Raw genomic sequence first — 288,358 nt, 5'->3', positions numbered from 1 at the left:
ATGTTCACTTTCAAAATTCTGAGATACATAGATACAAGCATAAAAAATTTGGATTGAATAGGTAAATTTCCCCTGTGTTCTATACTTTCTGCATCCTTGGAGTAACATTCTGCAAATTACTTTTTATCTCCTTTAAATCATCCAATTCTTCACCCCATTAGTTTCTCCCACTTAGAACCCAGATGTGTTTATTATTTTCTTAAAGAACCACAATAACAAAGACCTCTCTGGTCCCTGCTTCCCTCTCAAGCTTCTTATCTCTTTCCCTTCTGCCAAAATTCTTGGGGATAAATCCATACTGTAGCACCTAACTTCTCATCTTTCATTTCAGACCATCGCACCTAACTTCAGACCATCTTCCTCCTGCCCCTCTACTTCTCCTAAACTATCTTCATCATCATTATTAACAACTTACCAATTGTTAAGTTCAAGGGCACCTTTTAAGATCCTCACGTCACTTGACCTTTCTTCAGGACATTCAACATGACTGAGTCCTTACCCATCTCAGCTCCCCTTTCCCATTACCCTGACTTCGTCCTTTATTGGCTCTTTCCTAGAACACTGTAATAACTGGTTTCCCTCCAATCTGTCTTTTCCACCACCTCCAGTTTTCTTTCTAATACCCACATCTGTTCAATTCAAAGAAGATTTTGGGAGTTGCCAAAATAAAGAAGATAATTCTAAGGGCAAATGTTCTCAATATGATATTAAGGAGTAAAACATTTTACAAACTGTATAAACTGGATAAAAATTGTATGACTAGTATAACTTCAACTATATATGAATATATGTAATATACATGAAGCATGTACATATAAGCATGTGTGTATTTTTTGTGAAAAAAAATAAAAATGTGAACATGGTTTTCTGTTAGTAGAATCCTGAATGCTTATTTTCTAAATTAGCATTTATTACTCTTGTAATTTAGAATAAAATGTGATGTGTAGTATGTTAGAAAGCATTTAATTTTGTTTGAGGCATGAAAAAGTACAAGAAAGCTAAAGATGTAGCATTGCTCTAGCCAGTTTTTGAAGAATAAAAGGGCATTTTCCAGGTAGAAAAAAGTATCTTTTAGTAGAAAATCCAGAGATGAGAAAAAAAACACAGAATATTCCAGTAGGCTAGAAAATATGGTGAGTTCTCATTATGATAATCTTCTCTATAGTCCTTGTTAGTATAACGATCTCCAAATACATCCTTCAAGGTTTTTCATAAAATTTACTTCTGCTGACCCATGGTCACCTCTGATTGTAGCATAGCTCTCTTATTTCTGTTCCCCTTGACTTAGACCATGCCACCATATTACATAATAATAGAACAGTCCTCATTGATTGGCTGGATCCCAAACCCTTGTTTCCTACTACAATTTCCCTGCCTCTGTAGTTGTAACTTGCACGGATTATTTCTAGGCAGTAGCATAGAAAGTGATAGATGAACACAATATCCCCATCTACCAACTCCAAATCCAACCACTCATATACCAGACACTCCAACTACACATATACCCATACTCACACTCTTAGATCTTTCCTCTAAGATGTGTATCATCTCCATAGGCATAAAAATGCCATAAAAACCAGCTCAGTGTGGAAGCTTTTATAAATGTCTTCCATCAATATTTCTCATATTCAGGATAACTTCAATAAAAAGCACAAATAATCTGTTTTCTGAATTTGCTACTTTTTAGCAAAACTTCATCTTGAGATGGCTGCTTTCTAATCTTTTCACCAAAAGTTATTTCATAAGAATGACTTAAATGTGTTTTAACAAGTAACAAATGCACAATGAGTAGGATCAAGTCAGCACAACTGCTATTTTTCTATCTAAAACAACCATTCAAGTTGGTATTAATTTTGATGTGAGTGAACAGGTTAGAGGGATGGAAATAATACTGGCCTGGAATGTAGGGAACTCATATTCTTGTCCTGAGATTGCTAACTGCCTATAGGACTTTGGGAAAAATACTGCAATTCTCAGTCCTTCAACCTCCTTATCTCTAAAATGAAGTCTTTGAAATAATTTAACCAAAAATGTCTCTCTGACTCTAAAATTCAATGTCTATAAAGAAATATTATATGCAAGTTTACCATAACTCTGTATCTCATTTTGCCCATTTGCAAATCAAACTTTAATATCATTTTCAACACTGATTTTTATTTTTACCTTTGAATAACAGTGATAAAACAAAGTAAATTATCCTGAACTTCAATTTGAAGCCAACTTTCTCAAACACTAGAATAATGTAGTGTTTTTGTCACTGTAGACAAAATGTTTATAGGCCTAGAAACACAGCATATTTTCATTCCTTAGAAGACAATTCTTAATACTATTATACTGAAATCAAATTCTGTCTTCTCTGTAGAATTGTGAGCCACATTATTAGATGTCTTAACCATAAGCATGACTTAAGATGTAAGACATCTGAGTAATAATTGTTCTAGTATTTTCAATAAAATAAACAGTCTTTTCACTGTGTGATACTAGCCTTTAAAGTAATAAATGCATTACCTTCTCATAGAAATTAGAGTGCAAATGCCAAACATGCATGTCAGCAATTTTAAAAACCAACAATACATTAAGCACTGAGACACAAGCAAAATTAGGCTGTCACATCCCCCTACACCAAAAAAAAAAAATAAGTGTTACCTTCTGTTTGTGGAACCAGCTCTATTTTATAATGTGTGTTCAGTCATTTAGTCGTGTTTGACTCTTTGCAACCCCGTGGACTGTACTCCACCAGGCTTCTCTGTCCATGGATTTTCCAGGCAAGAATATTGGAGTGGGTTGCCACTTCCTATGGTAAAAGTAAAGTGAAAGTGAAAGTGTTGGTCGCTCAGCCGTGTCCAGGTATTTTCGACCCTACTGGACTGTAGCCTGCCAAGCTCCTCTGTCCATGGAATTCTCCAGGCAAGAATACTGGAATGGGTTGCCATTCCCTTCTCCAGGGAATCTTCCCCACCCAGGGATAGAACTCATGTCTCCTGCATTACTGGCGGATTCTTTACTGTCTCAAGCACCACAGACACCCCCATGGTAAAATAATTTAAACATAATTTAAAGTTACAACTAACGCTAACATGCCTGGTCAATATCTTTAAAATAACTAGCTAAATAATAGCTTCTTTTACTGTATTCTATTACAGTTTTTTTCATATAATAGATAAATTTTGAGTGATTTCCCAGGACTAGGTATAAAAAACAATTACCTAAATTGACTACATACACTGATATCATTTAGCCAAAGCAATGTAAAACAATTTTATCTTCTTTGAAGTAGCAGTACTTAGTTTTGTCAAGAAAATCACTGTACCAATAGAAACTCCAAAATTAATTTTAGAAGCTTGGAATCCCCAACAGTTATCATTTATCTCTTCAATTTATGGCTTGGTCACATCCTAATTACAGACACATGACTATGAAAGTCAATGATATTTTCCAAGCATGAATCTGTTGTTTTACCTTCAAGATTTAAAAAAAAAAAAAAACCCAATCTCTGACTGCTTACCACTAATATTAACAAAAACCATCCTAATACATTCATGGGCATATTGAAGCCTCTGTATAGTGCCAAACAACTGGAAGAGTCAATCAAATTAGATGTTGAAGATTTCAGTACCGGAAAAAATTCACTGATTTATTTTTCACTTATAACCAAATCTAGGTCTATAAAAATAAACTATAATTTTAATTTGTTTATGTTTATGGCCAAACATAAAGGAAGTCCAAGTCTTTATTTTTCAACCAAATGTATACAGCTTAGATGTGCAATAGAATTTTTAAATCATAACCCTTAGCTCCACATAATAAGATTTCAAAGATTTCCTGATTGATTAATCAATTGCACAACTTTCAGAGTAAACACATAGCAAAAAAGAAAAAAAAACCCCATAAATTCTTTGTTTTCTAGATTTTCAAAGATATAATGAAAATATAACTTTCATTATATCTTTGTAAACATCAGAAATTATATTTTCTCATTGATCAATTAAAGCCTGTTTACATGAAACTGTAGCCATCAGTTTTTTTGTGTTAAAGAATTTTAAAATGCATGAGAAACTTGGTCGAATAACAGTAAAATTACGTCCATGCATTAGTATTTTTAAGAGGCCAAAAAATGATATTCTATTGCCATGATGAGACTAGAATTAATTTAAATAACTTTGGGCTTGATTCATGAAAAACAAAAATACTTACACAGTAGGGGGGCATTATTTCTGCATTTTTTTTTTTATATGCACAAGTCATGGTCTGTATTCAGCTTCCAATTCAAAAAGAAAAGTTGCAGATTTATGTAGGCAGGTTTTTGTGTGAGTGCACAGTTCCAAAGTGAAAAATAAATACGCCTGTAGAGAACTTATGCCTTTTAGCAGAGTGTTAAAAGGATTGTAGGCTGAACTCCAGGCAAAAAAATCTCATCCCAATAAATTATTACCAAAATGTTAGCAAGCACCACGTTGTCACACTCAGGCAGCAGGGACATAATGGTGACACAGAAGAAAACTGCCACATAAATCACTTTAAAATAGCCCTTTGCTCAGTATAGGGGGAAAACTTCCCTCCTCAGCTGATTCTCATCTTCCACCTTTTCATCTCTGTGATAAAATGGCAACTGTCCAAATCACTAAAAATAATTTAAAATAAATCCCTGGAGATAGTGCTGCCAAACTTAGTAAAGCCTTTCATAATTATGAAAGAAACAGATAGATAGAGACTGTGTAAGAAAAACTCTTTTCAGAAATGGTCTCCCTTTTAAATCTGAATTGATAAAATTAATCACAGGTTTTAAACTAAACCAGAAGACATATAAATACTGATCTTTTTTCTTAATTCTTCTTGGGAAATACATCTTTTATAAAGTATAGAAATAAAAAACAGTGGATTATGTTAGTAAAATAGTGTGGCATTGTCAGGGCCATTTCCATAGAGGGGAATGCAATTAAATTCATGAAAAAATGTTCTCAGGATTTTTATGTATATCTTGAAAAGCCAAATTTAAGCATTCAGATCACAACTAAAATTATTTTTTAAATAACCATTCAATAGGAAAATATATCTATTAAAGTCTTTGAATTAAATGGGCTTTGAATTAAATGGGCTTTGCAATTATGATCATAAAAAGTCATTCTAGTGGCAAATAAGTCAATATTATTTATATTTTCTTCAAAATAAAATAGTCTGTGTTTTTGAAAGACATATTTGCATGTTTATAGAAATAAAGTAGCTGTCAAAAATAAAGTTAATCAATTTTATTTTAAGAAAGTAGGTAGAAACACTGTCATAACTCTATAGTGTCTCATGTTCTTAAAAAAAAATCAATTTTGTTGCTCTTTATGCCTTACACAAATTGGAAATCTTAGCTACCTCAGAAGTGCATCCTGTGAAAAAATTTTATCTTCAGCTTTACTTTTTAATCATGCTTTGAAAATAACTCAGGAATAAACCTAGGCATTCAAGATAATTTTATTAATTCTGTGAAAACTATTGCATCATAACCCAAAGAGCACTCAACTACTTTACTTGTCAATTTTGAAACAGAAGGACTAGTTACTGTCTTAAATTTAGCATCTGTCCTTAAGATGAAGCAGAAGAAAAAAAAAAAAAACAACAACTTGCAATTTAGACAGTTACCAAATTACCAAAACTGTATAGCAACTCTTAATGAGCAAAACCATTAACAATTTTCCGACTGAAGCCCCTGTTCAAATACCTCGGACACCTTGTTAGCACAGAATGAGGTGTTCAATCAAGAGACTGGGAATTGGAAGTACCAGGGCACAGTTTTGAGTGGTGATTACAAGGGCGAGAGGGTGAGTGCCAAAGTAACAGTCTTCTACCCTGCAGGAAGCTGAGAAACCTTCAAGTCTACATTTGTAAATCAGGCCCGGTGATTACAGCAGTCACAAGCAAAGAACATATGAAACAATTATTTGCACCATTCTTTCACTGTTTTAATTTGCTCTTAAAATGAACAAGATGATCCCCAGAGTCACTGGCACTTTGTCTTTATAAATTTAGTGCATGCTCTAGGATTTTTCATGGCACTATAAGCAACAGAAAAGACTAAAGGAATCATTTCAAAGAACATTCTTTTTTCTCACAAGCTATATAATTATTCAGGTTTGTTGTAACTTTAAATGTACAAAGAAGTCTGCAGTTTATTTTAGTAAGTTTAGTGGTTGACTCTTTTTAAAACCTAAGATATGTGTTGGTTAATTATTCATTTCTAATTTTTGTGTTATATTTTTCTATCTAAATGAAGTGACTGACACTGAAACGCTTGCGTTAAACTGATGAGAGTAGCACAATATGTTTCCAGGTTTTACCTGTCTTAATCTTTTTTCTGCCAACTGATAGCTTACAAATAAGTTACTGAAAGATTTTTACCTTAGACTCTAGTAGTTAAGGTGCCCTCAAAATTTAATAATTGAGCAATATCAAACTTGTGTGTAAGAGAATATATTTAAGGAAAACATTATTTTTAAAATAAACATCATTTTTCTTAAGTGAAAAAGTTGCACTGAAAAAACAACACTAAACAGAAAAGCAAACCTTTAAAACACCAATATATTAGACTGATTTTATTGCTATTAAGCACATTTTTCAACTGAGTTGCCTATTGATAGAATTAATATTTAGGTGTCATAAAACAAAGAGTTTATAGGTAGAAAAAGGAATTGTAAACATATATTTAAATTTTTTATTCATGTTATAAAAATCACATATGTGCATAATTTTTCTCTTCTGAATTATTTAAAGGATGATATTGTAATTGTTTGGGGGATAGTTTTGCTAATTAATTACAGAATTACAGACACGAGGATCTACATATAAGATGGATGATTATATTATTATATCTTTATAATTTTATAAACAACTTTGTTATGAGTTAACCTGAAAAAGAATTTTCAAAAGAACTTACTTAAACACAAATTTATTTTATTATCTTTTATTTCATGCAAACATATTAAATGCTAGATTCTAAGTCTGTATTTTCTTCAATATTTGTGTACTGGAAACTATAAAGCATTTTTAAAAAACTTCAATCCATTTTCAAATTTGAAAACATCACAACATCCTATTTATATAAGCAAGAAAGGAAAATAATACAATTTTAACTACTCACAACTGATTTCTGAAAACCTATTAAACAATATGATTGTCTATTTTTGAAACAGGTTTATGTACTTTCCTAGAGAGCTTTCTATTTCCTCTTGACTATTATTTCTGTCAGTTTGTTTGCTGAATGGTACAATATTGAGTTTCCAGATTTTGATTTCCCATAATAAATCAATGGTTTAAAATACTGTAAACTCATATGAGAGATTACCATGTAATTTTGTAATGTATTACAATCACATCATTTGTCCCCAAACCCACAGAGATTATTGTTAAAATGCTCCCTTTCTCAACCAGTAAAATCTTATCCAAATGTAGAGGGCGCTGTTGTTCATGTATTTTGAAAGTGTTTCATAAAGCAAAATACATTCAGCTAATAGTTTAGTATTTGTTTTTCAATAACTGCCTGTAAATTACAGTGGAAGTATTAACATGCAAAGCCTGAATTTAAATTTAAAGTAAATGTTTATATACTAAGTCATTAAAGTTGTTGTATTTGCCATCAAGGATATGTGTATTTTTAATCAACCGAGTTCTAACAAAACTTCTATCCATTTTAAACATCCTGATTACTAGATTCTATACAAATATTTCAATTTTTCATGGCATAGTTATATAAATGAATGATCTTGTGCTTAGAAGATGCATGCTGAAAATTCTAGAGGTGTCATTTTCAAATAGTTCAAAGAAAAAAAGAAGTAAATGTGGAAAACATGCAAGTTTTTTAAATTATGCTTCCAACATTTTCTATATTTGAAATTTTTCAAAGTAAAATCTTGAGGGAAATATTCTGGCTACGTAGCTCATTTTTAATTTCTATGACTATTTCTGTTAGTTTTTTTTCTAAGTAAGCATACATTTTAAAAGTATTTCACTGAGCATGCTAGCTTCTTTTTTGGCTAACTTTTAAAGCAGTCCTAAAACATAAAAGCTTATTTTGATTATATGACAAATAGAATATTTCTTTCATTTATGCATTGAAACAGAGCAGAGAAAAATAATTTTAAAATAAAAATTTATATTCACTCCTATTTTTACAAATGTTTTGAAATGAGTATATAAAATAGTGATTTCTCTGTGTTTTAAACATTTTCTCCAATATGAAATCATTTGAGTTCACGTCTTTTGTTCTATGACATATGGTTGCTGTAAAGAAATTTAAAATAGATTTAAAAATGCAAGTAAATCGTAGTCAATCTTGTTCTAAACACAAAATTTAGGTAAGCCATTGTTATAACTTAAAAAATCAGTTTTTAAGTTCTAAAAATTTGAATGCAACTTTATATAGAAAGCATTGAATAAATGCTGCACAAAACAAATCAGCACTTTACCAGAAATGACAAATACTATATAAGCATTAAAATTCTAGATTTAAAATGCATTAACTTAGAAAACTGAAGCCAGACACTAAAAACAGATTATATTATTCTAATGTAGTTTTTATTCTTAATTCTTTACATTTAATGTAATGTACTTAGAATTAACCATTTCATGTTTTCTTTCCATTGTTGTATATTTGCTATATCTAAATGTATTTTTTAAATATTTTTATATGGTGATATATGCCGAATAAAGTTAAGAAAAGGATATTCTCTCCAGTTAAGATTACATTTGAAATCATCCAGATTTTGAATATTTCTTTTTTTGTTTATATTATCAGGCACTATTGAAGCAGCAGTAATACCTCTCTTTTTCTTTGAAATTTAACTTGCAGAAAAAAAGAGGGAGAGAACATGAGTGACTAGAATATGTAAATATATATTCCATGTATATCCATAAAATGAAATCACTAGAGAAACATAAATATAGCTTAAAGAAAAGTTCTGACTGTAACTCAGGCATAACTTTTCACCACTTCAAGTTATTTTAAAATCAAAATAAGCATGGCAGAAAGCACAAGAAGAAAAAGCAGTTCACTAAAATGGCTCGTAATTTGCTCTTTTGAATAGGGTATCTGAAAGTTTGTCCGGTTAAACTGTATCTAATCTAGCACAAGTAGTCATTGTCTGATTTTTATGGTATCCATGAACATTCAAGAAGTTTTCCACCTTAAAAAACAAGGAGGTTGGGGTAGGGGACAGTAGAGGGGGAGGGCTGATCCATAACTAAGTAACAGTTGCCTTTTATGATTGGCAAGTTCTTTGGGACCAAGATGCCCCCCAGCCTGACTGATGAGGACGCTGAGATGCAGTTCGGCCCTGTCTTTATGTCAAATCACTGCCATCAAAACAATGGCTCATATTACATGAAAATCTTGTGCAAATGAGCCATAATGGGAGTGAATGACAATCTTGTAAGACCATGCAGCAGGGTCCTCCTTTGATCTGAAATACTGTTAATCTTTCAAACATAGCACACTAAGTATACTTGGCAAATCCTATATGAGAAAGTCCCTATAGTTTAGAGTCAGAGAGAAACAAGCTGAAGTGAAATAGATACCAATAAAAAGTTCCCTACTGGCCATGGATTTCCATTTTACTTGTCATTTTTTATTTTTGTGGTGGTGTTGTTTTGGTAGTTGTCATTTTGGTTTAGTCTTTTTCATAACATTTATATTTTATACTTCCTTACTGTAAAATTTCAGTTACAATTGTTTTACATATATTGGGTTGAATTTTAAACAGCTGCTGTTGAAAATTATTTTGAAAAAAAACTTAGGAGGGATATAATTTGAGAATGTGTGAAATTCCTTATTTACATGGGCTTTTGTCATTAATCATCGTGGACTCAGACTGGTGGTTTATATGCTGTTATGCCAAAACATGAGAGAGGAGAGAACTTTCAAGCATGGTGTTTTCTAGAGTAAGAAAAGAGTGATTTAGGTGTTTCTATTTCTAAGGTGTTTTAAGCAACCATGGAAATATACCTCATGTGGAGTTATAGATCACCCTTTAGATAACAAAAGGCATTTTCTTTCATTTACTAGTATCAAAATCAAACTGTTGGTTGAGTAGCCAAATATGTAAGGCACATGGAGACTAACGCAAGCTGAGTCAATCACGGTAATTCAGTGCTGGTAGGAAATATGCCTCTTCAGTTGTGCTCTGCTTTTGAAGTGTTGCCTAAAAATCAGCCTTGGGCTTCAAAGAGAGAAGGATTATAGCCTTTATCCAGCAATTAATATGGCTGGAACTCAGAATGTCAGCGTCTAACCACGATCTTGGCCGAATAGGAGCATAGCAGGAATTCATTCTCCTTTAAGACTTGGAATAAATCATAAAAATGAATAAATAAGCAGTGAAATATCATGAATGTGTGACAGCAAAGAAAGGGGGAAAAAATAAACCCTGCTTGTTTTCTTGACATGCAGACAAGCCCTCCCCAAAAAATGATGTCCCCAGTCCTTTCAGTCTTCTCCACCTAGAGCATTTTAATCTCCCACCAACTGTTTAACAGAGAGAAGTGCTATTAGAGAGAAAGCCATTCCTTTTGCTTCTAACACAGATCAGATGACAACCTCTCCAAGGCCCTCCTCTGTCAGAGTTCAAGGGTTCAAAGATGGTCAGAATATCAAACACCAGAAAAGCAGCAGGATTTTGCAGGAAGAGTTTAAGGACATTAGATTAGGCAGAGCGGGCAGAAGAGACACCCGTGTTAGGTTTCATTTTCATACTCAATCTCATTTTAAGTGCCTTCTGCCAATAGCTTAGGGTAGACGAGTGAGCCCCTTCTGCTACTGGGTTACTGTAGAAGGCAAGTCCTTAAAATACCACACATTTCTACTTAATATTCTGGTATGTTGGAGGTCAAATATTAAATGACAAAATGTTCTCACCTCACCTCCATAACAATAGCGTATTTGGAATTACTCTTTCAACATGATGTGTGTAATTTTGTCTAAAGGCAAAAAGGTGTCATGTCACTTCTTCTAGGAGTTGTGAACAACAATGAAGGAAATCTCTCATTGAGTTTGGGGAAGATTCTCTCTTAAACATGGTAGACCTTCCAGAACAACCAAGCAATCTATCCTTTAAAATCATAGAGTTGTTGCTGCTTGTTTACTGACATATTTTTCTACTGACTCTGAGAAAAACCCATATGTATTTACAGAAAAGTGTGGCTTCTCATGACAGGCTAAACCATGTGTTTGATTAATAAGCAAAGTCTATTGCTCCGTACAGAGGTTTTTGTGTGAAGACACTTGAACAATGAACTCCAGAAAATCTAATATTAACAGAAAAGCTTAATATGTAATATAGCCTCTTTGACATCACATACATTTTACCCTCAGATTCCACACATACAGAATTGAGATCACAAAGGCATTTGACTTTATTTTTCTTTTAAGATATATCCTGTATTACAGAGCTTTGCATTTGATGCTCTTATGAATGGGCTGATGGTGACTTTAGTTCCAAGAAAGTTGGAAAGAAGAGGAAAAGTTGGTTGATGGACTAAATCTCTAAGAGAAGGCAAAGTGATAGATTTGGCCTCCTTGTGTTAAAAATGGGGGCAAAATATGTGTTCATAAACTTAAGCAGGATTTTCCCCCCTCTTCTATTTTTGTCATCTTGCTTTTGAAACAGTGACATTCCCATTCCTAGTTTAAGTATGAGAGAGCCCACCATGGCTATTTTGCCACAGAACAGGGTCATGAGTGTAAGCAAACATGAGTCAAAGAACGATGGGGTCAAAGAAACAAAATTTGTCAGCCAGGAAAAGGGAAACAGGAAGCTGGGAGCAAACCTGCTTTTAAGAGTTTATCAGGATGATTACTTTTTAGATGGGCAAAGTTCTCTGATAACACCCATTATCTAGAAACCTGGGGTTTGGACAATGTCTACTGATACAAAGCATACCATGGAATTTCCCTATTATGATTAGTTGTCAGTAGAGCTCAATTGTTCTGTCCAAACTATTTAAAACTAGTTTCTAAAGAACCATAACCAATGTATGGTTTAATGTTAACTAGATCCACTCACAATCCCTATCCTGTCCTTACCCCTATCAGTGCCCCTCAAGAACCACACAGCTATAAATCAATATGTGCCTGCATACATGCATGCTAGGTTGCTTTCAGTTCAGTTCAGTTCAGTCGCTCAGTCGTGGCCGACTCTTTGCAACCCCATGAACCACAGCACGCCAGGCCTCCCTGTCTATCACCAACTCCTGGAGTTCACCCAAACTCATGTCCATCAAGTCGGTGATGTCATCCAGCCATCTCAGCCTCTGTCATCCCCTTCTCCTCCTGCTCCCAATCCCTCCCAGCATCAGAGTCTTCTCCAATGAGTCCAACTCTTCGCATGAGGTGGCCAAAGTATTGGAGTTTTACCTTTAGCATCAGTCCTTCCAATGAACACCTAGGACTGATCTCCTTTAGGATGGACTGGTTGGATCTCCTTGCAGTCCAAGGGACTCTCAAGAGTCTTCTCCAACACCACAGTTCAAAAGCATCAATTCTTCAGCGCTCAGCTTTCTTCACAGTCCAACTCTCACATCCAAACATGACCACTGGAAAAACCATAGCCTTGGTAACCTTTAATTCTTTGAGACCCCATGGAGTGTATCCTGCCAGGCTCCTCTGTCCATGGGATTCTTCAAGCAAGAATATTGGAATGGGTTGCCATGCCCTCCTCCTGGTGATTTCCAGACCCAGGGATCCAACCCCATCTCTTATGTTTCCTACATTGGCAGGTGGTTTCTTTACCACTAGTGCCACCTGAGAAGTCCGTAAATAAATATATACATAAGATATAATATAAATATGACAGATGTGTAAAAGTCTATGTTTATTAAATAAAATCTATTTAACTGCATTACTACATCAAAATATTTTGTTGTGTAAAACTTTTTGTTATTGGTGTGCATATGAAATTAGTATTTTCCATAATATTAATATGCTGTGAAAAATACAAAATTTTTAAAAAACAGGAAGAGAAAAAAATGTGATTATTGTGTCCTATAAAGCTGAAAAGGGAAAGCCAGAGGAACCAGAGATCAAATTGCCAACATTCACTGAAATTGCCAACATTCACTGAAACATTCATTGAGAAAGCTAGGGAAATCCAGAAAAACATCTACCTCTGTTTCATCAACTACACCAAAGCCTTTCACTATGTGGATTGTGATAAACTTCGAAAAGCTCTTAAAGAGATGAGAATACCAGACCATCTTACCTGTCTCCTGAGAAACTTGTATGTGGGTCAAAAGCAACAGTGAGAACCCTGTATGGAACAACTGATTGGTTCAAGATTGAGAAAGGAGAAAGACCGGGCTGTTTGCTGTCACCCTTCTTGTTTAATCTATATGTTGAGTGCATCATGAGAAATGCCAGGCAAGTTACAAGCTGGAATCAATATAAGCAGGAGAAACATCAACAACCTTGTATATGTGGATGATATCACTCTAATGGCAGAAAACAAAGAGGAACTAAAGAGCCTCTTGATGAGGGTGAAGGAGGAGAATGGAAGAGCCAGCTTAAAAATAATATTAAAAAAACTAAGATCATGGCATCTGGCCCCATTACTTCATGGCAAATAGAGGGGGGAAAGATGAAAGTAGTGACAGATTTCCTCTTCTTGGGCTCTAAAATCACTGTGGATGGTGACTGCATCCATGAAATCAGAGGACATTTGTTTCTTGGCAGGAGAGCTATGACAAATCTAGACAGTGTGTTGAAAACCAGAGACATTACCCTGCCAACAAAGATCCGAATAGTCAAGTCTATGATCTACCCAGTGTTCACATACAGTTGTGACAGCTGGACCATACAGAAGGCAGAACACCAAAGAATTGATGCCTTCGAACTGCAGTGCTGGAGAAGACTCCTGAAAGTCCCTAGAACAACAAGGAGATCAAACCAGGAAATCAACCCTGAATACTTGGAAAGACTGATGCTGAAGCTGAAACTCCAGTATTTTGGTCATCTGATGCAAATAGCTTACTCATTGGAAAAGTCCCTGATACTGGGAAAGATTGAGAGCAGAAGCAGAAGAGGGCATCAGAGGATAAGATAGCTGGCTGGCATCACCAATGCAATGGACATGAATTTGGACAGACTTTGGGAGATGATGAGGAAGAGACAAGTCATGCCACAGTCCGTGGGGTTGCAAAGAGTCAGACATGACTGGGCTACTGAACAACAATAAAGCTGAAATTTCTACAGGGTCCTTAATACTTTCCTTTTTATTTTTATTTGGTAAACTCATTTCTAAGTCTTCTTGTCTAGTATTTTAAATTTTTATTCATCTAATCTTTTACATGGGTTCAAACTGCTAAACAAGGTGTGAAAATTCTTCTTATCCCTCTTTCCATTTTTCTCTTATCTAGACAGATAATTTTTATGTTTTTTTCACAATCTTTATGTATATACAAGAAATATAATCAATCACTTTAGCCCCTCTGAAACATGCATCTCTTCCTTCTTTCCTTCCTCTTATCTTTGTCTCTTGCTTCATTGTTATGGCAATGCCCTCTTTTTCCCATTCATCTACTAACTTACTCCATGTGCCTCCATCTTTTCCTTTTTCCTCCTCTAACAATGGAAAATATATTTTTTCCTCCTAGTCCAACTGTTCTACACCTGCTCTACACAGGATTTTTGGCACTGACTCAAAACTTCACTCCTCAGTTCCCCACTTTCTTTTCTTGCACCCCCACTGTTACTTCTCAAGATTCTCAAGCAATTTACATTTAAATAATTAAAATTTATTTCCTCAGTTCCACCAGTTCCATTGCATGTGCACAGTAGTCACATGTGGCTAGTGACTACTGAACTGCTTAAATGCAAAACATACCAGTTATATCATTAACAAATATTTTGTCCCTTTCAGTAGGTTGTCTTTTCATTTTGTTGCTGGTTTCTTTTGCTGTACAAAAGCTTCTAAGTCTAATTATGCCCTATTTGTTTATTTTTGCTTTTATTTCTTTTGGTTTTGGAGAAGACCCTCCCCCCAAATTACTACAATTTAAGTCAAGGAGTGTTCTGCTTACGTTTCCCTCTAGGAATTTTCTATAGTTCACTTCTGGTTCGTTTTTGACCTTTGTATTAAAGTATTTAAGTCTTTCCTCAAATGTCTGGAGAGTCTTAGCTCTTCATTCATATTTAAGAGTGAGTCCCCAAGAAACTGATCACAGGAAATCTCCCAGAACACAACTGCTAGAAAGACAGCACAGGTCCACTGAACCAAATGGTGATTTGTCCCTGTCTTTCTCTGAGACTCTACCTCTGCTTTCCCACAGCAACATCAATACCCTCTCAAAATGACAGTGTCAGCCTTGGATTCCTAGGATCACCTAATTTGGTTCCCCACAGCTAAATGGCTCAATCTCCATATGTCAGTCCCGTTACTTGGAAGAATGAATCTGATTGGCCTGGTCAAGTCAGCTTTTGTGGTCAGTGGTCATGAGAGACTTAGTTGGTCCATGAAAACTGCCTCTTCTCAGACTACTAGAGCTGGAAAGGTTCTTTTAGAAAGAAGCATGGAAATCTGGAGAAAATTATTAACCTCTCTAACACAGCAACAGAAAAATTCCAGATAGTTTCTAGAGCACACTAGCCAACAAATGAGTTGAACCAGTCTACAGTGGCAGGTATGGGTTCAAAGACTGGCGTGAACCATGACTCAAACTTCATTGAAGTTGTTTTAATGTTGGTTTACTATTAATTTGGCAAACAAGAAATGCAAAGGACAATCATCAGGTTAAAGACACAACTCAGGAGATACAGCTCCCCTTGCCTTCCTAGATCCTCAAAGTTTTGTCGAAATTTCAAAGTATTTGGTAGCACTCACAGAGTGAGGAACCAGGTAGCTTAGCAAATTCTATAACCTCAGTCTCAGGCTCACTTTTATTTATTTTTTTGAGTGGCTGGAAGAGAAGCATATCCGCACTTCCCTTGACCACGCAGGAAAAAATAATGTGCTTACCTTATATTTTGCATGATATATTCTGTATTATCATTAGGCCTGCTGGAGCCACAATACGTAATATAAATGAGTGAAGAAACTGTAGAGCAAGGTCTATAACAGGGAAAGAACACTGAATAACGATAACTGACACCCAGCCTCTGCATAGGTAACACCCACACCCAGCCTAGAAAACCAGGACTGGAGAGATTGTAATATGTGAAGAAGAAACTGATATTTAGTTCTAGGTGACTATATTCTTGCAAAAAAGATGTTTTTCTTTATTTTCTGTTTTATAGAAAAAGTCAGAAATCAGATTTCTAACTGATATTTCTGGACTTTGAAATGTTGGCAATTAATCAAGAATTTTTAACACTCCCTGCTGGTCAAATGAAACATACCTACTGATAGAAACAGGCCTGCATACAGCTACTTTGTGAATCTATCTGCACATAGCTTAACATACATACACGATACCTTATGCAAATCTAATTATTCCTCCAGGCAGAATCCAATACAATCAAGAAAGAGGAATTTATCCTCATACACCAATTTTCCACAAAATCACAAGATGTTAGAATAGGAAAAAATATTGGAGTTCAGTGACCAGAACTTCATTATTTTATAGATAAGATAGCTGATGTCTAAAGAGATTTAACAACTTGTTCAAAGCCTTAAAGATAGTAAAATATAAGTATGTCAATATTTTTGGATTTTCTTTGAAGGGTGGTAAGATTCCTTGAGTTCTAAGATATAATTCATGGCAAGGCATCACAGCTCCACAGGCTTTCTAGCTCAATCTTATTTTAGTCTGAACCATAATTCATCAAAAAGCTTTATTTAAATTCCTTTCACAAAACCAACCAAAATTTTTTAATATGCCATCTAGAAGTTTTGATGTAACTAAAACATAAAACAGTGGTGTGATTATGCTGCAATAAATAATATCAATGTTAGTCTTTACACACTATTGGCAAGGCATGGCTCTTTAACTCCCCTCTACTTCACTTTATACATGGAACTGGTAAAATGCTATATTTATTTCAGGGTGCATTTGCCCAGGTAATTTGCAAACTCCAACTCTGGTTCTTATGCCCAGATTTTTTTTTTTAGCTCTTTTGACTTCACACATTGAAATTTATGGTGCATTTCACAGTGCTCCCTGCTGTGGGCCTCATCAGGTCCTGGCTGCCAGGCCACTAGGAAACAAGAAATGAATGCTGGAACACCCTGTGGCTGTTCTTAACTAAAGAACTGCAAACATGACCAAAGTTCCCTGCAAATCCTCCTAGATTGTCAGAAGAAAAATGGTAACAAGCTGCAGCCATTCAATGAAGCAATATTTTCCTTATTACTTGCAACGTCTTTTATTTAGCCTCAACAGTATCATATTTGAAATGATTTCATGACTCGGGGCAATACCCGGTAGCCATCTGTTCTCTCCGATTAGCTGTCAGATGAGTAGAATGTTTTTAGTCAATGTTTTCAAATTACTTTAAAATACCAACGAATTCAATATTTGTTCATGACAGTAATGAGGAATATTTTCATGTTTTCATCCCAAACCAAAAGTTCAGTTTTCCAACAATCTAATACTATCTCCATAGTCACTGGTGCAAATGGGTGGATTCTGACTTAAAAAAAAAAAAAAAAAAGGAAAGCAAAAGAAAAAATGAAAGCGACAAAAATGTAGAGATGGGTGGGATATACCAGAGCTTCCTTTGCACTTGCAATTTTTAGGAGTAAATCTTTAATTTAGAGATTTCTGCCTACCCACCACTGCAAGCCCCTTCAGGGCGATGATCTATCAAGTTCTGACTGTCTCAAACTGTTTGTGCCCAATTCCACATCGATCACACTCACACTTGCTGCACTTTCAACCAGAGAGCCAAGAAACAATAATTTTCAATTAAGAAAGCAGAAGAAGACTTGGGGATTTGATTTATGGTGCATGACTAATTATCAAATAGCTGGCCTAATGAAAATTAAGCTGCTGGTTACTACAAAGATTTGACTTTATTTTCTTGAAGAGATACTGATATGATCCAGAATGTAATTTATTGAAGGAGTATGATGCATTTGAACAGTCATAGACATGTAAATGAGATAATTATCATTTTTAAGTGACAGGAATAATTATTTATATTATGATGGATTTTATATTCAAAGTACATATACATCTGAAATAAAAGATAATCTTTGCTTATAATGATAATTTTCACTCCTTTCTTATGCTACTGGAAGATCTAAAAATATCACACATAATATAAGGATTGGAGGCTCTCTTTCCAAAAAAGAAAGTTAACATCAATAACTTTGTAATGTTTTTGAAGATTTCTTGATGTAAATTATTCAGAATGAGTAAATGAATGAAAATTGAAAACCATATAAAATATTATCAATTAATGTGTCAGATCAGATGTATAGTTTATGCTATAGTTTTTTCTTGTATTGTTACATACAGGTTTACAGATACAAATGCCAAAATCATAAATATGCTACCATGCAGTTTACCTTTGTTCCATAAAAAAAGCAATTTAATGCTATGTCATGTGTGATGTTCTTTGCCACACTGCCTTAGCCTTATTTCCATGATTTTTTTTAACTTTACTTCACCTCAAACATTTTCTTGTGCAACCAAATTGAACCATTCCTTGTTTCCTAAACATCGCATTGACTCCCCATCAATCTTCCGTGTCTACAAATTTCCCCCAAACCCACATCTCCAAATTTCACGATCTTTCAAACCCAGTCTCAGATGTTACATTCTTCATATAATGAGCAAAAGTTTTCTCTCTATCCTTTCCTTGTATCCTGCAAAAATGTCTCCATTTTCTGATAGTTCACATATAGGTGTGGTCATAGCCAGACCAGTAGTTCTCAATTTTGGCTGCTTGATGCTGCTGCTGCTGCTGCCAAGTCGCCTCAGTCGTGTCGACTCTGTGCGACCGCATAGATGGCAGCCCACCAGGCTCCCCTGTCCCCGGGATTCTCCAGGCAAGAACACTGGAGTGGGTTGCCATTTCCTTCTCCAATGCATGAAGGTGAAAAGTGAAAGTGAAGTTGCTCAGTCCTGTCCGACTCTTAGCGACCCCACGGACTGCAGCCTATCAGGCTCCTCTGTCCATGGGATTTTCCAGGCAAGAGTACTGAAGTGGGGTGCCATTGCCTTCTCCAGGCTGCTTGATGAGGACCTGTAATATCCTTTTTTTGACTTCTGTGTTGAATAATGGGTGTTTTCAGTTCATTAAAATTTCTCAAACTACATACTTATATGCACTCTTCTAAATGCATATATTATACCTCAGTAATAAGCAGGTTAAAAAAATGTCAATGCTGTGACTCCAATCCAAACCAATTGAATTAGAATCTCTGGGGAAGTAGCTTTGGGCATTGGTATTTTTTGAAAGTTCCCTAGCTGATTCTAATATTTGGCAAGCTATTCAGAACCACAAATCTAGTTGGTGTCTTCAGAAGTTTTTGTTCTCTTCCAGAGGGAAAAAGAACACTGAGATAACCAAATGTGAACGGACAACACAAACTATGGCAGTCCTAACCATAGACATTCTTCCAAAGAGTTTTCTGTTTGATTCTTTTCTAAGTAATGTGCTTGTGATTTATAATCATTACATGTTTCAGAATTGATAAGCTATTTCTGAGAACGCTCATTTCTAAAATGTAATCATTTCAATGGGTTTGATATTACTGTAGTGTTTGTGATGCTATATTTATTACAGTTGTATAAATATAACAGCTGCCCCTTCTGATTTTGTGCCTCCCAAGGCCAGGAGCTGGTTCACCTTTTTCAACAAATCAGTCCAGTTCAGTTCAGTCGCTCAGTCATGTCCAACTCTTTGAGACTCCATGAATAGCAGCACGCCAGGCCTCCAACTCATGTCCATTGAGTCGGTGATGCCATCCAACCATCTCATCCTCTGTCGTCCCCTTCTCCTCACGCCCTCTTTCCCAGCCCTGAATCTTTCCCAGCATCAGGGTCTTTTCCAATGAGTCAGTTCTTCGCATCAGGTAGCCAAACTATTGGAGTTTCAGATTCAACATCAGTCCTTCCAATGAACACTCAGGACTGATCTCCTTTAGGATAGACTGGTTGGATATCCTTGCAGTCCAAGGGACTCTCAAGAGTCTTCTCCAACACCACAGTTCTTTAGCATTCAGCTTTCTTTATAATCCAACTCTCACATCCATACATGAGTACTGGGAAAACCATAGCCTTGACTAGATGGACCTTTGTTGGCAAAGTAATGTCTCTGCTTTTTAATACGCTGTCTAGGTTGGTCATAACTTTCCTTCCAAGGAGTAAGCGTCTTTTAATTTCATGGCTGCAGTCACCATCTGCAGTGATCTTGGAGCCCAGAGAAATTAAGTCTGCCACTGTTTCTACTGTTTCCCCATCTATTTGCCATGAAGTTACAAATATTCATCACAATATTACTTTGACATTCCTTGGTAAACTATTAAAAGGAAAAGAGAAGAAGAAAGAAAGTCAAAGTAGGGTAAAAAAGAGACAAATTTTGTGTCTACCCTTAGCTATTTCATTTAAGATGGCAAAAAATATTAGAAACAAGCTTATTGCTTCAATCATAATATATCAGGATCAGAAAATCTTTTTTGAAATAGTTGGTCTTTAGTGAAACTTATTTTCAACTGTCTTAAATTTATTCATACAGATACTAAATAATGTTTTATTTCTTATTTTTTATTGTCACATAAGTAATATAAAACATACTATTTCAACCACATTTAACTGAAGGGTTCAGTGGCATTAAGTACATTCACATTGTTGTGCAACTCTCACCAGCATCCACCTCCCAATTTTTTCACCTTCCTAAACTGAAACTCTATCCCTATTAAACCTCAGTTCCAATTCCCCTGTCCCACTCCTCACCCCCAACCCCAGCCCTTGACATCTACCAATATAGTTTCTGACTCTATGAATTTAATTGTCCTAAGTACCTCGTATAAGCAGAATCAAACAGTATTTTCTACTTCATGCATAGTATGTACATATGTCAATCCCAATCTTCCAATCCTTCCCACCTTCCCCTTTCATTGGAATAAAGCATCTCAATGACAACCCTCCAATACATTTGCATTCTACCCTATGTCCAGAACTGTCTTTCTAAAGTACAGATTTAATCGAGTTCCTACCCTATTTGGGCTTCCCCTGTGGCTCAGCTGGTAAAGAATCTGCCTGCAATGCGGGAGACCTGGGTTTGATCCCTGGGTTGGGAAGATCCCCTAGAGAAGGAAACAGCTACCCACACCAGTATTCTGACCTAAAGAATTCCATGGACTGTATAGACCATGGGGTCGCAATGAGTCAGACATGACTGAGCAACTTCCACTCTTACACTTTTATGATCTTTAACACATATCCATCTCCTTACCACCTAAATTTAGGTTTGGGGGCCAGCAGATGGCTGGGAGTTTCTCTGAAAGGTCAAATTTCAAGTCCCACTCCAGAACCACTGAATCAAAATGTGCTTTTAAAACAAAAAATATCCAGTGAACTGTGTGCACACTGAAGTTTGATGAGCTCTAATCTAAAGAATAGTAAAGACAAGCTCATTATTATTTATCTCTCATCTTGCTCTTCCAGGCTTATTTCCAGCTAATCCTTCACTCCCAAGTTGTGTCCCTAGCCATGCCAGCTGACTTAGAACAAGCCAGCAATTTCCTGTATTTCCACATGTTGTTTTCTCTTTCTTGGCTGGGCTGCCACAATTCACCTGGTGATTCACCAGGTAAATTTCTCAATACAGCTTATTCTCTTTGTCTTTGAAGCAAGGTCTCCCAAACTCCGCAGGTGGAATTAGAATCTTTTTCTTCTTGCTTGCTGCTGCTGCTGCTGCTGCTAAGTCGCTTCAGTCATGTCCGACTCTGTGCGACCCCATAGACGGCAGCCCACCAGGCTCCCCCGTCCCTGGGATTCTCCACGCAAGAACACTGGAGTGGGTTGCCATTGCCTTCTCCAATGCAGGAGAGTGAAAAGTGAAAGTGAAGTCCCTCAGTCATGTCCAACTCTTAGCGACCCCATGGACTGCAGCCTACCAGGCTCCTCTGTCCATGGGATTTTCCAGGCAAGAGTACTGGAGTGGGGTGTTCTTCTTGCTTACAAGGCTCTAATTTAACAGTTATCAAATTATACTGTGAATAGTGTTCGCTTTTCTGCTTTTATTTAGGCTGTGTGCTCCTTGAGAGTAGGAGATGCATCTTGATAAAGCCTATGGTCCTTTCTAGCAATATTTTAGACATGAAGGAATTAAGTCAACAAATTCTTTATGAGTGCTGGACAAAAGGCCTAGATGAGGCCATACTTAAAGACAATGTTTTCCTTTTACAAGGGTGTACTTGAAAGCTACACATTTTGAAGCACTATATTGTGGTTATTTATTGATCCCTCTATTTGCAGAGGAATAAGACATACTAAATTAGAGATTTAGGAGTGACCTGAGACATAACCTAATCACCTACTCCTTCTGTTTCAAAGATGATCCAAGGTGATTAACCTGTAACCAAAGAACAGATCTTTTTACCTCCTCTTTATCTTCTGGTATATGTTTTGTACACAAATTGATGCTCAATAGATGATTTTTAAATAAAAGGATAAACAAATGATATTTTGAATGTGAACTTGATGTTCAATAAATGATTTCTAAATAAGAGTATAAACTAATTTGCATTTTTAGTATTACTTTCAAAGTTAACCCTGATTGACTTATATAAAGTAAGATACAAGAAAGAGTTTAGCACAGTGTTAGCATAGAGTCAGTGATCAATAATAAATATATGCTCTTTCTACCAGACTCTCTTCTTTTTAACTTAAATCTCTCATGCTGTAATTGAATTCCCATTGCTTTTGTTCAAAGCTTAGGGAAATAAAAAATTAAAAATCTAAAATTAATCACTAAATTTCATTTTAGTTCAAAGGTAAGCATTAACAAATAAAATCTTTACTAATTTTTTAACTTCTTTTGCCAAACTACTGATGAAGTACCAATACAGAGTTTCCTGTTGTTGTTATTTTTGTTCTGTTGTTAAGAACATAGAAAGAGAATTTTATAGTACAAGATTATATTTATATTTTTATATATATATATATATAGTGGAATACTATTCAGCAATAAATAAAGAATGAACCACTTATATATGCAACAACATGGAAGAATCTCAGAATAATAATGCTTAGTGAAACAAGCCAGAAACAAAGAGGCTATATACTGTATGATTCCATTTATTAATATATGGTATCATTCTGGCAAATGAAAAAGTAAAGGGACAAAAATCAGATGAGGTGCCAGAGGTCATGCAAGGGGATTGAGTACAGAGGAGCATGAGAGAACTTCTTTAGATGATGGATATGTTCTGTAACTCAAATGTGACAGTGGTGGTTACAAAAAATATAGCTATAGATATATAGAGATACATCTGTATGTATATGCATGTTTAAAAGCACTGAAACATATCTTGGGTCGGCCAAAAAGTTTATTCAGGTTTTTCATAGCTTACAAAACACCCAAACAAATTTTTGGCCAATCCAATAAAAAAGGAGAATTTTACCAGATGGCACAGTGGTATAGAATCTACCTGCCAGTGCAGGAGACACAAGAGACATGAGTTTGACCCCTGGGTCAGGAAGGTAGAAGGAAATGACAACCCACTCTAGTATTCTTGCCTGGAGAATTCCATGGACAGAGGAGCCTGGTGGGCAACAGTCCATGGGTTCACAAAAAGTAAGACATGACTGAGTTACTGAGCACACATTACTACATGTAAATTAAATCTTAATAAATCTGACTTAAAAGGCTAATGATTAGCTGTTATATATTTGAAGCATATATAGATGAGGCTAGCACAGCAACAAATCTCTTTTACAGATTGAGTTCTATATAAACTAGTAACAGTTATTTCCATATATCAGTAACTGATTTGGTTATTGTAATAAAAAGAATTATATAAACTTCTCTATCTACATTCTGTAACCCCAGAAGAAATCCAGTATCTTTCCCGTTTTCATAGAACACCACTAAAGTTCCAGTGCTAAAAGAACAATGAAAGCTGAATGGACTCACAAACTGAAAGAGTTCAACAAAGTACTTCTCCACAGTACCTAAGAAGAGAAGGCAGACTGCTAAGCTATACTTACCATCACCACACCAGAGCAAAAATTAAAATAATAATAATATTAACAATGAAATGGGAGGGATTAAGGAGATCATTGCAGGGGTGGCTTCTTCATTCCTCTTACCTAAAGCCAGATAAGAAGGATTCTGACCAAACCTCTTAAAGACTCTTAGGGGGAAATCTGACATCTCACTTCCCATTTGAACTTCAGTTTATAAGGTGGATTAGTATGCCTTCTCTGGGGAAGGAGGACTGGAGCGAGGCAGCAGAGCAGCTTGCGCTCACACTGCGTGACACGGTAAGCCTGTGTGAGTGGCCTGCAGATCAAGTGAACCATAGAAGACACCTGGATTTGGACCATTTTCCTGTTCCTTCTGGAGACGGCTCCTTCTAGATGAAGAAATCTCAGGAGCTTCTCACGGTGCTCTGCCTGGAGAAAAAGCTGAAAGAGGCAGTGAGGGAACTGTTCACATCAGAGCAGTCCTTCTCATTTAGAAACTGTGCGGTAGGGTGACCTCCTACATGACATCCAAGAAAACCTAAGCACAAGCATCCTGCAGGCATCCAAAACCAAGAGAGGATGGCTAAGTAGTGAGCTCTTTGCTTTCTCTCCATCCTACATCCTCACCACTACACCAGGAGGAGACATGGAGCCCAGAAAGGAAAGCAGAGCAGAGCAGGTGATGTCTCCCTCATAGGTGTACCTCTCTCAGACCAAGAGATGTTCTGAGTGAATCTTGAAATGAATTTGAAATCTAAATTTTACTCTAGACTTTACTGGATCAAACGTTGGAAAACTTAAAAGCAACTTGAGGGACTTCCCTGATGGTCCAGTGGTTAGGATTCAGCACTTCCAATGCAGAGGGTGCAAGTTCAATCCCTAGTCAGGGAAGTAAGATCTGCATGCTGAGCAGCCAAAAAATAAATAAATAGATAGAGTGTACAACTTGAAAAGTTTCAGACAGACTTTTTAAAAGTAACTGGAAAGTTAGGAGTTCCATCTGAGATGCTGTTTAAAAAGAGAGAAGTCAAATTCTTAAAAGCATGTTTGAAGGTTACTATTAAAAAGTCATCCTATTCACCTGAGGTTTCTCATTGAGAAAACACTGATTTAGGAGCTTCATGAAATTAGAAAGTGTCCACATTAGTAAATGGGTGTCAGTGGTTTGAAGTATAATTCTGGGGACAACAGTGGAGCACTTCTAAGAAAGGTAATATCACAAATGATCTTGACAGCACAAAGAACAATATTGTGCAAGTTAATAAGGAATTTGGGATTGACATATTTGACATGGGATATTGACATGGGATTGACTGCTATATTTAAAGTGGATAACCAACAAGGACCTGCATAGTGCAGAGAACTCTGCTCAATGTTATATAAAAACCTAAATGGGAAAAGAATTTGAAGAAGAATACATACATCTATATGTATAACTGAATCACTTGCTGTTCACCTGAAACTCATTACGACGTTGGTTTTTGCTATGTGGGATCTTAAGTCTCTAACCAGGGATCGAACCCATGTCCCCTGCATTGGGATCATGGAGTTTTAACCACTGTACCTCCACAGAAGTCCCTAACAAAACATTGCTAATCAACTATACTTAAAAAAATATTAATATCGATATCAACAATTCTAAACCAAAATCTGATTCAGTAGTCTACATTCAAGTATAAAGAAATTTTAAGAATACTTTAATCAACTTATTTTACTTTTATTTTTCTGTTTATGAATGCACAGAAATGATATATGATATTTTTAAACTATGAGTAAATAGATATAAAAGAAAGAACTCTTTACCTAAGTTTAAAATAAAAAGATATAAGGAATAATGAATCATTGTCATCATTTAATTGACTTATTCCCTGGTGGCTAAGATGGTAAAAGCGTCTGCCTACAATGCAGAAGACCTAGGTTTGATCCCTGGGTTGGGAAGGTATGACATAAATCAAATCCCTTATGATTATTCAGTAGAAGTAAGAAATAGATTTAAGAGACTAGATCTGATAGTCAGAGTGCCTGATGAACTATGGAATGAGGTTCATGACACTGTACAGGAGACAGGGATCAAGACCATTCCCAAGAAAAAGAAATGCAAAAAAGCAAAATGGCTGTCTGAGAAGGCCTTATAAATAGCTGTGAAAAGAAGAGAAGTGAAAAGCAAAGGAGAAAAGGAAAGATATAAGCATTTGAATGCAGAGTTCCAACGAGTAGCAAAGAAAGATAAGAAAGCCATCTTCAGTGATCAATGCAAAGAAATAGAGGAAAACAACAGAATGGGAAAGACTAGAGATCTCTTTAAGAAAATTAGAGATACCAAGGGAACATTTCATGCAAAGATGGGCTCGATAAAGGACAGAAATGGTATGGACCTAACAGAAACAGAAGATATTAAGAAGAGGTGGCAAGAATACACAGAACTGTACAAAAAAGATCTTCATGACCCAGATAACCACAATGGTGTGACCACTCACCTAGAGCCAGATATCCTGGAATGTGAAGTCAAGTGGGTCTTAGGAAGCACCACTATGAACAAAGCTAGTGGAGGTGATGGAATTCCAGTTGAGCTATTTCAAATCCTAAAAGATGATGCTGTGAAAGTGCTGCACTCAATATGTCAGCAAATTTGGAAATTTCCAATTCAGCAGTGGCCACACAGGACTGGAAAAGGTCAGTTTTCATTCCAATCCCAAAGAAAGGCAATGCCAAAGAATGCTCAAACTACTGCACAATTGCACTCATCTCACACGCTAGTAAAGTAATGCACAAAATTCCCCAAGCCAGGCTTCACCAATACGTGAACTGTGAACTTCCAGATGTTCAAGCTGGTTTTAGAAAAGGCAGAGGAACCAGAGATCAAATTGCCAACTTCTGCTGAATCATCAAAAAAGCAAGAGAGTTCCAGAAAAACATCTATTTCTGCTTTATTGACTATGCCATAGCCTTTGACTGTGTGGATCACAATAAACTGTGGAAAATTCTGAAAGAGATGGGAATACCAGACCACCTGACCTGCCTCTTGAGAACCCTGTAAGCAGGTCAGGAAGCAACAGTTAGAACTGGACATGGAACAACAGACTAGTTCAAAATTGGGAAAGGAGTACGTCAAGGCTGTATATTGTCACCCTGCTCATTTAACTTATATGCAGAGTACATCATAAGAAACGCTGGGCTGGAAGAAGCACAAGCTGGAATCAAAATTAGCGGGAGAAATATCAATAACCTCAGATATGCAGATGACACCACCCTTATGGCAGAAAGTGAAGAGGAACTAAAAAACCTCTTGATGAAAGTGAAAGAGGAGAATGGAAAAGTTGGCTTAAAGCTCAACATTCAGAAAACAAAGGTTATGGCATCCATTCCCATCATTCCATGGCAAATAGATGGGGAAACAGTGGCTGACTTTAGTTTTGGGGGGCTCCAAAATTACTGCAGATGGTGACTGCAGCCATGAAATTAAAAGACACTTACTCCTTGAAAGGAAAGTTATGACCAACCTGCTGCTGCTGCTAAGTCGCATCAGTCGTGTCCGACTCTGTGCGACCCCATAGACAGCAGCCCACCGGGCTCCTCTGTCCCTGGGATTCTCCAGGCAAGAACACTGGAGTGGGTTGCCATTTCCTTCTGCAATGAATGAAAGTGAAAAGTGAAAGTGAAGTCGGTCAGTATTGTCTGACTCTTAGCGATCCCATGGACTATAGCCTACCAGGCTCCTCCGTCCATGGGATTCTCCAGGCAAAAGTACTGGAGTGGGTTGCCATTGCCTTCTCCAATGACCAACCTAGATAACATATTAAAAAGCAGAGACATTACTTTGCCAACAAAGGTCTGTCTAGCTATGGTTTTCCCAGTAGTCATGTATGGATGTGAGAGTTGGACTATAAAAAAAGCTGAGCACTGAAGAACTGTGGTATTGGAGAAGACTCTTGCGAGTCCCTTGGACTGCAAGGAGATCTAGCCAGTCCATCCTAAAGGAGATCAGTCCTGAGTATTCACTGGAAGGACTGATGTTGAAGAAGCTCCAATACTTTGGCCACCTGATGCAAAGAAGTGACTCATTTGAAAAGACCCTGATACTGGGAAAGATTGAGGGAAGGAGGAGAAGGGGATGACAGAGGATGTGATGGTTGGATGGCATCACTGTCTCAACAGAGATGAGTTTGGGTAGACTCCGAGAGTTGGTGATGGACAGGGAGGCCTGGCGTGCTGCAGTCCATGGGGTCACAAAGAGTTAGACATGACTGAGCAATTGAACTGAACTGAACTGAATTGACTTATAATAATGGTTTGTCTTCCAATTGGTGGTACATGAGGCTTAATAAAGTAATGTAATATCTGGAATATATACATAAGTATTTTATCCAACTTCTGAGCCCCAATTTTAAAAAGGAAACAATCCTCTACTCTTACCCCATTCTTCTATTCCCTTTCCAAGGTATTGGTGTATGGTACAGGCCAGCGCCTAGCCTGCCAATGAGGGTAACACATTATGGAATAGCAGATCAATAATATAGAAGGAACAAGGAACCTGGGTCCCCAGGTAATTCCACAAAGCAAAGCCACTAACTTATTCTAGGCATCTTCTAGGTCCAGACTGTTATATAAGAGGGAAGTAAGCTTGTATCATATTAAGTCTGTCATTTCTATCATATTAAGATAGTCTAAAAAATATAAAAATAAAATAAGATAGTCTATTTGTTATAGTAGCTTAACCCATACACCAGCTATTGCAATACATAGCAAGTTAAAAGCTGAAGTATATTACTATATATTAGACACTGTATTTATTGTGATTTATGTATCACAGAAACCCTAATGGAAGTCACTATTATTGTCTCCACTTTTAGAGGTAAAAAATGGACATTTGTAGAGGTTAGCTCACTGTCTAAAGTCATACATAAATGGAGGAACTGAGATTTGCCACTCACAGATTGACTTCAGTTCTTTACTGTGATAGCATGTTCCCAGCAAAGGGCTATTCTCCCAGCCCCATGAAGCATCTCATACTAGTGCAAAGGTTTGATGTAGTGCATTGATACTTTTATAACTCTTTAAAACAATACAAGAAACTTGCATCCAAATAATGTATAAAAGACACCAATACAGTACACTAATGCATATATATGGAATTTAGAAAGATGGTAATGATAACCCTGTATGCGAGACAGCAAAAGAGACACGGATGTATAGAACAGTCTTTTGGACTCTGTGGGAGAGGGAGGGGGGGTGATTTGGGGGAATGGCATGGAAACATGTATAATATCACGTAAGAAATGAATCGCCAGTCCAGGTTCCATACAGGATCCTTGGGGCTGGTGCACTGGGATGACCCAGAGGGATGGTACGGGGAGGGAGGGGGGAGGGGGCTTCGGGATGGGGAACACATGTATGTCCGTGGTGGATTCATGTTGATGTGTGGCAGAAACAATACAATATTGTAAAGTAATTAGCCTCCAATTAAAATTAAAATAAATAAATTTAAATTTAAAAAATAAATAATGTATAAATTATCATAACTTTGACCAAATATAATCATAATATTGAATGTTTAATCTTAAGGAATAATTCAAAACATATACACAGATGCAATATTACCCATAACTGACAAAAACTGAAAAACAAATTGCATCCAACAGTAGAAAAGGGGTTAAGGAAAATTAAGCAATACAAACTTATTGAAATGCTTTGAGGAAAATATAAATATAAACATTATACCAATATTTCAACATTTATAGTATAATGAACGCTATGTGGAAAAGACAGGCTACAAGAAATAGGGGAAAAAATGTCTAACATTTATTACGCATCTATTATATTCTAGACACTAAATATTTTACACAAATATTATTGTATTTAATCATTATCCCAATGATAAATGGAGAAGATGATAACTCTTTCCCTTATCCTGTTTTCAAGGTGAAGGAGCTTAGGTTCAAAGAGTTAAAACTAAAAAAAAAACTAAAAAAAAAAAAAAAAAAAAGAGTTAAAACTTTTGCTAAACATCATGTAGCTAGAAAGAAACAGAGAGGCAATTTTCATCCAAGTCCACATCTCACTAAAGTATTTGTTTCTATTATTCCACACCACTCAAAAAGGACTATACACTTTGATTACGACTATAGAAAAATATGATTAATAGGGGACAAAAAATTACAAAGACATGAAAGAAGTAAAAACAGTACGCTGAGATGATAGGGTTATTTTTCTGGTTTTTGGCATGTATTTTTCTTACCAGTGAAAAGTATGCCTTGTCCATAATTGCACACAATATATCCCCTTCACTTAAGTATGTGTTACTCTTGCTTATTGTGTAGCACACAATAGATTTGAGAATGGTTGTCGGGGGACATTTAAGACATGGTTCTTAACTTGGTGGTGGTGGTTTATTCGCTAAGTTGTATCTGACTCTTGCAATCCCATGGACTGTAGCCTGTCAGGCTCCTCTGTCCATGGCATTCATCAGGCAAGAATACTGGGATGGGTTGCCATTTCCTTCTCCAGGGGATCTTCCAGACCCAGGAATCGAACCCAGGTCTCCTGCATTGCAGGCAGATGATTTATCAACTCAGCTATGAGGGAAGTCCAAACTTACCTTATCTTAACTTACCTCTAGAAAAAGACTCTATATGTGATAGGAAACTAATTTTAGAAGCCAACACTACATAGCTTTCCAGTAAAACTAGGCGACTCCCAGATTTACTCATGATCTTTCTCAAACTTGATTCTTTTCCAGTATTGCCTTCCTCAGTGGATAGCATCACCATCTAGCCAGTAACATAAATTGTCTATGACACTTGCCTTTCTCCCAGCATATCCTATTCCTCATCAGTTCCTCTCGGTATTACATCTTAAGATCCCCTAAATTCATTCACTTCTCTTTTGAACAAAATGCCTCCATCTCCTCCACCCATAACCTAACTGGTCTAGCCCATCCACTCTTAAAATCTGTTCTTTATGGCAGCCAGAGTAATTTTTTAATTGCCAATCTTATCATGGCATCCCATGTTTAAAATACCTATTAAGTATTCTCCACTGATCCCAAAATAATTCTGGGTCTACAAGGCCCCAAGAAATCTCTACCAACAGCTTCATCTCTCACTTCCTCTTAGCAGTCCAGCTACTTGGAGTTTATATTACAGCCAATTATACCATGTGCTTAGTCACTCAGTCGTGTCCAACCCCATGGACTGTAGCCCTCCAGGCTCCTCTGTCTGGTGATTCTCCAGGCAAGAATACTAGAGTGGATTGCCATGCCCTCCTCCAGGAGATCTTCCCAATCTGGGCATCAAAACCAGGTCTCTCGAATTGTAGGTGGATTCTTTACTGTCTGAGCCACCAGGGAAGCCTAATTGTGTCATGCTCCTTTGACACAAAGGAGCCACAAAGTCTTTGGCAGATGATGTTCCTTCAACTGAATGTGTGTTTCAGTAATGTCCCTTTTTCAACCCTTCCCTTATCTTAACATCTATTCATTCTTTACATTTCACTACAAGTGTCATAAGGAACCCATTCTTGATCCTACTTAAAGTTAGGTCTTCTTATCTTTCACTCTTTTAGGGTAATATGCAATTCCTTCTAGCACTTAAATAATAATTTTATATTTATTCATGAGAGTTTCTAACTCTCCCAGGAAATTGTAGGCCCCAGAAAGGTAAGGATCTTATCTGTTTTTGTCATGTTATACATCTAGAACCTAGTCCAGAACCTGACAAATGGCAGACATTCAATAAATACTTCCATCCAATGGTTAAACAACTTGTATAAAGAGTGGCACTGATGATGACCTAATAACCATAGCAAAGTGTGAAATCTCTTTGTTCTCTACTTCTTTATGTCCAAACACACAAGGTCAAGGTACTTTCTGCATCAAAACTGACAGTGACATTTGCTTTTCCATCCATTCATTCCCTTTCTGATGTTTTCTTCTCCCCAGTGGTATCTTCTGCTCTCTATACACCCAGTGCCTTCTTTTACTTCTAACCCTCACAAGATTTTTATTTAGTTAGTTAACAAATAAAGTAAGGCCTGGCTATATTCAAAGCATTGTGCTACATACAGAGTATAAAGGAATGAATAATAGTAACTCTCTCTAAGAAATAAAAATGGCATAATAGTTGGCAGTAACTACTGTATGCATATCACACGCCAGTCACCATTCTTGATGATATACACATAAGGCTGAGATAAGATGTGAAGTACAGCACACACCCATGAGCAAGCAGGAACTTAAAGGCCAAGCCCTCAGCAACCAGCCTATCTTGACCTTCTCATTTCCCCTATTCCCTACTGGTAACTTTATTTGAGGGTGACCCAATGCAGACAAAGAGACAATATAACAGGAATGTATTAAAAGCCATTTGTAGTTCTGGCCAGACTCCCTGCCCTGCCAGGACATCTGCTCAGAAGGAAATGGCAAAGGAATCAATCAGAAAGCACATTTCAGGCATCAGTTTAAGGCGTCAGTCATTTGTTTAAGTTAGATAAGTTTAAGGCAGTCTTCAAATTGTGATTTTGAGAACTACAGATTGTCATACAGTCTGTTAGTCTCCTCCTTTTAACTAACACTGGTGTAAGAATAAAACAAGTTTTGGAATAACTCAGAATTAGAAAGTTCCTGCATCTAGTATCATGGATCAGATAGCCAAATCATGACTCTGTGGAGCCTCGATCATCAAGCTAACCTGGGACTGAGAAGCAGCAGGAAAACTAAGGTCACCAGGGAGAAGCATCTCCTTCTAGAACCACAGAGTATCCCCAATAATTATTACAACACTGCATGGTGGGAGGGGGGACTGTAATAATATTCATGATAGGTGAGAAAACTAAGACTTACAGATCATCCTACAAATAAATGAGAGATAATTCTTTCTTCTGTCTTTAAAGCTCAAATATTTTCCACTATACTATGTAGTTGCATAGTAGGAAGCAATAAGGGCATTTACGAACAGTAAGGAACATAAAATCGGTAGATCCAGGCTACAGATTTTAGGGGACAGGAAGAGTCCTTCTGATAGGCCCCTGGGGAAGATAGCTTGGAGCACTGTATAAAGGATGTTCTTGGGCAAAGGTGCCAGTTGCAGAAACAATAAATTACACAGTTAAACTGAAATAGTTGCTGTGTGCAGGGGAGAGGTGCTGAAAAGTTACATGGGAACTGAAATGTAAAAGATTCCAGGAGCTAAAATCAGACTTATCATTGGGACCCTATGATTTCTCTCCTTAAGTTCAGACAGGACATAGCTAATTAATCGGCTAAAGACTTGTATTTAGAATTTGCCATTACAATACATCATTTGCTGGGCTCCTTGTATCCTGAATGTTGAATATTTCATCTTTTGACTCTAACTCCTTTTCTAAATGTAGATCAATCAATTTTCCCATTATAATTTTAAGTTAATTACACTATAACATAAGTTGTGAGCAAATAACACTGTAACAAAAGTTGTGAACAACTTTCAGTCTTTGGTGACGAGGCAGTCAGTGGAAATACGTGAAAGGTACAGAAACAACTGAGACAGAGTGGTGGAAATTTGGCAAACTGGATAATACACTTCCCATATAAGGGATTCAAACTAAAACTTGGCATAAACTTGTATTTATCTAGAAGTTTGTGCTACAAATTACCTGGATGCAACATCTGTGTTTATATATAAATACAGTGTTTGCTAACATTACTAAGGATACATTATGCACTGTTTTGGCTGCTTTACATCTATTATTTAATTTAAACCTCTCAACCACCCCTTGGATTGGGAAAATTAGAAGCATCCTCATTTCACAGACAAGAAAACTGAATTCAGAGAGGTTCAATATCTTACCCAAGGTCACCTAGAGTCAAAATCTGAACTGAGACTCTCTGGCTCCAGCACATATGGACTCAAGTTCCACAGTAGAAGTCTGGACTTCAGAGTGTGTGCATGTGTGCTAGGTCGCTTAGTTGTGTCTGACCCATTGTGACCCTATGGACCATAGCCCCCCAGGCTCCTCTGTCTAAGGGATTCTCCAGGCAATAATACTGGAGTGGGTTGCCAGGCCCTCCTCCATGGGATCTTCCTGACCTGAGAATGAAACTTCATGCCCCCTTATGTCTCCCACTTGGTGGGTTCTTTACCACTAGTGCCACCTGGGAAGCCCGGGACCTCAGAGAGTGCTTTCAAAGTGGATGACTGTTCATAACCATAAAAAAATTAGGAGCAAATGTTCGTGAAACCTGTATCTCAGCCAATTTGACCATAAAAAACTACAATCAGTTAAACACATTTATTGGGTTCCTAGTATGCTCAAAGTACTGGACATCACCCATGTAGGCTTCCTAACCAAAGCCAGAAAAACACACTTGTGTGTTTGCAACCTAACCATCCAGTGCTATTTCATGACTAAATCTACTGGATATCACTCAACATTATTCAGGCACAAGCAAAAAGAAGCATCTAACTGAATCAAATTACCAGTCAACAAAACATAGAAATTCCATCTAAGAGTTATTGGTGTAAGACAGACATTTGGTTGTTAGCGATGGCACCCCACTCCAGTACTCTTGCCTGGAAAACCCCATGGACAAAGGGGCCTGGTGGGCTGCAGTCCATGGGGTCGCCGAGGGTTGGACATGACTGAGCGACTTCACTTTCACTTTTCACTTTCATGCATTGGAGAAGGAAATGGCAACCCACTCGAGTGTTCTTGCCTGGAGAATCCCAGGGACGGGGGAGCCTGGTGGGCTGCCATCTATGGGGTCACACAGAGTCGGACACGACTGAAGCGACTTAGCAGCAGCAGGACATAAGAGGGGCTTGCCAGGTGGCACTAATGATAAAGAATCCACAAGCCAATGCAGAAGACTTAAGAAATGCAGGTTTGATCCCTGGGTCAGGAAGAATACCCAGGAGGAGGGAATGGCAACCCACTTCAATGTTCTTGCCTGGAGAATCCTATGGACAGAGGAGTATGGCAGGCTACAGTCTATAGGGTTGCAAAGATTTAAACATGACTGAAGAGATTTAACACACACATGGGAAATAAGAGAGAAGTCTGAGTCATGATTTTTGTCAACACATTGCCTAATAAAAATGGCCACCGCCCTGGCCCTTGTTACCCAAATTAGTCTAGACTCCAGAGAATTGTTTCTCAAAGCCATTTGTTTCACCATCACTAGGAGTAATTGTTGAAAACCCAGACTTATATATAACCCTGCAATGTCAGAAAAATTTTCAATGGAACTCAGGGACCTGAACATTTAATAAGCCCTCAGTATTTCATAGTCTCAAAAGTTTGAGACCTACCAGTGAGACAAAGGATAAGAAAGAAACTTTAATCACTTTTAGGAAATGTTGAGGTCTGTAAAAGAGCTAGTCATACTCTCCAAAGACAAATTCATGCTCTCTAAAATTAGAAACTGTAGGTTCATGTGTGCTCTGGATGTAGATCACCATATTTTTTTCTAGCTTTTTAAAAAATTAATTTATTTATTTTAATTGGAGGCTGATTACTTTACAACATTGTGGTGAGTCTTGCCATACATCGACATGAATCAGCCATGGGTGCACATGTGCTCCCCATCCAGAACCTCCTCCCACCTCCCTCCCCATCCCATCCCTCAGGGTGATCCCAGTGCACCAGCTTTGAGCGCCCTGCTTCATACATCAGATCACCATATTTTAAAATACAAAAATATCACTGTTGTTTGAAAAAGTATAACATTGAATAATTTAACTCTCTAGGATTTTACATTCAAATTCAAATTTCTGGAGAAATGTGTCAAAACTCCATTCCTCTGCAACTAACAGCAACAAAGCCAAAGTGTCTTAGACAAATAATTACTTTTGCTTGTGTAACAATAAGTCCAAAGACAAGCATCTGCAGGCAATGGTCCAGAGCTTCAACTATGCCATAAGGAAACTCCCTGTCTTTCTGGTCTTCCATTCTTAACACACACCCCTGTTGCCTCATGGTCACAAAATGGCAGCTTTTGCTCCAGCAAAGCACTTTAGTCGGTAAAAAGAAGGAAAGAGAGAAGGGTAACGCCAGTTGTATAGGTCTGAACATCCTCCCAGCAGATATGAACTTTCACTTATCTGAGTTTTATTACAAGGTCACAGCATCAGAAGCTGAAAAATGACAAACAAAATGGCCATGATTGGTCTAGACCAGGAGTCAGCGAACTACATCCCACTCTCATGGGCCAAATGCTGCCTGCTGTCTATTTTTATAAATCAAGCTTTATTGAAACAACCAGACACATCATTTTTTATATTATAAGCACTTTCACACTACAATAACAAAGCTGAGTAGTAATTATATGACAAATCTTCTGGCCCACAAAGCCTAAAATATTTACTATTTGATCCTTTATAGTAAGTTTCTGGGTCCTGGATTTATACTATAACAATTCATTACATGCATCTGAGAACATCACTGTATTAGGGTTCTGCTGGCAGATATAAATATTGGGCAGGCAATCCTAGTATTTGCCACACTATGCATTCTCTAATAACATTCTTGTTTATTTGCCCCATCTGCAAAAACCAGGTGTGTGCATGCTCAGTCATTAAGTTATGTCCAACATGTCATGACCCCATGGACTGTAGCCGCCAGGCTCCTCTGTCCATGGGATTTCTCAAGCAGAATACTGGAGTGGGTTGCCATTCCCTTCTCAAACCTGAGATTTGAGATCCCTGAGTCTTCTACATTGGCAGGCAGGTTCTTTACCACTGAGCCACTAGGAAAACCTGTAAAAAACAGGTACTCCTAAGGTGTATCTACCTCAAGTTCTTTTTAATATTAACTGTGAAAAAAATGTGAAATATTTAGAACAGTTCTACCACTTAGGCTCAATAATACTAGCTATTACTGCTGCTATTTACATGATAGCTCCTTTATTAGCCTTTCACTTTCTTAAACTGTTCACCTGAATTGCCTTTGCCATCAGCAACTAATGAGAGTCATTTTTATTTAAAAATTGTAATTACAGGATTTGTATTTGTCTAATAGCTTTCCTATCGGTAGGTTATGGAAATATGGACTTGAAATCACATTCTAGATATGTTTGGATTAATTAAAAGTTCTAGATCCCACAAATTGACTTTACATATTTATCAGATATTACCTATCATCAAATGTAAAAACTTCTTCACTTGTTTCATATATACATTACAGTGATAATGCATTATTAGAAATTGTCTCTAAAGAAAATTAATGTTTTTATGGGACCTCTTCCATGTATGCTGCTGTTTTCCAATTGGGTTTCAATCAGGCCTCAGATAAATGTTTTGGTAAGTAACATTTAGTCTTTAAAGTTATCCTAAAAGCAGGAAATGCTTTAAAGTTATCCTCAAATGCTTTTTAGGATAACTTGCAAGAAGGTATTTAGGTACAAGAGACCAAAACATCTGTGATATAATTTCTCTGTATATGCATAGATTCCTCATTCCTCATAGTTGAGGAAGAAATATTATCTTAAATGTTACATTTCTTATGAAATAAATAAAAACTGTGTTACTAATAAAGCATTAGGAAAAGTTATTTTTAAATATGAAAACATAATCATTGAAAGCTAACATATTGTATGTTTTTTTTTTCAATCTACAGCACTAAGTTTTGTATTAAAAAGACATGGAGATCTACTTTCACAACATAATTTGAAACACAGAGGAAAAAAAAGTTACATGCTGCGCAATGAAATTGAATTTTTTTGACTCTTGAAGGAAACCTATCCATTTCATTCAAGTCTTCCATATTTTTAAGTTAAGAAAATAGAAATCTACAAAATATTTTGGTAAAATCTGTGGAACTCTGCAGGGTTCCAGGGACTGGAGTGACATCTTTCCCCTGCATTACATGAATAACTCATCAACTTGCCCCATACTCATTTAGCTCCAATGAAATAATAACAGAGAGACTTGTATAAAAATAATTCTCTGTCCACTACAATCTCTCATGCTTGGTTTAAAATTATTAATCAAAACCCAGGTATACTGAATATAGAAGACTAGAAAACTTGAGACTTGCAGCTAAATATTTAGACAAGGCTTTCTTTGTGCTGGGGGAAAATAATCTACTACAAAAGAGGTGGCCATGGGAAGACAACTTCAGTAAAAAATTGGCCTGAACATAAATTCTGATCTTAAAAAAAATACCACAATCAACACTGACAGATGTCATCATAAATGCTGTTGTTTGGGTCATAATTCACTGTACAGTCAAAAGAATTATATTACTGAAATATTTGCCCCATTTGCAATCAATAGAAACTCTTGGAAACTCAACCATAGCATAAAACTTAAAAATATTGTTTTTTATTGAGACATCCTGTACCCACTTTTTTCTAAGATTACCCAAAAGCTAGCTTTCCCCATAATGTTCCTCTAATAGTTTGTATGTCTTTGGGTCTGTGAATCTGACCAACACCAGTAGTCACACAGTAGTCACTGTTTCACTCCAGTATTCTTCTGTAAATACTTACAGATGTAAGCACTGTGATTTTAATACCTAGGGAAAGAGTTTAAGCTAAATTACAAGCAGGCAAAGTTCTGGAATAAGAGCAACTTCTCACTGACATGTTGGAATCTTTTCTCCATAAGCCTGATATACAACCCCCCCCCCCGCCCCCGCCCCCAAGGCTTCCAGTGTCTGTGTGCTTCCCTGGGACCTCTTCTGTGGTATCCAACCTACAGCATCTCTTCTGAGAATTTCCCTTGTGATGGACTTCTATTTCATCCCTTTCATGTTCTACTCCAATTAGTATACTGCAATGGTATCCCCTGGACTATATGCAGTTACTGTTCATTGGGTTCTCAAGGCAAGAATGCTGAAGCGGTTTGCCATTCCTTTCTCCATGAGTACACAAAATAACTATATAAAAGAGATCATAATGACCCAGATAACCAGAATGGTGTGATTACTCTCCTAGAGACAGATATCCTGGAGTGGGAAGTCAAGTGGGCTTTAGGAAACATTACTATGAACAAAGTTAATGGAGTTGATGGAATTCCAGCTAAGCTAATTCAAATCCTAAAAGATGATGCTGTTAAAATGCTGCACTCAATATGCCAGCAAATTTGGAAAACTCAACACTAGTCACAGGACTGGAAAAGATCAGTTTTCATTCCAACCAAAGAAAGGCAATGTCAAAGAATGTTCAAACTACCACACAATTGTACTCCTCATCACACACTAGCAAAGTAATGCTCAAAATTCTCCAAGCGAGGCTTCAACAGTACATGAACTGAGAAATTGCAGATGTTCAGGCTGGATTTTGAAAAGGCAGAGGAACCACAGATCAAATTGCCAACATCTGTTGGACCATAGAAAAAGGAAGAGAGTTCTAGAAAAACATGTACTACTGCTTCATTGAATATGCTAAAGCCTTTGACTGTATGTATCACAACAAACTGCGGAAAATTCTGAAAGAGATGGGAATACCAGACCACCTGAACTGCCTTCTGAGAAACCTGTGTGCAGGTCAAGAAGCAACAGTTAGAACTGGACATGGAACAAGGGACTGGTTCTAAATTGGGAAAGGAGTATGTCAAGGCTGTATATTGGCACCCTGTTTATTTAACTCACATATAAAGTATATCATGAGAAATGCTGGGCTGAATGAAGCAGAAGTTGGAAAAAAGATTGCTTGGAGAAATATCAATAACCTCAGATATGCAGATGATATCACCCTTATGACAGAAAGTGAAGAAGAACTAAAGAGCCTCTTGAAGAAAGTGAAAGAGGAGAGTGAAAAGGTTGGCTTAAAACTCAACATTCAGAAAACTAAGATCATGGCATCTGGTCCCATCACGTCATGGCAAATAGATGGGGAAACAATGGAAACAGTGAAAGACTATTTTCTTGGGCTCCAAAATCACTGCAGATGGTGACTAAAGCCATAAAATTAAAAGACGCTCCTTGGAACAAAAGCTATGACCAACCTAGACAGCATATTAAAAAGCAGAGCCATTACTTTGCCAACAAAGGTCCATCTAGTCAAAGCTATGGTTTTTCCAGTAGTCATGTATGGATGTGAGAATTGGACTATAAAGAAAGCTGAGCACCGAAGAACTGATGCTTTTGAACTGTGGTGTTGGAGAAGATTCTTGAGAGTCTTTTGGACTGCAAGGAGATCCAACCAGTCCATCCTAAAGAAAATCAGTCCTGAGTGTTCACTGGAAGGACTGATGCTGAAGCTGAAACTCTAATACTTTGGCCACCTGATGCAATGAACTAACTCACTGGAAAAGACCCTGATGCTGGGAAAGATTGAGGGCATGAGGAGAAGGGGACGACAGAAGATGAGATGTTTGGATGGCATCACTGACTTGATGGACATAAGTTTGAGTAAGCTGCAGGAGTTGATCATGGACAGGGAAGCCTGGCGTGCTGCAGTCCATCGGGTCACAAAGAGTCAGACACAGTTGAGCGACTGAACTGAACTGGACAATTCATTAAAATCCAAATATTCATGGCAACATTATCCATTAATAATAGTCCAAAAGTAGGAAAAAGTCAAATGCCCATTAATAAGCAAATGGATAAACAAGCAAACAAAACTTCAGCTTTTTAAGGTCACCGCAAGCTTCATGAAACCTTAAATCTGATGGATATTATTTTCATTTATCATCAGGTTTGGAAAAAATAGTTTAAATGGTCTGAAATTCTCCTGATTCAGACTAAAAAGTCTGTACTTTAAGAAAAAAGACAAGGGTCACAACATTGAATATCATGGAAAAGTGGCAGAAGATCATTCCACCATCAACATTTCTATTTCCATTTAGGTAATGAAGGTTTTATTATATTATGTAACAAAACAACTGATTTGTTGTTTCAGTGAGCATCACTTCCATTACACAGAATAAGGACTCTAAAACATTGATTTCTTCCAGACTCATGTCATAATCATTCCAAAAATACAGGACCCATCTATGTGGTCATCCAATCATTTCTAGACAGAATACCATTTATGCTTTGAAAACATAAATGATTTGTAGTTGGCAAAGAAAGAGATGATGGAAATAAATGTAGCACTGGAAAATAGTTTTCTGTGTCTTATAGGATCAAATTCTAATAAATTACTGTAATTTGAGTGCTACTAGTCCCACTCTGGGAAAATCCTATTCACCAAAATCTGACCAAATTTTGGCTAGAAAGAAAGCTTTTACTGGATGCAATCAGGGCCTTTCCATTAGAAAGAAACAAAGATTACAAAGGCTGCAATTGTTATATATGTCATTTCTCCCATATCCAGAATTATGTCAGATAGCTTACATTAAAGAAGAAAAACCCACAGGAAAACACATCTACCTCAATATAGAACGGCTTATGCCTCAGCTATATCCTAACTGAAAACCAGATGAATCAAACACTGAGTTTAATGCTCTTTATATTCATTCTTGTTAACTTTAACTCTCAAAACTCTCCTGCTTGTATGTCAGTCAGCATTTTGCTTTGTTTATCAAGACTAACCAAGAGCAATTTTAATCAGGGAATGACTTTACTTTTAATCACCTTAAATCATTGTATTTGGTTTGCCTTTTTAAGAAATCTATTCGATTAAGGATTTTTTGGTGGAGACTCCATCACTATCTGCAGAAATGGTTCTGCCCCTTCCTAATGTCAACTTGTGCTTTTCCTTAGAAATTACATTACTAAAGCTGTGGTTTATAGAAAATTTAATCTCTATCTTGCTAATACATCCAGTCTCCATACAGGTATACCCAAAGAAAAAAATATTAACATTATGGATATATAAAGGAAAAAAGTGTATCACTCTTCTCAAAATTTAATACCTGGTAGTTAATCCATTCCCTTTTGATTTGTAAGGGAAAAGACTCCCAACAGATTTTGCACAATTCACCAATCAATTGGGGAAACTAATCTGGTCATTCTCAGGTTCCAGTCTCTCCCACATCCATAATTTCATAGAAGTCACAGAGTAAAAAGACCAGTAAGATGCTTGGAAATCCTACCATCCCGACATCACCCACTCGTAGAAAAGGCTGCAGATGTGCCAAGACTGGAGGCTAAAGGTAAATGTCTTTCTTTCTCCCAGTAAATGACCTCATAGATTTACATGCCAATCAACACTCAGGCCCTCCCCTCCTTTCTGAGAGAGACTGCAAGATATGAATTTTCACTATTAAGAGAAAAGGCATCTCTGTTTAATTTACCAAAGAGAATGAGGAATGACATAAAAAATTGACCTAGACTATGACTGATTTATGTCAAACAAGCAAATTATGGTAAAATTATACCCCCATTCTCTTGAGAACAGAGAAGGTTTGAAAATGGAGCTCATAATCAATCATGTCTTGGGATAAAGCCTCCTTGATATCCCAAAAGCATGGTGTTTGGAGAGCTTCAAGGTTGACAAACACATCTCCACCAGGAGAATGATGCATTCCAGCTCCATGAAAGCAGAAACTCCGGCACCCTGGATCCTCCTGGATCTTATCTATGTATCTCTTCAGGTAGCTGTTCATCTGCTGTTGTTTAGTCACCAAGTCATGTCCAACTCTTTGTGACCTCATGGACTGCAGCATGCCAGGCTTCCCTGTCCTTCACTATCTCCCTGAGTTTGCTCAGACTCATGTGCATTGAGTTGGTGATGACATCCAGCTATCTCATCCTCTGTCACCCCTTCTCCTCCTGCCCTCCATCTTTCCCAGAATCATCATATCCTTTAATAAGCTGGCAAACATAAGTGTTTCCCTGAGTTCTTTGAACCACTTTAGACCTTTGAATGTTATTGTTATAAGATGCTGCAATATCATCAAACCCTATGAAAGTAAAGTTTTCTTGAATTAGCCCAATAATTAATGGGAAAAGAATACCTTGATATTTAAAAAAAAAAAAAGGTGTTGCTGTAACTGTCTATTTAAAGCTATTTCTGTCTACATATTTCTAGCTAACAATAATGTACCCATTTAATTCTTGGTAGCAATGTTTGGTAATGTAAAAGAGCTTCCCTGGAGACTCAGGCAGTAAAGAATCTGCCTGCAATGCAAGAGATCCAGATTTGATCCATGGGCTAGGAAGATCTCCTGTAGGAGGAAATGACAACCTACTTCAGTATTCTTGCCTGGAGAATCCCTTGGACAGAGGAGCCTGGTGTGCTACAGTCCATGGAGTTGCAGAGTCAGACACAGCTGAGTGTCTAACATACACAATGTTAGGTAATGTAAGAGACAGACTCGAGGTTATCACCCCTTGTCCTCATGCCTTAAGTCACCTGCAAAGCACACAATGTTCCTTCTTGCAAGAATAATAACTCAAAATAATTCTTTAATTAAAATCACTTGTAAAAAAAAATATTTTGGTAAACACCAAAAATTCATATTAGGGGGACTTCCCTGTGATCTAGGAACTTCCCTGGTGGCTCAGATGGTAAAGAATGTGCCTTCAGTGCAGGAGACCCAGGTTCAACCCCTGGTTCAGAAGACCCCCTGGAGAAGGGAATGGCAACCCACTTCAGTGTTCTTGCCTGGAGAATTCCATGGGCAGGGTTGCCTGGTGGGCTATAGTCCATGGAGCCCAAGAGTCAAACACAACTGAGTGACTAACACTTTTACTTTTTCCTGTGGTCTAATGATTAAGAATCCACCTGCCAATGGAGGGGACACAAGTTTGATCCCTGGCCCATGAAAATTCCACACGGAGGCAACTAAGTCCATATGCTGCAACTACTGAATCCCAAGGGCCATAAAGCCCATGACCTGCAACAAAAAAGCCACTGCAATGAGAAGCCCGAGATCCACAAGTGAAGTATAGTCTATCCTCAACTAGAGAAAGCTTCCCATGCAGCAACAAAGACCCAGCACAGCCAAAAATTAATCAATTAATTAAAGTTCACATTTAAAATTATAAAATAACAGAATCACAGTAAACTGACCATAACATCCTACAATGTGTATGTATGGTGTATATAAAACTAATGAAATTTTTTTTTTTTGAAATTTCTAAAGAAGATGCTTTTACTTTTTTGGTGATTTTTATGCCACTTTCTCTTTTCACACTAAAAATGATTTTCAGAAAATGATACTGTCCTGACTGTGTGAGAAAGATGCTTCTGATTCCCTTTCATTCGGATCATTCCTTAAATCATGTTTCTAGTAACATTTTTAGGTTTTCTGAGTGACCTTGTGAAAGTAAAAGTGTTAGTTGCTCAGCCATGTCCAACTCTTTGCGACTCCATGGACTGCAGCCTGCCAGGCTCCTCTGTCCATGGGATTTCCCAGGCAAGAATACTGGAGTGGATTGCCATTCCCTTCTCCAGGGGATCTTCCCAATCCAGGGATCAAACCTGCATCTACTGCATTGCAGGCAGATTCTTTACAGTCTGAGCCACCAGGAGTGACCTTGTGCCCAGTGGCAAAAATACTTTTTATCCACTTATTATTCATAAAAATATTTTTTGGGCATCATTTGTACATGAAAACCTGTGCCAAATGTTGAGCAGAACGTAAATATAAACAAAACATTTTCCTTCCACTAAGATGCCTAAAATCTTTAAAGGGAGATGATACAGTGCACAGATAAATTCCAGTCTTGTGAGAGACAGTACGAGAATACAAACTAGGACCACAAGAGTTCAGAGGGGAACTATCATTGTTTCTGGAGGAGAATATTGAGTCTTACATTTTTCTCTGTAAATTCCTATAGGGATGAGTTTGTGTTCAAAATTAGCACCAGTAAAGTGATGGGAACAAAAAAATAAATGAATAAATAAATAACTCACAGATCTCATAAGAAATACAGATGCTACTCAATTCTCAGACTTCAAAAATCAGGGATTTTATAACATCCATTTTTACTTTGTCCTAGAATATAAGCCAAAATATAACAGCAAAGTCTTCACCATGTCTGGTTGATTTCAATTACCTGAATGTAAATCTACTATTGGAATTTCTGCAGAAGTAAAAAAAAAAAAAGAAAAAGAGCAGCATCCTAAAACAGCCTTCTTTTCTGTGGCTAAACTGCCCTTGCTCCCAACTTATCTCCAAAGAGTTCATTTTGTATTTATTTAATTACTGTTGTCATCTTCCCTAAACCACCTCCTTAAATCTCCTTATATCCTTCTTAAAATTCAGTGACTGAACATAATATATTAAAATTCTAATAAGAGCCTCTGTGCCTACTGGAAATATTAGAATCATTATAAAACTGTAATATTTACAATTTTTTAAAACTGTATTTGCATTTAAACTCCTGTTAGTATGCCCTATAGAAATCCTCATAACTGGGGAAAAATGTTTATTTATGGTACTTTTATAATATTAAGTTTTTACAATAAGTATGTAGCAATAAGCAGATAATTTAATTATTGTGCTGTATGCCTGCTTAAAAGAATGAGGCAAAACTATATAGGATGACATGGAAAGATCTTTAAGACATAGAAAAATGTGCATATTTTATACAGTTGTATGTTTGTGTACATATGCCTGGGAAAGGTTGGTGGGACATTTATTATACCAATCTGTAAACATTGTTCTATGCAGAGAGAAGAATGGATTAAGAGAAAAGGTGGAATAAGTTATTTTTACTTTAATATCTGTGTGCTGTTTGACCATTTTGCATTAAGAAAAGCTATGACAAACAGACAACATATTTAAAAAGTAGAGACATTACTTTGCTGACAAAGGTCTGTATAGTCAAAGCTATGGTTTTTCTAGCAATTGTGGATGGATATGAGAGTTGGACCATAAAGAAAGCTGGTGCCGAAGAACTAATCTCTTTTGAACCGTGGTATTGGAGAAGACTTTTGAGAGTCCCTTGGACTACAAGGGTATCAAACCAGGCCGTCCTAAAGGAATATTCACTGAAAGGACTGACGCTGAAGCTGAAGCTCCTATACTTTAGCCACCTGATGTGAAGAACTGACTCACTGGAAAAGCTCTTGATGCTGGGAAAGATTGAAGGCAGGAGGAGAAGGGGATGACAGAGGATGAGATGGCTGGATGGCATCAATGATTTGATGGACATGAATTTGAGCAAGCTCCGGGAATTGGTGATGGACAGGGAAGCCTGGCATGCTGCAGTCCGTGAGGTCACAAAGTGTCAGACACGACTGAGGGACTGGAGTGAACTGATTTTACATAGACATACTTAAACCACTTCATTTGGAAGAAGTCTCTTAATTCACAAATATATGTTGTAGTTTACTATTTGCAGGCTAAGAGTACATATATTCTCTATAGCTTAAAACAGTGGTGAGAAAGTATTGAAAATAATTCATTAAAAACTTGAAAGAATTTCAAAGCAAAAACTGTCTTGTTGTTACTCTAGAATTTTCTAATTTTCTGTTTCTAAGAAAAATTTTCAATATGAAACTGTAAAAGCCAGGACTGTAGACTAGTGATAAACTGGTGTCAGGTTAATTGAAAAAATCTGAATTCATTTTAAACCAGTAAGGACATGTTGAAAGGCACTTCTTTGAATAGTTTACAAATTCTTCTGAATAAACAAAACTTCAAAAACTTAGTCCCCTTAAGAAGCCAAAGGTTGGGCTTCCCTGGTGTCTTAGTGGTAAAGAATCCACCTGCCAATGCAGGAGGCACAGGTTCCATCCCTGATCCAGGAAGATCCCACATGTGACGGAGCAACTAAGACTATGCACCACAACTTGTTGAGCCTGTGCTCTAGAGCCAAGGAATGGCAACTACTGAAGCCTGCGTGCCCTAGACAGAGCCTGTGCTCCGTAACAGGAGAAGCCACTGCAATGAGAAACCCAGGCACTCCATCTAGAGAGTAGCCCCCACTCACCACAACTAGAGAAAAGTCCGCCCAGCAATGAAGACGAGCACAGCCAAAAATAATTAAGTACAATAATTCTTTTTAAAGCCACTCTTTCTTAAAAAAAAAAAAAAGCAGCAGCAGCCAGGGGTTAGGGTTTGGGAGAAAGAGATGAAGAAAAAGGAGAATGAGAAATACTGTAGAAGAAGGTGTGTCTAATATCTGAGGGGTGGAAAGGGGGCAGGGTGGTCTTAACAATCCTGAGCCCATCAGATTAGGTCCAATCCTTAGTGGATATGAATTGACCTGAACTGTTGACTCAGAAGGGGTAAAGAGAAGCAGGTGTCTTTTCTAACTGAGGTAAAAGTGTTCAGGGTAGAGATGCTACTGGCACCAACACACTTTTCTTCCTTAGTGGTTGTGGTTTAGGAGTAGCGCCTCAGTCCAGGGAGGACTATATTGACTGCCTCACCACAGCATGCATAAGGCAGAACGGAAGATGGGGCAGGTTGTTAACGAGACCACTGAAAGTCAACACATCAATCGACTGGTCCCAGAGTGAAAATCCTGGTGAACCTTAGAAAGGAAAGGATATGAGTTGGCATTGGCTTTGCATAAGTTTGCTGTTGCTGATAGGAATCAAAAGAAAAAAAAATGATGACGTTTGGGTTTCTTATTTCTTCATATTTTATATTTTCTTATGACTAACCATGGCTTACTGAGCAGTTGTTTAATTATTCTTATTTTAATAAAAAGTATAGTACTAAAGTGGAGAAGGCAATGGCACCCCACTCCAGTACTCTTGCCTGGAAAATCCCATGGACGGAGGGGCCTGGTAGGCTGTGGTCCATGGGGTCGCCAAGAGTCAGACACGACTAAGCGACTTCACTTTCATTTTTCACTTTCCACTTTCATGCATTGGAGAAGGAAATGGCAACCCACTCCAGTGTTCTTGCCCGGAGAATCCCAGGGACGGGGGAGCCTGGTGGGCTGTGGTCTAGGGGGTTCACACAGAGTCGGACACGACTGAAGTGATTTAGACCAGACTAGACTATAGTACTAAAGAGAGCACACGTCTTTTGTAATTAACCAATTTTTGCATCTCATTCATCTGTGTTTGGAGGACTAAGTTATAAGGATATGGGTCATAATATAGCACCCCCCATAACTTAGGAATCATACATTGCCTTTACTTCCAGACAAGGCATTTAGAGAAACAAACTTTCTATCTTCAAGGGAAGTTAAACTTGAATATGGCTACTCTACATACAGGTAGTCTGAGAGATTTCCACCAGTAAAGTGGTAAGTAAGCCCAGTATCAGTTAAGTCCAGCAACAAGCATACACTTTCATTCCATTCATTAGCTTTTGCTTTTAAATACACACACACACACACACACACACACACACCCCTAGTAACCATAGGCTCTGGGGAAGTTATGATTAGCCTCTAAAAACTTGAGAATACCTACACCTGCTTGTCTGCTAATTCAGTCAATGTTTTTTCAACATCACTGTACATGGTGTGGAAGAAAAGGATAATGCAAAGTTCATGCTGTTCTGCTGCTGCTGCTAAGTCGCTTCAGTCGTGTCCGACTCTACGCGACCCCAGAGACGGCAGCCCACCAGGCTTCCCCATCCCTGGGATTCTCCAGGCAAGAACACTGGAGTGGGTTGCCATTTCCTTCTCAAATGCATGAAAGTGAAAAGTGAAAGTGAACTCGCTCAGTTGTTCCCGACTCTTAGCGACCCCATGGACTGCAGCCTACCAGGCTCCTCTGTCCATGGATTTTCCAGGCAAGAGTACTGGAGTGGGGTGCCATTGCCTTCTCCATCATGCTGTTCTACCATTAGTGAAATGGAGATTAACACAAGATCTATCACAGATACCAAAAATTCACTTAATTCAGCCTAATTTTAATCAACTGGCATGGCATGATGGGAAGAGAGCTTGTGCAAGTCTCTTTCTATTTATCATTATTTCAAATGGAAATTAATCTCAAGATTTATTACAAATAACCAAAACTCTTTAATAAAAATTAGGTAAGAGAATTTAAATGTGAATTTCTAAGACTAGGTTGGATTTTTTTTAAGGAAGTGGTAGAAGAAAGCAGGAATCTGTAACAATCAAAGAGCTCTTAAATGAAGAGGTCAGGTACCAATTCTCAATAAAACAAATCCCTTTTTCATACTGAGGAATACGAAAGTAACGATAAGGCTGGTACTTCTTTTACTCTAACCTCTAGCTCACTAGCAATTGACTGTAAATTATTATTGGAGTAGAACCTGAAAAAAACATCTAACCTACCATGTCAAAGTGTCATTTTGGTGTATGAATCAACATATTTCTGAAATAACACACACACAAATTCAATTCAACAAATGTTTTATAAATACTATACAAGCTTTTATTTTTTTCAATTTTTTTCTAACTTTGTGAGACACTTTTCATCAAAAATAGCCCTCACTATATGTTATTGACATTGCCCCCAAAAAAGTTTTTCATGGCTCCAATCATTCTAGTTTAAATATCTATTAAGTATAATATTACAGTATTTCTTAAAGGAAGAGAGGAGTCACTCCAAATACCTCTCTCAGTCTCTTTTCAGTGACTTTCAGCTTTTAAATTAAGGTCATAAGCCACTTGAATCTGAAATTCACAAAGGAAGAGTATGAAATTAAAAAAAAAAAAATTGCGGCTTCTTCTACCCTAGTTCAGGGCTTCCCAGTAGAGACGCTAGTGGTAAAGAACCTGCCTGTCAAAGCAGGAGACATAAGAGACTCAGGTTCCATCCCTGGGTCGGAAAGATCCCCTGGAGGAGGACATGGCAACCCACTCCAGTATTCTTTCCTGGAGAATCCCTTGGACAAAAGAGCCCTGCAGGCAGGCTACAGTTCATGAGGTCACAAGGAGTCGGACATGACTGAAGTAACTTAACACACACAAACGCACACCCCATCATAGTTCAGTGAACTTGTTACCCAGGAAGACTTCTAGAGAACACAGCCTGTTTCACATAAGTAAGAGTTGTAAAGATGATTTTAGGAAAAACACTCTTAAACCTTTCCACCATAAAACAGACTCCAGAGTGCAATAAGAACAGATACTTTGAAACATAGAATTAGGAGGTAATTATACAGAAAAGCTCCATGACATGTTTCTGCTTCACAGAGGACTCCATCAAGACCTCAGAATGAATAAATTGCTAGGCGTATGTTTGAGAAAAAAAACACAATTTAGGAAAGTATAACTTTAAACTCATCTGTATCAAAAATTATATTTTCACCATCTGTTTCTCATTCATTTACACTCAATTAATCAAAAATTTAAGTTCCCTGTCAGCAAAAAGGATGGGAGTCTTTCAAAACAAACATGTAAGACTTCATATTTGCAACCTGGTGGAAGACAAGCCAGTGTTTCAACCATCAAGTATGACCTGCTTTATTATGGTTTGCTTTCCCGACACTTGAAAACAGTATCGTACATTATTTTTTCACATCAATTTTAAAAGATAATCAACTTATTTTTTAAAAAACAGGCAATTGCCCTATTTTAACCTTCATTATTTAAATTGGCAAGTGATATTTTGCATATCCCAAGTGGTATGCATTTATATTTAAAAAAGAGAAAAAACTTCTGTAGGAAATCTGGAACATTTAAAAAAACTTTATGAATAATTTAATACTGGATAACAACATAGCTTCAGAGGAAAATATTCTGACTTGTACATGGTATAGAGTAGAAAAATTAATATGACACATGGATAACACACTTTTTGTAAAATATTCTTTCTCTCTCTTAGATCCCATGTGATGTTGCAGTTGCTATAGCAACTGTATTTGTGTTCAGCAGGAAGATACTTATGTACAGAATGCTCACATTTACTCACCAAATTCTCAATGAAAATTATACCAAGTGGAAGTTATGAATTAAAATTCTCTATGGATAAGCAACTCTTGTCCCTCAAGTTTAAAATTATCATCAAATAGTTTTAATCATGCTTTTTTCATACAAATATTAACCATAAATTTCATCATCTTATAAACAATGGCTGAGCTATAGAGAATTCTTAACTTCTCACAGCTTAGTAGTTTGTGTGGAGTATAATATGCTAAAAAGATTAATTACTTTAATCAGTTGTGAACCATTAAATAAAAATTGTACAAACATTTTTAAATTTCAGTTTTAAACACCAAATAATGGGCTGGTTTCTACCCTCCCCCATAATGAGTCTTACACTCAATGGCGCATACTTTGAGCAAATACCTCTACACACCACATTTGCCAACTAAGTTCTAAAATCAACTTCGTAAATGTCATGAACCTTCATGCCATTGTGGGAGAAATGAAGAACACTCCTTGAGTCCATTTGGCGAGGATGGTGAGCGTACTTTGTTTCCCCAAGAGAAGAAAGAAGAGTAGTAAACCATTTTTGCAGAATGTCATTCTCCCACAACAGTTTATGAAAGAAACATCTGTGACGAGAATCTCTAATGCTTTACTCAAAGCCACAGCTGACAGTAAAAGAGCATTGCTAAAAGTGGCAAATCAATCCCATTCCACCCGTCCAAGAGCATGACACCTAATTTGCTATGTATCACATGTATTTTCCTCACATGTGCTGAGACTGTGACATTGATGTGGTGGCTTTCATCCAAGCCTCAGCTGAATAAATACTTGGCCATACAGTGGGCAAACTGGCATCCTTAAAAAGTCTTCTGTCCCAGGCAAGTTAACGTCACCTCAGGGAAGCATTTATCTAAGTTTTAGTTTGCAGTTTGGGTGCATAAATGGAATCTCTGAACCCTGTTTGGAAAACCTTAAATCACCTGACGCACATAGAGCACATTCTGTGTTTTTCAAACTGGTTTTCTTGGTGTAGTGTAATTTTTATGTGACTACCTGAAAACATATGCAAATCCAACAGACAAAAACAAGTAAAAATATATAAGATTTCTAATCAAGTTATTTCACTGCAGAGGATGTACTTGTTAAAAAAAAAAGGCACAAGAAATAAGCACATTATGTACTATAACTTTTAGAGCAAAAATTTTATTGATGTATAAAATATATCCCAAATATGCATAGGTTTTTAGTGTACAGCTTAATGAAACTTGCAAAGTGAAATCAGTTATGATCAAGTACAGAACATTATCAGGACCACAGAAGCCCCCATTATACCTTCCTGAAACACACAACTGCTTGTAAATTTGACATCAGAAATTTTAATCAATAAGAAATTTCCATATAAGTGATACTGAGCAAATAATTAAAGTTTTAATAAACAGTATGGATAATACCAAGCCCCTTGTAGTTAACAAGGCTATCTCTTTTTATGTGTCTTTTGTGAAACTGCAAGTGATTCTTTTTTATCCTCCAACAATCAGGGAAATCACCAATTACCATTACCCTCAATCTGCCCGTTTTTTAAATTCCCGCTGAAGTTTTGAAGAAGTACAAGCGTGGTAAAAGAATACATGGGGTGATGTCTTGATTATTCTATCTCTTCCTTCTGAAGAACTTTACTGTATTATGGTTGCCAAGGGGGAAGACTGGGGAAATGAGACAACTAGGGAGTTATTTTTAAAATGGACAAGTTACAAGGTCCTACTGTATAGCACAGGGAACTCTGCTCAGGGTTATGTGGCAGCCTGAATGGGAGAGTTTTGGGGAGAATGGACACATGTACATGTATATCTGAGTCCCTTTGCTGTTCACCTGAAACTATCACAACATTGTTAATCTGTTATACCCCAATATAAAACAAAAGGTTTAAAAAAAAAAAATACTCTATAGAAAACACAACTAGGCAAGGAGTCAGAAAAATTCCTTGGCTGGTGGGGGTGGGAGAGGATCTCTGCTTTTATGAATTTTCTATTGTCAAAATAATTCTCTCTAATAAAACAACCTTAAATCTCAAAAAAAAAAAAAAAAAAGAACTTTACTGTAAATTCCTTCTCTCAACTTAAATTATACTTAATGGAGAATACATATATTACAATTTCTCTTTCAGATTTCTCTTCAATAAAATTCCTAAAGTAAAAAAGAGCACCTATTCTTTAAAACCTAAAATTAATGTAGAGTAAATGCATTCTGTCATGCCCTTTGACCGACAGATCAGACTTAAATGCTCTCTTTATGACAGCAAGTAACTAGTGACACCCCAAGACCATATGAAGCAGCCCAAATCTCTACTAGAAGCCACACCCTAAATCTCAAACTAGTGTTTTAGTAGCCCAGCCAGTACCTTTAGGTAAATTTGACAGACTCACCTCAAAAGCTCACTATTCTCAGAACTAAATAAACCCTCCACTGATTAGCTAAACCAGAAGACCAAAACACAGGGTCATCTTTGGCAATATCCTTACATTGCCTTTGTCAGCCCTTAGATTCAAATGAACAATAAGTTATACCAATTCAACCTGCAAAATGTCTTTTAAACCTGTCTCTTGTATTTTCCCACACCCCTGAAGTCCTTAGTGTTTTCTGAGTATACCATTGCTTATGCAATCTCTCTTGAATGACATTTTCCTCTTTTGTCTGGGTCTCCAGCCTTCAAAGTCCATCTTGAAATGGTTCATCTCCAGGTACCATCCTTGACCCAATCCATTCTCTGGCACAGAATCAGCTCCTCCCTTGCTTCTCGCACAGCATCTGTGACCTTGTATAATTATACACTGTTCATTATGTCCTCCACTAGAACAAGAACACCTGGGCTGGAACAAAGCTTCTTCATCTTTATATTCCCAGTGCCTAGTATATCATCTGACATATATGATAATGATGAAAGAAAAAAACATTAAAATAATGTCAGTCAATTCTAAAGGAAGTCAGCCCTGAATATTCACTGGAAGGACATGCTGAAGCTGAAGCTCCAATACTTTGGCCACCTGGTGTGAAGAGCAGACTCATTGGAAAAGACTCTGATGCTGAAAGACTGAAAGCAGGAGAAGGAGGCAACAGAGGATGAGATGATTGGACTGCATTATTGCCTCAATGGACATGAGTCTGAGCAAATTCCAGGAGATAATAAAGGACAGGGAAGCCTGGTGTGCTGTAGTCCATAGGGTCACAGAGTCAGACACAAATGAATGACTGAACAACAGAGATTCAATACAATTTACTACATAGATTAATAAATAAAAATTATGCAACCTTCTCAATAAATGTAGAAAGCACAGTGGTAAAATTTATGATTTGTTAATGGTTTAAAAAAAAACAAAAACAACTGGTCAACATAGAAGGGAACTTTGAAATACTAAAAAAACCTACAGCAAGCATCATAAAAAGTGATGAAACACTACAAATTTTCACTTTGAGTTGGGGAAAATCACAAAAATGTTCTCTACTCACACTTCCATTAAACATTTTAATTATGTCATAATCAGTACAATAAGACCAACTATTGACAAAAATCAGGACCACAAATAAGACTGTCATTGTCCTAAGATATATGATCATTTACATAGAAAACAGAACAGACACATCAATTACTGTAAATAATGAGATTTTATAAGTTTGCTGAATAAAAAATTACTACTTTGGGCTTCCCAGATAGCTCAGAGGTTAAAGCATCTGCCTGCAATGCGGGAGAGCTGGGTTTGATCCCTGGGTTGGGAAGATCCCCTGGAGAAGGAAATGGCAACCCACTTCAGTATTCTTGCCTGAAAATCCCATGGACAGAGGAGCCTGGTGGGTTATACTCTTCGGGGTAACAAAGAGTCGGACACGAGTAAGCACCTGAACACACTCTGGATACTAAAAGCCTAGAAAATGGGCCACAAATAAGACTGTCATTGTTCTAAGATATATGATCATTTACATAGAAAACAGAACAGACACATCAATTACTGTAATAATGAGATTTCATAAGTTTGCTGAATAAAAATTTACTACCTAAATTAAATGTATTTTTATGCATCTACAAAAACAAAAAATACACGTTTTAAAAATCCATTGACAATAGCATCAAAAAATTGACTGCTTAGGAGTAAGTCCAATGAAACATGTTTATATATTAGAAGATTCAATATAGAAACTATGTTAATTCTGCCAATATTTTTGTACAGATTTAATACAATCCCAATCAAATATCAACAGGATATTTTGTGTAACTTGACAAGCTAATTCTAAAGTTTTTATGAAAGTGTTAGTCACCCAGTCGTGGCTGACTCTTTGCGACCCCATGGACTGTAGCCCACCAGACTCCTCTGTCCATGGAATTCTCTGGGCAAGAATACTGGACAGGTAGCCATTCCCTTCTCCAGGGGATCTTCCCAACTCAGGGATCCAAAGTGGGTCTCCTGTATTCCAAACAGATTCTTTACCATCTGAGTCTCCAGGGATAAATCAAAAATGTTTAAGGAAATGCAAAACTATGGATGTATAGCTAAGACACTCTTGAAGAGGAAAGTGGAAGCACTTGCTCCATCAGTTCTCAACTAAAAGGGTGTTTAATTGGCATAAATTAGACAAATAGGCCAATAAAACAGAATGAAATTTTCATGACAAAGGTAGCATGCACAGCTATGGGAAAAGAATCAAATTCAATAAATTGCACTATCACAGTTCTGAAGAAGGGAATGGATAACCACTCCAGTATTCTGGAGAATTCCATGGACAGAGGAGCCTGGCAGGCTACAGTCCATGGGGTCGCAAAGAATCAGACTCAACTGAAGAATTTTCACTCACTTACATTAAAAAAAAAAAAAGTGAATCCTGACCTTACATTTTACACAAAATAAGAATCAACTCAGGTCACAGATATTTTGTTTCTTATTTAAGAAATCTTTCTATCTCCTAGTCATTATGAGACTTTCCTTATTTAGCTCCTGGAAGCTTTATTGTTCACCTTTTCAGATTATAGACTTCATACAGAAAAGATAACTGACTTATAATGTTCATTTCAGGTGTATCACTCAGTGATACAATGCTTTATACATTACAAAATGATCACCATGACAAGTATAATTACCATCTGTTACCATACAAAGTCACTACAACATTGGGATAGAGACTTTTTAAGCAAAACATACTCACTTAGAAAAAAACTAATCAAAAAATAGAAGTAACGAAAAAAGTGATCAATTGCACTTCATTAAAATTAACAAATTCTGTTTCTCAAAAACACTGTTAAGAGACTAAAAAGGCAAGCCACAGGTGATGATATCTGCAACAAATGTAACACGCAAAATAATAGTTTCAGTAATATAAAAAGAACTACAAACCAAATGAAGAAAATGGAAAACAAGACAGAAAATGGGGAAATGACCTCCATGTCCATTTCATAAAATATATGAATGCCTTATAAACAAAACAATTTATTTAGAAAAAGGAAAATACTAATTAAAACTATAATGGAAAACATTAAATTTTAAAAATAATTTTTTAAATGAGATTATTTCAAAAATTACAATCCAATCCATGACAAATGTAAACAAGAATGGGGAGCGATAGAAATTATCATGAGTACAATTGACACAAACACTGGCAAACACATAAGCATTATACAGTCAAGTAAAAAAATTACTCTATATATTGTAACACAGCAATTCCATAATGATGTCTATAGTGAAGAAAGGTATGTAAACTAAAAACAACTCAAGTCCATTAAGAGTGGTATGCTGAAAAGGAACACAACATTGCAAAGCAATGAAAATAAACAATTTAAATTTACTCACAACAATACACATGAATCTTATAAACATAAGGCTGGATAAAAGATGCAAAGCACCAAAGAATAGCATGATTACATTCACATATGGTGTGAAAACAGAAAAACAAAGCTAGAATATTTGTCTATGATTAATGTATAACTTTTTCCTTTTGATTTTATAGAAGTATAGCTTACATACAATATTGTATTACTTTCAGGTGTACAACATAATAATTCTACATTTATATATATTCCAAATTAATTACCAAAATAAATCTAGGAACTTCTGTTACCATACAAAGTTATTACAATACTATTGACTATATAGCCTATGCTGTCCATTACATCCTCATGATTTATTTTATAACTAGAAGTTTGTAGTTCTTAATCCCCTTTATGTATTTCACCCAACTCCCTCTCTTCCCCTCTAGAGACTACTAGTTTATCTCCATATCTGAGTCTGTTTCTGTTTTGTATTCTTTGTTGTGATTTTTAGATTCAATATGTAAGTGAAGTCGTATGTTATGTGTCTTTGTCTGTCTGAGAGTTCACTGAGTATAAACCCTCTAGGTCCATCCATGTTGTTAAAAAGGACTTCATTCTTTTCGCTCTTTTTTATGGCTGAGTAATATTCCACTATATATACATATATACACACACACATACATACCACATTTTCTTAATCCATTTGTCTGTTGATGTCATTGAGGTTGCTTTCATATCTTGGATACTGTAAATAATGCTGCAATGAACCCACAGGTGTATGTTTCTTTTCAAATTAATTTTTGAGGCAGTCCCATTTATTTTTGCTTTGCTGCTCTTCCCTGTGGAAACAAAAGTATTGCCAAGACTGATGTCAAAGAGTATATTGCCTAAGATTTCATCTGGGAGTGTACAGTTTCAGTACTTACATTTAAGTCTAATTCATTTTGACTTTGTGTTTGTATATAAGAAAGTACTCCAGCTTCATTCTTTTGCAAGTAACTGTCCAGTTTTTCCAATGTTTACTAAAGAGATTGTCTTTAATCCACTACAGATCCACAGATTTGGAGAAGTTATATTTCTATTTTTACTTGTCTCAAGATATTTTTTATTTCTCTTTGACTTTTTCGTTAACCCATTGACTGTTTAGAAGCTTGTTGTTTAGCCTGCACATGTTTATGTTTATTGAGTTGTCTTGTGGTTGGCTTCTAGGTTTATACAATTGTGGTCAGAAAACATACTTGAAATTATTTCAATCTTCTTAAACTTAAAGAAACTTGTTTTGTGGCCTAATATGTAATCTAGTCTATGATTTGTTCCACAGGCACTTAAAAAGAATGTGTATTGTGTTCCTTTTGGGGAGAGTGTTTGGTATATGTCTAATAAGTATGTCTGGTCTGATGTGTCATTTAAGGCTAATGTTTCCTAACTGATTTTCTGTCTATAAAATCTATCAGTTGATGTTAAGGGGATATTAACTTTCCTACTAATATTGTGCTTCCTTTTATGTTTGTTAATATTTGCTTTATACATTTAGATGCTCTTTTGTTGGGTACATAGATATTTATAATTTATATATCCTCTTGTTGAATTGACCTATTTTTTCATAATCTGATGTCCTTCTTTTTCTCATTTTACGATTTTTACTTTAAACTCTATTTTGTTGCTACCTAATATTAAGAATTATGCAGCCTAAAATGGTGGAGGAATAGGACGGGGAGACCACTTTCTCCCCCACAAATTCATTGCAAAAACATTTGAACGCTGAGCAAATTCCACAAAACAACTTCTGAATGTTGGCAGAGGACATTAGGCACCCAGAAAGGCAGCCCACTGATTTCGAAAGGAGGTAGAAAAAAATATAAAAGATAAAAAAGAGAGGCAAAAGAGGTAGGGACAGAGATCCGACCTGGGAAGGGAGTCTTAAAAAAAGAGAAGTTTCCAAACACCAGGAAACACTCTCACCAGTGAGTCTGTGGTGAGCCATGGAACCTCAGAGGGCAACATAACCAGGAGGAAAAATAAATAATTAAAACGCACAGATTATGTGCCTAATGGCAACTCCCAGTGGAGAAGCAACACAGATGCTCGCATCCACCACTAGCAAGCGGGGACTGGACAGGGAGGTATAGGCTGCATCACTTAGGGTAAGCACTGGGCATGAATGCCCCCAAGCACAACCTGAGGGAACTAACTTGAGATAGCAACCCAGACTGTGGGACAGCTATCCCACGAAAAGCCCAAACCTAAGAGATCGCCAGGCCCGCTCACAGAACAAAGGACTGAGCAGAGCTAGCTGGCTGCAGACCAGCCCATCCCACACCAGAGACAGGCAGGCGAGGGCAGCCAGAGCCGGAAGGAGGAAATCGCGGCCCTAGAGAGGCATCATCTACCAAACTGCAAGCAGGCTTCATTGCTAACCAAGGCTTCTTGGGATTCTGGACGGTTGACATCCGCTGGGAGGGTCGCAGCCAGAGATCAGCTCCCCAGAAGAGACACACACTGCACCTGAGAAGGCGCATCGGTTGTACACCCAGAAAACTGAGCGGCTGAAATGGAGGAGGCGATAAGACAGGCCTTCAACTGGGGGCGACTGCGCTCGCCAAGCACCTGGTCACCTGAGCTGCTCAGATCTGGGAAGGGCACAAAACAGAGGCCCAACCAAGTCTGTGCCTTTGTGGAGTACCCGAGAACCTGAATCTGAGTAGCTTAGACCTGGGAAATGCATGCAACCCAGGGCCTGCCTCAGAGAGTTCCCAGCAGAGCAACCTAAAGCCTGAACAGTGTAGACTGGGAAAGCACACAGGCCATGAGCAGGGACAAACCCAGTGTGGCCAAGACACTGCAAGCACTCCGTACATATGCCAGTGATATTTGTTTGCAGTGTTCCTCCCTCCCCACAGCACAACTGAATGAGTGAGCCTAAAAAAGTGACAATCACTGCCCTGGTGTAAGGGCGGAAATTAGACACTGAAGAGCCCAGCAAACAGAAGAAGCTAAAATAAACAGAGGGAACCGCTTTGGAAGTGACAGGTTCAATATATTAAAACCCTGCAGTTAGCATCGACTACATAGGAAGGGGCCTATAGATCTTGAGAACTATAAGCCAGATCAAGGAACTATCTGAAAATGAACTGACCCCACACAATCCACAAAAACACCAGAGAAAGCCCTAGATATATTTTTAATACTATTATTTTTTAAATGTCTTACAATTTTTTATTTTTAAGTCCTCTATTACTCCTTTAATTTTTATTTTTATACCTTATTATTGCTTTGCAGGGCTTCCCCTGTGGCTCAGCTGGTAAAGTATCCATCTGCAATGCAGGATACCTGGGTTCAATTCCTAGGTTGGGAAGACACCCTGGAGAAGGGTAATGCTATCCACTCCAGTATTCTGGCCTGGAGAATTCACTCCATGGTGTCGCAAAGAGTCAGACACAAAATCCTGAAAGATGATGCTGTGAAACTGCTGCACTCAATATGCCAGCAAATTTTGAAAACTCTCCAGTGGCCACAGGACTGGAAAAGGTAAGTTTTCATTCCAATCCCAAAGAAAGGCAATGCCAAAAAATGCTCAAACTACTGCACAATCACACTCATCTCACACGCTAGTAAAGTAATGATCAAAATTCTCCAAACCAGGCTTCAGCACTACGTGAACCATAAACTTCCAGATGTTCAAGCTGGTTTTAGAAAACACAGAGAAACTAGAGATCAAATTGCCAACATCTGCTGGATCATGGAAAAAGGAAGAGAGTTCCAGAAAAACATCTATTTCTGCTTTATTGACTATGCCAAAGCCTTTGACTGTGTGGATCACAATAAACTGTGGAAAATTCTGAAAGAGATGGGAATACCAGACTACCTCACCTGCCTCTTGAGAAACCTATATGCAGGTCAGGAAGCAACAGTTAGAACCGGACATGGAACAACAGACTGGTTCCAAATAGGAAAAGGAGTCCGTCAAAGCTGTATATTGTCACCCTGCTTATTTAACTTATATGCAGAGTACATCATGAGAAACACGGGGCTGGAAGAAGCACAAGCTGGAATCAAGATTGCCAGGAGAAATATCAATAACCTCAGATATGCAGATGACATCACCCTTATAGCAGAAAGTGAGGAGGAACTAAAAAGCCTCTTGATTAAAGTGAAAGAGGAGAGTGAAAAAGTTGGCTTAAAGCTCAACATTCAGAAAACTAAGAGCATGGCATCTGGTTCCATCACTTATGGGAAATAAGTGGGGAAACAGTGGAAACAGTGGCTGACTTTATTTTGGGGGGCTCCAAAATCACTGCAGATGGTGATTGCAGTCATGAAATGAAAAGACACTTACTCCTTGGAAGGAAAGTTATGATCAACCTAGACAGCATATTAAAAAGCAGAGATATCGCTTTGCCAACAAAGGTCGTCTAGTCAAGGCTATAGTTTCTCCAATGGTCATGTATGGATGTAAGAGTTGGACTGTGAAGAAAGCTGAGTGCCAAAAGAATTGATGCTTTTGAACTGTGGTGTTGGAGAAGACTCTTGAGAGTCCCTTGGACTGCAAGGAGATCCAATCAGTCCATTCCAAAGGAGATCAGTCTTGAGTGTTCATTGGAAGGACTGATGCTGAAGCTGAAACTTCAATACTTTGGCCACCTCATACGAAGAGTTGACTCATTGGAAAAGACCCTGATGCTGAGAGAGATGGGGGGCAGGAGGAGAAGGGGACAACAGAGGATGAGGTGGCTGGATGGCATCACCAAATCGATGCAAATGAGTTTGGGTGAACTCTGGGAGTTGGTGATGGACAGGGAGGCCTGGCGTGCTGTGATTCATAGGGTCACAGAGAGTCGGACATGACTGAGTGACTGAACTGAACTGAACAGATTACTTTGAAAAAAAAAAAGACCCTATTTTTAAGCAAACTTCATATATATATTTATAATTCTTGTGACTTTGTTTTTTCCTTTAATGTTGTGTTTTTGAGAATCTAACCTCTACTCTAGATTTTTAATCTTTGCTTTTTGGTATTTGTTATCAATTTTGTACCTTTAAGAATCTGATCTTCAGTACCCATTTTTACTTCGGAGCAAGATTACTGGCTTGATTGCTCTCTCCCCTGTGGACTCTCATTTTTCTCCACCAAGTGGCTTCTATCTCCTTCCTCCCCCTTCTCTTTTTACCCAACTCCATGAATCTCTTTGTGTGTTCCAGGCTGTGGAGAACACTTAGGGAACTGATTACTGGCTAGATCTGTCTATCTCCTTTTGATTCCCCCTTTTATCCTCCTGGCCACCTCTGTTTCCTTCCTCCCTCTTCTCTTCTCTGTGTAACTCCCTGAACATCTCTGAGGGATCCAGGCTGTGGAGAGCACATAGGGAAGTGATTACTGGCTAGGTTGCTCTCTCCCCCTTTGATCTCCCCTCTTCTCCTCCTGTTCACCTCTATCTCCCTCCTCCCTGTTCTCTTCTCCATGTAACTCTGTGTACCTCTCTGGGTGTCCCTTACTGTGGAGAAACTTTTCATCATTAACATAGATGTTTTATCATCCGTACTGTATAGATGGAGAAATCTTGAGGCTACTGTAAGAATAATAGTGAAAACCAGAGGCAGGAGGCTTAAGTCCAAATCCTGAGAACACCAGAGAACTCCTGAATTGAGGGAACATTAATCTATAGGAGCTCATCAAATGCCTCCATACCTACACTGAAACCAAGCACCACCCAAGGGCCAACAAGTTCCAGAGCAAGACATACCACACAAATTCTCCAGTGGCACAAGAACATAGCCCTGAGTCTCAATATACAGGCTGTCCAAAGTCACTCCAAACCCACTGACATCTCAGAACTCATTACTGGACACTCCATTGCACTCCAGAGGGAAGAAAGCCAGCTCCACCCACCAGAAAACCGACACAAGCTTCCCTAACCAAGAAACCTTGACAAGCCACCCGTCTAACCCCACCCACAGAGAGGAACCTCCACAATAAACAGGAATCACAAACTGCCAGAATACAGAAAGGCCACCCCAAACACAGCAAGATAAGCAAGATGAAAACAAAGAGAAATACTCAGAAGATAAAGGAACAGGATAACTGCCCACCAAACCAAACAAAAGAGGAAGAGATAGGGATCTACCTGATAAAGAATTCCAAATAATGATAGTGAAAATGATCCAAAATCCGGAAAACAAAATGAAGTTACAGATAAATAGCCTCTGGAGACAAGGATTGAGAAGATGCAGAAATGTTTAACAAAGACCTAGAAGAAATAAAAAAGAGTCAGTATATAATGAATGATGCGATAAATGATATCAGAAACATTCTGGACGGAAACAATAGTAGAATAAGGGAGGCAGAAGACAGGCCAAGTGAGGTAGAAGCTAGAATGGTAGAAATAAATGAAAAAGAGAGGAAAAAAGACAAAAGATTTAAAAGAAATGAGAATAACCTCAGAGACCTCTGGGACAATGTTAAATGCCCCATCATTCGAATCATAAGAGTCCCAGGAGAATAAGACAAAAGAAAGACCATGAGAAAATACTTGACAAGATAATAGTTGAAAACTTCCCTAAAATGGGGAAGGAAATAATCACCCAAGTCCAAGAAACAGAGAGTCCCAAACAGGATAAACCCAAGGCAAAACACACACATTAATAAAGTTAACAAAGATAAAACATAAAGAATCAATATTAAAAGCAGCAAGGGAAAAACAACAAATAACACACAAGGGGATTCCCATAAGGATAATAGCTGATCTTTCAATAGAAACTCTTCAGGCCAGAAGGGAATGGCACGATATACTTAAAGTGATGAAAGAAAAAAAACCTACACCCCAGATTACTGTAAGGATCTCATTCAAATATGAAGGAGAAATCAAAAGCTTTACAGACAAGCAAAAGCTGAGAGAATTCAGCACCACCAAACCAGCTTTCCAACAAATGCTAAAGGATCTTCTCTAGACAGGAAACACAGAAAGGGTGTATAAACTAGAACCCAAAACAATAAAGTAAATGGCAATGGGATAATACTTTTCAATAATTACCTTAAATGTAAATGGGTTGAATGCCCCAACCAAAAGACAAAGACTGGCTGAATGGATACAAAAACAAGACCCCTATATATGTTGTATACAACATACCCACCTCAAAACAAGAGACACATACAGACTGAAAGTGAAGGGCTGGAAAAAGATATTCCATACAAATAGAGATCAAAAGAAAACAGGAGTAGCAATACTAATATCAGATAAAATAGGCTTTAAAACAAAGGCTGTGAAAAGAGACAAAGAAGGACACTACATAATGATCAAAGGATCAATCCAAGAAAAAGATATAACAATTATAAATATATATGCACCCAACAGAGGACCACCACAATATGTAAGACAAATGCTAACAAGTATGAAAGGGGAAATTAACAATAATGCAATAATAGTGGGAGACTTTAATACCCCACTCACACCTATGGATAGAGCAAATAAACAGAAAATTAACAAGGAAACACAAACTTTAAATGATACAATAGACCAGTTATACCTAATTGATAGCTATAGGACATTTCACCCCAAAACAATGAATTTTACCTTTTTCTCAAGTGCACATGGAACCTTCTCCAGGATAGATCACATCTTGGGCCCTAAATCTAGCCTTGGTAAATTCAAAAAAGTTGAAACCATTCCAGGCATCTTTTCTGACCACAATGCAGTAAGATTAGATGTCAATTACAGGAGAAAAACTATTAAAAATTCCAACATATGGAGGCTGAACAATATGCTGCTGAATACCAAAGAAATCACAGAATAAATTTTAAAAAAATCAAAATATGCATAGAAATGAATGAAAATGAAAAAACAACAACTCAAACCCATGGGACACTGTAAAATCAGTGCTAAGGGGAATGTTCCTAACAATACAGGCTTACCTCAAGAAACAAGAAAAAAGTCAAATAAATAACCAAACTCTACACCTAAAGCAACTAGCAAAGGAAGAAATGAGGGACACCAGGGTTAGGAGAAGGAAAGAAATTTTAAAAGTTAGGGCAGAAATAAATGCAAAAGAAACAAAAGAGACCATAGCAAAAATCAACAAAGCCAAAAGCTGGTTCTTTGAGAAGATAAATAAAATTGACAAACCATTAGCCAGACTCATCAAGAAACAAAGGGAGAAAAATCAAATCAACAAAATTAGAAATGAAAATGGAGAGATCACAACAGACAACACAGAAATACAAAGGATCATAAGAGACTACTATCAGCAACTATATGCCAATAAAATGGACAACGTGGAAGAAATGGACAAATTCTTAGAAAAGTACAACTTTCCAAAACTGGACCAGGAAGAAATAGAAAATCTTAACAGACCCATCACAAACACAGAAATTGAAACTGTAATCAGAAATCTTCCAGCAAACAAAAGCCCAGGACCAGATGGCTTCACAGTGGAATTCTACGAAAAATTTAGAGAGGAGCTAACACCTATCCTACTCAAACTCTTCCAGAAAATTGCAGAGGAAGGTAAACTTCCAAACTCATTCTATGAGGCCACCATCACCCTAATACCAAAACCTAACAAAGATCCCACAAAAAATGAAAACTACAGGCCAATATCACTGATGAACATAGATGCAAAAATCCTTAACAAAATTCTTGCAAACAGAATCCAACAACACATTAAAAAGATCATACATCATGACCAAGTGGGCTTTATCCCAGGGATGCAAGGATTCTTCAATATCCACAAATCAATCAATGTAATACACCACAGTAACAAACTGAAAAATAAAAACCATATGATTATCTCAATAGATGCAGAGAAAGCCTTTGACAAAATTCAACATTCATTTATGATTAAAAAAATCCTCCAGAAAGCAAGAATAGAAGGAACATACCTCACCATAATAAAAGCTATATAAGACAAACCCACAGAAAACATTATGCTCAATGGTGAAAAATTTAAAGCATTTTCCCTAAAGTCAGGAACAAGACAAGAGTGCCCACTCTCACCACTACTATTCAACATAGTTTTGGAAGTTTTGGCCACAGCAATCAGAGCAGAAAAAGAAATAAAAGGAATCCAGATTGGAAAAGAAGAAGTAAAACTCTCACTGTTTGCAGATGACATGATCCTCTACATAGAAAACTCTAAAGACTCCACCAGAAAATTACTAGAACTAATCAATGAATCTGGTAAAGTTGCAGGATATAAAATCAACACACAGAAATCCCTTGCATTCCTATACACTAATAAGAAAACAGAAAGAGAAATTAAGGAAACAATTCCATTCACCATTGCAACGGAAAGAATAAAATACTTAGGAATATATCTACCTAAAGAAACAAAAGATCTATATATAGAAAACTATAAAACACGTGAAAGAAATTGAAGAGGACACAAAAATAGATGGAGAAATATACCATGTTCATGGATTGGAAGAATCAATATACTGAAAATGAGTATACTACCCAAAGCAATCTATGATTCAATGCAATCCCTATCAAGCTACCAACAGTATTCTTCACAGAGCTAGAATAAATAATTTCACAATTTGTATGGAAATACAAAAAACCTCGAATAGCCAAAGCAATCTTGAGAAAGAAGAATGGAACTGGAGGCATCAACCTGCCTGACTTCAACTCTACTACAAAGCCACAGTCATCAAGACAGTATGGCACTGGCACAAAGACAGAAATATAGATCAATGGAACAAAATAGAAAGCCCAGATATAAATCCATGCACCTATGGACACCTTATCTTCGACAAAGGAGGCGAGAATATACAATAGAAAAAAGACAATCTCTTTAACAAGTGGTGCTGGGAAAACTGGTCAACCACTTGTAAAAGAATGAAACTAGAACACTTTCTAACACCATACACAAAAATAAACTCAAAATGGATTAAAGATCTAAACGTAAGACCAGAAACTATAAAACTCCTAGAGGAAAACATAGGCAAAACACTCTCTGACATAAATCATAGCACGATCCTCTATGACCCACCTCCCAGAATATTGGAAATAAAAGCAAAAATAAATAAATGGGACCTAATTAAAATTAAAAGCTTTTGTGCAACAAAGGAAATTATAAGCAAGGTGAAAAGACAGCTTTCAGAATGGGAGAAAATAATAGCAAAGGAAGCAACAGACAAAGAATTAATCTCACAAATACACAAGCAACTCCTGCAGCTCAATTCCAGAAAAATAAATGACCCAATCAAAAAATGGGCCAAATAACTAAACAGACATTTCTCCAAAGAAGACATACAGATGGCTAACAAACACATGAAAAGATGCTCAACATCACTCATTATCAGAGAAATGCAAATCAAAACCCCAGTGAGGCACCATTTCACTCCAGTTAGAATGGCTGCTATCCAAAAGTCTACAAGCAATAAATGCTGGAGAGGGTGTGGAGAAAAGGGAACCCTCTTACACTGTTGGTGGGTATGCAAACTAGTACAGCTACTATGGAGAACAGTGTGGAGATTCCTGAAAAAACTGGAAATAGAACTGCCACATGACCCAGCAACTCCACTGCTGGGCATACACACCGAGGAAACCAGAATTGAAAGAGACACATGTACCCCAATGTTCATTGCAGCACTGTTTATAATAGCCAGGACATGGAAGCAACCTAGATGTCCATCAGGAGATGCATGGATAAGAAAGCTGTGGTACATATATACAATGGAATATTACCCAGCCATTAAAAAGAACACATTTGAATCAGTTCTAATGAGGTGGGTGAAACTGGAGCCTATTATAGAGAGTGAAGTAACGCATATATATGGAATTTAGAAAGATGGTAATGATAACCCTGTATGTGAGACAGCAAGAGAGACACAGATGTATAGAACAGTCTTTTGGACTCTGTGGGAGAGGGCAAGGGTGGGATGATTTGGGAGAATGGCATTGAAACATGTGTATTACCATATGTGAAACGAATCGCCAGTCTAGGTTCAATGCATGAGACAGAGTGCCTGGGGCTGGTGCACTGGGATGACCCAGAGGGATGGGATGGTGAGGGAGGTGGGAGGGAGGGTTCAGGATGGGGAACACATGTACACCTGTGGTGGATTCATGTCAATGTATGGCAAAATCAATACTATATTGTAATTAGCCCCCAATTAAAATAAATAAATTTATATTAAAAAAAAAAAAAAAAGAATTGTGTGAAAACCCTAAATGTAAGTTCTCAGGCCTGGCTCCAGTCTACTGAACTAGAATCTTCAGAGAATGGTCTGCGAATCTCAGGTGTCTGTTATGATGTTTTGAAAACATTATCTGATGACTATGACAATTTTTTAAAGAATAAATGAAGTAAGACAAAATGAAACAAAAATAAAATACAATTTTTTAACTAAAATAAATAAAAATAAAGTCTATTTTGTCTGATATGAGTATTGTTGTAACAGTTTTCTACCTATCCTTCTTTTTGTTTCCATGGAATATCTTTTTGTTTCTCTTCACTTTCAGTTCCTGCATGTCCTTAATCTTAAAATGATACTTCTGTAGACAGCATATATATGTGTCTTGCTTTATCCATTCAGCTGCCTTATGTCTTTTGATTAGAGCATTTATTTACATTTAAAGTATTGCTTGATATGTACTTAATGCCATTTTATTTATTATTGTCAGGTTGTTTTTGTAGTTCTCTGTTCCTTTCTTCTCTTGTTACTTTCCCTTGTGATTTGATGACTTTCTTTAGTGCTACATTTGGATTCCTTTCTCTTCAGTTTCTGTGTATATGTTATAGATTTTTGGTTTCCAGTTATCATGAGGTTCCTTTATAAATACATATGTATTTAGTAGTCTATTTTAAGTTGATGGTCATTTATCTTTGAGCACATTGTGCACATTTGTACTACCCCCCAAAATTTTGTTTTTGATGCCATATTTTCCAAGTTTTAATTTTGTGTTGCTCAACTCTTTTAGCTATAAATGATTTTACTACTTTGTCTTTAAAACTTTATGCTAGATTTATAGGTGGTTGATCCACCACCCTTGATATATGTTTATTTTTACCAGTGAAATTTTTAAATCATAATTTTCTAGTTATGGCCTACATGAAAAAAAGAAAGCTTTTTCTATTCCATTTAAATAAGTCCCCTTAAAGGTTCTTGTAAGGCTGATTTAGTGGTAGTGAAATCCTGTAGCTTTTTATTTTTTTGAGTAATTCTTTCTCTCTCCTTCAATTCTCAATGGTAACCTTGCCAAGTAGAATATTCTTAGTTGTAAGTTTTTTCCCCAGCACTTTGAATATATCATGCCAGTCCTTTCTGATCTATAAAGCTTCTCCTGAAAAATCAGGTAATAATCTTACAGTGATTCTATTATACATAGAGATTTGTTTTCTCTTGCTAATTTTAAGATTCTCTCTTCATCTTTAATTTTTGATATTTTAATTATAATGTTTCTTTCTAGGGGATTCATCTTGCTTGGGTCTCTCTGTCCTTCCTGAGCTTCTATGTCTCTTCTCTTCTCCATTTTGAGGAAGTTTTCAGCCATTATTTTTTCACATAGGTTTTCTGTCCATTTTTCTCTGTCTTCTCCTTCTGGGACCCCTATATTGTGAATGCTACTATGTTTAGTGTTGTTCTAAAGGTCTTTTTAACTATTCTCATTTTTTAAATTATTTTTTGTTTTTTATTGTTCTGATTAGGTGATTTCCACTGTCCTTTTCTCCAGATTGCTGATTTGTTCTTCTGCACCCTCTAATCTACTGCTGATTGCTTCTAGTTTTTTTTTTTTTTTAATTTCAATTATTGTATTCTCTAGCTCTGATCTGTACTTTTTTATATTTTCTATCTTTAAGTTCTCACTGAGTTCATCTATTCTTTTACATCTTCAGTGAGGACCTTAACTATTCCTTTGAACTCTATCTGGTAAATTGTTTATATGCATTTTATTAAGCTATTTTTCTGAGGTTTTATCTGTATTTGTCTCTATGTATTAGGTATATCATCTACGTCTTCCAGTCATCTGTGTGGAAGATGGGGCCAGAGCCTTGTGCTTCTGGAGTATCCCCTGTGTGGTCTCTGTGTGCTCTCCTGTTGTGATTAGGCCATGATTCTTGTGAGCAGGCTAATGCAAGGAACTGACCACAAGCCCAGCTTGCTGAAAAGTCTAGTTGTGTCAGCTGAGTGCAATAGTTTGCTGTATTGACCTTCAGGAGTGCGACCCACTTTGGAAGGGCACCAGTGTCAGCCAGAGCCACTTTCCAAGTGACGTGGGTGGAAGCTGCTTTCAAAGAGCCAACTAGGATGAGTGGGTTGGGTGCAACAGGTGTTCAGGGGTGGTGCACCCAGTGTTAGCTTAGTGGATGGAGAGTGACAGAAATGTTGACTGCCAATGCTGGACCAGCTAGGTGAAAAAGGAATTAAGAGTCAAAATGGTTCCATCCCTGCATAAAATTTCAACAGATACCTGACCCTCCGGTACAAACACTGAAGTTTGTCAGTGAATCTCCCCATAGGAACCAGGTATTTATCAAACTGTTGCCACTCCACTGGAACTCAGAAAGAGTGATTTGTGTTCAAGTCCTTTAAGAATGGAGCCTCAGTTTCATACAGGCCTCCAGCTCTCTTGGATGTAAGCCCTTCTGGTCTTCAAAGACACATTGAGGTGGCTCATCTTCCAGCTCAGGTTCCCTAGTCTGGGTAATCAAACCTGGGGCTTGAACCCCTTGCTCTTCAATGGGATTTCCATGGTTGTGATATCCTTCCCGCTTAAGGGCTGCAGCACCTGGGGCGTGAATTCCGACTAAACCACATCTCTGCCCCTACTTATTTTGATGTAAACTTTTCTTTATATCTTTCGTTGTAGAAAATGTTTTGCTAGTCATCAGGTCATTCTCAGAGACAGCTGTTCTATCTGCAGTTGTAGTTTTGGTGTGTTCATGGGAGGAGGAGAGCTCAGGATTTTCCTACTCTTTCATCTTGATCTAGACTTCTGTGTATAAATCTTGAAATTTAAAAAAAGACTGACTGTTTAAAGTGTTAAAATAATGGTGCCCTCTGGTATGTATGATCAAGAAGGGACACATAAGGAGCTTCTGAACACTCAAAAGTTCAATTTTGTACTTGAATGAAGGTTACATTAGTGGATTTTTTTTTCACTTATTTATTTATGTTTATACACTTTTCCACATATGATAATCTGCACAACTATGCAGGTCTATAAGGGAAGAGCATTACAGCCAAAAGCTTCCTTTAATCATCTGCTTTCTCTGACTCTGAAAGGAGTCTTGTTCATTATTAGTGCTTTGCATTCCCTAAGTTATCTATCTCCTTCCATGTATCCAATCACTATCACTTCTATAATCATCTCTCCTTAGAGTTACCTATCAGTTAGCTAACTAGCTATCATCCACCTCTTATTGATAATAAATTGAATATTATCAATTAGATGATCTCCAAAAGCAACAGGTTTAAAGCAACTCAATCGTTTCTCTCTGAATCTACTCTTCTCTTTAGCCTCTCCCCAAAGTTTTTTTTTTAACCTTTGTTTGTTTCTTAGTTAATAGAGAACCTGACCCAAGCTGAGACAATCAAATTCTTTTCTTGGGTTTTTCCTGAATTAAAACTAAGAGGATCAGTTTTTTGGAATGGGTGTGTGTCAGAGGTGGCAAGACTTACGAATATCCAGTCACCATATATTTTAAAAGAGAAAACCAGTCTGCAGGAGAAGAATCTGAGCTGACACAGAGAAAAGAATCCCTAACAGAGAAACAGAGTCCTGCAATATTAAAGTTCTGTAATCTAGCTGAATTTCAGTTCAGCATCATCCTTTCCCTTTTCACAGACATGTGAGAGGTATTTTTATCCATGCCAGTTTAACTTGCATTTTTATTTAGCAAATAAAATCTTACTCAGAGAACCTAGATAAATTGCTCCTACTCACATTCTTCAATGTATATGACAAGGATCAGGAGATTTCTGCTCTAACAATAAATTACTCTAATATACCTATAAAACAATGATGGTTTTCCAACTTATGGATGGTTAACCCCAATCCAGCTAGCAAATTAATATTGTATTTTTTAGATTTATGAACTACTTATAATACTTAGATATATTAAATTAAGAGCTTCCCTCGTAGCACAACAGTAAAGAATCCGCCTGCCAAGGCAGAAGATGCAGGTTCAATCCCTAGGTCAAGAAGATCCCCTAGAGAAGGAAATAGCAACCCAGTATTGCCACTCCAGTATTCTAGCCTGGGAAATCCCACGAACAGAGGAGGCTGGAGGGCTGTAGTCCAAGGGGTCGCAAAAGAGCTGGACATGACCTAGCAGCTGAAGCAAAAGTAACAACAAGTATTAAATTAAGTATATAATCTTTAAAATTCATTTAAAAAGAGATGAAAATCCTGCCATCTGCAACAACGTGGATGAACCCTGAAGACACTGTGCTGTGTGAAATGTCAGACAAAGAAAAACAAATACTACGTGGAGAAATATGGTAGTTACCAGAAGTGTAGGGTGGGGAAAAATGAGAGCATATTGGCCACAGTGTACACACTTTCAGTTATAAATGAATAAGTTCTGAGGATCTAATGTACAGCTTGGTGGCTGTAGTTAATAGTTAATAGTACTGTATTCTGTATTTGAAATCTGCTAAGAGAGAAGATCTTAAGCATTCTCATTTTTTTAAAAAAGGTAACCAAGTAAGGTGATATATGGTAGATTGATTGTGGTAAGGATTTCAGTGTAATGTATATCAAATCATCCTCATGTTGGATGATGTCATGTAATATACTACAACTACATTTGTCAACTATACTTCAATAAATATGAAAAAAATAAAATACATATTTTTCAGGTTAAATTCAGTCTTTAAAAATGTTAATTAATGTAAAGTAACCTACCTAAAATTTGTCCAAGAATGTTGTCTCTATAGTGATTTCACAATTTGAACAAGTTCATGAAATTGGAGTTTCCATTTTTTTAGAGCCATTTTAATGTGTAAATAAAATGTTTGTATCAGTCTAATGTCTGAAAACTTCTACAAAGCTAAAGAAAATGAGGCAAGAGTTAAGCTTAAAAAATCAATAAAAGGAAAAGACACCTTTTTAAAGAATAAGAAATAGACCTCAGTATGCATGCCCATTCACATTACATCACCTTATGCACATCTATGTACTGTCTAATATTTACTTAAAATGGGTGATCTCCATAGCAACCAATGAATCAAATGGTACATGAGCTGACTGTGAAGTGGAGATATTTGTCTTTCTTAGAGTAAAACTGACTATGTAACAAACAAAACTGATTATGAATCCTGAAGATTTAACCTAATATATGAGATACTTTTAAATATGTGTTTTCCAACTCATAACTGATGACATCAATATGATTTTTCCATAGATTTCTTCCCCTCTTTAGCTTCTCTTTCTTGCTTTGATGGCTTAAAAATGGGGGCTAGCAAAACCACCGAGATTTATTTCAGTGTGTTAGGCAGAATAGTGGCCCCAAAGACGTCCATGCCCCAGTCCCTGGACCCTGTGTGCCACCTCATACAGCAAAAGGGACTTCGCAGAAGTAATTTAGGGTACAGATATTGAAATGGAGGGATTACCCTGAATTATTTGGGTGAACTCTGTCTAATTACGAGTCTTTGAAAACAGAAAACCTTTTCCAGCTGAGGTCAGAAAAAGATATGATGACAGGAGAAAGTTTAGAGTGATGCTACATTGCTGACTTTGAAAATGAAGAAAGGGGGCATGAACCAAGCAATGTAGATGGCCACCAAAAGCTGAAAAAGGCAACAAAATTGAATCTCCATAGAGGAAGGCAGCCACACTGACACATTCGTATTAACCCACTGAAATCCATGTTAGACTTCTAATTCATGGAATAAACTTGTATTGTTGTAAGCCACTGAATTATGACTTTGTGTTAGTCTGACATAGCAGAAATAGGAGACTAGTAAACTATGTGTGACATTGGTGTGACTTCATAAAGAAAGGCAGGAACTAATTAAAGGAAGGGAGAAAAAAATTTCCACATTGTCTCATCCATACTGTATAGAATGTAATTCGACAGATCTAAGCAAAGCACACGTCCCTTCAAAACGGTGGTGGCCTAGACCACCATAAAATTAGCAGGTTACCATCCATATCCAAAAGCCTAAGGAATATTCCAAAGAATTCATGAAAATTTGTGTCCTCTGCCAGACTCTGTTTTATGCCATATTGAGCCTCCTTCAACTGCAAAAACAACACTGAATCATAATTAAGAGTGAAAACAGGCCCAAACCTGCATATCTTCCTTCAACAGACTACCAGGTCAGAGAAACAGAAAATGTATTTTTCCTAAGACATTTTTGGGTGTGGATGTGTGAGTTTGTGTTTACATATATTTTTAATAAGAAGAAAAACCTTTTTTCAAAAGGTTATTTTTCTTCCTTGAGGGCCTTACCCAGAGTGGCTGTGAGAAGTAGTGGGGGGCGGGGGGGGGGGGGCGCGTGCGGGGGGTGGGGCAGATTAAACACTTTCATGGTCATTATCTCATTTATATATGAAATGGCTTTTAAGTAAAGACATTTTCTTTTCTAAAAAGAAGCAGGCAATAGAGGTTTAACAGATTTATAGATGCTACTGGACAGAACTCTCTTTATCAGAATTGTGCAAGCAAGACTTGCATTCTGGATTCCCATTTTAAACAGATATTTGGCAAAACTAATACAATTATGTAAAGTTTAAAAATAAAATAAAATTTTTAAAAAAAGAATCAAAAAAAAAAGTATATAGATGCTAGTATAATAAAATATTGACTTCCCCCATAGCACAATGGTAAAGAATTTGCCTGCAATGCAGGAGCCACAGGAGATGCAGGTTCTATCCCTGGGCTAGGAAGATCTCCTGGAGGAGAGCATGGCCCCACTCCAGTATTCTTGCCTGAAGAATCCCAGAGAAAGGAGCTTGATGGGCTATGGTCCACAGGTTTGCAAAGAGCTGGACATAACTAAAGCAAATTAGCAAGCGTGCATAATAAAATATGCTTCATAAACTGATGCAACCGAGTCTTCAATACAAATAATAATGTATTTATACAGATTTTGTATTTCTCTCTACAATAAAAGGGAACCTGTTTCTTTTGTTAGTTTTTAACACTTTGTAGCTACCTATTATTTCATTTCAAGAGTTCTCAATGTGGTCTAAGGACCCCCAGGGCATCATTAGGGACTTTCCAAGGGGTCCAAGAAGTCCTCCTTTTTCCAAAGACATATCCATGTGAAGCCAGATTTTCTGGATATACTTCAACCTAAACAAAATATCCCGTAGACTAAATGCAGTACTAATTTCTAACATGATAAATATTTATAGGTGAGATCCACATAAACAAAAGCTTTTTAAGGTCCTCATTTGTTTTTTAAGAGTTTAAGGGGTTTCTCTCTTAACACTGTAAGAATGTAAATTGGTGAAACCACTATGGAAAATAATATGTAGGTTGCTTTGAAAAACTAAGAATAGAATTTCCACATGATCCAGAAATCCCCATATATTCAGAAAAGATGAAAATTCTCATTCGAAAAGATACATGCACCCCAGTGTTCATGTGATATTATTTACAATAGCCAAGACAGGGAAGCAACCTAAGTGTCCATCAAAAGATGAATAGATAAAGAAGATATGATATATATATATATATATACACACACACACAACTGAATATTACCCAGTCATAAAAATGAGTTAAATATTGCCATTTGCAGCAACATGGATGGTCCCAGAGATTATCATACAGAGTGAAGTAAGGCAGACAAAGAAAGGTAAATATATGATATCACTTACACATGGAATCTAAAAAAATCCTTTGCTCTCCACTCTTTCTTTTGGAAGGAAATGTCCCACGTCAAAGGGTTATTTCTTTGTGTAGACTTTCTTCCTTTCTTTCCTTTTTTAAATTTTGGCTGTGCTGGGTCTTTGTTACTTTCTCCCTACTTGCAGGACATGGCAGCTTCTCTAGTCAGGGTTAGTTGCCCAATCAGGGATAGAACCCATGTTACCCACATTGGAAGGCAGATTCTTAACAACCAGACACCCAGGGAAGTCCCTGTATAGACTTTCTATAACCAAATTTTGCCTAGGAAATTTTTTATTTCCCACTATTACTTTGGATAGTTCAATATCATAGCCATTTATTCTTCTTGGAGAAAAAATGAGGCTGTTAGTCGTCACTGCATTAACATTAATTTCAAAGTATACTGAGAGGTCTATTTCCTCAAGTATCCTTCATAGAAATTGAAGTAAATATGTATAACTTTTAATAATAGCACTTTTATTTACTTCTTACTTTTATAATCTAGTTAGTAACTTTCTTATCTCCAAGTATCTTCACTGCATATACCCTCTGATTCCATCCAGTTCTCTATCTTCACAGATTTAACTAATTACCATTAACTATTTATGAACTATGGCCCTTGCCCTCAAAGAATTAAGGTTTGGTGGGGGGAAATAAACATTGTCCCAAATAATTGGCATGAAAATAAAATAATGATAAGTATTTCAAGAAACATGAAAACAACATATGAACCAGACATAGAACAAATATATGGATAACGACAGGGGAAGGGGGATAGAGGGATGAACTGCGAGACTGGAATGGACATATATACGCTACTAGGTATAAAATAATTAATGAGAACCTACCATACAGCGCAGGATCATAGAAGCAAGAGCATTCCAGAAAAACATCTACTTCTGCTTCATTGACTACACTAAAGTCTTTAACTATGTGGATCACAACAAACTGTGGAAAATTCTTCAAGATATGGGGAATACCAGATCACCTTACCTGCCTCCTGAGAAACTTGTGTGCAGGTCAAGAAGCCACAGTTAGAATCAGACATGAAACAACGGACTGGTTCTAAATTGGGAAAGAATACATCAAGGCTGTATATTGTCACCTTGCTTATTTAACTTATATGCACAGTACATCATGAGAAATGCCAGGCTGGATGAAGCAGAAGCTGGAATCAAGATTGACGGGAGAAATATCAATAACCTCAGATATGCAGATGACACCACCCTTATGGCAGAAACAGAAGAGGAACTAAAGAGCCTCTTGATGAAAGTGAAAGAGAAGAGTAAAAAAAGTTGGCTTAAAACTCAACATTCAGAAAACTAAGTTCATGGTACCTGGTCCCATCACTTCATGGCAAATAGATGGGGAAACAATGGACACAGTGAGAGACTTTATTTTCTTGGGCTTGAAAATCACTACAGATGGTGACTGAAGCCATGAAATTAAAAGATGCTTGCTCCTTGGAAGAAAAGTTGTGACCAACCTAGACAGCATATTAAAAAGCAGAGACTTTGCCAACAAAGGTCTGCCAAGTCAAAGCTATGGTTCTTCCAGTGGTCATGTATGGATGTGAGAGTTGGACCATAAAGAAGGCTGAGTGCTGAAGAATTTATGCTTTTGAACTGTGATGTTGGAGAAGATTCTTGAGAGTCCCTTGGACTGCAAGGAGATCAAACCATTCAATCCTAAAGGAAATCAATCCTGAATATTAATTGGAAGGACTGACGCTGATGCTGAAGCTCCAATACTTTGGCCACCTGATGTGAACAGGTGAGTCATTAGAAAAGACCCTGATGCTGGGAAAGATTGAAGGCAGGAGGAGAAGGGGACAAAGGATGAGATGGTTGGATGGCATCACTGACTTAATGGCCACGAGTTTGAGCAAGCTCCAGGAGATGGTTAAGGACAGGAAGTCTTGGGTGCTACAGTTCACGGGTCACAAAGAGTCAGACATGACTGAGTGACTGAACAACAACAGCCATAAAGCACAGGGAACTCTACTCAGTGCTCTGTGGTGACCTAAATGGGAAGGCAATCCAAAAATGAGGGGATATATGTATACATACAGCTGATTTGCTTTGCTGTACAGCGGAAACTAACACAACATTGTAAAGCAACTATACTCCAACACAAATTTTAAAAAATAAAAATAAAAACAACAAGCTTTTGGCAGAGATTGACAGCTACTCATACAATATCCATGTTCCTCTTCCTCTTAGCACAAGACATCAGTTTTCTTCTGGCTCTCAACATTCTTAGGCACCCTAGAAGTTAGCTGTGGCTTAGTTACTAACTTTGCTTGCTGCTGATGTGGTCATGGAATGCTTTGGTTCATAAAATGAAAGCCAAAGTTGAGTTGGATTCTTTTACAAACTCTTTAGAGAGGCATGTTCCTTTTATAGTTCCCTTCGTGTTTCCTGCTGTCTGAAACTTAAACAAGATGGTTACAGCTCCAGCAGCCACCTTGGAGGATGAGAACTCCAAAACGGAAGCCAGGAGGAACAGAAAGATGAAAAAGAGGCTGAGTCTTTGATGCTTGTGGAGTCATAAAAAAATAAACATCTCTATTGCTTAAGCTATTAAGAGGGAAGCAGGGTTTCTGTTACACAAAGTTGAACTTGGTTCTAAAAGATACACTCTTGGAAATTCAGAGAGAAAAGGGAATACTTCTACTGGATATTTCTAGTAATGTTTGAGCTAGACCTTGAAGACTGTACAGAATTTTATCATGTGATCCATGCCAGAGAAATCCATAAAAGAGATTATCTCAAGAAGATGCTGCACTCATAGTAGAACAAATTTAATATAGAAGAGCACTGCAGCCCCTTCCTTAGCCTTGGTACATCCCCTTCCTCAGTGAAAAGGTCATGACCCTTCACATTTCAATCTCCCCTAAAATCTAGTTCAAAATCAGCTTTCTTATAATGGCCTTCCCACACCACACTCTAACTCCTCTAGAACCAAAGGCTCACCCATTCATAAGCATTGTTTGTTATCTAAAGACTTGGAGGTTTTATGTCTTATCTTACAATATAGGTAATAAGCTTTCTGATATCAGATAATGTTCTTTAAATCACTAATTATGCTTGTAGTCTTTGCACACCTTACAATCTCAGTCACAAAAACACATCATTTTCAACCCCCTTCAAATGTTTCTAGGTGGGTGGGAGAGAGGTTCAAGAGGGAAGGGACATATGTAAACTTATGGCTGATTCACATTGTTGTATGGCAGAAAATAACACAACATTGTAAACCAATTATCCTTCAATTAAAATTTTTTTAAAAAGTAGACTCTGAAGCCAATCAGGAAGAATAAGAAATTTTTGCAAAAGAATAATGAGAATGATTTTTTTGTAGTCTTCAGGTTCTTTGTTCAAACAAAATCCTACCTCCCTGTTCAAATACTTTCAGTGAGTCCTTCACTGACTCCTAAATAAAATTCAAGTTCCTTAAACTATTATATTTTTTAAAAAAAGACCATGCTAACAATATCTAAGGATATTCCAAAAGCAATAAGATTCCCATGATTCCATCACTTAAAAAAAATGTGTTTAGGTGTGGCCTGACCTGGCTTGCATGCTGAGCATTTGGGCAGAAAATAGATAAATATGTAAATAGCAATTCTAGTGTTTGATAGCTTATGAAGGATTTCCTATCCATCGTTTCACATTGCTTTACAATAACTTTATGAATTAGGTACATCCATGCCTCTTTGTTTATCCAAAAAAAAAAATTTTGCTTTTGTTTAAAATATATTTTGGGGCTTACTGGGACAGTAGTAACAAAATTATAAATCATTACAATACAATGTAGAAGCACTGATGTAGAAGCCAGGGTAAGATCCCAAGAGGCTTAACAAACAGAATATGGCCGCTTTCTGGTGGGATAAGTCTAAGATCTCCGAAGAGGTAGAGACGGGGAGGGGGAGGGTGTGAGTATGAAAGTGTTAGTTGCTCAGCCATGTCCAGCTCTTTGGGACCCCATGGACTATAGCCCGCCGGGCTTCTCTGTCTACAGAATTCTCCAGGCAAGACTACTGGAGTGAGTAGTCATTTTCTTCTCCAGGGGATCTTCCCAATCCAGGTATCAAACCCAGGTCTCCTGCATTGCAGGTGGATTCTTTACCATCTGAACTACTGGTAATAAGTGAACTTAGATGTAAATGAAGAAAGGTGCCTGGAAATCTGGGGGAAAGGAGCATTACAGACAGGTAGAACAGTGTGTGTAACAAGAGCATAGCCCATGTGAGGAACAGCAAATAATTTGAGAGCAGAGGAAGTAAGGAGGAAATTTAAGTAAGACAAGAGTTAGCTAGAGGCTGAAAATGAAACATGCTGTATACTAGCTGTAGCATTTCTGTCTTATCTTGTAGGTAAAGATAAGTTGCTAAAGGATTTTAAGCATGGGAATTCTGCGATCAGATTTACAACCGTAAAGATAATTCTGAATGCAGTGTCACAAATTATCCAGGTAAACAACAATAAAAAATTCATAAAAAGTACACTAAAGTGGTAGCAATACAAGATGATGCCATAACATAAATAAACTTTTTCAGGATTTCAAAACAACTGTATTAGTGCCTTTCAAAAAAGAAAACAGGGAGACAGACTATGCTTCACAAAATGCCAGTACCTTTAACAAACCATATATCTTACCTGATTTTTCATATTTTTAGGCTGAGTTGTTTATTGTCCTTATACCCTGCCATTAAAACTGAAAATCAACTATTCCAAACTTCACTTACAAGCCAACAAAAAATAATTTTATTTTTCTTTCTCAGTTCCTCTTTTTTCTTCTTTAGGAAAATATAAAAATGGCACTTGTATCAGGTTCAAATCCTATCAATAATCCTACAATCAGCAGCAACATTAATCAACTAGAAAAGAGTATTTTCCTTTTCTTTTAATCCAGAAGTATTCAGAAGTATTTTATGACCTTTTACCCATAAAAATAGCTTTGTGCACCATGAGGATTTTTTCAAGACTGGATAAAATGAATTAACTGTCTAAGTAAGCCAGGAAGGCAAGGTAATGCTTAGGTATTTCCTTTGCCAACCACTGTTTCTATACTAACATACTATAATGTACTTTTTGGGAAAATGCCAAAGATGATACTATGGACCATTTTTCTCTGCCCATATGTTCTTGAGGAACCAGAGGATGAATTTCAACTGTATTTATTAGCCACTTGTGCCTTAGGCTAGTTGCTTGACCTTATGGAGCCCATTTCTTTAACAGTAAAATGTAGATTAAATAGGTTAAGAATTAAATAACATATTCTATATTGTGTTTAACACTAACTGGCATAGAGCAATTGCTCAATACATAGAGCTATTATGATTATTACTATTCTATAATGGAAATGTTTTACTTTTCTTCTGCCTGATGGGGAATGAGGCTTTCCCTGTTGGGAAGAAATCTCTGCTTACCACAAAACTCCTGTCAATCATCATTTCATTAATCAAAATTATTTTTAAGGGTTAACTATGTAGGGGACTGGAATGCAAAAGTAGGAAGTCAAGAAACACCTGGGGTAACAGGCAAATTTGGCCTTGGAATACAGAATGAAGCAGGGCAAAGGCTAATAGAGTTTTGCCAAGAGAATGCACTGGTCACAGCAAATACCCTCTTCCAACAACACAAGAGAAGACTCTACACGTGGACATCACCAGATGGTCAACACCGAAATCAGATTGATTATATTCTTTTCAGCCAAAGATGGAGAAGCTCTATACAGTCAGCTAAAATAAGACCAGGAGCTGACTGTGGCTCAGATCATGAACTCCTTATTGCCAAATTCAGACTTAAATTGAAGAAAGTAGGGAAAACCACTAGACCATTCAGGTATGACTTAAATCAAATACCTTATGATTATACAGCAGAAGTGAGAAATAAGCGACTAGATGTGATAGATAGAGTGCCTGGTGAACTATAGATGGAGGTTCCTGACATTGTACAGGAGATAGGGATTAAGACCACCCCCATGGAAAAGAAATGCAAAAAGCAAAATGGCTGTCTGGGAAGGCCTTACAAATAGCTGTGAAAAGAAGAGAAGAGAAAAGCAAAGGAGAAAAAGAAAGATACAAGCATCTGAATGCAGAGTTCCAAAGAATAGCAAGAAGAGATAAGAAAGCCTTCCTCAGCCATCAATACAAAGAAATAGAGCAAAACAACAGAATGGGAAAGACTAGAGATCTCTTCAAGAAAATTAGAGATACCAAGGGAACATTTCATGCGACGATGGGCTCGATAAAGGACAGAAATGGTATGGAACTAACAGAAGCAGAAGATATTAAGAAAAAGTGGCAAGAATACACAGAAGAACTGTACAAAAAAGATCTTCACAACCTAGATAATCACGATGGTGTGATCACTGACCTAGAGCCAGACATCCTGGAATGTGAAGTCAAGTGGGCCTTAGAAAGCTTCACTACGAACAAAGCTAGTGGAGGTGATGGAATTCCAGTTGAGCTACTGCAAATCCTGGAAGATGATGCTGTGAAAGTGCTGCACTCAATATGCCAGCAAATTTGGGAAACTCAGCAGTGGCCACAGGACTGGAAAAGGTCAGTTCTCATTCCAATCCCAAAGAAAGGCAATGCCAAAGAATGCTCAAACTACCACACAGTTACACTCATCTCACACGCTAGTAAAGTAATGCTCAAAATTCTCGAAGCCAGGCTTCAGCAATATGTGAACTGTGAACTTCCAGATGTCCAACCTGGTTTTAGAAAACGCAGAGGAACCAGAGATCAAATTGTCAACATCCGCTGGATCATCGAAAAAGCAAGAGAGTTCCAGAAAAAAACGTCTATTTCTGCTTTACTGACTATGCCAAAACCTTTCACTGTGTAGATCACAATAAATTGTGGAAAATTCTGAAAGAGATGGGAATAGCAGACCACCTGAACTGCCTCTTGAGAAACCTGTATACAGGTTAGGAAGCAACAGTTAGGACTGGACATGGAACAACAGACTGGTTCCAAATAGGAAATGGAGTGCGTCAAGGCTGTGTATTGTCACCCTGCTTATTTAACTTATATGCAGAGTACATCATGAGAAATGCTGGGCTGGAAGAAGCACAAGCTGGAATCAAGACTGCCAGGAGAAATATCAATAACCTCAGATATGCAGATGACACCACCCTTATGGCAGAAAGTGAAGAGGAGCTAAAAAGCCTCTTGTTGAAACTGAAAGAAGAGAGTGAAAAAGTTGGCGTAAAGTTCAACATTCAGAAAACTAAGATCATGGCATCTGGTCCCATCACTTCATGGGAAATAGGTGGGGAAACAGTGGAAATAGTGTCAGACTTGATTTTTTTGGGCTCCAAAATCACTGCAGATGGTGATTGTAGCCATGAAATTAAAAGACGCTTACTCCTTGGAAGGAAAGTTATGACCAACCTAGATAGCATATACAAAAGCAGAGATATTACTTTGCTGACAAAGGTCCGTCTAGTTAAGGCTATGGTTTTTCCAGTGGTCATGTATGGATGTGAGAGTTGGACTGTGAAGAAAGCTGAGTGCCGAAGAATTGATGCTTTTGAACTGTGGTATTGGATAAGACTCTTGAGATTTGAGAAGTCTCTTGAGACTCTTGAGAAGACTTGAGAAGACTCCTGAGACTCTTGAGAAGTCCCTTGGACTGCAAGGAGATCCAACCAGTCCATCCTAAAGGAGATCAGTCCTGAGTGTTCATTGGAAGGACTGATGCTAAAGCTGAAACTCCAATACTTTGGCCACTTCATGCGAAGAGTTGACTATTGGAAAAGACCCTAATGCTGGGAGGGATTGGGGGCAGGAGGAGAAGGGGGGGGGCAGGAGGAGAAGGGGACAACAGAGGATGAGATGGTTGGATGGCATCACTGACTCGATGGACATGAGTTTGAGTGAACTCCGGGAGTTGGTGGTGGACAGGGAGGCCTGGCGTGCTGTGATTCGTGGGGTCGCAAAGAGTTCGACACAGCTGAACAACTGAACTGAACTGAACTGATGTCATGGTGGTTAAGAAATCTATCACCCACAACGTCATCTGTGGTTTTTTTGCAAATTTGTTCAATTTAAGGTGACCTTAGACTGTTACTATTTACTGGAGTACATATAAGCAAATTGTCTCACACAAAAATAAGTACCTAGAGACTATGCTTTGCAGAATATCAAAAATAATATTTCAAGCAATGAGAATTGAAAATAACCAGACACACATGGAAAAGAAAATAAAATGAGTAAGAATGAAGGAGAATACAAGTATTTGCATAGTGATGTTATCACAAACATTACAATATGACTACGCTTACTATACATAAAATATCTCCAGAGTATAGCAAGCTACAAAAAGTGACAAAGCAAGTTTGAAAAATCAAATATAATTTAAAGGAATAAAAAGTATCATAAAAGAAATATAGTAAAAACATAGTATATAAAATAATTATTAAAATTCAATACTATAAAAATTTAAAAATATGCTCAGTGGTCATGTTTGGCAGCAAATCAAACATCATTAAAATAGTAAGAAGTAGAAAACTGGAAGATTTGTAAGGAAAAATATATGGAAGGCTGAAAAGAGAGATAAAAACACAGAAGAATAGATAAGAATATCAAAGACAAGAAAGATTTAGTGAAAACTTCCAAAAGAAAATAATAGTATTTCTAAATTTGTGTGCATCTAATTACATAGCCTCAAAAAAAGCAAATACTCACAGTACCAAAATAAGAGACAAATCCACAATTATAGTGGGAGACTGTAATATACCTCTCTGAGTTGTTGATAAAATTACTAGAAAAATAAGTAAGGCTATAGACATTTAAAACACAATTAACAAAATTGATCTCTGGAAATTATACCCTGAAACTGTAGAATACATGTTTTTCAAGCACACACAAAACATTCAGAAAATAGACAGTGGTGGTAAGGTTGGTGGTTTAGTAGCTCCATAGACTTTATCCCACCAGGCTCCTCTGTCCATGGGATTTCCTAGGCAAGAATACTGGAGTGGGTTGCCATTTCCTTCTCCAAGGAAATTGACTGTATACTGTGACATAATGTACACAAAAATATCAAAGGACTAGAACCACAGAGAAAGTTGCAAAGGCACACAAGGTAATTTCTGGTGTTTTAGCATTGTTTTATAGCTTACCCTGTATGGTAGTAACATGAACATTAACATTATAATAATTTGTTAAGCTATACAACTTGTCATGTACTTTTTTATATGTGATTCGTACTTTATAATATCTTTTAAATGAATCTGAAACACATAAAATGTTATCTAACTACAGTGCATTTATGTCAAAAATCATTCAGAAACTAGTAACTAGAAAATTTCCCAAATTTTCAGAAATTAAATAATGTGTTCTAAATACCACATTAATCAAAGAAATATCATAAAACAAATTAAAAATATTTTAACTGTATAAATAAATGCTATTGAATAGCAAAGTTTACAGGATGAATATAAAGCAATGTCTAAAATAATATTATTAGCAGGAAACACAAAAAATAGAAAGACAAATGTTGAAAATTGATAAGTAATTGTTAAACATATGTCCAAAGTTGTTAGAAAAGATATCAAAAAGTAAAACCAAAAATATGTAGAGGAAGAAAATGGAGATAAACGCAAAATTTAATGAAATGTTTTAAAAATATAAAATAGAGAGGACCAAAAAAGCTGAAGATGTATGTTTAAAAAGATAAATCTTGTAGTAAGATTAACCAAGAAAGGAGAGAGAGATGGAGAGGGTGGGGGAGGGAAGAAGCAAAGGAGAGAAAGACTAATAGGAATGAACAGCAATAATCACTGCAGATACTGAAGACATGAAACAGGTCAAAAGGAGGGACGTGAACAAATGCTTAAGTTCCTAGAAAAGTGTGTGTGTGTGTGCTGTCACTTCAGTCGTGTCTGACTCTTTGTGAATGTATGGACTGTAGCCCTCCAGGCTCCTCTGTCCCTGCGATTCTCCAGGCAATAATACTGGAGTGGGTTGCCATGCCCTCCTCCAGGGGATCTTCCTGACCTAGGGATAGAACCCGCATCTTTACGTCTCCTGCATTGGCTGATGGGTTCTTTACCAGTAGTGCCACCTGGGAAACAGAAAAGAAAAGTGCATCTTGAACAAAATTTGGCTCAAGAAGAGATTTAAAACCTAAATAATGCTTTAAAGAACTTGAATCAAGTACAAATAAATTATTCCCACAAAGAAAAAAACTACAGGTCCAGATAACTTTATGATTAAGTTTACCATGCAGTCACTAAAGGAACAGTTCCAGATTGCTCTGGACTGAGTCGTGTCCCCTCAAATTTTATATGTTGAAGCTGCACCCCCAATGTGATAGAGTCTAGAGATGGGACCTTAGGGTGGTGATTAGGTTTAGATGAAGTAATGAGGGTTAAGCCCTAATGATGGGATTGTATACTCTGGAATATGATCAGTTTATTCACCAGAGAGCTCTCTCTTGATCTTTCTCTCTCTCTTGCTCTCTCCTCTTTCTCTTTCTGATATGAGGATACAGTGAGAAGGTGGCCATCTGCAAGCCAGAAAAGCAGACTTCACCCTGTTTCAACACTGCACTATGATCTCAGATGCTCAGCCTCAGAAATGGTGAGAAAATTAATGTCTGCTGTTTAAGCCACTCAGTCTATGGTATTTGTTATGGAAATTCAGGCAGACTAAGATGTAGACTTTGACAAATTCTTTCAGAGATTAGAGAAACATGTTATATTCCAATTCTTTTTATAATCAACTTGATAACAAACCTGAAGGGCAGCATGAGAAAAGAAAATTAAAAGCCATTTTCAAATCTTACTTTGAATACAAAAATGTTTTTTTAAGTTAATATACCAAATCTATCAATATTCAAAGAATAATATATTATGATCAACTGACTTTATCCTATAATGAAGTGTTGGCTTAACACTTTAAAAAAACTCAAATAATATAATTCACTACTACATCAACAAATAAAAGGAGATAAACATTTTAAGCTCAATAGATGTAGAGAAAGCACTGATAGAATGTAAAGCCCACTGATAATAAGAATTTGTGCCACAAATTCTAGGAACAAAGGTGAGCTTTCTTAACCTGATAAGGGATATTTACAAAAAAAGAAACAAAACATAGTGAACATTATATTAAATGGTGAAGCTTTGGAAATTTTCCCTTTGAGTTAAGGGTAAAAGTTAAAAATATCTGCAATCAGAATATCTATCCAACATTTTAAAGGAGACCCTAGCCCCCAGTACAAAAATCAAAGAAAATAGTAAGGTCAGTCTTAAAAAGAAAAAAACAATGTTGTTAACAGATGATAAAAATTAGCATATAGAAAATCCAAAATATTCTATAAGTTAATTATTAGCATTAATTAAAGAGTTTAGTAAAGTTGTTAGATTTTAATCAAATAGAAAGTAAATTCAATTTTATCTACCAGGTACAGATATAGAATAAAATGTATAAATGATTCCATTTAAAACAATAAAAATATCAGATATCTAGGAATAAATTAAATAAAAATTATTATAAAACCTCTATCAAAAAATTACCAAAAAATTATCAAACTTTTTGAGAAACAGTGACGATATAGATATGGTCTTCCTGGGTGGCACAATAGCAAAGAATCTGCCTACCAATGCAGAAGACACAGGAGACAAGGTTCCCTCCCTGGTCAATCCCAGGAGTCAGGAAGATCCCCTGGAGAAGGAAATGGCAACCCACTCCAATATACTTCCCTGGAAAATTCCATGGACAGAGGAGCCTGGAGGGGTACAGTCCATGAGGTTGCAAAGAGTTGAACACGACTGAGCAACTGAGTGTTCACACAAAGATATAGTTATGGCACAGAGTGATATATCATAAAATGTTCCTACTAATAGTGATGATGATGATGATCTAACACTATATGGAACACTTTATTGAGTTGCTCAGCTACCAGCATTTGCTCAGACTAAAAACCCTACAGGATAAATAGTTTATATGATGTTCCGGGATTGAAAGGTTGGGTATTGCAAAGATGACTGTTCTTTCCTAATTTATTTATAGCTTAAATGCAATTCCAATTGGAATTCCAACAAAGGGTATTTGTTTAATTTTTGGTGGACCTGAAGAAATTTATTCTAAAATTCATGAAAATACAAAGGGTAAGAAATAATCAATACACACTTGAATAACAAGTTGTGAGGACTTACTTTACTGTATATCAGTATTTGTAATAAAATTAGAGTATTTAAAATCGTGTTATATTTATAAAGGAGTAGACAAATAGATGGAGAAGGCAATGGCAACCTACTCCAGTACTCTTGCCTGGAAAATCCCATGGACAGAGGAGCCTTGTAGGCTGCAGTCCATGGGGTCGCTAGGAGTTGGACACAACTGAGCAACTTCAATTTCACTTTTCACTTTCATGCATTGGAGAAGGAAATGGCAACCCACTCCAGTGTTCTTGCCTGGAGAATCCCAGAGACAGGGAAGCCTGGTGGGCTGCCGTCTATGGGGTGGCACAGAGTCGGACATGACTGAAGCGACTTAGCAGCAGTAGCAGCAGACAAATAGAAAAATGGGATAGGACAAAAAGGTCAGAATAGAATCCTACACATAGAAATATTTGATTTATGAGAGAAGTTACTACCTTATCACTTCTCTGCTTACCAACAGAGCAGAGGGGAAAGATGATCTTGTTAATAAACAGTAGTAGGAAAACTGGATATCCATTTTAGAAAAAAAACTTGAAATTGAACCCATGTATCACACCATCCACAAAAACTAATTACAAATGTTTAAAGATCTAAAGTTGAATAAAATTTTTGTTAAATAAACAAAGTTGAATGAAATTAAAAGATATTTATGATAAAAACTCTCCAGAAAGCAGGAATAGAAGGAACATACCTCAACATAATAAAAGCTATATATGACAAACCCACAGCAAACATTATCCTCAATGGTGAAAAATTGAAAGCATTTCCTCTAAAGTCAGGAACAAGACAAGGGTGCCCACTTTCACCATTACTATTCAACATAGTTTTGGAAGTTTTGGCCACAGCAATCAGAGCAGAAAAAGAAATAAAAGGAATCCAAATTGGAAAAGAAGAAGTAAAACTCTCACTATTTGCAGATGACATGATCCTCTACATAGAAAACCCTAAAGACTCCACCAGAAAATTACTAGAACTAATCAATGACTATAGTAAAGTTGCAGGATATAAAATCAACACACAGAAATCCCTTGCATTCCTATACACTAATAATGAGAAAACAGAAAGAGAAATTAAGGAAACAATTCCATTCACCATTGCAACAGAAAGAATAAAATACTTAGGAATATATCTACCTAAAGAAACTAAAGACCTATATATAGAAAACTATAAAACACTGGTGAAAGAAATCAAAGAGGACACTAATAGATGGAGAAATATACCATGTTCATGGATTGGAAGAATCAATATAGTGAAAATGAGTATACTACCCAAAGCAATTTATAGATTCAATGCAATCCCTATCAAGCTACCAACAGTACTCTTCACAGAGCTAGAACAAATAATTTCACAATTTGTATGGAAATACAAAAAACCTCGAATAGCCAAAGCGATCTTGAGAAAGAAGAATGGAACTGGAGGAATCAACCTACCTGACTTCAGGCTCTACTACAAAGCCACAGTTATCAAGACAGTATGGTACTGGCACAAAGACAGAAATATAGATCAATGGAACAAAATAGAAAGCCCAGAGATAAATCCACGCACATATGGACACCTTATCTTTGAGAAAGGAGGCAAGAATATACAATGGATTAAAGACAATCTCTTTAACAAGTGGTGCTGGGAAAACTGGTCAACCACTTGTAAAAGAATGAAACTAGAACACTTTCTAACACCATACACAAAAATAAACTCAAAATGGATTAAAGATCTAAACATAAGACCAGAAACTATAAAACTACTAGAGAAGAACATAGGCAAAACACTCTCTGACATACATCACAGCAAGATCCTCTATGATCCACCTCCCAGAATATCGGAAATAAAAGCAAAAATAAACAAATGGGACCTAATTAACCTTAAAAGCTTCTGCACATCAAAGGAAACTATCAGCAAGGTGAAAAGACAGCCTTCAGAATGGGAGAAAATAATAGCAAATGAAGCAACTGACAAACAACTAATCTCAAAAATATACAAGCAACTCCTACAGCTCAACTCCAGAAAAATAAACGACCCAATCAAAAAATGGGCCAAAGAACTAAATAGACATTTCTCCAAAGAAGACATACAGATGGCTAACAAACACATGAAAAGATGCTCAACATCACTCATTATCAGAGAAATGCAAATCAAGACCACTATGAGGTACCATTTCACACCAGTCAGAATGGCTGCGATCCAAAAGTCTACAAATAATAAATGCTGGAGAGGGTGTGGAGAAAAGGGAACCCTCTTACACTGTTGGTGGGAATGCAAACTAGTACAGCCACTATGGAGAACAGTGTGGAGATTCCTTAAAAAACTGGAAATAGAACTGCCTTATGATCCAGCAATCCCACTGCTGGGCATACACACTGAGGAAACCAGAAGGGAAAGAGACACATGTACCCCAATGTTCATCGCAGCACTGTTTATAATAGCCAGGACATGGAAGCAACCTAGATGTCCATCAGCAGATGAATGGATGAGAAAGCTGTGGTACATATACACAATGGAGTATTACTCAGCCATTAAAAAGAATTCATTTGAATCAGTTCTAATGAGGTGGATGAAACTGGAGCCTATTATACAGAGTGAAGTAAGCCAGAAGGAAAAACACCAATACAGTATACTAACGCATATATATGGAATTTAGAAAGATGATAACAATAACCCTGTGTACGAGACAGCAAAAGAGACACTGATGTATGGAACAGTCTTATGGACTCTGTGGGAGAGGGTGGGAAGATTTGGGAGAATGGCATTGAAACATGTAAAATATCATGTATGAAACGAGATGCCAGTCCAGGTTCAATGCACGATACTGGATGCTTGGGGCTGGTGCACTGGGACGACCCAGAGGGGTGGTATGGGGAGGGAGGAGGGAGGAGGGTTCAGGATGGGGAGCACATGTATACCTGTGATGGATTCATTTTGATATTTGGCAAAACTAATACAATTATGTAAAGTTTAAAAATAAAATAAAATTAAAAAAAAAAAAGATATTTAAAAGATAATGTCAGACAATATCTTCTGACCTCAAGGTAGGAAATGCAAAGCATTAGTAATAAAGGACAAAATTAATAAATTTGAATTCTGTAAAATGAACAACTTCTGCTCCCCCAAAATACCATTAAAATGGTGAAAAAGAGTTCAGAGTAGGAGATATTTATATCACAATGAAAAGAAAAAGGCCTAAAATCCTACATAACAATAAGAAAATACAATTTTTTTAAATGAGCAAGAAATAACAGGTACTCCTCAAAAGAAAAAAACTCAAATGGAAAATAAAAATATGCAAAGGGGTTTAATCAAATTAAAAATTGGAAACACCCATTAAAATGAAATGAAATACAATTATTCCACCATATTGACAAAAAGTTTTAAGTCTTTAATACTAAAAGATTTGCAATGTCTGGGAATTCTCATATATTATAATGGGAGTATAAAGTATTGATAGTATACCATGCTGGAAAACTGTTTACTGCTATCTACTCCAGTTACAGATACTAATCTTATGATTCAGAAATTCTATTCCTGGTTTTATATGTGTGTGTGTGTGCATGTGTAACAATAATTTTATAGGGAAAAATGGCCAAGGAGAAAATTCACAATGGAATATTTACATTTAAAAGGAATATGGAACTTCTGCTTCTGTTAATGGTTAAGTAATCTGGAATCACTTTTCCACTAAAAATAACTAAAAAACTAGATCTCATATTTTATAAATCTTTTAAAAACATTAAATAGCTAACAATATATTAGGCAATGACCAGCCCTAGATTCAGAGAAGTAATTCTGGTCCTTGTATTGTCTTCACCTGTAAAGTACTTGTCATGCCTAAAAGGTATGAAATTAGCTAAGCTGCTTTTTGGTGACACTGAGAACTAGAGACAATAGTTAGAATTTAGGGCTCACAAAAGGTGGATATTTTGATAAACTAACTCACACTTAGGCTGGAACTCAAAGAGTTGCACTTTAATAACTGCATTGGAAGTAAGTTAGTTCTACAGTGGATTGCTGCCTAGCTTCAAGTAATTTCTGCATTACAGAATATACCAAACTCTGAATTTGGATTAAGGTGATCACATGCTGCTGCTGCTGCTGCTAAGTCGCTTCAGTCACGTCCAACTCTATGTGACCCCCATAGACAGCAGCCCACCAGGCTCCCCCGTCCTTGGGATTCTCCAGGCAAGAAAACTGGAGTGGGAAGCCATTTCCTTCTCCGTGCATGAAAGTGAAAAGTGAAAGTGAAGTCCCCAGTCATGTCCAACTTTTAGCAACCCCAAGGACTGCAGCCTACGAGGCTCTTCCATCCTAGTACTCCCAAATGCAAAAAAAAGCAAAGAAAATCCTTTCTGGAGGAAGATATAAACCAGAACTATTTTCTACAAATAGATTTTCAAATACAATGACCAACACAAAATTGAAGATAATCAGACACATGTGAAGCCATAAAACTATTGGATTGGCATACCTATTGTTCTTGTCATCTGTAAAACTAAAGGGAAACTCAATGAAAAAAAGATTATAAAAGTAGATCATAAATCTTTCTGGTAGCTTGATTTATTCCAAAAAGTTCAATACTATTGTCAAGAAAACCACAAAGAATAGCATCCAAAGCCTCCAGACAGAATATTTAGTGGCTTCAAATAATGGTCTGTTTTTCAGTTATGTATCCACATTAAATAAGTTTGAAATATATCATTATCATTACATTTCCATCATAAAAACCTTCAGTCTTTGTTTCCAAGTAAAATCAAGCTTCAATTGAGAATATATAGTTTTCCAGCTGAAACAAGAACTTTTCCTTTACATTTCAAAGAAACTACAATGAAATCAAAAGTTCACATGAAGAGGACGTCCCTGGTGGTCCAGTGGCTAAGATTCCAAGCTCCCAATGCAAGGGGCCCAGGTTCAATCTCTGGTTAGGGAACTAGATCCCACATGCTGCAGTTAAAGATCCTGAATGATCCTGCATGCTGCAAATAAAAGAGATCCTGCATACTGCAACTAGCAACTAAGACCCAGCACAGCCAAATCAATTTTGTTCTTAAGTTCACAAGAATATTCTGTATATAATTGAAATCAATAGTTGCTTAATAAAAGCTTTACAGAATCATATTTTCCCCTTCACTTTAAAAGATAATAAGATATATATACTTAGCATGGAATTAATTAGCAGTTATGATTCTATGGTTAATATTACTTGTGATTTTAGCTAAAGTGTAATTACAATTCATTTTACTTTATAAGGACTTCCCTGGTGGCTCAGAAGTTAAGAATTCACCTTCAATGCAAGAGACTCGGGTTCAATCTCTGGGTCAATAACCCATGGAGAAGGGAATGGCAACCCACTCCAATATTCTTGCCTGGAGAATTCCATGGACAGAGGAGTCTGGTAAGCCTCAGTCCATGGGGTCTCAAAGAGTTGGACAGGACTGAGCAATTAACACTTTCACACTTTCACTTTATAAGTTATACTATGATCTATGGAAATAGCACATAAAGTAAAACCGTTTATAAGTTTCCACAGTAAGCTATTTTATTAAAAAAAAAAAAAAGAATAAAGAGGGAAAGAGAGACAGAGATCAAAAGAGCCCTGATAGTTTATTCGCTAAAAGCGACTGTAACTAAAAGAAAGTCATTCCTTAGACAAGAAGCTGACCCAATTTCAACTTTTGTTAATTTGGTCCATTCAAATTACATGTCAATTAATCAACTGAGTTTTTACAAATCATTAAAAAATTTTTGCTAGTTAACTAACAAATGCCAATAAGAGGAATCACTGATTAAGAAAGTACTGAAGTCCTAACATGCTTATATCATTCCACTCATATGACAGTAAACTTCCTTCCAACTCAAGGTCTTTGTTTATAAAGGCCTGTTGTTTTAGTCCCACCATTAAAGTTTCTATGTTACCTTATTTTCATGCAAAGCTCACTGTCTTTACACCAAGGATATATCCCAAATAATGCAATCCATTTATTAATAGAAAGAAGTACTATGGTATAAATAGAGTAATGTACATTAAAACTTTCTAAATTTTTTCACAAGCTACTATGTAAAAGTTTTATTTCCTCATGGGAAACTACCTTAAACTGACTAATTTTCATTTTGGAGTAGAATTTCTCAATAAATTTAGCAGTAAAATAAAAAAGCACCCCACTCCAGTACTCTTGCCTGGAAAATCTCATGGATGGAGGAGCCTGGTAGGCTGCAATCCATGGGGTTGGTCAGAGTCGGACACAACTGAGCGACTTCATTTTCACTTTTCACTTTGATGCATTGGAGAAGGAAATGGCAACCCACTCCAGTATTCTTGCTTGGAGAATCCCAGGGACAGGGGAACCTGGTGGACTGCCATCTATGGCGTCACACAGAGTCGGACACAACTAAAGCGACTTAGCAGGAGTAGCAGCAGCAAAATAAAGAAGATAAAGAGAGATCTAAGAGTTAATTAAATATATCTTTGTTTCTTTTTTCCTAAAAAAGAAATTTATCTAGCATAGCTAAACTCAGAATTCTTTGTCTACTCATGAAAATTTTTATAATTTACAACTTAGAAATGAATTGCATTCATGTTGAATGATAGCTACTGTTACGCTGCATTGTAGGTTTCATTTAGTCACACGATGAAATAATTTAAGGAAAGAATTTGGGAATTATGATGCTACTTTCTGCTATGTTTAGGCATTCCTTTTTTCCCCCCCAGTGTTAATAATAAAGATAATAAAAAAGTGTTTAATTTTGAAGCTTGTGGAGATATAACTACCGAAAGATCTTGAGCTCAAAATGAGGGAAATTCACCACAACTTTCATTTTGCTACAACTTGTTCATAGATTCCTGTAATTTATTACTATGATCCCTGTTTTAAAACTTAAGCAGTCAGTCAGAGATAACCTCTATTTATAACTTTATTTATCATATAAGGATCCTTCAAAAACTAAATTCAATACATCAATAACTCAAAATATTTACCCTTTTGTTTATGAAAAATAAATTCCCAAGATAAAAGTATGAGTAAACAATCTGAAAAATAAAGTACTTTGCTTTCAATATGAATAGATCTTTACTGAGGGAGGACACTGTAGTAATGAAAACATAATTGTATCTGTTACTTTAGGAAATGAAACAAAGCAATAAACTAAATTTCATAAGAGCTAAAGCAAAAAAAAAAAAATTCTAGTTGTAGTCTATTAGTTTCCCATACAACACTATCTGTACTTAAATCATTACCTGAACAAATGCCATACAAGTAGCAATGTTTGCAACTTAACTTACCTTTTACATCACTTGAGAGTTGGATGTAATTTTTTAAATCCTATGCAAATTTTATAAGTCAAATAGCTTGCCTAATCAACATTCCCATGGAAACACTGACAGCTAGGGAGTGTAGGTTGGAGGGGGGACAGATGTAGTGAGAGGAAATGAAGTGTCTTAATTTTGTTGAAATTTAATTTTGTTAATGTAGAAAATAAAGTAAGTGTATATATATATATATGTATATATATATATATAAAACATTTAAGAAGGTTTTCTTTTACAAAATTAAAATAAGTTTTATGGATTTTAAAATATGTATCATTATACAGTTCAAACACAAAAGTATGACAAAGATATTAAACATTACCTATGATCCCATTACCAAAGAAGATTCACCCAACATTTTGGGGAACATGATCCTAAACATCTAGCAATACATACAAATGTAATTTTAATTGGCTTAATCTAAATGCTGCATTTAATACACATAACTCACACAAAAACATTTTGTAGAGGGTTTTTCTCATCAATAAATATAAATATACAATATCATTTTTAGTAATCAAAGCTTTCTGGTACCTGAATACACAACAATTTATTTGACTATTAATGGATATTTGTTATTTTTCACCAACTATGGTGTTGCTGTTAAATCATCTTTGTATACATGTCTGGTCATTTCCTGAGAATAAATTTCAACAAGTGAATTTGCTAGATCAAATTGTGCACAAAAGTTAAATTTTATACAGATTGTCAGAAAGATTGCACTAATTTATGCACTCTGCTGCTCTGGAGAGTACACATGCTAATTACAACATTGGGTTGGTTTCTGCCATACATCAACATGTGTATACATATATCCCCTCCCTTTGAACCTCCATCCCAACTCCCACCCCATCCACTCCTCTAGGTTATCACAGAGCTCCAATTTGAGTTTCCTGAGTCATACAGCTATTCCCGCTATCTATTTTACATATGGTAGTGTATGTTTCCATGCTACTCCCTCTACTCGTCCCGCCCTCTCCTTACCTCCCCACCCATGTCCATAAGTCCATTCTCTATGTCTGTGTCTCCACTGCTGCCCTGAAAACAGGTTCATTAGTATCATCTTTCTAGATTCCATATATATGTGTTAATACCCAATATTTTTTTCATATTTTGCTTTATCCTTGTCAATCCCAGATCTTTAAAATATCTACCTTAATGTTCTTCTCTAGAACTAATGGTCAACATCTTTTATTAATTTTATTTTTTCTTTTATAAAAAAGTTAATCATCTTTTCATATGCATACTATCCATCTGCATTTCTTCACCTGAAGTCCTAAAATGAACTTCTTGGTGCACATCTTGCCTAGGCAATTCTGATATTTAATTTTTTAAAAATCCTACAGAAATGGCACACAAATCTGCCCTTAATGGAATAACACATCTGTATTGCCAGTGAAACATATGGCTAGACCATAGTTGCATCTGACTGCTCTACAAACTCTGTTTTGAACCAGTTACTTACAAATTAGCTTATTTCATTTACACTTCTTCACCACTAACTTGACAGGCAATTTTTAAAGAGAAGAAATGTGTGACTCTATTTTCAAGTTGTTGGTTTTTTGGTTTTCTTTTTGAAGTATTTCACAATTGAAGCATCTCCCCCCGTATTTCTTTACAGGACTTTAACTACATTTTCATTTACAATGTCATAGAGTTAACTCTTGTGTAAGTTTCTTGCTTTCATGAGTACTATTATAGCCAACATGACAGTGTCTCCAAAGCCACACTGATGTCTTTTCATCTATCTCAAGCTGGAGCCAGAGACATCAAAAAGAGATATATTCTCTTCATGCCATCTGGGCAATCTTTAGCAGTGCTCACCCTCACCTAGCTATGTGCACTTCTGGGAATTCTATAAACCTCTTTCCTCCCTAGCACAGATGTTCTCTTGCTTCAAGACCTGAAATAACAATGTACCGGTCATTCTCTGATGCTTCCCAGGTGGCACTAGTGGTAAAGAACAAGCCTACCAATGCAGGAGACATAGGAGATGCAGGTTAGATCCCTGGATCAGGAGGATCCCCTGGAGGAGGGCATGGTAACCCACTCCAGTATTCTTGCCCAGAGAATCCCATGGATAGAGGAGCCTGACGGGCTACAGTAGTCCTTAGGGTTGCAAAGAGTCGCACACGACTGAAGCAACCTAGCACGCACATACATAGTCACTCTCCAGATCAGGTCCCGATAGTTTCTGGATGTCTTCTACTTAACTAATACATAGAATTTTTTATATACCTTTTAAATGGTAACAACTATTTATAGTTAGGTTTTTTTAACTACTAACTTCATCTGTTTTAGCTTCAACCATTTAAAAACAATTCTGCCTCATCCGAGAAGTGAACAAAGTGAGCGCATCCCCCGGGGCAGAGCCCTGCACAACTTCTGTTGTTAGGCTCCCTCTTCCTACATCAGACAGTAGAAGCCAGACTCTCAGCCTCTTCTCTACATTTCCAAAGATACTGCTTCTGGAAAGCCCTGAGAAAATCAGAATTCACAGAGGAAAATCCCATTCGCCTGCTAGTGTTGTTTGTGTCAGTACCTTAAGGCTCTAACCCTGGGCTCAATTGCCTCCTGGGGATCCTTTGTTACAGGGGGGAAAAAACATGTAGAATAGTCTTCTCAGTTTCCAAAATCCCATTTTAACTAGAACATGCCTGTTTTAGCAGACATCTCTTTCTGAAACAAAGCAAATGCTATTTCAAAGTTTGCCTCCTATTCACCTCCCTTATGAAAAGAGAGGAAAAAAGATTCACTTATTGTATATATTCTGTTAAAATGTAGTGTTTAAAATCCATACCCTTTTTTTGTTGGCCTTGTCTGTATACTTATATTGAGGTAAATATCTAACTTGATTGGATTTATCATACTATCAATTTGGAAAGCTAAAGTACAATTGAGGAGTGTATATTAAGGATTCTACTTTTTTTCATTGCCAGGAAGAGAAATCTTACATGGAAAATAAGTTGGATAATAAAATTGTGCATAAGTAATTTCCCTCAAGACAGAAATAAACTTTAAAAATTGATTACATAACTAAAATCAACTTAAATATAAAAATCAATTAACTTGGACTTTTCACTGAATTGTCTGGCTGCTTCATGAGAAATGATGCCCTAGAGAAACGAGCAAAGAATAATCTTTTTTTTTTTTAATAGTATGAAAAAAGCTTGATTTCTGAGTTCTTACTTCCAAGAACTGAATGTTCATTTTGACTTTATAGAATGCTGTACTGGGTCTGTTTATTCATGTGACTGAGTTTAATTGCTAATTCAGTGTTGTTCCTGGGGTACTTTAAATTCAGTAATGAAGACTCACATAATGAAGTATTATGTAGACTAATTAATGAATATATAATGCCACATAATGCCACATAAAGTTATTGCAAATGCCAACTGCTATCATCATACATGTCAGACTTAATTTTGTTTCTGAATCCACTGAGCTGGGTCCCTGATTTCTATCTCCATTACTTCATTTGATATGGCAACCACCTCCAGTTCTTCCCTAGTTGCTCAGCATAGGAACATTTTATTTAGCAGAAAATCAGAAAGACAAACTAGATTTTAAATCAGGAAAATCATATATTTCATTTCAATGACGGTTCTACCATTTACAAACTCTCTGATTTTGCCTAACCCATTTGAAAATCAGTGTCATGAGTTTTTAATGAGAACCATAATATTCTTCTACTCAATACATATTATCTGAGTGTATGTCACAGTTTCACTCCTGCTCTAGGCACTGGGGGATACAACACAGCATAGTCCCTCTTTCAATAAGGAATCAAGTGACTGAGACTAATCTTGACAGATATGCACAATATTTGCATCCATATGGGCTTGTTCCCTCAAATCTGAGGAGTAAGGAGTGTTACTTAAGTAAAATTTAGTTTCATTGACTTGGAAGTATTTTCTTTCCAGATATCTATCTCTTACCAAGCCTGGCCATTAAGTGAGTTCTGATACATCCAAAATGTGACTCTACCCTCCAAGTACACAACTGCATCATAAATCATTCAGATACGTGTCAGAAGCTCTGAATGGAATTTCAAAGAAGAAATTTAGAACTGTCCAGAGCCAATGGTACTATCAAACTATGTGCTAGATATTATGCCAGTTTCTCTATAAACAATATGAAATTTAATCTTCCCCACAATGTTATGAGTTGATCCTTTACTATGCTGCCATGGTAAATGGTTCTTGTCTTCAACATAGCACTTAATATACACTGTGAAGTGAAGTGTTAGTCACTCGGTCACACCCGACTCTTTGTGACTCCCTGGACTGTAGCTGCCAGGCTCCTCTGTCCATGGGATTTTCCAGGCAAGAATACTGGAGTGGGTTGCCATTCCCTTCTCCAGGAGATCTTCCCAACCCAGCAACTGAACTTGGGGCTCCTGTATTACAGGCAGATTCTTTACTGTCTGAAGAATTCTTTACTGAATTAAAGATTTTACTTCTCCACCTGAGAAGTCCCTACTTCCCATTAAATTCCTTGAAACAGGAGCTGTGTTGCATGCACTGTTGCATCCCCAGCATCTAGAGAAGGGGGAAGGAACATGACATATCATCTGCAAATAGTTGTTGAATGAAAGAATACTATGATCCTCATTTAAAAACTCATGATGCTGAGTTTCAAATATGTTAAGTTCAGTCACTCAGTCGTGTCTGACTCTCTGCAACCCCATGAATCAAAGCATGCCAGGCCTCCCTGTCCATCACCAACTCCCGGAGTTCACTCAAACTCACATCCATATAGTCAGTGATACCATTCAGCCATCTCATCCTCTGTCATCCCCTTCTCCTCCTGCCCCCAATCCCTCCCAACATCAGGGTCTTTTCCAATGAGTCAACTCTTCGCATGAGGTGACCAAAGTATTGGAGTTTCAGCTTTAGCATCATTCCTTCCAATGAACACTCAGGACTGATCTTTAGGATGGACTGGTTGGATCTCCTTGCAGTCCAAGGAACTCTCAAGAGTTTTCTCCAACACCACAGTTCAAAAGCATCAATTCTTTGGCACTCAGCTTTCTTCACAGTCCAACTCTCACATCCATACATGACCACTGGAAAAACCATAGCCTTGACTAGATGGACCTTTGTTGGCAAAGTAATATCTCTGCTTTTCAATATGCTATCTAGGTTGGTCATAACTTTCCTTCCAAGGAGTAAGTGTCTTTTAAATTCATGGCTGCAGTCACCATCTGCAGTGATTTTGGAGCCCCCAAAAATAAAGTCAGCCACTGTTTCCACAGTTTCCCCATCTATTTGCCATGAAGTGATGGGACCAGATGCCATGATCTTCATTTTCTGAATGTTGAGCTTTAAGCCAACTTTTTAACTCTCCTCTTTCACTTTCATCAAGAGGCTTTTTAGTTCCTCTTCACTTTCTGCCATAAGGGTGGTGTCATCTGCATATCTGAGGTTATTGATATTTCTCCCGGCAATCTTGATTCCAGCTTGTGCTTCATCCAGCCCAGCATTTCTCATGATGTACTCTGCATAGAAGTTAAATAAGCAGGGTGACAATATACAGACTTGATGTACTCCTTTTCCTATTTGGAACCAGTTCCATGTCCAGTTCTAACTGTTGCTTCCTGACTTGCATATATGTTTCTCAAGAGGCAGTTCAGGTGGTCTGGTATTCCCATCTCTTTCAGAATTTTCCACAGTTTATTGTGATCCACACAGTGAAAGGCTTTGGCATAGTCCATAAAGCAGAAATAGATGTTTTTTTGGAACTCTCTTGCTTTTTCGATGATCCAGCAGATGTTGGCAATTTGATCTTTGGTTCCTCTGGCCTTTTCTAAAACCATGTGGAAAGCTTGAACATGTGGAAGTTCACAGTTGGAGAAAGCTGACAAAATATGGTCCACTGGAGAAGGGAATGGCAAATCACTTCAGTATTCTTGCCTTGAGAACCCCATGAATAGTATGAAAAGGCAAAATGATAGTACACTGAAAGGAGAACTCCCCAGGTCAGGAGGTGCCCATTATGCTACTGGAGATCAGTGGAAAAATAACTCCAGAAAGAATGAAGGGATGGAGCCAAAGCAAAAACAATACTCAGTTGTGGATGTGACTGGTGATAGAAGCAAGGTCCAATGCTGTAGAGAGAAATATTGCATAGAAACCTGGAATGTCAGGTCCATGAATCAAGGCAAATTGGAAGTGGTCAAACAGGAAATGGCAACAGTGAATGTCGACATTCTAGGAATCAGCAAACTAAAATGGACTGGAATGGGTGAATTTAACTCAGATGATCATTATATCTACTACTGGGAAATAGATGGAGAAACAGTGGAAACAGTGTCAGACTTTATTTTTCTGGGCTCCAAAATCACTGCAGATGGTGACTGCAGCCATGAAATTAAAAGATGCTTACTCCTTGGAAGGAAAGTTATGACCAACCTAGATAGCATGTTCAAAAGCAGAGATATTACTTTACCAACAAGGTTCGTCTAGTCAAGGCTATGGTTTTTCCTGCGGTCATGTATGGATGTGAGAGTTGGACTGTGCAGAAGGCTGAGCGCTGAAGAATTGATGCATTTGAACTGTGGTGTTGGAGAAGACTCTTGAGAGTTCCTTGGACTGCAAGGAGATCCAACCAGTCCATTCTGAAGGAGATCAGCCCTGGGATTTCTTTGGAAGGAAGGATGCTAAAGCTGAAACTCCAGTACTTTGGCCACCTCATGCGAAGAGTTGACTCATTGGAAAAGACTCTGATGCTGGGAGGGATTGGGGGCAGGAGGAGAAGGGGACGACAGAGGATGAGATGGCTGGATGGCATCACTGACTTGATGGACGTGAGTCTCAGTGAACTCCGGGAGTTGGTGATGGACAGGGAGGCCTGGCGTGCTGCGATTCATGGGGTCGCAAAGAGTCAGACACGACTGAGCGACTGATCTGATCTGATCTGATCTGTGGACAGGAATCCCTTAGAAGAAATGGAGTAGCCCATCATGGTCAACAAAAGAGTCCGAAATGCAGTACTTGGATGCAGTCTCAAAAATGACAGAATGATCTGTTCATTTCTAAGGCAAACCATTCAATATCACAGTAATCCAAGTCTATGCCCCAACCAGTAACGCTGAAGAAGCTGAAGTTGAATGGTTCTATGAAGACCTACAAGACCTTTTAGAACTAACACCCAAAAAAGATGTCCTTTTCATTATAGCAGACTGGAATGCAAAAATAGGAAGTCAAGAAACACCTGGAGTAACAGGCAAATTTGGCCTTGGAATACAGAATGAAGCAGGGCAAGGGCTAATAGAGTTTTGCCAAGAGAACACACTGGCCATAAAAAAGACTCTCTTCCAACAACACAAAAGAAGACTCTACACATGGACATCACTAGATGGTCAATACTGAAATCAGATCGATTATATTCTTTGCAGCCAGAGATGGAGAAGCTCTCTACAGTCAGCAAAAACAAGACTGGGAGCTGATTGTGGCTCAGATCATGAACTCCTTATTGCCAAATTCAGACTTAAATTGAAGAAAGTGGGGAAAACCACTAGACCATTCAGGTATGACCTAAATCAAATCCCTTATGATTATACAGTGGAAGTGAGAAATAGATTTAAGGGACTAGATCTGATAGATAGAGTGCCTGATGAATTATGGATGGAGGTTTGTGACAGTGTACAGGAGACAGGTATCAAGACCATCCCCATGGAAAAGAAATGTAAAAAAACAACATGGCTGTCTGAGGAGACCTTACATATAGCTGTGAAAAGAAGAGAAGTGAAAAGCAAAGGAGAAAAGGAAAGATATAAGCATCTGAATGCAGAGTTCCAAAGAATAGTAAGGAGAGGTAAGAAAGCCTTCCTCAGCGATCAGTGCAAAACAACAGAATGGGAAAGACTAGAGATCTCTTCAACAAAATTAGAGATACCAAGGGAACATTTCATTCAACGATGGGCTTGATAAAGGACAGAAATGGTGTGGACCTGAGAGAAGCAGGAGATATTAAGAAGAGGTGGCAAGAATACACAGAAAAACTATTCAAAAAATATCTTCACAACCCAGATAATCACAATGGTGTGATCACTCACCTAGAGCCAGACATCCTGGAATGTGACATCAAGTGGGCCTTAGAAAGCATCACTAAGAACAAAGCTAATGGAGGCGATGGAATTCCAGTTGAGCTATTTCAAATCCTGGAAGGTGACGCTGTGAAAGTGCTGCACTCAATATGCCAGCAAATTTGGAAAACTCAGCAGTGGCCACAGGACTGGAAAAGGTCAAATATGTTAGGTATGATCAAAGAGTTAGTACATGGTAGAAAGAAAGAAAGAAGGAGCTAGTCGCTTCCAACTCTTCACAAACCCATGTACTATAGCCCAGCGGGCTCCTCTGTCCATGGGATTTCCCAGGCAAGAATACTGGAGTGGGGTGCCTTTCCTTTCTTCGGGGGATCTTCCTGACCCAAGGATTGAACCCAGGTCTCCTGCATTGTAGACTGATTATTTACTGTGTAAGCCACCAGGGAAGCCCTGGTAAATAGCAGAACTATCACTTAAATTAAATATCTGGGTTACTTTTTCCTTATTCAAGATCCATCTTGTCTCTGATATCTACTAAACAGAGGTTTCTGTAGTAGAAGTTATGCTAGACCCGTGGACCACTGATATAAACTAATCAAAGTAGTGAAAACAGAATTAGTTATTGAGTATTATGGCTAATTCAATAATGAGGATTCCATTTAGGGTGCAACCAACACTCTCCTATATTGCTATAGGTACAATAGGTAAAATGGTACAACTCCTCTGGAAAACATTTGGCAGTTTCTTATAAAGTTAAGTAGACACTTACCTCATGACCTAGCAATGCCACTCATATTTTCTCAGATGAAATGAAAACCTGCATTTATTTAAAAACCTGAACATGAATGTTTATACCAATTCTGTTCACAATCACCAAAAACTGAAACAACCCAAATATTCTTCGGTTGCACAATGGTTAAACAAACTGAGCTATATCCCTACAATGGAATACCACTCAGGAATAAAAAGGAACAATCTACTAAAAACATACAACAACATGGGCAGATCTCAAAGGCACTATACAATATGAAAGAAGTCAAACTCAAAAGGCTACATACATATAGCTCCTTTTATATGACATTCTGGAAGAGAGAATATGACAGAAGAGGTAACCAGAAAGAAATCATCAGGGCCAGAGTTGGGGGGGTGGGTTGACTATAACTTGGTATAAGAAAATTTGGGGGAGTGGTAGAACCATATATTGCTTATGATGATGGTTATGTGATTGTATACATTTGCTGGTTATCACAGTACTGTACAAAAAGAAAGGTCCATTTTACTGTACTTCTTAACTTAAAAAGAGAAAAAAGTCAAGAGAAGCAAAAAATAATAATTAGGTGCACAATTACCATAAAACCCAGCAATTTCACTCCTAGGTATTTACCCAAGAAAAACAAATATCTATGTCCCCAAAACACTGTTATAAGGAATGTTTAGAAGAATTAAAAATAATAAAATTGGGCCAGGGAGAGAAGGAAGATAGGGTTGGTATCTAATTCTCATTTCTCATATGGGGAGACAATTGATATTGCAAGCTGATAAATCAAGAAATCATAGGTACTTGCACATTATTTGATATTAATAGAGCTAAATAAAAGAAGAGCTTAAACAGAAGCAATTAAAATTGTTTCCTCTAGGGAATGAGATTGAAGCCAGGGAAGGGTGGGGCAGAAAACAAGTACCTTTTTATTATGTATTCTTTTTTTTTAAGTTAAAATTAGTTTTTTGAGTTTTATTAAAAACAATTGACATATATCACAGTATAAGGAGGATATCACAGTGGTTCAACTTACATATATGTATTCTTTATTATTTGATTTTCTCATCTGGTCAATATGTCACTTCACTTAAAAATCTTAAAGTTAAGAAAATTTAATATGTTTCTCAAGGGTATCATCAAATTAGTACTTTTTTCAAGCTAAATCTCATCAGTAAACCAAATCTGATGATATTTTTTTTAATAAGTAAAATCATACATATTAGATTTTCCCCTGAACCTGAGAAATATATTGGAAATCACAATTATTTATGAGTGTCTCTGTGCATTTAAACTTGTACTAGGCACCATAGAGTGGAGAAATGATAGAGTCAGAGGTAATCCCTTCAAGAGGCTCACTTTCTGGAAAACAAAACATTTTAAGCAATTTTAAGAATGCTTGCCAAGCAGCATTCTCAACCAAGGTGATTGATGTCAATGAAGAACAAACTTCCTCTTAACCTGGAAGGTTGATAAGGCAAGTTTCTTTTCCCATCCAAACAAGCCAAGACCAGAAGAGAAAGAAAATAGTTTCCAGGTGAGAATACTCTTAGGGAGTTTTATATGACACAAAGGAAAGCAGAACACATTTATTTTCCATTCCTCCCAGCTGTTCTAATGTTATAAAGTGCTGCTGTCCTACCCATATACATCTGCTTACAGAATGGCATCTGCAGATGATTGCCTCCAGGTGTGTGCCTGAAGGAAGATCCTGAAAGTCAATGCAAACTGGAACCTGGCCTCCAGAGCAGATGCTGGTCTGCAGAAACCTGCAGACCTGTGCAGATATATTTTGAGAAATAAAGTTGAAATCAAGTTTTGAAAACCAGAGAGGGCATAAATTAAGAACTTGGGAAATTATTTTTAGGACATTTTATATATACATATTGAGAACATTTTTTTTGTATAAAGCTGCTGTGTGGCTCATAAATAAAACCAGTGGGTTCTCACGGGAAGGAAATCCAAAAAGAGGGTCTATATATGTACAGAGAGCTGATTCACTTTGCTGTACAGTAGAAAGTAACACAACATTGTAAAGCAACTATATTCCAATAAAAATAAATCTACAAAACAATGACAACAACAAAAAAATCTTGGGGTTCTATTTTTTTTCTCAAAGATGAAACAATCTGCCATTTATGCCAGACATTTTCTATTTGCTATGACACCTTGTCTGGATGCAAAGAACTTAAGAGATTCCAAAGAAGCAAAATCCTTCCAAGATGAAGCAACTACAGAAAATTCAAAGACTGAATGATAGGGATCACGACAAAGTATTTTCCAGTAGGGTATCCTTAATTAAAAAAGAAAAAACTTGTTAAAAATAGGAAGAAATATACAAATATCATATTTACAAACACCTGAGTCAGTTTATTTCTTGAAAAATATTTCTCCAAAGAGCATTCTTGAAATGGCCCAGATTTAGCTGGAGAGAAGTGGAAAAGATGATTAAGTTTTCTATTAAACAGATGAATGACAATTTATTTGTGTATCCTGGTTGTCCCCATGAGGGTGCTCTTGTACTATCGTTCTGTTCTGTAACATGTTCTAGAAGAGTTAATTAATCAAAAATCACAGTGGTAGTCAAATCCTTACTTTGTTGCAGAATATTAATTATATGTATATATACTCATGGCCATGCACATTTTTTTAAAGAATGATAGCAAGCTACCAGAAAAGAAAACAGATATGTTTCTGGTTCTATGCTTCTTCCCTTACAGGCTTTAAGGTATTTTGAATATTCAGTTCCAGATACTATTTGTTCTTTCATTTATTTATTTATTGTTGAGTGTGAATTTTGGTAGTTAGTAGCAGGAAAAAAATTCAAAACAAAACAGAGGCTGACCCTGACCTCAAAAATCTTAGGATCAGGGACTTCATTGGTGGTCACGTGGTTAAGACTCCATGCTCCCAATGCAGGGGGCCCAGGTTCAATACCTGATCAGGGAACTAGATCCCACATGTTGCAATTAAAGATTCCATGTTGCCACAAATAAGACCTGTCACAGCCAAATAAATAAATAAAAATACTTAAAAATTTTAGGGTCAGAATAGAGATGACAAAACATGTAGAAAATCCACAATGGGGGAAGGAGAGAATGCGGCAAATGGAGAAAGTCGCATAGACTCATATACACTACCATGTGTGAAATATATAGCTGATGAGAAGCTGTATAACACAGAGAGCCCAGCCAGGCACTCTGTAATGTTCTAGAGGAGTGGGGGCGGGAGGCAAAAAGGAGGCTCAAGAGGGAGGCGATACATATAATTACAGGTGATTTGCATTGTTGTATGGCAGAAACCACCACAACATTGTAAAACAATTGTCTTCCAATAAAAAGGAAATTAAAAAAAAAAAAGAAAACTCACAATGTAAGTTAAAGTACAAATAAAAAAGATTCTGATGAAATATTAAAGGATAATGACTGGAGATGTTATTTCCAGTTAGAAGAAGCCACAGGTATCACAGAGAAGGTATCATTTAGCCTAGATCTTAAACATGGGTGGGATCTGGGAAGATGAATGAGGAATGACATGATATAATAGAAGAATAACATGATATACAGAAGGAAAAAGTTTGATATATAATTCCAAGTTTTGTTTTATTTGCAAAACTAAAATAAGCAGAAATAGTACAATACCATAATCTACATGATAATCATTGGCACAAGAGATAACTCACATAAATGTTCTCTGAAGTCTAATTTGTTTAATTGAAAGAGCAGTTTGCTTATATGCAGCATTATATTAGTTGCTGTGGTTTAGTCACCAAGTTATGCCCGACTCTTCTGTGACCCCATGGACTGTAGCCACCAGGCTCCTCTGTACATGGTGATTCTATAGGCAAGAACACTGGAGTGAGTTGCCCTGCCCTTCTCCAGAGGATCTTCCTGACCCAGGGATCTAAACCATGTCTCCTGCACTGGCAAACAGATTCTGTATCACTGAGCCACCAGGGAAGCCCACATTATGTTAGAGGTCCTGCTGCTGCTGCTGCTGCTAAGTCGCTTCAATCGTGTCCGACTCTGTGCGACACCAGGCTCCGCCGTCCCTGGGATTCTCCAGGCAAGAACACCGGAGTGGGTTGCCATTTCCTTCTCCAATGCATGAAAGTGAAAAGTGAAAGTGAAGTCACTCAGTCGTGTCCAACCCTCAGCGACCCCATGGACTGCAGCCTACCAGGCTCCTGCGTCCATGGGATTTTCCAGACAAGAGTACTGGAGTGGGGTGTCATTGCCTTCTCCTAGCTAACATAATAAGAGAAGAAATAAGGGCTGTGAGATTAAAAGAAAAATAAGAGAGTCATTATTCACAACTGATATAATCTTCCATCTGGAAAATGCAAAAGTAACTACAGAATAACATACAAAAATTAATAATGTCTTTTATAACAGCAAAAACTAAAGAGCAGGAGTAATAAAATTTGGAGTAGTTCTAATAATTCAAATATGTTAAGTACTATATTCTAGGCTTGTATTATCTCAATCACTCTTCACAACAACTGTATTTAAAAAAGTGCTATTATCATTCCCAAATTAGAGCTAAATAAATGGAGACATACACAGTAGGTAGTAGAGCCACGATTTGAACTCAGGCATTTGGATTGGGAATCCGGACTTCTTAACCCCTATCTACTCTGCACTAAGGGAAAATTCTACTAACAATACTGGCATAATCCATAATGTTGTCAAGAAAAAATCTAACAAAAGAAGAATGAGGCCTGTACAGAAAAAATTATCCAATTTTAAGGAAAGAAAAGTGAAAATGTTAGTTGCTCAGTCATGTCTGAATCTTTGTGACCCCATGGACTGTAGCCCACCAGCTCCTCTGTCCATAGGATTCTCCACACAAGAATAATGGAGTGGGTAGCCACTCCCTTCTCCAGGGGATCTTTCTGACCCAGGGAATAAACCTGGGTCTTCTTGCCTGGAGAATCCCAGGGACAGGTGAGCCTGGTGGGCTGCCGTCTCTGGGGTCCACAGAGTTGGACACGACTGAAACGACTTAGCAGCAGCAGCAGCAGTCTGCATTTGCAGACAGATTCTTTACCATTCGAGCCACCAGGGAAGCCCCAAGGAAGGACATTAGAAAGCCTTTAAAAACTGGAGAGATATACAATGTTCAGAGTTGAAGAGACTCAATAGCATGAAGATGTTATTCTCCATAAATGATTTAGGGATTCAATGCAAATCCCATCAAGACACTAAGTTTTAACTTCAGAAAGTGAAAGTCTCTCAGTCATGTCCAACTCTTTGCGACCCCATGGACATGGAATTCTCCAGGCCAGAACACTGGAGTGGGTAACCATTCCCTTCTCTAGGAGATCTTCCCAACCCAGGGATTGAACACAGGTCTCCTGCATTGCAAGCAAGTTCTTTACCAGCTGAGCTATCAGGGAATCCTAAAATTCATACAAAAAGCAAACAGCCAAGAATGGCCAATACAAAAAGGTAGAACTCCCTCAAATACATACTGAGATGTAATATAACAATACAACATTAGTTACAATGATGTGGCATTTGTGCACACAAAACCCAATAGATCAATTAAATTAGACCAAGAGGTCAAAAACAACCCACTCTGGGAATTTGGCATATAGCATTACAATGCAATGAATTAAAGGATGTTCTACTCAAGGATAAAGGCCAGAAAAATTGGTTATCCATATGGGATAAAATAAAATAAGAAATCTTAACACACTTTATACACCAAAATAAGTTCCAGATGGAAAAGACAAATGGTTATGAACCTCCTGCATTGGAAAAGAAAAAAATATGGTGAAAAGTTTTATGACCTCATGATATGTTTTAAAGTTTCTTTAAATAAAATATATTAGAAAAGATCAATAAATGTGTCTGCTTTAAAACTAAAATACCTATGGGGAGGGATGGATTTGGGAGTTTGGAGTTAGCAGACGCAAACTATTATAAACTGTAAGAATGGATAAACAACAAACTCCTAGTGTACAGCACAGGGAATTATATTCAATATCCTATATTAAACTATGATGGAAAAGTATATGTATATATGTGTGTGTGTGTGTGTGTGTAGCTTAATCACTTTGCTGTACATCAGAAACTAATACAACTTTGTGAATCAACTACACTTCAATACAATGAGAAAAAAGAAAAAAAATTAAAATACCTTTACAAAAAGGCACTATAAACATTTATAGACAAATGAGATAGGAAGAGAATGTGGCAATGTGTGTAACTTATGGGTTTTTTAGGAGGAAAATGGGCAAAGGGTGTGAATAGGTAATTTACAGAAGAGAAACCTCACAGACAAATAAACCTGTATTACTTTGCTCCATCTCACTAGAAATCAGAGAAATGCAAATATAAATTAAAATAACAATGAGTTAAGATTTTATACATAAGTTCACCAGATGTAGAAGGACACACAGACATAGACACATAGTACCAAATCATTTATGCAAATTTTAATCATGAAAAACAATACACCGTTTTGTTTACAGGTTATACTTTTAAATGTATTAAAAGCACAACACTGGAGTAAACATACCAATATCAGAACAGTGGTTGCATATGAGGAGGAAAGGAAGCAACAGAAATCAAAGAAAGTAAAAAGGAAATTTTAGCTGCTTCTAAAAATGATCTGAAGCAAATATGGCAAACTGTCAACAACTGTTACATCAGTAGGCTGGCTACATGCATGTTTGTTACATTATTTCCATACTGTTTTCTGTAGCTTTGAAGATTTTTAAAGTATTTTTTAAATTCAATGAAGATTTTTCAAAATCACTATGCTGCTGCTGCTGCTGCTAAGTCATTTCAGTCGTGTCCAACTCTGTGCGACCTCATAGACAGCAGCCCACCAGGCTCCCCCGTCCCTGGGATTCTCCAGGCAAGAACACTGGAGTGGGTTGCCATTTCCTTCTCCAATGCATGAAAGTGAAGAGTGAAAGTGAAGTCACTCAGTCGTGTCCGACTCTTAGTGACCCCATGGACTGCAGCCTACCAGGCTCCTCCATCCATGAGATTTTCCAGACAAGAGTACTGGAGTGGGGTGCCATTGCCTTCTCTGCAAAATCACTATATTTCCACTATTTTTTCATGTATCTTGATTATTCCAATGAATATACTTGCTACTTCAGTTCATACAGTCCAGGGAACAAAAAGAATGAAATTCAATCCGTGCCCTTAGGAGTTCATTGTGCAGTTGGAGAGCTGTACATGGAAAGAAAGAAAAGACAATGGGACATCAGGAAGATCCTGCAGGTAATCAAAACAAAAAAGAAAATTAACTGCAGAATTTGCTTCATATATATTATCTATAGCTTTTCTCTACTTGTTTGTCTTTAAATTTCTTAAAGGAACCATAACTCCTTGTTACGTCTCCCTTCACTCTAACCCCATAATTTTAAATACTCTCTGCCCCTTTCTGCATCTACAACTTAAACTTTGACTCCTTTTGAAACTCTATTACCATTTGGGCATTCAGGATGTCCACATTATTTTTTCTGCACTCACATTTTTGTTTGACTAGGCCAAACCAGATCCTCTAGGAGTAAGACAGATGATTTGCAAAATAGTGAGTCATTTCCATGTATATGAGCAATAAGGGATTACTTTTCATAATTTAACAGTAGTCTCATTCTCCACCTAGAATGATAAATGATAGCCACCACACTTCAAAGCACCACTGCAGTTATTCATTGGCCATTCCCTTTTAGAATAAGCTCAAAATGGAGACAAATATTTTCAAAGACAACTTAATGTGTGTTTGTAGAATACATAGAGTTATAACAGAAGGGAAAAAAGAAGGTATTTGAAAGAATTTTGCAAACATATTTTATTTTTCCAAGTAGGAGTGGAGGTTGTAAGAATAAAGAATTCACGAAAAAATTTCAGAAAGAAAAAAACAAAGAAACTTACCAGAAAGGGAAAATTGATGATAGCTAATCTAAATACTAAACAGGGTTTTAGAAATAAATGTGGATATCTGTCATAAAAAATTTGAAGCCTAAATAAATGTACTTCTTACATGATGGCTCTTGAGATTGCTACTCAGAGAAACTGAAAGTTATTTTCAAAATCATGGTGTTATAGAACAGGATCTATAAAGTTTTCTGTTGACAGTATCTTAAATATGACATTCTTCAATACAGAGTAAGTCTATTATGTTGAAATATAACACAGTTAACTTTCATGTCCATGGTTTCCCTTCCATAGATTCAACAAAGAGAAAATCAAAAATATTTTTCTTACCATAGGAAGTTTCAAAAACAAAACCTGAATTTGCCACATGCCTGAAAATACTTACATATCATTTATATTTCATTAGGTGTTTAAAGTAATTTAGAGAGTAAAGTGTACAGGAGAATGTGCAGTGAGTTATATGCAAATACTATACCATATTATTCTTGCTTGGAAAATCCCATGGATGGAGGAGCCCGGCGGGCTACAGTCCATGGGGTTGCAAAGAGTCGGACACGACTGAGTGACTTCATACCATATTATATAAGAGATGGAGTGCCCAAGGATCTTGGTTTCTGCGGGGGTTTTGGAATCAATCCCCAGCAGATACCAAGGGTCAACTGTCTGTTTATAACAGAGTTTAGTCTCCAACAAAGTAATATTGATGTTTCTAAAGTGCAAGATAGACCTAGGAATTTAAAACCACCACATAATTTAAATTACACAGTTAGGTTGCTAAAACACAGCTTTCACGATTTACTTTCTAAGAAAAAAATTCTGAGAATGTTTTTAAATATGCTAACACTGGCTCAGAATTTGTAGCTGGCTGTTGGTAAGAAATTGCTATTACTAAAATTTCTCTGTAATTACACTTATGGAAGTATGAAAGATATTCCAGAAACTAAGAAAGGTTTTTAAAAGATAAAATTAAAAGGTAATTCCTGATATTTCTACTTCACAAATTAGAAGAAATCTTCAAAGACAAATAAGAAAATACACACTACACCAATATTCACAAAAAGATGAATATTTTTATGGCCTCCTTCTTCCCCCACCTTATGTTGTTTTGTGTCAGAAACCTAGGAAAGGCTGGAAGGACAAAGAGGCCAGCATGACAGGTCCTCTCCCCAGGGCTCTGGCACAGACTCGGGGTGTAAGGAAGAAAGGAAGGGATGACTGGGCCTGAGAATAAAATGAGTAAAAACCTTATGCCGGATTCAGTTTTACAATTTGCAATCTCAACTCTCCACTGTCATTAGAAATGTTGCAATTTCTATTGACAACACCCACTCACCCACTTCCAATGAAATGCTGTAATTCCCTCGGGGTGGGGGGAAAAATGCCAGTCTCTCCGGCTTTCTGAAATTTACAGCTGACCCAAGCACAACTGAATGTAATAGAATCTTTGCTACCTATTTGTAAAAGTGATAAGAGAGGAATAAAGCTAAGTATAGAGTTCAATCTGAGGGAAGAGAAAGCAGGAAAATATTTCAACATAAAGTACTGAAATCAGTCAAGTTCCTAAAATAAGCAAATTAAGAAACTGCCTTGATTTTTATTTTCTTTCTGTCTAGTAAAACACATAGTTTCTATGACTTTTCTATTGGCTTCCCCCCCAGGTCTCTGCTTTCAAACCAGAAAAGAACCTACTTGGCAAAATCTTAAAGCCTATATAATAAAATATGTGCTCTTTAAATATTCAGGAAAAAAAGTAGCATAATTTACATAAGAAAATGCCTAACATGTCACATTCTATGCAAAATTTGGTAAAATTTTGAACAAAGGAAAATTTATATATAGTTTCCCCAGCAAAGATTCTATTTGAATTTTTGCTATTTAAATGTGTAGCCATCAGTTCAATTCAGTTCAGTTGCTCAGTCGTGTCTGACTCTGCAACTCCATGGACTGCAGCACACCAGGCTTCCCTGTCCATCACCAATTCCCGGAGTTTACTCAAACTCATGTCCATTGAGTCGGTGATGCCATCCAACCATCTCATCCTCTGTCCCCTTCTCCTTCCGCCTTCAATCTTTCCCAGCATCAGGGTCTTTTCAAATGAGTCAGTTCTTCACATTAGGTGGCCAAAGTATTGGAGTTTCAGCTAATTTGATATAATGCAGGGTTTCTCAACTTTGGCTCTATTGAAATTTTGGGCTGTATAATTTTTGCTGTCTTAGAGACCCTAAGGAAATACTAGGAAATAAAAACATTTCTCTATAATTACTGACATTTATTGATCTTGCAAATTCTATTCACACAATTTTTAAATAGTCTGAAATAACAATTCTTCATTTATAAATTTTAAGCTGTAGTCTTGGGCTTAGCAGAAAGCTAGCTCACAATTCATTTTACATAGTTATCAAAAGAGAATGTAAAGTCTCCCCAGCAGTTTGTTTTTTATTTCACAGAAATGATTCATATTATACACATTAATTATTAAAGTGTTTAGACTTTTCTGAATATTACTGCTTTTAACCTTATATCAAATAATAATTAAATGTTAATAATTAACATACCAAACAAATTTCATTATACAGCAATAGAAAGATTCTCCATCATCTGGTCTTAATAGTCACTATTTATTGAGTCTTGAAGGCTGGGAACTATACTAAGGACTTAAAAATAGTTTTCTCTATTTTCTATATATTTTCATAGACAAAAAATATGAAAATAATTTTATTTGGCCATGCTACTCAGATTGCAGAAACTTCCTTGACTAGGGATTGAACCCAAGCCAGAGCAGTGAAAGCATGGAATCCTAACTACTAAACTACCACGGAACTCCCCAAAAATGAAAATTTTAAATCAAATGAATGTAATATGTGCACCTCTACCTGAAGAAAATTTACTTTGGGAAAAAATGACTTACTGAAATTTATTGGTCTCTCTTGATACTAATAGATGAATGTAGAAACAAGTATATGATTGAAAATGGAAAGCTGAGGAAAGTATTATCTGGCAAATTTTCTCAAATTTTAATGCATTTTATTAGACTCATATCTCCTATTTTGTCTCCATCCTTTACTGAATGTTCATTGCACCTCAGAACATGCTACAATATTTAATTTTCATATATATTAAAGCAGGCTTTGTTTCATCTGAAATGATTGAGTAACTCAAATATGCAACTTTTTTAAAAGATAAAAAGAAAGATTGAGATGCTAGTAATTTAAAATCTTTTTCTGTTTTACAAAATCCAACCCATGAAGTGTTTGTGTGTTGAAGTCACACCAATCAGTATATCTATGCTTGGGTCCTACAAGATCTACTATATAATTATACAGAAATTGTTCATCAGAGGTAAAAAGTCTATCTCATATGGATATGAAATAAAGAAACCTTGAAAAATAAATATCATAAACATGAAAAAATCTTTGTTTGAAAGAATCATTGTGAAAAAAACCTAAACAAGAGCATTTTTGAGTTTAAATATTACATAGTTGAACTAACATAAATCAAATGATGCATTATAGACTATAAACAATGTCAATATTCTTCTTTTTACTCAATCTTTCAATTTTGATATGGACAAACAACTGCAAAAGCAGGGCAAATTATGTCTGTCCTTGCTAAACGCAAAACACCTATTAAAAAGAGTTGACAATAAGCAAAAATTTTTATCAATTTACATAATAAATTCAGAGGGAGACAGAAACATGCTGATAAGCATTGTCCCAATCTTGTAAATCTGGATTTATAGTTACATGTTTATTTGGTATTCGAGAATATGCCTCCTCAACAGCAAGGGGACAGTTAAATAACCTCAGAAGGTCCAGTTCATATGTAACCTCATGTTTTGGTTATACTGAAGCCTCGATAAGGAATTTATTCAAAGAGAAAATCAATATTTTATAATATCTGCATAATGAAGGAGTGAATTGTACACATCACCATACATTTTTCAATTAGTAAAGAATTTACCATTTTTTATTACCAATTATCATTCTTGCCAATGAAATTTTTAACTTCTAAGTTGAAATTGTATAACTAGCAAGTACTTTTTATTCACTAAGCAAATGCAAAAGTAATTTTGCTGACATCTAGTTGATTTTTAACGAACAAAACAAACATCACTCCCAGACTAAGAAAGTTTTGGGTGTTTGATACTAAACTTATTGATTCTCAATTATTATTTTCTAATTATAACTGGAAAGGACCAACGATTGTGCTCGATATGTATAAACTGCTTCATGTAAAATGTTGTCTTGCTGTTGCATCTTTATTCAACATCAACTTCCAGATGGGAACTATTTTTCATGGTTCATAAAGCCAAATCCAGCTGCTACATTTGGACCTACATAAGGAATCCACGTTTTATTGCCTTCTCAATGCTTATAAAACAATTGCTGTTGCTTCTTTAGCCGTGGTACAACCCACTCTTCTCAGTGCAAATGAGATATCCAAAAAGAACTTGTAATGTCTTTATAGTTGATTACTTAGCAGTGCTATGCGTAATAGGATCCTGATTTTACAACATTTTCTAGATATCTAAGCTAGCTTAAACAAAAACAATCTTCAACAGTAACCATAGATTGAGCAAATTACCAACAGTGTTTGTAAAATTTCCTATGAAAACCCACAATGGTTATTAAATACTTCTGTAATCTTAGCTTTATTAAGAGACAGGAAGTGCACAGCTTCCTCTCTTCTCACTCAGCTAATCTGACTCTTTGATGGTCATGCGTTTGGAATAACCATGGGGTTTCCACCACAGCATCTCTTCCCACAGCTAAATGGAATTGGAATTAACCCTGTCAAGCCTCAAGGAAAGAAAAAAAAAAGAGAGAGAGAGAAAGAGAAAAGGAAAGGGGGAAAAAAGAATGCATCTCATTATTAGAACAGAAATACAAATGGAACTTTGAGTGAGTAGCCATTATATTAAATTTTGCCCATTTAAGTTTAGGACATTTTTGGCAGGGCCACCAATAGAAAAAGAAACATCAATTTTAGAAAATGAGAGTTAGCTTTCAAAATGACCCATGGTTATGCTTTATTACTAGCTATAGATGTCAAATGTTTGGTATCTTCTCAATCACATTTCTTAAATATTTTCTTAGATTCTAAATTAATATCTGCTACTGTTTTTTAGCCAACAGACCCACAATCTCAGAAGGAAAAAAAAAATAGATGGAAAAGTCAGTACCTAGTGAGTTAATGTAAGAGTATGATAGGGAGGCAAGTTTTCTATGAATTGGGAAGCACAGGCTATAGTAAACCGCTGGATAATCCCTGTCCCGCTGAGTGGTTGCCCCAGAGGTCTGATACAGCGCCAAAGCCTCTTATGCATACTGAGACAAAGCTGATTTCAAGCCGAATTCAGTTCCTAAAGCTACCATCCTGCTCCCTGACAACCTCCAGTCGCACTGCCTCTGTATTTGTGTTTCCTGCTGTTTATGTTTACTTGTTCCCAAAGCCACAATAGCTACAAAAACAAATACTTGTTATGCAATGTTTTGTTGATGCAGGTAAAGTACTCTGCTCTCTTTTTTACTTGGACCTAGCTTGTGCAAATAGGTTTTTAATATATGCTGAGATTAATGTGGTCATTACAGACCAGTTTAGAAACACGCATTAAACAACAGGTCACATAGCCACCATTTCTATTCCAGAATAATTTCTGTTTTGACCCTTGAGCAAAGATGAGCAAATGGGTATTCTGAAAGAAATGTATTTGAATCGTCTGCTTCCTCTGCCTTGTCAGGTCCCAGTGGATAGTCTGTTTGGATTTTTACCACAATCTTTTTGACCTTTGACAAGGAATTATGCTGACTCGTCTGATTTAAATGTTGCAACATGCTTTCAAGTTATTTTTTTAATTGGACCAAATAGAATATAGGTGATTTCAGGAAGGTATTTTTATTTTTAAGTCAATTTTCTTCAGTCTTCATAAAAATAGGATTATGTCCATTGTGGCTGCATAAATACATAGCCTACAGAAGTGTCTGTACTTTCTCTAGTACAAGAATGTCACTGAAATCCTCTAATGTAATCTGACAGAGGTAACAGAGTACCTTTTTATAAAAAGAAAATCAATAAAGATTAACTTAAATGTAATCATATGTAAAATTCAAAACTGAAAAAATGGACTTTAAGCTTTGCATTACTTAAGGCTAATATAAGCACTGAGAACAACTGGATGGTAAACACATTTTGAATCAGTTTAAAAATTCTGCACTCAAAAAAGAAACTGGGGAAGTAAAAAGAAAAGAATATTCCTGCAATTAAGATATAGATGTCTTTAGAACTCGTCTTTTTACCTATAATTAGATCATTTAAAACTGCAAAATATGTAATTGGATATTAATTAAACAGAAGATATATCAAAATGTTAAATTTTTCCTTGAGTATATACGGATACAAGCTTTGAGAATCTATATAGTTATGAGAACATACAGCTTTTTTTTCCTTTTTGGTTATTATTTTTCTTCTTTATTTAGGGAGTTACTCAAATTCAGTATAAGTTAATTAAATTTTAAAATTTATCATGTTCCTTCCCAGAAGTGAATATTTAGGACACTCAAGACAAAAATAAACATAAATAATAATCAAAATAATAACCTTATAATGTACATTTCTAGTTGTAGTTGTGCTAGAAAACCACAATCATATTTTACATACAGTATCTATACTAATCTGTCATGGACAGCTTCATTTCTATTCTTATGTGCGACACTGTGCTTACTCACTCAGTCGTATCCGACCCTTTACAACCCCATGGGCTGTATGCCACTAGACTCCTCTGTCCATGGGTATTCTCCAAGCAGGAGTACTAGAGGGTCCTCTGTCCATGGGGATTCTCCAGGCAAGAATACATGCTCACATCAGCCTGCAATGTGAGAAACGTGGGTTCTATCCCTAAGTTTGGCAGGGGATTTTCCCAACTCAGGGATTGAACCCAGGTTTCCCACATTGCAGGCCGATTCTTTACCATCTCAGCCACCAGGGAAGCCCTTCTATTCTTATAACAGAGTCCCAAACAACAATATGAAAGGTGGAAACTATTGAGAAACAGAAAAGTAGATGTAAATTTAAAGCCCAAAAGAAGGTCAAAATATAAACAGGCAAGGCACTGCATGTCATCCCATTTCATCAGATTTATAGATTTAGCCAACCTATCTGACAACAACTTATTTCATTGAAATAATTAATGTTTGATAATTCCAGAAATATTATACCAACCTGGAGATAGCGTAAGTCACAACTTTAGTAATTTCCTTATTAACTGAAGAGCGAACATTTTGTTAGTATTCTTTTAAGTGGAAATGGTAATAAGGTAGGACAGAAAGACAAAAAATAAATCAGCTAATAAGAGATTAGAAAGTGATCCCATATTTCCAGACTGAGACTTAGAAAAAAGACAGAAAACATTTACAGAACTGTTATTAATCTTGAACCATTTGTAGTTTTATTGTATTATTCACATGAACATATACAGTGACCCAGTGAACTGTAGCCCCACCAAGGCTCCTCTGTCCATGGATTTCTCCAGACAAGAATACTGGAGTGGGTTGCCATTCCCTTCTCCAGGGGATCTTCCCAACCCAGGGATTGAACCCAGGTCTCCTGCATTGCAGGCAGATTCTTTTATTGTGTGAGCCACCAGCGAGGCCCTCAATTGTCTATATCCATCATTTAGTATCAAAATGGGGGAAAACTATGGGAAAGGAGTAGACAATTATTGTCAACTGGTGGTGGCTTTGCCTCCCAGGAGACATTCAGCAGTGACTGGAAATACTTTTGATTGTCACAGGTAGGGAGTGAGGTGCTGCTTGCATCTGGTAGATAGAGGCCCGGGATGCTCTTAACCATCTTACAGTGTGCAAGACAGTACCCCCACTCCGAGAAGAGAGATATGTAGCCACAAATGTCAGTAATGTCAAGGTTGGAAGACTAAGAAAAACAAAAACAACAAAACAAAATAAAAGATGCTCAATTAAGATTTTTTTCTATTGTTCCCTACTTCCTGGGGAAAGATAGATAAAACTCATGATAAAACAATTTTCATTGCTATCACCTTCATGATTTTACTGATGGTTCTAATTTTCTAGTTTTCTACTTTGAGATAATATTTTAAAGTTTCAAGGCTATTCTTGTGAACATCAACTTTTCTTTGAAGTGTTGTCTCTTTCTCCTAGAACTTTAAATCACAGAAGCTACTTTTTTCTCTCCATCCTCAGGATCAGACACTTGTAGAAGCAAAACCAGAATTTTTCTAGCCTATGAGAAAGAAGAAAGGGAGAAGCCAGGAGCTATAGGCCCTTATCCTAGAAAATGTCTAATAAACTAGCTTTACAAAGATGCTCCAATGGAAATGAACAAACATGGTAGGAATGTGGTAGAAAATTCTAAACTCATATGCTTTGGATGAACTTTGTTTCCCCTCATTTAAAAATGAAGACAAGAAACACAATAATCTTCTAGCCCAGCACTTTCCAAAATACATTCCTCACAATAGCCCCTCAAGAGAAGGATTCAGAGCTGAAATAATATTAGCAAGCATAGCAAACAATTACTGCCATGCTTAAGAGATTCTCAACACACATTATATAGTAAAGATTCTGAGAAATGCTACAATAGACACTTTACTTTACAGTGTTAATTAACCTAGTGTTTGTCAAACTTGACCAGAGGAACCCCACTCCAGTATTCTGGCCTGGAGAATTCCTCATGGACTGTATAGTCCATGAGTTTGCAAAGAGTCAGACAGGACTGAGCGACTTTCACTTCACTTCTGTGATAACAATAGAAAGTAAAATGCATCAAAAATTGCCCCACCTGTTTTATATGTAGTCACTCCTTCCCAACAACTCTTGGCATAACACTATTATTCCTATCTGAGAACCATGAATCAAACCAATGGCACACTTCAAACTACTCTGAGAGAGTTAACTGGAATGAGCATTTTACACATAGCAAATATTTCACAAACATTCTTTCCTCTGTTTCTCATTAAAAAAAAATCTGTAGGTATTTATCCTCTTGTTTTGCATATGAAGAAATGAAGAACGATCAATAACTCTCCCAAGATCACAAAGCCAAAAGATGAGTCCAAAATGAACATTACCCATGGCTGTTTCTGCTCAAAAATGCTGCTGCTGCGTGCTTACAGGCCTTCTGGGAAACTCCTCAGGCTTACTCCCAGCTCTCCTGTGGGACAGCTGAGAGCACTCGCAATCTCTGAGCTGCTTGTCCTTTGTGGCTTAGCTTGGCTAAGACACAGAAGAAACAATTGAGCATATAATTATTTGGATGTCTGGAAATACACAGCAGGCAAAAATGACCTGTGCTAATAATGTATTTATTAAATTAAAAAAAGGCCTTCCCTCTTTTCTAGCTGGAGTTTTCTTACATAAATTAACTTTGCTTAACCTTCCTCAAGTGTTCGCTGATATTCACTAATGTATCATTTCTATGCAGCTACACTAATAATAATAGTATTAAAAATATTAATGAGAAACAAAGGAATATTGGGAACCAGATACCATAAAGATAATGGTTCATATTTTTCACTGATTTTATCTTAAAACATGATAGTATTTACCTATTTATTTGGTAGAAGATGCACTTTTAATAATTATCTTCCCAGACTTGGGACAGAATTTACCTAAGTATGTGCAGTAAGTTCAGTTCAGTTCAGTTGCTCAGTCATGTCTGACTCTTTGTGACCCCATGGACTGCAACACGTCAGGCTTCCCTGTCCATCACCTACTCTACTCATGTGGGTAGCATGCGTGATACCATCCAACCATCTCATCCTCCATCGTCCCCTTCTCCTCCCTCCTTAAATCTTTCCCAGCAACAGGGTCTTTTCCAATGTGCAGTAAACCAATAAATAAAATAAACTTTCGGGGTTTTAGCATTTTGTATAATGAGTGTTACAAAATGCTAAAGGAGCTCTTGCAGTAGATTTTCTTTTTATTATCTTAATCTAATTTCTCACAAAAATGCTATACTAGAAAAATATAACATGTATTGCTTATTTCTTAAGTTGCCTCCTCCTGTAAGTGATATTTTGGTGACCCTAAATATTATCTATAATTAGAAAATCAAGGAGCTTCCCACATGGCACTAGTGGTAAAGAACCTGCCTGCCAATGCAGGAGACATAAGAGATGCAGGTTCAATCCCTGGGTCGGGAAGATCCCCTGAAGGAGGGCATGGTGACCCACTCCAGTATTGTTGCCTGGAGAATCCCCATGGACAGAGGAGCCTGGTGGGCTCCAAAGGGTTGCAAAGAGTTGAACATGACTGAAGCAACTTAGCACACACACACACATACACACACACACACACACAGAAAACTAAGAAAATGAGATCTTTGTGCATAAAACTGAACTATTAATGACAAAGTAACCTGATTCAAGACACAAAATTTTCCTTCTATATAAGCTGGTCCTCAATATTTAAATTCCAGTACCCAAGTGCACTTTTGGACTCTACTTACCAATGTGCTTAGCTCACTACCTATATTTGATCTCAGCTGCTGTATACGTTATTCTCGTGTTTGCTAAAAGGACAAAATCTCTGACAGTCTCTCAATTATGGCCAAATTATCATCTGAGGCTTAAGATAATACTAAAAGCAATTACAACAATATTAATAGATAACATTTAGTTCGTGTTTACTTGGTGCTGCTGCTCCTAAGTCGCTTCAGTCGTGTCTGACTCTGTGCGACCCCATAGACGGCAGCCCACCAGGCTCCCCCATCCCTGGGATTCTCCAGGCAAGAACACCAGAGTGGGTTGCCATTTCCTTCTCCAACGCAGGAAAGTGAAAAGTGAAAGTGAAGTCACTCCGTCATGTCCAACTCTTCGCAACCCCATGGATTGCAGCCTACCAGGCTCCTCCGTTCATGGGATTTTCCAGGCAAGAGTACTGGAGTAGGCAGGTGCCATCGCCTTCTCCTTACTTGGTGTTAGGTACTGTATTAATTGAATTTAATCCTCAGAACAAGCCCACTGGAAAAGTATAAGATAATATGAAACTTAGGCTGTGTTTCTGCAGCCAGCAGGGATGGAACCAGGAATTATAAGCAAGTATCTCAATCCCAGAGCTAGAGCTTTGCACCAGTATGTTATATTACACCCAGGAAGCACCAGAGAACACCTTGATAGCTCCCTTGTTTACATTTATTTCCCTCTTTGTGCTTCCCTGGGTTGCCAGGCAAGTTTTAGAATTCACCAGACTTTCTGGAAGAACTTCAGACTAAGGATACTTTAAGACCTTGCCATATCAAACCTATGATATGACTCCAGAGAGTCATTCTAGTTTAAAGTCACATCCTCGAGCTTCCCAGGAGCTGTCTTATGTGGGAAGGAAACCATCAGTCAGTCACCTGAACATCTGTAACAGTGAACAGCTATTTCAAGAGCCAGAGCTTTGCCCAGTGCATTTTAGGCACTCTCTTGGGAACAGAAGGTTACCCCGCTGGTTTAGAAAGTTGAAAACAAGCACTTAGTCAAGTGATGGATGTGGCATCATGGCAAAAGATGTTTCCTAAATAATGTCACCCTATTCTCAGAAAGCTTAAAAGGAAATTAAAGAAACAAATTCTGGGACTTAGGCTAGGCTAGTAAGCAATCTGTATGTTGACTGTATTCACAATGAACAGCAAAAGTTTAGAGTTAACTGGAAATATCCTAAAGCCATAAACTGGAAACTTCCTGCAATTAACCATATTATTTAACTGAGCATAGGGAAAAAAAGGAAGGCTAAGAAGAATGAGAAGTGGGAAGGAAGGAGGAAAGGGAGGACGGGGAAATAGAAAAACAGGAAGAAAACAGTCAATTTAAAATGTATAAAATTAAACTCCCCTAATCCCACCACAGAGTCAACTAGTATTTTTGCTATTTCTCACATAAACTGAAAATTTTTGTCTAGTCCTGACATATTCCTGGGGTGCATGATATGTAAATGTGACTGATGTGATGAGGTGCACTATCAGATAATAGATGCGACTTGCTTTTTTTAAGATGACATTTTAGTGATTTATGTGAATCTATTTTAACCCATTTATGGAAGTTCTGTACATCTAATTTAGATATGTGAACTGAATTTTTAGTCCTATATGATTCCATTATTAGAAATACATACTTTTAGAAATGAATAAAATGTGTCTGTGGATGTAGTGTGTATTTTCTCCACCCAGTTTCTATCTTTTTTAATGTTACACTCTGTGTGTTTGTGTGTTGACTTCACATTCAACATACCTGAAGGGGTGTATATGAAATTTATGTACTTAAACATTTGTATTTAAATTTATATTTGTAATAAAATTGGAGAGATTATTATTTAATGAAATTCAATTTTCATATTTTTATAAAGTGAAAAATGGCCCCCTTGAGGATCCTATTACATAATGGTATAGAAATCATTTGTTTAATTAATTAATATTTCATATATATATCTTTTCTTAGATTATGTTTAATTGACAGAAAGTACCTGGCCACTAAGTTGAAGATGATCTCAGACATTTAAAATTACTGCCTTTTCTCTTGGGATTTCCCTGGTGGTCCAATGGTGAGGACTCCACACTCCCAAAATAGGCGACACAGGTTCAATCCCCAGTTGGGAAACTAAGATCCTGTATGCTGCACAGTAGGCTCAAATAATTTTTTTTAATTTTTAATAAAAAATTAACAATAAAATTATTGCCTCTTTTCTTCCCTTTCCATGAACTAAGAGAGAATCAAAAAAAAAATAGAGAAAATCAGGATACATACGATGATGATAACAAGAGTATTTGCAGATTGGGTTTTTTATTTTTATGAGAAAATATAGGTACTATGCAAAGGATTATCAATATATAATTTTATACTTCAAATCATCATTAAGAAAAATTAAATGTTACTTTTAAAGGCTAATCAATTATTTGTTTTTAAAGTTAAACATCAAATGTCTAAGAAAACCCTATAAATGGTCTAGAACTATTCGCAGCAAGGAGAGAAATGAAGTGAAGGGCAGGCAAGGGCAATTTTACAAAATGCCTTACAAGCCTGAGTCAAGTGTGTGGATTTGTATTCTAAGGAGAGAAGGAGGCCGTAGAGTTTTGTTTTTTTTTTAAGTCATGGTTATAGAGATATAATTGACTCCTCTGTCCATGATATTTTCCAGACAAGAACACTGGAGTGGGTTGCCATTCCCTTCTCCAAGGCGTCTTGCCGACTCAGGGACTGAACCCGGTTCTTCCACATTGCATGCAGATTCTTTACCATTGAGCTGGCAGGGAAGACCTGGATAATTTACCTCAGTTCAGTTCAGTCGCTCAGTTGTGTCTAACTCTTTGCGACCCCATGAATTGTAGCACGCCAGGCCTCCCTGTCCATCACCAGCTCCCGGAGTTCACTCAAACTCACGTCCATCGAGTCGGTGATGCCATCCAGCCATCTCATCCTCTATCGTCCCCTTCTCCTCCTGCCCCCAATTCCTCCCAGCATCAGAGTCTTTTCCAATGAGTCAACTCTTCGAATCAGGTGGCCAAAGTATTGGAGTTTCAGCTTTAGCATCAGTCCTTCCAAAGAACACCCAGGACTGATCTCCTTTAGAATGGACTGGTTGGATCTCCTTGCAGTCCAAGGGACTCTCAAGAGTCTTCTCCAACACCACAGTTCAAAACCATCAATTCTTTGGCACTCAGCTTTCTTCACAGTCCAACTCTCACATCCATACATGACCACTGGAAAAACCATAGCCTTGACTAGACGGACCTTTGTTGGCAAAGTAATATCTCTGCTTTTCAATATGCTATCTAGGTTGGTCAAAACTTTCCTTCCAAGGAGTAAGCGTCTTTTAATTTCATGGCTGCAGTCACCATCTGCAGTGATTTTGGAGCCCAAAAAAATAAAGTCTGACACTGTTTCCACTGTTTCTCCATCTATTTCCCATGAAGTGATAGGACCAGATGCTATGATCTTAGTTTTCTGAATGTTGAGTCTTAAGCCAACTTTTTCACTCTCCTCTTTCACTTTCATCAAGAGGCTTTGTAGTTCCTCTTCACTTTCTGCCATAAGGGTGGTGTCATCTGCATATCTGAGGTTATTGATATTTCTCCCGGCAATCTTGATTCCAGCTTGTGCTTCTTCCAGTCCAGTGTTTCTCATGGTGTACTCTGCATAGAAGTTAAATAAGCAGGGTGATAATGTACAGCCTTGACGTCCTCCTTTTCCTATTTGGAACCAGTCTGTTGTTCCATGTCCAGTTCTGACTGTTGCTTCCTGACCTGTATATAGGTTTCTCAGGAGGCAGGTCAGGTGGTCTGTTATTCCCATCTCTTTCAGAATTTACCTCACATATATCTAATTTTGAATAGAAGCTCCTCAAAAATTCCATAGTACACATGTATAACTCTCAGATTTAAAGAGAGGCACTTTATAAGGATGGGTTTATTCTCTTGTTTTTTCCAGGGGACATAGTACTTAACTGCATCTATGAAATTGGCACTCCATCATCATCATCGTCGTCATCATCATCATAAAGATGAATATAATTATTATAAGTTTTTTTTACATTAATATATGTGCTCCTTATATATACTCTACATATACATTATATATAAAAAACTATCACACATACAAAAGTAATAAAATTCACCCTTTTCATGTATAACTGTTTGATGATTACAGACAAAAAAATAAAGTTGTGTAATTAACACAGTCAAGAAATAGATCATTTTCATCACCCTAGAAAGTTCTTTTGTATTCTCCCCCACTAGCCACCACTGATCTGATCTTTGTTTCTATAGTTTTTCCAAAGTCTCATATACATGGAATTATGTAGCCATTTGTTTCCTGCTTCTTTCACTCAGCATAATGCCCTTCAGCCTCATCCCTGCTATTGTGTATATCAGTTGTTCATTTTTGCCTAAAGAATTCCACTGTAAGGATGTACTAATTGTTTACCCATTCACTGGTTGATAAACATTTGCGTTGTTTTCAGTTGGGACCAGCTATGGAAGCTGTTAGAGAAGGAGTGACATTATCTGACTTACACTTGAAAAAAATCCTCTGGCTCATTCATGGAGAATGAATTTTAGGGTGTGTATGTCTAAAGTGGGAAACCAGAGGCAGGGAACCCAGCCCAGCAGTTCAGGAAACAGAAGACGGAACAGGTGCAAGTGGAGACGGAGAAAAAAATCAACAGAATCACAATACTGTACTCACTTTGAAAGAAGAGTGTAAAACGTATACAGTAATGCTGCTGCTGCTGCTAAGGCGCTTCAGACGTGTCCGTCTCTGCGCGACCCCAGAGACGGCAGCCCACTGGGCTCCCCCGTCCCTGGGATTCTCCAGGCAAGATCACTGGAGGGGGTTGCCATTTCCTTCTCCAATGCATGAAAGGGAAAAGTGAAAGTGAAGCTGCTCAGTCGTATCTGACTCTTAGGGACCCCATGGACTGCGGCCTACCAGGCACCTCCATCCATGATATTTTCCAGATAACAGTACTGGAATGGGGTGCCATTGCTTTCTTCAATACAGTAAGGAAAGAGTGGTAAAAACTGAAAATGCCTCCTGAGTTTTTGTCTGGAGCACCTAGCTTATTGTGCATATCTTCATTTTCAATTACCTATCTCCATATCACTTTACCATACCCACTCCATGGGTATCATTTAGTAAAATTAAATTTGGGGCATCAAAAACTGGAAAATATAGAATTTTCTATGAAACTAGCAATCTATCATTCAGTCCATATAAAACAAATCTTTCATGACAGTCAGATTACATCTAGAGTTTTATAATAATTCTCTCCAAAACTATCAACAAAGCACAATTTAATTTGTCTTCAGAGTTATACTTGGAACACTAAGAGTAGGTCAGATAAGCTGGGAAATTTTAAATCCTTTCACAGTCACATTTTGGCCTAAATATTAATTTAAGAAAAACATTAGAACTGTAATCTTGCTTGTACTGCGATGTCTGAAGCAGCATATCATTCTGTGAGAGATTATTCCCAAGGTGGTTCTCATTCCACAGAATGAACCAAGTGTCTCCTAAGAAAAAAATAAGGGAATAAAAACATTCTTATGAAGTATCTGCCTTTAACTTAGAATTGAACACTTGCAGTGCACGCCTGGTAGGCTGCAGTCCATGGGGTCGCTAAGAGTCAGACACGACTGAGCGACTTCACTTTCACTTTTCACTTTCATGCATTGGAGAAGGAAATGGCAACCCACTCCAGTATTCTTGCCTGGAGGATTCCAGGGATCAGGGAGCCTGGTGGGCTGCCGTCTCTGGGACTGCACAGAGTCGGACACGACTGAAGCGACTTAGCAGCAGCAGCAGCAGTGTACAGTCTATAAGGAACTTCTATCCAAAATCTTCTACTTCTAACAAATAGACATTGTGGACTGGATTATTCTTACTGTGTACTCAGTAATTTTGGAAGTTGAAATCATTAAGTAGAGAACTATATTTTGGTTTTTCTCATATCTGAAATGTATAATCATGTAAAAAATGAGATTGTTTAATCAAATTACCCACATTTATATCCAGACCATATCTTCACTTTGAGTTGCATAGAATAGAGTTTGTGTGCTTAAATTCTTAGACAGCATTTTGGGTGAGTGTTATTTCTCTGTATTTACTGAGAGACATATTAAACATAAATTACCAGCAGTGAGAACTGACCTTCACCTCCATTATCCCACAGAAAGACGAAAAGATCCTTTTACTTAATTTTGAACCACTATTTCTATATTTCTGAAAAGGCTTAGTTGTAAAGATAATTTTTAGGTTACTGATGATTTGTCTGTACCTCTTTGCTGCATTTGTTTATATTAACAAAAGAATCCACAAATTGAAAAGCATATAATAGTTGGTTAACTATAGTTAGCTTTATAGGATGGCAGTCTCATTTTGAGATAGAGAGTAATTATGAATGAGTGATATATTAGAACACACACAGGACTTCCCCAATGGTCCAGTGGTTAAGAATCCCTCTGGCCAATGCACAAGACTCAGATTTGATCCCTGGTCCAGGAAGATTCCACCTGCCACAGGCTAATTAAGCCCAAGCACCACAACTACTGAGCCTGTGTGCCACCATTAATGAAGCCAGGGCCCTAGAGCCTGTGCTCCACAACAAGAGAAACCACACGATGAGAAGCTTGTGAACTACAACTAGTGAAAGCCCTCACACAGCAACAAAGACGCAACACAGTCAAAAATAAATAAAAATTTTTTTTAAGTACTGTTTTAAAAAAAACAACACACATATGTTAGTCAATATTATGACTGCTAAGTTAATATATATAAATGTGTGGATATCCATGACCATAAGCATCAAGTTTATAAAACACCTCATTTAGCTGCTTAGGCCACCTAATGCAAAGAGCTGACTCACTGCAAAAGACCCTGATGCTGGGAATGATTGAAGGAAGGTGGACAAGGGGACAACAGAGGATGAGGTGTTGGATGGCATCACTGACTCAATGGACATGAGTCTGAGAGAACTCCAGGAGATGGTGAAGAATGGGGAAGCGTGGCATGCTGCAATCCATAGGGTCACAAAGAGTTGGACATGGCTGAGTGACTAAATAACAATAACTACTTACTTTGTTGATCACATGCCAATGTTAGATTTTAAGAAAAAAAAAAACTATTGCTAGATTTCTCTACATGTATGTCATTTTCTCAAGTTTTGAATTTCCATACCATATTGCCTAACTCAGAACCATAATACTGAAATAGATTAATTACTGTAATAAAAAAGTTCCATGGGCTTTTATTAAAAGTTTATAATAAAAAATAACAGACAATTAAGTGTTTTCCAATACTGTTGAAATTAGTTTTTAAAGCTAATGGGAGTAGAAATCTTAAGTGCTTCTATTCCATGAATCACCTTAGTGATAGCATTGCTACAATATTTCATTTTTGAAACAAACATTTAGTAGGTGCCTACACTGTACTATAATCCACACAGTCAAAGGCTTTGGCCTAGTCAATAAAGCAGAAATAGATGTTTTTCTGGAACTATCTTGCTTTTTCCTTGATCCAGCGGATGTTGACAATTTGATTTCTGGTTCCTCTGCCTTTTCTAAAACCAGCTTGAACATCTGGAAATTCACGGTTCACGTATTTCTGAAGCCTGGCTTGAGAATTTTGAGCATTACTTTACTAGTGTGTGAGATGAGTACAATTGTGTGGTAGTTTGAGCATTCTTTGGCATTGCCTTTCTTTGGGATTGGAATGAAAACTGACCTTTTCCAGTCCTGCGGCCACTGCAGTTTTCCAAATTTGCTGGCATATTGAGTGCAGCACTTTCACAGCATCATCTTTCAAGATTTGAAATAGCTCAACTGGAATTCCATCACGTCCACTAGCTTTGTTCATAGTGATGCTTTCTAAGGCCCACTTGACTTCACATTCCAGGGTTTCTGGCTCTAGGTCAGTGATCACACCATTGTGATTATCTGGGTTGTGAAGATCTTTTTTGTACAGTTCTGTGTATTCTTGCCATCTGTTCTTAATATCTTCTGCTTCTGTTAGGTCCATACCATTTCTGTCCTTTATCGAGCCCATCTTTGCATGAAATGTTCCCTTGGTATCTCTAATTTTCTTGAAGAGGTCTCTAGTCTTTCCCATTCTGTTGTTTTCCTCTTTTCTTTGCATTGATCGCTGAGGAAGGCTTTCGTATCTCTCCTTGCTATTCTTTGGAACTCTGCATTCAGATGCTTATATCTTTTTTTTCTCCTTTGCTTTTCACTTCTCTTCTTTTCACAGCTATTTGTATGGTCTCCCCAGACAGCCACTTTGCTTTTTTGCATTTCTTTTCCATAGGGATGGTCTTGATCCCTGTCTCCTGTATAATGTCACAAACCTCCAACCATAGTTCATCAGGCACTCTATCTATCAGATCTAGTCCCTTAAATCTATTTCTCACTTCCACTGTATAATCACAAGGAATTTGATTTAGGTCATACCTCAATGGTCTAGTGGTTTTCCATACTTTCTTCAATTTAAGTCTGAATTTGGCAATAAGGAGTTCATGATCTGAGCCACAGTCAGCTCCCGGTCTTGTTTTTGCTGACTGTAGAAAGCTTCTCCATCCTTGGCTGCAAAGAATATAATAATCTGATTTCGGTGTTGACCATCTGGTGATGTCCACGTGTAGAGTCTTCTCTTGTGTTGTTGGAAGAGGGTATTTGCTATGACCAGTGCGTTCTCTTGGCCAAACTCTATTAACCTTTGCCCTCCTTCATTACATATTCCAAGGCCCAATTTGCCTTTACCCCAGGTGTTTCTTGACTTCCTACTTTTGCATCCAGTCCCCTATAATGAAAAGGACATCTTTTTGGTTAGTTCTAAAAGGTCTTGTAGGTCTTCATAGAATCGTTCAACTTCAGCTTCTTCAGCATTACTGGTTGGGGCATAGACTTGGATTACTGTGATACTGAATGGTTTGCCTTGGAAACGAACAGAGATCATTCTGTCATTTTTGAGACTGCATCCAGGTACTGCATTTTGGACTCTTTTGTTGACCATGATAGCTACTCCCATTTGTTCTAAGGTATTCCTGCCCACAGTAGTAGATACAATGGTCATCTGAGTTAAATTCATCCATTTCATTCCCTGAAAGAGATGGGAATACCAGACCACCTGACCTGCCTCTTGAGAAATCCGTATGCAGGTCAGGAAGCAACAGTTAGAACTGGACATGGAACTGGTTCCAAATAGGAAAAGGAGTACGTCAAGGCTGTATATTGTCACCCTGCTTATTTAACTTATATGCAGAGTACATCATGAGAAACGCTGGACTGGAAGAAACACAAGCTGGAATCAAAATTGCTGGGAGAAGTATCAATAACCTCAGATATGCAGATGACACCACCCTTATGGCAGAAAGTGAAGAAGAACTACAAAGCCTCTTGATGAAAGTGAAAGAGGAGAGTGAAAAAGTTGGCTTAAAACTCAACATTCAGAAAACTAAGATCATAGCATCTGGTCCCATCACTTCATGGGAAACAGATGGAGAAACAGTGGAAACAGTGTCAGACTTGATTTTTGGGGGCTCCAAAATCACTGCAGATGGTGACTGCAGCCATGAAATTAAAAGACGCTTACTCCTTGGAAGGAAAGTTTTGACCAACCTAGATAGCATATTCAAAAGCAGAGACATTACTTTGCCAACAAAGGTCCGTCTAGTCAAGGCTATGGTTTTTCCAGTGGTCGTGTATGGATGCAACAGTTGGACTGTGAAGAAGGCTGAGCGCTGAAGAACTGATGCTTTTGAACTGTGGTGTTGGAGAAGATTCTTGAGAGTCCCTTGGGCTGCAAGGAGATCCAACCAGTCCATCCTAAAGGAGATCAGTCCTGGGTGTTCATTGGAAGGACTGATGCTAAAGCTGAAACTCCAGTACTTTGGCCACCTTATGCAAAGAGTTGACTCACTGGAAAAGACTGATGCTGGGAGGGATTGGGGGCAGGAGGAGAAGGGGACGACAGAGGATGAGATGGCTGGATGGCATCACTGACTCGATGGACATGAGTCTGAGTGAACTCCAGGAGTTGGTGATGGACAGGGAGGCCTGGTGTGCTGCAATTCATGGGGTGGCAACAGTCAGACACGACTGAGCGACTGAACTGAACTGACACTGTACTGTATAGAGACAAATATAAAATGGCCTTATTTTCCAAACTTCATTTTGTAGGATGGAGACATTGCATCATAACAGGTCAGTTCAAAACTAATAGTATCAAACTAGGCAAATATCTATGCATATGATTAGCATATATGTAAACACACACACATATATTTACCATCCCAAACTTTACCAAAATACATATCCCTGCCCCTTCACATGCTTTCCTCACCAAGCATTGGAAAGATTATCCCACTTCCATATAACAACACAAACATATATATATATATATGTACATATATATATGGCAGCCAATTTATAAAATTTTTATTTGAAACTTTATATTATTTGTATTATACATCATACATTTCATAAATATAACTTGAAATACACATTATTATTATTATCTATTTCAATATATGATTAGCTTGTTATTTGAGGCAGTTTTTCATTTTCTCTGAGTTTTAATTACTTATCTGCAGAGTAGGACAATGACACCTTCTTCATAGGTTCAGAGTCAGGATTTTAGAGGACAAAGTATGGATGGAGTGTCCAATATCTGACATTATAAAGGGCTAAATAAATGGTATTTATTTAGCTGCTATTTCCATCAGCAGCAGTAGTATTGTCACTATTAATCAAACTCGGCTATAAAGTCTGTTGCCAATAATAAGCACAGGTCAACTAGCTGGGTTGCTAGAATTTGGAATTCAGCTCTGCCACTTACAAAATTTTACATTCAGATCATCAATAAGTCAGTGAAATTTTCCTATGGAATCAGCTCTGAGCATGTTAACTGAAATCTCTTTATTAAACTTTTAAAATAAAACACATTGCACTTGTTTTCAGATGTGGTGTAAGGCCCTGGAAATAAAAAGGTATAAGAAGGAAAATCTGTACGAAGGAGTAAAATTATGAAAGAAAAGACATTGGTATACAACTAACAGCATTGTGGGGTGAAGTGTGCTAGAAAAGAAATAGATACAAGTTATTATGACAGGTCGTCACAGAACTGTTCAACTTCAGCTTCTTCAGCATTAGTGGTTGGGGCATAGACTTGGATTACTGTGATACTGAATGGTTGTTTGTAAACGAACAGAGATCATTGTGTCATTTTTGAAATTGCACCCAAGTACTTACTATATTTCAGATTCTTGTTGACTATGAGGGCTGCTCCATTTCTTCTAAGGGACTCTTACCCACAGTAGCAGACATAATGTGATCCAAGTAGACAGTAATCCAAGTCTATGCCCTAACCACTAATGCCAAAGAAGCTGAAGTTGAATGATTCTATGAAGACCTACAAGACTTTCTAGTTCAGTTCAGTTCAGTCTCTCAGTCGTGTCCGACTCTTTGTGACCCCATGGACTGCAGCACACCAGGCTTCCCTGTCCATCACAAACTCTCAGAGCTTACACCCAAAAAAAAGATATCCATTCCAGGGACAGAAACGCCAAAGTAAGAAGTCAAGAGACACCTGGAGTAATGGGCATATTTGTCCTTGGAGTACAAAATGAAGCAGGGCAAAGGCTAACAGAGTTTTGCCAAGAGAACGCACTGGTCACAGCAAACACCCTCTTCCAACAAAACGAGAGATGGCTCTACACATGGACATCACCAGCTGGTCAATGCTTAAATCAGCTTGATTGTATTCTTTGCAGCCAAAGATGGACAAGCTCTATACAGTCAGCAAAAATAAGACCGGGAGCTGACTGTGGCTCAGATCATGAACCCTTTATTGCAAAATTCAGACTTAAATTGAAGAAAGTACAGAAAACCACTAGACTATTCAGGTATGACCTAAATCTAATCCCTTACAACTATACAGTAGAAGTGACCAGTAGATTCAAGGGATTAGATCTGACAGACAGAGTGCTTGAAGAACTATGAATGGAGGTTCATGACATTGTACAGGAGGCAGGGATCAAGATCTTTCCCAAGAAAAAGAAATGCAAAAAGGCAAAATGGTTGTCTGAGGAGGCCTTACAAATAGCTGAGAAAAGAGAAACTAAAGGCAAAGGAGAAAAGGAAAGATATACCCATCTAAATGTAGAGTTCCAAAGAATAGCAAGGAGAGATAAGAAAGCCTTCCTCAGAGATAAATGCAAAGAAATAGAGGGAAACAACAGAATGGGAAAGACTAGAGATCTCTTCAAGAAAATTCTAGATACCAAGGGAACATTTCATGCAAAGATGGGCTCGATAAAGGACAGAAATGGTATGGACCTAACTGAACCGGAAGATATTAAGAAGAGGTAGCAAGAATACACAGAAAAACTATTCAAAAAAGATCTTCATGACCCAGATAATCATGATGGTGTGATCACTCACCTAGAGCCAGACATCCTGGAATGCAAAGTCAAGTGGGTCTTAGGAAACATCACTGTGAACAAAGCTAGTGGAGGTGATGAAATTCCAGTTCAGCTATTTCAAATCTTAAAAGATGATGCTGTGAAAGTGCTGCACTCAATATGCCAGCAAATTTGGAAAACTCAGCAGTGGCCACAGGACTGGAAAAAGTTTTCATTCCAATCCCAAAGAAAGCAATGCCAAAGAATGTTCAACCTACTTCACAACTGCACTCATCTCACACACTAGTAAAGTAATGCTCAAAATTCTCCAAGCCAGTCTTCAACAGTACATGAACTGAGAATTTCCAGATGTTCAAGATGGATCTAGAAAAGTCAGAGGAACCAGAGACCAAATTGCCAACATCAGTTGGATCATATAAAGTAAGAGAGTTACAAAAAAGCATCTACTTCTGCTTTATTGACTATGCTAAAGCCTTTGACTATGTGGATCACAATAAACTGTGGAAAATTCTTAAAGAGATGGGATTACCAGACCACCTGACCTGCCTCCTGAGAAATCTGTATGCAGGTCAAGAAGCAACAGTTAGAATCAGAAATGGAACAGCAGACTGGTTCCAAATCAGGAAAGGAGAAGGTCAAGGCTCTATATTGTCACCCTGTTTATTTAACTTATATGGCACAGTACATCATGCGAAATGCTGCACTGGATGAAGATTGCCAGGAGATCAATAACCTCAGATATGCAGATGACACCACCCTTATGGCAGAAAGTGAAGAACTTAAGAGCCTCTTGATGAAAGTCAAAGAGGAGAGTGAAAAAAGCTGCCTTAAAACTCAACATTCAAAAAACTAAGAGCATAGCATCTGGCCCCATCACTTCATGGCAAATAGAAGGGGAAACCATGGAAACAGTGAAAGATTTAATTTTGTGGGGCTCCAAAATCACTACAAATGGTGACTGCAGCCAAGAAATTAAAAGACACTTGCTCCTTTGAAGAAAATCTAGACAGCATATTAAAAAGAAGAGACATTACTTTGCCAACAAATGTCCATCTAGTTAAAACTATGGTTTTTCCGGTAGTCATGTATGGATGTGAGAGTTGGACCATAAAGAAAGCAGAGCGCCTAAGAATTGATGTTTTTGAAATGTGGTGTTGGAGAAGACTCTTGAGAGTCTCTTGGACTGCAAACAGATCCAATCAGTCAATCCTAAAGGAAATCAGTCCTGAATATTCATTGGAAAGACTGATGCTGAAGCTGAAATTCCAATACTTTAGCCACTTGATGTGAAGAACTGACTCACTGAAAAAACGACCCTGATGCTTGGAAAAATTGAAGGCAGGAGGAGAAGGGGACAACAGAGGATGAGATGGTTGGATGGCATCACCGACTGAATGGACATCAGTTTGAGCAAGCTCCAGGAGTTGGTGATAGACAGGGAAGCCTGGCGTGCTTTAGTCCATGGGGTCACAAAGAGTCGGACATGACTGAGCAACTGAACTGAACTGATTGTGATGGGGAAAAAGAGACAGTGTTGAAGAAAAAAAGTTAAGAAAGGCTCTGTAAGGGTTTACATTCAAACCTTTGTAATAAATCATATATAACATTGATCTTTTGTGTTCCGTATGTTACACTTGGAAGATATCTATATCTATATAGCTGGGCTTCCCAGGCAGCACTAGTGGTAAAGAACCTGCCTGCTATTACAGGAGATGTAAGAGATATAGGTTCGATCCCTGGGTCGGGAAGATGCCCTGGAGGAGGGCATGGCAATCCATGCCAGTAATCTTGCCTGGAGAGTCCCAAGGAGAGAGAAGGTTGCAAAGAGACACAACTGAAGCAACTTAGCACACACGTATCTAAGTAGCTACACTTGTGCATCGCTGCTGCTGCTGTTGCTGTTTAGTCACTAAGTCAGGCCTGACTCTTTTGGGACTCCATGGACTGTATTGACAGGTGGATTCTTTACCACTGAGCTACCTGGGAAGCCCACACATGTACACAGACTTTTAAATGCTAGATGCCTTCCATCTCAAATCAAATGGAGTATTTTTCTCCCATCTTATGCTAGACATTGTGTAAGACACTGGAAGGGATATTAAGAAATAAATATGTATAGTAATTAGCTAGTCTATGTGCTTATTGATACATATGTTGTTGTTCAGTCACCAGTCATGTCCAACTCTTTGCGACCCCATGGACTGCAGCATGCCAGGCCTTCCTGTCCCCCACCATCTCCCAGAGTTAACCAAACTTCATGTTCACTGCATCAGTGATGCCATCTACCCATCTCATCCTTGGATGCCCTCCTCTCCTTCTGCCCTAAATCAATATATGTATTGATACATAGCAACACAAAAATTTTCTCAAAGAAATCTTTCTCTGAGAAAACTTTCTCAGACAACCTAACTGAGCATTTTTGGTACTCTATAATTAACCCCCATTACATTCTTCATAGAATTTAATAATACTAAATGAAATTATATTCTAAACTTCCTTCTTTTTCTTTCTTTTTTGGAGGGGGATTAAGGATCTGTCTCCCAAACTAGAAGGTAAACTTCAGGAAGGCAGCACTCCTCACACTTCCCTGCTGTGTTCTCAGTGCTGAGAATGCTGCCTGACCCCTAACTGGTGCCCATGAACTGCACACAGAAATACATGCATGTATCAGTCTCATAGATCTACTGACACAAACCACATTCTTATCAGCCATTTAAGTACTGAATTTATTAAATTTGTAGAAAACTTGTGAAATTGGTTGCCAAGTATAAATGACTCAAGAATGCATAACCAAATGAGTTTCATGACTTCCACTGACAAACACAAATTAATCTTGTCTCTTGTTTATCACGATTCTCACATGCATCTTCTCTATCTAGAAAAAATTGTTGTCATTAAGGCCCAGCAAATATGGCAATGGTTTATGAAACTTGCATATGGATGTGAGAATATTTCTTAAACTCTACATCACAACTAAATATCTGAATTTATGTTTTGTGTAGTGAGGGAAAAATCCAGCTGAACTGAAGTTACAATCTCATATTTACCCATATCTTAATTATACTGCCATGATACCAAAGCCTACAACATTAGTAGAATTTTTATCACGACTCTGATTTAGCTTCATTTTTTTCTCACTCAGCCCCCAGGAAAATATTCATGAGATAAAACTGGCAATACAAAAATAATTATTTGAAAAACATTATATGAGGTGAGTTGTTGCTTCTCTACTGGATGCCAGTTTAAATTGAGCTAATTTGTTTTACCAGTAGCTTAAGAAAACCCCAGCACAGCGGCACAACAATTATATCCAGGTGCAAGGACTTAATTCAACAAATTCTAGGTGGATCCTTCCCGTCTGCATGGTGGGCCCCATTCTCAGCTGTGGCTAAGAACAGATGCCTTGAAAAGCCTCTGTAAACACGATCCCATCAGTCCTTGAATAGAGATGTTGAAATGTTTCCAAAAAAAATAATGAATGTGATATCCCAATGACCATAATTCCAACACACACATCACTGAAAAAAAATGATGTGGTAGGAATGATTTTAAATATATGAACAAAATAAGGAAAACAATTTGTTTCTTTGCATTATTTTTCTTTATTATGCAAGGTATGAATACATATATATTTGAAAAATGATAGTCATATAAATTTTAAGAGGATTTGTAATGCTATATATCATATATATATATACAAACTAAATGCAAACTAAATTATATATAAACTAAAACCGTAAGTATCAATATACACATGGCAAAAGGTTTCCGAAAGGACTTTAGTGCTGCTCAAGACAAGGAAAGATTAGAATGTCAGATGAGGAAAAAGAGCCTCTGAATGATAAATATGCTAGCCGAAGATCATGAAGCAGCTTAGCTGGAGAGACAAGCCCATAGTACAAGAGCCTGTAACCTCCCGTTTTTAAAGTCATGCCTTATAAAATCAAATAAATTTCAGGTTCTTGCCTTATTTACTTTTTAAATAACTTTTTTAAATGACACTGAGCAAAATAAACAAAAGCATATTATGATTTCGTGGCTAGAAACATAGAGCCATACAATGAGTATTTTATTTTTCCACTCTTTTAAATAATAATTTTCTCAGAAACTGTTGTTTTTCATTCACCATTAAGTTGGAACTAGAAAAAAATCTAAATATTTTAGGGAACTGCCTTTTTTTAAATTGCCAAAATACAAATGTGAGGCATATACTGTATTTGGACATAATTAAAATTTACTGGTAATTACTAAGATAGCAAGACTAGCTAAGGATTCTCTATATACATCTCTATAACCTTCAGTTTGCCAATGTTGCTAAGTCCAAACATATTAATAGATAAGAGTGGGCATTGTATCATAAGACAGTTATTTTCCTACTCTGTCATTTCTCATTTTACCCCAACAAAGAGTTTTCTATCAAAGCTAGTTTTTTTAAACAAAGTTTTCTGTAAAACTTATGATAATTTCCACATTATATTTATTTAAATTTTTTCTGTTATAATTTTTGTTTTAAAATTAAACCAGAAAGATTTATTTTATTAAGAATAATCTGTAAGCATTAATAATACTAATTAGAGATATGTCAGACAATTTGAATTAAGCCATTAGGTAGTGCTTATTCAGATGTAATGTGAATAGTCTGGACATTTTGAAAAACATCCAAATGGGACGCAAATAAAAAACTGTCAAAATTCTAAACCAAGTTCAACCAGGCGTATAAGACCAGTTCCCATGAACTGAAAGGAAAAATTAAAAGCAGTACGAGGTCCTGAAAAATCTTACAGCTGGATAACTTTTCTCATCTTTTGCAAGTGGATCCTAAAGAAGACATTAATAAGCTTTAATAGATAGACTAAAGTCTCTGGGGCAGAGCTTTTAGATAATAATCTAGCAATTTCCATCCTCATTATGCCCAATTTCCTCATATGTAAAAAAGTAATTTGGATGTGATATTCAACTCATAACACTGAGATCATAATTCTATTGTAATATCCATATCCAAATAATAAACCTGAACTCAAAGAACCAAGCTTAATTGTTTCACTGTAGAACATCTAAGTTGCCACAAAGAAAGTCAACTTCCTATTTGAGGGAGAAAAGACATTTTACCCTGAAAACTGTTTAAAACGACACAGCAACAGACAGAATGTCCCAAAACAAAGATATATTGACAGCCATGTTTTTTTCTTCTTTCAACAAATATCTTTTGAACACTAACATGTGCTAACAGGTATGAAAATACATAAAAACGTAATTCTGATCCTGCAGGAACTCAAATTCTCATTAGGAACAAGATACTATAATAAATAAAATCATTACACTTTACTAAGTATTTTAACTAAAAATTATATCATCCTAAATATTATTTTTAAAGTTTATTTGAAAATGTATACATTTCAAGTTATCCAAGTTTAGATGTTAGTGTCATTTTTCCTACACAGGTGAACAAGAATTTATTATTCTGTTCAATGTCCAAGTATTTGATAAGGACTGAGAATCAAAGGTTAAAACAAATCTGACTTGTTAACTGAACTACAAATAATAAAAATGATCTAAAAATTTTAATGTTTCCACACAACTATGTAACCAGAGATAAGAGAGAGAATTCCCAGTCTCCTATGATCCTTATCACAAAGCTTACCATAGCAAATCAACACCTATAAGTGACCTTGCAGAGGATCTAATACAAAGCTCCCATTACTCAAGTCAAATAATCAAGGCCCAGAGACAATAAGTGACTTGCCAGCTCATTAGTGACACAGTTCCTTGATCTCCTCTACTTCAGTCTGAAGAACCACAATACTGTATTATGCTAACCCTTAGTTAAAATTCATTATTTTTTCCACATGTATAAAGTAGATTGCTGAAGTTTTTGGCAGTCTAAAGAAAAAGGAGTTTCAAACCACTCAACTTTACAAAATCAAATTGTATCATATGGGAATTGTGTGAATGTTTATCACCACCCTCTATCCCAAGTTACAGTGGGCAGCATTACAGGAAAATTACTGTTTATTTTGATAAATCAATGAGATAAATGAAGTTTGAGCATTAAAAGTATTGATCTTGCTAAAAGTGCCAAGTGACCCAGAATTTCTTAAGCATAGGTAGGTATAAAGAAGTCACTGGGAAGAAAAAGAAAATCTCCTGGAGAATGAAGAAGGAAATATTGCTTTCTGGCATAAAAAAAATATTTTAACTTTTTGAAATCACTGAAAATTATGCTGCCCATGTTAAGATAAATGTGCCACAAATACCCCAAAATCATACCTAAAAATAAACACATGTACTATTCTTCAGGATGTAAAACAGCAAAAAAAAAAAAAAAAGTCTCTTGTAACTTACATGAAACTGGTGGGGATAATGATAAAGTCATGAAATATCATTTCTCTGTTGAGTTGTTAATGTGATTTTGAGGACAGTTTAACAATACAGTTTAATTTTAGCTTCAGAGAACATTGTTTTTAATGTCATTTTTTTTTTCTGCTTATACTTCACAATAGGTAATTACAAGTGTAATCATTATTGGTCATTGGCCATTAATTTGTTTCAGCGTATGTACCTCAGTGGGCAGTAATTACTGCACATCCTTCAATAAGATATCATTAACAAAATGAGAAGACCAGAGAAAATATGTTAATTACTGTAAGTGCTCCATTGGTTCCTCCCTGGAATAAACAAGTCTAACAATTAAGATCACACTTACTTTTTGCCAGACTATATTATGAAGTGAAAAAAAGAAGAGAAAAAATACGGCAATGCTACATAATTTGAAGATATTTGGGAGGATTAATATTATTTTCCCTTTAAATTCAAATCAGCAAATCTAATGACCCAGAGATAGAAAACAGTTCTCACACCAAGCAGCAATTTCATAAAAGCTCATTGTTAATAATGAAGTAAAAAATTAATTGACTACTGTACCTATTAAAATGATGATGAAAAATATCTCAAAATTACGGAAATGTTTTAATATTTTTAAACTACTGTAGAGCAAGTTAAATTGATTTCCTATTAGTCCAAGTATCAATAGACCGGAGAATGTTTTAAATGCCCCAATTAAGAACTTACAATATACCAAATTCACTTAGAACATTTTGGTGGCCAGGGTAGAGTTCTAAGTATTTCTTAGCATGGTTTTTACAGAATATTACTAACATGAAAGCATAATCAAGATACCTGTCATACCAATACAACATTTTTTTGGTGTTAAAAAATTAAAATTAAAAAAAAAAACTGTCAATTCAATTCTCTCTGGCTTTTAATCCTCATTCCTCCAGTGCATTACTCAGAACTTTCTAAGTATGGTAGTTTTTCCTAAGCATTTGTTTTCTGTGTCTTCAGATATATATATACATATATACACATTTCCCATTGCCGTTTATTTAAGCCTTGCCTGCAAACTGAGTTTGCCGTGCATCTCAGATCCAAACCCTGCAGCTGTTCCTGCCTTTCTTTTATTGTCCTGAGCAAATCACATCTCATTTCACCCTCATTCTTCTGCAGTTTCAGGCCTTCCCAGTCTCCCTTCCAACTGCTCCAACTGTACCTTTTACAACCCAGCTGTTGGGAACCCTTTACAGAGACCCTCCCGTCTCCTGACCTCAGGCAACTCCAACCCTAAGCTGCAGATTCTCTGGTCCTTTTTGATGTTCTCTCAGTCCAATTCAAGTCCTTAAAATCCCCCTTGACCTGAGCAGTTTCAAGTCTATTTGGACCTAATTGTGATCACTTGTAAAATTATAAATGATTGACTATAAACAATTAAATGTTGATGATTCTCACACATCATCATAATCATTAATATTTACACAGTATACAGTTTTCCTAAGTTAGGATGTATACATTTTAATAAGATTTGCAAATAGGACTGTCTGGAGTAGTAACATCAATAATAATTGAAGCCAAAAGATGATAAGCTACATGGACCACTTTGGTTCATTACAGACTACCTTCAGATACTTTTTAAAGTCCTTAATCAGAAACTTGAATAGCTGGATGTCTTTGTCTTCAAATGGTCAGAAGAGCCTTTTGTTGTTGTTCAGTCGCTAAATTATGTACATCTCTTTGCGAACCACGGACTGTGGCCTGCCAGGCTCCTCTGTCCATGAGATTCTCCAGGCAAGAATACTGGAGTGGGTTGCTATTTCCTACTCCAGGGGATCTTCTTGATCCAGGCGTCAAACCCACATCTCTTGCATTTCTTGCAATGGCCAGCGTTTTCTTTACCACCTAGCCACAAGAGAAACCCAAACTTCTTCAAGAAGTCCTTTTGGCTATTCTAGATTCAGTCTCAGAGAACCCAGGACTTCCTTCTATGAGATAACATATCATTTTGAATTGTGGTTCTCTATTTGTCTTCTCCAGTGGATTATGAAGGGCTAAGAAAACTGATTACATATCTCACATACAGTGTGTGCTCCATAAATTAGTTGAGTCAATGGCCTCAGGTGAGTATAAGTTTAAAAAAAGTGTTTTTGAAGCTATCAAGCAGTTGAGAGACAAGTTTAGGCATTGAGAATTTTGGCTTAGGTATTTTATAAGGAATGGGATGTCTTTTTCCTGTGATTTATTTGTCTGTTGTTATTTATAGAGTTAGCCCTGTGTTCCCACAGGTTCTCCAACTCAGGATAGAAAATATTCAGGAAACAAATTCCAGAAAGTTCCAAAAAGCAAAACTTGAGCCTTCCATGTGCTCTCAGTTATTTACACAACATTCACATTGTATTAGATATTACAAGTTATTTAGAAATGATCTAAAGAACATGGAAGAATATGTGCAGATGACATGCAAATACTACACTGTTCTATGTAAGTGACGTAAGCATCTGCGGATGTTGGTATCTATTGAGAGGTTGGTTCCTGGAACCAAACCCCCACAGGTATGGAGGGACAGTTGTAACTAGTATCTCAGCTCCAAATCATGTGCCTATTAGTTTGAAAACTACTCTATCATTCTTTTAACCTTGTTAGGACCATTCTGAGTATTTAGAAATTAGAGTATTTATTTGAAAACTTTCAGATTTCTAACAACATGTATCAATTTATCTGTTCATAGAAATGTTTATATATCACAGAGGTATATATCTACATACTTAAAACTCGCCTATCTAATAACAAGGCCCATATTTCCATTTCATGGAAGTAGCATTTCTATAGACACCTCATCTCAGGGAGACACAGTCTTACTTTCACTAAAAATTTATATATCTTGTAATAGGAAAACAAACAAGAATATAATTAATGAATTTCATAATAAATTATTCCCATTTAATATACACAGAAACATAGCAACAAATCTAAATCTGAGAAATCCATAATTTTAAAAGTTAAATCCAATATAATTTTAAATAATGAAAGAAAAGATAGAGTTATCACTGAAATAAAACCAACCTATGTGGTTTCAGAGTATATCCAAACATTATATTTTAAAATTAGCACATAATGATCATTAACTACTTAGAAAATTATCATCAGAATAATGAGAAAATAGAAAGCTTATGTGAAAGAAAGTGAAAGTCACTCAGTGCTGTCTGACTCTTTGCAGCTTCTTGGACTGGAGCCACCAGGCTCCTCTGTTCTACTGGAGTGGGTAGCCATTCTCCTTTCCAAGGGATATTCCCAACCCAAGGATCAAACCCAGGTCTCCCACATTGCAGGCAGATTTTTTACAGTCTGAGCCAGCAGGTAATCCCAAAAATACTGGCGTGGGTAGCTTATCCCTTCTCCAGGGGATCTTCCTGACCCAGGTATCAAACCAGGATCTCCTGCATTGCAGGTGGATTCTTTACCAACTCCTTAACTGTAGCTACTACTAGCCATGGGGATTCATAACTTAATTACAACAGTAATGTAATTACATATTCTATTTTTTCAAGAAATATATGAAGCCAAATCTGAGGCATGATTCTGAGGTCCTCTCTAGACATTCCTTAGATTATTAGGGTTGCCTTGACCTAATTTTGTGACTTGTGGCCATCTGTACTCAGAAATCATTTTGAACTCATTATCACAATAAGAATAAAGTTCAATACCTTATTTTTTTCATTTGAATTTATTATAGCATAGTCAAAATTATGGTTTTTTCAGTAGTTGTGTACAGATGTGAAAGTTGGACCATAAAGAAGGCTGACCACTGAAGAATTGATACTTTCTAATTGTATTTCTGAAGAAGACTCCTGAGAGTCCCTTGGACTGCAAGGAGATAAAACCAGTCAACCCTAAAGGAAATCAATCCTGAATATTCATTAGAAGGGTTAATGCTGAAGCTCCAATACTTTGGCCATCTGATATGAAGAGCTGACTTATTGGAAAAGACCCTGATGTTGGGAAAGATTGAAAGAGAAAGAAAAGGGGGCTGGCAGAAGATGAGATGGTTAGATAGCATGGTTAACTCAACGGACATAAACTTGTGCAAATTCCAGGAGATAGTGAAGGACAGGGAAGCCTGGCATGCTGCAGTCCACAGGGTCGCAGAGTCAGACACGACTTAATGACTGAACAACAACAAATAGCATAAGTGCCTCATCTTTCATAATTTTAAGAAACACCCTTACTCTCCCCCTGCCTCTTTTAATAACTGCAATAAAACCCAAAGCATCCATCACTGAATTAGGGAGAAGCAGGAAACCAAAACTCCATTTTTGTGCTAAATATATAGAGTAGAGTACTGTTTCCCGATAAAAACAACCCTACTTAATTTTCTTGAGATCCCGATAGCACAAGCCAGTCAAGATGCTCAGTAAGTACACGATAATTGATTCTTTAGTGTGTTGGTCACTCAGTCATGTCCAACTCTCTGCGATACCATAAACTGTAGCCCTCCAGTCTCCTCTGTCCATGCAATTATCCAGGCAAGAATACTGGAGTGCATTGCCATTCCCTTCTCCAGAATTAATTCTTTAATTCACACCAAAATAAAAAGGACACTGTAAGTACAATTTTCAATTTCCATCTACAAGCCACACTGCTCTAGAGAAAAATGTCAGCAACTGGCACACTCATTGATGGTAGGAATATAAATTTCTGGAGAAAATTTGGTAAAGTGTCAAAAGTCTTTTTTTTTTAATTACATACGTTTTGATAGAGCAATTTTACTTCTGGAGATTTTTTTAAGAAAGAAACTTGGCTAGTAAGCAAAAGTGTAAGAATGTTAATAGAATATTGCACTCACTCATGAAAACTGGTAATAAGTAAAATGTTTAATAAGAAAAATAAATTGCAGTACCATGAAACAACGATGATATAAATAACAAAAAGAAGTTAAGACATAATGACCAAATAAATCAACAATATTGTACATATAGAATGTAGAGTAAACCGAATGTATAGTAGTATGTGAGCATGTTTACATACATATTTGCTATGGCAAAGAGATAATATATACATCAAACCTGCTTTCCCTCCAGGCTGGGTACACTGTTCTGTGTAAGCAGAAATGTGGGTCACCATTTTTGGTCTGAAATTTTAAACACGTCTCTTGCTATCCTCTCCCTTTCTCCCCTGGCTGGAGGTCAATGGGTAGGAATCTCCAGTAGCAGGCTTTCATGCCAGCACTGCCCTGAACAACTGCATGGAGCACAGCACCCCTGCACTGCTACCCCCACTGCTGGCAATGCCCTCTGGAGTAAGAAATAAACTCTCATGTTAAGCCACTGATATTTTAGAGGATATCTGTTTCAGCAGTTGAGATATCCTGACTAATAGCATTTATTCAAAAGAATGAAAATACTATACATATCAAAATATTACCAGTAGTAATAGATAATTTTTTATATTTTACATTGTTCTTGCTTAAACACCTGTTTTACAATAAAAACCTCACAAATGGGTTTTCTGACCTCTAAAGGTATGATTTCCAAATACAGAAAAATGAATGTCTGTCTTTCATCACCGCAATAGGTCAATGAAATCTAAGGGACACACAGAATTTCACTAATGCTTCCTAAATTATGCCATGTTATGGTGTGACCATATTCTTCAGAAAATAACTTGAACATAATATGCAATTAGTTGCTTTATAGGGGTATTTTAGCCTTGCTTACTATCCTTGACAAAAGCCACACGTTATCCTTTGAACTGTTGCTAATACGGAGCAGAAGCTCTACTGTGAGTTCATTTACACTCCTCAAATCCTGAGCAAATTAGACACCATCCTGCCCCATCTCTCCGACATCTCCACACTTGGATGGATTATCTCAACTAAACATGTCAGACCTGACAAATTCTTTAGCTCTTAGAATGACTTTGACTCAGTTTTTAAGCCCTCTGACATACCAGTCAAAACTCTGTTAATGTGATTTACAGTTAAATTCAACATAAAAACATCATTAAAATAATGAGAAGAGGTTAAGGCCTCGAACTACAGATGCAAGAAGAGAAGGCCATGCTGTGCTCTTGAGCTCAGTCAGCACTGCTTGGGGTGGGGGCCTCAGAGGGTCTTCTGTCAGGGGCACCTTATTCAGAGCCAACAACCTCCAAAGTATTTATAGTCTCTGCATAAAAGTAAGCTAAAATGTCTTAATTTGTTAAAAACTGGTGACTCAGACAGTCAAGAATCTGCCTGCAGTACAGGAGACTTGGGTTTGATCCCTGGATTGGAAAGATCCCCTGCAGAATACTGGAGTGGATAGCCACTCCAGTATTCTTGCCCAGAGAATCCCACAAAGGAGCCTGGCAGGCTAGAGTCCATGGGGTCGCAAAAAGTCGGACACGACTGGGCGACTAAGACTTGCACTTTTCATTTAAATACTGCATTATTGTCTGATTCTTACTTTGCCTAGAGATTTTACATCATCCTTCCTCCATACCCACTTTACAGGTGAGGAAACTGAGGCTTAGTTCAGGACAGTGTCAGAAGCTTATAGGGAACAAAGGTGTAACCCTTCTACCTCCACTACCATAATCTGTCTCAAGCAGTCTTTCTCACCATTTTCCTTTCCTTTCTTCCATGAAAATCCTTCCCAGAAAAATAAATCACCCAATCTGAACTCTTGCCCACCTTGAGGGTTCCTGGGAACTTTCAGCTTGCCATCTTCTCCCATCCTGCTTTAGTCTGAGGATTTGATTTAAGTTGTCTGTTTCTCTTTGAGGATTTTTCTTCATGTACTAGGCTAAATTCTCATCACTCAAAATCTTTCATCCCCATAGAATTGTCTGCTAGCCATAGTATTATCTCTGACCAGACTGTGAACCCTCAGAGACAAAACATGTGTTGTATCCAGCCTTGTTTCCACAGAGCCTAACCTAGGGGTTGGCTTATTATAATTTCTCAAAAATAAATATGTGAATGAATGACAGAAGCTACTTTATTTCGAAAGAGATATCAATTGAAATGCAATTCACAGTTTCTGAATGACTCATTGTAGTATGTACAAACATTTCTGGTTCTGTTAGAATAGTCATTTCAATATTTTCCTATCTACTAAGAGTATATTTCTAACCCTGGCTTTGCCTACCCAGCAGTTAAAGGCTTTGAATTGAAGCCCACAAGTATTGCAAACCTGGGACTCAAAACATTTCCTTTCATAAAATTATCTGAGTTGACTTTCCCTAACAGTAGGTATACAAGTTACTGAAGTCACTTCAGTCATTCATTCTTCCCAAAATTATTTACTGAACAGGCACTCAGTTCTGGGAACATGGAATTTTATGCTACATCCAGTCCAGTCTCTGTAAGTAAACAAGTGAGAGACTGGTTGAGAAGAAAAACATCCAAAAACATGCAATAATAATGCAATGGAGAAATGCAGTGAGTATTAATGGTAGAAGTGAGGACAGAAAGAAAGGCTTCCCAGAGGAGGCACCCCTTGATCTGAACCTTAATATAAGGCCTGCGTTAGACAGACAAAAAAGAAACTGAAGTTCCAAATGCAGAAGAGATGACATGCAAAGCCACAGAAATGGGGAAAAAATGAGTAGGTGTGGAGAATAATAGGGCTATTTACTAGTAATGAAACATAAAAATGTGAAGACAGGAGAATTTTAAAAAGGAGACTGGTAAAGGAGGCAAAGAGGAGGCAAGTGAGAGATCACTGTGCACCATGTTAGATTTTAGTCTTTGACTTCAAAGAATCATTTTGTGCACAAAATTCTGTTTTTGAGATAAATATTTATCATTGAAAATTTATATACTGTCCATTTTACCAGGATTTGATTATTTTATGCTAATATTAAAATATTTTCTTAAATATTTAATATTTTCTTAAATAATCTTGGAAGGGACTGTGAATCCCTCAATTATATATATTATTAAGTGCTTGGTTTTCTTTCTAGGATGGAATCAGGTACTCAGTCCTTTTTGAAGGTAACTGCTACATGTAAGGAATTATCTCAATCCTGTAGGTCCTATTCTGTCACTCACTGGCTTGCTTTCTCTCTCACCCTCGCTATTGCTGTCTCTCTTTTTCCCTTTATCAACCATCTTGCCTTTGATACCCTTTTTCACAAAGAGGCTTAGTAACCGTCTTTGTTTCTCCTGAAATGGCTTCCTAAGCCAACAATATGGAACGTTGCTCTCTGCTGACCATCTTTGTACATCCAGCTCCATCTTTTTCAGTTGTCATGTTGGCATTCATAAAGCACATCTGGGACCTCAGGCTGCCCTGAATCTTGCAAGAGGAGGGCATAAACCAAATTTCGGAATCCTCTGTTGGTAATAATGCATTCAATATAGCACCTGGAGTGTTTTTTTATTAGAGAGAGTAAATGCTGTGCTAAGCGATGGTGATGCCGTTTGATGGAGCTGCCCCTGGAATGTAATAAAGAGCAGGGGACATGCTCCTCAGAGTGTGTTGCTGAATTAAAAGCCAAGGGTTTAAGAGTTCACTGGAGAACCCAGACAGGGAGAGGTACTTACTCCACAGCTCTTGGCGACAGTGAGCACATCATTAGTCTATTCTAGTTAGCTATTTACTTCCAGGTGCAATGCAAAGTGTAGAACAAAAAAAAAAAAAACCTTATATTATGTTTGGTCTTAGCTACCTTGAAAACAGATTCAAGTCTATGTACTCCTTCAACCATGAAAATGGTTTTACTGCTACTGAGTTCAAAATATAAGACCCTGGAAGCTAGAAGCTGTGTGCTCTCCTCCATCTACCGTTTGGAGATACAGTATGAAATCCTGTATTTTCTATTTGAAAACATGATATCATTGAGGGGGAGCGGTAGTATATGAAATATTGATTTTTTTACCTTATTTGCAATTATTATTAAAAACAAGGATCTAAATAGAGATTCTTATCCTTTTTAAATAAAATTAGCAGCTCGACTACTTACTTTTACAAAACGAAAAAAAAAAATCCAAGAGTTTTTTTAATCTAAACAGTCTGGGAAAACTGATGATAATCTAAATCCTAGGTTCAGATGATTTAACTCAATCATGCTTTATTTGCAAACGAAGCATTTCAATAATTATTTCTTTAACAGTCCCTTTAGTAACGTAAGGCTGAAACCTCTAAAAAGAAACATTGATTTTATTATTTGTTTAACTTTTGTGCAAGAGTATATTTTGCAAAAATGATTATAACTAACTCCATTACTCTGGGTATCTCTGAGTAATTCAAATGAGTTTTTTCCACAAAGAATCAGCATGTACATTAAATCACTCACATAAAACGGAATTCTTTCACAAACATATTGACTATTTCCTATCATAATCAGGACCCTATTTTGAAAATATCTTGTTATATGCACTACTGCTGAACCTTCTTCATTGAACAGCATCAAAATAACTGTGAAATAAGCTTTTAAATAATAGCAAAATCATCTGCTATTGGTATAAATCATATTTATGGTAAAAAGAAACCTAAAGAACACAAGCTTGCCAACATGAAAAATGAGCAATGTCTTCTTAAGAACTAAAACCCCAATTCATAATTTTTGAAAGAATTAAATGCTTTAGATACCTCTGTATCACCTAGACAACATAGCTCAGTTTCTCCTGATGTAGCCTGACATGGCACAACTCAAAATCAAATCCACAGCAAATCCTATTTTAATTGATCAGAATAAATGGATATTTTCAGAGAGAAAAAAGTACACAACATCTTCATTATAGCTTCTATTCTTTTTTCCACTTAAAAATGATAAATGTTTATGATACAGCAAAATGATACATCTGTCTGCACTATTTGGGAACTTCCATGATTTGTAGAAAAGTTTTGTTTTTAATTAAAGTGTATTATACAGCATCAGAATTCTTCTTTATTATGCCAAGGAAGCATATGGAAGTTTGAACTCCAAAATGTACTGATTTATTCTGATTCTAGAGTATTTTGCTCCTATGTAAACATTTCCTGTGACATGAATATGATAACTTTGTGCCCTAAAAAAGTCCATTATTATAAGTAGCATATGGTTTTGCCTCCTGAGCCATAAGAAATATGCAAAACTCCAGTTTGCCAAACAAGTAATTGTAAACACTTGGTGCACCCTTAAGCTAAAGACAGAGAAAATTACTGAATCTGGTTTTCTTTTCTTTTTCTTTTCTAAGTAGCCAGCTCAATTGTAGTCTCTCCCTTGTTTTGCATTTATTTTTTTCAGCAGCTGCGTTGAAGTCTCCCTGCATGATCCATGGATATAAACCAAATATTCTGGTCCTGCAGCCAACTAACTCTGAACATATAGATGTCAATATCAAGACAACTAACTCTGAACATATAGATGTCAACATCAAGACAATGAACAATGATATATTTATGATATTATATATATATATATTATCATATTAGTGATATTGTATATAAATGATATATTAATGATATATTTCACCCCTAGGATTGTATAAAAAGTATATACTCTTTTAATGGAATCTTGCATAATCATAAAAATATCCACTTTCACAAAAGATATGGACTATACCTTTCGACATATATTTTTTTTTAAATGAAAGTAAGTAAAATGATTCAACTTTTATGACTTTTCAAAGGGTTCCGGACTTTTCTGAATTATAAAATGCTAAATATGGAGTCCAAAATACTAAATTTAGAGTTAACCGTGAATTCATATTTAAAATAATTTAAAATATATTAATTTTAATATTATAGGAGTTATTTTTCTGCTAAAAGGAGAATAATTTATATATGCATTAACTCATTGATTTCAGTGTTTCCCATGCATCCTTGATCCATAAGAATCACCCTGTTTTTGTTTAGTCACTAAGTTGTGTCCGACGCTTTGAGACCCCATGGAGTGAGGGTCCAGGCTTCTCTGTCCATGGAATTCTCTAGGCAAGAATATTGGAATGGGTTGCCACTTCCTCCTCCAAAGAATCATCCTAGGAGCTTATCAAAATACAGATTCCTGGATCTAGTGGCTTACATGAACACTACAAAAACCTTACCTGGGTAAAATGGCTACTATCAAAAAGATAAGAGATAAGTGTTGGTGAGGGTGTGGGAAAAAGGGAACCTTTGTACACTGTTGGTGGGAATGTTAACTAGTAAAGCCATGTGGAAAACAAATAGTAGTTCCTCAAAAATTAAAAATAGCTTAATTCCATTTTTATGATCCACCATTGCCACTATTGGAGAGAGAGAGAGAGAGAGAGATATATATATATATATATAAAAATGTGTGTGTGTGTATATATGTGTGTGTATGTGTGTAGATAGATAGATATATATATATATATCTCCAAAGAAAATGAAATCAGTATCTTTCATAATAGCCAAAATTTTATTTGGCTATTGTTTATCACAATAGCCAAAATATGGAAACAACCTTCCATTAACAGATGAAAAGACAAAGAAATGTGATATATGACACACAATGAATATTATTTAGCATTCAAAAGAAGGAAATTCTACCATTTGTGACAAGATAGATGAACCCACAGAACATTATGCCAAGTAAAGTTAGTTAGCCAGAGTAAAACAAATACTGTATGGTATCACATATATGAAATATTACAAAAAATCAAATTCATAAAACCAGAGAGTATAATGGTTTGGAAGGTGGGGAAAATAGGGAGATACTGATCAAAAGACACAAAAATGTCAGTTATAAAATGAATAAGTTCTAGGGATCTAATGTGACTATGCTTAATAATATTAGATTGTATTTGGGAATAACATATACACACTATACATATTAAAAAAATATATGCTATACTTGAAATTTCCTAAGAGTAGATCTTAAGTGCTCTTATCACAGACACATACACATACACACACAAACCAACTCTTGGGCAAATCCATGGACTGCAGCCTGACAGGCTCCTCTATCCATGGGACTTCTCAGGCAAGAATACTGGAGTAGGTTACCATTTCTTGCCAACCCAGGGATCTAACCCACATCTCCTGTATTGTCAGGAAGATTCTTTACCACTGAGCCACCAGGGAAGCCCCCATAAGAGAGACAATGATCAAGTATTTCTCATAGTAATAAAGAATTTTTACTTCAGAATTTGAATTTGGAGCAAAATTAAAATGTAATAATTTTGACCCTGTGTAGCACAGAAATTGGGAGAAGGCAATGGCAACCCACTCCAGTACTCTTGCCTGGAAAATCCCATGGACGGAGGAGCCTGGTAGGCTGCAGTCCATGGGCTCGCTAGGAGTCGGACACGACTGAGCGACTTCACTTTCACTTTTCACTTTCATGCATTGGAGAAGGAAATGGCAACCCACTCCACTGTTCTTGCCTGGAGAATCCCAGAGATGTGGGAGCCTGGTGGGCTGCCATGTATGGGGTCGCACAGAGTCAGACACGACTGAAGTGACTTAGCAGCAGCAGCATAGAAATTCGCTTGATATACTATAGTCAAAATTAGGTTGGGGTCTGTAAACAACTCACTTTTCATATAAACAAGAGCAGATTCAAGAATTACCTTTAATTTCATTTTGATATTTGGCAAAACTAATACAATTATGTAAAGTTTAAAAATAAAATAAAATTAAAAAAATAAAAATTAAAAAAAAAAAAAAAAAGAATTACCTTTAAAATAATGTCACTCTTGCTTGCATTCCCACATGTTTTTTGAATAGAGGAAGTAAGGTTAATAAACCAAAAAAATATACAAAATCTGCAGGCTACAATATCCATGCAATATCCATGCCTGTTCATAATATGTTGCTCATGGAACAACACTGATGAATTTGTCAGTGGATAAAAAGCTCAGTATAAAGAACTGAACACTAGAATGCAAGGTTAATCACATATTAGAATATGTTGCTGAAATATTCTCAGTTTCAAAAATAAAAGCTTTAAATTATTATCTTGGATGGTTTCAAGTTTTAAAATGTCACTATTATAATACATTCTAGAGATTTTAAATTTTCTTTAAGTCCTTTTAATTTTTTTATAAATTTAATTATACACTGTGGCAATTCTTTTGCATTCTAGTTTGCAAGCTGGAAAAGTCAAAGGCTATGTTTTCGTTTATATTAAAGCTTATAGTACCCCACAGGCTTCCCAGGTAACATTAATGGTGAAGAACCTGCCTGCCAGTGATGGAGAGATGGGTTCAATCCCTGGTTCAGGAAGATTCCTTGAGGGAGATCGGCAACCCATTCCAGTATGATTGCCTAGAGAATCCCATGGACAGAGGAGCCTGGTGGGCTACAGTTCACAGTGTGGCAAAGAGTCAGACACAAGTCAAACAATTTAGCATGCACCCATGCCTAGTATCCCACAGTACATAAGACATAGTCTATACTCAAAATGCAATGGATGAGTTTATTGGATTATTTATCTTCAACATGGTCATTCTCTCTAGAATATTTACCTAGAATTTAGATTCTCTTCTATAAAAGGATACATTGTACAGCTTATAATTTCTCTTGAAGAGACCATAAGAAGAGAAAAGGTAGAAAAAGGATTAAGTTCTATTCTCTTTATGTTTACTCTTAGTTATTGATATGAATTAAGATGGCTGAAGCAAAGAACATGCAAGTACACTTATTAGAAAAACAGAATCAAAAAGAAGAGAAAAACTAAATATTTTCACCAAAAATATTACTTAGTTATGAAAAAATATCCAGTTTAACTCTGAGCTTTACCAAAAATATGACTTAGATATGAAAAAAATATCCAGTTTAACTCTGAGCTTTAGTCAGTGAAAAAAACTTGTAAAGGTGTATAATTTTTATTAATTGAAAGTAGAAAGCACATTAATTCCTCACAGAAGAAAATTCAAACAGTTTCTAAATTCCAAGAGAAATTATCCTGTGAAATTTAATCTGGGAACCGAGAGAAAGAAAGTCTATTGTTGCTACTTTTTGTGATCTCTTTTGATAAAAGTTAGAGGCAGGGAGAGTAATTCCACCAAGTCTAAGCTAATATAGATGACTATTACTGCCATTCTAGCTTCAAATTGGATCCAGTGATAAAACATATGAGTATTCAAAGAAGTTGATGGAGTTCAGGTTCTTGAACCAAAAAATCACATCTCACACTCAGACTTTGGATGAATGGTAGCACATGAAAAGGATCACAGTCTCTGGAATCCAGGAAATCCAGATTTGACAGTCTGTTTCATCTTGGACAGCTCATTTCACTTCCCTGTGCCTCAGGTTCTTAGAGGAAATATGCAGTTAAGAAATAGAGGCAGAATATAAAAATAATCAGGCACACACACAAAATAATAATCTGACACATTTTTTGAAGGAGATATTAGTTGCTGGAGAAAATAAGAAGGGGCATTCATTCCAGATGAGCAAATAAAACTGTTCACAATTTTTATGATGCCTGAAAAGCCTATCTAAGATTCTCCTTCTATGGAAGAACTGCCTACCAACTCAAGGAGAGGAGGCAAAGCAAGGACCCCCTATCCCCAGGAACAACTGGGCTTCACCTTCAGTACTTAGACAAGGGTTCACCTGAGATCCCAGATTTCCACACCATAGAATCAGTTTACTATCATCCTGGGAACTGTGCAAAGCAGACTCTTCCAGTTGCCCATATTGGCTACAGAAAAACCTCCATAAAACTTCCAGTGCTTTAGATGATTCTGAGCCGCTTAGCTTTCCCATGAACATGCCAGAGTTAGTTAGCTGCAAATACATGCCCAGATCATTGACCATGTGGACCAGATATATTCAGACATTTAGTGGTCACTGTTCTAATTTTAGGAGCATGTCTTTGTCAGATAATGAGTTTCACTTTTCTTAGTTAATGTTGAGGCAATCTTCTTGGCAGTAAATTCTAAGGTCATTTGCCTGATGGAGCCATCAAACCAGGTCATCAGACTATAGAAGGTCACCTTTTCCACTATGGATAAGAAAAAATACTAATATGTACATGAAACAAAACTAGAAAATGATAAACCCTGTTTTCCACCACTTAATACTATTATCTGACCACTAAGTCATGTAATTACATTCCTTGCAGATTCAGAAGTGTGAATCACAACAAATCAAATAATAACATTGATTTCATACAAAACTATTTCCCATAAAATAATGTTTCTTATAACCAAACCTAAATTTTTTCATGCCTCTATTGATTATAGAGAGCTCTACCAGAAGACTCAAGTTCTTCTTCTAAGTTCAACTGAATTCAATGCGTTTGATAGTATTTTGTTTTAGAATAAACCCAGTATCACATGAAATGCAAGCAAGGGACAAACAAGTCCACATTCTTTACAAGTTGGTATTAATTTTGCATTTATTTCTTTATATTGGTTTTCTTGCTTGGCACTCTGTTCATATTTGAACCTGAAATTAATTTCACTTCTAACCCTCTACCACCGCCACCACTAACTGTTTCCCCCTCAGAAAAAATAAAACTTAATTGGAATAAATGGTCCAAATACCCCCAAGGGAAATCTTTTCCACTTTAATCCACGTACAGAAAAAAATGTATATCATGTGCTGATGGCTCAGCAGCCTGTGAACTATGTGTTGGTGAGCTTAGTCTTGTCGTGAGTGACAGAAATAATCATGTTTTTGTATTTATGTAATACCTTTCTTCTGTAGACCTTGCAGGATATTACGTGTCTTGCATCACTAATCTTCATAACATCCCCATATTTATGGGAATCAATGGAAGTAAGGAGCACATTTAAACCTGAAAGATCATGAAGTGGACAAAACTGATAAAGAAAGATGCTAAACACAGCTGATCTTGTTAAGGGTATGGAAATGTCATGGGGCCAGTCTCTCATTCCCCGTCACACTGTATGCACCATTTTCCATAAGTGAATCTTTCTTTCAGTCTAGAGAGAGAGCCATGACTGAAAGCTGAAAAGAAGAAAGATTCAGTGACTAAGCAGCAGAGTGGAACCTCAGGGCCTCTGCGTTTTCTTTTTAATTCTGTTCCTAATTTGTGATGTGACCCCAAGAAACCTTTTGCCCTCTTTAAGCCTCAATTGTTTTACTCACAAAATACTATTGTAAAAGCATGCTGCCCTGTATCTTGGCTCTGGCTTCCAACACTCTATCTTTTGTAATGTCCTTTAATTAATTTGTTCATCTATTCAACAAATATATATTGAGCATGTTCCATGTTTAAGGCACTGGAGCAGCCGCTTTGGGACTCTAAAGGAAATTAAGACATTATCTGGAACTTAAAAAATAGAAACAAGAGCTCTTACATGTATAAAAATAACTACACAATAAGCCACTATATGTTAAGTGTTATTGAATGGTGCAAATGATATACCAAACAAATTCTGAGGATTTGCTTCTGGCAGACTAGGTTAGCAGAAAGAGCACTGAACAAAGGGTAAAGCCTCATCTATAGATCCAGGTCTGCCACCTGTAAAATGGATGCAATAACTGCAGAACTCACAAGATTGTTGAGATCATAAAATAAAATATTATAGGAGAAAGCACTTTATAAATGTTAAGGTTTGTAATTGCAACCAAAGAGACCAGAGAATGCTTCAGGCAGACAACACTCAGAATGATCTTTGGATGCTGAAGAGTATTTCAATAGGTGGATAGTATTTTGCACAGAAAGACTGACATAAACGAAGACACAGAGCAGAAAACATATACAGACAACTAAGAAGTCAAACGATCAGAAGGCATAATGAAGGGGATGAACAATTTTAGAGGTGTAGGATGGTAGCAGAAGTTGAGGGAGTGAAAAATATGAAATCGAGGAAATTACAATTAGGGGATTTGTTAGTTCAAGATATCAGATTTTCAAAATGTTAGCATGATTTAAGACAGGATGGTGGTTGACCCATGACTGAAATGAGCTGGAGATTTAACTCAGCAAAACTGAAACGATTCAGGAACTATGAATTCATGATTGTATGAATCAGGCACAGAGACAGAGATGAGAATTCAGAGTAGAAAAGAAAATACCAAACTCCGTGCAGGCATCATCAAAGTAGTGAGAGTTGGCATTGGTAAGCCATTATAGAAAGAGATGGCAAGCCAATTAATGGTAGAAATAAGGCAGATGAAAGACTGAAAAAAGTTGAGTTACAGAAATTGGGGGAAATGATAGAAAAGGTTGAAGATATACAGGTTGAAGCTCCAATATTTTGGCCACCTAACGTGAAAAGCCAACTCACTGGAAAAGAGCTGATTCACTGGAAAAGACCCTGATGCTGAGAAAGTTTGAGGGCAGGAGGAGAAGGGGGTGACAGAGGATGAGATGGTTGGATGGTATAACCAACTCAATGGACATGAGTGTGAGCAAACTCTGGGAGATAGTGAAGGACAGGGAAGCCTGGCATGCTGCCGTCCATGGGGTCACAAAGAGCGACTGAACAACAACAGTACAAAATTCCATAGTTCGCTTATAGAGATGCTCTGTTTGAGGTTCTCCCCAGATGAAATTCTTCAACAACTATCTCCAGTCTACCCATTAATCTAGAAGTCTTGAAGGACAACATGCAAGCCATGACAGCGCAACATTCTCCATATCTTAGACTTACTGCAACACAGCTGGCAGCTATACCCTTCTCTGTGATCAAAGACTTTCTGGTCAGGACATCTTCCAGATCTCCCCTCTCTCCTCTTCTACTCCCACAACACACTTTTACATACCCACTTTTAACAGGTCAGAAGTAGCTCAAATTCAGGAAAAAGTTAGGATTTTTCACCCTCAAAGTAAGAACTCTGTGCCGCTTGCTTGAATAGTATCTACCATGGCATTAGAGTCATGGACAAAATTTTAAAGTTAATGCTCAACTATTTCATCCATGTTACATGATCATATAATAGCAATTGGAAAATACTCTAAATTATAAATTCTGGGTAGATTCAGAGTGGCAAGATTACCTCTTTTCCACAATTGCAAAGTATGCTTTCTATTTGTCACATTTATAAATTATTGTCTAATATATAGATCACCAGAGATTCTGTTCATGGGTCTAAATGGGTGAAAACTAGTATAATTCACGGTATCTTACAATGACTAAAATATTTAAATATGTTTTTTTTAAAAAAACACATGATTAACTAATGATCTAGGAATGAGAGAGATTTTCTTTTGGTTTATTCCCATGTGTTTTTCACCTTTTGATCTAGTTTTTCTTTCTTCTTTTGATAACTGGTTTGCCTTTGATCAACAAGAGTGAATGTTCATTGATCAGAATGCAAGTTTTACTTCAAAGATCAGAACAATTTCATGATGGCCAGTTTTATGAGTAATTCAGTGTTAACTGGTTCATTTAGCTAGAGTATGTCACCATTCAGATTTCTCACATACATTTTTCATTATAAAAAAATTACTTTAAAATGCCATACATAGTCATGAGTAGACCTCCTACAGACTACCAAAATGTAAGTGTAATGATGATTATTGTGTTCAAGCTATATCTTTTAGAATGACCAGACTTGATACTTTAGGTTTTCATATGATCTAATTTCTAAATAAAGACAAGGCAGTCTTTCTCGAAAGCACCCCCCTATACAATACTTTTGTTAATGTGATTTGCTTTTTCAAAAATGTTCACCTTTTTGCTGAAACATCAAATTGACATGATTTTTTTCATTATTTAATTTGTCAAGCTAAATTTTCTTCTAATTGGCTTCAAATCAATCACTAAATAAAAAGAGAAGTTTGTAACAGGCATATGACTATTTAGACAGTTATTTATGGATAAAATAGCTCCCTTAAAACAATTCCAAAGAGACAGACGCAATAACTCCTCCATAATGGACATATAATTTAATCTCTGCATATCAATTTACAATAATTGCTTTCACATATTATCTTTCATTTGTTCTTAACAGCATCTCAGTAAACTGTTTGCAAATGTTTTCATTATCCCTATTCTCATATGAGGAAACTGAGACTCAGTTAAACAATTACTTGCTCAAGTTTACACAAACAAGAAGTAGCACAAACTAGAATTCATGTCTTCAAAGGGCACCATATCATCTGCCTGTTTGATATAAAATGAACACTAGGGAAAGAACTTTAGTGATCAGTTCGTTCAAAGATGCATTTAATTTCAGTGTAATATACTATTTTTTTTTAATTTTATTTTATTTTTAAACTTTACATAATTGTATTAGTTTTGCCAAATATCAAAATGAATCCATCACAGGTATACATGTGCTCCCCATCCTGAACCCTCCTCCCTCCTCCCTCCCCATACCATCCCTCTGGGTCGTCCCAGTGCACTAGCCCCAAGCATCCAGTATCGTGCATTGAACCTGGACTGGCATCTCGTTCATACATGATATTTTACATGTTTCAATGCCATTCTCCCAAATCTTCCCACCCTCTCCCTCTCCCACAGAGTCCATAAGACTGTTCCATAGATCAGTGTCTCTTTTGCTGTCTCATACACAGGGTTATTGTTATCATCTTTCTAAATTCCATATATATGCATTAGTATACTGTATTGGTGTTTTTCCTTCTGGCTTACTTCACTCTGTATAATAGGCTCCAGTTTCATCCACCTCATTAGAACTGATTCAAATGAATTCTTTTTAATGGCTGAGTAATACTCCATTGTGTATATGTACCACAGCTTTCTTATCCATTCATCTGCTGATGGACATCTAGGTTGCTTACAGAGAAATAAGAGGTTCAGTTCAGTTCAGTCACTTAGTCATGTCCAACTCCTCGCGACCCCATGAATTGCAGAACGCCAGGCCTCCCTGTCCATCACCAACTCCCGGAGTTCACCCAAACTTACGTCCATCGAGTCAGTGATGCCATCCAGCCATCTTATCCTCTGTCATCCCTTTCTCCTCCTGCCCCTAATCCCTCCCAGCATCAGAGTCTTTTCCAATGAGTCAACTCTTCACATGAAGTGGCCAAAGTATTGGAGTTTCAGCTTTAGCATCAGTCCTTCCAATGAACATCCAGGACTGATCTCCTTTAGGATGGACTGGTTGGATCTCCTTGCAGTACAAGGGACTCTCAAGAATCTTCTTCAATACCACAGTTTAAAAGCATCAATTCTTCGGTGCTCAGCTTTCTTCACAGTCCAACTCTCACATCCATACATGACCACTGGAAAAACCATAGCCTTGACTAGAAGGACCTTTGTTGGCAAAGTAATGTCTCTGCTTTTGAATATGCTATCTAGGTTGGTCATAACTTTCCTTCCATGGAGTAAGCGTCTTTTAATTTCATGGCTGCAGTCACCATCTGCAGTGATTTTGGAGCCCAAAAAAATAAAGTCTGACACTGTTTCCCCATCTACTTCGCATGAAGTGATGGGACCGGATGCCATGATCTTCGTTTTCTGAATGTTGAGCTTTAAGCCAACTTTTTCACTCTCCTCTTTCACTTTCATCAAGAGGCTTTGTAGTTCCTCTTCACTTTCTGCCATAAGGGTGGTGTCATCTGCATATCTGAGGTTATTGATATTTTACCCAGCAATCTTGATTCCAGCTTGTGCTTCTTCCAGCCCAGTGTTTCGCATGATGTACTCTGCAGATAAGTTAAATAAGCAGGGTGACAATATACCTTGACGTACTCCTTTTCCTATTTGGAACCAGTCTGTTGTTCCATGTCCAGTTCTAACTGTTGCTTCCTGACCTGCAGGAAGCAGGTCAGGTGGTCTGGTATTCCCATCTCTTTCAGAATTTTCCACATAAATCAGAGGTTATATGGGAAAAAATGTCATTTACAACAAAAACGGTTGCCTATGTAGAAAATGTAAGTGAATCTATAGATAAACTATTGAAAGAAATGGGTTTTTCAAAGAGATTGAATGAAACTAAAATAATCAACTATATTTTTAAATGTATAATAAATTATATGTAAAATATTATTTAAAAAATTATATTTATAATAATAAAAAACTTTCAGAGTAACTAAAACTAGAATACCAAAAATACACAAGACCGGCATGTGAAAATTATAAAACTTCATGAAAGCCATAAAAAGGACCTATAAATAACATTTTTTCTAACGTAGGAATTGTCATTTTAATTAGAAAACCGTGAAATAAAAATGTTCATGACATTATCAAATGTTTTAAAAATTGAATATGTTGTATAGTTCAGTTCAGTCGCTCAGTCCTATCCGACTCTTTGAGACCCCATGAATCGCAGCACGCCAGGCCTCCCTGTCCATCACCAACTCCCGGAGTTCACTCAGACTCATGTCCATCGAGTCAGTGATGCCATCCAGCCATCTCATCCTCTGTTGTCCCCTTCTTCTCCTGCCCCCAATCCCTCCCAGCATCAGAGTCTTTTCCAATGAGTCAACTCTTCACATGAGGTGGCCAAAGTACTGGAGTTTCAGCTTTAGCATCATTTGTTAAAATCAAAAAAGGCTAAAGCCTTTTAACGTGCCTATGTGCTTACTAAGTTACTTCAGTCCTGTCCTACTGTTCAGGACCCCATGAACTGTAGACCACCAGGCTCCTCTGTCCATGGGATCCTCCAGGCAAGAATACTGGAGTGGGCTGCCATGCCCTCGTCCAGGGGATCTTTCCAGGGATTGAACCCACATCTCCAAGGCTTCTGTGTTTCTAGCAGATTCTTTACCACTGAGCCACCAGGGAAGCCCATCCTTTTGACATTTTTAGCCTAATACTACCCTAGTTTGAAGATTTACACCACCAAAAAGAAAAGATTCTTTAACTTGTTAGTATCATTTTAAAATGGTAGGTAGACCAGAATGGCTTAAATTAAGAGTCTGACATTTCCACAGGTAGAGGAGAGTACAGGTAACTGGAACTCTTATGCTCTACTGGTGGAACTGTAGAATGGTAAAACTTTGTTAAACAGCTTGGTAATTTCTCAAAATTTTAAATGATCCAGCCATTCCACTCCTAGGTATTTTACTAAGAGAAAACGAAGTGTATGTCCATATAGCAAACTGTAGAGCAATGTTCACAACAGCTTTATTTGTAACAGCCAAACATTATAAGCTACCTAAATATCTATCAACAGGAGGATGGATAAACACATTGTGGTAAATACATATCGTGGAATACTTGGCTATTTTTGTTTAGTCACTAAGCCGTGTCTGACTCTTTGTGACCCCATGGACTGTAGCCCTCTAGGCTCCTCTGTCTGTAGGATTCTCCAGGCAAGAACAATGGGGTGGGTTGTCATGTCCTCCTCCAGGGGATCTTCCTGACCCAGGGATCGAATCCACGTCTCCTGCACTGGCAGGCAGGTTCTTTACCATCTGAGCCACCAGGGAAGCCTTACCAGGGAATACTACTCAACAGTAAAAAGAAATGGACTTTTGATACACACAAAACAAAGGAGGAATTTTAAATAATTATGCAAAAAGAGTCCCAACAAAAAAAAAGAATATACACTATACAATTCCATTTATATAAAACTCTGGAAACTACAAAATCATCTGTAATGAAAGCAAATGGATCAGTAGTTTTCTGGGGGTCAAGAGGAAGAGAAGAAAAGATGAGAGGGGACTTTGCATTACAGCATGAAGATAATGAGGTGATGGACACTGTGGTGATAGCTTCACATGCATATGCTTACCAAATTGTACACTTTTAAATTATGCAATTTAAAGTATATGTCAAAACTGTTTTAAAGTGATAGGTAGACCAGAATAGTTTAGCAGAGGGTAAATTTCCAACCTACAACATGCAGAATACTACACTCTTATTTTATTGTTAATTTTAAAAAAGCAATTTCCTTCTATAAAAGATATTTATGCTAGGTATCTATAGAGTAATAAATTTATAGAATTTACTACAATAGATCACTGAATTGGGCTAGTAGGAGACTAACTTCATCCATTAGTCTTTTAATAGCATCTAATCTTTTGTGAAATTACAGAGATTCAGAAACCAAAGTTTATTATTCCCCTGCCCTGATTGAAAGTGGAACAACTTTGGAATTAAATAAATAAGTTCAAATTGAACAGCTTACTAGTTATATGAGCCTGTGAAAATCACTTCAACTCTCTAGGCCTCATCTGTAAATTTGAGAAATTGTTCATCTTTCTTGGCTGGTGGTATAAAGAGAATTTACATCTGTATGGCATTGTGTACAACAGTAGGTATATAATAAATGGTTACTATTATTACATAGTATTATGAGATGAATAAATTCCATTGAAGATTTTGGTGTTTATTTCTAGTCTCTTCCTAGCCAATTGAGCCAATTAGGGTTGTTCACACATATAAATAAAATGGAGCATTATTAATGTACATGTATATACATTCATTTATTCAACAAATACTTATTAAACCTCTATAGAACTGCAGGGCAGACCATGAATTTTTGTCATATTTTGTATATTCAATTTCAGAGTACTACTCATCCAGAGTAGTAGCCAGTCCTTTAGAATTCTAACCATTAAATTCCAATCTTCACAATAATTATTACAATTACATTTTTTAAATTTCAAAGCATTGTTTAAAGATTGATAAATTAGAATGCAATACATTTAATAAAAATTATATGTATGTGTTCAAAGAAGTAAATTCAGTTAAATGATTTTTTTATAATCAGCAATTATTCTTTAATTGTTCTTTCTTGCCTTACTATAATGCCAATTCTTCGGAAGTATGCAACCTCTTTAAAATGAAAGATAAATCTCAAGTAATGAATAAAGTATATACTGCCTAAATTTGGCCGTGTCCACAACGGTTACATTTAGAAACGTCACTTGGATTCTAGCTCCTGCTCATTTCCCGTCACACTATATGCACCAACTTTCGTAAGTAAATCTGTCTTTCAATCTAAAGGGAGAATCATGACTGAAGGCTGAATAGAGGAAGGATTCAGTGACTAAGCAACAGACTGGAACCTCAGTGCTTATGAATTTCATTCTAATTCTGTCCCTAATTTGTGATGTACCCTAGGGAATTTCACAGCCAGTTTCTGCCCCTCTTACTTGGTTTGTAAAATGGTGGCATTCACACTTAACTCTTCACCCTGACCCTACCTGGTTTCTGAGCAAGTATTGTGTATGCAATTCAGCAGCATATGGGTTGCTCACAGTGATGCCTAGTAGAGATCACATTCTCCCACTCAGAGCTCAGCTTGCAAATATGCAAACAACTATCAAACAGTCATTCTTTCAGATTGACAAACAAATTAATCAGTATCACACCATCATTTAGTTTTCACTGGGAAAGAGTTCAATATTGGTTGTCTCATCTTCATGTCACTCTCTATATCCCAAGGGGATTTGTCAGTGGTTATAAGCCCCAAGAACATTTCCATTAACAGTACTAACTGACCATATCTCCTTGTCCCCTAAACATGCTAAGACTTGAGAAAAATGAGAAGTAGCTCCTTCTCCAAGAAAATGAGATTCTGTCTTGAAGGTGAGGAGTTTTTTATTTCACACATTCAATCACTACTTACCACAACATGTTTAACAAAATTCTATTTGCAAATTTAAAAAATTAGTATAGCCCAAGCTAAGGGATCTTAAATTAAAATTTTAGGATCATTCAACAAGCTATATCATCTCTTCCAACCTCACTCCAAGTTGCAATTCATAAATGCATTTTACCATATTAGCAACAAATTTCTCCCAAAATTCAAACTCTGATACTGCGAAATAAATATCTAAAGTTCCAATAAAGTCATATAGAGCAACTATAGATGCTTTCTGCATCTATAAATGTCTATAAATAATGGCAGTGGTTAGAAATCAAGGCCCACCCTGTGGTATCAGGTAGGTCATGCAGTGCTGGTTGGGGGCAAGGTAGACTGTGACCATGGCAGAGACCAGAATGACAGAGCCCTGGCAGAGGAATAGTTTTTAATACCTTGTCCATACTTGATTTAAGTTAGTAAACCATATCTTGTGCTGTAAGTCATAAAGCCACTGAAGAAAAGATAACCAATTTCAAAGATATTTGTTCAGAAAACCTAGCTTTAATTACAGATGTTATTGGCTTTCCATGAGGCAGAGTGAGATATATAGGTTAGTAATTAGCAGAAACCCTTTAGGACCTTTTACTAAAATGATGTCATGTTAATAGTTAGCCAGACTCAGAATGAAGAAAATGTTTACAATTTTTCACTTATATTCTGGCCCATGGTTCCACATTTCACTTCCTGAGAGCCTGCAGGTTTCTCATTGATCATTATCTGGTGATACTGCCACATTTCATTTACAAATAAGGTTTGGAGGACTCTGAATTTACTCTTTTTTCAGGTAGTCCCCAGCTATCAATTTGAAAACAGAATTCAGGTATCTTCGATTTATAATGACATCTAGAAAACAGTCACCCACACAGGTTTCCCTATTTACCACTAAACAATACAGGGGAAAAAAAAAAAAACCACCAAATCCCACACCACAACTAAAATTGAGACTGAATAAAAAACACCTCATATCAAAATTAGGGTGAAACCCCATGAACTATGAATTGTTAAAGGAATATAACTGTCTTGATGTTTTTTAACAATCTAGACTTCATCTCGGGAAATACAGACTACCTTTTAAAGGAAGATATATTGATGATTGGGCTTCCCTGATGCTTAAACAGGAAAGAATCTGCCTGCAATGCTGGAGGCCCAGGTTCAATCTCTGGGTTGGGAAGCTCTCCTGGAAAAAGGAATGGCTGTCCACTCCAGTATTCTTGCTTGGAAAATCCCATGGACAGAGAGTCTGGTGGACTATAATCAATGGGATCACAAAGAGCTGGACATGACTGAGCGACTAACACTTTCATACTTTTACATATTGATTATTCTCTAATTTAGACACCCACAATTTGTAGCAACCTGGATTTCAAGTATATATTTCTTTACAGGCTTAAGATGTTTCAATTTTAATTATTCAGAAACCTATTTTATATACCACACACAGAGAAACTCTTCCTCATCCCCACTCCCTAGATTTATACTTCACACCACTTATACACCATCTGAAAGGATAGGGAGTAGCAAGTTGTCTCTTGGGATGTGTGCAAGCTTTTGCAAGTGAAAGCCAGGAAGCAGTGCATGCTGGGATTTGCAGTTCTGAAATATATTCCATTAGCGCAGGGAACTAAGATCAAATGGAAGAGGTATAAGAAGGTACCTTGAGGGCAGAATTATACAGGGAAAATTTTTGCTAGAAATGGGAATGTGTGTGCTGAGTCACTCAGTCATGTCCAATTCTGCAATTCCATGGACTAGAGTCCACCAGGCTCCTTTGTCTATGGGATTTCCCAGGCAAGAATACTTGGGGTGGATTGCCATTTCCTTCTCCAGGTGATCTTCCAGACCCAGGGATCGAATATGCATGTCCTGTGTCCTTGTATTGCAGGCAGATTCTTTACCTCTGAAAAGGTAATAGAATGTGAATTTTCCTTCTGACTTCCAATCTGAAAAAAATTCAACTACTATTCATATAGATAAGAATACATCCAGGACTAACCATGTTTAAAATCTTGAGTGTAGCTAGATCTTGTCATATTGATAAATACATATACAAGTTTAACTTGATGTCTCTGAGAAACACAATGAATAAAGGAAAGCTAGAGAAAATTCTGAAACTATTTACTCATCTGTTCAACAAATATTTTTTTAACTTGTTCTATGTAATCAGTACTATGTGAGGCACTGGACATAGAAGGGGAAAGAAATTAGACACGGGCTTTCTGCATTAAGTTTAAAGTCAAATAGGCAAGACAGTTATTAGCAAAAAAAAAAATACAAATATATTTAAAAGCAGCTGCAAATATAAAAAGATACAGAGGGAAATAGCTGTATTACAGTACTCAAGACAAAGTTTTTAAAAATTGCTTGACATTCTCATGTATGTTACTGTGTAAAAATACACTTTGTACTTGTAAATGTAAAATGAAGTGCAAAAAGATGTCACCTTTATGAAAAGAAACAAAAGATCATAGTAAGAGAAAAAGTCAAGAAAAAGAACATTATGGACTTAATACAAAGAAATTAAAGATCAATGATGAAATAAAAATTCATACTGGAGAAAAACAGAACTGAACCAGTAATTTAGAAATGGAATCAGTAATGTATAGAACAAAAGTAAGAAATTCCCCTAGAATAAAGAGGATATGGACACAAAGATGGAAATGATAGAAATGAAGATGATAGTTTTGGAAAGCACAAAACAAAGAACATGTGGCTATCCTGAGTTTCTAAAAAGTGACCACAGAAACTAGAACCTCCAAAAATAGTCAAAAAGTGGCAGGAGAGATAGAAGTAGATGGAATATTCTAAACTATAAAAAAAATCTGTGTAGCTAGCATCACACTCAATGGTGAAACACTAAAAGTGTTTCCTTGAGATCACGAACCAGGCAAGGATGGTTGCTTTCACCATTTCTATTCAACATGATCCTATAAATTCTAGCAGAGCAATTAGGAAGACAAAAAATAAAAAAAACATTCAAATTTGAAAGGAAGAAATATAAGTATTTCTATTCACAGATAGCACATACTTGGTTAGCAAACATTTGGTCCCATCTAAAACATCATAAAATATTTGATCCATGTCAAAAGGTCCTTGACATTTCAGTTCAGTTCAGTCACTCAGTCATGTCCGACTCTTTGTGACCCCATGAATCGCAGCACGCCAGGCGTTCCTGTCCATCACCAACTCCCGGAGTTTACTCAAACTCATGTCCATCGAGTCCGTGATGCCATCCACCTGTCTTATCCTCTGTCATCCCCTTCTCCTCCTGCCCCCAATCCCTCCCAGCATCAGAGTATTTTCCAATGAGTCAACTCTTCGAATCAGGTGGCCAAAGTATTAGAGTTTCAGCTTTAGCATCAGTCCTTCCAATGAACACCCAGGACTTATCTCCTTTAGGATGGACTGGTTGGATCTCCTTGCAGTTCAAGGGACTCTCAAGAATCTTCTCGAACACCACAGTTTAAAAGCATCAATTCTTCGGTGCTCAGCTTTCTTCAAAGTCCAACTCTCACATCCATACATGACCACTGGAAAAACCATAGCCTTGACTAGATGGACCTTTGTTGGCAAAGTAATGTCTCTGCTTTTGAATATGCTATCTAGGTTGGTCATAACTTTCCTTCCAAGGAGTAAGCGTCTTTTAATTTCATGGCTGCAATCATCATCTGCAGTGATGTTGAAGCCCAAAACACAAAGTCTGACACTGTTTCCACTGTTTCTCCATATATTTCCCATGAAGTGATGGGACCAGATGCCATGATCTTAGTTTTCTGAATGTTGAGCTTTAAACCAACTTTTTCACTCTCCTCTTTCACTTTCATCAAGAGGCTTTGTAGTTCCTTTTCACTTTCTGCCATAAGGGTGGTGTCATCTGCATATCTGAGGTTATTGATATTTCTCCTGGCAATCTTGATTCCAGCTTGTGCTTCTTCCAGCCCAGCGTTTCTCATGATGTACTCTGCATAGAAGTTAAATAAGCAGGGTGACAATATACAGCCTTGACGTACTCCTTTTCCTATTTGGAACCAGTCTGTTGTTCCATGTCCAGTTCTAACTGTTGCTTCCTGACCTGCATATAGGTTTCTCAAGAGGCAGGTCAGGTGGTCTGGTATTCCCATCTCTTTCAGAATTTTCCACAGTTTATTGTGATCCACACAGTGAAAGGCTTTGGCATAGTCAATAAAGCAGAAATAGATGTTTTTCTGGAACTCTCTTGCTTTTTCCATGATCCAGCAGATGTTGGCAATCTGACCTCTGGTTTCTCTGCCTTTTCTAAAACCAGCTTGAACATCTGGAAGTTCACGGTTCACGTATTGCTGAAGCCTGGCTTGGAGAATTTTGAGCATTACTTTACTAGAGTGTGAAATGAGTGCAACTGTGTGGTAGTTTGAGCATTCTTTGGCATTGCCTTTCTTTGGGATTGGAATGAAAACTGACCTTTTCCAGTCCTGTGGCCACTGCTGAGTGTTCCAAATTTGCTGGCATATTGAGTGCAGCACTTTCACAGCATCAACTTCCAGGATTGGAAAGAGCTAAACTAGAATTCCATCATCTCCACTAGCTTTGTTCGTAGTGATGCTTTCTAAGGCCCATTTGACTTCACATTCCAGTTTGTCTGGCTCTAGGTGAGTGATCACACCATTGTGATTATTTTGGTCATGAAGATATTTTTTGTACAATTCTTCTGTATATTCTTGCCACCTCTTCTTAATATCTCCTGCTTCTCTCAGGTCCATACCATTTCTGTCCTTTATCGAGCCCATCTTTGCATGAAATGTTCCCTTGGTATCTCTAATTTTCTCGAAGAGATCTCTAGTCTTTCCCATTCTGTTGTTTTCCTCTGTTTCTTTGCATTGATCGCTGAGGAAGGCTTTCTTATCTCTCCTTGCTATTCTTTGGAACTCTGCATTCAGATGCTTATATCTTTCCTTTTCTCCTTTGCTTTTCGCTTCTCTTCTTTTCACAGCTATTTGTAAGGCCTCCTCAGACAGCCATTTTGCTTTTTTGCATTTCTTTTCCATGGGGATGGTCTTGATGCCTGTCTCCTATTACAATGTCACGAACCTCCATCCATAGTTCATCAGGCACTCTATCTATCAGACCTAGTCCCTTAAATCTATTTCTCACTCCACTGTATAGTCATAAGGGATTTGATTTAGGTCATACCTGAATGGTCTAGTGGTTTTCCCTACTTTCTTCAATTTCAGTCTGAATTTTCAAATAAGGAGTTCATGATCTGAGCCACAGTCAGCTCCTGGTCTTGTTTTTGCTGACTTCATAGAGCTTCTCCATCTTTTGTCCAAAATCTCCATAAGACTTTTGGTCTAAGCCGAAAGGGCCTTATATTTGTAGGATATTTTGTTTCTGTCCAAAACATCCATGGATGTATTTGATTCAAAAGGTCCTTGATGGTTGGTCCTGTTCAAACCATGAACCAAACCTGAGCATGAACTCATATGAACCATGAGTATATTTATGAGTAAATATACCCATAAATCCCATGGGCGGAGGAGCCTGGTAGGCTGCAGTCCATGGGCTCGCTAGGAGTCGGACATGACCGAGCAACTTCACTTTCACTTTTCACTTTCAAGCATTGGAGAAGGAAATGGCAACCCACTCCAGTGTTCTTGCCTGGAGAATCCCAGGACGGGGGAGCCTGGTGGGCTGCCGTCTATGGGGTCACACAGAGTCAGACACAACTGAAGTGACTTAGCAGCAGCAGCATACCCATAAATGGGACTGGACAAAGGAGACATTCAGCAATTTTAGGTCACTGCCCCTCTCTATTTATTTATTCTAAATGAACTAGTGAGCATTAGTTGAACATAACCTCTAAGAAACTCAAGAATATCTCGCTGTTTAAATTGATTCAAAAAATGTATACAGAAAACTACAATATGTTTAGAAATTTTCCAATGATTGGAAAATGAGGGATACTCAAGGCCTTGATTATAATCATCAAAGAGAGTTAAGAGATGCATGAACAGTTGATAAAACCCCCATCTGGTGTACCCCTTATTGTGTGTAGTCTTTAAGGTAGTGACCCCTCCCACCATGGAAGTCCAAGGAAGCAGAACAGACCTCTCCCTGCCCCTGTCCTGCTAGTAATCATGTACTTGACTTAGGTTCCCCAATCAGAAATACAGCTTCACACAAGGAACTTCAAGTCCTGAACAAGTGACTTAACCATATAGACATTACTGGAGTTCAAATTTCCTTGCAGCATAAGGAGAGCATGGGTAGGACTCTTCTTCTTTTAATATTTGCTGGTGGCTCAAATGGTAAAGTGTCTGCCTACAATGCAGTAGACCCAGGTTCAATCCCTGGGTCGGGAAGATCCCCTGGGGAAGGAAATGGAAACCCACTCCAGTACTCTTGCTTGGAAAATCCCATGGATGGAGGAGCCTGGTAGGCTACAGTCCACAGGGTCACAAAGAGTCAGACACAACTGAGCAACTTCGCTTCACTTCACTTCACATGGTAAAGAGGGCTTCCCTTATGGCTCAGCTGGTAAAGAATCTGCCTGCCATGAGGGAGACCTGGGTTCATTCCCTGGGTTGGGAAGACCACCTAGAGAAGGGAAAGGTTACCCACTCCAGTATTCTGGCCTGGAGAATTCCATGGACTGTGTAGCCCATGGGGTCACAAAGAGTCGGGCATGGCTAAGCAACTTTCACTCAGACAGTAAAGAATCTGCCTGTAATGTAGAAGACTTGGGTTTGATCCCTGGGTCAGGAAGATCACCTGGAGAAGGGAAAGGCTACCCACTCCAGTATTCTTGCCTGGAGAATTCCATGGACAGAGGCTGTAGCTGGGCTCACAGTCAGACATGACTGAGAGACTTTCATTTCAAGTTGCCTAATCCTTGTTTTTGTTCACTTTCCAGCCTATTTTTCAGCCTTTCTGTGATTCTATGAATCCCTGATTTTCATCCAGACAGCCACAGTCAATTTCTATTGCTGATGACCAAGAAGTCTATCATACCAATACAGAAAGCAAGATAACTTGTGACATACATAGAGCTATTGCTATTACAAGGACAGTTAAGAAAATATCGCTGTTACTCAATAATATGAATGTATCTAATAAGATTGAATTGTAAACACAAGAAGGTTATGACAGTAAGTTTTATATTATGTGTATTTTACCAAAATAAGAAAAAATGGAAAAAGGGGGGCAGGAGGAAATCTTGGTTTCAAAGGTATAATCATATATATCGAAACACCAAAATGTACATTTTAAATATGTGCAGGTTAAGTCAATTATGGTTCGATTAATTCATTTATAAAACAAAAAACATACCATTCCCTAATCATTTTATTCTTTAGAAAACCAAAGACTACATTGTGAAATGGATATTGACAAGGTGTGCACTGAGGAAATAAAATTTGTGTTGACCTTTGAGATCTGGACAAGAATTAAGTGCATCCAGAAACAGAAATAAAGAGAACGTTTCAAAGTGGATGTTACCAGATGAGTGTGGAAGTACAGCTGTACATAGCAGGTGTTGGGAAATGAAACTAAAGGTTAGTGTTAATGAGTCATGAGGGTGAGTATGCTGAGTGGTTATGGAAAAACCAGCTCTGGGAAATTTTGAAAATCAAAAAGAGGACTGGGTCAATGCTCTGTGGTGACCTAATTGGGAAGGAAATCCAAAGAAGAAGGGACATATGTATACGTATAGCTGATTTACTTTGTGTTAGTAGAAACTAACACAACATTGTAAAGCAACTATATGCCAATAAAATTAAAAAAAAAAAAAAGAGGATTGGGGACTTGAACGTCTATACAAGAACAAAGAAAATTGTGAATACGAATCAACATCCTAAATATGAAATTTTCAAACTAAAGAACTACACCTGCCATTATTTAAGTTTTAATAGCTATTTAACTTACACATTCCTTTGTGTTACTATTCTCTGTATGTTACTGTTCTTTTCTATGGCATATCATGTAAATGGCTTTGTTGACTCTTTCCAGTCTCCTTCTAATGTGCCTTTGTGTGCTAAAAAGTTAAAAAATGAACTTCTCAGACTCCCTTGCCATTAGTTTTCCAGGTACTGCATTCTCTCATCAGATGTATTCATGCAAGACTAGAATCTGGGTCTGAAGTAAATGGGGGAGAAGTAATATGAGACCTCCATTTTGTCAGTGGAAACTGGATCAGAGGCATCGTGGAGCTGGGTGGTTCCATTGAAGCTTCCAATTAAATAAGGTCATGGCAATGTCAGCAACTCCCTTGGCAGCCCAGTTTACGAATATGGCTCTTATAGGTGTTCCTCGAAGCTCAATCTAAAGTCTGTTTCTTGAGTCCTTCCCAAGATTCAGCAAGCCATTTTACACTCTGTAATAAATCTTGTTCTGATGAAACTAGCTCACTGGGTTCTGTTCTTGGTAACTAAAACAAATGTTTATTGTAACTGCACCAGTGTGGGAAAAAGATGTATCATGTTGTGAATAGTTTGTTAATGAAAAGCATGTTTAGGTACAAAAACAGTAACTTACCTCTTTCTTTCAAAATTGTGAAATATTAAAATTCACAATATTATCACACTCAGTGACTCTCTGTGCCCTTAATGAAAGTGATTTTCATTTTATTCAGCACAGAGTATCAAAGCTAAAAGAGTATTTTATTCAGCACAGAGTATCAAAGCTAAAAGAGTAAGTATGACATATGTATCTTGTTTCGCTTTTCTAAAATATTTCTCTTGATTAATTAGAAAAGTATGCTGCTAAGTCGCTTCAATTGTGTCCGACTCTGTGTGACCCCATAGAAGGCAGCCCACCAGGCTCCCCTGTCCGCAGGATTCTCCAGGCAAGAACACTGGAGTGGGTTGCCATTTCCTTCTCCAATGCATGAAAGTGAAAAGTGAAAGTGAAGTCACTCAGTCGTGCCCGACCCCCAGCGACCCCATGGACTGCAGCCCACCAGGCTCCTCCGTCCATGGGATTTTCCAGGCAAGAGTACTAGAGTGGGGTGCCATTGCCTTCTCCGAAATTAGAAAAGTATAAGGTGATTAATCCTGATCAGGAAATATTTGTTTGGCAGAAGTGAGTCTCAGTCTTATTCAAAATGTTCTTTAATATATGCTAAAATTCACTCTTGCAATGATAAATTTCACCAAGAAAATTCTATGATGTTATTAATATGATGAGGGTTTTTTGTTATGTAGCCTATTTGCAGAGTTGACTCAAGAATTTAAATAAAGTTGTTTTCTTCTATAACAAAAGTAAAACAGATTGCTAGATTACTCATAGTAGCAAAAATACATTTGTTTGATGAAACAGTGATTTGTTTTTAATAAACAAAGCATTCAAGTGGTTAACAAGTTGAAATAATAACACTACTTGGTTGTTGTCATTGTTTTTAAAAAGATTCTGAGTGTGTGTGTATGTGTTTCATCCAGTATATCAAAGCTATTGGCTTTTTCTCTAATATATGGTAAATATTAGGTATGTGTATACAGTGGTTTGCATCCTGTGCCTAGGAAAGCATAAAAAACTGATTTTAGCATGCTTCTGCCCTTAGCAGCAGAGTATAATTATTTTTAACAGAAATTATAACCACAATAAGGTACCATTTCGCTCCAGTCAGAATGGCTGCGATCCAAAAGTCTACAAGCAATAAATGCTGGAGAGGGTGTGGAGAAAAGGGAACCCTCTTACACTGTTGGTGGGAATGCAAACTAGTACAGCCACTATGGAGAACAGTGTGGAGATTCCTTAAAAAACTGGAAATAGAACTGCCATATGACCCAGCAATCCCACTGCTGGGCATACACACTGAGGAAACCAGAAGGGAAAAAGACACGTGTACCCCAATGTTCATCACAGCACTGTTTATAATAGCCAGGACATGGAAGCAACCTAGATGTCCATCAGCAGAGGAATGGATAAGAAAGCTGTGGTACATACACACAATGGAGTATTACTCAGCCATTAAAAAGAATATATTTGAATCAGTTCTAATGAGGTGGATGAAACTGGAGCCTATTATACAGAGTGAAGTAAGCCAGAAAGAAAAACACCAATACAGTATACTAATGCATATATATGGAATTTAGAAAGATGGTAACAATAACCCTGTATACGAGACAGCAAGAGACACAGATGTATAGAACAGTCTTTTGGACTCTGTGGGAGAGGGAGAGGGTGGGATGATTTGGGAGAATGGCACTGAAACATGTATAACATCATATATGGAACAAGTCGCCAGTCCAGGTTTGATGCACGGTACTGGATGCTTGGGTCTGGTGCACTGGGATGACCCAGAGGGATGGTATGGGGAGGGAGGACGGAGGAGGGTTCAGGATGGGGAACACATGTATACCTGTGGTGGATTCATTTTGATATATGGCAAAACCAGTACAATATTATAAAGTTAAAAAAAAAAAAAAAAAAAGCTTGAGTCCTCCTCCCAGCAACTCACCCCCACCCCAAACCTGGAAATAAAAATCTAGCATTTCTAAAGTGAAGACGTCTCTTCCTATAGATGCTGAAAATGTGAATTAATTCTAAAAATTAATTGCAAAATTATTTTGATAGCATCAAAAATGTTAAGTACATCTAAAAGGTCACACTTTTTATTGTTTGTAAAAAAAAATGGCTGTCAAAATTAAAATTTAATACTAAGAATAAAAAAAAACAAATGAAAAAAATAAAATAAAAATAAAATAAAATACTCTGTCAAAAAAAAAGAAATTATAAAACTGAACATTAGTGCACTGTGCACATTTCAGATTTACAAGCCTATATCAATGTACATATATTGCTTGTAGATGCAGTAGAAAAAATCTTTCCCACCACCTGTCTCTGTTTTCACTTGTTTAAACAGTAGCTCTGCAAATTCTAGTAAGGTCATACTAACATTTCTCTATGCACTGTCATGTCAGTCATGAAGCATTTAACATATTTCTATTGATTTAAATATTAAGCACCTTACTTATCTTGAGATATTATGCTTTTATAATGTTTTCAGCAAATACACCAATGGATGTTGAGCAGATAAAACCTTAAAAATATGAACTTGTAAGCAGAAATAAGCCAAACCAAAAGTCAATTTGATAAAGTATTTACGAGGTCCCTGCTATGCACATTGCATTGATTTAGATCTGTGGATGCATAAAGATTCATCTAACCAGCACAAAAGAGAATGATGGAAAAAGAGAAAACGTATTGCTTCTAAATCTGAGCATACTTCAAGTCCATGGTTGAATTTTTCATACCATGAGCTCTGCATCTGGGCCTCAGAGACATTTCCAAATACTCTCAGAAAAGGGGACAAAATGCAGTCATTCTGACCTTAGATACCTAACTGCCTGATTCTCTTCTTGTAAAATCCTTTTTTATTCTGAAGGTGAGTCTGCTTCCTGGAATTTATGCTAAAATGCAATTTGGAGTTCTTAAAAACATAATCTCCTTAACTTAAACATTTTGCATTTGCATGAGACACCAGGGAATATGAAATGATGCACTAATTGAAACATGACTTAATAAGCAGTCCATGAAACCAGGAGAGCCCCTGAACTGTAATCCCAGCTTGGATACCACTTGCTGTGTTTCTTTGGTTTAATTGAATAATACACCAGAATTTTAGTTCCCCTATTTGTTGAAAGAAATAAACAGTGAAGGTGCCAGTCACTGAAAAATAGAATAAATTAGAGTTATTTTTTGCCATTTTGTGAGGATGAACTAAATATTTAAGTCACGGTTTACAGCCTAAAAAACCTCTTCCACAGTGAAAAAGCCTACCAAAATCTATAGATTATGTCTTGGTTGTTTATTACTGATTACTCAACCTTAGCTGTTGCATATTTATTTAATGGCGTAATATGCTAATTGATAAGTCAACTAATTAAAATGGTATGAGCCCCTTAAAAAGAGGCAAATCTGCACGTACTGATAGGAAAAAAATCTCCAAATGTGTTGCTATGTGCAAAATATCTAGGTACAATGCAGTGTAACATATTCTATGAATTGTGCTTTAAAGGAGATGAGAGAAACAGTAAGAGGGAAAGAGAAATTGATTCTGACCCAGCCACAAGGTGATAAGTTTCTGAGTGTTTAAGACAGTCATGTTATCCTCATAAATACAGCACCTGGTTTAAATCAGATGGTAAATAAGTGCATATGTATACTGCGACTACCATCTCTAGGATGTCATTTAGACATTTCACAAGTAAAGTAAATATATTTATACCCAAAATTAACAAAGATTTTATAAACTCTTTTTTAAGGAGTTCTGAAATTATAAGCCAGCAAATTAGTGAACTAGAAAGAAAAAGATTAAGTAAACTGCACCATAACCACTTACTGAAATATTGTGTAACTATTAAAAACTAGTTTTAAAGACCATGTAATAAGTAATCAATAAAATATATATGGTAGGAAGTTAAATGAAAAATTAAGTATCCGTTTAAATAATATGCATTTACCTATGACCCAACAATTCTACTTCAAGGTACACGGCCAACAAAAATGTATACATATGCATTCACTAAAAGACAGGGGTAATAATTTCCAGAGCAACCTTATTTGTAATCACCAAAAACTATTTATTCATTCTGCTACTGATGGACAAGGAAACATCCTTTGGCACCATCACATTTATTTTCTTACTGTAATAATTTTCATAAGAAATATTCTATTGCCAACCTTTGAAGCACAAAATAAGAGACTAGAAATCATTTCGATTAGAACTCATACAGAAAAATAATAAATAGCAGTTGAAAAAAATCTTAAAAGTATCATGATGCTTAAAAGATTGCCGTACAGCTGGACACAGCAGTTGACTGAGTGCCCATCTGACCAGCTATAGTGGGCTGCAGCTCTCTTTTCTGCCAGTGGAGGCGGGAGCAGAAGGCAGGTGTGTCTTTTCACAGTAGTCTGTGCACAGCTCTCTGCTACACTCTGGGAAACGACACTTCAATGAAAGAACAGCCTTTAGCTTCAGACATTAGAGTCACCAGGAGCCAGGAGCCATCAGCAATAGCAGGGAAAAGTGAGGTAGGAAAGCCCTGGCTAGAGACGATGCTGGCAGGAGAGGGCGAAAAATGACTGCAGGGTCAGCGGGAGCCAGAGATGGCAGTAGGAGCCACAGGAAGAGATGCTGTGAGCTGTTCACTTGGTATAATGACTGCCCCAAGGTGAATGCATAAAAGTATCAAATCATGACATCTCATTATAGGCTGGCTTTAGTGTCAGCCCTCAGTCAGCATGACTGACTGACACAAGCTAAAAATAAAACCAATAATAAAAATTTCCATTCCCTTGGTCTCTGACACCTCAGAGTGGTAACTGCTTATGGAAGGGACAGCTGCAGCCTTTGACAGCCTCAATTACTTCAAATAATAGTGTCACTTAACAACTAGTTTAAATAGTTTGAAGATTCCGGCAGTAACTACTTCAAAATAAAACCCTGCCTCAGGTTTTTTTCGTTTTCTCTTAATAATACAACCAGTAGAGAACAGACTAGCTAAAAGGCTAACCCTGAAAAGACCATCAGAGAACATTTGGAAGCTCTCAAATGTTCAGGCACATCCCCAGGCTCTTTGTCCCTCCCATCAGAAGGCCAGGGCTTTTCTGGCTTCTCTCTGGAAAACAGTTTGCGGAAAGCAACTAATAATGTCTGTTGTTCACAAACATCATCTGTTCCTCATATATGAATATCATAATTCCTCGACGGTTTCATGCAAAGTTCTCCATGATCACTCACTACAACCAATAAACCCCAGCTCAGAAATCTGGATCTCTCCTAGGATAAAGGTTGCCCTACTTCATATTTAGAGAGTGAAATAAGAAAAAAAATTGCACATTTAAATTCAACTGATGTTAAAAGGATTTGCTTGTCCGAGAATTAAACATATTATGAGATTTAAATCGCCATTACTCACAAAATAATCTCTTTGGAAAATTAACCCAAGGCTGAAAATTTAGGTTGGAAATCATTTAAAGGAGAGGATTCTATAAGATACTATAGTCCTTCAAGGACAGGTTTTTAGCATTATGTACTAATAACCTGAAGCTTAAGTGTATTTTTCAGTGTCTGAATTTTCAGTCTTCCATTCAATAAACATAGCTCAGGACCTACAACTTATAAGAAAATGTGCTAGTATTAAAGCAGATAGAAAGACAAACTAGAAGCAATCAAAGACTCTATGCATTTATAATCTAATAAGGAAACTGACATACATGATAATTCCAAGGAATATGTGAGTTTAGGATTGAATGACTTCTATGGGCTTGGCATTGTAGCAGCAGATGTCAAGTATACACACCAATACTCGGGATTTGGGGAGCTCACAGTATAATGAAAAGGGCAGATATACAAATAAGTTATAAAACAACATGATATAAGGGCTAAAGCAGGGGTACATAAAATCTGTGCTATAAAAGCATACAGAAGGACATGGTTAATTGAGCCAGCTGGGGAAATCAAAGAGAATTCATTACTTCTGGCCCTTGGCAGCTGAATTGGGTTTTGAAGGATGGGTAGAATTTCACCAGGAAGAGAATGGGATTAATGACAGAGGGGGTAATCCAAGCAAAATGGACAACAGACACAAATAAGACACAAATGTGAAAAACTGGGTTTATTGACTGTGATCCAGTTTTCGCCTGTTGTCCTGACACAATTTTTTAGTTCAGTTCAGTTGCTCAGTTGTGTCTGACTCTTTGTGACCCCATGTATTGCAGCACTCCAGGCCTCCCTGTCCATCACTAACTCCTGGAGTTTACCCAAACCCATATCCGTCGAGTCAATGATGCCATCCAATCATCTCATCCTCTGTCGTCCCCTTCTCCTCCTGCCCTCAATCTTTCCCAGCATCGGGGTCTTTTCAAATGAGTCAGCTCTTCACATCAGGTGGCCAAAGTATTGGAGTTTCAGCTTCAACATTAGTCCTTCCAATGAACACCCAGGACTGATCTCCTTTAGGATGGACTGGTTGGATCTCCTTGCTGTCCAAGGGACTCTCAAGAGTCTTCTCCAACACCACAGTTCAAAAGCAGCAATTCTTCAGCACTCAGCTTTCTTTATAGACCAACTCTCACATCCATATATGACTACTGGAAAAACCATAGCCTTGACTAGAAGGACCTTTGTTGGCAAAGCAATGTCTTTGCTTTTTAATATGCTGTCTAGGTTGGTCATAACTTTCCCTCTGAGGAACAAGCATATTTTAATTTCATGGCTGCAGTCACCATCTGCAGTAAATTTGGAGGAACCAAGGTATTAATTAATGGAGAAGAAAACCTAGGTTCTGCAAAATCAGTAAGTCCTTGAAGACTAATCAACAAAAGAAGACAGCCTTTATTCTCATTTCCCACTGATGTGCTATGTGACTTCAGTCTTGTCCAACTCTTTGTGATCCTATGGACTGTAGCCCACCAGGTTCCTCTGAGTGGGTTGCCACTTCCACCTCCAGGGGATCTTCCTGACCCAGGATTCAAATCCAATTCTCTTAGGTCCCCAGGATTGGCAGGCGGGTCCTTTACCACTAGCATCACCTGAGAAACCTCAAAAATTACCACTTAGGTTTCTTTTGAGCTGTTGGAGGTATTCCTTCAAACTAGAAATTTTGTTCTTGTTTAGCTGTTACGTCATGTCCAACTCTTTGTGACCCATGGACTGTAGCCTGCCAGGCTCCTCTGTCCATGGGATTTTCAAATAAGAATACTGGAATGAGTTGCCATTTCCACCTCCAGGGGATCTTCCCAACACAGGGATGGAATCCATGTCTCTTACATCTCCTGCATTAGCAGGCAGGTTCTTTACCACTAGTACCACCTGGGAAACTCATTTCCCACTGAAACTGTTTCTAAACCTTCAAGCCCCAACCATAAATACTAGACTCCAGGTGAGCGTCTAGGAACATGTCCACTAAACTGCCTGATTCTAGCTCCAAGATTTTCTCCATCTCTCTTTTGTATGTTTAATATCTCCCCTTGTCTACATTAACTTATGGATATATCATTTTACCCATCTCAAAAAAAACTATCCCCCTTATGTATGTTCCCATTTCCCTATGCCCATCCTCTCTACATGTCTTGTAGGACTGCATTACATTCAGCACCCCCAGCTTTCTACTGTCCCTGCTACTAAGCAAATAAAACTAACCACCACAATAATCACTAACATGGATTAAGCACTTACTAGGTTTCAGGCATGATGCTTTATACACTGTGTCATCAAAAACTCATAGTACAGGTACTATTATTATTCCTTCTCTACTTACGAGAAGATATTTACTGAATGAAGCCTGAGGAAATAAGGCTTAGAGAAGGACTCAAAAAGAGCTACTTTCTGAGGAACATCACCTGTACACTGATGAGTCGTAATATAAACAATTCCAGAACTGGCTGCTCCTTCCTGAGCTCCAGAGCCATGTTCTGAACATCCTGCATGACATTTCCATTTGAATAATCTACTGAAAACCCAAACTCTATATGCACAGAACTGAACCTATAATCTCTCCCTTGAATATATCTGCTGGTAATCTATACTAGGTTCCTGAGACTGACTCTTGATTCTTCCTTCTTCATCTTCTGTCCTTCTTCAACCACCACCATTAACTGCTCACCATGTCCCATGAAATGCACTTCCAAAATCTTCAATTCATGTCTTCCTTCCCCTACACTGCCCAAATCCAGCTCTACGTGGTTTCTTAACTATAACATCACAATTGCTACACACTTCAAATTCTGAACCACTTCATCCCTCCTCAACACACTAATCACAGCCATCTTCCCTACACAGATGGCTATGTCTATAGACTTCATACACAGCTCTGATCATCCCCATGCTTCAAACTTTCATGGACTCAAAGCTTAGCTCAAATGTTATTTCCTTTTTGAAAACTTCTGACTGTGCTCCCCACTCAAAGGAGAATTCGTCATCTCTACCTTTAGAGAGTTTCCTTCTTTTTGTTCATATGCTAGGATAGTGTTTCTCACATTTTAATATGTGGTTGTACATGTTATGTCTCAGGCTTCCCAGGTGGCTCAGTGGTGAAGAATCCACCTTCAGTGCAGGAAACGTGAGTTCAATCCCTGGGTGAGTCAGGCAGATGCCCTGGAGAAGGAAATGGCAATCCACTCCAGTATTCTTGCCTGAGAAATCCCATAGACAGAGGAGCCTGGAGGGCTACAGTCCATGGGGTCACAAAGAGTCAAACGTGACTTAGCAGCCAAAGAACAACAGTGTTATATTTCTGTCCTCTCAGCCCAGATTGCCTTCGTGGTAGGATCTGGACTTACCCACCTTTGCATACCCAGCATCAAGATAGTGCTGTACGCCCATGTTAGATAAATATTTATCTAATTAATCGATTTAGAAATGAGGGATGATAACCATACAGTATAATGTCTATGTGCTGAAACAAGCTCTAACCACATCCTTTTCCAAATATGAGGACATTAATGAGACATTTTACTACAAAAATCTCACTAGAAGGAAAACAGTAGTGAGAAACAGTGTCTAGTAGTCCTAGTCCGAAGCAGATGTCAAATTTCATAGAAACTTTGCACAAAACATTTGTTCAGATCAGGTTTGTAGTCTGTAAAGATGCAGAGGTCAGATAACTAGCAGATTAATTTCTCGATGCACTGCCATTTTGAAGACTTATCTGAACATTTCTAAGGTTTCTTCTTCCCATCTTCCTCTGCTTTATCCTTTACACCCCCATCATTGAGGATGTTAATAGCCTTTAAAGAAATCAATATCCTGCCATGGGGCTTTTCACAAGGAGCACAGCGCAGTTCTAGCAGGTGAGTCATTACAGCACTGGCTATGGAAACAGCTGCAAACCTTTTTCAGGGATATCAGCTGGTTTGCAAAAGGGCACAATGTGGCCTTAAGATGAAACTGAATGCAAAGTCAAAATTAATTTAACTTATATTTTATTTATGATTCAATGAATTAATAATCAAGGATATTTGCATGGGCAAGTTTTTTAAGCAGTATCTTTTGATTGAATTAGTATTTCCCTCCACAAGATACTTAAAATACTAGCATAATAGAGCATATTGGAATAAAATCTAAAGCTCAATTTGTGAAAATTCTTTATATCTTAGGCAGGTGTTACGAATCCAAATTTGTGAGTAGGTAGCAAGTGATGCCACATTACCTTATATGGGATAAAGCTCATCCATAACAAACTGTTTTAATGAAATTTTCCTTTACTAAAATTGTATTACAAGTGTGGGACATATTGACCTAAATGTCTGATCTAAATCAATATCCTTAAGTATTATTTTTCTAACTATGTCCAAGAAGCCTTTTCAAGTAAGAATCTACTCAGGTTCAAGACTGATAAAGAAAGTAGGAATAAACACTATTTTGGTACCAAGAAACTGAGAGGCATAACCCAAGTGGTTCCACATTTCCCAAAGGAGTTAACTATTACTACTAATGAATTTAAAGTCTCCTTGAGCTACCCCTAACCTTTCATTCCTATGTGACATGTATACATCCAGATCTTTCCTTGCAATTATTTTCATGTATTTCATATGAAGAAACAAATAACTGTGTCTGAGGCCTGTATACCATGCCAATCACATTATTCTGCAACTTATTTTCATCTGTCTGTGGTTAAAAATAGACAGCCTAGGGTCAAACCACAACTCGGCCAATTTACCACCTGTGTGACCTCAAACAAGCTACTTACTCTCCTTCCTGCTTCAGTGTTTCTATTTGAGAGTTGGGGATAATAAATATTACCTCCCTCCTAGGATTTTGTAAGGTTTAAATGTAAATCCTTTAGAGTAATGCTTGATACACAGCATAAACTCTATATGTGTTAGCTTATTGGTATTATCAGATGCTAGTCTCTCCCTTAAACTTCTCAATTTTTTAACGTTATTCCAAATTCTGGAGATTGCCAGGAGAAATATCAATAACCTGAGATATGCAGATGACACCACCCTTATGGCAGAAAGTGAAGAGGAACTACAAAGCCTCTTGATGAAGGTGAAAGAGGAGAGTGAAAAAGTTGGCTTAAAGCTCAACATTCAGAAAACGAAGATCATGGCATCTGGTCCCATCACTTCATGGGAAATAGATGGGGAAACAGTGGAAACAGTGTCAGACTTTATTTTTTGTGGCTCCAAAATCACTGCAGATGGTGACTGCAACCATGAAATTAAAAGATGCTTACTCCTTGGAAGGAAAGTTATGACCATCCTAGATAGCATATTGAAAAGTAGAGATATTACTTTGCCAACAAAGGTCCATCTAGTCAAGGCTATGGTTTTTCCAGTGGTCATGTATGGATATGAGAGTTGGACTGTGAAGAAAGCTGAGTGCCAAAGAATTGATGGTTTTGAACTGTGGTGTTGGAGAAGACTCTTGAGAGTCCCTTGGACTGCAAGGAGATCCAACCAGTCCATCCTAAAGGAGATCAGTCCTGGGTGTTCTTTGGAAGGAATGATGCTAAAGCTGAAACTCCAATACTTTGGCCACCTGATTCGAAGAGTTGACTCATTGGAAAAGACTCTGATGCTGGGAGGGATTGGGGGCAGGAGGAGAAGGGGATTACAGAGGATAAGATGGCTGGATGGCATCACCTACTCGATGGACATGAGTTTGGATGAACTCCGGGAGTTGGTGATGGACAGGGGAGGCCTGGTGTGCTGCAATTCATGGGGTCGCAAAGACTCAGACACGACTGAGCGACTGAACTGAACTGAAGATACTAAAAGAAATCATGGTTTATGATAAATTCGTATTTGTTTTCATATAAAAAGATTTTTATGAAATATTCATGTAGAATCAAAGCTTATGCTATTTAAGGAAATACAAAGATAGGTATACATTGCAATAATTTTAATAAAGATAATATAGGAAAAATTATAGTGCCATATGTTAAACAAGTCTAAACATCTTGATAATACGTGCTATTCATTTCAGTTCAGTTCAGTCGTTCAGTCGTGTCCGACTCTTTGCGACCCCATGCATCCCAGCACGCCAGGCCTCCCTGTCCATCACCAACTCCCAGAGTTCACTCAGACTCACATCCATCGAGTCGGTGATGCCATCCAGCCATCTCATCCTCTGTAATCCCCTTCTCCTCCTGCCCCCAATCCCTCCCAGCATCAGAGTCTTTTCCAATGAGTCAACTCTTCGAATCAGGTGGCCAAAGTATTAGAGTTTCAGCTTTAGCATCAGTCCTTCCAATGAACACCCAGGACTTATCTCCTTTAGGACGGACTGGTTGGATCTCCTTGCAGTCCAAGGGACTCTCAAGAGTCTTCTCCAACACCACAGTTCAAAACCATCAATTCTTTGGCACTCAGCTTTCTTCACAGTCCAACTCTCATATCCATACATGACCACTGGAAAAACCATAGCCTTGACTAGATGGACCTTTGTTGGCAAAGTAATATCTCTACTTTTCAATATGCTATCTAGGATGGTCATAACTTTCCTTCCAAGGAGTAAGCATCTTTTAATTTCATGGTTGCAGTCACCATCTGCAGTGATTTTGGAGCCACAAAAAATAAAGTCTGACACTGTTTCCACTGTTTCCCCATCTATTTCTCATGAAGTGATGGGACCAGATGCCATGATCTTCGTTTTCTGAATGTTGAGCTTTAAGCCAACTTTTTCACTCTCCTCTTTCACCTTCATCAAGAGGCTTTGTAGTTCCTCTTCACTTTCTGCCATAAGGGTGGTGTCATCTGCATATCTCAGGTTATTGATATTTCTCCCGGCAATCTTGATTCTAGCTTGTGCTTCTTCCAGGCCAGTGTTTACATACTGCATGAGAATTGTTTAATGCCCACATTATATACTGTTTGTAAAGTATGTGTTTAATCTGCACACAGAACTAGAGTTTAATTTGTATTTTAAAATTAAAATCAATTATGTAAAAATTTTCTCTGGTAAAATCTATTATTTACCAGAAACCATAACTATGTAATTCAATTAAAATACTCCTCATCTAGTGAATTTTAATGTGTATGTGCTGCATATACATTACCTTGTGGAGTAAAGTTTTCATTTAATCAGGGTTTAAGAAAGCATGTAAATATATTCATTCCCACATAAAATGTTTGAAAGAAGAGACATATGTATATCTCATTAAGAAGCAATGGCTATGGTGTCTATGAGTTTCTGAAAGCTGAAGTATTTTGAGATACATTTTTCTGAAAGATAATAAAAAATTTTGAATGAAGTCAAGAAAATAATATTCATTGTTATGAAGTTACCAATCTTGTTGGGATACCAATAATGTGAATCAATTGCCTGAAATTTACAAACCTCAAAAGTATCAGCACCAATTTTCAGGAGCAAGCCATTTTAGCACAAAACACATGTAAGTGTGATCAAGTAATTCATCTTTAGGATTTCCAGGGTTTTTTTTTAATATTTGAAAAGAAGTAAAGTTTGCATATGATTTCAGTTCAGTTCAGTCGCTCAGTCATGTCCAATTCTTTGCAGCCCCATGGACTGCAGCACTCCAGGCTTCCCTCTCCATCCCCAACTCCCAGAGCTTACCCAAACTCATGTCCATTCAGTTGGTGATACCATCCAACAACCTCACCCTCTGTTGTCCCCTTCTCCTCCCAACTTCAATCTTTCCCAGCATCAGGGTCTTTTCAAATGAGTCAGCTCTTCGCATCAGGTGGCTAAAGTATTGGAGTTTCAGCCTCAACATCAGTCCTTCCAATGAACACTCAGGACTGATCTCCTTTAGGATGGACTGGTTGGCTCTCCATGTTGTCCAAGGGACTCTCAAGAGCCTTCTCCAATACCACAGTTCAAAAGCATCAATTCTTCCATACTCAGCTTTATTTATAGTCCAATTCTCACATCCATACATGACTACTGGAAAAACCATAGCTTTGACTATTCATATGATTAGCTACTATTAATTACAGATTATTTTTATTTACCATCTCAAAATATTTTAGAAAATGGATGATAGCTATTCAGAACCTCCTTTATTTATCTAATTCCACTTTTTATGCTATCAATGTTCTCCTTATAAAATGCTATAATGAAATAAGTTCATATTAGAACATTAGGTGGCTTTATAAATAGCTACTTTCTCAGTTGTCAGTTTGGAGGACAAGCCAGGTACCAAATTACATTTTTTATTATGCTTATTTTCTTATAAGACCCAAACTTACATTTCAGTGACTTTTCTTCGAACTTACTACTACTGAATCACAAAATGTTATCTTTGTCCTTAAGACCATGACAGAGAAATTTATCTGCATTCAGATTGCCTACTGGTTTGCAGTATTTCAATAATAAAACAGCAGGATTGAAGGCTCATGATGAGAAATCTGACTAATTACCTGTTAGATGATAGATGGTTGTAACTCGGCAGTGCCAGTCACTGAAAACAAAACACTTCAAGATATCAATCAGCTTCCTGACAAATCTAATTTCCCTCACATTCAGTGGACAATAAATGGGAATTTTACCTCTACATCTACATAGCAAGGTCTTAACTTTAAAATATGCCAAAGATATTTTAATAAAGTACAGATTTTTAAAAGTAAATTAGTATTTATTTACCTGACATATTCATATTTCAATCTCACAGCTTTTAAATAGATAGATGGTGGAAATAATTAACATTGTAAATCTGTATTGTATTCCATTGAGAAGGGCAAAATGTACTTAATAGTAGTTTTCCTATTTTCTTTCTGCATTTACATTTAACTCAAATTATTCATAACAACTCTAATGACTACGTTCACGCCCTTTTTTTTTTAATTTTGTGGTAAATGAGTTGGATGTACATTCTACCTGAGATTCAAAAAGCAGAATGTCCCAATTAACACTGCCACATACCAGCATGTGGGCAGAGTTAAAGCAAAGAGGGACTGAAGCATTGAAGTTGAATCTAGGCCCAGAGAAACACCCCTTTCCTCCTTATGAGGAGTGACTGCACAGTCAACATCTGGAATTGATGCTTAATTCTAATAAGGTATAACCGTCAACATCTTCAGTTCAGTTCAGTCGCTCAGTCGTGTCCAACTCTTTGAGACCCCATGAATCACAGCACGCCAGGCCTCCCTGTCCATCACCAACTCCCGGAGTTCACTCAAACTCACGTCCGTCGAGTTGGTGATGCCATCCAGCCATCTCATCCTCTGTTGTCCCCGTCTCTTGCTGTCCCCAATCCCTCCCAGCATCAGAGTATTTTCCAATGAGTCAACTCTTCGAATCAGGTGGCCAAAGTACTGGAGTTTCAGCTTTAGCATCATTCCCTCCAAAGAAATCCCAGGGCTGATCTCCTTCAGAATGGACTGGTTGGATCTCCTTGCAGTCCAAGGGACTCTCAAGAGTCTTCTCCAACACCACAGTTCAAAAGCATCAATTCTTTGGTGCTCAGCTTTCTTCACAGTCCAACTCTCATATCCATACATGACCTTATTCCATGATTAAAAATAAGAAAATTAAAGGTGGCAGGAGAATGGAAAAAAGAAGAGAGAGTACTTCCGATTTATTGAATAAAAATGAACCTGTAGGCAAAGTTGGAAAAGTTTGATAGTGAATAGTCTGAAATCAAGCATTTTCAAAGGTTGTTAGTGGGAAGATATGTTGACGCAACTTCATTGAAGGACAATTTGGCAATTACTATTAAAACTTAAATGTTAGACATAGCTATCTACTTCAGGGATGTCTCCAATAATTATCCCCATAAATCTCTATGAATACTCACTGCAGTATTTGGCTATTATCCTTAATAACCAAAAAGAATTTTTTAACTGGAAATAAGTTCCCTCCATAGGGGATAGGTAATTGAACCAATAATCAATGTATGTACAAAACAATAGAACACTAGATAGCCAAACATGGTCTCTAGAAAGATGAGGCTGATCTATAGGTACTGTTTTCAAACAATATTCAAGACACATTTCAAGTGAAAATAAGCCAGATACATCTGAGCTTTCTAACAGAATCTAAATTAAAGGGCTAAATACAAATATGTGCTTGATGATAAACAGAAATTTTATGGAGGGACACATTAGAAAATGCCAAGTGTGACTGCCTTCAGGAAAGGAGTTTAGAGACTTTGAGACAGAGAGATTGCTTACTTTCCATCACATACTCTTAAATTTGTTTGAAATTGTATCATGCTCTTTTATCCTCTTTTTCAATAATAAATATACAAATGAGAAAATAAACAAGAAGAAAAGAAGGGAGAGAAGGAGTATATACACATGAGTCATTTTGACTCCAAAGCCCATCCCTCTCTAGCTGTTGTTCCACAGTCAAAAACTTGGAGAAACAGGATTAAATTTTTCAAAGCAGTCTAAATCCTGCACTTTCCTAACAGAATTATGAGAACAAAAACAAGACATTAGCCCGGGTTGGTACTAATGAGCTGAACTTGAACATGACCATCCCCTGAGGCTGATAGCTTGGCTGTGACCTAGTCTGTGACTAAGAATTGTGATTGAGTATTTGTGGATTGCAGTATCTGATTCAAGCCACCTGGGAGAATGAAAGCTCATTCTGGCAGCGTAGCTCTTCAATCTTACACTTTATCCACCCAGCTAGGCAAGTAACAGGATATGTAAGGACTAGAGTATTGATAAAAGTTTGAAAAGTATAACACTCCTCCCCAACTCATCCTACACAAGAATATTATGAAGATATTGAAGAAGGATACCTTTTTCCAGGGCAATAAAACACAAGTTGGTTTATACACATGCACACACTCATGATGCCTCATGCACTCTTTGCAGGATAAGACTTAGATACCTGGAACAATCAGAAAAAAATCTAGAAATGACCAAATGTACTGTCAGAACTAACTTTATAGAAGAAGAGGTAAGTCTTCAAACAATACATGATTAAGGAGCATTTATATATTTGACTAGGCTTCTCTCATAGGTCAGCAGTAAAGAATCCTCGTGCAAGGCAGGAGACTCAGGTTCAATTCCTGGGTCTGGAGGATACCCTGGAGAAGGAAATGACAGCCCACTCCAGTATCCTTGCCTGAAAAATCCCATGGATGGAGGAGCCTGACGGGCTACAGACAACAGGGTCACAAGTATTGGATATGACTTAGTGACTAAACCACCACATATTTGACTGAAAATCTCTACCACTAAAGATATTAGCACATTAAATACAAACTCAGGAGTCTAAAGTATAAAAGCTTTTGTCCCAATGTGATGAAAACCAGAGAGAGAGGTGTGACTTGTAGTGAAAACTCAGCTTGGAATGAAGAGGTGCAGGAAGCAGAGATGGACTCCAAGAGAAGAAAAAGCAAAACCTTTGCTTGTTTCCAAATCTTACCCAGGGCCAGTCTTGGCCAGAAAACTTGTAGGTACAGTAAGACAGTGGATAGTTGTATCAGTAACTAGAAAATGCATAGCATTTTTACCTTTTAACAATTTTTTCAATTTAATATATGTACATATAATCAAAATATAAAGATTAACTATGAAGACCAAAAAGCATTGCAAAATTACATTAAATGAGAAAATAAAAATAACTATGTGTCACATTGGGACTTCCCCAGTGGCACTAGTGGTAAAGAACCCACTCGCCAGTACAAGTAGAGGTAAGAGAGGAGGTTCCAATCCCTGGATCGGGAAGATCCCCTGGAGAAGGGCATGGCAATCCACTGCAGTATTCTTGTCCAGAGAATCCCGTGAACAGAGGAGCCTGGGGGGCTACAGTACACGGGGTCACAAAGAGTCAGACACGACTGAAGCAACTCAGCATGCATGCACGTGCCACGCGAGGATGTAGAGCAGCTCCATTTCTCACCAGGAATGGTATTCTATTTTTGCTGAGAAACTAAAATGGTATATTCTGTAAGTTATACAAAATAAAACCTATATTTACCGTACCAACCAACAATTCCACTCTTTAATTATTTATTTAAAGAAAATAAAATCATATATCTGACAAAGATGTGTACCTTAATGTTCATAGCAGCTTTATTCATATTCCCAAACTGCAAACAACCCAAATGTCCATCAACAAGTATATGTAGAAATAAGTTGTTGTATATTCATACAATTGAATACTGAATAGCACTAAAAAGGAATTACTGATGTACTGATACAAGCAACAACATTATGCTGAGTAAATGAAGCCATATATAAAAAAATATGTATCATATGTTTGCAATAGTATGAAACTCTAGAAAAAGCAAAGCTAATCTCCAGTGGCACAAAGTATGTCAGGGTTTGCCTGGATCCAGGACCATAAAGAGATTGATTGGGATGGAGTGATGAAATGCTTTTTTATATGCTGATTGTAGATAAGGCTACATAGGTATATAATTTTGTCAAAACTTTTTGAAACTTTTCCAAAATGTACACCAAAAATAGGTACATTTTATTATATGTGACTTATACTTTAATAAAGTTGATTTTTAAAACAAAGTATATGGCAACCCACTCCAGTATTCTTGCCTGGAGAATCCTATGGAGAGAAGAGCCTGGATGGCTACTGTCCATTGGGTCACACAGAGTCAGACACAACTGAAGCGACTTAGCATGCATGCATGCATTGGAGAAGGAAATGGCAACCCACTCCAGTATTCTTGCCTGGAGAATCCCAGGGACAGAGGAGCCTGGTGGGCTGCCGTCTATGGGGTTGCACAGAATCGGACACAACTAAAGCGACTTAGCAGCAGCAGCAGCATCCATGCCAATAATTATAGCTGTGTAACAATAATTTGTCCTCACATATATATGGAGAAAACTTAAATTCAAAAAGATAAGTGCACTCCAATGTTCACAGCAGCACTATTTACAACAGCCAAGACATGGAAGCAACTTAAGTATCCATCTATACATGAGGGAATAAAATTGTGCCATATATATATATACAATGGACCAGTACTCAGTTATCAAAAAGAATGAAATGAGCCATTTGCAACAACATGGATGAACCTAGAGATTATCATACTAAGTGAAGTAAATCAGACAGAGAAAGAGAAATATCATATGACATCACTCTTATGTGGAATCTAAAAAGTGATACAAATGAACTTATTTACAAAACAGAAACAGACTCACCTACATAGAAGATAAACTTGCAGTTATCAAAAGGGAAAGGAGGGGGAAGAGTAAATTAAGAGTTTGGGATTAGCAGATACAAACTACTTTGTATAAAAAAAGATAAACAACAAGGTCCTACTGTACAGCACAGGAACTATATTCAATATCTTGTAATAAACTCTAATGGAAAAGAATCTGAAAAAATATATATATATCACTTTGTTATATACTAAAAACTAATGCAACATTGTAAATCAATTATCTTCAACTTTAAAAAATATTTCTTTTAAAAAAGCTATTTGCCCTTATAAATAAGTAGCAATTTGGAAGGAAAATAGATTAATGAAAGAAGTTTGATTTATTGAATAGTGGAGCTCTGGCTAAACCTTTTTTACGCTTTATTAAAATTCCATTAATTTTGCTAATATTCTAAATATGTATAGTGCATAAGACCATAACACTTACATATGTCTTTATATTATGATCAGCTAGTATATGAAACAAAATATGATTTTTCCTATCTACATTTTAAGTCAACAGAGTCTACCATATTCCAACTTTATGTTGATTTACTGATACACATATAAAAGATTGAGATTCTGGTCTTCAGGCACTTTCAATGTAGTATGAAAGGTATATGGGCTTCCCAGGTGGCTCAGTAGTAAAGAATCCTCCTGCCAATGCAGGAAACACGAGAGACATGGGTTCAATCCTGGGTCAGCTTCCTGCAGAAGAGAATGGCTACCCACTCCAGTATTCTTGCCTAAAAATTCCAGGGACAGAGGAGCCTGGTGGGCTATAGTCCATGGATTCACAGAGTCGGACATGACTGAGCAACTGAGCACACACATGAAGGTATATGCTCCTTAAAAATACATTTATGGAATTTTCTGGTGATCCAGTGGTTAGGATGCCATGCTTCCACTGCAGGGGCGCAGGTTTGATCCCTGGTTAGAAACTAAGATCCCCGTGCTGCATGGTGCAGCCAAAAAATTAAAAATAAAAATACATTTAATCATTTGGTTGAGTTTGAAATAAATAAAGTCTGAGTGACTCAGACAGTAAAGAATCTGCCTGCAATGTGGAAGACCTGGGTTCAGTCCCTGGGTCAGGAAGATCCCCTGGAGGAGGGCATGACAACCCACTCCAGTATTCTTCCCCGGAGAATCCCATGGACAAAGGAGCCTGGCAGGCTACAGTCCATGAGAGTCAGACACAACTGAGCAACTAAGCACAGCACAGCTCTCATTTTTAAATCATGCATAATATGTGCACTTTGAAAATACTGAAGTTGGATCTATGTGAAGATTAAAAAATGGGAAAGAATGCAGACAGGGATTACCAACATATGAAGAAAAGAATAAAACAATGTAACACTCAAAAAGAAAATCTGAATGTAAGTTATTGAAAAAAAATCAAAGAAATGAAAAAAATTTAAAAAAGAAAAGAAAAGCATAAAAATGTAATACTTTGTATTCTATTCAAGTTTCCCAGATAGAATGCAAACTAATAAAACTAACTTATTTGAGGAATCAATTACTTCTATAATCAAATTGTATATGCCTACCTGCTAAGTTGCTTCAGTCATGCCCAACTCTTTGCGACCCTATGGACTGTAGCCCACCTGGCTCCTCTGTCCATGAGATTCTCCAGGCAAGAATACTGGAGTGGGTTGCCATGCCCTACTCCAGGGAATCCTCCTGACCCAGGTATTGAACCCATATCTCTTACATCTCCTGTGTGGGCAAGTGGGTTTTTTACCACTAGTGCCACCTGGGAAGCCCCCAAATTGTATGTGTGTGTGTGTGTGTGTGTGTGTATACACATATATATATATATATTATATGCTGTGCATTCATATGTATTAATCTAACAAATTTAAACTATGAAGAACATTCTAACACATAAAGTATCTTGAGTCCTTAATAAATTTATCAAAGTTTAACAGTCATGCCTCTTCTCTCTGATCATTGCTGCTGCTGCTAAGTTGCTTCAGTCATGTCCGACTCTGTGCGACCCCACAGACGGCAGCCCATCAGGCTCCCCCGTCCCTGGGATTCTCCAGGCAAGAACACTGGAGTGGGTTGCCATTTCCTTCTCCAATGCATGAAAGTGAAAAGTGAAAGTGAAATCGCTCAGTCATGTCCAACTCTTAGTGACCCCATGGACTGCAGCCTACCAGGCTCCTCTGTCCATGGGATTTTCCTGGAGTGGGTTGCCATTGCCTTCTCCGATCATTAGCAACTCACAAAGTTTTTCAAAGGACATAGTCACACATTTCCCACCAAAACATCAAATGAACCTTGAAATTAGACCCTAGGATTAGTCCACAATAGACAACAGAGGTCTTCAGAGAACTGCAATCTGGCAGGGCAAGGCAATGACATAAATCCACCAAAAATCATTCAAGGGGCAAACTAATGGGCAAATCAACATTTGAAAAGATGGATGCAATTAATGGACTAATTGCATTAAAAAAACAAAATTTAAAATATTATCTTTTACACTTAATAACAAATTTAATGATACTTTGTTTTTAGACACAAATAATGGATATCTCCCTCAGCAGTAAGAAGTATTCAACTCTTAACACTAGGATTCAGGAACAGAATGACAGACTTTGGCAGACAGAGGGGAAAGACAGAGGCTACAAAGAACTCAAGGTACTAGGGAAAATAAAAACAATTAAAACATAATGGGTTAAAATGTAAGTGTTCAGTGGTGAGTTGGTACTTATTTAATATTGACTCAAAAGACATAAAATTGTGGATAAAATAATATGGAATCTGAGATTTCCTTTGAAAGACTACATGGGGTAGGGAGTGGCTGCTGCTGCTGCTAAGTCACTTCAGTTGTGTCCGACTCTGTGCGACCCTATAGACGTCAGCCCACAAGGCTCCCCCGTCCCTGGCGTTCTCCAGGCAAGAGCACTGGAGTGGGTTGCCATTTCCTTCTCCAGTGCAGGAAAGTGAAAAGTGAGAATGAAGTCGCTCAGTCATGTCCGACTCTTAGCGACCCCATGGACTGCAGCCCACCAGGCTCCTCCGTCCATGGGATTTTCCAGGCAAGAGTACTGGAGTGGGTTGCCATTGCCTTCTCCAGGGAGTGGCTAAGGATATAGAAAAAACATGTATGGATGTTAGCTGATAATTGCTGAAACTGGATGATGGCTACATAAAGGTTTAAGATGTTTATCAGTTTCTTAAATATTTCAAATGACCCATGATAGCTTTTTAAAAAAGAAATTTAAAAAATAAGTGACCTGTTTTCATGAAGATGGTACCAAATGCAAAGAAGTAAGCCCCAGGCCCTCCCTATGTCATAGCCAAAGCAAAGACTTTGATGGCCAAGAAAGCAGTGTTGAAAGGCATTTACAGCCACAAAAAAAAAAAAGAAAAGAAAGAAAGAAAAAAGGAAAGGAAAAAAATCCAAAGGTCATACACTTTCTGAAGGTCCAAAACACTGCAGCTTAGGAGGCAGCCCAAATATTCTTGGAAGAGCGCCCCCTAGGAGAAGCAAGCTTGACCACTACGCCTTCATAAAGTTCCCCCTCACCATGAAGTCAGCCAGGAAGAAAATTGAAGACAGCAGCACACTGCTGCTCATTGTGAATGCCAAGGCCAACAAGCACCAAATTAAACAGGCTTTGAGGAAGTTCTCTGACATGGACAGGCTAGAGTCAACACTCTGCTCAGGCCTGATGGAGAGAAGAAGGCATATGTTCAACTGGCTCCTGACTATGATGCCTTAGATGTTGCCAGCAAAATTGGGATCATTAAAACTGAGTCCAGCTGGCTAATTCTAAACATAAGTCTTCACTATTATAAATAAATAAATAATAAAAGTAAGTTAAAAAGGGGTGGAGAGTAGGCATAAAAGAGACTCTTAATTAAAGTGTCTATATAATTTACTGTCCAAACTGGAACATGTCAGGAATGAAAGGAGACAATATTAATACATAATAACTGGTACATGCCTAAGCCAGTGCTAAGCTGGGAAGTCCTGGATGTATGGTCATTCTGCTTTTAACCAGCAGGTTTCAAATATCAGGCTACTGAGATTTAAGATTTGTTGCAAAAACAGGAAATATAGAGAACAACCTGTAGCTGAGAACATTTAGATCATTAGCAACCAGTTGTTTTTAAGTCTGAAAGAACCAGTCTCAAATCATTGCCATCACCACGGATCCATCTGGACCAGAAGTCACAAACTGATGGCCTGGCGTCGGATCCAGCTTGCAGATGTGTTTGCATTGGCCTGCAATGTATTGGGTTACAGAGTACTTTTCTTAAAGTACTGAGTTTGTTGCCAACATTTCCAAGCTGAACGATGTCATGTTAAAATCCAGATTCCTAGCTTCTCTTCAAACACTTGAGTATTGAGAGCAGGCAGACATTCTCACATGGCAACTGACGAGCAGAGCTTTCTCTCCCTGCTCCACCCCAGTCCTCATCTCCTTCCAGTGATTTCTAATACCAGGCTGCTTTGCTTGGTTTCTTCTTGGACTCCTACAGATACCTGACTTTTCAACCTTCATACTAGACCAAGCTCTCATCCTCAGAACAATGAAAAGTGAGGTTGGCTGCAGAAGCTGTCATTTTATAAACCATCAAAAATAGACATCAACCAACCCAGATACTAAATGGGAAATTATCTGAAGATTTGTAGGGGATGTACTATTACTACTCTTTAAATAGGCCTAACAATAACAACAACCAACTAATTCTATTCAGAAAATTCCTCTTTAATTTTTCTACAGTTCAGATCATTTCATATTTCCCAAGTCACATAGCCTGAATGGTGTAAGTAAAGCTTCCAGAAATTCCCTTACTAAAAAATACAATAGCCAATCTACAGCCCACTGGCAAAATGAACAACTGAAGGTCCACCCCAATGACTGTTATCCACCCTGCTTCTTTCCACAAGCCTGAAACATCATTGAGTGTGTGATTGTTAGCAGATCTTCATTAATTACAAGTTTCATAAACAGGTGTGCAATGTGGGAGGTTGGGGAGAGACAGCTTCTGTCTTCATAAGAGTTTGGAACTAAAAGAGGTTTCTAGCTAGAAAGCATTCCAAAATAGGATGAATTATTTTGACAGTAGAGAGAATAGCATCAGAAGGCAAGGATTTCGTCCTGGAGATTGGTACCCAAACAACACTGGTACTTAGAAGAAAGGAAATGGAGAACTATATAGTTGGTTTCGTAACCAAATTATGAGAACTTACATGTTCTGAAAACATTATATTATGGCAGAAGACTCTGTGGCCTGAAAGGGGTCTCTCAGGATTCAGAGAACTGTGTTTGCTTGTGTAGTGTTGGTCCTAATCCAAGGAGAGTTGTCAAAGATGAGTTTAGGACTCTTTCTTTTCTACTGGTTTCCTTATGAAATTTCCACTGTAGCCAGGCTGCAGTCCACTGGTGTCTCCATATAGACTATTCAAAATGCTTTGGCCTTTCCTATGATTTTTGGATTTCCACTTAACATTTCATTTCATTTGTATTAGTGTTTGAGGGTAGGGATAACTGACATTCTTACTACTAAAACGGAGAATCATCTGTTTAGAGAACCATCTTAAACACTTTGTGGTCATTTATCTAACTGAAAACTATGGAATGATTAAGAGAAGTAAGATAAGCTATAAAGAATAGCATGGGGACTTCCCTCATGGTCCAGCAATTAAGAATCCGCCTTGTAATGCAGGGGATGCAGGTTCAGTCTCCGGTTGGTGAACTAAGAGCCCACATGCGGTGAAGAAACTAAGCCCCGGTCCTGAAACTAGGGTCCACGCACCAAAACAGCAATACAGCAAAGACCCCAAGTGCTACTACTAGGACCCAAGGCAACCAAATAAATAAATACATAAATAAATATATATCTAAAAAGAATAGTATGACTCCCTAGCACATACTGCTCTGAGAAAAATCTGCAGAAAACAATACCATTTTATTCATCTTATATACTCATCGTGTCCAGTTCTTTTCTTCCTTTGTCTCCTTCAAACCCACTGCAAAGATATGTTTATCTCTACCACCACAATCGCAACAGTTTACATCAAATAGCCTCTACTTCACTGAATCAGACAAACAATCACTTCATTTATCTGATGGCCTATAATCAATATTTTACACAGCCCATCATTCCTTCCTTCTTGAAAGACTTTCTTCCCTTCACCTGGCTTCCTGGACACCACCCTCTCTTGGATGTCCTTTCTCATTGTTTCTTAGCCTCCTTTGCTAACTCTTGCATATCTCTAAGACTCCTAAATATTGGGGTGCCAAAGATGGGATTTGCATGTGTGCTAAGTCGCTTCAGTCATGTCCAACTCTGCAACACTATGGACTGTAGCCTGCTACACTCCTCTGTCCATGAGATTCTCCAGGCAAGAATACTGGAGTGGGTTGCCATGCCCTCCTCCAGGGAATATTCCCAACCCAGGGATCGAACCCGCATCTCTTTTGTCTCCTGCATTGGCAGGCAGGTTCTCTACCGCTAGCACCACCTGGAAAGCCCACAGGAAGACTTCTAAATATTGGGGTGCCAAAGATGGGCTTTAAACCTCTTCTTTTGTACCTTTATATTCATTTCTCTGTGGTCTCACTCAGTCTCAAGGCTGTAAATACTGTCACTATGCTGATCACTCAAATTCAACTGCCTGCTCAACCACTCCACCCAAATGTCTAAAGTGAAAGTGTTAGGTTCTCAGTCATGTCTGACTCTGCGACTCCATGGACTGCAGCCTGCCAGGCTCCTCTGTGAATTTTCAAGGCAAGAATACTGGCATGGGTAGCCATTCCCTTCTCCAGGGGATCTTCCTGACCCATGGATTGAACCCCAATTTCCCACATTCTTTACCATGGCATCTTTAACATTCCCAAAACCACATTCCTGACTTTCCCACACACACACACACACACACATACATACTAAAAACCTTCTCCTTCCACAGTCTTCTGTATCTCAGCTAATGAAAACTCCATTCCTGTTATTCAAGTTCAAGAACTTGTTGTCAACTCTGACTTCTCTCTCTCTCACGTGGACATCTAATCTATAAGAAACCTCTGTTGGCTCTATCTTCAGAACCAATCCACAACCTTGACTACTCACCACTTACCTGCTACATACTTCTTTGTCAAAGTCACTGTGAGCTCTTGCCTGGATCATAGCAACAGCTTCCTAACATCCAACCACTGCCAGTCTCCTTCAGTCTGGTCTCAACACAGAAATCATAATGATCCACATAAAATGTTTCAGATCAGGGATTCCCCTGGTGGTCCAGTGGCTAAGACTCTGTGCTCCCAATGCAGGGTGCCCGGCCTGGTCAGGGAACTAGATCCCACCTGCTGCAACTAAGAGCTCATGCTGCAGCAAAAATGTCCAGCATGCCACACTAAGACCTGGCACAGCCAAATAATTTTTTTTTATGTCAGATCAGGTTACTCTGCCCAAAACCTTATAGTGTCTTCTACTTCACAGAGAATAAAAGCCAAAGGCCTCTAACTTGTTGGTGATAACCTGAATGATCAGTCACCCACCTCCTTCCCCCAGCTCCCAGTATTTCTCAGTCACCCTGACCGCTCCCACTCTCTCCTCATTCAGTCTGCTTCAGACTCACAGAACCTCTTCGTGTTTTTTGAACCTGCATGTCACTTGATGTTCCCTCTGCTTAGAATGTCCTTTCTCTAGATGACCTCTTACTAGTCTTGGCTCAAAGCTCACCTCAGTTGGAGTTCTTCTCTGACCACTGTAATTGTTCCCTACTTATCCTCAGGATTTATTTTTTGGGGACAGCAATTATGATCTTATCAAATATAACACTTATTTAGTTTTATCTCTGCATACCCTAGAAGGTAAACTCCATGCAGGCAAGAATTTTTTTATTCATTTTATTTTTTTATCCATTTCATTAAATGCTAAATCCCCAGTGCACAACTTGTGTGTATGTGTGTGCTCAATCACATCTGACTCCTTGCGACCCCATGGGCTGTGGTCCACCAGGCTCCTCTGTCCATGGAATTTTCCAGGCAGGAATAATGGAGTGAAGGGATTTGATCCCTTCCCAACCCAGGGATCAAATCCGCATCTCTTGAGTCCTCTGCATTGGCAGGTGGATTCTTCATCACTGTACCCCATAAGAAGCCCATGAGTATATGTGCATATCTCCAAACCTAGTTTAGCTCTAGGGAGAGCAGTGGTGGGGTAGGAGGGTTGGTAAATGGGCTCAGGATTGGTGTGGCTGGAAAGTCTATAAATATGGTACTTTATAAGGACTGTTTTAAGCTTTTAAGTCTGATACAGTCATTAATTCTTCTTATGTAATGGGAGATTGATTATTTCTTAATAATTACCTAATGTATCACAGGTACTACTATGTAGCCCCTATCTGCTGTTCCCATACTCCAGCTACATCTGACTGGATCAGTTGTTATTATTTAGTCGATAAGTCATATCTGACTCTTTTACAACCCCATGTACTGTAGCCTGCCAGGCTCCTCTGTCCATAGGGTTCTCCAGGCAAGAACACTGGAGTGGGTTGCCATGCCCTCCTCCAGGGGATCTTCAGGATAGAACCTGCATCTCCTGCATCGGCAGGCAGATTCTTTACCACTAAACCATTAGGGAAGCCGACTGGACTAGAGTATATATCTAATTAAAGGTGGGAAAAAAAATCAGATCATCTCTCCCAGGAATTTGGAATAGAGATGTGGAGAGATTAAGTCAGTCAGAGAACTGTGAAGACTGAAACTATAGACCATGTAGAGTCTGAGACTATTATCAACCAACACCATATGTAAAGTGAATTTTTAGACACACAAAAAAACCATAATTAAGGAAAGAAAGCTTATGAGAAGGAAGAACAGAATAGATGGTGCAGACATATAGAGACAGTGAGACATCTGGTCTTCCACTTTTCAGTGCCATCCACATATCTAAGCTCTGTTTCATTTACTCATGCTCTTTCCTAACAATAAAACCGTTTATCATGAGCTGCTTTAAACAGAATTGGATTCCTTACAACGTTAGACTCTTAACTTAAATATCCACTATATTTTCCATGGTACAAACTAAGACAATATTCCAACACTTGAAAAAATATATAAAATACACAAAAAGGTTCTCAATGCTGAATCTACTGCTTTTAATTTTAAAAAGTATAAGAAGGCGAAAACCAAGTCTGATTCTTGCCTTTGCAGGATTGCTCATATTCACATTAATTTGCATGCCCTCATTATTTAAGTTTGATCACTAGTAAAGCTATTATTTAACATTTATTCAGCAAAAGCTCCTTAATTCTGCCATACATTCCCATCCATTAAAACAGCTGTTTTGAGCCTAAATATCCCAAGCCCTTGGTGAGAAGAGTTGTATGTAATTTGCTACTACTAATAAAGTACATAAATTTACAAACTATTTCCCTTTTTTATAAACTCACACAGCTGGAGTTCCTTGCATTCCTACACGCATTCAACAGTGGAAGAAAAAGTGTTGGGTTGACTAGTAAATCACACATTATCTTCAGCCTGTATTACTAGGGCCCAGTTCGTCATTTGAAATATCCAAAGGGAGTAGGTGACACAAATGTGTACTTCACATTGCACCTTCTTAATATACAGGTCACCTACTCAGAAAGGCATTCTCTGGCTCCACCAAAAAAGTTTCTATCATGTTATTCTTTCTGAGTATTAATTCACTATCATTCGATACTTTTCTCGTTAGCTTTTGCTTTGTCTTTCCCACTGGAACATAGTTCTGTGAGAACTGGAACCCAACTTGTCTGTTTTGCTCATCACCATTTCCCTAGTACTTCAGAGTATGTTGTACCTGGCACAAAATAGGCACTGAGCAAATACTTGTGGAGAGGATAAATGGATGGTATAATGAACACACCAAGACGTTCCTGCCCCAGGGCCTTTATACTTTCTTTCCTGAGCCAGAATCTCCCACCCCTTATTCTTCTCATGGCTAATTCCTGTACAGCATTTGGGTCTCAGTCACTGGCTCCTCAGAAAGGCCACTGATGACACTAGACTTTCTATCTCTCAGTGTCTTCTCTAACCTGTCACCTTATTTTGGTTTAACACAGCCCTTAAGTCTATCCAAAGTTCCTATTTATATGTGTTCTTTCCATGTTTATTATCATCACCTGTCTACTCACTGAAGTGTAATTTCCACAAGGAACTTTGACTGGTTCATCACCTGTCTCTAGAAACTAGAAGAGGGCCTGATTCGTAAGAGGCAGTCAATAAATATTTGTTAAGTGAGTGAATGAAAGGTTGAAAACGGCAGTTTTAAAATATATGCCCACACACACACTATTACTGTTCTTCAGTATTGGGATTCAAACAACAAACTAAATTGCTATAAGCACAAGTAATTTTTTAACAATTATAATATCACATATGATATACATCAAAAGATTGCCAAATTATATTTCAGATGGATTTAAAATCCCAGTTGGGTACAAGTAGTACATGGTCAGTAGTTAGTTCAACTTTGACTAGCTGCACTTATAGTTTCCAAGAGAAAATCTTCCTTTCTTTCCTCATATGGACTGGAAACTAAAATTGCAAAGGAGGTGTTGCTACAATAAAACCACAACCAGTCAGACTTGCTACACGTATTTCACCATTCAATATATTTCTATAGGCAGACAGACAGAATTCCTAAAGAAAGAAAATTTTCTAATTCCAAAAAGCACCTTCCCATGCCTACTTCCCCAAACAAAATTAAGTTCCACTTCGTAACAGTCTCAGGTCTAAAAGGGGGGGTGCAGTTTCCTCCCCAGAACCAGAAAATCACAATTATAACCACCTCAAGTCATCAGTAACTGGGTTAGCCCATAGGAGGCAGACTAAAGCTGTCAATCGTGAAGACATTTACCCCTCTAAGGCAATTTACCTTACAATCCCATAGCCTCCACCTATAACCATTTCCTACCAATCTATGGGCACCTGTGAGATCTCCCTTACACGCATCACCTTTTGGAAATCTTTTCTGGTTGACTTCATTTAGTCAACCATAATGATAATCAGACAACAAATATTTATTGAACAAACATTATGGAGCTGACATAATCTGTGTAGTGAGAACACATCAGTAAAGAAAACAGAGAAAAATGTTCACCCCCATGGAGCTTATATTCTAACTACCTCACATCCACTTCAAAAGCAGAAAAATATAGATATGATAAATACCAGGCATTTGAGAAAGATGACTACTTAAATTCACGGATACATCAACAGATACAATGTTGGTACATAAACACAAGGTTACCCAGTATCATCCAGGGAACTCAGATTTGCATCACTAAAGAGAATATTTGGGGTATGAATCAGCTATGTTGCTTTCCAATCGTTTTCATGTAACATTATGTGTGCCTGTTATCCTCATTATAGACTTCCCTTGGGCAGAAAATATGTCCTTCATTTTCTTTGTACTATGTTCAGGGGGCAAGTTATACGGTGCCCCCAAATGACTATGAGTTCATTAACTGTTTGTTAAATAATACATTGCACTTATATAGTGTTTTAAACTTCATAAAAGGCACTTTCATGTGCATTATTATTACTAACATAGTGTACTTATTCTTACTCTAATACTAGATCAAGAAGAAGACAGTGAATTGCAGTAAGGGGACTGGTGGGAACACAAGTAGTATGTTTGAGACAACCACTTTTGCATGCCAAGAACCAGTTTTGTTTATGTTTTTCTACATTTCTACTAAAGTCAAGATACTAGCAAGTGCAGGAATCTGGCAAATTTAAAATCATAGCAATGGAAATCAGAGAAAGAAAAGAAAACCTGGGCTCAGAAAAAAACTCAAATCCAAGGGCAAAGTCTATGGCTTTAGTTAGTGATTTTTAAGCTTCATTTAAATAAAATGCGCTTTCCTGGGAATTCCCTGGCAGTCCAGTGGTTAAGACTTCATGATTTCACTGCCAAGGGTGTGGTTCAATCTCTAGTGGAGGAACTAAGATCTCACAAGCCGCATGGCACAGCCAAAGAAATAAAAAATTAAAAAAATTCACAGTCCTGATGAGCATCCTAACCCAGACATCCTGATTCATTAGACCTGGAGTAAAGGCAAGGAATATGAATTTTTACAAACATCCTCCAAATGATTTTGATGCTAACCCTCTGGGAAATGGTGGCCCAGAGAGAGTTTAACTTGACTATAAAGGTTGGACCAGGGAAGGTTAGTCAGTTCAATGCATGGCATCCAAAGCTTGGCATGTTCGAATATGGTTTGGTACCAGAAGTCTGTCATAGCAGGCATAGCACAGTGATGAGAAAAGTCACCATTTTTGAGTGTGGTCAGAATAACCACTGCTACTGGAGATGACTGGACCAGGATCTAGCCCCGGAAAGGAAAGGGCTAGACTGCTTCCAATGTTGGTCTAGGGCTCAATCTCAGGTCTAGGGCTGTTTTGTACCCTAGGGGAGATTTGAGTTCAAGGCAGGAAAACCTGGCACAGCCAACACATGTAGAATCCCAATCTATGGGAAGATCAGTCAGGAGGGTAAACTTGCCCTTTGAAGGGCTTATTTGTCCTCGTCCCTAATATTCCAAACAAGGCTAGAAAATTAGGAAGGGCAACATAATCTAAAAATAGAGATATGTTATGAAAACCCAAGTCTGAAAATCATGATTCAGCTCCAAGTTCCACAATGAATTACAGTTGAGGATGCTATATTCTCTCTCCAGCAGGAATGGCCCAGAGAGTCTGAAGGGCAGATGTGGTATAAAGGAAGAAACAATGAGGCAGGGGTTAACCCTGAACTTCAAGAGTCTCCATCCCCCACCAGGGAAGTGGATGCCCCAGCATTATGCTCTACCAATAATCTCATTTTAAAATCTACAGCTATCATTGTTTTCCTCACATACTGAGAACGGTTCTATTGTAATCAGTGCACAAAACAAGCACAAACGGAAAGTAACAACTAGGTCTTTCCAGAGATCTCAGAACAACCAGACAGCAAACATTCAAGTAACTGCAAGTTTAAATTATTAAGCAACATTTTCACTAGCAAGGTGTTAGCAAAACAGAGCAGGACTCTATGGTCTTGCCACCCATGTACTCAGCCTGCCTTTTGTCTGTGGAAAAACTTTAGCCAAAGAGTAAGTTTAATCAGAGAAGTGAGAAGATGCAGAAACAAAGGAAAACAGTCAAAGGAGACCAAATAATACTTTAGTCATTAAGCATAGTCAAAGACCTTCAGTTCATTCTCAAGGGCCATAGATAATATTCTGATTCATACCCTGCAAGCTGTCTTACAGATAGTAAAACTCCAGGTGGGGAAGTTAACTACATGATGACCAGACTGTAGCCCTGTCATAAGCTGTCACAGTTCTGAGAACTGACCTCAAAGAAATGGAAACAAACCAACCCTAGAACTGAAGATTAACTGTACCTAAAAACAATCAAGATGATGCAGGTCAGACTACAGCATGACCAATTTCAAGATGAGTGTCAGAGGTGACTATACTATTTCGCCATGTAGCCCCCTTACTCTGTCTATAAAAGCTCTTGCCCCCTGATTGTCACCAGGGAGATTTGGCCTTTGGATAGGCATCCCCGCCCACCCCACCCCCCACCGCCCCGTCCAAGGTTGCCAACTTCCAAAATAAAGCAAAATTTCCATCAACCTGGCCTCTTTATAGACTTTTGAGTGGCGAGCAGCCGGATCCTATTTCAGTCACATTAGGAATTTATATCTAACATATAGGGGTATATGGAAAAATACTGGGATTTATTTAAACCAGAGGGAGTATTTTATAGGTGTGAAAATGCAAATTGAAAGAGGTTCATTGGCTTTTTCAAGTATACACATAGGTAGTCCAAGATGAAGGAAATAAACCTCGACCTTTTTAATTTTAAATTCCAAACATTTTCATCCTAACTTTTGACTTCTCTGCTGACACTTTTAAAGTGATAATTTAGTGGGATATTTTTTCCTGGCTTTTTTTTTTACTATTAAGAAAAAAAATATTTATAGAAGTAGTGAGAATATCATCAAGTTCCGATCACCCAGCAATAAAAATCTTGATTCTTTTTTCACTCACTCACCACCCCTCCCCCAAGGTTATTGAAGCAAATTCTAGACATTGTATTACCTCATCCATAAACAGTTTGGCATAGAACTCTAAAGGATCAGTACTCTCTTTTTAAAAATTAACCATAACATATGGCTTCATACAATTTAATAAGATAAGAAAACGTTATACATAAATCACAGTGCATGAATTCATATTTATTATTGTATGAATAATTGGTGGGGGGTTGCCTTGGGTAGTATGAAGTTGAAATTCAAGACATATAGGTGATAGTTTTTTAAGCACAATGGTTTTTCCATATCACTATGTGTTCATCTTATTTTTTATAAAGGGAATTTATAGTCATCATATTTTTCCAAACTCAGAAACTTCTGAGTAAATTATTCTGATTCCATTGTGACTATTAGACTCTGGGAATTGTGAGATTTCCCACTTGAAGCTTCCATCTTCATTGATTATGAAGATAATCAACTGAATTATTCTTTTCCTCTTGAGAACTACAGAGCTCCTTGATTCCAGTGGCTAATAAAGGCTCTGTTATTAGAAGTAAAACTGTTAAAAGGATCAAGTACAGCAACCTAAAAGCTCAAACCAGGCAGTGTTTCAGAAAAACACACTAGTTGCTTTGAAAAAGCTACTCTGCTTTATAGCAAACATTAACTATATATAGTTAAATAATAAATATTTACATATTGAATAATATAATGCCTAGAATGTGCTTCAAAATAATCCTGGGAGAGAATGGTGGATGGAAATATAGACAAAATTAAATTGGCTATGAGTTGATAAATGTTGATGTAGGGTAATGGAGATTTATTACTTGTATATGTTAGAAATCGTTCAGAATGAAAACTTTATTTTATAAAGAGGATAGGAATTACACAAAAATGATAAAGTTCTCAAACACACTTTGCAACCCCTTCTGCCTGAATCTACTCACCCAAACAGCCAGTAAGTACTAATCAGACTGGTCTGGGCTGTGCCACTTTCCAATCAACCCATAGAACAGCAACAAAGAAGAAGAAAAGAAGAATCTGAATAATATATAACCTGACCAGTTATTTCTACTTCTTTGGTTAGTTACAAGTTAGTCCTCCTTAGAGCTTCTAAAACACTTGAATGCAATCTATTTTGGAGAAAATTAATTATTCCTTGGTTTCATGGGATGACTATCAAATATTATAAGCAAGACACAAAATTTCCCAGGAAAATACTGCCAGAAAATCAAGTCAGCCTCGGGGAAAGGAAAAACATAGCTCAACAGTTTAACATCACAGAACAGATCAAAAATTTATGAAACAATTAGTATGCTAAACTTTTATAGCAAATAAATTTTAAATTGAATAGAAATGAACAAATGAACCATCATAAAAATAAGAAAAGGCTTATTTATTAGTGACAAGGAACCTGTATTTAGATCAAATAAATAACAGAGGAGAGAGAAATCCTGCACAGTTCTGCAAAGTGTAACGTCCTTGCAAGCAATCACTGTTCTCTTTTCAAGTATTTGCCTGGAGTTGTCAGAATTTGGTCTCCGTTTGGCCTGACCCACTTCAACCAGAAAAACGGACACTCTGGTACCTGAAAAGCTCTGACCCAGCTCTAAGGCCCCACATTCACAGAGCTTAAGCTCATCCATGGGAGCCCAGGCTAGCTGGCTACAGATGGGCACTCAGACAAAACTGCCCCCCAAAGACAAAGGCCTGGTGAGGACTCAAGCAACAAGCCCACAAACTCACTACCACCACCCTGAGAAAGGTCTTTTGCAAATGTCATATTGCCTTAGGTTCCAGAGTCAGGGAAAGGGGAAGAGAAAAGGGAGGAGAGCAAGGGAGGGAATGGAGAAAAGGAGAGTATGAAGGAGAAAGAAAGAAAAGTTTGTGATGCAGTATTTTGTTCTGATTTTGTAAATCAGCAAGTGATCAGAAAGTCAAACATTGCCCAACCATATTTTGTTCATGCCTCCCTTCTGACAAATATCATATTTTACCTTAAATTTTGTTTAATTCTATGTGTCTCTCCCGTTGTATTCCTAGAGGGAAGAAAGCATTTGGAATCTTTTTTTGAAATGCCACACTCTCAATAACAACTACCATACTTGACTTTAATGTTTGTTGGTTTAATTAATCAATCAATTAATTAATTGGCCTAGTCAAGTGTAGCCAGCTTATAGATAAGTAACAAGCAACAGCTGCAAAACCTGTAGATTGAATAATATACTCAATATATTTAGCCCTTCACACTGATCCAGAAATAAGTGTGCAGAATTGTGTTTTATTATTTTGTTATTTTACATAGTGGGATTTGTAAATTCAGTGAATTAATATGTACAGCAAACATATTTTACATACATTTGCATACAACCAGAACCTGAAGTTCACAATTCCCAAATGCATGCCCTTAAACTACTGAATTTAATAATGCTTCCATCTCCTAAGTACTCTCTGCCCCAGGTCCCTGTAATTCACATAAACAAAACATTAGGAATGTATGTTATTTCTTTTTCAAACTAAGAAAAAGAGAAAGATAGATTTCCTGTATCCCCCACCCCTTGTTTAATAGAATGCATATTTCTAAAACAGGACTCTCTCTCAAGTACACATACACAAAAGAAAAACCTTAACGATGAGTTTTACAATAGGAATTGCTGATTACATTTATATCCAATCAGTTAAGTAAATTTTCCTGATTTAATTTTTTCACAAATAAAATTCTATCTTTAAAAGTTTTTAAAATGTCAATCTATAAGAGTAAGCAAGACCATTGCTTTAAGAACTATATAAAAATTCAGTGAGCATCTTATCTAGGGCACTAATTTTACACTGAAAAAACTAAGAGTCAAGGATATCAACTGACTTTGCCCGGTCAGCAAGTGAAATCAGGACTGAGGCAACACCAAAAATCACATAAGGCCCATAGGATACTGTCCAAATTGCACAGATTACTTATGTGGAGATACGCATACATACATAATGACCTTGAAATTTGGCACTTCAATTATTGCCTTAAATCTATAAATAATTGATTCAGGAACTATAGCAATATTAGCTGACTTTTTTAATCTAATGAATATCTTAAGGTTTTTCTCAGCCAGAGTGTAACACATATAGTCTGGAAAATATCTTAGACCCATAAATTTCAACCTGTTGCACCAAAAAAGAGCAGAACTCTCTGGGAATATTTATAGTATATAAAAGTAGTAGTAAGTAAAGTAGCATTGAAGTTGCTGGATGCCGAATAACTGTTGTCCTCAACTTCAAATATTTATTACAGTTAACACACATTTTTGGAATTTTAAATAAAAATCTAGGTACAAGCCATGAAAACAGATAATAATAATCAAAGAAAAAAAGGTTGGAACTTGGAGTTTTGTTTTTATTTACCCGGAGGTTCTTTTTTTCCCTCTTTGTATGCAGATATCTCTTTTCAAATACTTCTAATACAATTCCTGGAAATTTTTATTGGTGTGTATTTCTGGAATTTTGTATTCAATACAGGTATTAATATGACCTTTTAAGCTTTTTAAAATTCTCCATAGAATTTCTATACTACAAATATATTTACACTTGGTATTAAGCATGGGCTCCATTTTCCCTCATATTTTATGAACTAGGTCTCTTCTGAGAAATCAGTATATACTTGTTAAATGTTTATCATATAATTATTGGTTCAAAATAAATTACTGATTTCAGAATAAAATGGTCATCATCATAGATCTGAATCAAAAGCTGCCTACAGGGTTCTAAAGGTTTCAAAAGAAAAATTAAAGTTTAGTTCATTCTTTTTCAGTCAGTGAAACTAACAAATTACCTGCTATTTAAAGTACTTTTCAGGATATTTCTGCCTTCTATAGATATAACTAGAGAGGCCTTGTGTTCTGACTCTGGGTAGTATCAGATGCATTCTGTATTCACATGTATGAAGATAATTTTATATTTCTGAGAGCTGCTATTTACTGACGATATGCAGCGATATATGTGAGTTTTATTTTTATATTCAGGATCTTCCAAATGGCTAATTCAACTAGCCAGTTTCGAGGAAATTGTTTATGGCAAATAATATAATATTTAAGACATTTGAATTTGTGGATTATTGTTTCCATTTACATAAAAAATTTAATTTAGGTGGGGTTTTAGTTTAACTCTAAGTTCACTTTGTTCTTTTTTTTTTTTTTTTTTTTTTCAGAAAATCACTTCACTATCACCTGTGGAATTTATCATATTGCACGGTTTTTGTTCCCTCTGCAGAGAAGGGCCCAAGAGAGAATATGCCTCACAGTGACCCTGCTTATGTTTACTAGGCAGTGATCCTCGGAGAAAGGATTTTTGAAAATGTATTAGAGCTAGAACCAAGAATTGGTGTGATTTTGAAGAAGTTATTACCGCTTAAAATTCTATTTTGAGCTAGATATTGCATGCCTAATTCCTTTTAAAACAAAGGAAAAAAGGAAAGCTGCTTTTGACATTACCAGTGAAAGGTTTCGTTGCTAATACAGAATTTCATTTTTCATTTATCTTGACCCTGTCGATGTACGTGGGGTTTTCCCTCTTTTTACTCAACAACAGCCATAATAATATCAGATCTCTGGCCAAAGATCTAACCAAATAGAAAGGGTGATAACGAACATCCTAGATCCATCTTTAGGACGCAATGTCCACCCTATCTCACCTCCTTGGGTTCTGGAGATAATTAAACTCCTCAAACTTGAATCTACAGGGAAGTTTTCAATGCGAGTCCCGTAGGAACAAATACTAGCACTTCCACCGAAAATCTGCCAAACCAGCTACAAAGTGAGGAGCCCACACCTACGGAAGGGTGCACACAGGGGGCGGACCTGGACACTGGAGGGTGAGAAGTTACTAACTATGCTTTGAGAAACCGAATCACTGTTTCTCATTCCATCCCCCCCCTTCTTTTCTCGCTCCCCACACCATTATATATATATACATACACACATATATACATATATATATAATATACACACACACATATATACACACACATATATAACTCTCAAAATCAGCTGCCTCCTGAAAAACCTTGAGCTTCCCGTGTAACATTTAGTGTCTGGTAATTAATGATGCCCGCGCCGCGCGCCTCCTGGCCGGGGCTGGAGTTCAGGTCACTGGGAGCCCCTGACGTCAGCGACCGCTCTGCCTTCGTCAGGTCCAGGGCAGCCCCTGGGGTGGCCAGGCCTAGGGCTGTGGGGGGCTGCGGGGAGGGAGCCCGGGTGAGGGCCGGAGGAAACCCCCAAGCGGCGAAAGGGGCAGCCCTGGCGCCCGCCAGAAAGTCCTGCGGCAGTCAGAACCACAGCGTCCGTGGCTTCCGAGCACAAGCGGACACCCAGACTCCGGACCGCGTGCAGAGGCTCCAGCGCTCCTGGAGACTCCCGGGGCTGGACGTGGGTGGGCGGTCTAGACAAGAGGGCCAAAGAAACTCCAGACTAGTCTGCAAGCTGCAGGGGCTTCCTTCCTTCCACTCTTTATAAAAGTCAACGTTAGATGGTTTCCACTGACTCCAGAAGTGGACCTTAAAATGAAACAGACCCACCGTTTTTCAACCTCAAACTTGACACAACTTGGCAGTTGGTGATCCGGAGAGTTTCTCTCCCAAGCACCGGTTGCTGATGCTCCAAACCTGGGACCCGCCACCAGGGAAAAATGAACTCGATCTTGAAGAGGACTGGCAGCAAACTCTGCTCTCTCCACTCCCAACCTTTCCTTCTTCCCCTACTCTCCTGTTCACCATTAGGCCAGCTTTTGTAACCCTCCCAAACCTTGGGGGTTCTCAAGATTGTGCAGAGGTGTGATTTTTCGAAAGGGGGTCAGAGCCTGAATCCAGAAAAGTGATCCGCCCGCTCAGTTGCCCTGATCCTAAAGGTGGGGGACACGCGAGCCTGTCAGCCTGTGCGTGGGACTGGGTCTACAGAGCTCTGTCTGGAATGAATCCCGTACCTCTCCTGGGTCCTGTCTGAATTTCTTCATCATAGGTCTGGGAGAATCACTTCTCTCCCCTAGCATCCTTGTTTTTAAACTGTCTTTTTCTTTTCACGATAGTTAATTTTCCATCTTTTTATCCACACTCAGAGGACAAGAGGGGATTGGAGGCAGACTCCCAGAACAAAGATTTGAGGCCAAAAATTGCTTTGCCTAATAAACTCTGGTCCCAGAAACCGCCCCTGTGCAGCCCCAGCAAAACCTGAGGCAGAATCCAACACTCAGGTGTAGAAAACTGCCACGGCTGCTGCGACCCTCCCCCAGGATAGTAGTTGAGGGAAATCGGCCTTTGCAGGGCTGCAGGACACAGATTCCTCCTCCCCTTTCCACCCTAAGAATGGCTGGGAACTTGCGCAGGAGAGAATTTCTCCCCCCTCTCTCCAATTCAGACCATTTCGCAGGCTTTGCTTTTGGGAGGAGGAGAAAAACATTTTCTAGGGGTGCTTCTTTTTTTTTTTTTTTTTTGAAGTTGGAGCTCTATTGTCAACTTAAATAAAATCACACCTTTCCAAAGTCAGTAAATACCGCGGGAGCCGCTGCAGCCTCCAACTGGCTTCCTATTCCACTGTCACAGCCAAGTCCCCAACTTCAGTCTCATCTGTGAGGCTGGCGAGCTGCAGGTTCCGCCGCCGCGCCAGGCCCGGGATCCCCGTGTCCAGCCTGCCTTCCCTTGATGGGCTCCGAAGTCTGGACACGAGTCGAACCAAATTAAATCGAGACGCGTCAACTTTGAAACGGTTTTAAAATCTGTGACTTTCCCCTCCATATGTGCCCCACTGCCTGGCAGAAATGAACTGTCACATTCTAACATCTCCAGCGATTAATGAGAAAAAAAATTATATAAATGTGTATTACATATATATCATATACGTTTATATATTTCCATGCACACACACATATATATCCATAACTGTGACACTGTCTTCACAGCTTGGCCTCGTGTTAGGAATTAATACAACAGAATTCACTAGAACGAGATGATTAGCCTTATTTATAAGCATCACTTAAAAGGAGTGACTTGGAGGATTTCGGAAATTTTTCAAAGATGATTTGGGGGGTTGATTTTGTTTGTTTTTTAAGGAGCAGTGAATGTGCCTTTTACACAGTGTCTTTCGCTGCCCTTTTCAGGAAGCAATCGGCCCTCCTGACACTTGGTTAAGCCTCAGGACTTAAAAAGATCATTTCCTCGTACACTAATTTGAGCGAAATCTGGATTCAGAGTGTGGGTTTACACGCCCAGCTCGAATGTCTAATGTATCAAATCCTCGTTAACTAACGGCCCGCTCCGTGGCCGTGTCAGCCAAAGGTCAGCCCCGTGCAACAGGGCAGCGCGGTTCAAAAGCACTCTTCCAGCGCCCTGCCTTCCCCTCCCCCCCCCAAAATCCATCCTTCACATTTCAATAACAGAGCACGCGGAGTCCCAACGAGAAATGGCAAGGTTGTTTTTCTTTCTTCCCTTCTTCCCTCACATTAGGAACTTGTAAACGACGTGTCCTAAGGCAACTACTGAAAAATTAAGTTTATTTTTTTTCCAGTGGGAAGGGAGAGGAGTTAGTGGACAAGGTAATTGTCGAAATGCCCTCCAGAGGCACGTATATCTGAGAAGCTGTGACTCTCAGAAATCTTCACTTGAAATAGTAATGATAATAACTTCACAGCATTCGAATGGAAATCATGAGTAAACTTTGTTGGGGACCTCAGGAATTAGAAACTGCTTAGGGGAAGGAGCAATTCTCCTCCCCTGCTTCCCTCCGCCAACACACACACACACTTTAGAGACCAGCAGAAAGCTTATTCTTAAAAGATAGCTTTAGTGGGTGTCCACAGGGACAAAGAGGATCCAGAGGAGCGAGGCTGGACCACCCCCCTCCGCTCCCTCTTCACAGGGGAGCCCGCGACACCTCTGACTACTTCGGGTAGTGTGTTCACACACACCAGCCGCAGGGGCCCAAGTTCTCGGCGCGCGCCTCCAGCGGCTCGCGCGCACACGCAGCCGCCCGCGGAGTCCGCTAGAAAGGTGGCAGGGCGGGGTGAGAGGAGAACGCGACTTACCGGATCTGGGGTCTAGATTTCGGGCAAGGTTGGCAGCAGAGTAAGGCCGGGCAGACGGTCAGTCCTACCGGAGACAGGCAACTTGGGCAGGGGCTGGGACTGGGGCGGAGGGAGGGGGAGGGGAAGAAAGCGCCTGTCCGGTTGGGGTCCCGGATTCCTTGGCCCTGACCCGCGTCCCCCGCCGTCGCTTCCTCAGACTAAACTCGGCCTGGCTCGGGGAGGCCCCAGAGCCCGCCTCGCCGCCTCAAGTCAGAGCCTCCGGGCCGCCAGGTCTCTGGCGCCGACCCCGGGGGCGCTGGGGGCGCTAGGGGCTCCGGGGGCGGGGAAGGGGCGTCCCCAACTCTCTGGCCCGGAGAGGGCAACCGCGTCGCCCGCACGGACTCTGGCGGCCAAGCGGGGAAGCCGGGCCTGTCAGCCACGCAGGGCTGCCGGCTCGCGGAACCCGGCCCGCTCCCGTTCCCGCCCCTCCCTCCCCTCGAGCCCCAAGCCAAAAGAAAAAGGTTCTTTGGGCCTTGGCCTTTGGGGCAAGAACGCAGGAACCCACGCTGAGTTTGAGCTTTCTGCTTAGAATGAGCCGACTCAGGTCTTCGTAATTAGCGTACAGTTAAGAATTAAAATTGCACCTCCCTCCCAACATATTAAAACACAAAGGGACCCAAATAGGAGCGAGTTTCCTGTGGAGTGGCCCTTGTAACGGAGGTTCGGTGTATCGAGGGCCTCTTCTCCCCTAAATAGACGCGGGGTGCACTGTCCTCCCGGGACCTCGAACAAGAGAACTCTGATGCGCCAACCCCTTTCCACCGAGTCCTTGGGACCGAACCCAGGTTGGTTGACTTCTGCCAGGCCTCGCCAGGCCTCCCCAGGCCCAGGTCCCCCGGCAGCTCTAATCCAGCCACCCTTATGTTATTTAGCTCTGAGACTCGAGACTCGGAGGCCTCCGGGTAGGCCTTTTCCTAGCAGGAACGTTTCCACAACCCCTCTGCTGCACTTCCAGTTTCAAAGCTGAAGACTTGGCTAGTGATGGCTGCCAGGTGAAATGATGCTATGGCGCTGGGATCTCAGAACTGGCAGGAGTGAAGCTGGCTCTTGGTTAGCTGCACTGAGAACCGGGCAGTGACAAAAGGCCTCTCCTGTTGGCAGTGAGGGAAGCAAAAGGGGTGGGCCCCATGGAATGGGTCTGCCTCTACTTGAAAGTAAAATTCAGAGGAGGATTGGGACCTGTCTGGGAGCCATTTTCTGATGTTATGGAACCTAGGACTTTTGACAGAAACACTCAGAAGCCTAACTCCATGGACACTGGTGTGAGGATGGAGGAACCAGGGGCGCTCCACTACCCCTCCCCTGTGCTTACAAGTGTTAGTCACTCCACCAAACAATTTATGCACTCACTCTGGAATGTCAGCACATTGGCCACAAAATATCATGAAAAGGGCAGAACCCAAAGAACGTCACCTGGAAAGCAAAGCAATAGCCCAGCGCCTGAACTCTGGGTTTTTCTCCCCAAACCCTACACTTACCAGGTCTCCTGGACAGAGTAGTTCCTCCACCAGTGGCTACTTTTGAGCTTAATAGAACTACACCAGCTCTTACACGTGCGTGAGCGCACGTTTTATTTGGGAAGGGTCGAGTTAAAACCTTAGAGCAGTTGTTCAAACAAGGGGCTGATAGTCCACCAGATGAGTGGGTAGGGACTGGGGGACACAGTCAGAAACAGAACTGGGAACCCGGAGAGAAAAAGGAAAAGGAGGAGAAAGACAAAGTCAGGCCTGAATCAGAGCAAAGAAAGAGGGTGGGTGATAGGAAAACCCTTAGCACCCTGCCCACCATCTCAGGCGTGGGGTCTCTGACTGGAGAGGGGCCAGGTGACTAGAACAGCCATGATGCCAGCTCCCTGGAAGGGGACAGGAGGAGGACCGCTTCTAAGCGGCATGGTTCGTGGTCCACCGGGGCGGTCTTTAAGGGGAAATTGCAGGGCCCACCCAATTGCTGGAGCCTACGCTGTCTGCCTGGCTTGCTGATCTCACTTAAACCCGCGAGGTTTCAAAACAAACACGTGCAGCTTCCTCGCCACACTATTTTGGCAGCCAGACCACAGGCTTTCGCAGGCCGAAGCCTCAGAGCTGTTTCCTCCGCGGCCCGCGTGGGCGGGGGACGCCTCATGCATATTCATCAGCACGTGGAATCGCGGGCCACGGGCCGCGCATGCGCGCTACTCTCCCAGCCAGAGCCCCAGCCCGCGGCAGTGACTTGGAAAGCACCTCTCTGGGTTGCAGGGTGGTGTAGGGGGGCCCGTCAAACGCTGACCGCTAGACCTTTGATGAAGATGCTGTGAGGAAACCTTGGTGTTCCATCCCACCACCACAAACTCACCTCCAAAGCCTCTGTCTATATGTTTCCAAGAAATTCTCCAGGACAGAAATCTTCTTTGACTCACAGACTCACCCACCCCGATCCTTTTTCGTGGTTTTACCTTCCTCCACAACTTTCAGTTTTCTTTGCCAGAGGCTAGGATTTTCCCGGATAGACAGAAAAAAAAAATTTTAAGGAGTTAGGATATGAGCTTCTCTCACCTTTTTCTCCTTGTTTTCTGTAGCTTAATGGGGATTTTTATACAAAAGTAGATGCAAAATAATATTTTTTAAAGTTTGTTAAAGTCGCTAGCCTTTGAACGTCTTTTTTTTTTTTAAGATAGCATTCCCATCTGTTTATATCCACGCTTAATAATTGATTCTTGTGTATGTTGTAGGTAAAAATATCACTGTGTAAGATTCACAACCCATGAATTCTTACGCATATACTTACAAAGTACACCCGCTATGTCAGAGACAGCCAAAATTTTGTGGACAACTGACAGACAATGGTGAGTCTCTAGTATTATTGCCAAACAATGTTGTTTTTTTTCCATACTAGATAGCTAAAGTCAGTTTCTTATTCTTGAAAAACCCACCTCCAGTATAGCATCAATTGGAAACTTCATACTGTTTCAGGTCCTTGCTCTAAAGTGGAAATAAACGTTAGGAACTAATGCCAGAATTCAGTTTACATGGTAAAAATAGCCCCTGGTTTGTTTGGCCTGATCATGTTTCCTCTTGCTTGGTGAGATATTCTGGAGTGAACCAGCCTTGCATAGATAAATAGAGAACACTTACCTTATTTTTTTAATATTATGCCATTATAGTTGCAAAAAATTTTGAGGGAAAGGCTCAAATGTGACATGCTATAGGAAGTTATTAACATTTTTTTCTTATTTCTAACCCCAAACTAGTGATTACCATTTGAAAAAAGAGATTGCTCTATAGTTACCCCCATAAATTCTTACATTCTGTATATATAACCAGTTTAAATGGATACATATTACTGATGTGAATGAGTTGGTAAAAAGTTGGAAAAAAAAAAAACCTGAGTAATATGAACCTTTAGTGGTTTGCCTGGCATAGATGACATAAATCTTTCCATTGCCACTCTATTTTCAAGAATTCTAAAATCAGACAGTGATATCAACTGCGGCAAATTTTATGAAAACAACAAAGACTTTGTTTTCCTTATATGAACACATAGTTCTAAGAACTACATTTGATGCTAGAAACAAGGAGAACTCTATACCTAGACAGGAGAAGATAAATTTGTAATTAGTATTTTGAGTTGGAAAAAAGAAATGTGAGTTGGGAATCTGCTGACATCATACCTAGCTCACAAATAATTAAAGGCACGAGCTCAGTGCCTTCATTTTGATTTTGCCAAACCACATATGGTGAGTTCCTCCCCAACCCATCATAAATTGATGCTCTTTAAGGACCATGGCCTTCCCCAAGCTGCTTCCTGAAAAGCAGTAATGCTCAGGTACCAACTCCACCAGCACTTATTCACAAGGGTTCCAGGACACTGATCACAATTTGACCTCGAAAAGGGAACATCGGGAAGGTTTCAAGGCTGGGTAAGGTATTTGGGGAATTTAGTTCTGTTGCCAGCCTTTAAAAGTTCTGAGAAAACTTCCCCATCAACAAATAAAAACATCTAAATGCCAGGCCCATCAGCAAAGAAGGTTAGTGTTATTTTCATTGTCAGCTAAAGCAAAAAAAAGGAAAAAGAAAAAAAAATGATAAGCATATGGGGCAATTGAAAGGTTACATCTTTCTTTTGGAGGTGGTTTGCTTCTTAAAGGTTAACTTGAATGCTTGACTTTAAAAAATCAAAATCATCAGCTGCAAATGCTTAAAGCAGTTGGGGGTAGCTTTTGAAGACGAAAACAAAGGACCTGAAATGTTTGAAAATTAGCCCCCACATAAATGGTGCTTGTATATTTACATGCTTACTCTATAAATGTACACACACACGTACCACAACTCATTTCTCTTCATTTCTCAAATATGATTGCTTGTACTCAGGCATTTTTTGTTGACACAATATAACTTTTTAATAACTTGTTAGCTGTTCTTATCATTTGATAGTAACAGAATACAATGCAGTCAAAATATGAACCAGCACAACTTTCTGCCTAAATCAAAATCCACAACTACACACAGAAACCAGCCATTTGCAGCATCTTCAGCTCCTGCTAAATAGGGTCTAACAATATATTTCGCTGTTCACATTCATGTATTTCAAAACCTAATAGCCCATGAAGAAAAGTATGAAGAATACATCTCAACAAGCAGACATTAAAGGTACCAGCAAAATAATAGACTACATTTACGTATGAAGCATTATTTTAGGCAACCTACATCATTAATGACTTTTTCTTTGTGGTAAGTGTTAGAAAAGAGAATGCATAAGAGGAATTGACATAAATATTGGCTGCTACTAGAAAAATTCCTTTCTGGTGAGTGTGATTATTCACACACACAGTACTCCTCAAATGGCTTTGTGGTTTTTTTAAAAAAATTATTTGACCTTCAATGTCTAAAAATTTTTTTTACACTATGAAGTAGTTGTGAAGTAAATATTTATCCCTAAAATTTATATTTAAAATATCCTATTTAACTCATATCACAGTATATTTCGTTATTATACTGTTATTAAAGTTTAAAAGAGTATCAGATATATAACAAATCATGAGACATTTATATTTGAAATTTTGAGGTAAACTGCTTTCAGGAATAGTCAAAAAATGCACTCATTGACTATCTTCCTAAATGTTAACATCCTAACAAAGTTACAAAGGTACTGTTATTATTATGAATATTATATCAGTCTCCCAGAAATTCTGATCTCTAAAGGAAAGTATTATTTTTTGAGGTGCTTACTTTTCCTTCCTAGAAAGTTGAGCTATTTTTATTCTTCTTTCTAGGTTTATTAATTATTGGGCCTAATGTCTGGAGTCACTTCAAATACTATGCTGTTAGTTTTATACCTCCAAAGCCATTGGGAGGCAGCTTCTACTCTCACAAAATTTCAGAACCAGCAGCAATTCCTGCTTAGGTGTTCCAACTTCCTTAAATCTCACCAAACCTTGCAAGGTGGCGCTCTTTTCATGAAAGGTTGATATCTACTCTTATAGATCACAATAACATTTTTTTTAAGTTAAACACCACCAGCTCTAGTTTTTTGATGTGCTGCAGAAAGTGTAGTAAATCCCCTCCTTACCCAATAAAATTTTGTTGACTAAAAGTGACAAATACAAAGAGCAAGCAACAAAAGGACACGCCCCCCAAAATTTAAGAGAATTTAACATTTTGACTGTAATGGGTTGAAGGTATACTTTGGAACAGATGTATTTTAGGGGTTCTTATACTCTTGAGGGTTTTTCCCTCTTGCTTTCATTCTCAGAGTCAGTGTGGCCTGTGACTTCCTGAATACACACAGTATATTAAACATCCAAATCTGGGTTCCTCCTGGCCTTCGGTGAGGTCAGTTTCTGCTTCCAGCTCTGACCCATCCACACCCTTGCAGCTACAGCCAAGACCCTGATTTGTGATCTCCGGCTACGCTGTCTGCTTAATGGGGCGATCATGCAAGCTACAACCAGAGACAAAGAAGCTTGCGTTCCTACCAGTGCAGCTAACTTCGAGGGAGCAGCATAGCTTGCAAATCTATCAAACTAAACTGCAAGAAAGACAATCTGATTTAGAGAAAAGGCGTTCTGCTACAGTCATTAAGCACAAGTAATTTAGATTTTTTATATTGTCTCCTCATTTACAAATTTACTGTATCAACGCCAGCCAATGGAACGAATTTCTTAAGTAAATGAGAAATAAATAAAAGAGATAGAAAGATAATCAAATTACATAAAATAATTCTCTTCCCTAGATGTATTTTTGAGAGAACTAATAACAGTGGCAAAATTATAGGAATAATAACATATTATAGGAGGTAATTAATTTAAATTAGCATCACGTTTGAAGAAATATAAGTAAAACGCTTTATGGACGTTTACTTTTGTACAAAGAAGGCAGGCCTGGAAAAACATGCATCGACATCCTGAAAATTAGTTATGGCCATAAATGGTTTAATTGAAGATGGCAATTTAAAATATGATATTGTAAATCTGCAACTTGGTTTCAGCTGGGGGAATTTAATTTGGGGGACAGCGGAACCCTAGGCTGCAAGTTCATTTACAAAGCTGCAGATCCAGCCCCTGAGCTTCTGACAATTCGCCTGCATTAATATTGATGTTGCCTGTGCAATCTATTTCTGTTATTTTTATGGTTGTTATTCTACGTCTGCAAAGGTCATTTAAATTATACTGCGGCCGAAAATTTGTTTCATAAATTTTGATATAAATACTAATTACACCCTCTCGGAGAGCCAGCAGGGTAGCTTTCATTTATCATGTTTATACGACCTGCAATGACAGAAAGGGAAGACTGGTGAGCTTTTCCGAGACCCAGTAAGGCTGGTAGAAGAGGCAGCAGGTTGCTGGGAGTGAAGAAGAAATTCCTACTACAATCACTGAGATTTCAGAATCTTTAATAAGGTACGAAAGGTTACCAAACAGTTCTGGAAACTAAAGTGTACATACGAGTTCTTCTAGCCATAAATATTGAATAGCTGTAACATGAATAAACCGGCCCTTTACATGCGGATAAATATGGAAACTAGGAATTATATACATTATGTGGTTGTATCTTTTGCCAAAAGCAACTGGACAGTTATAGTTTATATCTTTTTTTAATATCACTTTACATAAACAAATGGAACAGTTTGACACGCAGATCCAGGCTCGTACTATACGAATTCTTGACAGGACGTGAAACAACATTTTACTGCACTAAGGTACTTAGACTTTGGGACGAAATGTTTGCACTTTATACAAAAAAAGCACATTAATACCAATAATATTCTGTTAGGTCGACGTGGAGACTGTAATCGTACAAAGTAATTCACATTTTGGTACACATTTACTAGAACATTCTTGCCATTCAGTACAAACAGTTGGCTTTCGGCCTCCCAACCCCCCTTCCCCTCCCCCTCCCGCTCCCGCCCGGCCCCTCCCCCCTCCCCCAATGCAAAGACCACAACGCCACGATCCCACCCGCCCGTTCCAACCGAGATATAACTATATACAGAATCCAACAGTACAGTTTTAAGCTAATAATTCTGTATTTACAAGAATGCAAAGCAAAAAAAAAAAAAAAAGGCCGAATCCCAGAGAGCCTGTTCCGATTCCCAAGAGAAACCGGCCCTCGGGGTTGGCGGCATTTGGTCAGGCGCCGCCTTCTCCTTGCCCACCCTCCCACCCGTTGGCTACCAAGCCTTTGCCAAAAAAAAGAAAAAAGAAAAAAAAGTAAAGGTTTGGTGCTTTCTCTCACTCGGTCCTGGTTCTATCGGCAGGTTTAGAAAAAAACAGGATTGGGGGGGTGGGTGGGGATGCTGTTTTGATGCTCAGGGTTCTTTCAGTTATGTGTTGTATACGCGTGTGTGCTCAGTCTCTTAAATAGGGTTTTGTTCGGTGTTTTGTTTCTGATTTTAAACGTACCATTCGTTAAAATTGGAAGAGAGCGCGCTGTGGCCGGCTGTGTGGTGGACCGCGGAGGATGAGGGCGACAGGGAGCTAGTGGTCGGGTTGTCTGTGGAGGGAGACACGATGGTGGGCGGCGTGGAGGACTCGTAGCCCGAGCTGGCGGCAGGCGAAGGTTGCGAGCCCTGCGAGGAGGATTCATGGACCTGCGGGAATAAAGTCGCGTTTTTACGGAGATAAAGAGCCGCCACGGCGGCCGCTAAGGGAGCATGAAGGCTGAGCGCTGCCTGCAGTCCCCCAACCCCCTACCCCGGAGCCCTGGATCCCCTTGAACTCCAGGGAGGCCCGACCCGTGGGACTTGGGCTTGGTTGCCCCGCCTCGGCGCGCTGCAGAGACCCGGCTCCAGGAAAGGACAGTGCCCCCAACTACCCCCGACTCACAAAAGAAAACACATCTGGGAAGCAGGAGGCTGGATGTGAGGCCAGAACCCGAGATGGTGTCCCCCCCACACACACGCTCCCCAGCAGCCGCTGAAATTTGCTGGCTCAGGGTTAGGTGAGCCAGCACTCAGGCCCGAGCGCAAGACCCCAACTCCGTGCAGGCGCTGCCAGCCAAGCCGCCGAGGCCACAGCTTCGGCAGCATCATCCAGCCGGGACTGTCCTGGCTCCCCCTCAGTCGCAGCCTCTGCTAGCTTCTTTTGACTTTCATTATTAAACAGTAAATTTAGAAGGGCCTTGGGTACCCACATCCCCTTTTCCAGCCCCCGCCCTTTCTGCGCAGTCTGCAAAGAGGAATCGTGGCCTTTCCGCCTCTGCCGGCTCCTGCCACAGCCCAGCTGCCACTCGCCGCCAGACCCCGGCCGAAGAGCTGCGAGGGCTCCTGGCTCCAAGGCGGGCGGCGAGAGCGCGGCGATTACCTTCATGTGTTTGCGCAGCGAGCTGGGGTGCGTGTAGGACTTGTCGCACATCTTGCAAAGATAGGGCTTGTCGCTTGTATGCACGTGCATGTGCTTCTTGCGATCGCTGCTATTGGCAAAGCGACGGTCGCAGCCCTCGAACTCGCACTTGAAGGGCTTCTCCCCTGGTGCGAAAGGCGAGAAACAGAGAGGTCTGATTAGAACAAACCCCGCGGCTCTTAAAAAAAAAACAAAAAACAAATATTAACAGTAAAGACAAAAATGAAAAAAAGCAGCGGCTCAGGGTTAGGACTTTTCAAGCTCAAAACCCGGGTCGTTAATGAAATCATATATCTGCGTTGGAATTATAAACATCTGAACTATTTTAACTCAATCCAATTAGATCCAGATTTTACTATATTATTATTATTATTATTATTGGTGGTGGTGGTGGTGGTAGTTTTTTAGATCCCAGAGTAGCAGCAGGTCTGGCTGCAGGTTTTTAGGCCCGGGGCTATACAGACAACTCCAGGAAGCTTCTACCTAGCTCTCGGTTTCTAATTTTCATTTTCCGGGCGGATTCTCCTACTGTTTGGCTCTTCTCTCCTCCCCCTACCCCCTCCTCAACGCTCCGCACCCTCCTCGTCGCCGTCGCCGCCCCCACCCCACCCCACCTCCTATACACATTTTATAGGATAATCTGGGCCGAGAGCTCAGCACTGCAAGTTCCTCTCCGACTCAGGCGTTAAACGCCAAGTTCCAAACGCGATTCTCAGAAATCACCCGGGCCCACTAGAACCATGAAGCAGCATTCCCGGCTTTGTTGGCCCAAGAAGCCCAGAAGGGCCTGCCCGACCCAGATTGCAGCCCTAAACTCGCCGCGAACTTTTCTTTTAACGGCTCCCGACTGGTCTCTTTATTTTTAAAGGCCAACTCAAGGTATTCGGTGTTTTGAAAACGTCCTCATAGAATCTAATTGACAAAAAGGAATTCTCCGCCTTCTGCCGATTCTCCCGACTCCTCGAATCTACTTACAAACAAGTCGTTATTAAATTCGGGGCTCTTTAAATATGCATAAACCTCCAAAAGCCTCCACAGGCCCGACTGACTTGCTTTCACCACCGCCACCCCCTCTTTTCTGTCTCTGTTTTTGTTTCTATGCCCTTTCATCCGATCTCCTCCAGTTTCCTCAATTCCTCCCTTTGGCAAAGTCCTCACTAAGGTGCGTAGAGAGGGGATGTTGGCTGGAAGCAAACGTTTAGATTTGCCTGCAGCTGAAGCGGTTGGCGCCTCCGCCACCGCCGCCGGGAGCCAGCCACCTCTCTCGGCTTCTCGCGCACCAAGGGCTCCCCAAAGCCGGTTTGTCTCTTAGCTCTCCCGGCCTTTTTTAGTTCTTATTTAAAAATCTATATGCCCAGATCCTTCTCCTCCAACCTTCTCTATACTTTATTAGACTTTCAAACCTCAAACTAAAACCCAGAGCACACTTTCGCTGTCTGTCTGCTGAAATCTTACTTCCAGACCCAACCGAGGCCGGGTTTGTGCACTCCCGCCGCTGACTTTTGAAATGTGGGTCCCAGGGTCGGGATAGGGAACCGAGGGCTGTCTAGGACAGCCGTTTCCGTACCTGTGTGCGTCCTTTTGTGGATCTTTAAGTTCTCAGAACGGGCGAAGACCTTGCCGCAGCCAGGGAAGGGGCAGGGGAAGGGCTTCTCTCCCGTGTGCACGCGGATGTGGTTGACCAGTTTGTATTTGGCTTTGAAGGGCTTGCCCTCGCGCGGACACTCCTCCCAGAAGCAGATGTGGTTACTCTGCTCCGGTCCGCCGACGTGCTCCACAGTGACGTGCGTGACCAGCTCGTGCATGGTGCTGAAAGTTTTGTTGCACGACTTTTTGGGGTTGGCCAGCTGCTCAGGCTCGATCCACTTGCAGATGAGCTCCTGTTTGATGGGCTGGCGCATGTAGCGGAAGAAGGCGCCAGCGCCGTGGTGAGCGGCCATGTTCACGTTCATGGGCCCGTAGCCGTGCAGCTGCGGCGCGGCATAGTGCTCTGAACGCGGACTGGTCACCTGGCCGTACTGCTCGGGCCGCGGGTACATGTCCCCCGAGAAGCCAAGCCTCATCTGCCCGTTGACCACATTGGGCGATGCATGGCCCGCCGCCTGCTCGTGAAGGCCGGGGAAGAGGAGGTGGCCCGCGGCGTCCGTGTGGCCGTGTGGGCCCCCGAAGCTCCCGGCCGAAGCCGCGAACAGACTGTGTTGCGCGCTGGCTGCAGCCGCCGCGTCGCCAAAGCCCCGGTTGCGGAACAGAAAGTCCCGCGTGGAGTTGAAGGCTGCGCTCGAATAGGAGCCGACGTGGCCCGGGTGGTGGTGATGTCCCAGGGCCGCCGCAGCCGCGTAGCCGGGAGCCTGGGATGTGAAGGCTGTCTGGCCCGCGGAGGCCAGCTCGTGCGAGCTGGGGTTGAGCTTGAAGGCACCCATGCCGTCGGCGAACGGGTTGATGCCCAGGCCCACGTCTCTCTCGGCCACGTCGCCCGCCGAGTGGTGGCGGGACGCGCCAAAAGTGGTCACGCCGATCGCGGGGTACTGGGGGCCGGCGTCCAGGAGCATCGTGGCTGCTCGGGGCGAGCCCCGGCCTCCCCCGCCCCCCCCACCCTCGCCCGCCGAGGAGGGAAAATTAGGAGGAGGAGGAGGTGGTGGTGGAGGAGGAGGAACGGGAGGCGGAGGAAGAGGAGGAAGAAGAAGAGGAGGGAGGAGGAGTCGACCCACCTCGCGAAGTCCTAGCCCGCAGGCAGCGGCGCGGCGCGCCGGGGCGCCCGCCTGGCCAAGCGCAGGGAAGCCGGACGGCTGCGGGCCGCGAGCAAAGCGGGCTCCGGCGCCCGCCGAGCGGACCCCGCCGGCCCGGCTCTCACTTTCTCGTCGCTCAGTTTCTGCCGAGAGGACCCCGCGTCAAGGCTGCCCGGGGAAAGGCATGGAGCATCTCAGCCCCCCAAAAAAACTTCCTCCCGGATTTGTAGCATAGAGGAATGTGAGCGCCGGAGCCGCGACTGCTCGCTCTCTCTCCGCCTCGCTCCGTACGCCCCTCCTCACTTCTCCACTAGCCCCTCGCCCTTTCTTTTCTCTCTCTCTCCTTTCTCTCAGGCTCGCCTCCTCGCTCCTTCACTCTCCTTTTTCCCCCTCTGCTTTTTGCAAAAAAAAAAGGGGGGGGGGGAGGGGGAGAAAAAAAGAAAGAAGGAAAAAGCCAAAGAAAAGGCGCAAATCATGCACAATATTGTCTTTTGCGGTTTATCTTCCTGGGGAGAAACTTTCACCTCCTCAGCCGGGCGGTGAGCGCGAGACTGATAGCAGCAATCATTCCTGCAGATAAATGAATTGAAAGGACGACACCGTCCCCCCCTTGATGAATGGGAGCAGGGGGAGGCGTCACGTGCTGCTGACGCGGGCGCCCATTGGTGTGCCGGCACTCCCCCCGCCCGCAGCCGCCGCGCCAACGGAGGGCGCGCCGAGGCGCCGCGCGCCGTTCATTGGCCCGCCCGCCTCATCAATCCCAGGTATTGTAAAGCGCTTGACATCCCCTTTTGACAAACAGGGCTGCCAGGAGTAGCAACTTTTTTTTTTTTTTTAAGCCAAAATTTTCCCTCTTCTCATGGAAAAAAATTTTTGCCACAATTTCTTTTCCTTTTCGCAGTCATATACATTCTCTCTCTCTCTTTTTATTCGTACCCCTCTCCCTCTCCACCTCTCTGTCTTTCTCTATCTTGTCCTTCTGCAAACCTGCTCTTAGCTGAGCGATTAGCGACTTCGGGCGTCTCCGAGAACAGGAGGCGGGGATGGGGCTGGTAAACACAGCTAAGGCACTTCCAGAATGTCCCGATTCAGCAACTTTCTTTTCTTTCTTTTCCCCTGTCCCCGCCTTGAAGGGAAGCAAAGGAGGCTTTTGTTATTTGGTCCTTTTGAAGTTTGCTTCCCTCTTGCTTCGTCCCCCTCCTGCTTATAATTTAAGATCGCGGGAGCGCACAGACACTCCACTCTCTCTTCACAAGAAATGTTATTTCTCAGGATGAGCGGTTGCCTCGATTTTTCTCACTGTTATTAAATCAATCAGGCTTTTTGTGCCCTACCCACCCCACCCCACCCCCCCCCCCCGAGAAAAACAAAAAGCACAGGTGGATCAGAGCTCTAACTTTCCTGGTTGAAGTTTGATTTGTTTTTGTTTTTGTTTTTTTAAAGCAAATTAAAAACATTATTGCCGATTTTTCTTTTTTCCTTTCCTGTGTTATTCTTTTCTTTTCTCCCTTTTCCCTGGTCTCCCTTGTCTGCCCCTCCCGCTAACCCCTCCCTATGCACTCGTGTTCCCAACCCGGGCCCCTTTCATTCAGGTAAAACTGTAAATTTCCCAACGCGCCATTGTTCTTCAGGATTGCCCAGAGCTCCCTAGAAATCCCCGAATACTTTTTTGGTATTTAAATCTCCGATAGATAGGACCAATGTAAATTTTGTGACATTCAAACCTTTTCTAGTTCACAAATCAGTCACCCTTGTCACAGTTATTGAAATTCCGCAACTCGCCACACCAGGACGGTGGAAAAAGCGGGCGCGGTCTTTGTTGCCGACCAGGCTTTTGATCGCCAGAGAAAATTTACTTACCTTCAGATGAGTGAGCAGAAAAAGAAATAACACTCCCTTTGATTTAGTTAGGAAAATGCAGACATTTGGATTCAGTGCAAACATACAACACTCGCTTGTTTTCGCGATGCAGCCCTCGATTAACCTGTCTTTGCCCAGCGCAAAGTCTATTCAACAACTGCGCGTAGTTGCTTTTTGTCCCGTCCACAAAGAGCCATTGACTATATATTAAAATGATTGTTGAAAGGTAGAGGAGTATGGCACTTAAAAGCAGGGGAAAAAATCCCTGTGACTCAATCAATTAAGGCGAGCAACATTTATGCATTTCAAAAAATGCATGCAGTTACGGGGGGTTGGGGGATGAAGGTTGCATTTCTCCGCAACTCTGTTTAAAACCCAGCAGCCCGGGCCGAGGGTTTAGCAGAAGCGTCTGCATATTCATTAGGTCTAATTATTTTCTAGTAAGGAAAACACAAAAAGCCAAGAGTCGGAATCCTTCAATTTGCCCTTTGTTTCTAACTTCATTTGGCTTCTTTGCAGCTGAATCAGAGCCCTAAACTCTTTTCTCAGACAAAGAGACCTCAACTCATCCTTTCACAGGCAGCCCGGTTAGGAAACTCACCAGTGCCTGGGCGAGAGGAAAATGAAAATGAATATTTTTGCCCAGCTGCCTGCTCAGGCTGCACTGGCTGCAGGAAGGCAGGGTCAGAGTCGGCCTCTCCTCCTTTCTGGTTTTCTGGTCTTTTCACCAACTAGACTCCTGCTTGGGGTTGGTGAGCTGAGCTGCTCTCTTCCTGGGTTCTCCCTCCTCAAAACTGGACTTCTTTTAGTTGGGATGATTTCCTGGTGTCTGAGGGAACCTGGCTGAGCATTTGAGCTTGTTGTGCTGGGAAACAGAAATTTGAGAAAGAAAGAAAAAAAAAATCAAATGTTCAGTCCCCAGCAACAAGTCTGAGTGCAGCAGCCCCTGAATTCCCTGCCAACTTTGAGCAGAACTGGGATGGGGAATGGAGGCAAAGGGATTGAGGGTTTGTTTGTTTTAACTGCCATACACTTTGTTCAAAAAAGATATAGTGGAGCCACTCAGAGTCTTTTCTGTTTCCTGTAAGGGGAATTTGGATCCTGCCTCACAGTAGTCATAAAAATCTTATCTGCAAGGTGAAGTTTTCTCTAGAGGCTGTACTGCTTTCACCAGGGAGAACAAATATTGAACCCACCTCGCCTGCTTTTCAAAAAAAAGAAAAAACAAGGGAGGGGAACTGAGGAGAGAAGGGTAGCGGTTGGGAGGGGGGAAGAGGGAAAATAATTCTTCAAAAAAGAAAAATCAGTCCTCTTCTTTCCAGTCCGTGGAATATCCAAGGGGGACGTTGACAAGAGGGTATTTTTAGGAAACGCGTCCAAATATACAGAGTAAGAGTGAATGTGAGAGGAAAAAAAAAAAAGTTGTGGGTTGTAGAAGTTATCAAGTGGGATTTGCGGCGCTCTCTGCAGGAAACGCAAGCGGCTCCAGTTCAAAGCCACATGCACCAACGTGACATATAAGCCATTAAAATATCATCCTGACGGCTCATTTCTGCTTCATCATACATTCCCTAACTGCTCCCCGAAAGCTGGAAAAGGAGAAATGAAAGATGACCGCCTCGCTGGAACCACAAAAGAGAGGCTTGGAGGGTTCTGTGGTCCCCCCTCAGCCACCCCAAAGTGATGTGCAGAAATGAGGCGATCTCGGCAACAGGTGGAGCAGGGTAAGTGCGTGAGTCCGGGGGGCAAGCTGACCGGACCTGTACCCCCAGCCGCGGGGTAGAACGCACCCTTATCTCGGCCACTGGCACCCAAACCCCTCTGGGGTAAAAGGCCCAGCTAGATGTTTATCCCCATTTCCCCCTCCTTAGCCCCCCAACTGTGGGTATAGGCCCCACCCCACTGACACTGAGGGGAGGAGGGGGCCCTTCCGCGGAGAGAGGCTACGCTGGGGATGAGTCCATCCCTTCTACTCAGAGGGGGGTGGGCAAGGGGGATGAATGGGGCTCCCACTGGCACTCGGACCAAGAGCAGTTCGTTGCCTGTCCGCCTTCCCTCCCCTCTCTGTAAATCGCCTGGGTGCCCCACCGTTGGCACCAGAAGGGGAGTCATGGCCCTGAGCTTCCCTCGCCCCCAGGCCGGCGCAGGAGAGGGGGGGGCCTGTAGGCAGCTTCTCCGTCCTGCGCCCCCCACCCTCACCCAGGACGGCTCCCCTCTCCGGGGTCAAAGGAGCCGAGTTAGGCCGGCTGGCTGCAAGATGATGAAGCCTCTCCGCCCCAACCTGCCGGGAGATGCCGGCTGGGTCAGCTGCGGGGCCCGCATCCTCGCCCTCGTGCGGTCTGGTCCTGCCTCGGGACGCTGACCGCTGGATCCACTCTCTGCGCGCGGCCTCCCGTGGAATGGGGACTTGGCTTTCTTTCTCCCGGATGCGAACTAGGGCTACGACTAGCTCCCAAGGGAGAAGGCCGCAGCTATCTGGGGTTCTTGGCACTACCCTAGACATCTAGAAGCCTTAGAAATTAGGGACCAGTGGGGCGGGAACAGAGTCAGACTGTGAAAGAAATCTAGCAGTATCCCAAAGGTTTAATAGGAAAGTTTGGAGTTGATGAATAGTCTGTGGGGACAGCTGGGAGCCAGCGAGGTCTTAGGAATGGAGAAGGGGCGTTGGAGGGGCCGCAACTTGGCCTGCACCGTCTGCAGGAAACTCCCTTTGGACTTCAAGGTCATATTTCTACCCCCTTTCCAACAGCAATGGCCTCAGAGCGACCCGCGAAGAGGCACCACGTACCCTTCCACTTTAGCCGCCGGCAGCTTGGAGGCAGGGAGCGATTCAAAGGGACGGTTCAATGTCCAGGCTGGTCCTTTAAGGGACCCACTAACGCAGATTCTATTCTGGACACACGGAGGTCGCCCCGACTTCAGCTCCCAGCTGGAGGAACCCTAGCTTCTCCCTCTAGGGAGCAGAAGAATGAGCCAAGGCCGTCGCACAACTCAGCCTCGAAGCCCAACTTCCTGGCGCCTGAGGGCCCAACGGAGGGGAGCCCGGGAGGTGCCGGGTGCAGCTGGCGAGCGCAGACCGCGGGCAGAGGCCGGGAGCCGTTTTGCCTTTAGCAGGGACGCTCCTAAGCATCCTGCAGGCAACACCCCCCCGCCCCGCCCCCCGCTCTGCACCTGCCCCGCTGGCTGAGCTGTGGCCGAGAGGCGGGCATCCCTTTGCCGGCGCGCCCGCGGGGTAATAAGTGTGGAGCAGCGGGTAAGGCTCCGGGACTGAGATCGCTGGCTTGGGAAGCAGGCTGAAGACGACCTCTGACCTTGGGCAGGAAACTCCCTTTGGATTTCACGACCCCACAACGTGCAGCCTTGGTGTTCCCCCGCAAAGAAAAATGATGCCTTTTGCCCGTACCCACTGGCCCCACTTTCGTGGCTCTCCCCTAACACGATGAATTATCGATGCTCATTGGCACCCTTTCCTTGTCTCAAGGGAAGGAAGGCAGATTCTAATAAGTTTCCAGGTTGTGCTCCCGGCTGGAGATTCAGTGCCCAGGGCTGGAGTGAAGAGGAGACAAGTCAGGAGCAACCATTTGGGGGAAACCAAGCCGAGAATTTTCAGGGCTTTTAGATCCCTGGGTTGGCAATAATCTGAGGTCCAGGGACCCAGGGACAGCTCCTAGATTCTCTTACCCCTCCTTCAGTGAGATGACTGGCTTGCTAAGTGGGGTCAGAGTTTGAACCAAAGGAGAAGATATTTACCCAGGTTCCGTGCACAGGCCGGTGATGGAGCTGCTACAGGAGCAGCCTAAGGTCGGTCCCAGTTGCCTGCCTGAAGTCCAGCCTCTGAAACATTTGTTTGCATGCCTTTGGGTTTATAATGCACAAAGGACCGCCAGAACTCGGGGTAGAAGTGACCCAAGCCTCTCCAAGGGAGGGCTCGGGCAGCATTGTGGGTGGACAGAGGTCTCTAGGGAAACTCACACCCATTTCCCTCTGAAGCAAAAAAGTAAATTCTATTAGTTCCAACCAACCAGGACTTTTCCTGTGCCAGACATCCTGCCATGAGGAAATTTTAGAGCAAGGACTCCCAGCATGCCGCCCTTCTGTAGGAATGTGAAGTTGGGCTTCCTTTCTTTCCTGATCTGTGCGGGAAGGAGCTTATTACCTTTGGGGACAGATGCCTTTTGGTTAGAAAGAATTGAAAATAAATAAAACACTCTGGGAAAAGGTGAGTCTAACCCCCTACCCCCACCCCTCAGACTTGAACCTAGAAAAGAAGGGAGAGGGAAGGGTGAAAACACCTAAGCCAGTTCAAGCCTGGGTTGGGGATTGAAGGCTAGAGAAAGAGATCTTTGAGCACAGAGAACTGGAAAGCCTTTGAGATAGCAGAGCCCCACTTGGATTTGGCCTGTGGTTCAACAAGTTAAACAACTGCTTGTTCTGTGGGCTGGAGTGTCAAGACAGGCAGACGTCCTCATTGACAGAGAGCTTGCTGTGTTTGTCCAGCCTGAGAACTTTTCAATGACTGTTTGTCTTTCTAGTCCAAATTGAGGGTTGGGGCTGGGTGAATCGCCTGTTTGGCTGCTCCACTGCTTTCAGCCTTGCCTGACAGATGCAGAGATTCTCCAGGATGGGTTTAAGTCTTTAAGATGGCCAAAGACTGGGTAGCTGTATCCACAAAGTAAATCTGATAAGGAATGCGAATATTTTGGGGGTGGAGTGGGTTCTTTCTGAGCTTCTTGAGCAAGAAATGTGGACAGACAGGACCAAATGATAGAAAAGATCTCCCCGCAATCTGATGAATTTTACATTAACTTTGAAAAACCAACAGCTACCGCTTCCAAATGGGTGAGGAGGTGCAAGCCATATGAGGTTTAGGGATTCCACATCACCTTGGGCATAACAGGAGCTACGAATCTGCAAAAAACTCCCTCTCCTATCAGTTTCAACACTTACAACTCAATTTTTAACCTGCTAACCTCCCCAAGGACACCCAGCCCGCCTTCTCGCTATACTTAATTAATTAATAAGTTTAAAGAAAATGATGGGGGCTTCTCAGATTTAAAAAATTTCAATTTCTGGCATGAAATATGTTCGAACATTGGCTGATGGAAAGGGTGCGTACCTCTATTTGCGAAGAGACCCACAAATAAGTTACAGATTAAAGTCTAGTTGGAAAATGATGTTTTTTAAATATTTTTCATCGCCCAGGATATATTATTTTGCTGTAAAGAGGGACAGTTCTCAGCAGAATTCTTTCCCTTCCAAATTTGAAAATAGTCAAAGAAACACTGAAAAGCTCTTCAGACCAGCACTTTCTTTTTCACTCATACATTCAGTCCACACAGTCTTGCCATACAAACATGTTAGGAAATCATTTAACTAGTGACTGTCTTTTATTCCCAAACAGGCTTAAAGTCAGAAAATGAGATCCAAGACTTCTTTGGTGATGAGGAAACGAATACGGCTTTACCGAAACGCCCTGAAAGAGCCAAGTAAGTTAGTATCCTCATTTGAATACTGGTCTGCTGAAGTTATTTTTTAAGTCGGAAGTAAGTTACTTTTGTATGTTTTGTTGTTGTTGTTGTTGTTGTTGATGATTTTTGTTTCTGTTGGTTGTGAGTTTGGGGTGTTTCTTGAGTTTCAGTGAAACTTAAAACAACACCTTAGTGTTTGATGCATTTGCATACAAATCAACAACACAACTTCCCACCAGCAACCAGCTAATCCCCCTCAATGTCTACTCATCTGGACGTTCTAGAATTAATATTTGACGACTCTCTCATTGAAACAACAACCCCTGACCTTCTGCAGTTCCACTGTCACATTATTCTATGACATATTCATCTTGAATTCATTTCCGGACGATTTGATTGGAATGAGGTTTGACATGTATTGGCTTCCATGAAAGGAGCAGACTTTGATCTTGGTGATGGGGTTTACATGATATGCATCATCTTTACCAGGGACACCAGCCTTCTGCAATGTGGCAGCCACGATGTTCCCACAATGTGGTGTCTGAACGGGAAGTGACTGACAGCCGCTCTGTCAGGAATACCTTCATTGTGAAGAATTTAATTTAATATTCCATTTAGAATAAGCATATGATTTAGGGTTGAGAGTTTCCCCTTTCAGGCATCTAGTCTGCCTCATTTCAACTACACCACCAGCTGAGGTTGCCTCCAATACCAACAGCTGCCTTGTTGGTAGGAAAAGCAACCTTCTTAACAAAAGCTAAATGGACAACTTACGAAATGACTCTCTTCTATTATTTTGGGAAGATTTGATGGCAGAATTCTCTAGAGAAATGTGGTTATTATGTAAATTCCGTTGTTTTAATTCCTCAGTGCTGTTCTGGAAGATCCTTTAACCATGTTTACTAATCATTTGTCAAAAGACGGTTTGTTTGGAAATTAAATTTTATCCAAGCATGTTTTCTTTCATATGCACTTCCACTAATGATAATTAAACCCCAAACTTCCATAGCAGAGGGGAGGAGTATCTTCCTTTATCTTCAAAATGCTGATAGATCTCACCTCCTCTTATAATGTGGTCATGGACCCATAGAAGGCTTCAGGGGCTTAAGGTATATTTTCCCCCCTTAAGACTAGAGACAGCTTCTCACTCTAGGAATCTTGAATTCTGTCTGTGAATAACCTATGAAAGGATTTGCCCCCCTGCTTTGGGTGTAACCCTAGCTAGAAACAGAGAAGAAAAGATTAAAACAGTGACTCTGCAGACCAAAATGCAGAATATTCAGCCAACAAAGTTAGTGCTTTGGCCAGGCTCTGTGCAGTGGCCCTCAGTTTTGGGGATCCTGGCTCTCAGCATAACCTGCAAGAGATCATCACTTAGCATTGATGAAAAGATCAAAATAGAAAAAATAGCCCAGCTATTGACTGTACATCTCTCTCATTTTTTTTTTTTTCTCTCCAAGGAAGAGAAATTAGACCTTTGCCCACTTAAGCCAGTGATGTGAGGAGCTATGGCAGATGGTAGGGTCACCAAATATGTTTCTATCCAGCAGGACTAGAAAATCACTTTAGTTTATGATGTTGCTTTATCATGGCTGGAGTAAACCATGCTTAGGGCATGATTCTGATGTCTGGAGGGATGTTTGGAGTCTGGTGGTGGAACTCGCTCCGAACAGGCTCCTATGAAAATCCCCAGTGCTTCTTGAAACTGCTGAAGATCTCTGAGCTGCAGAATATATCTTTTTTCCTTCTGTATATTAAGCAGAAATGTGGACTCAACAATGCTATAACTCCCCAGCATGGTTAGTAGACTGCTCCAGTCAAGCATTTGGTATTTGGGGTAAGTGTGGTGAGATAACTTTCTGAAAGAAAAATTCTGAGCATTACTGAGGGACACCACTACTCAGCCTGCCCAATCAATAGTCAATGGAACCTGGAATCCTTGCTTCCTGGGTTCTGAAAGACTCAGAGGAAGAGACTTGAAAACTAAAATATGCCTCCCTGATTTCAGTGCCCCACCTGTCATCTGTGACTAGCTGGATACTGCTTTGGGATTTATTTCAGAGAATCACCTTGAAGACCCTTATATAATCACCCCAAATGTCCCTCTTCATAAATAATAGTGAGTAAAATGGATTTTTTCCCTCCCTCTTTCTATCCCTGGGGAAATGTCTCTCTGGGAGAATGCATGGTCCCATTCTGTGTTTAGCCAACCAAAGTGTGAACCACGTGGCTCCAAGGCACTTGCAAAGATTAAGCAACCTTAGTGACCTTAGGTCAACTGACCCCTGACTTCTCAAGAAGCATCTACCCAGGATGCATCCAGATGTTTTCAGTACTTCAAGAGAAGGCTGCATCTGGGAAGGAGCTCCATGGGGCCGGGTTACTGTCCATGAATTTGGCTGAATCAGATGCATCTGCCCTTTCATTGTTGGCACAAAAAGTCATACACATGTTCAAAGCTTTTCAAGGGTAAAATTATCAAGAGACACTGTGTGGTGTAGTAACAGTCTATGTATGTAAAACCTCTACTTCTTATCCCTGGTTTCTGTGGAAGTGCTTAGAATTCCAGGGGAAGAGGTGTCCACAAACTCAGATGGTCAAAAGGAAAAAAAAAAAAAAAGCATCTTCGTTTTCACCACCTTCTAATGGAATGTTATATGCTATGAGTGTGGGCAACAAACACAGGATTATTAAAGTTCACTAGCTTCACCAGGTTTCCAAAAGAGTCCACAACCAAAGACCAACTTGAATACTCCTGTTCTGTGCTGTTATTCAAAGCTTTTGACACAGATGGGGTCACAGCGCCTATACTAAGTGGTTCCTCTTTGTGCAAATCAGTTTTAATGGAAGCCAAAGTAGATGGTTAGTTTGACAAACAACCTGAACATTAGGTTGTAGATCACCTACTTTTGGATGGGAAAGTAAATACTTTAATTTAAATAAAATAATTTAATTGCTGGACTACTGCAGCAGTGCCCCTACACTTAGGCCTGAATGCTACAGGAAGATCTAAGTTCTATGCTGATAAATGGTTAGGAGAAAGAGCCTTTGGGCCAGAGGTCCCAAAAAGGAAAACACTGGGTTTGTTTTTGGACTATGTGTTTTCAGAACCCATCATGGGTCCGTGGGTTTGCCTAGACCACTGTACCATTCAAAAGACACCTTCTCGGTGGGACGCCTTGAAACCAGCGCTTTGTGGAAGGGAAAATGGGGGGCAAGCATACAGAAAGGAGGCACCTGTGGGCAGAGGGGATAAAATCCAGCAAGGGCGAGTGTGGGAGAGGGTGAAAGCTCGGGAAAGGAGACAAATCCTCCAAGTCTAGCCTCAGCACTACTGGGTGGAAGCCCTTGGTTTCAGAGCAGAAGGGGTCCGGCTGTCAAACGCTCTCCTTCAGCTTCTTCTTCTTTTTTTTTGTAATGCTAACGCAGCATCTATTGGTAGCTTGCTTAAGCTCTTCCGGCCAGAGGAGCAGAAAGACCAGGACTTGTCAAAGCCGAGGGAAATCGCTGTGGAAGTTAATCCCTCACCAAATTGCGGCCCTGAGCAAGGAACAATGCATTAAATGAAGAAAGTCTCAAAGACTCTGCCAACCATTATTCATAAGTTAATTATTTTAAAAAAATTAAAAGAAATCCTTATTGACTGACCAGGAAATGTTTAAGAATAGTCCTTGGTGTTGGGGGTGGCTGAGGCAACTCAGTCAACTCCATCAGGGTACCCTGTAACATGTCCAAACTCCTCACCCCCTCCTAGGGGAGCCGGGTCTTTTACCCAATCCTTAAAACTTCTCTTAAGTCTTTCACTGCTTTGAGGGCGCTTTCTGTGGCCACCGGGAAGGCCCGAGAGAACTTAGGTTGGCATTTTCGGCTACTGAGTGCAAGGCCAGCTTGAAGGCAAGCAGCCCTTTAAATCGCCGGGTGCTCCAGCCGGCCCCAACCGGTCGGCACAAACAAAGAACCGCTCTCCACCCCCCTTCCCCGCCCCCGTTAAGGCCACACTCGGCTAAGCCAGGAATGAAGACTGAAGGCTTCTTCCACCCGCCGACCTCCCACCCCAAGACAGAGGAACCCGCAGCCCAGGAGGGCGTCCGGAGAGAGGAGGCCGCGGCCGGCCGTGGCTCTCACAGCCTGGCCGGAAAACGTGCCCTTGGCTCTAGGCAAGCTAGTAGAGGACAGACTCCGGCCGCGGGCAACAAGTGGCCTGAGGGCGTTCAGAGTGGAAGCGATTCTCAAGTCTCCTTTCCCAGGGCTCCGTCTGACGGCTGGGTACCTAGTTCAGGACCGCAGACGGACCGAGGGAAGAGACCTGCGGTCGAGGACCCTCCCTCCTCGCTGCGCTCCCCTCGCCTTTGTTTCTGTGGCCCATCGACCCCCGGCTCGCTGTGATTTGCGGCGGGGAGGAAGGATCCTTAGGCCCTCTCCGGAGGGAGGCGTGGATTCGAAACCAGCCTCTCCTAGGTCATGACCGTCTCTGGGCCATTCCTGGGGCTCGGTTCCGGGCCCGATTCTAGAGTCCGCCCGTCTCTAAGCGTTCCAGGCACCCGGGAAGAGGGGCCGACAAGGCTAAACGGGAAAAATATGGAGTGGAGGGAAGAGAGAGGAGGAGCGGAGAAGAAAGGATCTAAGTAGGAAGGCGAAGTGTGGTCAGAGGCTCGTGGAATTGAGAGCGAGAAAAAGCGAGAGCGAGAAAGCTGAGCGACACGAGCAAATTCGGAGAAAGCGAGAAAACAAAATTAGGGGCAAGGGCTGCTAGCCCGGGAGCTCCCCTGCTCTCGGCCTCCTAATCTGCAGCCGCCTTTCCTCCTGGGATCCCCGGCCCTCGTCTCCTCCCGACACCTGGGACCAGCTGCCGAAGCAGGCCGCCTTCCCTGCGCGCCGGCGGTGGCAGAGTTGGGGGCTCCGGGCCTCCAGGAGGACATGACGCACATCGCAACGCCCCCTCCCCGAAATCTTGGTGGCTAGAGGCAAAACCCAGCCTCGCTCGCTTCCGAGAGCGCGGAGGCCGAGCAGATCTGCCTAGCTTTCGGGAGCGAAGGGGGAGGGGGCTCACGAATAGAGAAAAGAATCCGTGCCCGGGTCAAAGCGCATGAGCAGTAAGGGCGCGAGATGGGGGGTGGGGAGGGGAGCGCGAGCAGTTGTGACTCTGTACGTGTGTGTATGTGTGTGTGTCCCCCGTGCGGAGAGACCTGTCATCGCTGACGTCGGACCGGGCCGCGAGCCAATGGGCGACCTAGGCGATTGTTCCTCTCGGCGGGCCCGGGCCACGGCCCCGAATCTCTATTCATTTCCTCACGCGCCCCGCTGCTGCCTCTGTAGTGTAAGGGATTTCAAGTAGACATTAAAGACCGAGAGAGAGAGGAAGAAAAAAAAAGTCACAACCCAAAACTCGGGGGGCGGGGGGAGAACTTTGCAGAAGTTGTTTGTGATTGTTCTCTCCCCTCCGCGCTTTTAGGTGACAGTGGCGTGAGTGCCCCGACCCAAGGAGCTCCAGGGAGCCCCGGCCGGGATGCAGCAAGCCTCCTTCTCTCAGCCGATCTGGGCGCTGAAATTCGTATATACGGCCGGGGCGCTTGGGCACCACCAGCACTTACAACATCGCCACTTCCCCCACCTCCACTCCCCCGGGGAGCTGGCCGCCAAAGCGCACGCGGAGCGGCCGGTCGGACCCCTTTGGAGCAGAGCCCGGGGACCCCCAGCAACCCACAGACTCAGCTTTGCGCACCCCACTACCCCTTCCATCTACCCCGCCGCCACAATCACTCTCCTGCTCATGAAGCGGCAGGGGGCTCTACGAAACAGCCGCCCAGCCGGACCGCGGTGGCGGCGCTTGCCCCGCGTTGTCCACCCGGGTCGCAACGGCTGCCATCTGACTCTCGGTCCCGGCGTTGACCGCGGAGGTCGTGGTGTGGCTGGGCTGGGCCTGCCCCCTGGGGCCCGGTAGAACGCTCAGCCCACGCCACACGTTCTCATTCGCACTATTTGTCTCAACAACAGGTAGCAGCTCCGGACACCATGGCCCCCAGCTCGCTGCCGCCTCCAGCCCCTCGGTGTTCCCGGGCCTTCACGAGCAGCCTCCCCAGGCCTCCCCTAGCGGCACTCTGAATGGACTCCTGCGTCTGGGGCTCCCCGGAGACATGTACGCGCGACCTGAACCCTTCCCGCCGGGACCTGTGTCCCGCAGCGACGCCCTGGCAGCTGCCGCAGCCCTGCATAGCTACGGGGGCATGAACCTGACCATGAACCTCGCCGCGCCCCACGGTCCCGGCGCCTTCTTCCGCTACATGCGCCAGCCCATCAAACAGGAGCTCATCTGCAAGTGGCTGGCGGCCGACGGCCCCGTGCCCCCGCGCCTTTGCTCCAAAACTTTCAGCACCATGCACGAGCTGGTCACACATGTCACCGTGGAGCACGTCGGAGGCCCTGAGCAGGCCAACCACATCTGCTTCTGGGAGGAGTGTCCGCGCCAGGGCAAGCCCTTTAAAGCCAAATACAAACTTGTAAATCACATCCGCGTGCACACGGGCGAGAAGCCCTTCCCCTGTCCTTTCCCGGGGTGTGGGAAAGTCTTTGCTAGATCAGAAAATCTCAAAATACACAAAAGAACTCACACAGGTCAGTATTCGGCACTGTCTGTTTCGTGCGCACCCTCTGGGGGAAAAGGGGGGCCTCCTTGGGGCCTTCGAGCTGGATTTCCTCAAGTTCCACCTGGGGGGAGGAGGAATATTTTGGTGTTTCCATGAGCCAAGTTCATAAAATATTAATTATGCCCTTCTATTAGAATCTCAGAAGTTTCCTGAGGCTGTGTGTGGGAAGGATAGTGTGAGATTTCTGCTGGGGGGCGGGGGGGGGGTGCGGGGAGGGTGCTTGAGTTTCTGTGTGTGCAAATGTGTGGTCCCTGCTTATCGAGTTTGATATTAAGGTATTCTAAAGGGCACTGTTCATCAGAGTTGTAAAGACATAGGAACAATTTGTTTTCCTGGTCCCTTTGGAATTGTGTGGGGAGTACTCTTCCAGTGGTCAGCCTGACAACCTGACTGCTACCTGGACTTAGAGCTCACCAGGCCCTTGGTGCCTTCTTTAGGATTTGGGAGTCTCATGGGCTAACTTTGCCTCTATTTTGAAAGCCTTGGCCACCCATACTCCGGATGTTTCACAGACCCTTTTGCTTTAGCAGAGACCCAAGGAGACTCATCTGCCTTAAATGTCATTTACTGAGCTGTTAAGTGAAATGGGGACATGTGTCAACAACATCTGTTAGTTCTAGTTAACAGAAAGAAAAGGAGCGAGCTCAAGAGCCTGAAAAGTTGAACTCCTCTGGCCAGAAGCATCTCTAATTAATGCAATTGCAAGGAGAAAGTTTTCACACTTCCCAGAACAGCCTGTGAAGTTATATTAATTAGTTTAGCAGCCAGTGTTTTCGCTCTCCTTAGCTAGGGTTTTCTTGCCTTGCTTCCTCAAAGTTTATGAAGTCAACATCTACCCTCCTCCATTTTGGGGGACGGAGAAGGGCACGTATGGGAGAGACAGAAAGGATGCAGTAAGTTTCAGCTTAGTGCCCCTTTCTACTCCCTGGCATTTTGAATTACCTCTATTCTTGGTGGAAACATCAGCAATTATCGAAGTATTCCCCCAGGCTGGCACTACCCAGGAAAAGAAGCTTGCTAAAATCCCATTTTCTCCCCCTAAACCCTGCAGCCTGGGGGAAGGTCTTCGTCAGGACACTGGCACACTCGGAGGCAAGAAAAGTCCACTGTTAGCCTCCTACTTTATTTCCGGAAACGTACGGTTTATCCGAGCCGTTTCCAGGATCCACCCCCCGCCACAATCTCGTGCAAGAGTTTGTTCCCCGCCCCCTCCGATTTTTATCCAAGGGAAGAAGGAGAGAAGTGAGACCCAGATCGCCGCCCTCAGGCTCGCTATTCATGGAGCTGGCGACCCGCACCGCGAAGGTAGACTCGAGTCCTGAGCCAGAGAAGGAACTCATTTTTAATGACAGGGGGTTTAAAACAAACAAACTTTTACTGCTCTTTGCCGGCCTACTGTTTGAAGTCCGTGAAGCAGAAAATGGTTAAATTCTCAGTGCAATCGACCTACAGCAGAGAAGCAAGTTCAGTGCGCCCGAGCTGGCTCAGGTTTGCGTCTATTCAGCACAGAATTCTAAGTGCATCCTTTCCCTTTCTACTGGCAGTCCTGATTCATTATCACGGAGTTAAAAATTTTTTCTTTACAGAGCTTCTGCCTTGGCGTTTCCCTCAAACCCTCCTCCTAAGTAATGAAAAGAGAGAAAAACAACAACAACAACAACAAAATGTTTCTGAAATGGCAATAGACCTCACTACAAATTATTCATGAAGACAGTTCTCGATTCAACAGGAAAATAATTGCCTTTTCAAATATTAATGGCGTTTCATTTCCTTGAGTCGCGGGAGCGGCAATCAGGAGCCGCTTTCTTGGGAGTTGAGATTTTCTCGGATCTGATTGCCGGGCCCGGCTTCTGAAGCAGCGGCTCCGAGCCCACTCTGAAAGCTTTCTCTTCGCGGTGGTCACAGCGATCTCGGAACAATGGTGCTGCCGCGAGGGAGACTCGGGCCGGCTGCCCGGCGCCCTTCCCCGGACCCCTGGGCGGGTGGCTCGCCCCACTGTCCCAGGCTGACGGTAGAGGGAGGCAGGGCTGGGATCCAAGGCAGAGGAGAAGAGACAGCGCCGGGGCTGATGCTCGGACAGCCCGGCCCAGCCACAAGTGCGAGAAAATGGCGCGAGCCGAACCGCCCCGCCGCTGCCCAACTTTGTCCGGCGGGCCTGGCGCCGGGCCGGGGAAGGAGGCCTCTCTCGGCGGCTGAGCCTCTGGGAGGAGACTGCCGGCCTTTCAGGACTCAGCCTCAGGCCCAGGCTGCTCGGGGCGGGCTGCAGGACCCCGGCCCAACCCTGCTTCCCCACATCCATCCACCCACCCACCCAGGGCGCAGCGCCCAGATCTGGTGGGAGGGAGAGGGCGGGAGGCTGCGTGTTGGGTGTAGGGGCGGGGTAGGATGGGGTGTGCAGAGTTAGGCGAGGAGTCCGGGGCTCCTCCTGCTGCTGGGGAGAGGCCGGGAGGACGCCCGGGCGCGGCCTCACCTGGCCTCCCCTGGGCCTGCGAACTACCAGCCTGTCCGTATCACCTTCAGTGCCCTGCTTTTTTCGCCTCAGTACCTCGTCTGGGACGAAATCATAGTTTCTGTTTTACATGAATGTTCAACAAGGCGCTCACAAGATGGGTTGGGGAGGGAAGCAATATTGGGGGTTGCAATCAACCTCAAATTCTATTTCTCCTCTGTTGTCTTAGCAAATCTTGCTTTCTTTTGCAGGCTCTGAATTACATGGTTCTTGTAAGTGATTTTAGAAAGAAAAGACGGAAGGAAGGGAGGAAGAAAAGTTTTAGTTTTGCAGATGCTAACAGGGAGCAGAAGGGAGAAAAAGAGAGGCATATCGGGACACTGGTTTATTCTGCATCGTTCTACTTTTTTTTTTTTTTTTTAAATAAAATTATACAAGTGTGCCGAGAAACGGCAGATGCCAGCACTGTCCAGTGTTTGCACTGAACTAACAATACTCCTGCAGTGTGAACTCACAGCGGCCGCGAGGTGAGGGAGCCCTGGGCTTCTAACCCGCTGCCTGGCGGAGGCGAGGGTTGTACGCAAACCTCTGGTTCAGCCTAAGCCTCCACGGGACTCGGGAACAGGGGCTTTGTTTATTCAAACCTGACCCAAAGCACTCATCTCTCCTGGAAGCGGCAGGAGAAGGACCACAAAGGCAAACCGTCCTCCAGCCGTGCATCTCTTCCTCCTTAGCCAGACGCTTGGTAGCCTCTCCCTCAACCCAGGGCTCCCGACAGCCTCTATTTGTTTAAAGCGCCCGGACATTTCTTCCCCTCCTTCCCGCAGCATCTGCAGCTCCAGCAGAAACCTGGGCTTCCGGATTCTTGGGGTCCTTTCCTCCCCCAGACGCTAGCGAATCCAGCGGGCTGTGAGCTCCTAGACTGGGGCTCGGTCCGCGGCCAGTATTTCCACCCTAACGCGCGCTCGCGCCTTCCCGCGGCTCTACAGGGCATCGCACTGCGGAGCCGAGCCCTCCCGGGTCTACCCCGGCTGCCCGCTTGCCCTCCGGTCCACCAAGCCAGGCCTGGCCTGACCGCAGCAGCTGCGCTCATCCTGAAGCCGCCGCGACCAAGGTTGGGATTACTGGAGAGGCCATAGATCTCGCTTGGCCCGGGCAGAACCTGCTGGTTTCTTTGCTCAGACCCGGGAGACCGGACCGTGGGCCGTGGGTGGTCTGTGGAGGCCGCTCGACCTCTCACAGTCAGTTTGGACTGGGAGAGACGGCTGCCCGAGGCACAGTCTCCAGGAGGCCGCTGGAGCAGCGTAATAAAATATTATTGCCTGCGCGCGTATCTGGAGGGATCCGGGACAGTTTAGGCAAGATTTGAAGAATGCTGCTAAATGTTTGCCCTCGGGGGGTAAAGGGGAAGGGGGAGGGGGCTCCATTTCCCGTAAAAATCGCGTCTGAAGTGAATCATTTCTCAGAATACCTTTCCCTGCAACACGAGTCCACATTAGGCACACGCCGTGTGCATCAGCTGCGCATCCTGAAATTATTCCATCGCCTTGGCGTTTGCACAAAACCTACTTTAGGAAACAATGTGGGCCAGGACTGGATGTGTGCGGGGTGGACCACTGGGCGGGGAGCAGGGGGCAAGCAGAGACGCTTGGCTGGAACAGCAACTTTAAATTGAGCAGATGCGAGCTCCTCAGTCAACTCTATTCTCCGGGCAAAGGTGCTTCTGGCTCCGAGTGGAGAAAATTTGGAGGAAAACAACCGGAGTGGATCAGGATGTTCCAAGGAAGGCAACTCGACTAAGATGGAGTCTTTGTCGCTCCTCCTCCTCCCTCCCCTCCTCCCAGGCCCAGGCGGGAGAGGGGGAGGGCTGGAGGCTTGCAGGAGAGAGCTCCCGGGGCGCGCTCTGAGTAGGGGGAAGGGGGTGCCGGGCCTGCTGCGCCGGGGAAAGAGGTTTCTGAATTTTTTGGTGTGGTCCTCTTCCCCAAAATGGAACAGAAACTGGGAAAGGGTAACGATGTTACCCACGCGCACTAATGTCTCTGTGTTGCCTCCACCAGGGGAGAAGCCCTTCAGGTGCGAGTTCGAGGGCTGCGAACGGCGCTTCGCCAACAGCAGCGACCGCAAGAAGCACTCGCACGTGCACACGAGTGACAAGCCCTACACGTGCAAAGTGCGCGGCTGCGACAAGTGCTACACGCACCCCAGCTCGCTGCGCAAGCACATGAAAGTGCACGGGCGCTCGCCGCCTCCGCCCAGCTCTGGCTACGACTCGGCCACGCCGTCTGCCCTCGTGTCGCCCTCGTCGGACTTCGGTCGCGAGCCCCCGGTGGCCTCCTCGGCGGCGGTGGCGGCGCGGGGCGCCGACCTGAGCGAATGGTACGTGTGTCAGGGCGCGGGCCCCGCAGCGGCTGCCCCCGCGGCGCCCCCAAGCCCCGCGCCACCGCCTGGCCCTGCCGCTATCGCCGCCGCCGCCGCCTGTGTTAAGGTTGCTGCTGTGGGTGCTGCTTCCGCGTCCACTGACTGGCAGGTCTAGGCTGGGTTCCTGAGGCTTGAAGAGAGAGTGAGGAAGGAAGCGAGGGAAGAAGGAAGGGAGGAAGGTCACCACTAATAGGGGGTAGAGCTCACCGAATATGCTGATATAATGTACATTGTCTCAAAATATCAATATGGTACCCACATGGATTCTGCAGTCACATCCAGCCCCCTACGCACCCACCCAGATGCCCTCGACTGTGTTGCGTGAAGCCAGGGTTGGGGTAAAGTAAATAAAGAGGCAGAAGGTAAAAAAAAAAAAAAAAAAAGAAGAAGAAAGAAAAGAAAACATCTTCGGAGAGTTTCTGCGCAATCTTGGCAACTGCAGGTGGCACAAGTAAGACCACAAAGCCCTGTGTGGTTCACAGAATAGGAAATGTTTTCCTCGAGGCCTGGGCCTCTCTAACTGCGACCCCTACTCCCTTCCCAGCTCCCAGTCGGAGCCTCCTCGGAATTCCTACGCGGGAAGATGGCAGAGGAAACTCATGAGCCATTATCTTCCCTCCTGTTTTCTTCCTCTTTTGCCTCCCTACAATTCCCCTCCCCCTGCTGTTCAAGTCCCAGATCGAAAAATTTCCAGCCACTTCTGTAAAGGACACGATAGGGAAATGGGGGGTAGGGGTGGGGGAGGGGGAGGTTAAGCACCTTCCCTGCGGATTATATGCCCCTCCTCCATAGACTGGCCCAGGCACTCTGTCTGCCGACTTGTCTGCGGCTGCGGTATGCATTACATACCAGGGGCGAGAAGTCCCAACACAGGAAATACAAAAGAAAGTGTGCTAAAGGGGCTTTGGGATTCAATGCTCTGAGGACTCCACAGACCAGTCACGCTCTTCCCACGTCCCACCTTGGTCCAGGAGCTGCCTGTGGAATCTTGTGGGTGCTTGGGGGTTTGGGATGCAGAGTGGACCAATGACGTCACTAAGCCTAGGCCTCCGTAGCAAAGGGATCCCGCCTAGGCGACAGTGTCTGGGTGAATCGCGGCAATTCTGTGATGGTCTTTGTCAAAAATCACACAATGTTGGTTTTGTTTTAAAAGGGGGGAGGGGCGCATGGGACAAGAGACAAACTGCAAGAATAAATATTTTGAAGGCAAACACCCAATGGGTCTAGATTGAATGTGTATTTGATGTGCTGGGTTCCAAATCCCCTGAAAAAGAACCAGATGTTGGGGCAGGGAAAAGGAAAAGTCTGCAATTGTTGCCAAGGGGGAGGAAAGATCAGGGCCTGGTTCCCAGTCAGTTACCCTCTGAAGGGAAGGATGGTGCTGCCTCAAACTTCTTGCTAAGATTTGGGGGGAGGGGCGGATTAAAAAGACAGGGAAAAGTTTTGGTAGACCCATCCCAGTCCCTTAAGAATTTGGAGCTAAGTAGAAGTGTGATACTCCTACCTATGGGGAGCCCCCAAAGAGCTCAGTTAAAAAGCTGGACACAGCAAACCAGCCCAGATTCTGCCACTCTGTTGGCTTTTCTTATGTTCTTCCTCTTCAGACACTATTGGAAGATTGTCACTCCTGCCCCATCGCCATACACGTCCATCAGATAAATAACGTCCTAACTGGAGAGGGACTGTTTTCATTACCCCTAATAAAAACCAGAATCTTCCTTCCAAATACATCTCTAGTGAATATGCGCTTGTGGAAGGGGCTCTGCAATCCTCTTCCCGCCCTACCCCCACTACAATAGGTCCCAGAGGCCGTTTGGCCAAGGACTGGAGGTCGGCTGCAAACGGTTCTCTCCCATCCAGCAATTCCCGCCCCGCCGCCAAGGTGCAGGGGACATCTGGGGAACTTGCTTCTTCTGAAGATGTTAAAAAATGTCCCAGTCTCCACAGAGGACTCTTTCTTTCTCTTGCTTTTCTAGGCCCCATTTTTCCTTCCACCCCCATGCAAAATAATGAAATAAAATAAAAAATGCGTAGTCGATCACTAATCGCCTTTAATTTTTCATTTGCTTGTTACAGATGTCCACCGCGTTGCTCGCAAGGTAATCTCGCCCGGCGCAGCTGAGCGCCCGCATCTCGCGCCTGCGACATCAAAGGGGCCGCGCACAAAGCAATGTTTCTTCGCCACGGTGCATCTTCATGGTAAGTTAGGATTTCTATGGCAATGGGCAAGTCGCACTGAAATCCTGAAAGGCCGAGCCTGGAGCCCGTCCAGGCTTTTCATTAAGGACATAATATTTACGTCTAACAGGCCTTTTTTCTTGTGTATACAAGTATATATTTTTGTTTGACGCGGACTAAATCATTTTCATTTAATTTCCGGTAAACAAAACCCACGCGAATGGGCACTTGTTCCCGATCATAATAAAAATGGATAATAATGTGAGGGAAGAAAAGGGCCGCTTGAATCGCCGCTCAGCCCCCTTTGTTTCTGCTTTCTGCGGTGATCAGAGGGCGCATTTGGGTTTGATGGCGAGTTTCTAAAGGCGAGGAAATGGTTTGTAAGAGGGGAAAGAAAAGGAGAAAGGTCTAATCAAACTCGGGTTGTTCAAAGAGTCGGGTTTTGGGGTTGAAAGTGTGAGTTTGACGGTGCATCAGCATGCCGCGTTAGGCTCGCCATGGAAATACGCGCGGGGAGCGGCCGCTTCAAAGGCGGCACACTTCACTGCAGACACTCTATTAAGATACATTTGCGCTGACCTTTGCTTTCACGCCATTTAATACTGTCACTGTGCTCTCCAGTATATACTTCCTCCTTAGGACCTGCCTCGCCAGCGTTTAGGGGTTCACCTTGCACTCTGATGCGGGGGAGGGGCGCTTGACACCAGGGACGCTTTCAGGAAAGGGAGGAGCCGGACTCCGTGCATCTTGACTGCGCCCTGAAGAGGCTCCAGGGTCAGGAGTAAATAACTTTAGGGCAAGCTCGGAAGCTCAACAAATGAGCATCCCCAGCTCGGTTTTGTGCCAAGCAGCTCTCCGCCTCTGGGCCAGGTTGGAGGCCTGAATTTAAATGGGACTTGGGGGAAGGAGCAGGAACCGCCCTGGATGAGTCTGGGGAGTTCAGACTGTGCCTTTGGGACATTTCACTCTGGCCCCCAGCACAGCTCATTCGGCCCCTCTGTCCCAGAAGTTTCTCACACACCCCCAAACTTGTTTCTCCCCAGGGTGGAGTGTAGGGAACCCCTCAAGCCTGGCTGGCCTGGGCATAGATTCAAGAGCCCAAGGCCAAGGGGATAGGGAAGATGGAAGGAAAGTTAGAAGTCCATGTTCCCTTAATTGTCTTGTTGTTTATTTTATCCAAGTACCCCAGTGAATAGGGGAAAAATAAACATGGTGGAAAAAAAAAATCAAACAGTGGAGTCTTCTTTAGTGCCAGTCCTTGTGGTTGAATAAAAAGGATGGTCCGCTTTCTATTCAGCTGAGAAATCTTTGAAGTGGGAGTTATTATCTGAGACATTCCTCCTTGTCGTCCTAACAACGCTGATGAAACGTAAAAGGTTCTTTGTCAGCGATTTGTTCTCCTCTCTGTCAAACTCCCTCTGCCCCGTTAGTTTCAAACCGTTTCTAAAGAGATAAAATCTAACTTCTTTAAAAAAAAATACATGCACACTACACTAACTGGTAACTTAGGGCTAAGTCCTGCCAAGGGGAAAACAAAAGCATTGCAGAGACATCAGGTCCAGAGCCTGTGGAGGTGTGCAGATGTTGAGGGGGCTCTTTGCCCAGGCTCTGGGACACGAAAGAAAGAATGCAGAGACAGTGCAGGCAGAGGGTAGATACCCTAAGCCCACACTGTGGGTCTGCTTCTCTCTTTGCTGCTCTGCACTCAGTCAGTCCAAGTCAGGTCACCTGGGGACCCCTCAAGCTCCCACTATTCTTGTTCCCTATCCTTGGAACCTAAAGCTGCAGCAGAGCAATTGTTCATATTTCCTGCTCCTTCAAAGACAATCTCAGCTAAAAATAGACCCATTGTGTGTTTCTTCCCACTAGCAGCTATCAGCAAGCCCTTTCTGCCATTAATAGAAAGAAGAGGGGCTTGAGGGAGAGAGACATTTTTATAATTTCCTGTTTTCTTCAGCACCTTGGCAATTGGAGTTCAGAAGGTCGTCGACCCCAAAGTGCATGCAAACGTCCCGCTCCCCCATCCACATGTGCAGTCCTTCATTTCATATTGTGCCCAGGAAAAAGAGAGAGAAACTTTCACCCAGTCCAGCTTTCCCCAGACATTTTGATGTGGTTTTAAAGGTGTTTTACAAAAATGAGGATGTTCCAGCCTTGCTACCCCCGTGTGTGCTGACTAAATGATTTGTAAAGAAGTTTCCCCAAGCTGTAACCCATGCTGTTATTATAGTTGCTACAAAATGTCGTCTCTTATATTGATTTTTATTTGTTTACTGAAGGTCCCCACGTTTGTTTATATTGCTAATTTATGGGAAAATGTAATGATTGTAATGAATGTGAATTATACAGACAGGCAAATGTTTTGTGATCATAATTTACTCACGCAAGAAAGCCTGGCTGAAATCTTAGACTATTTGGTACCCTCTCTACCCACACTGTTAGTGATTTATCATCTGTCCCCTTAGCATCCTTAAATTATGAACTAACTGGAAAGGAAAAAAGTTGTTATGTATTTCACTGAAAGTGATTGTTGAATGAAAATATAGTTGAAACCTGTGGTTTAATCTGCTGTAAATATGTAAAAATGAGTTAAACCCGTGATTCCTTTTCCCTCCAAAGATTTTTGTGTACATGGAGATACATTTCCCTATTTTCTTTGGAAATAAACAATGTGATGTTCCTCTTTCCCTTGAAATTCGAGTGTCCTGTTATTGCTTCGTCGTCTTGGGAGAGATTTGGGGCCCGCCCAGCAGCATCCCCTCCTTTTCCCTGCCATCCCTCACGACTTCCAGATACATCTCCAAAGTCTAGTCATTCAGAGCAGCAAAATACAGAAGGACCTACCAAAGCGGCCCTTTTCTTAAAGAAGACTTCTCTCGTCCCCAGTTTCACCCCAGTAACATTGGCACTCATTAACTGGTTTCCATCGCGGAAGGGGAAAAGATAGGCCGATGCTTTCAGTGTGTTCCTGGCAGGGGCTGTCTTGCAGTTGTACCGCAACCTCTCACTGCTGCTGCTACTGCTGCTAAGTCACTTCAGTCGTGTCCGACTCTGTGTGACCCCATAGACGGCAGCCCACCAGGCTCTTCTGCCCCTGGGATTCTCCAGGCAAGAACACTGGAGTGGGTTGCCATTTCCTTCTTCAATGCATGAAAGTGAAAAAGTGAAAGTGAAGTCGCTCAGTCGTGTCCGACTCTTAGCGACCCCATGGACTGCAGCCTACCAGGCTCCTCCATCCATGGGATTTTCCAGGCAAGAGTACTGGAGTGGGGTGCCATTGCCTTCTCCCAACCTCTCACAAACCACCTCTAACTTTCTAGAGAGATGCCTGGTACCTGGCAGGAATAAAACAAAGAAAAAAAGAGAGGGCAGGCTGCCTCCAAGTCTTCCCTAAGCCCTGATGGGGCTTCCCTGATGGCTCAGACGGTAAAGAATCCTCCCGCAATGCGGGAGAAGTGGGTTCGATCCCTGGGTTGAGAAGATCCCCTGGAGGAGGGCATGGTAACGCAATCGAGTATTCTTGCTTGGGAAATCCCATGAACAAAGGAGCCTGGCGGGGTACAGTCCACGAGGGTCGCAAAGTCGGACACGACCGAGCGACTAAGCAGCACAGCACAGAACATAAACCCTCGTGAGGGTTCTTCGAGTACAGTTGCCCGCAGGAGTCTTCCCAGAGGACGTCACTCCCCTCTGGGAGTAGCCGGTGCTCAGACCATTCACCTCCCCGAAGATTGTGTGGCTACAGCCCACAGGACTCTTCTCTGATCCCCGATTGGGAGGTTAGGATTCAGTGAGTTTTAGCATCTGATGGAGAAGCTCTTATCCCGTCCGGCCACTGGAGAAATTATTTCAGATATATCAGTACCACCTGAACCACCAGAGCCTTCTTCCTCCCTCCCCTGCGGTCACTGAACCTCTGGTCACCCGCGTGCCTTGCGCCTTCCCTCCTAATTCGCAGGCACAGCAACCGCCGGACCCCTTCCTAACGAAAGAGAAGTTGGGTTTCGAGGGCCTGGCTGGGGCTTGAGATGAGCTGAGTGAGTGGGACAACAACGGCTTTTGGCGTCTGGAGGCTAGGTTCCCTTCGAGAACACCTTGGGAGAACCAACTCGTTGGGCTAGGGTGGCAGGCTTGCAGAGAAGGTTGCGGAAGGGACCCGGGCGCGCAAAGGTGCCAGGGCGACGCGCGAGTGTGAAAAGACAGTCCTGAGGGAACGGCCCCTGGAACAGCCGCGACACGTCGCAGTCAGTGGGCGACGCGGGGGAAGAGGTTCCTGGACTTTAGTCCTGGGGTGAGCGCCCCCTCCCGTCCTTCTCGCGGAAAGGTCCCCCTCCTCCGGCTCTGGGCCGAGGTAGAGCCTCTCCAGATGTTTGGGTCTCTGCGCCCTGCCTCTGTGGGACAGGGCACTCAGTAAAGCCGGTTCACCGACGGAATCCTTGTTGGGGGAGCAAGTGAGTATGAGAAAGGCCCGGGGCACCCTGGGCCTGGTCCCCTGCCTGGAGTCCTCACGGCCGCCAGAGACCACGGACCCTCCAGCTACGCCTCCCTAATCCCTCCCGGGACCACGCTGTTCCGCGGGATCGCCGGGGGAGTCGTAGCCCAGCCTTCCCTGGGAGCCGAGAGGACATGTGCGGAGGGCAGCTGCCCTTGCCCCCATCTCTCCCACCCCGCCACGCGGGTCTCAGGCGGAAGACCCGAGGTTCGAGAGGGAAGGAGAGGACAAGGGCAAGTGTGCTGGGACACCTGCGTGCCGCTGCCCCTAAGAGTGCTCGGGTTTCCTTGGGAGAAAAGTTATTTTTGGCAGAAAAGTTGAATGGTGTGACCTTTGGCAGAGGGGTGGTCACTGGTGCCCGAGTCCCCCTGGCTAGTTCACCCTAGAGAAAATCTTTAGGGAAGTTGCCCACCTCCTTTCCCACACTGGTAGCCTCGAGGGAAGATTGGGGACGCCTTAGCCTCTTCGCTACTTCCAATGCGAGCACCAACTGGAAAGTGTGGGTAAGAGGGGAAGACTGGCTAGGCCTGTCCACCCGTGGCCCTGTGCTTCAGTTTCCTTGTCTGCTGAAAGAGAATTTCCAAGAATTGTCTTCACAAGTTTGCTTGGAGCAGTTAATAGGATAATCCTTGAAACCATTTAGAGCTTAGGTGTCAAGTGCTTGTTGTTAACTTGTTGTTATTAGGACCACTTACAAGACTCCATCTTTCAGACACATCACTTAGCTCCTCCTTGAATCAGGTCTCCAGACCCTCCTAGAAAGCAAGGCACTTGCAAAGGTCTCAAGCTCCAGAGCAGGGTGTGTCTTTCCAGGCAGCACCTAGGCTAGCTGAGGGTCCTGAAACTGCATGAGTGTATGTACTCTGAGAGTTCTAGATGCTGGTGCAGGGGGCGGAGGGAGGAGAGCCCGGAGGCAGAGATGCCATTTATTTTTAAAAGCTCAAGAAAAATGAGAGGGAATCGAGTTTATTTCTGTGCAAAACTAAGCAGGAGAAACCCGATCGTCTTAATGTCACTCCCATGACTTGTTAAGACACTAACACTGCAGCCGGCCCAGATGTTGATTTATTTTTTTTACCATAATTCTGCGGTTACTTTGAATCCAGATGGTGGCCTTTTCATGGCCCAGGTGTGCAGGGCGGGAATGTGCAAGTGGGGGGTAAAAGTGAGCAACCCAGGACAGAGCAGTTTGGGGCAAAAGTCACACAAAGGCACATTCTTTCCAGGAAGGCATCAGAACCTTTTTAAAAAAATAATCATAGTTGTTTAAAATGCTGAATCCTCATTTAAATGCTGAATCACTTTTCATGCTGAATTCTCATTCTTGTTCTGAGAAAATTAATAACATCTTTGTCATCAAGTGACTGAGAATCCCACAATAACATGTTCTACTTGTCACCAACTTCCTGTCTGGGCATCAGGACAGCATTGCCTTTTTAGCCAAATATCTTCAATGAGGAAAATGCCTGAGAGTTTTCTAGGAACATTACCAAGTCCGGACCCCAAAATCATTTAAGAAAAAGAGAACCTCATTAGACAACAAAGAGAGTTCTTGGCGTTTGCCTCTGAACCTTCCAGTAGTTTTACAAACATCCAAAACAGCTGTGTAAGAAAAGAAACGAGAGAGAGAAAGGAAGAAAAAAATTACTTCAGGATGTAAGTTGATAAAATATAAATAGGACCAGGGAGATGAACTTGAAACCTGTCTTGCATTTTTGGCTTCTTTAGATCCAATTTAGACTCTGTGTGAGCCAACATGCAGGGCAAAAATATTCATCAATTCAAAACAAGTCAAGCAGGCTCTGCATGCTTTTGAACCTCAATAATAAATGGGCAGGCTTGAGAAATGTCTGCAGAGAAAAGAAACCCAAATTGGGTAAATTTCTATAGTTTTGTCTGTGCCACGTGATTGTAGAATAATGGGAAGAAGAAAGGGGGAAACCCCAAACACAATATTATCAGATGACTCATACAGAAAATCAGAAGGATGACCAGTTTTCTCTTGTCTGCAACTGACGACTGGCCCATGAAAGATCAGATTAGCCAGATGAGGATAATGTTCTTTGCCAGAACTGGGGAGAACTGCAGACAGCTCAAGGTCCTTGGCTTATGCCACAGCAAGGTCTTGCTCAGGGTTTAATGGAGGCATCTAGCTTTTGTGAACTCAAGGATGTATTCATTAAGCGTTATAAAAAAGTACACCCAGTATCTTAGTGAAAAGTGTTTTGCCTGAAATGTGCATATTCTAAGTCACAAAAACAAGCATATCACCCCAAAAGATTTGCTTATTTCCACTGAGAGAAGGGATTGCCTGATGCACATATGCAATTCTCAATCACATTGCAGCCACTTTCACCTGTGAAAATGTGTTTCAAACCTGTGGGTACAAATTTCCTCTACATTTTGTGGCACTGCATTTAGTAAGCAAGAAATCCATAGTCAAATGCTTTGTATCATTCAAAGAACCTGCCAACTTTCTTAAACACACACACACAAACTGTTATAGACAAACAGAACTTCCTTTAAATGTGAAATATCATTTCATTGTATAAAGTTAAAAAAAATAAAGGAGCGGTAATCCAACTTCCGGATACTGTTCTGAATTTTTTCACCAGACCCTTTTAAAAGGGGATTAGCAGGGCTTTGGGAGCAAAATCCTTCTGTTTTATTCAATCTCTGATTTTATGTTATAATTACATGTTGTAAAGGCTCTGGAATTAGTATGCAGGCCCCGTCAGGACACGATGCAGGTGCTATTCTAATGGTTCAGCTTTTTAATTAAGAAAAGAGGTAAGAGAATCGAATCATAAAAACACTTTTGTGAGAGCTGAGAACATTGCAGCGACTGCATGAATAAAGCCTTTATACCTTCCTCTGACAGGTCAGCTACCAAGGCGCTGACTTACGACCTTTTCAGGGCCAGACAATAGTTAACAGCTTTCTCACCTTGTCCCCACCAAACCTATTCTAGCACAGATCTTAGAGAAATTGCGTTAAGTCTCTAGCCTTCTAAAAAAGATACTGCAATTAGAATAGATACATATCCATATCTCAGGGCCCAACCACTTATCTCTTGTTCTCCGCATTCCTTTTCATGAGTGGGGCACAAATATAGTAGTATATGAGGGTGGGGAGAGAATCTGCCCTAAAATATCCACACGGGGGAAGCAGGACCAAGGCCAAGGTGGACACCGCCCCCCTCCCCTCCATCTCTGGGAAAATAAAACAAGGAAAGTGCAGGAAAAGCAAGGTAGGGCCTCCAACCAGTTTTGGATGTCTTGGAAGTGGGCTCTCCTTTGAAGAAGCAATTTGGCCTGAACACTGTGGCCTTCCTCAATTCAGTTCAGTTCAGTTCAGTTCAGTCACTTGGCCTGGAGCAGTCCAAATTGGTTGAGTGTCTTAGTCCTTCCTAAGTTCCTTCAGCTCTCTAGTCACTTCCTAAGAATCCTCACCTTGGAGTAAGACTGTTCTTGCCTATGACACCCCTGGCAGTCCCACCAAAGTCACACTGGAGGCCCTTCAGCCTTAAGACACCTCACCATTGGGCCCGAAGCCATCAATCCCCCTGCGATTCTTCCATCCCAGGTTTTGCCAAAATTGGGGGCCCAGATCTGGACTCCTAGGGACTTCCCCACTCTGTCTTCCACAGGCCCCTGTAAAACTTCTATCCATCGCCTTTTCTTCCAGAACCCAGACAGTATGATTGGGAGACCTGGTCCAAGGCCAGAAACTCAGGCTCTGCCCTTCCTGAGGAGGCCAGGGCGCGCCTGGGCCCAGCTGAGAACAATGCGAGTATTAGGATATCAGCCGCCCTCGCAATGATCACGCGTTCAACAATTTTGTTTTCACGGCTGAGGGGGCTTTTTTCCAATGTAAATCAAGCGCTTTAGTTATTAAGGCCGAACACTAATCTCCAACAACCTTGACATAATGTGGCCGGGCGCGACGGCCCACTTCGCACCTGCAGTCTGAATAGGGCGCCTTGTCAATGGGGGACACGCTTGTTGCCCCGGCTTGCAAAAGAGGGGAGTGAATAAGTCAAGCTTTGTGAATGCCCATGCGCGCTCACCCTCCCGCCTTTGATCACGGAAAATGTCTTCTAATTTGTCCTTTTGCATTGTAACAACGTTTTCAAGGCCCTTTCTATTTTTCCAAACCACATTTTTATAAAGAACATAAATCGCCCCCCGAAAACAAAAGGGGCGCGTCCGGGCCAACTGGCGCCATCACGCTTCAGTGTTTCGCGGTTCTAGAAAGTTTGTTGCGTCTAGAAGCTACCCTCACTGCAAACGATGCGCTGGAAGTTCCCAATCATCTACAGCTCCAGATCCGGGCTTCTGGAAGGACAGTGGTAAGGGGTTACGCGAAGGGAATGTAGAGGGGACTCCCTTTGAGGGAGGGGAGACGCACCGGCCAGCGGCAGGCGATCCCAAGGGCCAAGGAGCTAAGATTCAAACGGTCAGGACACAGGGGTCAGTTGTGTCCTTTGAGGATGTTATGCCACTTCCTGGCCGCTCCTGAACTCAGCAGGCAATTCCCGGAAGTGGAAATGGGTGATCCACTTTTTCCTACGCAAAACCGATTCGCTCGCTCTCTCCTATCCCTTTTCTCCTATCCCTATTTCCGCAATCGGCAGTGGTCCTGCGTTCCCAACAGACCCTGGGAAGTTGGGGTGTGTCAGGAGAGACTTCCTGCCCGCAGACATTCCCCTAGATCTTCGGTTGTTATCCACAGCATTTTAGGAAACCTCCTTCCCCATCAAAACCCTACAAGAAAACAGAAAAGTAGTGCTATCTTATCCCGGGCCATGAAGCAATCTCTTTGCTGAATGTGGCTTTTATTCGGGTTTGCAATTCACTAAATCTCTCTCCGGGAATACACAGGCATTAATGACGTTGATGTCTCATTTGATGGGATATTAATTATCAAGTTGCAAATCAATGAGCAATCTCCGCCCCTCCTCCCCCACCTCCACTCCCAACACTGATTTGGATTTCCAAATGTTTTGGGGGACCCTTTGCCAGAAACCCTTTTATCCTAGAGTTTTAACCTCCCCCTCTCTTAGAAGATCAAATAATTTTTCTAAGACAGAGGCAAGCCAAGACTTCTTTTTCCTCTAGTTAGCTATTACTTCAGCGCAGGCTCCGCGGAGTAAGAAAACTAACATCACCCACTAATACAGTTTAAAACACTTTGATGTCTTGCCAAGAAACACACTTCCTTCAAGAGAGAAGTCAACATTTGTTTTTCACATTAAATGGCGTTTAGTCGCCAGTGGAAAAAAATAATTCTAAGGACCACTTTTTAATTCGATGGATAACAACCGCAGGGGTCTAAAAGAAAATAACGACGATAGCTATAGACACAAATAACTAAATTACCAAAACGTTAGTATATCTCCCGGCTTCATTAATATGTAACAGACTCCCCAGTTAATCTCCAAAAGCTAGTGTTCCCCCTGTAAAATGGCACTCTGGGACGAATTGTACATGAGATCAATCACTGCTAATGCAGGAAGGTTTACTGCAGGAAAGAAAAAAAGCTATTTACACCTTCAAATAGAAGCTTTTCAGATTTAAGAGTAAGAGCCATACATCACCCAGAATAAATGATTATGAATTGGTAAACGCGCCCTCCAGCGATTAGCTATTCGAAGCTATTTATCATTTCTTGGGTAGAGATGGTGGTGGAGTTCCCTCCCCACCCCGCTTCTTCTCCTTTGCCTTCTTTTTAAAATCATCTGACTGTTTGGAAAGAAAAGCTTGACAAGCCGAGTAGAAGGAAGGGGAAAAAATAACGCCACGGGAAAGTTTGTTTTTGCATATACTTGAAGTCATCAAAACATGGCGGTGCAGATAGAAACGGGGTCAAGGATGGAGCGCTTAACAGGAAACAATGCATCCCTTTCATTGTTTCATTTGTTATTAGAAGAGTGTTTGCCCGTTGCAGTTGACACATCAGCAGGTATTTTTTTCCCTCTGCCCCTTCTCTTTATTGATCCCCTCCCCGATTATATTTCCCTCCTTCATCCAGTCCCTGAATTCAGAGAGTTTATCATCAGTACAATTCATTCTTAGGAACTTTCTGTGTGTATGTGAGCACGCAGGAGCTGCCCGTCTGCTCTGGCTCGGATGTGTGTGGCAATGTGCTTGCTCAAGACCATCACCCGGAGGCCCACCGAGTCACAGTCGTCCAGGGAGACTGTGCTCGCGTCAAGGCATGGGCTTAGGGACTCCTGGGGACCCCGCTTGCTGTTTGCAACACGAAAGCATATGCAGCCCCTAAACATTTCAAGAGAGACAAAGGCTGGAACCGAGGACTGACTTAACCCTGGTGAAAACTAACCCACAGCCCACCTCCTTGGCCCTGTCCAGCTCTGGAGCCAAAGAGGGGTACCGAGACCCGACTAGGGCCAGGGACTAACAGATTTAGGCCTCAGCCTTGGCTGCACTTGGGATCGCTGGTGGGGGCGACTTCTGGCGTTAAAGTGAGAATTCTCTCCAAAGCCAGGTAGAAGGCGACCCAGGGCGCTGAAAGGGTAGGGTAGGGGGATAATTGCTGGCCTGTCCATCAGTGACGTCAACCTGTGGGATGTTTGGCGGAGGAGCGTCCCGACGTCCTCTTCTTTTCTTGAAGGTGGAAGGAACCTTAGGCACGTGCTCTGTATAGTAGGGGGAGGGGCAGAGCACAAGTTCGTCAGCAGAGAGTTCGCGAGTCCAGGTCACTAGACCGGGGCCTCACTTGCCCACTCCTCTCAAGTACTGTGCCACATTCGGCGACGGTCCACGTGTGGCAACTGGGCAGCACTCTGTGGGCCTCCTTCAAGAACCCTTGTACCTGTGCATCCACCTGAGTGTGTTGAGCCATCCAACAGGGAGGCGTGGTGGAAATTTTGGAGGCCGGTTACATTTCCCAATTGAAAAAGAGGGCTAGGCACAATTCTTATATGCTTTCAGTGCCCCGAATTCGGATTTGAGTTGTGTCAAGGTCTTTTTTTTTTTTTTCTTCAAGTTGAAGGTTTAATAGGACTGGGAGGGAAACTGTGGCTGTAAGTCCGTCATGGCAGGTAACACTGCCTAAGGGATCTTCCAAGCAAAACAAGCAAATATGCAACAGGCCTTGCAGAGAGTCTCAAGGTTGCAGAATAAACCCATGGCATTCCCCACACAGGTAGGTAAAAGACCTGTTTCAGGCTTGCTTTTATCATTGACTTTTAAAGCTAAAGCATTTGCAAAACATTTTACCTATAAAGACAAAAGGAAGGCAGATCCCACCTCCCCCGCCAAAGTTGATAAGAATAGTTGGAGGCTGACTCTTAAGTATCTAACTGTGCATTCCAGATTTAAAACATAATATGAAGTTATTATGAAATAAATTGATGTCTGGGAAATGGGAGCAGAAATTAAACATTTCCTGGTTAATTTCAATTTTTATTTCCTGTTCTAGTATGTAAACTTTCCTCCTCCTTTCCCCCATAGAATCTTCTCCCATTCTGATAACTCATGACAGGCTGGTATAGAAAATCTGCTTGAAGGATCAGCTCAGACAGTACTGACCTTCAGGGAATGGATTTTTCTTTAGTTTTCAAAGCTGGCACAGTCCTGTGCTTAGGAAAAGAGAAATGGAGTGAAGGAATGAGCTCAGAAGTTTGAAAGAGGAAACAGACATTCCTCTTGTTTCTCTCTCCCCCCAAACCTTTAATACTTTGCACTTAACCTTGACTCCAGGAAGGAGAGGGGGGGAAAAAAAAAAAAACAACTTGATAATAAACCCTGTGAAATAAGCACATTGTCATCATAAAGGTTTAATTTTTCAACTCCAGCAAAGAATATTGTTCATTTACTTTCTATTGTTCTCTAAGCTTTTATTCTTAATTTAAAAATTTAATGCCATTATTTTCTTCTGTACAGCCCATTTTTGAAATAAAGGATATGTTTTCAATAGTGAAAGTCTCTGAAGGTCTATAATATTATTTATCTGAATTTTGTAGCTCTGAGGGCTGTATATGCAATGTAATTGCTTTAACATGTTTTCATAAATTACATTCAGAAATGTGTCATAGTAAATTACCTTTGTAATAAAATGTAAAAAATGCAAATGGCTGTTGTCTTTATTACGTTTTAAACCATTGGTTTATCTGCACTATTTCACTTGTCACTTGCACAATATGTTGGCTAAAGGGGCGGCACAGTTTGATAACAGAGAGCTGGGTCCTGTGTGTAATCTTGCAGGCACGTACAGTTTGGGTCATTTCCTCATCTCCCGCAGAAAAGACATTATCTGGCTCATATTTACATACTTTTCAATATTTGTCAAACAATCATAAATTATAAATTAATGAAATGTTCGACAGTCTTCAGAGATCAGACTAATGAAGACATTTACCTTTTTGGTGATTCTGAGTCTCATCTTTGTAAGTTTAATGACATTTCAATGCTCATGCTTTATTAGGCTTTATTAGATTTGTCTTTCACTCCCGCTGTCATTCAGATGTCTCTGCTGAAACATCACCTGCTTCAGGTAGAACAAATAGACTTCAACCAAGAAACCTCCAAAATAGGGACTCTGTCACCTTAGTTTTAAGAATTAATGTGAGTTGGGTCTAAAGACCACTGGAAATTTTTACCCTTCTTAACTGTTTTAATGAGACTGATGTAACACTTATTCACTAGAAAGCAATAACATGGATACTCAGAAAGATGTAGGGCTGAGATAGACTGTAGTTTCAAAGTGATTTACAGCAGCAATATTAAGAATGAGGGAGATCAACTCTGATCCTGATTTCACAGGAATGGGGGGGGGGGATGTTTTAAATTTTTCTTTGGATTCAAGATGGATGCATAGTTCCTAAACCATTTCTTGAGTCCAAAGGAAGGGGACTCATTTAGAACTCAGCCTAAATCTTGGCATCATCTCACTCAGCTTTGGTCTTAGGCAAGCAAAGAGCTCCTCTTTTCAAATGTCATCACCCATGGGAGCTGAATTAACCTTGTGTCCTCAGAGGGAACCCTAGGTGTGTGCCTGCTCAGTTCAGGACAGCTTGAAAGGGATGGTGTAAGTGCCATGTGTCTGTGAAGTTGACACATTTCCCTGGAAAACGTTGGCTCTCAATGCTCTCATTATGATTGATGGCCATGAGGCTTTTTAATAAAATTATAGGTGATGAATTTAGTTCAATCCAGAGAGGTCAAACGATCAGCCTTAAGATTCAAATAGTAAATCACAGGAAACAAATGCACATCGTCATCACCATCCCCAACCAGCAGGCCACCAGGATGGAAGTGAGCAGGGGCTTTGGCGCCATCTTACTCCAAACAAAGGGCAAGGAACCGAGGAAGTCAAAATGTCAATGTCTCTGTCATCAGGTTGTGTAATTTTATTAGCCCTCTTGCAAATTTTATCAACCCGTGTTATACACACTTCCCCGCTGGGCCACCAGACGCCTTGCTTTTCTTAGGCTTACCCATGAGGACATACATCCTTCAGGACACAGAGGTGTTTGTGGAGCTGAGATGAGGCTCCTGAAAGGAGGGGGAGCTCATAGTCACTCTGAATCATCTTTAAGTAGAAAGAGATTGTGTGTGTGTGTGTGTGTGTGTGTGTGTGTGTGTGTGTGTGACAGAGAGAGAGAGAGCGGGGAATCTGAAAGAGTTTAAAGGACGCCGCCGGGCCTTTATAGGGATCCACAGCGTACCCGTCAGCCAACTCGGCTTGGAGCGAAGCGCGAGGCGTTCGCTGGGTGGAGAGCAGGAGGGGGACTCCAATTCTCTCTCGGAGCAGGGACTTAGGAGTTTAGCCTTTGCCCCTTTATAAAATATACATCAGGAATAAAACGGCAGCCCATTAAAGGCCACCATCAGTACCTATAAAAACGTTGGGAGCGGCTTCAAAATATTTCCAAACACTACTTTTTTAATACACAACGGAGAGTTATTAAGCGGCTTCTTGGTGAAGCGAGCATGGCTTCCGCAATCATCAAAAATTGATATGTACCGCTAGTAAAGTAATTATGCGCCATCCTGAGGATAAGGGAGCAGGCAATTGTTAATCCACTTGCACACCCGTTGACTTGCAGCATCAAGCTGCAAATAGCTTAATTAAGTCATACACGTGGACTATAACCATATTGTTCCGTTGCATTATGCACACTATATCTCAATTTATTGGGACAATTAATGCGAGAGCTCCACTTCGGGTGGGAAAGTCATCCACCCTGCGCCCAAGTTCCTTTCTATGTATACTTGCCTGACCCAGAAAGCCGAGAACAGGGAGAATTGAGAGAGAGGGGGAGAAAGAGAGAGAGAGACAGGAAAAAAGAAAGAGAGGGATATTTCGGGTAGGGAGTGGGGGTGAAATATGTCATGAGTAAACGTTGGCCCAGTGGCGTTGTCTGAATGGAGTGCCCTAAAAGCTGAGGTTAAGCGATTGCCTTGGACAGACCATACAGTTCATCACGTCAGAGCTGGACAGGTTTATTTAATTGGGCTGAGTCTCTAGTAGTTTAATTATAATTGTAAAGCGCAAAGCAGAGGCTGTTCATCAATCATATGAAATCTTCAGCCCAGAGGTCAGAGGTGTGCTAGGACAGTTATGTAAATCGGCTCCACCCCACCCCCACAAATGTCTATTGGCCACAGGCAGTTTGTTTTTCTGAGTGAAAACTACAGAAATCTTTAGAAGTAAACCAATAGACTCCCCCCATTTCGGAGCAACCTAGGCACAGAAGTCAGTCCTGGAATCCCCCTCACTCACTTCTTGAGGGTGTAAATATTCGAGGTGATATGCGACCAGGAACACTGTCACCCGCCTGAGAAAGAACCTGGGCAGCAGCAAGGAGAGGAGAGGAGGGAGCGGACCCCGCCCTAAAATCAGGGATGCTTGACTCATCTTCCCCTGCAGGAGCGAGAATCCGAGGCCTCAGTTGGACTTTGTTGTACCCCCTTCTCTTGAGGTACCCCCTTCTCTTGAGGTACTTCCTTCTCTTTGGGTACCTCTTTCTCTTGAGGGCCGGTGGGAGTGCTCTAATTTAGGTCTGAAGTGCAAGATGCCCAAAGTAGGGAAAACATTGACGGAACTCTGGTTCTCATTGCCTCTTTAGACCAGGTGGGGACCAGGAATCACCTTTCTCAACTTCCAGCACCACAAAGGAGTGGAGAACTCCAAGTGGAGGTAAAGGGGCTTGTCGTCTATGTGTCCCTTAAAGCTGGTTGATGTGAACCAGCCTCAGGTCTTGTGGATTTTTAGTTCGGTTTGTCCCACAAGATGGGGACATTGATTATGATAGTTATTTCAGAGATGAGGTCTGGATTCCGATCTGCTGCTTTCCTCCAGGGTCCTGGAGCAGTTGGGGGCTACAACTTTCATTCCCGAGGGCCCAGCCCCCTCCTCTCCACCCTCTTGCCCTCAGGTCTGCGGGGGCCCACTGCAGAGGTTTCCTCCCTCTGCAAAAAAAAAAAAAAGAAAGAAAGAAAGAAAGAAAAAAAAAAAGGCATTCCCTGCAAAAAACATTTCCAAGGGAAGCTCCGAGGTGTTAACCTGGAGTGAGCGGGTGCGTGGCCTGAGCCTCTCAGCTGCCCCCACATCTTTCCACCAGTTCCCCTTTCCCATTTGTTTCCCTTCACTTCCAAAAGAAAAGCAAATGCCTCGTCTTTTTCAATCCATGCTGTAGGCTTTCTCTGGAGTCTGGGCACTGTTGAGAGACCAGGTTGGGGGACACTCCAGGTCTTCCCAGAGGCACGTGGGTTCCCTGGCTTTCCGCAGGGAAAGGAGGGGGACAGCCAGGCAGCCACTAGGACTAGGTCGACCCGGGAGGGGACAGCCAGTCCAACCCCAGGATTGTCGAGGTTTCCGTCGATTTCCAGGGACCTGATCCTAAATCTCCAGAGCCGGGAGAGGGAGAATGTGGGTCCGAAGACCCGCTTGTTGGGAGCCTATGCTTCAGGGTACTGTCCCCACAAAGCCTACCTCAGCATTTATAGCAAAAACAGCAGAAGTAACCCTGCAACAGGGCAGTAAATATTTACTGTGCTCCTTCTCTACGTGCTTTGCACTCTCAGTCCTATTTAAAACGAACGAACGAAAACCCGGGTTTGAAACAGAGTCTACTTTTATGCCCATTTTAGAGATGAGGAAACAGAAGTGAAAGTTGCTTAGCCCTGTCCGACTTTTTGCGACCCCATGGACTATACAGTCCATGAAATTCTCCAGGCCAGAATACTGGAGTGGGTAGCCTTTCCCTTCTTCAGGGTGTCTTCCCAAACCAGGGATCGAACCCAGGTCTGCCCCGTTGTAGGCCGATTCTTTACCAGCTGAGCCACAAGGAAACAGAGGACTGAGACTTTATTCAGGGACCCTTACGAAGTGGCACAGCAGGTACTAGGAGCGGGGGCGGCGGGGGTGGGGTGGGGGGCGGTCCCTGAAGGACCCAGGGTTCTCCTTTCCTGGGCTGCATCTCCTCTTTGGCTTGGGTAGGTGGGGCACGTCACGGGGTTCCTCCCCTTTCTCTGCCCCCGCAGGATCTCCAGTGCTAGTCCAGTCGAATCTCCAGTTCTAATCCTTGTTCCTCTGGATCGTTGTGTCCACTTTTCCAGCCATGCCCCTAACCGTCTGCTATGTGTATGTGGGCGGGCGGGGGCGGGGGGGGGGTAGTGTCTTCTGGGTTTAGCCTAGAAGAGGAGGCGCCCAATTCGCCAACTCCTTCTGAAGACCCGCCCCCTTCACACCCACCTCAGCCTGGAGAGTCTCAGTGATTCTAGGACAGAGTTCCGGAGGCCTTCCTGGAGGCGGTGGTCAAACCGGCAAACCAAATTAAATCCTGTGAAGGCCGGGTCTGAGGAATGGGATCCTGGGTGCTTTCCGATCCTGCCTTACATCTTGAGAGGAGGGGCACAGGTATTAAGTCCTGTCATCCGTTTTCACTGTCCCCTCCCCAAGTTCTCTGCTTAGCCAACATCAGACTTCAAGAACAAGGTTTAAATAGGATACATGTTAATTTCACAACTCCCCTTCCAAGTCGGAATGAAGACACAGTGGCCACTCCAGTCTGTTCCTCTTTGATATTATAGGAGCCCCTAAGGATATTATAGGAGTTCCTAAGGATATTATAGGAGACCCTTAAGAAATTTACATGGGACTCTAACGCTGTTCAGGCTGGGATTGTATGGGAGGGACCCATGAGGGTAAAAAACTGAGTAAGCCGAGCTCTTCTGATTTTCCGCGGTTGCGGATGGGGGAGGGGGCGCGGTCCGGCAGGGTGGGATGAACACATTTCTCCTTATATTCAAAGGCCTTAGCTGTCAAAGGCCGCAGCATTTGAACTAAGAACCTGACGATGGGTCACAAACAGCGGGCCTACCGCCTTCAGAGTTAGCTTCTCTCCAGGCTGCGTGCGCTGCAAAGTTTAACTCTATTATCAAAGGGGAAATTGCAAAGTGACTTCTGCAAATCCCTAGACGGGGTCTCGCCAGCAGCTCTGGGGTGGATAGTGGGGTGGGGGACCACAAGTGAGGTGAAAAAAAGAGCGGGGGAAATCAATTGAAAAAAAAAAAAAATAAAGATACATGCGGGATTAAATAAACTAAGAAGCTCAGCCAGCGGAACTCCAGATCTTGGTTTTGAAACCGAGTCTATCTACCTTTGGCCATCTGGCTGTTTTAAGCTCTGCCCCATGCTGTATGATTTTAGCTGAAAATCTCTTCCGTTGCAGCTTCGCTTTTATTGAATTCATCAAAAGCAAACTTTCCCTGAGGTTTTTTTTTTTTTTTTAAGAAGGCTAAAATAATACGCCGACCACTGTGACATTCTCCGCGCCCAGGCCATTTTTCATAACGCCGCGGATCGGCTTTTGTGCCTCTGAGGCGACTAAACAGATGAATAACGAGCAAAGTCTCCCGAAAGTAAGCTAGCAGCTTTTCTCAGCTCGAAAAAAGTTAACTGAAATGAGAGGTGCATGTAAAAACCCACACCCAAAGATGGGGGCCACACTTTTATTACTCTGAATGACAACGACGTCTTTTTAAAAGCAACTAACCCCCACACCCGCGCGGGCGCGCGCGCGCGCACACACACACACACACTCACACACACACTAGCACATTTGCGCACACAAACCACACAAACTTTAAGCCTTGTGAAGCTGCCCAGGTGGTGTTTAGGAAATTTGGGTAAAGAAAGAATGAAGGAAGAAGTACTTGAGGCAGATCCTAACTGGCAAGATGTGAGAAGGGTAAAACTCGGTTTTATTTAGTTTTTTATTTATTTATTTATTTATTTATTTATTTTTTACATTGTAGCTAGTTTGAAAGTTGGTTTCTGGCAAGAGGAAAGAAAAGGCTGCAACATTAAAAGAAGAATCAAAGTGTTAAAAGGAAGCCCAAAATGTAGTATTGTGGCAGGTCGGGGTAAGTTACTTTTTTTTTTTTCCTCTCCTATGTTCTCTTTGGTTTTGGATAGCAGTAAAAATGCACTTCGGGGAGAATTTTTCCTGTTGTTTCTAGGGAAAAGAAACTAACTCCAGGCTCTCTCCTGGGATGGCTGCCTCCTGCTACTTTGCTCTGTTTTTGCGGATGTTTTACAGGGAGGCGTTTTCTTCCCGAGCCCTGTCATCACGGTCCCAGAGGCCCCGGAGCCCAGAGTGTCAAGGGTTTGGAGAGCCGCTAGGGCCGCAGAGGCAACAAGTCCTGGCCTCTAGCCCCGGGCGAGCGCCGCGCCGCTCCGCAGCTGAGCCAGGGGCTCGCTTCGCAGAAATGAATTTTGCACGTGTAAACTATTTGCCTGTGGACGCGCACAGCTGAGACCCTCCGGTTTATCAGGGGAAAAAACTCTCCCCTTAAATGGAGGGTTTCGAAAAAGTCAGCCATTGGTTCTCGCCCAGATGATTATTGATGCAAAGTGAACCCTACGGGTTGGAGCGCGGGCGCGTTTCTTTAACCCTAAAAGTCTCCCACTTCCGAATTGCTTACGCTGACTTCCACTCGAAATCGCTTGTATCTTTTTTTTTTCCCAGGGGTGAGAAAAATAACTAGGAGTGATCTGTGGGAGATGGTGTAGACATGTATTAGTGTGAGAGACACATCTCACTGGAAAGCGATACCCCATGTTCGCTGAATTGTAGAAAAGTGGCCCCAAAGAAACTGGAAAGGCGGCTCCCAGCGCGCGCACACACATTTCCACAGAAATGTGTTGGAGATGCGTACTTATATGCACTTTACTGTCGCGAACCCGCGGCTCTGGGATTCGGTTTTGTGGTTTGAATAATACTGTTGGTCTGCTGTGTATTTCATGACACGAATATTTAGGCATCCATGCTGAGTGGTCGTTCATTGACGCACTAAACAGTAACCCGCAAGCGTATTCCATGAGCCAGATTTTAATCAGTTTTAGTTCTCCCCTACTTAGCAGAGTGGAAGAACGCGAGCTGCCCCAAAGGTTGGGCAGAGCCGATCCAGTTGTTGGCAAGCAAATCTTTGCCAGTTATTGCTGAGGAAGCCCAGAGAAACTGACTTAGGAAGCCGGAGAGAAGTTGACAAGAGAGCTGATCGCGGATCGGAGGCGATTTTGTTCATTAGCAGGCGCGACTCCTGCGCTTGGGTCTGGCGGGGCGAGCATATAAAATGCAACTTTTGCCCCATTGGTTCGCTAGGTGAATTAGCGCATACTGGGACTGAACAGTCCTTGACCTTTGCCTTTATGTTTGCGCAAATGTTTGCCTAAAACACAATCGGCCTTGACAAGGGAGCATGCTACCGTGTGACACTGCCTATTCACCAGATAGATGTTCCCTGCCACACACGACCCAGAGCAGCCTTTTAAATAGCTTAGGTATTTGTGCAAACCGTATAAATTAATGTCGGATGATTGCTAGTTGCTAGTTAAATAGAAGACAGTTCGGGTGTGGGATACACATCTCTCTGGTCTTTTTTTTTCTACCCCCCCCCCCCCCTTCAAGTAGTCAACAAGATAATCAGAAAACAAAACTGGTAGTGTAGGAAAGTTTATATTTGAGGGAGTCAAGAAATTCTTGTTTGATTATACCCATGACACAAGACTGTAGTTCTCCTACAAATGACTTTTCCACAAAGATAGGGAGTGGATGAAGGAAGAGAGAGGAACAGTGGGGAGAACTGGGGGACTAATGCCTAGGACAATTGGTAATGGGGAGGTTTAGGAAACAAACCCGAAGATCCTGGAGGATTTATTGTTCCTGGAGGAGCCATGAGAGTGAAGACGCTCTCCGGGGCCCCAGGAACCCTGTGGGACTGGGGAAGTTCTCTCTCGACTTTTGAGCTTTATGGTTCTGAATACTTCCTCCAATAAAACTAAATACTTTAGCAGGTGGAGAAAACCATCTTGTGAAAATCTAAAATTGGTTCAAACCCTCTTTTTAACTAGTACTTTGTAGATCCGAAATGATTTAGAGGGCTGGGCTGCCTTTCCCTGAACTTTGACATAGGGGAAAAAAATGAACTTCCCTTGGCTTTGTTTCCTAGCTGGCTTCAGAATTTTCCACATTCCTTTCTTTGCCATCAAGATGGCAACACATCACAAATTTCCAGGGCTTAATTTCTGTGGCAGGTAGAACTGTAGTAACAGAGAGGACAAATTAAAAAGAACTGGGGTATTTGAAGTACTCCCTTTAGGGAGTGTCATTCCTTTGGGTGAGTGGAGTGTTTATTTTGTTCCAAAAGGATGGTGTTGACCAGAGAAGCACAAACTCAAGCCACAATCTGCGGATGCAGATTTAAATGTCCCAAGAGCCTCTATAGTTTCTCCAAACACTGGCCAGGTCTCTTTCAGGTTTCCTTTAACCTTATGCAGGTGGACAGGAGGGTGGGTCAGCAGTTCTCCTTGGAAGCCCTTCTCTAGTTCTATGGGCTGAATTTACTTTTTCACTCGTGGGGGTTATGGGTCAGAGCTGGGGGAAGTTTCTTTAACAAAACCTTTGTCCCCCAGATAATTTTGGTGTAGCACAAAAGCAGTAGAAAGGTAACAACAACAAGCCCAGAATGCAAAAGAAAAAGATAAATTTGAGAACAAGTAACTTGCAGAGAATTGGAATCAGGAGGGGCTCAAAAGAAGAATGAACCTAAGGGATATAGAAAAAAATTAAGGACACAACCTCTATTTTTCAGTAATTCCTCCTTAAGAATTTCTTCATTTACATGTAAGATTCGTTAGTTTATCCTTGTTATTTAATTAATAATGTGGTAGGTATAAATAATTTCAAAACAGTCTGTAAGTTTCACAGAAAACAATGTGAATGATAGCCTGTGTATTTTGTCTTTAGGTTTAGGAATGTAGGAAATTGAATATACACAGAAATAAGACTTAAGTTCTCAGAGAATATTTTCTTATTTTCCTAAACTTATAATCATTTAAACTATTTTTAAAAATTGTTTCATTTAAAAGTAAAATGACTCTAGGTATTTCCTTTTCCCTCCTTGCCCCTTGTCACCATTCCCCAATCTTTTAGAGAATTTAGAAATTAAAGCAGTAGAATGCACATTTTAGGGCTCAGTCCTTTGAGATATTCTACAATGATACGGAGAAAGCAGGGCAATAATATGTTTCTAGCGTCTAGCAATATGTTTCCAGCTATCCTATAGTTGTGCTTGAGGTAGATGAAGTTTGTTCAGGCTTATGGGTGAATTGGGACCTAGAATTCACAACCCATGATGATGAATATAAAAGAGAGGTTCAGGTCTAGTTCTTGTAAAAATCAGTTTAGGAAACCAAGAGATTTTCAAATTTGCTTAGTTTTAAATAGATACATTTTAATAAACCACATCTAGTTAGAAAATATCTGTTATATAAAACATATTTCACATATATTCTAGGTATCAAAAATTATTTAGTCTCTGTGTTCATTTAGTTATTCTATTATAATAAAGCAAATTGAAGGGAGATGATCATTCAATCTTATTGCTGGAAGACATCTAGAAATTGTGCATATTTTTGGTCAAAGTTAAAATATCATCAAATATTTATATTGTGAAGTCTGTATGTGTTTTTTCTGGCAGTGGTCAAGATGACATATAGTAATTTTATTGACACAAAATATTGATATATAATTGCCAAAACCATTCTTATTCAAATGAATAACACAACTTTAATGGAAAATAAAGGAGGAAAGATTTTTATCATTTCTGAAAATAATCAAGCTCTTATAGTAATGTTATTTTCCTTAGAGGAAAAAATAGATCTAAAATTAGTTTATAACTACAGTTGAGAAATGAAGGTAACTGATTTATTCTTATGAGTTGAGTAGTTCACAAAATCTTTGCTGAAAATTTATTTGCAAATGAAATTAATGTTCAGTTCATTAAAGGTAAAATGATTGCATTTGGCTGACACTAAAACTTTAATATCTTTTAGATTATTCTATAGTACACATTAACTTCTGTGTTAACAATATTCTTACTGATGACTATAAAATGACATCTGCCAGGATCTGTGAATTTTTTTTTAATCTTACTATGCAGTGAAATTATTAATAAAGTGAAAAAGTAAGGTTTCAGGTGCTGGAGGGAGCATCCTAGACCTTCCTACCATTTTATCCCTTCAAAGATAATTCTTATCCCCTAATTCATGCAGACAATGCTTATATTGTTTTAATAATCCTCAACAATTACTTGCTATTAAATTCCATTCTACCCAGCAAGTGAACACTTACGGATGGCTTGGAGGCATGCGAGTTTTACTATTAACAAGGGAACTTGAGTTGAAATAGCCTAAATTTGCCACCCCTAGACATTGTGTTTGTGCAAGTGAATAGCCAGGCTGTGTTAAAGTTGGGGTTCAGAGACCAGCTATTCCCTGGTTGATGACAGATCTAGGTTTTGTTGGTACAGAAAAGGAGAGTCCTTCTCACTTCCTTCTTGATACACAATCTCTGACCAAATTGTGCTCCTATCTCCAACGCCCATTGCATCTGACATCAGGCCCTAATTACCTGTTCCTGGCCAAGAGAAGGGGGAGGCTGGGGTAATACTGAACTGGGCTTGGATGCCAAGGGGCATTTCCAAGGGTCATGCAGATCTTCACCCTGAGAAGTGAGATCTAAGACTTGGATAAGCAGAACTTGTTCCTATGGACAGTTGTGGAAAATCCACCCCCTCCATCTTAATCCTCTCTCTTTTTGGTAAAAGTTGTGAATTCAGAGTTAAGGAAGAGGGAGGGGTGAAAACATTAGGGAGGGGTGAAGGGCCCCAGGCGCCAGCCCGGTAAACAGCCCACACCGGAAAAGTCTGGGAACAGATTCTCAGCTGACATTTCAGGAGTTCCCTTAATTTGTCAATAGGGCTCAGCGCAGCACGTGTTAATCAGTTACTCTCAGAAGCAGATCTCCACACTGAGCAGAGCGAGGCGGGTACCCCGAGAGTGCGTGCGGAGGGGTGGGGGCTTATTCTCAGATTTATCAGAGCCGGCTGGTGGAGGAGTGAGGGGTCGGCGGTGAAGTTTTCCTGGCTTCCTACGCAGTTCCTCAGGCTTTTTGGACCCCTGTTTATTTGCAGGACCCCGCCTCCTGTAGCAGCCCTTGAGACTGACCCCTGTGGTCAGCTCCATCCTCCTTACTGCCTGTCTCCCACTTCTTCTGACACCTCATACTCTCATCCTTTCCCACTCTCAGTCCTTCACAACTCCTCTAGTCCTCACACTCCTTCCCAGTCCCTCCCAGCCCTTGACTTTTTTTCCTTCTCACCCTATCCCACACACACACACCCACTTACTCCTCTCAGCCTCCTCATGTCCTTCACCACCCCACCCACACCTTTTCACCCCTATACCCCATTAAACTCCTACACACCCTCTCACAACCCCACAGCCTCCTCTTGCTCTCTGACACCTCTGCACCTCCCTAATCCTTTTATACCAGTCACTCCCCTCCCCTTCCTTCACGAGTCCTCATCCTTCACACTCCTCAAATGCCTCCTGGCATTGCCTCCACTTCTTACACCCACTTGATTCACATCTCCTCCACCACTCATAGGCGCCCCATATTTAGTCTCCTACTCTCAATCATGTACAGAGGCCAGCCCCTCAAACCGCCTTTGGCCTGGTGGTATTTGAGCTCTTCTCTGTTTTGGAGAAGCTAGCTTCCAGCCTCTTCCCCTCAAACCCTCCTCCCTCCACATTTCCCTCCACACCAGAGGTTAGTATCTCCCTTGCCCATTCGGGAGACAGACTTCTTTTTGGGGAAGGACATGTGGCTGCCTCCCCTCCACCTTCTTCATCCATAAGGAGCAGCTAGAAGCCAGTCCTCTGATTTGGCTTCTCTGCTGTCAGTTTTCAGCTTCAGAGTTGTCAGTCCAGCTTCCTGGACTCTACTCCCAGATTTGTCTTCTGAGTTCAGAGACAAATAAGTATAACATATCCATCAGCAGCGTGAGTGATAGGGTCCTTTAAACTGATGGTTTTTCAACTTGATCAAGCTTCAGAATCACCCAGAGTCTCTTAAACAAAACAACCAGTGATTGCTGGCCCCACCCCAGGACTTCTGATTCAGTAGACCTGAGGTAGAACCAGAGAGTTTGTGTTTCTAATGAGTTCTCAGGTGATTCTGAGGCTGCAGCTCTGGGAGCACCTTTTGAGAAAATGTAAACAACATCTCAGCAGTAGAGACAGAGAGAAGTCTGAAGAACATAGATGTTAAAGAGTAGAATGATGCTGGCTAGATGGGAAGAGTGCCCTCCCCAAATTTCCCAAGCCAGAAGATACTTCGGAAGTATGAATTCACTCTGACAAAGATTTAGTTCCTCCAGAAATGACCAAATCATCTTCATGGTGAGGGCTTCTTCCATGAGAGGATGGGGAAGAAGAAAGAAGACTTGTGTCCAGGACATGTCTTTTTTTTTATTTTATTTTATTTTTAAACTTTACATAATTGTATTAGTTTTGCCAAATATCAAAATGAATCCGCCACAGGTATACATGTGTTCCCCGTCCTGAACCCTCTTCCTTCCTCCCTCCCCATACCATCCCTCTGGGTCGTCCCAGTGCACTAGCCCCAAGCATCCAGTATCGTGCATTGAACCTGGACATATCTTTTTATAAGCCCTTAGTGTCCATTTTTCAGGAAGCTATGGTGTTTAGAACTGGAGTGAATTGGGCTTTGGTCACTGAAAGTGCTAGTCACTCTGGGTAAGTGAAGTCTCTCAGTCATGTCCGACTCTTTGTGACCCCATGGACTGTAGGCTACTACCATGCTTCTCAATCCATGGAATTTTCCAGGCAAGAGTACTGGAGTGGGTTGCTATTTTCTTCTCCAGGGGATCTTCCCAACCCAGGGTTTGAACCTGGGTCTCCCACAATGTAGGCAGATGCTTTACCCTCTGAGCCACCAGGGAAGCCCAGTCACTCTGGGTAGGTTTACTCTTTGTGAGACTTGGTGTCTGTGTGTGTATGTGTGTGTTAGAGGCTTTGCTGACTACTTTTGTGTTTAGGCTTCATTCTAAATGGACAGGAGAACTCAGGCCCTGCAGAATCACCTTCTTTAGCCTAGGTGGTGGTTGCCATGATTACTTCCTGGTCTCTCTCCATCTGCTTGTAAAGAAGCATCATAGACCCTTTGGTCCTTGAAGGCTGGAAGGTGAGCCAGAAACTTTTAGCAAATTTATGTTCTAGAGAATGGTTTTCTTAATTTATTGGAACTGCAAATGTATGTGTATAAAGGAGGAAAAACATAAAAAAGAAAAGAAAATCCCTCAAATTCAACTTTCTTTGTGTGGGTATATGTGTCTATGCGATATGCTTAACTGGTTAGAGAACACATACCACAAGCCTTCATGATCCTAGGCAATAGTTCGTTTTAGATTTCAAGTTGGTCTTGCTTTCCTTTCTCCACTTTATGATTTTATAAGAGTGGAGCTTTACCTAATTTTATGTCAAATGGGAGCTTTTAAATACAGAAAGCCAGAGGTTGGTTGCCAAAGGAATTGGATACTTAAGTGTAAAAATTTTTAAGTCCTCTTTTCTTATTAACTTTGAATTGAGATGAATGTAATACACATCTATTTGTGTTTTCTTCTAAGTAAAACATTCATTGGACAAAAATCAATCTATAAACACGTCTGCATATAAGACACAGGTGTAACTGGCTCAATTAATATTGCTTATATTCAAGTCGTGAGTGATGAACATATTATTTAAAGAAATGCTTCAAGTGTCTTAAGGTTGAAGTTCTTACAATGGTCTTGGCTTGGGGAAAATGGCCCAAGTATGTTTTGGCTCAAAGGTGTCTCTCCAGAAATCTATTGTGGCAAGTGACATATGACGATTATAATAATATTGTTACTGTCACTTTGGTGGGGGGGCCCCACTGAATTTAGTGTGTGTTTACAGATGGTTTGGCATTTCCCCCAACCCTCTTATCATCCTTTATGGGAAAGGATGGCTGTTGATTGTTTCTTGACTTCTGCGTCTTAACCACTCCCTCCTGGCTGGGTAAACCCCTCTCCTGCCCCCTAGCGGACGGTTTGACAGTCTACCAGCAGCCAAGACAGCCTGCGATTATTTATTGATCATCTGCTGTATGCCAAGTACTGTGGAGAAAGCTGAAGCGCGTCCAGGTCCGGGCAGAGCCCACTGCCATGCAGGGGCTTTGTAACATGATTTAGGATTGAGCAGATATTCTAGCTTTGGGTCCCTGTGTGGCTCCTCACCTGGGGGCCTCTTCAGAACCCTGATCTCACCCATGCTGCACTTGGAGCCCTACTGGGCGCATCTCTGGCCACCAGAAGCTCTTAGCTACAGCCAGTTTGAGATGGAGAGGCTGGCTGCCCCTTGCCCGGCCCGGTTATAATTTGCGTCCTCTTGTATAGAGCTGTCCAGTTTGACCTGTGGTTACAACCAATCCTGGATCAGCATTGTCAGTCCGCGGTTCCACCACACTGTTTGAAGAGCCCCATTTTGTGCAGTGGCAGACACAACAAAACCCAACTTTCCTCTGTGACTTTGTTCTTTTGATTTTTAATAGATCAAAGACGTGGAGGGAGGAAGGAAAAGCTGGGGAGGGGGAAAGAGAGGGTGTAGGGATTGTTGTCGTGTCAAGATGCAGCGCCCATTTGAGGCCACTAGCCCCATTAGAAGGGAAAAGTGCACGGAAAAGGGCGAGAAACCTGCACTTGGCGCGGCATTGTTCCGGGGATTCGAGCTGCGGTGGCGGCCGCCGCCGCCATACAGTACAGTCTCCATGGCAACGCAACCTGCTGCTGCCGCCGCTAAAGTTGAAGGCGCTTGAAAGGGCTTGAAGAGACCAGAATCACAACCCTATTTCGGTTCCCCGGGAACAACGGGGTGAAAATGAAGAGAAAGAAAGGAGGAGGAAAGGAAGAAGGAAAGAAAGAGGGGAGGGGAAGAGAGAGGGAAAAAGAGGGGGAGAGAGGATATGAATGAATGAGGGAGGGGAAGAGAAGAGAATATGAGAGAGGGGAAGGGGGGAGGCCAAGAGAAACCCCACCCCAGGCCAATGAATGCTGGCATTGTCTCTTCTTTTTTGGATCTGATTTACCATATCATAACCCCCAGGAAGAAGAAAACATCAATATCCCGAAGGAATGGAGATGTTTCTATGGAAAACCTAGGAATTTTAGTCCATAACAGATCTGGTGTAAAAAAAATCAAAGAGATCAAAGGCAGAGCTCCCAGGAGTATAGATGCGTCTGTGAATTAAAGATGGACGATGCAGACTACAAAGTACTTTTTTCTTCTTTATTCAGTCCTCTGTTTCCATTTCAAGGGAGGCGCTGGCCTCATCATATCTGAACTAGACCATCACTGTGAACAATGTCATGAAGGGGAATAAAAGGGGGACTGGGGCACCAGGAACTTGGCTTCCCCTGCCCAGGCTGGTTTCCAACCCTCTTCTCCAGTGGGTCTCAGGGAGGTGTCAGCCCTGCACTCAAGGAGCTCCTGGCAGAAACCTACCCTCACCCTCAATCCTACAGGGGGACTTAGGAAAAATGAGATCTGCTGAAATTAAGAGAAGTTGTGTTAGGCTGGCTTCTCACATCACCCAATTAAACTCAGGACAGGCTGTCGTGGTGTGCAGTTCTGGGGGTGCAGAGGACACAGCAGTGTCTTTAGGCCAAGATGTGGACTCAGGGTGGGGCATAGGACATCCTGGGTCTGGGAGTTTTCTGGCACCCCAACAGTTGTCTTTGCAGATGTGGGTTACTGGCAGCTCTTCCAAGAGAGGGGCTGGCCAAAGGGGAAGACTTTGAGGGGGCAGTTCAGTGAGGTACCCCCACCTTGTGTGTGTGCGAAGTCACTTCAGTCCTGTTTGGCTTTGTGCGATCGTATGGACCATAGCCCACCAGGCTCTTCTGTTGATGGGATTCTCCAGGCAAGAATACTGAAGTGGGCTGCAATGCTCTCTCCAGGGGCTCTTCCCAACCCAGGGATCGAACCTGGGTTTCTCAAGTCTCCTGCATTGGCAGGCGGGCTCTTTGCCACTAGTGCCACCCGGGGAAGCACCACCTCCCACCTCACATCCCGTCATTGCACATCTAAGAAACAAATTCTAAATGTTTTTGAGATACTGTTGGCAGGATAGACTAGCGGACTTTGCTTTTTAAGTCTAAGGCAAGTTGCAAAGTCAGGGATGGGGATTCCAGGGTGCTTCGGTAGATGAGCATGGAAGGAATGGACCAGCCGCAGCCCTAGATGGATGTCTCGTCCACGTGCACAGAGAGAATCCTCTGGCCTAGCCTGCAGAGAGAGTGAGAGTGAGAGAGAAAGAGTGTGTGTATGTGAGTGTGTGTGTGTGCGCTCGCGCGCTGCACTCTGAGAAGGGCTGCTCCAGGCTTGTGGGCTTGCTGTCAGGTTCCTTCCGGACCTTGTGGCTGAGAAATTAAAACAGTAAATTTTCAAAAGCTGGAGACTCTCCGCCTCCTCCGGAAGGAGGCGAAGATAATCAGCCGGACGGCTTGGACGCGTGTGTGGGGAGCCAACCCTCCGGAGGCGGTGGGCCTTTGCCCCACGAGTCTCCCCTTCGATTTCTCCAAAGCCAACGCCGGCAGACGAATACCGGAGAAGTCAATGAAGCTGTTTGCAAACACGCGCGGGCCGGCGCGGACACGCCAGAGTCGGAGCGGCCGGAGGGGAGAAAGCCGGTTCCCAGGGCGGGATCAGCATCTGTACCCGCCGCTGGCGGCCCAGGGTCAAGCCCGACACTAAGTAAACAGAGCGGCGGCCAAGGGGCCGCTTTGTATCGGCCGCCGTTGTCCAGCCGCGCATTGTCTGGCCGGGGCCGGAGACTCCTTTGCTGCTCCGGCGCCAACTCTGTGCACAAAAACACACCGGACCAGGCTGCACATACCACCTCCCACCTCCCCCGATGTCGCCAGGGCTTGTCTTAGGTCTCTTCTTAAGCAGCGCAGCCTCTCTGGACGTTTTTTCTTCTCCTTAAGCAATAGAGCACGGGTGCAAAAAATCCAGAACTTGGGGAGAGAATGGGACGGGGGAAGGGGAGAGAGTCGGGGAAAGACCCCCTCCCTTCCCGAAAATAGGAGTGAGAAGGACTTTATTACAGAACAAAAGAATAGGAGGTTGAAAATCACAATAAACACTAAAGCTAAAATGGTCTTGTTAAACAGGGGATCTTTGGTTTTCCTGGTGGCTTAGATGGTAAAGGACTTTCCTGCAGTGCAGGAGGCCCGGATTGGATCCCTGAGTCAAGAATATCCCCTGAAGAAGGGAACGGCAACCCACTATTCTTGATTGGGAAAGCCCATGGACAGAGGAGCCTGGCCGGCTACAGTTGATGGGGTCGCAAAGAGTCGGACTCAGTCGTGTCTGAACGACTTTCTCTTGTTCATCCCGAGTTGTCTGCCTTGGAGAAGCTGGTATAGGGGCTGGAGGAAAGATGCAGGAGGCAGGAGAAGGAACCAGAGAAGCGCCTTTCCTGAGCTGTGGGATAGATGTGTTGATCTTGGACTCACTGAGGGGGCTGACAGAAATGCCCTGAGGGTTCAACCCCCTTGGGTGGCACTTTGTAGGCCTAAATTTCTCCAGAGGATGAAAATGAAAAATTTTACACTTTCTCCCCACAACACCTGCTCTTTCCCCCCTCAACAAGGGTGGGCAGGGCACTGGAAGAGCTCAGGAGGGGTAATAGGGTTTTAGACTGGTTTTGTCTGGTTCAGGTTCTCCCAGAACTACAGGGCAACTTCAGCCTGAGCTGCTGAGCCAAAGTTTACTAAGTAAACTTTACAAAGCTTACTAAGTAGTGTTAAATGACTTTTCCCTCCCCCCAGCCCAGAGCCTGGAGCAAGAGGGGTACAGGCTGAGGGGAAATTCACAGCACCTGATGAAGTCAAAAGGTGGCTCCTGAGATGAGGCTTCTTACAGCTTCCAGACCCACCTCCACCGAGACAAGCTCTTCAGACTCTGTGCTTCCCCATTCAGAGGTACCTGTGGGAAGCACTTCTTGAAATTAAGTTCTGATGGGTCAAGTCCAAGGCCTGTCAAATGTTTGGAACCTGCTTTTTGGGCCCTCACTGAATCCAAAGTCAACCAAGTGGTTCAGATTTTCAGAGAGACCAGCTTGAGTTACCTCAAATGAGAGTGGTGCCCAAAGTCCAGAGCTGTGGCTAATGACACTTGCCAAAGGGTCAGTCACTTGCCTTCTTGCTCTGGGGGAAAAAAAGAAAGAATTGGCTGCTCTTTTCTTGGTGCTTGGTGCTAACTCCCTCATGATCCCTTTTCTCTATCTTGAGAAAAAAATATTAAATTCCATTTTGAATAATGACCATCTCCCAGACATTAAAGAATAAGACTTCATCTGGCTTAGGTGGCTTCTCTCTTATTTCTTTTATTCAACCAACTCCTAAATTTAGGAAGCTGGAAGCAAAAATCATACCAAAAAATTTAAGCACTGTCAGGATGTTGCTGCTGAAATAAACTTTAGTGCCTGACGGACTGAAACCTTTGACTTTAGTTTCAAGGACTCAAGCTCCTTCTGTATCTCTATCAATGCTCAAGAATTTGGATTGTTTTTAGCCTTTTTTTTTGTCTTTTTAACAATCAAGAGACTGGCAGAGCTGAGGGCCAAAGTTCTGAGAAGCATAAGCTGCAAAGTTTCTGACAGACAAGTGTGTGTGTATGTGTGGGTGGTTGGGGTGGGGGAACCTTGAGGTCCCAGCCCATCGAAGATGAATTGTCAAAGTTTAATTAACACGAAGAATGGATGAGTTTTAAGCATTCTGACATCGGCTCTAATTGCTTTTGTGTGTGCTTTTATGTGTGTGAAAGATTTGCTGGTGTTGGGGTGGGGTGGAAGCTCAATCCAACCACCGGGTTCCAGGAAGTTTGTCTTCCTGTTTCCCTAACCAGGAAAACTGTGGGAATTAAATGGAAACTTTTGAATGAACGCGGGTGTCCTGGCCAGATGCAGCAAGAGCGTTTTTTTCTCCTCAGTCAGTGCAGTGCCCGGTGGACAGATGACAAGGGGACTGCGAGCCTCCCAGTACGGTCAGGTGTGTAGAAGTTTTCCAGCAGCCCTTTTTCCTGAACACTTATTTGCAACTTGCAGGATTTTGTGTGTGTGTGTGTGTGTGTGTGTGTGTGTGTGTGTGTGTGTGTGTTTGTATTTGTTTGGTGAGCCATTTGCCGAGGACAAATCCGATGGCAAATCGTTCCTCAGGCGGTGGTCCAAATTCTTCAAATAGCTGGCGCTCGGGGGCGCGCGTGGCAGAAGAGACTGGAAGCCCCGCCAGGCGACTCCAGCCTCAACTTTCCAAACACTGCGCTTGTTCTCTGCGTTGGATGCGAGCCTGCCCTGCTCGCAGGACTCCCCTATGAATTGGAAAGGATGTGGGAAAATATTGGGTAACTCTGCCACATCCCCAACAAATAATCAGGGTAATTAAAATGACACAGACGCTGGTGTTGGACTTCGCGGTTTCTATGATCATTAAGACCAGAGACTTAAAAAAAAAAACTTAATTAAGGCTAATGACGGCGCTCTTCTTCTCCTGAATAGTTGGCAGGTTAAGCCAATTAGACACATTCATCAAATTCTTTCCACCAAGTTTTGATAGACATTAGGATATATTCTCAATTATGCGCAGAAACTCGCACACTTCTAATCGCTTAGCGGCAGCGCAGCGGGGAGGCGTCCCGACCCACGTTAGGGAAGAGCGTTCCTTCCGTCCGGTCCCAGGAGGCCGTTTGCGCCGGGGGCGTGGGTTCAAGCATGGATTTTTCTAGAGTAGCACTAGTCCCTTTCCTACTCAACTTCTTTTAATAGTTTCTTAAAATTAACGAATTTTCCGTTCTCAAAGTCTCTACGAGTGGTCAAGATTCCGACTTGCGGGAGCGTTTGGCAAAATCGAACTCTTCTTGGCGCAGAATAGTGCCTAGAAAAGGCCAGAATTAAGAATCTGGAGAATGGAAATCGAATAATAGGAAACTCGGTATTAATTCTCTTTTTGTACTTGCCCCAGGATCTGCTGCAGAGGCCAGGAGAGAAGTGTCTCTAAGGGGCGCAGATTTTGGGGGGTTGGGGGGAGGAGCTGCAGGGGGAGGCGAGTCTGTAGCACGCTTCCGCCCAAGTATTGAACACCCCAACGACCTGGCCTGGCCAGGTCAGCCCGCCTGGGCGTGATGTGATCGGCGTGATCCTCTCGGGTAGATTTAAGACTTCTTTACCTCAAGTTGAAAGTTGAATCCAGCCTAGCAGAGAGAGCTGTGGAAGTTGAACTTTTAGGCAGTGTTCCTGTGGCTTATGCTGGTCTGGCTTCCTCTGAAGTAGAAGTTCCCTACGTTGGCTCAGACCCCATGCAGCCTGCTATTTGATCAAGGACTTCCCTTCCTTTGTCCCTGCAGTAATAGACATCTTGACGAGCTTGAGTTTGTGGGGAAGAAAGAGAAGATTCTGCCTGCTAGGTTCCACCTCTGGTGTGTGTTAGTTGCTCAGTTGTGTCCCACTCTTCGACTCGGGAGAATGTAGCTCACTAGGCTCCTCTGTCCATGGAATCCAGGCAAGAATACTGAAGTGGGTAACTATTCCCTTCTCCATTCAACAGCAGAAAATGGGGCCTCAAAGCCGATCCTAGGGTCTAATACACGTCATCTAACATGTGCCCATAGGTGTAACATTTTTATGCATAAATATATATATTTGCATTATATATGTATATTTCTATATTTATCTCACCTAATGCAAAACACCATCTTGATGTATATTAACATACTCTTTCACTTTCTTTTCATATATTACAAGAGTACATTAAATGAGGTGTATGTGTATTACATGGTGTGTGTTGCAATTAGGATTTATATGTATAGATGGTGATACATATTATAGTAGATGTGTATTGCCATTTTTATATTAAGAGATGATAAAATTGCACACAGGGACCGACATTATTAGGAAGTATGTTATAAATTAGGTGATCTTTATATATACTAAGGGTGGAGACACATGCATTTGTTTTTAGAGTGTGTTTTACAATTTTGCATGATGCAGAGGATGTCTGAGCTCTAACCCTAGCTGGCGGAGATGATAATAAGCACCTTCTTTGTTGTGCCATTTCTAACTTCCCACATCTCTTCCACTATCTTGATATAAATAAGAAAATCATCAAAATAGGCAGATGAACTAAACACTCCAACTTTCTCTCCAGTTAGCCTTAGCTTAACTGGCCCCTTAGCCTTAAAGATAGTTTCCTTGGGTTTTGAGTTTGGTTCAAATGTTCCCTCTGCATGTCGAGTTTCGAGGACCAAATTCCGTGGCTCTGAGACCTGGGATAAGGCCAGTTGAGCAAAGGGCGTGACTCAACCTTACTCCTGACATCAGGAAATACGGTAGTTGATCAGGAGGAATAATATTTAAGGTGAGGGCCAGCATTTAGACTGTTGGGCATGAGAGCACAGTTCCTAGGTTGATATATATAAACATTCTTAAGCCAGCGGTTCTTGAATGTGAGTCTGTGACAGCAGCTTTCAAGTGAAGCCGGGAGCAGGGGAGTGGAAAGTTTGCAGAGCTTCGATTTGCAAGAGGAAAAACTTTTTGAACTCTCCACGCAGATGGTGCCAATTCGCCTGTAATCATTTTCTTTGCTCCCCCGGAAGCTGCTCTCCAAGCGAAGCCCCAAAGTAAATAAACACCCGCTTCCCGGCTCAAAGTCATGTCTTTAAAGGGAACACCGTCAGTCTAATTACGCTTGAATTATGCAAGGAGCTCGGCGAAGGATGGAACTTTTAGACAAATAATTGCGCCATTGTGTGCGGCCGGCCGGTCCGCGCGGCCTCCCTCTAGTTTTCATCGCTCCACGCTCCGAAGGCGGCGGTCTCGAAGCCACCTGAAAACCGCCGCCGGGGGCCGAGCCAGAAACTCCTGCCTAATTAACCTAGTTTTCCACCCAGAGGATGTCAAGATTTCAGAAAAAGGGTTGGCGGAGGAAAGAGAGGGACACCGGGGTTTCCCCTACCTCCTTCCCTGGAGTCGAAGCAAAGTTGCCTTGCCAAGTGTTGTGATTGCTTGAAAGTTTTTGCAATTCAGGCCAAAAAACAAACACAAAAATACTTGAGATGTCCAGGGAATTGCTTGGAAAAGCTTCCCGGACTATTTGGGGAGCCTTGAGAAGACAGAACGTTTTGGAAAATGAAAACCTTGTCTCTGTTTAAGTAATGATTCAGTAAGTCATTGTGGTCAAACAAGTTCTCAAAATTGGGGGATAAATGGGGGAATGGAAAGACACCCCCCTTAGTAATCTCTAGAGGGTCAGTTAATTTTCCAAATAAGAATGCATTTAAATTCACTTTAGATATAATTTCCTGAATAAGTAAAGTTTTAACCTTTCGTAGGAGTTTGGTGAGGGTCACTCTTGTAATCGCCCAGCTACAGTTGTTTGTGATGGTATACTTAAATATCTGTGCCATGTCAAAACCCAGGAGTTCATCTCCATTTACTTTAATATGTCTAGGACTGCCACTGCTTTTTTTAAGGATAGGAAGTCATATATTTGTATCATGTTCTCAAAAAAAAAATCTGTCTGTAATTACCTCTAATCCTTATGAGTTCATATGGAAACTGTACTAAAATAATTGAATAACACACTGTTTGGCTTATTAAGTACTCTCTTCAATGTCTCCCTACATTAGCAACATTTACAATATACTAGTCCTCTATGAACATAATTTTGGAAGACAGTACATAGGGTTTGAAATTTACAGAAGAGGGGGACTGAATGAGCATTAGAACAGAAAACTGAGTCCTTGTAGACTGTTAGAAAAAGTTTCTTTAAAAAAATACAGATGCCTTGCTATTCAATTAGTTGATCCCCTCTAGCTTTAAAAACACCACAGGACTCTAGCTAAAGGTGTACACAAACATCTTCCCAGAGGGCTTATGTATATTTATTTATTCATGGAGTCCAAGGCAACCAGTATTTTTTAAGCAGATATAGTAAAATGTCGAGGGACTGGTGGAGGGGAAATGCTTCTGAAGTGAATTCCTGAGGAGCCAGTTCCTGAATGGTATTCTTTCTTTAGGAAAGTTAGTTATCAGCCCACAAATATTTCAGTGAAAATAATAAAGATGCCTTGAATTAACGGGTTATAAATCTCAACAATTAACTACTCTGCATTTTTCATTGACCATTTTTCTGTTCACATGCACAGAAATCAACCTCTTATTCACATGCACAGAAATCAACCTCTGTACACACAGACATACAGGCAAAAAATACCCCTAGAAAGATAAGTCATTAATACAGACATGAAAACAGCGATGGCAGGGAGAGAATCAGATTAGGTAACAGAGAGGATGAGGGCTGCATGCATGTCAGCTGAGTCTGACTTTAGAAAGTGCTAATTTATGAAATCCCACTTGGCTGAAGATGCAGGCATCTTCAGGTAGCCCCTGACTAGGTGACTAGAAAGTGAGCAGGAAGCCCTATAATATGTGCTTCCTCTAGAGTAAGAATTAAAATAAGGAAAACTGTTCTAATCTCATGTTTAATATTTAGGATTCTAGGAGACTTGACAGGAGATGTTTATCTGTTTTGAGTCTATAAGGTAAAAGATTTGCATTCATTGCTTCTTTCTCCCCAAACTTCTCTGTATCTGTTTTCCTGTTTACTTCAAACTCCTTCAAATTTTTTAAGTTTCTGACAATCTACATAAACCCTGTATCCCATCCCATGATCATAACTTTAAAATTAAGATATATTCATCTTGAATGAATGATCTAATTTCTGGATTATAGAACAATTTAAAACTTTTCTATTGCTTTCAGTTAAATACTTCTAAATTGCTCCCTCTGTAACTCTCCTTTAATAGAAGCCTAAAGTTTAGTTATTTCTGAATATATTTGTAGCATGGTTCTTTGATTAAAAGATACCTTTATTCTCAGTGTTAGTTGTGAATGAAATTTCCTGAACACAATAAATATCTGTGAAATTTCATGACGTTCTGGTTCATGGTTAGTCAGAGACTCAGGCTATTTTCATTATGATATTATTGTTATATATTTAAACAAGTGAGTAGAACCATTAGTACCTTAGTATAGATGATTAATAAAAAATTAATAAGAACTCTATTTTTCTATTTCTTTAAAAAAAACTTTGCTTATAATGGCTTAATATGCCTTTTCTTTTAGATCAGATATTCTCTTTCTCTTATGAAGATTTCAAGACAAAATTGTAACACAGCCATTGGAGAGAAGGATGATAGGCTAAGCAAAGTTTCCTTAATATGCATGAACTTTGATCTGTGTTTGGTCAGATTGTAAAAAAAAATGCACATAGTTGTGTAAGCTTATTGGTGGACTAATAGAATCCTTCAGGCGAATTCTATCATACTGGTATGCTTGGGGATCAGAATGGGGAGTTAATTACAATTTCTTTCCCAAAGGAAAAATTTCCCTGTAATATTTGTTATTTTCACTGTTAACAAACCTTATATTGGAAATATGGCTGTGTTGATATTAATCAACTAAGGTGGAGGAATAAAAAGTTCATATTATCATCTTGCATCATGAAGTATAAATGTGAATTAAATTATTACATATTAAAATAATTTAATAATTATATAGTCAATATGCTTTTAAACTTCTATGCTTTATATTGGTATGGATATCTATATATACACATACTCATGTATACACACACATGCACAGACTAAAACAAATTTATAGGAGTTTAAACTTTTTTTACAGGTTTCCATTTTTACAAAAGTAAAGATATCTATAATGAGATAGTCTTTAAAAACTTGTTTTTTAGAGCAATAAATGAGAAAATCAACTATGTGTTAAGGAATAAGATTGATATAATATGCCACCTTCTCTAATGGTAATTTGAGATTTCAATATTTTAGATATCCTACTATCTTAAGTAAGCCTGTCTAACAGGAGTTTTATTTAAGGTATTGGTTGAGCCACAGCTTTATTATGTTAGTATTTATTAGGAAGCATAAAATTACATTGCAGCTGACTGGGACTTGGTTTTCTATATGAGTGCTTTTGTAAATGTGGGAAATATTTATTCACAATTTATTCTTTATAGCAACAGCTTAACTATTTCCCTACCCTAATCAACTCAGTAGATCTTTAAAACAACATTTTTTTTTTTTTGTATAACACAACTATGAAGTGAAGTAGAAACTACCAAAAACGGTTTATTCATATTGGCTACAGTGATACTTACCTCACACTGGACGCATCATATTTTGGAGGTGGAGTTGATAACTCAGAACATGTGCCAAACTATATTGAAATGTTCACCTGCAAAACTGAGAGTGTAGATAACTTAACTCTGTTCTTGAGGGCAGGGAGCCTTTTATCAGCTGCCTGTTTGTTTTTCGGGTGGAGAATTCACCAGGGTTTTCAATCATGATTGATCTGATGGGATAAACCCCATGTATGGCCCTCTGAAAGAGCACTCAGGCTCTTTTAGTTCTGAAAATGCAAATATCTTTTACATTTTCTATAGTATTGAGAGTTTTTTTAAAAACCCAAAGATTTCATGTATGGAATTATTCTGATCAGCTCTGTATATATGTGTGTGTGCGAGTTCTCAGTCGCTTTAGTCATGTCCAACTCCTTGCAACCCCATGGACTGTAGCTTGCTAGGCTCCTCTGTCCATGGAATTCTCCATGCAATAATACTGGAGTGGGTAGCCATTTCCTTCTCCAGGGGATCTTCCCAACCCAGGGATCTAACCTGCATCTCCTGCATTGTAGGCAGATTTTTTTCTGCTGAGCCACCAGAGAAGCCTGTATGTGTGTGTGTGTATACATACATATATATGTATATATATACATACATGTGTATATATGTGTGTATATATATATATATATACACATACATATACATACACACACATAGTCTTCTCAGATGGCGCTAGTGGTAAAGCACCTGCCTGCCAATGCAGGAGATGTAAGAGATGCAGGTTTGATCCCTTTGTTGGGAAGATTTCCTGGAGGAGGGCATGTCAACCCACTTCAGTATTCTTGCCTGGAGAATCCTATGGACAGAGGGGCCTGGCAGGCTATAGTCCATGGGGTTGCAAGGAGTTGGATATGACTGAAGTGATTTAGCAGGAGGAGCACAAGGGAAAAGATAACATTAAAGCTGGTTGAAACAAAATATGAGCGCCTAAAGGATTTCTCATCATTTAGGCAATTTTGGGAATATAATATGGTACAAGGGAGGCTTATCTTTGGTGGAGGTCCAAATACCACTTACATTGGATCCTTTCTTTTATAGATAAAATGAAAATTATGGAAATGAGCTGATTTTAACCAACATAGCTAGTCCAGGGCCAGATCTAGGTCTCTAGGTCTCCACCCACCTTTTATTTGTGAGAAGAGACACATTGATGACGATTGTAATCTCTGAAAGACAAATCTGTGCCTCTTACAAGTTTATTGTACCTACATGTGCCTCGGAACAAAAGGCTCTGAATGAAAATAGTGAAAATGAAGTCCTGAGTATAGACTGCACTTCTTAAGAAGGCAAGACTGTTACTCACCAGAAAGCTAGTCTGTCCTAGAAACCCTGTGGCACCCCACTCCAGTACTCTTGCCTGGAAAATCCCATGGATGGAGGAGCTAGTAGGCTGCAGTCCATGGGGTTGCTAAGAGTCGGACACGACTGAGCGACTTCATTTTCACTTTTCACTTTCATGCATTGGAGAAGGAAATGGCAACCCACTCCAGTGTTCTTGCCTGGAGTATCCCAGGGACGGCGGGGCCTGGTGGGCTGCCGTTTATGGGGTCGCACAGAGTCAGACATGACTGAAGCGACTTAGCAGCAGCAGCAGCAGCAGCAGGTATGATACGGGAGAATGCTATTTTTAGTGGACTCTTGTTTGGGAGGAAAGTTCTTGACCCATCAATGGTTATGATTCCAAGGCTGAAATAAGTCATGTGATGTATAGGCGCATACATGAAAGAAGCTTTTAGAGGCCGTAAGAACCAAGATTAGTGCCAGAATATGTGTGTAGGTAGGCAGTATACAGAGTGGGTAGAACTCTGGAAGCACAATTTTGCACAGAAAAAAATTATCCAAATACGATATGCTTAATAGTACATAGCTTAAAAGATGTATACTCAGTATTGTTTCATTTTTCTGTATGTTTTGGGGAAACAGAATGCTCTTAGTGGCCTTGAAAAATAATGTTGATTGTCTTGTGTTTCATTTTAACTATTTTTTAAAATTGAAGTATTGTTGATTTACAATGTTGTCATTTAAACAATGATGTTGTAATGACTGACTGAATTGCTAAAATTTTGCCTTAAAAATAACACATTGTCCCTATTCCTACTCTTTAAACTGAAAAGGGTAAGGAACACCCAATTAAATCATTTCCCCTGGGAAGTTTTGGGGAAAATAATATTTGATCAACTAATGGTTACACAAGTCTTTACACAAGTCAGATTTTATTATCTGAAAAAAGTAAATATTGATAATTTTGATGCTTTGGCAATCTAATGTTTCTATGATTGACAACAAATATAGTTTGAGTTGGGAAAATGCTGTTTCTTCTTACCTACATTTCCTTCCCAATATGAGAATTAGTCTGTTCTTCTTAATACCCAAGCTAGAATGGGGATCTTTACAGCAATACCTATGTTGGGGGCTTACCTGATCTTTCAAAAACTAAGGAGTTTGCTTATCCTATTTGGGTGCTCCTAGGCCACTAGCTTACTTCATCCTTCTCTTTTTAAAAATATGATTCAATCTCATGGCAAAACACCTTTCAAATTGATGGTGGCATACTCGTGCACAAGTTAGATGTTATAGGAACCTGTTTTTCAAAGTATCTTCTTTTTTTGTTTGTTTGCTACTCAGAAAAGATATCCCTATTGCTGTGGGCATACTTTAATTGGGATTCTTTTTTCTTTTTGCTGAGAAATACAGAATTAAGTTTGAGTTACATAATCAGAGATAGTTACTAGTACCACAGGATACGGTCACAGAGAGGCAGTATTTGGAGTTGTCACTCAACAGAAAGATTGACTTTTTTAGATGTGGGGATAAAACATCAGAATACAGGAAGGGATTATCTCATTGTGTTTCTCATGACCAGTGACCCCGTTCAGAGAGTCTTACATTTTGGACAGTATTTGGAAAATGTGGATAGATTATACAGTAAGTTGGACTGTAAGTTATTGAAACCATTGAAAAACCAAAGATTTTTATGCATGTGAAAAAGATGAACTAGTCTGCATTTGGCTCTATTACAAGTTAGAGGGAGCATAATTAAAAAATTAAATTTCATCCTTATAAAAGTATACAAATAGTTATGAAGATGGAAGAGTGATGATCTTAGTGTTACTATTCTGCTTGATATTATCATTGTTATCTTTTGATGACAGTAAAGGAAGTATCTAGTCTCTTCTTTAGAGAAAACAAAACACTCTATTTGTGAGAGCTTCAGGGGCAAGGTGGTGGTCAGACGGGGGCATTTTCTATGCCCTAGTGTTTCAGAGGAGAAGGCAATGGCAACCGACTCCAGTACTCTTGCCTGGAAAATCCCATGGGCGGAGGAGCCTGGTGGGCTGCCGTCTATGGGGTCGCACAGAGTCGGACACAACTGAAGCGACTTAGCAGCAGGAGCAGCAGCAGCAGCAGAGCTTCAGAGGGAATGTTGCTGAAGCTCCTGTGTGTGTAACTGCACTTACTCCTGGAGC

The 288,358-nt window shown here is 40.0% G+C and overlaps 2 protein-coding genes, 2 long non-coding RNA genes and 1 pseudogene across 13 annotated transcripts; 3 read left to right on the top strand and 2 right to left on the bottom strand.

Annotated features, from left to right (window-relative positions):
* Positions 1-50,025: 50,025 nt before the first annotated feature.
* Positions 50,026-216,085, bottom strand: LOC147379267 (uncharacterized). 7 transcript variants are annotated; one of them, XR_015132682.1, is made up of 4 exons: positions 215,649-216,085; positions 214,132-214,230; positions 57,150-57,303; positions 50,026-54,590 (listed from the first exon to the last, which is right to left on the bottom strand). It is a non-coding gene; the product is annotated as an uncharacterized LOC147379267 (long non-coding RNA). The 7 variants fall into 7 exon arrangements; XR_015132681.1 differs by lacking the exon at positions 50,026-54,590 and adding an exon at positions 55,552-56,447; XR_015132684.1 differs by lacking the exons at positions 50,026-54,590; positions 57,150-57,303 and adding an exon at positions 109,959-110,721.
* LOC147379268 (large ribosomal subunit protein uL23 pseudogene) lies at positions 195,174-195,856 on the top strand (annotated as a pseudogene). The gene has a single exon (XR_015155148.1). The product of XR_015155148.1 is annotated as a large ribosomal subunit protein uL23 pseudogene (transcript).
* A 791-nt stretch (positions 216,086-216,876) lies between the features above and the next one.
* Positions 216,877-220,361, top strand: LOC147379266 (uncharacterized). The gene is made up of 2 exons (XR_015132692.1): positions 216,877-216,991; positions 219,898-220,361. It is a non-coding gene; the product is annotated as an uncharacterized LOC147379266 (long non-coding RNA).
* Positions 220,362-221,020: 659 nt separating this feature from the next.
* Positions 221,021-225,676, bottom strand: ZIC1 (Zic family zinc finger 1). The gene is made up of 3 exons (XM_086317047.1): positions 224,553-225,676; positions 222,947-223,110; positions 221,021-222,234 (listed from the first exon to the last, which is right to left on the bottom strand). Exons 1-3 carry the CDS (start codon positions 225,532-225,534, stop codon positions 222,037-222,039), a joined length of 1,344 nt encoding a protein of 447 aa, XP_086173173.1. The 5' UTR covers positions 225,535-225,676; the 3' UTR covers positions 221,021-222,036.
* Positions 225,677-231,657: 5,981 nt separating this feature from the next.
* Positions 231,658-245,760, top strand: ZIC4 (Zic family zinc finger 4). Of its 3 annotated transcripts, none has more exons than XM_086317016.1 (3): positions 231,658-231,790; positions 232,973-233,057; positions 239,034-239,792. In XM_086317016.1, exons 2-3 carry the CDS (start codon positions 232,988-232,990, stop codon positions 239,777-239,779), a joined length of 816 nt encoding a protein of 271 aa, XP_086173142.1. In that variant the 5' UTR covers positions 231,658-231,790; positions 232,973-232,987; the 3' UTR covers positions 239,780-239,792. The 3 variants fall into 3 exon arrangements, with proteins under 3 accessions (XP_086173142.1, XP_086173158.1, XP_086173150.1); XM_086317032.1 differs by lacking the exon at positions 231,658-231,790 and adding an exon at positions 244,190-245,760 and having other exon boundaries at positions 239,034-239,651; XM_086317024.1 differs by lacking the exons at positions 231,658-231,790; positions 232,973-233,057 and adding an exon at positions 235,027-235,158 and having other exon boundaries at positions 236,469-239,792.
* Positions 245,761-288,358: the final 42,598 nt, after the last annotated feature.

The sequence above is a fragment of the Bos grunniens genome, chromosome 1 (genome assembly GCF_055505025.1).
Source record: "Bos grunniens cultivar Pamir isolate PY7600 chromosome 1, Bosgru_T2T1.0, whole genome shotgun sequence".
NCBI classification, from domain to species: Eukaryota; Metazoa; Chordata; class Mammalia; order Artiodactyla; family Bovidae; genus Bos; species Bos grunniens.
The sequence above is the reverse complement of the archived record's forward strand: the minus strand, read 5'-3'. Positions and strand labels throughout refer to the sequence as shown.

What these genes read in the sequence shown, in the direction of transcription:
- ZIC4 (XM_086317032.1), top strand. Translation starts at nt 232,988, where the DNA reads ATGAGATCCAAGACTTCTTTGGTGATGAGGAAACGAATACGGCTTTAC. An exon ending in AAACGCCCTGAAAGAGCCAA is followed by an intron (nt 233,058 to 239,033) that starts GTAAGTTAGTAT and finishes TCTCAACAACAG; the next exon opens with GTAGCAGCTCCGGACACCAT. An exon ending in ACACAAAAGAACTCACACAG is followed by an intron (nt 239,652 to 244,189) that starts GTCAGTATTCGG and finishes TGCCTCCACCAG; the next exon opens with GGGAGAAGCCCTTCAGGTGC.
- ZIC1 (XM_086317047.1), bottom strand. Translation starts at nt 225,534, where the DNA reads ATGCTCCTGGACGCCGGCCCCCAGTACCCCGCGATCGGCGTGACCACT. An exon ending in CCACAAAAGGACGCACACAG is followed by an intron (nt 223,111 to 224,552) that starts GTACGGAAACGG and finishes CTTTCGCACCAG; the next exon opens with GGGAGAAGCCCTTCAAGTGC. An exon ending in CGCTGCGCAAACACATGAAG is followed by an intron (nt 222,235 to 222,946) that starts GTAATCGCCGCG and finishes TTATTCCCGCAG; the next exon opens with GTCCATGAATCCTCCTCGCA.